The sequence below is a fragment of the Pleurodeles waltl genome, chromosome 5 (assembly GCF_031143425.1).
Source record: "Pleurodeles waltl isolate 20211129_DDA chromosome 5, aPleWal1.hap1.20221129, whole genome shotgun sequence".
NCBI lineage: Eukaryota > Metazoa > Chordata > Amphibia > Caudata > Salamandridae > Pleurodeles > Pleurodeles waltl.
Window position 1 is genome coordinate 1,845,862,074 of NC_090444.1, and position 288,358 is coordinate 1,846,150,431.

The 288,358-nt window shown below is 48.8% G+C and overlaps 1 protein-coding gene across 1 annotated transcript; it reads right to left on the reverse strand.

The window, feature by feature from the left end:
• Positions 1–60,306: 60,306 nt before the first annotated feature.
• Positions 60,307–184,737, reverse strand: KCNK5 (potassium two pore domain channel subfamily K member 5). The gene is made up of 5 exons (XM_069236330.1): positions 184,552–184,737; positions 80,343–80,454; positions 66,971–67,137; positions 66,049–66,217; positions 60,307–65,068 (listed from the first exon to the last, which is right to left on the reverse strand). The coding sequence occupies exons 1-5, from the start codon at positions 184,735–184,737 to the stop codon at positions 64,254–64,256; spliced, it is 1,449 nt and encodes a 482-aa protein (XP_069092431.1). The 3' UTR covers positions 60,307–64,253.
• Positions 184,738–288,358: the final 103,621 nt, after the last annotated feature.

Here is a 288,358-nt window from a genome sequence, read left to right on the forward strand (position 1 = left end):
CCACCCACCCTGAGGACAACATGTTAGAAAGGGAACTCAAAACATTGAGAGTGGAAGAGACTAGGCTGAAGCTTAAACAGCAACAGCTGGCTCTAGACAGGGAATCCCTAGACATGGAGAAGGAGAGACAGAGATTGGGGTTTGGACCCCATGGTGGCAGCAGCAGTATTCCTGATAGTAATCCTATTAGAGAGCATGATTCCAGGAATCTGCACAAGATAGTTCCCCCTTACAAGGAAGGGGATGACATCAACAAGTGGTTTGCTGCACTTGAGAGGGCCTGTAAGGTACAGGGGGTCCCTCAAAGGCAGTGGGCTGCTATATTGTGGCTATCTTTCAATGGAAAGGGTAGGGATAGGCTCCTTACTGTTAGAGAAAGTGATGCTAACAATTTTGCAGTTTTGAAGGATGCACTCTTGGATGGATTTGGCTTAACTACTGAACAATACAGGATTAAGTTCAGAGACACCAGAAAAGAGTCCTCACAAGACTGGATAGACTTTGTTGACTGTTCAGTGAAGGCCTTGGAGGGGTGGTTACATGGCAGTAAAGTTTCTGACTATGAAAGCCTGTATAATCTTATTCTGAGAGGGCATATTCTGAATAACTGTGTGTATGACTTGTTACACCAATATCTAGTGGACTCAGATCTGACCTCTCCCCAAGAATTGGGAAAGAAGGCAGACAAATGGGTCAGAACAAGAGTGAACAGAAAAGTCCATACAGGGGGTGACAAGGATGGCAAGAAGAAGGATGGTAAGTCTTCTGACAAGGGTGGGGACAAATCTAAAAATGAGTCTTCATCAGGAACACAAAAATCCTCTGGTGGGGGTGGTGGGTCCAAATCCTCTTCAAATCAAGTAAAAAAGCCTTGGTGTTATTTATGTAAAGTAAAAGGCCATTGGACAACTGATGCCAGTTGTCCAAAGAAAAACACCAAACCTCCCACTACCACAACCCCTATTGCAACCTCTAGTGCCCCTAGTAATAGCAGTGGTGGTGGGAGCAAACCTACTAATAGCCAATCCAAGGGAGCAGCTGGGCTCACTTTTGTTAATTTAGTTGGGGTTGGTCTTGTTAGGGAGACCACAGAGGCTGTGTTAGTCTCTGAAGGTGCCATTGATTTGGCCACCTTGGTTGCTTGTCCCCTTAATATGGATAAGTACAAGCAACTTCCCCTAATCAATGGTGTTGAGGTTCAGGCCTACAGGGACACAGGTGCCAGTGTTACCATGGTGATAGAGAAGCTGGTACACCCTGAACAACACCTACTTGGTCACCAGTACCAAGTGACAGACGCTCATAACAACACTCTTAGCCACCCCATGGCTGTTGTGAATCTCAACTGGGGGTGGGGGGTTACTGGTCCAAAGAAAGTTGTGGTTGCTTCAGATTTACCTGTAGACTGTCTACTAGGAAATTATTTAGAGACATCAGCTTGGGCAGAAGTGGAGTTGGAGGCTCATGCAGCAATGCTGGGCATTCCTGGGCATATTTTTGCTTTAACAAGGGCTCAGGCCAAAAAGCAAAAAGGACAGGGTGACTTGGATCCTGGAACAATGGATCAAGTGCTCCCTAAAGCTAGGGGTAGCAAGGGTAAATCCCTACCCACTATCCCTCCCTCTACAGATAATTCTCTTTCTGAGGAAGAAGAATTTCCTCCCTGTGCAGAACCTTCACCAGAGGAGCTGGCAGCAGCTGAGCTTTTGGGTGGAGGGGGGCCTGCCAGGGAAGAGCTGAGTGTGGCACAGCAATCCTGTCCCACATTAGAGGGTCTCAGACAGCAAGCTGTCAAGCAGCAAAATGGGGATGTCAGTGACTCACATAGAGTTTACTGGGAGGACAACCTCTTGTACACAGAGGCAAGGGACCCAAAACCTGGAGGAGCCAGGAGATTGGTCATTCCTCTGCAGTACAGAGAGTTCCTCCTAACTCTGGCACATGACATTCCTTTGGCTGGGCATTTGGGCCAGATCAAAACATGGGAAAGGCTTGTCCCCCTGTTTCACTGGCCTAGGATGTCAGAGGACACAAAAGATTTTTTTTGTAAGTCTTGCGTGACCTGCCAAGCCAGTGGCAAGACTGGTGGCACACCAAAGGCTCCCCTTATTCCACTACCTGTGGTTGGGGTCCCCTTTGAAAGGGTAGGGGTTGACATAGTTGGCCCCCTTGACCCTCCTACTGCTTCAGGCAATAGGTTTATCTTGGTGGTTGTGGACCATGCCACAAGATATCCTGAAGCAATTCCTCTAAGGACCACTACAGCACTTGCAGTGGCAAAAGCCCTCATGGGAATCTTTTCCAGGGTGGGTTTTCCAAAAGAGGTTGTATCAGACAGGGGTAGCAACTTTATGTCTGCATACTTGAAGGCTATGTGGAAGGAATGTGGTGTAACATACAAATTCACCACACCTTATCATCCATAGACTAATGGACTGGTAGAGAGGTTTAATAAACCTCTCAAAGGAATGATAATGGGACTCCCTGAAAAACTCAGGAGGAGATGGGATGTCCTGTTACCTTGCCTCGTTTTTGCTTACAGGGAGGTACCCCAGAAAGGAGTGGGCTTCAGCCCCTTTGAACTCCTATTTGGGCACCCTGTAAGAGGTCCACTAACACTTGTGAAGGAGGGTTGGGAACAACCTTTAAAAGCTCCCAAACAGGATATAGTGGACTATGTACTTGGCCTAAGATCCAGAATGGCGGAGTACATGAAAAAGGCCAGTAAAATCCTTCAGGCCAGCCAGGAGCTCCAGAAGCAATGGCATGACCAGAAGGCTGTTCTGATTCAGTACCAACCAGGACAGAAGGTGTGGATATTGGAGCCTGTGGCCCCAAGAGCACTCCAAGACAAATGGAGTGGACCCCATCTCATTGTTGAAAAGAAGGGAGAGGTCACCTACTTGGTTGACCTAGGCACTGCCAGGAGTCCCCTTAGGGTGATTCATGTCAACCGCCTAAAACCCTACTATGACAGGGCTGATCTCACCCTGCTCATGGCAACAGATGAGGGACAGGAAGAAGAGAGTGACCCTCTCCCTGATCTCCTCTCCTCCACAGAAGAGGATGCTCTAGTGGAAGGAGTAGTTTTGGCAGATTGTCTTACTGCAGAGCAGAAAGACAACTGCATAAATCTCCTAGGACAGTTTTCTGAATTCTTTTCAACTGTGCCAGGCACCACATCTTGGTGTGAACACACAATTGATACTGGAGACAGCATGCCTGTCAAAAGTAAAATCTATAGGCAGCCTGGCCATGTCAGAGACTGCATAAAGCAAGAAGGTCAGAAAAAGCTTGACTTAGGAGTGGTTGAACCTTCTGAAAGCCCATGGGCCTCTCCTGTGGTGCTTGTACCAAAGCCTCACTCAAAATATGGAAAAAGGGAGATGAGGTTTTGTGTAGATTACCGAGGTCTCAACCAGGTAACAAAAACAGATGCTCACCCTATACCCAGGGCAGATGAGCTCATAGATACACTGGCATCTGCCAAGTATCTAAGCACCTTTGATTTGACTGCAGGGTATTGGCAGATCAAATTGGCAGAGGATGCTAAAGCTAAAACTGCATTTTCAAGTATAGGAGGGCACTACCAATTTACAGTGATGCCCTTTGGGTTGAAAAATGCACCTGCCACTTTTCAGAGGTTGGTGAATACAGTCCTGAAAGGGTTGGAGTCTTTTAGTGCAGCATATCTAGACGATATAGCTGTCTTTAGCTCCACCGGGATGCTCACCTGGTCTACCTGTGGAAAGTTTTGGAGGCACTGCAAAAGGCAGGCCTCACTATCAAGGCTTCAAAGTGCCAGATAGGACAGGGAAATGTGGTTTATCTGGGACACCTGGTAGATGGAGAACAGATTGCACCACTTCAGGGGAAAATCCAGACAATCATGGATTGGGTTCCCCCTACAACTCAGACCCAGGTGAGAGCCTTCCTAGGCCTCACTGGGTATTACAGGAGATTCATTAAAAACTATGGCTCCATTGCAGCCCCACTTAATGATCCCACTAGCAAGAAGATGCCTAAAAAGGTATTGTGGACAGCTAGCTGTCAGACAGCTTTTGAGGAGCTCAAACAGGCCATGTGGGCTGCAGCCTGTCCTAAAAAGCCCATGTTACTCCAAGAAATTCATTGTTCAAACTGATGCATCTGAATTAGGGGTAGGGGCAGTCTTATCACAACTTAATTCTGAGGGCCAGGATCAACCAGTTGCTTTTATCAGCAGAAGGTTGACCCCTAGAGAAAAGCGTTGGTCTGCCATTGAGAGGGAGGCCTTTGCTGTAGTCTGGGCACTGAAGAAGTTGAGGCCATACGTGTTTGGCACTCACTTCATTGTTCAGACAGACCACAAACCTCTACTTTGGCTAAAACAAATGAAAGGTGAAAATCCTAAATTGTTGAGGTGGTCCATATCTCTACAGGGGATGGACTATACAGTGGAACATAGACCTAGGAGTACCCACTCCAATGCAGATGGACTCTCCAGATATTTCCACTTAGACAATGAAGACTCATCAGGTCATGGCTAGTCTTATTGTCCTTCATTTGGGGGGGGGGGGTGGTGTAGGAAAGTACCATCTTGCCTGGCATGTTACCCCCATATTTCACTGTATATATGTTGTTTTAGTCTATGTGTCACTGGGACCCTGCCAGGCAGGGCCCCAGTGCTCATAAGTACGTGCCCTGTATGTGTTCCCTGTGTGATTACTAACTGTCTCACTGAGGCTCTGCTAACCAGAACCTCAGTGGTTATGCTCTCTCTGCTTTCCAAATTGTCACTAACAGGCTAGTGACCAATTTCACCAATTCACATTGGCATACTGGAACACCCATATAATTCCCTAGTATATGGTACTGAGGTACCCAGGGTATTGGGGTTCCAGGAGATCCCTATGGGCTGCAGCATTTCTTTTGCCACCCATAGGGAGATCTGACAATTCTTACACAGGCCTGCCAGTGCAGCCTGAGTGAAATAACGTCCATGTTATTTCACAGCCATTTACCACTGCACTTAAGTAACTTATAAGTCACCTATATGTCTAACCTTCACCTGGTGAAGTTTGGGTGCAAAGTTACTTAGTGTGTGGGCACCCTGGCACTAGTCAAGGTGCCCCCACATCGTTCAGGGCAAAGTCCCCAGACTTTGTGAGTGCGGGGACACCATTACACGTGTGCACTATACATAGGTCACCACCTATGTATAGCGTCACAATGGTAACTCCGAACATGGCCATGTAACATGTCTAAGATCATGGAATTGTCACCCCAATGCCATTCTGGCATTGGGGAGACAATTCCATGATCCCCCGGGTCTCTAGCACAGAACCCGGGTACTGCCAAACTGCCTTTCCCGGGGTCTCCACTGCAGCTGCTGCCAACCCCTCAGACAGGTTTCTGCCCTCCTGGGGTCCAGGCAGCCCTGGCCCAGGAAGGCAGAACAAAGGATTTCCTCTGAGAGAGGGTGTAACACCCTCTCCCTTTGGAAATAGGTGTGATGGCTGGGGAGGAGTAGCCTCCCCCAGCCTCTGGAAATGCTTTGATGGGCACAGACTCTGCCCATCTCTGCTTAAGCCAGTCTTCACCGGTTTAGCGATCCTCCAGCCCTGTTCTGGCGCAAAACTGGACAAAGGGAAGGGGAGTGACCACTCCCCTGACCTGCACCTCCTAGGGGAGGTGCCCAGAGCTCCTCCAGTGTGCCCCAGACCTCTGCCATCTTGGAAACAGAGGTGTTGCTGCCACACTGGACTGCTCTGAGTGGCCAGTGCCAGCAGGTGACGTCAGAGACTCCTTCTGATAGGCTCTTACCTCTCTTAGTAGCCAATCCTCCTTCCTAGGTAGCCAAACCTCCTTTTCTGGCTATTTAGGGTCTCTGCTTTGGGGAATTCTTCAGATACCGAATGCAAGAGCTCACCAGAGTTCCTCTGCATCTCCCTCTTCACCTTCTGCCAAAAGATCGACCGCTGACTGCTCAGGACGCCTGCAAAACCGCAACAAAGTAGCCAGACGACTACTAGCAACCTTGTATCGCTTCATTCTGCCGGCTTTCTCGACTGTTTCCAGGTGGTGCATGCTCTGGGGGTAGCCTGCCTCCTTTCTGCACCAGGAGCTTTGAAGGAATCTCCCGTGGGTCGATGGAATCTTCCCCCTGCAACCGCAGGCAACAAAAGACTGCATCACCGGTCCTCTGGGTCCCCTCTCAGCACAACGAGCGTGGTCCCTGGAACTCAGCAACTCTGTCCAAGTCACTCCCACAGTCCAGTGACTCTTCAGTCCAAGTTTAGTGGAGGTAAGTCCTTGCCTCCCCACGCTAGACTGCATTGCTGGGCACTGCATGATTTGCAGCTGCTCCGGCTCCTGTGCACTCTTCCAGGATTTCCTTTGTGCACAGCCAAGCCTGGGTCCCTGACACTCTAACCTGCAGTGCACAACCTTCTGAGTTGTCCTCCGGCATCGTGGGACTCCATTTTGTGACTTCGCATGGACTCCAGTTCACTCTTCTTCCAAGTGCCTGTTCAGGTACTTCTGCAGGTGCTGCCTGTTTCTGTGGGGGCTCCCTGACTTGCTGGGTGCCCCCTCTGTCTCCTCATCCAAGTGGCGACATCCTGGTCCCTCCTGGGCCACAGCAGCATCCAAAAACCCTAACTGCGACCCTTGCAGCTAGCAAGGCTTGTTTGCGGTCTTTTTGCGTGGGAACACCTCTGCAAGCTTCTTCACGATGTGGGACATCCATCCTCCAAAGGGGAAGTTCCTAGTCCTCTTCGTTCTTGCAAAACACCAAGCTTCTTCCATCAGGTGGCAGCTTCCTTGCACCCTCAGCTGGCATTTTCTGGGCTCCTGCCCACTCTCGACACTGTCGCGACTCTTGGACTTGGTCTCCTTGTCTTACAGGTACTCAGGTCCGGAAATCCACTGTTGTTGCATTGCTGGTGTTGGTTTTCCTTGCAGAATCCCCCTATCGCGACTTATGTGCTCTCTGGGGGTTGCAAGTGCACTTTACACCTACCTTACAGGGTCTTGTGGTGGGCTATTTTTCTAACCCTCACTGTTTTCTTAGAGTCCCAGCGACCCTCTACAAGCTCACGTAGGTTTGGGATCCATTTGTGGTTCGCATTCCACTTTTGGAGTATATGGTTTGTGTTGCCCCTATACCTATGTGCTCCTATTGCAATCTACTGTAACTTTACATTGCTTGCATTACTTCCTTTTGCCATTACTTGCATAATTTTGGTTTGTGTACATATATCTTGTGTATACTTCTCATCCTCATACTGAGGGTACTCACTGAGATACTTTTGGCATATTGTCATAAAAATAAAGTACCTTTATTTTTAGTATATCTGTGTATTGTGTTTTCTTATGATATTGTGCATATGACACCAGTGGTATAGTAGGAGCTTTACCTGTCTCCTAGTTCAGCCTAAGCTGTTTTGCCATAGCTACCTTCTATCAGCCTAAGCTGCTAGAAACACCTCTTCTACACTAATAAGGGCTAACTGGACCTGGCACAAGGTGTAAGTACCTATGGTACCCACCACAAGCCAGGCCAGCCTCCTACAGACTAGAGCTGTGTTACATCGGTATGTTGACAATACAATCGACATTACTATTTTCCAGAGTTATTGCAAATACACATTTGTGAAAGCACAGACTGACTCCAGATTGTTTTGTGATTCAAGGGTGTTTATTTCAGGGCAAATTAGTGGAGGGGGTTGTAAAATGGACAGGGGTGATGGTGGAGGATTGTCCATGGCAGAATCCAGTCTATTTGTTTCACAGGTGCATTTTCCAAAGGGGAATAGGAAGTGGAGCTAGGGCAGTTGATGGATGGGCAGGGTGACGAAGTGGGACAGAAGGATGACATTCAGGAGGGTCTCCTTTCTTGGCGGGGCTCTTGGCATTGTTCTCTGTCTTTGTCCCGGATCTCAGGGACCGTTTGCGGTTCTCCATCTGCAGGGGGTGGGGTGTTGGCGTCGGCGTCGTGGTCCTGTGGCGGTGCCTCCTGTCCACTAGCGCCGGCGGAGGTGGTGGGCTGTTCATCATCCAGGCTAGTGCCAGAGGCCCCTTGTTGTGCCACAGTGTCCCTCCTGGTGTTCACAAGGTCATTCAGCACCCCTACAATGGTGACCAGGGTGGTGTTGATAGACTTGAGTTCCTCCCTGATCCCAAGATACTGTTCCTCCTGCAGCTGCTGGGTCTCCTGAAACTTGGCCAGTACCGTTGCCATCGTCTCCTGGGAATGATGGTACGCTCCCATGATGTTGGAGAGGGCCTCGTGGAGAGTGGGTTCCCTGTGCCTGTCCTCCCCCTGTCGCACAGCTGTCCTCCCAGTTCCCCTGTTTTCCTGTGCCTCTGTCCCCTGAACCGTGTGCCCAATTCCACTGCCCCCAGGTCCCTGATTTTCTTGGGGTGGTGGGTTTGCCTGGTTTCCCTGTAGTGGTGGACACACTGCTGCTTGACGTGTCCTGGGGACAGAGGGATGGGCCTGCTGGGTGGGTGCTGTGCTGGTGTTTCCTGAGGGGGGAGGCTCTGTAGTGGCATGTGCCAGTGTCAGGGGAACCGACTGTCCCGAGGTCCCAGATGGGCTGGACATCTTGATCCAGTTGGACAGAGCTGCTGTCATCACTGTGGACCTCTTCTGGGGTGGGAGTGGACATGTCTGGAACCTCCTGTCCGGTGACGTTGGGTAGGAGTCCTGCAGGGGTGTAAAGGCATGATTATTGCATCTGTGTGTGCCATCGTGTGCAATGGGTGGGTGACCCTGTACTCCAGTGCTTGCATTCTTGTCTAGGACCTTGTGTGATAATTGGTTTGGGGTCTGTGTGGGTATCTGTAGTGGACATGCTTTGGTGATGGGTGTCCATGCTTTGGTGTTGCATGCAGGGCTTGGTGTTGTGATGGGTAGGTTGTGATAGTGGGACATTTGTGAGGTGTTGGAGTGATGGGGGTGGGGGTGAGGGTGGGGTATGTGATAGCATGCAGGTAGGGTGGGGGATGTAATAGTTAAGATTTGGCTTACCAGAGTCCATTCCTCCTGTTACTCCTGCAAGGCCCTCAGGATGCAGTATAGCCAAGACGTTCTCTCCCATGTTGTTAGTTGTGGGGAAGGAGGTGGGGGTCCGCTGCCAGTCCTCTGTACTGCAATCTGGTGTCTTGAGACCATGGAACGCACCTTCCCCCGTAGGTCGTTCCACCTCTTCCTGATGTCATCAGGTGTTCTTGGATGCTGTCCCACTGCGTTTACTCTGTCTAAGATTCTGCGCCATAGCTCCATCTTCCTAGCTATGGAGGTGTGCTGCACCTGTGATCCGAATAGCTGTAGCTCTACCCAGACGATTTCCTCCACCATGACCCTGAGCTCCTCCTCAGAGAACCTGGGGTGTCTTTGAGGTCCCATGATGTGGTGTGGGTGATGTGTGAGGTGGTGTGTGTTGTGATGTGTGAGGGGATGTGTTTGTGTGTGTTGTCTGAGGTGCGTGGATGTTGTGTGAGTGATGATGTTGTGTGCCTGTGGATGCTAGTGTTGTTTCTGGTGGTGTCTCTCTCTGGGCTTCTTTCTCAATTTTGGTCATAAGGGTTTGTGGGTGATGTGGGTGTATGTTTTATATTGGATTGGGTGTGTGGGAGTGGTGTGTGTATGTGTATCAGGTGTGTGTATTTCGAATTGCCCAATGTGGTTGTGTTTTGTAAATGTGTGTGTATTTTGAGCGCGGCGGTGTGTACCGCCAATGGTTTACCGCAGTTGAAAGACCACTGCGTGGATTTGTGGGTCGTGATAGTGTGGGCGTATTCCTGTTGGTGTGACGGTGTCGGTTTTGTTATCGCCAGTTTATCACTGACCTTTGGTGCGGCGGACTTGTGTGGGTGTCTGGATTTTGGCAGAATCCAGGCTGTGGGTCGTAATAGCTGTAGCGGTATTCCGCCGCCACAGCGGTGTGTGGGCGGTCTTCTGCACGGCGGTAAGCGGGATTTACCGCCAATGTTGTAATGAGGGCCTAAGTGTTACTGCTAGACATAATTCTGTGCCATTTATAATGTGTTCATAATGCCATGCCAGTTTATCTCTGTGTGCTGTTCCTAATTTGCTGCAGTATTTTGATTTTCTCCCTAAGTGCATTTTGTTTAATGCAAGTCTGGATCATCTGCATGTGTATATGTTAAGAATCCTCAGTATGTTTGTGTAAGTGTGGCCATGCTGATTTTACTGTCTGAGAGTATGGCCAAATATGCCATGCTGAAATTGCTGCCTAAGTGGATTTGATGCATGTGTAAATTGTTAGAATGCACACTATTTGTCAGAATGCTTTGAGTTGCCAAGTCGAGTACCCTAGTGGTGCTTTGTAGGGTTATGTACCGTAATGTTGCATTGCAGGGTCGTGTACCCTAATGTTACATTGCAGGTCTGTGGTGTAACATAGTGTTGCAGGGTTGTCTGCCTTAGTGTTGCGTTGCAGGGTTGTGCACCCTAGTGTTGTGTTGCACGGTTGAGTACCCTAATGTTGCGCTACAGGGTGATGTACCCTAATGTTGCATTGCAGGGCAGGGTACTCTAGTGTTGCAGGGTTGTGTACCCTAGTGTTGCATTGGAAGGTTGTGTACCCTAGTGTTATCTTCCAGGGTTGAGTACCCAAGTGTGCGTTGCAAGGTTGTGTACCCTAATGCTTGGTTGCAGGGTTAAGTACCCAAATGTTGCATTGCAGGGCGGATTTGCATTGATGTGTGACGTTGCGTTAATGAGTAGATGCACCCCTTATTATAGTGTGTGTTCTCCCACCTCGCCACCAAGCTCTGGAACAACCTCCCTCCTTGCCTACGTACCACCCACGCCCTCCCTGACTTCAGGAAGAAGCTTAAGACCTGGCTCTTTGACCAGTAGCCACCAGTTTGCAGCAACCACTCACAGCACCTGGTTGCCCTCCGGGGTGATAAGCTGCGCTTTACAAATCCCATGATTGATTGCAGAAGGGGGTGAGTGTGTTGTTGCGTTGATGAGCATGTTGCACCTCCTTTTTATAGTGTATGCAGAACGGGATGAGTGTAATTGAAATGCATTATGTGATTATTACTGTATCTGATCTTTTAGGACTGTTTATCATTTATTTCCATCTGTAGTCCTTTTTATTTACTGATTTGTTCAGTTGGAGTTTGTACTACCATCTATTGGTCCTTATGTTAAAGGGCAATGTCATTGATATCATTTGTTTTCTCTTAGGAGAGATGTGTTGTGTCTTGGATTGTTGCTACGTATTCTCTCCTTGGTTACCAGTTCCCTGCTGCTCAGCCAGTGCGTGTGAGGTCACGGAACGTTGATGAGTGCCTGGTTGGTGTGAATGGTCAGTTGGTGAAAGTGGGCTGAGCAGCAAGGACGCTGCTCCTGGTGAGGTGTTCCCTGTTACATGTAAGTAAGCAGGATAAACCTACATCACCTAACCTACAAAGGATCCATCTTTAATTACAACACCTCCCTCTAGTGATGCTCATATAATTGTCCAGCAACAGCTGCACTGTCAAGCCAATCCATAAAAAGAGGAGCGAAGGAAGAAAGAGTAACTTAAATGAGCTAAAAGGAAAACTGAGCAAGATGCAGAAGAAAGGAAAGCAGGGGTGTTATTAAAGTGCCAGCTTGTAAGAAGAAGCTAGAAGATGCAAATGAGAATGAGAGAGGTAAGAGACGGGGAAACAGAATAAGAAGAGGTCAGAGGATGTAAGAGACAGAGGAAATGGAAGGAAAACTAAAGTGATGGGGGTCATTTATTGACACTATATGTAGTGGGACCAGCCCAAGTGTCCCTTGCAGTGATTCTATATAACATTGCTGGCTGCGTGTCCCTATCCCTTATCGGTCTGCATTGCCCAACCCAATTAGATCCGACTGTATGTCTGTTGGCTGCCACTGCCCTTGCACCGACCACACCTGTGACCTATCTAGAGGAAGCATTGACAGTCTTTTGGCTTTTTAATTCAGCAAACAGAACAATGTTGCTACGGGTGTAGGGGGCGGCATGCTGATCTGTAGCAGCATCCATGGGTCCTCCTGGGTCTAAACAGGCCCAGTGGTGGTCATTTGAGCCTAAGTTTCAACAAGCAGCTCATTTGGGTTCAAAAACTGATGCAGGATATTACCAATGACTGGGTCCAGTAGGGAATGGTGTGCCTGTCTTGCAGTATTATATGGTGTTAGAAATCCAGGTAATGTAAATTCCTTGCCGTGCAACTATTTGGGACACTTCCTACACTTCCCCGCGGGCTGTTATCTGTTATTTTATTTTCAGGCAACTGAAAACTTAAATTGAAATCCAACCTAAAAAACTATTTTATTGTTGACCTAAGTAAGTGAGCAAGCTTTCGGGCTCTGAGATCTGAACTGATGCCTGACAGAAGCTGATGGACAAATAGCTCCTGTGTTCCCTGGTAATTCCAGTGTTAGTCCAGTCTAGAAAGAAGACTGAATTAAACAAAATGGAAAACAAGACAGCACAACCATGTAAATTTGGGACTTTTTTCTGTTATTGTCCAAAAAGGTGAGCTGTAAATACCAGCTCTGTTGAGTGAGAGTCAGATGAAGTTGGAGATACATAGAGCTTCAAGGGAATCTCCAAGAGAACTTCATCACGAAATCCGTCCATGTACGTACAGAACATGTACATAATCACATCAGTACATGTACAGATTACATTACATTCAGGAAAATGCTTAATACAGTCCTATTCTAACTCTGTCTCTTTTGCTTGTTGCTTACAGTGCGCCAAGATAGCCCTCCTGGGGTGATTAATGTATGACATCAAATTAAATATAACATAACATCTGGTATCCCCAGTCATCCTCTAGTTTTGCAGGTTCCCAGAGAGCCAGGTATGGTGGTGCTTGACAGAAGACCTCTTAGGGCTTTCACTCCCATTCGAAGTATAAGGAAATGCTATTAAATGGTCAATCTACAGATGCCCAAGAAACAGATAATAAGACTATAGAAGGGGATAAGCTGAAAAATAAGATTATTCCAACATGTCTAAAGTTAATAGCTATAGTGGAATCAGAAAGGGAGGAGACCTCATGCTTCTAGACAGAGCTTCAGAAACCATCTCCTGTCAGTAGTCAGAGTGTAACCACCCAGCGGACCAGCCTGCATCAAAAAACTTATTGGTACTCACACCATAATAACTCTGCTCACAAAGAAACCGAAGCCATCTGTGACAAATAAATTAACACCAAGTTTAAATAGGGAGAATCAAAATGGAGAAGTCCTTACTACCATCTACCAATATGAACCTCCTTTCTCTTTTGCTAAGTGGGAAAGCATTATCCCAAATACTTTAAGGCTATGTGAGCCCACTTAAAATATACTATTGAAGTTCAAATTTATTTTCTGACTGTTTCCTTTTCTTAAGACTAGAAAAATAAATGCCAGGTCTGCCAACTTATACCATGCCAGCTGTGTGACACATGATATGGCACTCTTTATATGGTCACCAGGTGAAGTCTGGTGTGAGAATACTACTATTGCCCATTATGCTGGCTGGCATGTAGGGCAGTTTGCTGCTGTTTCTGTAACAAATCCTTTTTTGCGTTGGTCAAGGTTCTTAGCCTTGGGCCCATCCTGGTGGACCAGTGGATCACGCTTCGTCTGATCTCCATCCTTTGACTTTTCTGATATGGGTGACCCTGCCAGGAGACTAAGCTCCCGCCGGCATAGCTGGCCAGGTCACTGAGATACGCAAGCCGCTCAACCACTTCAAGGTGGCAATCCTCCAAGGGGATGTGAGAATAAGTTCAGCCATAAATCCCTACACAGAGGAGATTATGAGCTTGTGAGTGGAGGCTCTGTACATTCAAATCCATTGAAGACTTCGAAACTTCCCTAGGACACCACAGGTAGCTTAAAAAGTATTTTGTTTGTGTTTCTGAGCATGCCCTGTTGATTTGTGTCATGGAAGGGCATGTTGTGCACACTGGGACATTGTAGTTTCACTGGAAGCATGCTTTTGAGCGTGCAGACCAGAGTGACAACAAATGTAGCTCTGAGGGTACATGTGCTGCTTAACCCGGAAAAACGCGACAAAGGGATACAATAACAAGTGCTAACATGACGCCATGAGCTCCGTGAACAAGGAGCATTGCAGGCTTGTTTTAGCAGCATCACTGTCCCTTCCTTCATGAAACAGTACCTGATAGGTGGTTGCTCCACAGGGCATTAGGTTATTTTCAAACCCTCGGCACCCTGGAATATGCAATTAATAGACTCATACTTTGGAAATGCTCTTGCATGGATGGTGTCCAGACAACCCTGTCTCCATAATCAGAAATTCTAAGGGGATCTTATTTCCTGGTTGCACATTTGAATGGACAACAACTGGCTAAAGAACAAGAATGAAGACACTTTAACAGACACAGCTTTTGGTGTGGCACAGTTATAGGTCTTCTGTGCATCAAGTGTTTCGGGCGCACATATAATTTGCTGATGTTTAAAAGTACTGTGTGGGACATGCAAGTACTTGACTGATCAGTGCATTGCCCTTCAGAACGGTCTCCAAGGCCTATGCATTACTAGCTCATTTCTTTGGGATCTAGGCGACTGAGATGATCGGGGTCCAGAGAACCTTGCTTCGTGAGGTTCTGCCTGCCGAAGCAACTCTGCGACTTATCGAACTGGATAGGTCGGAGGTGTTGGTGGATCAAAGGACTCTCCAAGAAGCTAAGGAGAAAGTAGGCAAACAGGTGGAACGGCTCATCTGCTTCGACTACCGAAGTTACATGGCCAAGGCCTGCGCTAGTAGGGACAAAGCAGGTCGGCTCTAGGCCTGGTTGGCCAGTCCTACTAGTAGGGGCATCCCAACAGTGGGGATACGGACAGATTCAGGACACTCAGTGCACAGACAAGCCGACATTAATAGGGCATTCTACGACTATTATTCTATGCTATATAAAAACAAATCCCAAGTCACCCCTAGTGGTATCACAGCCTTTCTCCTATCACTCATGTTCCCTGCACGGACGCTGGTAGAAGCTGAGCATTTGGGGGTAATATTACTTTGCCTGAAGTAAGGGCAGCCATCAAGCATATGGCGCGAGGAAAAACCCCGGGAACTGATGGCTTCCCGACAGAGTTTTATGCCACCTATGTGGAGCAGCTGTCACCTATAGTGGTGGAGCTTTTCAACGAAGCTAAGTCACTGAAAGTCCTCTCGCCCACTACCAGGGAAGCTCTAATAGTACCACCACTAAAACCAGGGAAGCAGGCCCATGACATAAAGGCATGTCGCCCCCTGTCAATTCTGAATGTTGATTATACAATTCTAAGTAGAGGACTGGCCACGAGACTCCTTCAATATATGTCTAGACTGGTACCCAGAGACCAGTCGGGATTCATCCCAAACCGCAACACAGCGTTGAATATCTGTCGCCTGTTGCTACTCTTGGGAAAAGAAATCCCACTACGGCACCCCGTAAAGCGATTTTTTCAGTAGACATGGAACAAGCTTTAGACAGCCTCGCATGGAATTACCTAGCCGAGGTGATTGCGCATTTCCGCCTGGGGTCCAATTGCTCTATGCGCGCTCTGGAGCTCGAGTAAAAACTGGCAAACACATCTTGCAGAGCTATGACATAGTGAGGCACCCATCAGGGTTGCCCGCTCTCGCTGTTATTTGCTCTGGCAATGAAGCCCGTTGCACTGCGAGCCTGTCAAGGTCGTGATTATCAGGGCCCTCTGGTGATGACTGAATGTGAGTATATTGCTCATTATGCTGACGATCTGCTGCTGTTCCTTCGGGACATCCATGAGGATCTGCTAGGAGCTCAGAAGCTATTGGAAGAATATGGCAACCTGTCGGGCCTTAAGGTTAACTGTTTGAAATCCAGTTTGTTCCTGGTTTGCCAAGGTTCCCCTCCCCGTCCAATGATGGGCACCCTGCACTGGGAACCCAATCACATAAACATATCTGGGGAGGAGAATTTACCATGCTCTCTCTGATGTTTTGGAGGGCAATATCTACCGAGTGGTTAGTTCCCTGAAACAGAGCATAGACTTTTGCAGCCCTCTTCCTCCCCCCATCACTGATGGGGAGGGTCACACTGTTAAAAATGTTTGTGCTGCGCCGGCTTCTCTATTATTTCACGACTCTACCCACAAAAATCCCTCGAGCTTTCTTGGTGGAACTGGACTCGCTGTCCTTAACCTTTTTATGGGGATCGGGTCGCAGACTAGTAGCGCTTTTTACGTTGTAAACACCTACAGCATTTGGAGGCTTGGTAGCGCCGAACTTTCAGGCCTATTATATTGCTACTCAATTGCAATACTTTATGCAGTGAGTAAAAAGATGCCAATGTCCGGCCCATGACAGGCGGCTAGGTACACCAGATGACCCCCTGCTGCCCTGCCTCCTTTTGGACCTGAAATGCCTGTGTCAGTACGTAACAACAGAACACGAGGTAGTGGCATATTGCTGGAGAGGGTGTCAGCAAAAAACTAGGAACAAATGTCCATATTCCCCAGATCTCCCACTTGAATATTTAAGGATCCTTCTACAAGGAAATAACTGGCAGGGACTACATCAACTCAGCGAAGCAGGGACTAGCACAATAGAGGATCTATTTAAGGATGCACGTTGCTACCATACAATGAATTACAGGCAGAGTTTGATTTGCACCCCCACCACTTTCTTGCACATGGGGCCCAGATAGCAACAATAAGGCAACTCTTTGGGGGCGGGTTGGGTGGAACCACCCACTCACAATGGATGTACATGCATTGCAATGGCAGCTGGCACAGTTAAGGCAGTTACATGCTTATACCGTAGGATATGTATGGACTCCATCCAAACTCTTGCTACCACTTGCCAGAAATGGGAAACAGACATGGGCACTGAGAACGGATGGGACACGGTGCTAGACAGCGGAGCCAAAATATCATGAAAATGCGGATTCCAACGAATTAATTTCTACATTTTACACACAACCTATCTAACTCCAAACATATTAAATAGAATGTTCAATTTGGCAGAGATTAAGGCCCTCGTTATGAACGCCGGCGGTGGTGGTCATTACCGCCAACGACATGTCGGTCCAGATTGCCATATTCTGAACGTGGCTGAAACGCCACGGTGGAAACACTGCCACTGCCAGGCTCCCACCACCAGGCAGCCCGATGGTGGTGGTGTTTCAGAACCCTCCGGATAATGAGTCGCATTCCGCCAGCCTTTTCCTGGTGGTTTACACCGCCAGGGAATGGCTGGCGGAATGAGTGGCTCGGGGCCCCCGAAACTGCTCATGCACTTGGCATGGGCAGTGCAGGGGGCCCCCATGCACAGCCCCGTCGCGCATTTCACTGCCCGAATTACAGGCAGTAAAATGCGTGACGGGTGCTTCTGCACCCGCTGCACTGCCACATTGGCGCGGCTCCACTTGGAGCCGGCGTCAATGTTCAGGCCCTGTTTCTCGCTGGGCCGGCGGGCGGAAACACTGTTTCTGCCCTCCAGCCCAGCAGGAAGATCATTATGTGGCCGGCGGGGGATCTGTCGTGCTGGCAGTCATCTGTTGACCGTCAGCACAGATCTCGGCGGGGTAATATTGAGGGCCTAAATGTCCAAAATGTGATCTCATAGGGGCAGACTTCTTTCATATGCTCTGGGGTTGTCCACTGCTTACTCACTACTAGCAGGTGATAGTAGACACCCTCTCGGGCCTAGTTGAGAGAAATATTCCCAGAGATCCCTCTTATTGCCTATTAAGTGACTTTCCCCACACGCCGAGGACTAAAATAACAAGCAAGTTCATGGATCTGGGCTTTATCTTGGCTAAGCTGGGAGATCACCTGTAATTAGAAATTAGCTAGTGTAGGAAGTTGGCTCTGTATGTACTATTTCAAAGTAAGAAATAGCATGCACAGAGTCCAAGAGTTCCCTTTAGAGGTAAAATAGTGGCAAAAAAAGATAATTCTAATGCTCTATTTTGTGGTAGTGTGGTCGAGCAGTAGGCTTATCAGAGGGTAGTGTTAAGAATTTGTTGTACACACACAGGCAATAAATGAGGAACACAAACTCAAAGACAATTTCAGGCCAATAGGTTTTTATATAGAAAAATATTTTTCTTAGTTTATTTTAAGAACCACAGGTTCAAGATTTACAAACAATACGTTAAATGAAAGGGATTTCACTCAGGTATCTTAGGAACTTTGAATCATCACAATAGCATGTACAGTTTTGGCAAAAATGGCAATAAGATATTTTAAAAATGGACAGTGCAAAAATAAACAGTTCTGGGGGAGGTAAGTATTAGTTAGGTTCATAGGTAAGTAAAGCACTTACAGGGTTCAAAGTTGCGTCCAAGGTAACCCACCGTTGGGCAACTTAGGGCCGGTCAGGTGCAGAGGTCAAAGTGGTGCCCAAAACACATAGGCTTCAATGGAAATAGGGGTGCCCCAGTTCCAGTCTGCCTGCAGGTAAGTACTCACGACTTCAGAGGGCAGACTAGGGGGGTTTTGTAGGGCACCGGGGGGGACACAAGTAGGCACAGAAAGTACACCCTCAGCGGCACAGAGGCAGCCGGTTGCAGAATGCAAACAGGCGTCAGGTTTGCAATAGGTTTCAATGGGGAGACCCGGGGGTCTCTTCAGCGATGCAGGCAGGCAAAGGGGGGCTCCTCGGGGTAGCCACCACCTGCGCTAGGAAGAGGGCCGCCTGGGGGTCGCACCTGCACTGGAGTTCAGTTCCTTCAGGTCCTGGGGGCTGCGGGTGCAGTGTGTTTCCCAGGCGTCTGGTTCCTTGAAGCAGGCAGTCGCGGTCAGGGGGAGCCTCTGGATTCCCTCTGCAGGTGTCGCTGTGGGGGCTCAGCTCTGGCTACTCACGGGCTCGCAGTCGCCAGGGAGTCCTCCCTGTGGTGTTAGTTTTCCGCAGGTCGAGCCGGGGGCGTCGGGTGCAGAGTGGAAAGTCTCACACTTCCGGCGGGAAACGGGTGGTCTTTAAAAGTTGCTTCTTTGTTGCAAAGTTGCAGTTTTGTGGAACAGAGCCACTGTCCTCGGGAGCTTCTTGGTCCTTTTAGATGCAGGGTAGTCCTCTGAGGCTTCAGAGGTCGCTGGACCTTGGGGGACGCGTCACTGTTGCAGTTTTTCTTGAAGTGGGGAGACAGGCCAGTAGGGCTGGGGCCAAAGCAGTTGGTTTCTCCGTCTTCTCTGCAGGGCTTCAGGTCAGCAGTCCTTCTTCGTCTTCAGGTTGCAGGAATCTATCTTCCTCGGTTCTGGGAGCCCCTAAATACTCAATTTAGGGGTGTGTTTAGGTCTGGGAGGATAGTAGCCAATGGCTACTAGCCCTGAGGGTGGCTACACCCTCTTTGTGCCTCCTCCCTGTGGGAAGGGGGGCACATCCCTAATCCTATTGAGGGAATCCTCCATCTGCAAGATGGAGGATTTCTAAAAGTCAGAGTCACCTCAGCTCAGGACATCTTAGGTGCTGTCCTGACTGGGGAGTGACTCCTCCTTGTTTTTCTCATTATCACCTCCAGGCTTGCCACCAAAAGTGGGGGCAGTGGCCGGAGGGGCGGGCATCTCCACTAGCTGGGATGCCCTGTGGCGCTGTAACAAAGGGGGTGAGCCTTTGAGGCTCACCGCCAGGTGTTACAGTTCCTGCAGGGGGAGGTGTGGAGCACCTCCACCCAGTACAGGCTTTGTTCCTGGCCACAGAGTGACAAAGGCACTCTCCCCATGTGGACAGCAACATGTCTGGTGTGTGGCAGGCTGGCAAAACTAGTCAGCCCACACTGGAAGTCGGCTATGTTTTCAGGGGGCATCTCTAAGATGCCCTCTGGGTGTAGTATTACAATAAAGTGCACACTGGCATCAGTGTGCATTTATTGTGCTGAGAAGTTTGATACCAAACTTCCCAGTTTTCAGTGTAGCCATTATGGTGCTGTGGAGTTCGTGTTTGACAGACTCCCAGACCATATACTCTTATGGCTACCCTGCCCTTACAATGTCCAAGGTTTTGCTTAGACACTGTAGGGGCATAGTGCTCATGCACTTATGCCCTCACCTGTGGTATAGTGCACCCTGCCTTACGGCTGTAAGGCCTGCTAGAGGGGTGACTTACCTATGCCATAGGCAATGTGAGGTTGGCATGGCACTCTGAGGGGAGTGCCATATCGACTTAGTCATTTTCTCCCCACCAGCACACACAAGCTGGCAAGTAGTGTGCATGTGCTGAGTGAGGTGTCTCCAGAGTGGCATAAGACATGCTGCAGCCCTTAGAGACCTTCCCTGGCATCAGGGCCCTTGGTACCAGGGGTACCAGTTACAAGGGACTTACCCGGATGCCAGGGTGTGCCAATTGTGGAGACAAAGGTACAGTTTAGGGAAAGAACACTGGTGCTGGGGCCTGGTTAGCAGGCCTCAGCACAATTTCAAATCATAACTTGGCATCAGCAAAGGCAAAAGGTCAGGGGGTAACCATGCCAAGGAGGCATTTCCTTACAGCTAGGGGCCCTCAACTGACAATATGGCAGAGGGAACTTCTGAGTTGGGCGGATTAAGAGGGGGAAGCATTATTGCCTGAAGCTAACCGGAATGGTAACCCTTTGGATGGGGGACATGGTATGGACAGCGCTGGTGGAACAGCTTAAACAAGTAATCCCACCTTCTAAGAATTCCCCGGCTCAATCTACATGGAAGCAGTGAAGAGGTGAATTACAGTGGAGCTCTCGCGCCCTGGGACTCGTTTAATCTTAGACGGAATTGTTTATTAGCTCATTGCACGGGGGAAATTGAGATATGTTAACACACCACACTGCGTGCAGGTGCAGGGGCTTGGGTAGGGGTGGTTTGGGACTGTTGGGATTGCCACATGTGGCACATACTGTTGAGATTTGATACATCAAAATAGATATGTGATAGTTAGAAATTGTGAACACACATGGTTTCCCTATTGCTTTTTATAAAACAATAAAATGTATTTAAAAATAAAAAGAGTACCTTACAAATTATTTGGTGCTATATAAATATAGTCAATCAGTAGGTTCGGTCTTCACTTCTTTTTGAATGGATTGCATGTGCATCTGCACATTGTTTACAAAGTAACCCCCCTAGAGACCCTTTCCTTGAGGGCTGCATTGGTTTAAGTTTCTTGGACATCAAGGATACACACATTCCATCCTGCCAACTCTCAGATTGTGTATATTAATAATACAGGGAGGTAGGAACCAGACAAGCAGAGACCAAGGACCAGCGTACCTCAACCACTGACTGAACTTCCACCAACCCTCGAGACTCCTCCGCTTTGCCTCTTTCTCCCTCATCCAGAGCAACAATGGAGGTCGTTCCTTCTATTTCGCTGCAGAATCCTGGAATAGCCTCCCCATCCTCCTGAGGACATGTCCCTCTCTTCAGGAATTCAGAAGCAGAGTCAAGGCCTGGTTCTTCAACAGACCACCAAGCAGCCTGGACCCAGTGCCTGGATACCCTCTGGCTGATTAGTGTGCTATAAAAATCCGAATGATTGATTGAGACGATGCAGGCCACCTCAGGCTACCTTGCAGGAGGGCCCACTAAAGTTCTGCAACAACACTCGAAAAAGGAGAAGAGTTTTTATGCAGGAGAGGGGAGGAAGGAGACGAGGCATGGCAGGAGTAGTTCAAGCAGGACAGATTTCTTATTTAGGAAGGCTCAGGCAGCATTAATGGTTCTCGACATTGATAACACCGACTCAGCTCTGATCTATTAGGGAGCTGTGATGCACCTTGCTAAATTTAGGGAGTTGGCTCGTGAATAGTCACCCCCCTCTCACATATCTGTTGCTCGGGGTAAGGTTGAGATCTTTTAGTGGTTTATGTGGTAATGCTTTGGTTTGTTGCTGGGCTGCCCCAATCCTGCTGCCTGGATTATGCTGGTCAGGGAAAGTAGAAAGGGCAGAGCATGTGGGCTACAGTGTTTGCTATCTAACCCCAAGAGTGAGATCAGTGTGTGTTTGGGAAAGTCTACTCCAGAGCGATGCTTGGGGTGCAAGAAGGGTTGAAAGATCTGGTCTTCACTTATTACCCTGCCCTGCGGGAAGGAAGGGTGTGGTGAGTTCATGTGTAGCATCCATTGAATTGGTTGATTGCTTAATGGAAAGGTGCGGATGAGTTGCCACGGCATGGCCATCAGTGGGTGGACTCGGTGTAGTGCGCAAGCAGTGTTCCTTCTGAGATGTGGTTGCAAAATGTGCAATTAAGGCTTATAAGGGTGGGGTGGCGCCCAGATGCTAGCTGGTCTTAAAGGCCTCACCTGCTCCTGATTCCCACCTGCGGCCTTGGCCTAGGTGCGGTGTATGTGCTGATGCCGATGACTGCTTGGAGGTCCCTCCTCTGTGAGTCATGTCTGTAGGCAATGAGCTGAAGAAGGCTGTGCTGTGAGTCACAAGGTATGGGGTGTTAATCAGATAGATGAGTACAGGTGAGCAAGTGTGGTTAGTTCTGTTCAGACCCATCCCCGTCATCTGATGACAGAGGTCTTTGTGGAATTACAGTTTTATAAATATATTCAGATGGCCTAGGTGGCTCTATGCACATTTATCGAACTATAAAAGAAACTGAACAAGTCGCACACTTCAGAAAATGGCTAAACACCGTAAAAGACTGGAAAAAACAGAAAAAAACTGAAATGAAGCCAAACAAGGATAAAGTTCATCATCCTTGCCTTTGAATCCAAAAATGCAACATCTAAATGGCTTGAAAACTTCCCAAATTGTCACAAAAGCCAAATCCGTCGGCCTCTTGCTCAAGAAGAAATGGGACATAAAGCACACATCAAGGCTGTATAGCGGCCATCAGTGCAGTGTAGGACCATATCAAACAAACCACAGAAGCAATGCTCAGACTGCACCTAGAAGGACCTCACCTCCACAGATGCCTGATCATGAGGCTTTGATTAAAAAAGAAAAAAGCACTACTACACCCGAGTTTTTAGGAAATTGACCCGAGAATCCGTAACTCTCTGTCCCCTGAAACTCGCTGTCCCCTGAATTCAGACTAATCCCCTCAACTGCATCATTCAAAAAATGGGACAAAATGCTTCTGATGAATCTATTTCTGCCCTAGAACCACTTGCTGTTCTCTACCAATACCGAAAGGAGGCAATGTCTACTTCCATGGGTTTCACCCTCTCGCTTAGACCTTTTTCTTATCTCTGGGCCTTTACCTTGTGGTGGTCCCAGCCCCCACCTTGCAGCTGCTGCACTGTTTAATGTTTGTGGATTTGTTTGCTGTATAATCTACATGTTTTTTCTTACCTAAAATTGGTAAAGTGCTCTGATACCCTTCTAGGGTCATGTTCGCGCTATATAAAGCTTTATAAATAAATACACGCGACAACCACACAGGTAGTTACAACACAAGGAAAGCACTTCACAGGCTCCCTCCAGCAGCTAAACCAGCAAGGAAAACTGTCTGCACTGCCTCCAAGGCTGTGAACCCTGTCCCCCAGCCCCCACACCAAATAAACTAACCATATCTGGATCCCTGGGGAGTCTCAGATCCAAATTTAATGTGAAACACCAGGTGCCAAGAGCTAATTCCCTATAAATGCAGCCAGATATGTAACGCCCATCCTGCTCAAATCTAAGCAGCCAAATCCTGCCTCATCTCGCAACATAAGGTAAAATTAAACCTGCTCTCCAAGAACTTGGAAAAGTGAGTCACTTCCCTTCCCCGCCCTCCTTACTGGTACAGTATATCAGCCTGTGCTTCCTCCCAGCACCCCTTTCCTCTTATTCCACCCAGCACACAGGTGGGTGGATGCACCCACCTGTATTCTGCGCTCAGGCCATATTCCAGGGAGTGCATGTAATTTTGCTTTGCTCTTCCATTCTGCTCTAAGGCGCTCTGATATCCTGTACAATAAACTCCTACGGTATAAAAATTGGGATCATACAGTAAAACTGTATGCATTCACTCCACTTTGATAGTGGGTGGAAGACACCGGTAGGAGGAGGTGGTGGGGTCATTGTGCATTGCCATCATCCCTTTCAGGGGCCGTATCACATAAAGTGCTCTGGGGGCGCTAAGGGTGTTTGTGCCCGCTTAGCGCATCCCGGGGCACTTTTGTATTACAGAAGGGACCGCGGACGCTTGTGCAGCTCTTTCTGTAATACAGATGGCGCTGGAGCTATATGTGCGCCAGAGCTGTCACCAGAGAGTGCTCCCTTATTTGCATGAGGGCGTGGCACCATGCAAATGAGGGAATCTTTTTGCATCTGTGACCGCGTCACATTACTGACGTGGGCTCAGAGGCAAACATGCCTTTAGAAGGTGCACTGAAAGGGAGCCACAACAAGGTGGCGCACTTATAGCGCCTTCTAAAGGCAGCCCTCTATTGGGATGCAAGGGGGTCCGATGGACCCCTGCCCCCAGACATTCCCTTGCAGGCGGGTGCAGTCACTCACTGCACTCACCTGCAAGGGGATCTCCAATCCCTATTAAAAGTGCAGCAGGTTGTCACCTGCACGGAGAAACATGGGCCTGGAGACCCTACGGGTGATAAGCCGCGCTTTAGAAGTTACTGATTGGGTGATAAAGAAATTACTGATTGATGGAGCAGCTTCTGAACAGCTGCTTTGTATTTCTCTTGAATGTGCTGCCCGGGGGAGGGGGGAGTTGCGGTTGGGGGTGCAACGCATTCTGACTAACAAGACGCACTTTCACTGTTTGCACCTGCTTTGAAGGTGTGCGATGGCGCAAACATGGAAAGTGCACACTATAGGTAATATGGGCCTAGGAATGCTTTCCTCAGTCTCAAATGCTCCTAATTACCTTTCTCCAGGCTCCCGTGTTGACCAGGCGAAAGGTCTATTGTCACAGTAAAACCAGCTCTCTCCTCCCAGCCACACCCCAGCAGGCACCTGTGTCACAGATCACAAGGCCTCTATAGGCAATCAATGCAATTTCAGCCACTGATTGAGATAACGTATCAGCCACGCTGTTGTTCAGACAGATCAAATGTGAATAGTAAACAAGGGATAAAGTACACCTTACATTATAAAGATATTACAAGTGACTGAGGAGTTCCATAACCGTACAGAGAAACAAGGTTGAAGGCTGTGTTCCTTTATAAGGTTGTGGAAATCCGAGGTGACTTGCAATATCCTTATCATGTATGGCAGGGGATACTTTATCCAATATAATACATGGTCACACCATCATCTGTCCCACAAGCCATTAGCTCTTTCATCAATCAATCAATAATTTGTAAAGGTGGCTAAGCACCCACAGGGTCTCAAGGCGCTAAATGTAGGCGTGCTGCTCAGTCAAAGAGCATATAAAAGAGAGATCATGTTTACAAACATGAAGAATAAAAATAGAACCTGTGGTTCAAAATTAAACACATCAAAAACCTGTGATATTTGTTTAAAAAATCTACTAGAAACAGTTAAAAACTAGTCAGTAAAAAAAGAAAGCCGCAATAGCTCAGAATGTGTAGAAAGATTCTAACTTTTTATAAATATCTAGGGAATTCAAACAATAATCACGGTCGCTGTACTAGTAACAGTAAGCTAGAAAAATAGAGAAGAAGAAAGAAAAGAAACATTCTGTTGTCATTGCTTTAAACAGCTGCTCCGTGACCTGACTAGTGTTTCTGCTCGGCTTCTGGTAGCAGGCATTGCGACGTCAGAAACTGACTGATATACCTTATTACTTGATGTCTTTTCTTTATAATTGGTGACTGGGTGCATCACAAGTTGACGACTATTAAGAAAATAGAGACATGCCTTTATACAAGGATTGCAGAATCCCATGTACTATATTTCAATTCAAATAAATCAGTACCAGAACCAAGTGGCCCTTTCTCATCGCTACGGCCACGGTTATAACCACCTCCACCAAAATGTCAGTCGTTAGCCAGCTTCCTAGCCCATAACTGAACCCCAAAGCCATATCTTCTGTTGGGGAATTTATGCCTCTCTCTTCAACACCTACCTGCAAGCACCCCACCGGGCACGACAGCTCTGCATGCACATTTCATGTGTCTGAATTATTTTCTAGTTTTGAGTTGCATCTTTTTGTTTTCCACTTCAATCATCAGCTCTTTCAATTTGTCCAGTTTGCCAAATGACATCTAAAATCAATCTCATGGCTGGATCTTCAGCTTCATTGGTGCTCATGGCCATCAGAAAATGACTTTCATTTTCTCTAAACTTTCCAAGTCTCCTGCATGCACCCTTCGCTTGTGCCCTACTTACAAATAAGAATGCAGCACATGTTCAGACCCCAGTGTATCTTTTGCTGCTCATTCCAATGATGTGTTAACATCTCAGACACACATTGCACAACCCACTGGCACAGAATTGCACTTTCAAACAGTGGGCCTAGGAGGTAATAGTCTTCTGTGTCGTCTTCAGAAGAAACCAACAAAAACTCATCATCACAAAAGAACATTTCGGCTTTGGCACATTCCTCGACCATCACAAGTACCTTGTCCAAATGATATCGTGATTATTTAGGGGCATTCTGTTGGGATAGGGCAAGCAAGGAATTGAGTCTAACCTCAGCTTCTGTCTTCTTTGGTACAATTTCAAACAGTGAAATGATCAGATCTTGTACTAGTCCTTTCTAAAACTGGCCAGCCACCCTCCCGTTTTAACCCCCCTGCCCCGCTGCATCATTGCCATTCTTGTTTGTTCCTTCATGGATTTTTTCAATTTTCTGTACATCTCTTTGAAACAAGTTTCCTTATCTCTGCTTGTAACATCTGGACACTTCACAAGCAGAAGTGCTTTCACTAAGCATTGTGTCCAACTTGTGGACTGCAGTCAATTTCAAAATCGTCTAGGGCCAATAACAATTGTGGACAGACAGCAATACCTGTTTTGCTTTGTTCTTCCCCGCTATCTGGTAATTTTCATAACCTCTGGCAGATCAAAGCCCATCTACTGTCGGCCCAGGCAGGAAAGATCCATGGCTTGTTTTCAGGATATCAACCAATTTACATAAAACCTCTGATCCCCCTCTATCCCATCCTGCTCACCCACATCCTCCACGGTACAAACTTCTGGCATAGCTTCCATTGCAGATTATTGGCCTTTAAGGTCACTCCTAACTAGGGTGACCAGATGTCCCATATCTCCCAGGACAGTCCCGGCGTTTCTCCCAATTTTCAATATATGGCCCGGTTTTTGGGACAAAGCAAGTCATTCTGCAAAGCAGCAACGAAACTATGCAAACGCCTCTAAAGTGATTTTATTTATTATCTGTTTATTTCAGGCAGCACAGGAAACAGTGGGAAGACAGAGTGGATAGGAGAGGAGGGCGGGAGCACTCGTCCTGCCACAATGTTACATAACGTAGCCTTGGAGTCTGTGTGTGTGTGTGTGTATATATATGTATATATATATATATATATATATATATACACACATACATGCATACACACAGATTTACATAGCAATACAAAAACAGGGACAGGCCAGCCATAAGTAACACAAAAAACTTTTGTCCTACTATTGAGGCTGACCGATCCCGGTTTTCACTTCTCAAAAACTAGTCACCCTTCTCCTAACCCTCCTCTTTCCTGAACCCGCAGACCCAGCATCGGCTCACAGCATAAACGCAGAGAGCGAAGCCATCTCCCGTCTACTTTACTTCAACCCCCTGGCCCTCACTCTGTAGTCTAGTCTTTCTCCTCTACCACACTGCCTCACCCTTCCCTTGCCACTCTGTGCCTGGCAGAGCTGCTGCCCCATCACCTAAAACACAGACCAACCAACCCCAACCCAGAGCTTCATATGCTACCTAATATGGGTGAATCATTGCCTCAACTTCTTCAAACAAGAAAAGAGCTTCCCACCACCAACCGGTTTTCTCTTCAAACTTCCATCTCACTTTCCCCATTATCCTCTTTCTACCCCACCTCCTTTCCACTTCTTCCTCACACCTCAATTCTTTTCTTGCATAATCTCTCACTTGAGCTTTAAGGCTATTTCACTGAACAACAAAACACCGACAAGCTCATCTCCTACCCTTAAACATGGCTTGAAGACCACAACAGACCACTACTTCACCACTGGTAGGGATATCTAACCTACAAGAGGAATAAAACAAGATTGCCTGTCATGCCTTCATAAACCTATAATGAAAACTGTTGTCTGTACATAAGACCTGTTCACTTTTGTGTGTTTTTTTCAACCTGGGACACAGTGCACATCTGTTGATTTGCCTGCTTACTGCACCTTGTAGTTGACATTAGTAGAATTTCTATGCGGTGTACAAATTCTACAATACGTCTGTATTTACTATACTTTTATGGTTTAGTTAACAGACCCACAAGACTTGAGTGTATTACTGGTTTTACCACATTAATTGTATGCTTAGAATACATTTCTTTGCCTAGCTACGAAGTTCGGAGAAGTGAATTCCAGGTGAACCATTGTATTGAGTATTATCCTCCATTAGCACCCATGGGACGTGTTTTCTTAAGGCTTTGTACAACACTTCCCACCTGTAGATTGGTCCCTGAGCCTCCATATCTTCATGTGGGATCTACCCTTACCTTTGGCATCCAACTGCGCCTTAGGTCTGGGTGGTTTTATAGGGGCGCACTGTCACTAATGCTGGGGATCTCCCAAAGCTTAATTTGTAATAAAACATAAATAAGTTTAAAAAAAATATATACAAAAACAAAATAAAAGATAAGTGCCCCGGCCCTCGTCAGGATGCCGCCACAGCTTGCACCACCCTTTTCCATGGCCAGTGCTGCTAGTGAGAGTACCTGCACAACTACCCACCATCACACTGCTAGAAGTGTGACAATTCAGACTGTTCGAGGACCGCAAAGCCAAAAGAATGGCTTTTAGTGTATATTGAATTAATACACAGCTCGTTTTGATAATCTTTAAACTACACCAACAGCACCACCATGTGGCAGCTGTCATAAATGCTAGTGTTGACAATTAAGTGCCAGTGCCGAGCACCGGAAACCACCGGCTCAAAATAAGCACTAGGATCTCCAACAGACCCATGCCAGCATAGGATTTGATTATTCCCTAGCGCTGTCTGACTTTCCTTTGTTGCACATATAGGTTTGTATAACAACCATTATCATGATCACAATTTCCTGTCCATCTATGCGAGCATCTAATGCTTAAGCGTCCTGTCCCTCTCTCCTTCAAACACACCCATAGGTGCAGCTACGGAACATGCAAATAGAGTACACCTCTTGCACGATATTATACATGCCACGTACAGGTCATAAGCAGGGCCTCTGGAATTATGTGACAGAGGAGTGCCAAGTTATGCGGCAGGATTGAACAAATTATGCAGGAAGAAAACCCATATTATTCAGCATAATGTGGCACATTTTGTGATAGTATCACTTCATTATTTTGTCATTTTTACACCTGATGGTAATGTCTGGGAATAGAATTCACCTTATTATTAACAATTTAACACCCAAATACAATAATAAAGAACTTAAAGATGACCACTCAAACCTTACGAAAAGCATTCCAGTGAGCAGGAGCCCGAGTCACCAAATTATTTGTAACTTTTGATCCATTTGAGCTATAAACACGTTTTTTGGTTAAAATCTCAAGATTATGTACATGATGGATTATGCGGCAAATACATAATTATGCAAAAACCGCTGCAGCAATGCATTTTCCAGTGACCCTGGTCACATGTCAGATACTGCGCAATCCACATCACTTCCTCAGTGTGGGATACTACCCAGATGAAAATGTGGTTTTCGGCCTCATCAGGAGCATGAAATGAAAGACAAGAACTTCCATAAACAATCCATTTTCAGCCAATCTTTCAACCAAGAATTCCTAGGACTGTGAGGCTAAAACCCCAGTGCTGTGCTGTGTACATCTATTATCCTTTGGTTGTATTGTGCAATACCTTACAAGGAGCGGTGAAACAACCTTTCAGTGTTGTGTAAATGTTGGTCCACTGTGAGGTCAGATTAAATTACTCGCATTTATATTTCTTGTACGTAGAATTCCCTCATTCGGATACCCTTAAAAAAAAAAAAAAACTGTCCGGGCCCCCGACCTTTTGGAACATCAGTTGAAACCTTTAGCAGATTTTAATTTTGTTATGCTGCTTCTTGGTGCCCCTGCAATGTTTAAGCCCAGCTATTAACCTCTGGAGCCAGATGAGCCTCACAACAGGACTGACCAAACCAAGGCCAAGGCCAATTGTATGGTTGAAATCTATTTATATTTCAGGATATAACAAATACACCTACCTGCAGCCACAGGCCGATGGGATAGGCTAGCTTTGAAAACACTGGGTAGGGTGGAGGAGGGGGAGAGGTATGATGTTCAGGGGTGTTAGAAATGGGTTTTTAGTTGGCAGTCGGTTTGCACTCTGTCCAAGTAGGGACCCTCACTCTAGTCAGGATAAGAGAGATGCCCTCTCAGATAACCTCTGCTGACCAGCTTGGTAGCTTTGCACGAGCAGTCAGGCTTATCTCAGAAGCAAGGTGTAAAGCATTTGCACATAACACACAGTAACAGTGAAAACACTACAAAAGGACACCACACCAGTTTTAGAAAAATAGCCAATGTTTATCTGTGTAAAACAAGACCAAAACAATAAAAATCCAACATACAGTGTTAAATATATGAATTTTGAAAGATTTACTCAAAAATACAGTTCCTTGAAGTCAATAGTTTCACCTGGGGCTATCACTGCATCATGATCAACAAACCAACAGTTCAGGCAGGCTGAGGCGTCGCAGGCCAGCTATGGTGTTGGGGAGACCCACAAACAGTACCTTTGGAATTGCAGGGCTTCGTGATCCTCACGGTGAGCTCTGGAGAGTGGCGTTGGGGTGTCGGTTCTGGAGTCAGTGTGGGGGTTGTCGGGCCCTTGAAGTCACACGCGTTGCAGATCGAACTCTGGACTGATGAAGTCAGGAGTGCTAGCGTGGATGGCGTCGGGCTGTGGTGCGAAGCGGGACGATGCGACGTGCGGTGCCCTCAGGTCACGGTGCAGGCAGCAACTCGGTGACGGCATCCAGTGGCATCGGTGAGACCAGGGCTGCGGTGTGAAGCAGGGCGGTGCGACGTGTGGTGTCACCAGTTCAAGGTGCAGGCTGCGGCGGAGTCGTTGCTGAAACACTGTCATCGGTAGGCCCAAGCCAGCGTGTGGGACGGGACAGTGCTTTGTGACCCTCACGAGCTGTGTCCATGGGCCACAATGCAGGCAGGGATGCCTGGTGACGACACTGGAGTCGATGGTGCTGGTGAACTGGGGCAGCGGTGAGGGACAGGATGGTGCTACCTGTACCTCACAAGCAGTGTCCACGGACCATGGTACAGGCAGCGGCGCCGGTGTTAGCAGGAGCGGCGTTGTTGGGAATGCCCAGGCTGCAGTGTGAGCAGGCAATGCCGGAGTGCGGGGCCCACAGGTCGAGGTGCGAGCAGCAACTCTGTGAAGTCGTCCGATGACGGCGTTGGTGAGACCAGTGTCGCGGTGCAAAGCGGGGCAGTGCGGCTCAGTGCAACGTCAGCAGGTCACGGTGCAGGCCAGCGGTGTCGTTGATGGCATTGCAGTGGGTTTTCTCCTTAAACAGCACAAAACACACAGTTCCCAGTGCTGTAGGAAGAGGAAACTGAAGAATTTTATATCCTTGAGACTTCCAACAGGAGGCAAGCTCTACTCCAAGCCCTTGGAGAACTTTGTCAAGCTTGACACACAGCAAAGTTCACCCTTTGCACTCTCTTCAGGCAGAAGCAGCAACTGCAGGCCAGTCCAGCAAAGCAAAACAGCAAAGGGACAGTACTCCTCCTCCAGCTCTTTTCCTGGGCAGAGGTTTCTCTTGATTCCAGAAAGATTCTAAAAGTCTGGGGCCCACTACATATACCCCTTTCTGATTTGAAGTAGGCAAACTTCAAAGGGAAGTCTCTCTTGTTTGCAAGATGCTGCCTTGCCCAGGCCTAGGCCCCAGACACACTCCAGGGGGTTGGAGACTGCATTGTGTGAGGGCAGGCACAGTCCTTTAAGGTGTCAGTGGCCACCCCTCCTTCCACTCTAGCTCAGATAGCTTATCAGGATATGCAGGCTACACCCCAGCTCCCTTTGTGTCACTGTCTAGAGGAAAGGTGTAAACAGCCCACCTGTCAAATTGACCCAGATGGGGAATCCACAAACAGGTGGAGTCACAGAATGGTTTAAGCAAGAAAATGCCTACTTTCTAAAAGTGGCATTTTCAAACACACAATCGAAAAAACTGACTTCACTAAAAGGTGTATTTTTAAATTGTGAGTTCAGAGACCACAAACTCCATATTTCTATCTGCCCTCAAAGGAAATCTGCTCTTTAAAGTTATTTAAAGGCAGTCTTCATGTTAATCTATGAGGGAGATAGGCCTTCCAACAGTGAAAACCGAATTTGGCAGTATTTCACTGTTAGGATATGTAAGACACACCAATACATGTCACACCTTTTAAATACACTGCACCATGCCCACGGGGCTACCTAGGGCCTACCTTAGGGGTGCGAAAAGGGAAGCTTTGGGCCTGGCATGTGGGTACACTTGCCACGTAGAATAGGCAGTTTAAAACTGTGCTCACAGGCACTGCAGTGGCAGATCTGAGCCATGTTTTCAGGGCTACTAATGTGGGTGACACAACCAATGCTGCAGGCCCACTAGTAGTATTTGATTTACAGGCCCAGGGCACCTCTAGTGCACTGTATTAGGGACTTGCCAGTAAACCAAATATGCCAATTTGGATAAACCAATCAACAGTACAATTTCTATAGTGAACACTTGCACTTTAGCACTGAGTAGCAGTAGTAAAGTGCGCAGAGACAAACCAGAAAAAACAGACCTGAAAAAATAGGAGGAAGAAGGCAAAATTTTTGGGGATAACCCTGCAAAAAGTGCCATTTATAACAGGGGGGATAAGATGGGAAGAACAGGGAGTGTCCATATCCCTCCACCACAGGGCTTAGTAAAATAAATTGTGGTAGCCCTTAATGCTATGCGTACTCGGTTGTTTTGCTGGTTCCCATAGATTGATATCCACCAACCAATATCTAGAGGAAATGGAGTTTGTGCTGAGTCTCAGATTTCCTAGGTAAGTAGGGCAGGTAATTTCTTTAAATTCCTGCCACAGGAAAGCTATACACGGTCCCCACATCTTGTCAAACACATTGTTTTCCACTTCTGCTGTTATTCTCCATTCCGAAAGCGTGCCACAGAATTGTGAGGCCATCTACATGATCCAGAGTTTGGTCAGTGCCCCACTGAGCTGTGGTAACTTGCTTACAAGTGGTGAATGGGATCGCTTTACCTTTGCACGATCACAATAGGTATATTATTGCAAGAGAAGTAGCTCGGGAAGTGGGTGTATCTGTGTCAAAGATTTAGTTGGGCTTTTAACACTACGTCCAAATATCCTTAGGTTTGGGCCATAAGAGATGGGTCAATGTGTGCCAGTGCCTCAATGATTGTGTCAATAGCCCTTCATAGCAGAGGTCTTCCATTTTGCAATTCACGTTAGAGTATAGTACCAATAGTAGGTGATTTGCAGGACTGTTTCCTTACCTGATGCACTAAAGCCTGAGGTGCGGGTTCTACAGGTGTTTGATCTTCATCTGAGAAGTGCCTCCTCGTCTGTCTCCCAAATGCTTTGAGCTGGGGTTTTGGTGATTTGCGGATCTTGATTGAGGAACGTGTACAGTTCATATAGCATTTGTTTGTCTTACTTCTAGGAGACCAGTCATTTCTCAAAGGGGGTAAGAGGCCTTACTGGCTTGTGGTCTGATTGAAGCATGGGCTCTCTTCCAGGGGATCCTCATCAATAGTCAAACACTGCATATTCCCGCCCACGTGCGGGGACCCCAGAGCATATATAAACACACATGTATATGTATCAAATGTATATAAAAAATAATAATTCTAGTAGAGTATATTAGTACAAGTATATTATATATATATATGTGAAAACAATAATGCAGTTTATGTTGAAAAACAGGCTAAAAATGCTTTATTTTTGGTGTTTTTTTTTTTTTTTAATTAATTAAACTCTTCAATTATAGGTAAAAACCTTTCTGCAATGAAAGTAGAAAGTATAGAAGACTTAAACGCTGCACTAAAAAATAAAAACTACATTGAAAATAAAGGAGCATTATTAGCCAATAGGCTGCATGCAGGTTAACATAGCAGAACCAAAAAACTGGCACCGTGCCTTTAAGACCCTGAGCACCTCCAGTATCCCACCATGCCTCAGAGGTGAAAGTGAGGTGACAGTTGGTTCACAGTTAGGTCAGTTCTTATTTCCGGCTCCTTCTGTGAGGATCCTGGAGCAGTGAGCTCTCAATTTTGTGCCATAAAAATCTTTTCAAAACATTATTTCTCTGCTTTACTCGACGTTTTACCATACTACCTGAGTAAAGTAAACATTTTCTCTAAAACAAAAATCCCTTCATTTTTTGTGAAATGCCCTGCTTGCGGCAAAAAGAAGGACCAGTCAGATCCACACTCAGTGTGCATAGTGTGTTTGCCACAGAGTCACTGTCCTGAGACCTGCAAACACTGTAAAAATCTGTCTAAGAGAACCTTGAAAGACAGAGAAAGGATTCGTCTGCATGAGCTACATAAGAGAGAGATAACATCATCCTCCTCTCTTCAAAAGAAGATCTCCAAGGACTCTTCTGACAAGGGGCGAGCACGATCAACGTCGGCTGGTAGGAAAATTCCTGTTTGTTCGCCGTTGACGTCAACACTTCCGTTGTTACATCAACACTGTCAACCGACGTCGAGGAGTACTCCTCCGTCGACAACGATTCAGACGATGTCGAGGGACAACATGATGTTGAGAAAACAACTCCCTCATCAGGATAGATTGCCGTCGACGGCCACCCACCGATCGACGTCGAGTAAGCACAGGAGTGCTCATATGCTGTCAAAGGCAGTGCTGACGTTGAAACATCCAACGTCAAAGTCGACCTCCAGGGCAAAGTCGAGGTCTCCGCTGACACCAAAACGTCACTCAACGTCAAGGCACTCTCCACCGTTGGCCACTGCTCGATGTCAAGGCAGTGAATGTCTAGACATACCCCACCGTTGGGTCATCAGTCGCCGTCAAGGGTTCAACGATCTCCGTCGACATTACATCATCGTTCGACATCGAGACACTCCTCACCTGTGACGGCTGCATCACTAATGGCTTCTCAACGTCCCAGCACTCTTCAAAAGAAGGCAACAGGGCAAACTTCACCTGCTGAAACCACTTTACCTCCTCAGGAACTGGTGGTCGCTATACTAAGTAGATCATCTGTGGCATCCTCAAGGGCCTCATCTCAAGGACAGCTCTCTACCATAAATCTGTCTCCGAAATGGTTGGAAAGGCTTAATAAAACTCCGCCTCATCAGTCTCCAGACTTGCAATATTCCCGACTATATTCTCCCTCAGCTTCCTTTCCACTAACAAAAGCTCCAACAACTCCTGCCAAGCGGGCGACAATGCCATCCTCTGACCAGCCCAAGCCACAAAGACGGCGTAGTCCTTCACGGTCGCGCACAAGGAGTAGATCGCATTCCAGGCGAAGATCTAGATCCCAGGTCTCTAGGTCCCGTCACCAGCGACGCAGATCCCCTACTTGGTCCACGGCTTCTGACTCTTTGATCAGAGACTATTCACCTACTCTCACAAATACTCCTCCGGCAAGAGTTTCTCCAGTGGATGATATAACCACTTTCAATGAAGTGTTGGTTAGAGGAGCCCAGAAGCTCAATATAGACCTTACTAAACCAATATCATCATCATCATCATCTGTAATTTTTGAGGTGCTACACCATCGTACTTCTTCCAGGCAGCTACTGCCATTAGTCCCTGGTCTTCTACAGCCAGCCATGGCCACTTTTCTGACACTAGCAACCCTGCGTGCAGCTCTGGCGCGGATCCTGAAGAAATATAAGGCCCCAGACCAGGATCCTTTATTTCTCAGAGCGGATCCTCCACCGGACTCGGTCATTCTAGCTGCCGCCTTAAAGACTCATTTGGTGGCCTCCTCATCAACGGTCCCTCCAGATAAGGAGAGCAAACATCTGGATTCGTTGGGTAGGAAAATGTGTGGTACCTCAGCAGCTTTTATGAAGGTTTCTACTGCTTCTGCACTTTTAGGAAGATACGACTGTTCTTTGTGGGACTCTCTGAACAGGTTCGTAGACAAGTTGCCGAGGGAAGACAGACAGGATTTCCAAGAGATCCTTCAGGAAGGAGGTCTAGTAGCCAACCAAGTAATCAGTGCGGCTGCGGATGGCTCGGACTTAGCAGCTCATGGATACGCACATGGCGAATGTGCAAGGAGGTCATCTTGGCTAAGCCTCACACGTTTAAAACAGAAGGCTCAACATTGCATCCTCAACCTGCCATTCATGGGGAACTTTTTGTTTGGGACCCATGAGATGACCAAAATGAAGTTGGAGTTGGACACTCTGAAAGCCGTAGGGCTAGACAGGCGTAAGGAATACCGAAGAAGGTATAGGCCATATGATAGGCGTCCTTATCAGCAGAGGGTTCAAACCCCTCATTGGCAGCAAAGACAAGGACGACCGTTCTATCAGTCCCTCAAGACAACAAGAGAACGTGGTTCAAGTAGGCAAAATCAGTCTACGCCCAAGACATCGGACAATGAGGACTAGCTTCCCCTGATGCTGTTAACCACTCCAGTGGGGGGGAAGTACTGCGAATTACGTAGATGAGTGGCACGCCGTAACACACGACAAATGGGTGCTAAATATTGTCGAGAATGGATATTCTCTACGTTTCAAGTCTCCTCCTCCTCCGGTGCCACCAACAAAAACAAAGTGTCTCCACCAGTCTTTACTGCAAAAAGAGGTTATCACTCTGCTACAAAAACGAGCTATTGAAAAAGTTCCACCTTGGCAAGAGGAAAAGGAGTGAACTCTCGCTATTTCTTAGTGCTGAGACATCTGAACAAGTACATTCAAAATGAAAAGTTCAGAATGTTGGCCCTTCATCAGATTTTTCCTCAGCTTCATCAAGGGGAATGGGTGAGTTCCATAGATCTACAGGATGCATATTTCCACATCCCAGTTATAGTGAAACATCGCAAATTCCTTCACTTCGTAGTTGCATCCCAACATTACCAATTCAGAGTACTGCCCTTCGGGCTAAAATCAGCTCCTCGAACATCCTCCAAACGTGTAGCAACAATAGCAGCACACTTGAGAAAGAAGAATATCTTCATTTACCCATATCTCGACGATTGGTTACTAAAAGGAAGCACTGCAGAGCAGCGTTAAACCACCTCAAGATCGTTTTGGTCACCTTCAACACTAGGTCTGCAGGTCAACCTTCAAAAATCCATACTAACTCCAACACAGAGGCTCCATTACCTAGGGGCAACACTGGACACCAATCTAGAAAGAGTGTATCCTTCGGAGGAGAGACTATTATCAATAGCACAGAAGTGTCACACCATTCTTCACACTCTGAGACCTACAGTCAGGCAAATAGCGTCGCTACTGGGCTCCATGGCCTCCTGCATCTTCATTGTTCCGAATGCCAGATTACGCATGAGGCCTCTCCAGGAGAACCTGGAGGATCAGTGGAGTCAATTTACGGCCAGATGGAAAGACAGAATAATACACTCACCTGCGGCAAAAATCTCGCTAAAGTGGTGGACTCGCCGACAACATCTGTTAGTAGAGGTTCCTTTTCATCAGACCACTCCTGCCGAGACCCTTGTAACGGACGCATCACTACAGGGTTGGGGAGCTCACATGGGTCCTCTCCAAGCCCAAGACCTCTGGTCGAAAACGGAACAACAATACCACATCAATCTGCTGGAGCTGAGGGCAGTTCATTTGGCTCTCAAGTCATTTTACCCATCCATCAAGGGCAAATGCATTTTAGTCCAAACAGACAACATGACCACAATGTACTAATAAAACAGGCAAGGGGGAACCAGATCTTGCCTTATGTCTCAAGAATCACAAACCATCTGGCACTGGTTGCTAGCGAGGAGGCTGGCAATCACAGCAGTTCACCTGCTGGGAGAACAAAACACGAAAGCGGATTCCCTAAGCAGACATCTATCAGACTCGCACGACTGGGTACTTCACGACAATGTCGTAGCAGACATTTTCCGGCAATGGGGGCATCCTCAATTAGATCTGTTTGACGACAAAACCAACAAAAAATGCCCAGACTTCGGTTTACCGACCAGGAACGAAGGGGAATGCCCTGTTGATAGATTGGTCAGGGACATTTCTCTACGCTTTTCTACCCATTCCCCTAACTCCCACGGTGGTCAACAAACTTTACAGGTCCAGAACCAGGATGATACTAATAGCCCCGGAATGGCCTCGCCAATATTGGTACACAGATCTCCGCCGGTTGTCAGAACAACCTCACAAGAGGTTGCCGTGCAGACCGGATCTTCTCCACAGACTAGAAGGGAAAGTTCTATATCCCAATCTTCCCTCGCTGAGCTTAACATAGCTCCTTAATTCCAGCAGTACGGGCATCTAGGCCTCTCACAGGAATGCATGGATATTTTAAAGGAGTCCAAAAGACCCTCAACGTGATGCTCCTATGCTTTCAAATGGAAAAGATTCTACATATGGTGCAGACCGAGTGATTTCAATTCTATCCTGGCTCAAGAGGAGGTTATCCTGCCCTACCTCCTTCACCTTGTGAAGTCAGGACTGCAGTTTTCCTCCAATCAGGTACATTTGTCTGCCATTACGGCTTATCGTAAATCGCCCTCACAAAAGTCATTTTTTACTATGGCAGTGGTTAAGGATTTTTTAGAGGGTTTTAAAAAAGTTTTTCCACCAATTCGTACACCTTCACCTCCATGGGAATTGAATGTGGTCTTGTCTGGACTTCTGGTCGCTCCTTTTGAGCCCATTCACAAAGCTTCTTTGCAACACCTTACGTGGAAGACAGCTTTTCTTGTTGCCATTACTTCGGCTAGAAGGGTCAGCGAAATTCAGGCTCTCTGTTCAAAAGAACCCTATACAGTTTTTTACGATAACAGAGTAGTTCTACGGACCCACACAGGGTTTTTACCTAAGGTGGTTTCGGACTTCCATATTAATCAAACCATATTGCTTCCACCTCTCTTTCCCAAACCGGCTACTCCGGCAGAGAGAACATTGCACTCGCTGGACTTGAAGAGGGTGCTAAAATTTTGTCTTGATAAGACTAAGAGCATCAGACAATCTGATCGCTTTTTTGTAAACTACGGACATATGGGAACAGGCAGGGCAGCCTCAAAACAAACGATTTCTAGATGGATAGTTTCATGTATTGTGACTGCATACCAACTGGTTAACATACAATTGGCTGCCAAACCTAAAGCTCACTCTACAAGAGGCTAGACAGCGATGATAGCACTTCTTAGGAATGTACCCATCTCTGAAATTTGTAAGGCTGCAACATGGAGATCGGTGCATACCTTTACAAGACATTAATGTCTGGATTCAGATGCTAAAACAGACATGCAAGTGGGTCAGGCTTCATTAAGAAATTTATTTTCCTAAGACAAATAGACTGCTGGTGCTTCAGTCTCTCCGTCCGCAGGGGATGGGATGGGCTTGCTAGTCTATTCAGTGTTTATGACTATTGATGAGGATCCCATGGAAGAGAAGGATAACTTACTTACCTGTAAATCCTAGTTCTCTTCCAGGGGTATCCTCATCAAAGTCATAAACAACCCAATCCCCTCCCCAGAGGTGATTTTAGAAGTACAGCAGTACTCATTTGTCTAATCTATCTCTCCTTAGCACCATAAAAAAGATACTGACTTAACTGTGAACCAACTGCCACCTCATTTTCACCTCTGAGGCATGGTGGGATACTGGAGGTGCTCAGGGTCTTAAAGGCATGGTGGCAGTTTTTTGGTTCTGCTATGGTCACCTGCATGCAGCATATTGGCTAACAATGCTCCTTTATTTTCAATGTAGTTTTTATTTTTCAGTGCATTGTTTAAGTCTTCTATACGTTCTACTTTCATTGCAGAAAGGTTTTTACCTATAATTGAAGAGATTAAATTAAAAAAAAACCTTCACCAAAAATAAAGCATTTTTAGCCTGTTTTTCAACATAGACTGCATTAATGTTTACACATGTATATATTTGTACTAATATTCTCTACTAGAATTTTTTTGGATACATATACATGTGTGTTTATATATGCTCCGGGATCCCGGCATGTGGGTGGGAATATTCATTGTTTAAGACTTTGATGGACCATGGAAGAGAACTAGGATTTACAGGTAAGTAACTTATCCTTACCCAATGTCTAATCTGTATCTCCACCTCTCCGTCTCTGGGAGCCCATAGTGGAGCTGGATTTGCTCAAATGTCATCAGCCCATCACAATCATATAGGTCATGTATTCTCTTGCAGTTGGCTGCCTGCCAAGTTGAGTATTCATCACCTGTTGCTGCAGGTGTGAAGTCAGGTTTACCAATGATGGAGGTGAGTGCTGAGGGATAGGTGGACGGGCCTCTAGCAGTCAAGGCTCTGTCCCATGCTTCAACTGTGGCTCTGATTACTGGAGATGAGTACCAACCCCAGGGCCTTTAAGCAGAAGGGCCTGTACCACTCCAGTAGACACACCAATCGTGCTACTAGGGGCCTGATTTAGATTTTGGCAGATGGGTGACTGTTACAACGGTGACAGATATCCCATCCGCCGAAACCTAAATCCCATAGGGCATAAAGGGATTTAGATTTCAGAAGATGGGATATCCGTCACAGCTGTGATGGAGTAACCCATCCCCTGGAATATAAATCAGGCCCTAAGTAGTAATTATTAAGGTGGGGAATCCCTAGGCTCTCTCTGCCACTGACAGATGTGCCCTTTTCCTTGCCACGCCAGGCCTACTTCCTCCCACCATGAAAGTGTCAATTATTAGCTTTAGCCTGTATAAGCGCACAGGATTGGGTTCTAGGGGAAGTGTCTGCGTGATATAAACAATTTTGGGTTGAGGGTCATCTTAATTGCTGCAACTTTACCTGTCCAAAAACACAGTCTGATTGCCAGGAGTGTAGGTCCAAGCCAATTTTAAGGAGCCCCCTCATAAGAATATTTTACCTACCCCTAAATGTAACTAAATTATTTAGCAGTAACCCTGAAAATCAGACATGCATTCAGCACTCCTTGACTTATGTTGGACATCCCTGCCTTTAGATTTGTCAAGTGTGTGAATACATGCATAAGGCTTTTATTCTCTCCTTCACCTCATAGGGCAAAGGGTTGTAACTTCCTCACGCTTACCAAAGATGGACCCTCACCAGTCTCCCCCCCTCCCATAGTTCTTATTTACCACATCAGTCCAATAATTAAATGACTCACACTGCCTCTTTCAAGATCAGACATTGCCAGACATGGAAGTGCCCTCCAATGTCATTTGCTGTACTTTCTTTAACCTAGAGATGGTACAGACTCACGGCGGCGTCATTTATTGTGCATCCCTCTTCCGTGGCCAAGATGGTTGAATAACCACTCATTACATGGCAGTCTTCATCTTGAGAGTGTAAAATCACATTTCTATATCTCAGCTTTGAGCAGGTGAGGTAACAGCAGACAGTAATACTAACATAGTACTTCATTAGGATTGTCTCAAATAAGAACATGTTTATTCAATTTCGTTCCATAAACACAAACCTAGAATTTGGTGGCAGATATGGTATTCCAAACGTGTCCTGTGTGCCCTGCTTGAGCCTAGTGCACAGACCAAACCTTGTCATGGTGGGTGTCTTCCTTATGCATACGTGAAATCATACCTACTCCTATTGACGATGACGCATAATTCATTATAGGTGTATGTAAGACCATCAAATCCCCATCACCATCTGGCTTCCTCAACATTAGCCTGCAGAATACCACCTAGTCTTAGCTATTACTAGATTGCATTTAATATAAGAATTAAAACAATGTGGTACAGTTTATGACCAAGTATAAGTGACAATGATGCATGGGAATGTCTCTGGACAAGGAGCCTGGCCATTTTCAGGCACAATACACATTCCTGACTGAGGAAGTAAAGGTGGCAATGATGCCCAAAATAAACATTCAGGTAGCTATTGGAGGGGGGGGGGGGGGAGAGATCATGGACCATCCTGTGACCTCAGAACCCCAGGCTGACTCAGGTAAGACCCCATCAGGAAAGAGGCCAGCCCAGTAGTGTGGATGCCTTCAATAAGCTCAGAGAAAGGGCCGCAATTTGGTAGCTCCAGCGACATGTTCATCCTGAAGCTCACCCCCCAGTCACAATACAGATGATCTGATCGACTGATGATTCCAATCAGGAGCATGAGTGTTGCCCATTGTGGTACTACCTGTGTAGGAAAGTACCATCTTACCTGGCATGTTACCCCCATTTTTCACTGTATGTATGTTGTTTTAGCCCTTGTGTCACTGGGATCCTGCTAGCCAGGACCCCAGCGCTCATAGTATGTGCCCTGTATGTGTTCCCTGTGTGGTGCCTAACTGTATCACTGAGGCTCTGCTAACCAGAACCTCAGTGTTTATGCTCTCTCTGCTTTCTAAATTTGTCACTGCAGGCTAGTGACTAAATTTACCAATTCTCATTGGCACACTGGTACACCCATATAATTCCCTTGTATATGGTACTTGCGTACCCAGGGTATTGGGGTTTCAGGAGATCCCTATGGGCTGCAGCATTTCTTTTGCCACCCATAGGGAGCTCAGGCAATTCTTACACAGGGCTGCCATTGCAGCCTGAGTGAAATAACGTCCACATTATTTCACAGCCATTTTTCACTGCACATAAGTAACTTATAAGTCATTTATATGTCTAACCCTCACTTAGTGAAGGTTGGGTGCCAAGTTACTTAGTGTGTGGGCACCCTGGCACTAGCCAAGGTGCCCCCACATCGTTCAGGGCAAATTCCCAGGACTTTGAGTGCGGGGACACCATTACACGCGCGCACTATACATAGGTCACTACCTATGTATAGCGTCACAATGGTAACTTCGAACATGGCCATGTAACATGTCTAAGATCATGGAATTGTCACCCCAATACCATTCTGGTATTGGGAGGACAATTCCATGATCCTCCGGGTCTCTAGCACAGAACCCGGGTACTGCCAAACTGCCTTTCTGGGGTTTCCACTGCAGCTGCTGCCAACCCCTCAGACAGGATTCTGCCCTCCTGGGGTCTAGGCAGCCCAGGCCCAGGAAGGCAGAACAAAGGATTTCCTCTGAGAGAGGGTGTAACACCCTCTCCCTTTGGAAATAGGTGTGAAGGGCTGGGGAGGAGTAGCCTCCCCCACCCTCTGGAAATGCTTTGATTGGCACAGATGGTGCCCATCTCTGCATAAGCCAGTCTACACCGGTTCAGGGATCCCGCCAGCCCTGCTCTGGCGTGAAACTGGACAAAGGAAAGGGGAGTGACCACTCCCCTGACCAGTACCTCCCAGTGGACGTGCCCAGAGCTCCTCCAGTGTGTCCCAGACCTCTGCCATCTTGGATTCAGAGGTGTTGGGGGCACACTGGACTGCTCTGAGTGGCCAGTGCCAGCAGGTGACATCAGAGACCCCCTCTGATAGGCTCTTACCTTTTTTGGTAGCCAATCCTCCTTTCTTGGTAGCCAAACCTCCTTTTCTGGCTATTTAGGGTCTCTCCTCTGGGGTATTCTTCAGATAACGAATGCATGAGCTCATCAGAGTTCCTCTGCACTTCCCTCTCGACTTCTGCCAAGGATCGACCGCTGACTGCTCCAGGACCCCTGCAAAACCGCAACAAAGTAGCAAGACGACTGCCAGCAGCATTCTAGCGCCTAATCCTGCCGGCTTTCTCAACTGTTTCCTGGTGGTGCATGCTCTGGGGGTCACCTGCCTTCACCCTGCACTGGAAGCCAAGAAGAAATCTCCTGTGGGTCGATGGAATCTTCCCCCTACTAACGCAGGCACCAAAAGACTGCATCACCGGTCCTCTGGGTCCCCTCTCATCCTGACGAGCGTGGTCCCTGGAACACATGAACTCTATCCAAGTGATTCCCACAGTCCAGTGATCCTTCAGTCCAAGTTTGGTGGAAGTAAGTCCTTGCCTCCCCACGCTAGACTGCAAACCTGTGTACTGCGTGATTTGCAGCTGCTCCGGCTTCTGAGCACTCCTCCAAAGATTCCTTCCTGCACAGCCTAGCCTGGGTCCCCAGCACTCCATCCTGCAGTGCTCAACCCTCTGAGTTGGACTCCGACGTCGTGAGACCCTCCTTTGTGACTCTGAGCCAGCTCCGGTTCACAAATCTTTTAAGTGCCTGCTCCGGTACTGCTGCGGGTGCTGCCTGCTTCTGTGGGGGCTCTCTGAGTTGCTGAGCGCCCCCTCTGTCTCCTCCTCCAAGGGGCGACATCCTGGTCCTTCCTGGTCCCCAGCAGCACCCAAAAACCTCTACCGCAACCCTTGCAGCTTGCAAGGCTTGTTTGCATTATTTCTGCGTGGGAACACTTCTGCAACCTTCAACACGCCGTGGGACATCTTCATCCAAAGGAGAAGTTCCTAGCTCTCTTCGTTGTTGCAGAATCCGAAGCTCCTTCCATCCGGAGGCAGCTTCCTTGCACCTTCATCCGGGGTTTTCTGGGCTCCTGCCCCCGCTGGACACTATCGCGACTCTTGGACTTGGTCCCCTTGCCTTGCAGGTCCTCAGGTCCAGGAATCCGTCTTCAGTGCTTTGCTGGTGTTTGTGGTTCTTGCAGAATCCCCCTATCACGACTATTGTGTCCTTTTGGGGTAGTAGGTGTACTTTACTCCTACTTTTCAGAGTCTTGGGGTGGGGTATCTTGGACACCCTGACTGTTTTCTTACAGTCCCAGCAACCCTCTACAAGCTCCCATAGGTCTGGGGTCCAGTCGTGATTCGCATTCCACTTTTGGCGCATACGATTTGTGTTGCCCCTAGACCTATGTTCACCTATTGCATTCTATTGTAATTCTACACTGTTTGCATTACTTTTCTGACTCTTACTTACCTGTTTTGGGGTTGTGTACATATAACTTGAGTCTATTATTTACCTTCTTACTGAGGATACTCACTGAGATACTTGTGGCATATTGTCCTAAAAAGAAAGTACCTTTATTTTTAGTAACTCTGTGTATTGTGTTTTCTTAGGATATTGTGCTATATGATATAAGTGGTATAGTAGGAGCTTTGCATGTCTCCTAGTTCAGCCTAAGCTTTGCCATAGCTACCTTCTATCAGCCTAAGCTGCTAGAAACACCTCTATTCTACTAATAAGGGATAACTGGACCTGGCACAGGGTGTAAGTACCACAAGGTACCCACTATAAGCCAGGCCAGCCTCCTACACTACCCAACCAGGAGAAGCACAAGCCAGCTGAGCCAGAAGACCAGCCTAGTAATAATCCACCAGCTGACATGCTGGACCTGGAGAACATTATCATCCCTGCTTGTCAGAATGGACACAGGTGAAGAAAGTCATCCAGCATGTGGCACAGCAAATGAGAATGCCTCTGGACAAGGAGGTGCGTGGCCATTTTCAGGCACAATACGTGTCCCTGACCCTGGAAGGATAGGTGGCAATGATGTCCAAAAAAACTGTCAGGTAGGTATTGGGGGGGGAGGGAGATAGCATGGACCTTCCTGTGACCTCAGAACTCTAGGCTGACTCAGGTCACATCTCAACAGGAAAGAAGCCAGCCCAGTAGTGTGGATGCCTTCAATAGGCTCAGAATCCAACCAGGGGGATACCAAAACCCCGCAGGATAAATAACAGCCGCAAAGGGCCAAACTATGGTAGCTCCAGTGACATGTTCATCCTGAAGCTCGGTCCCCACTCACTCTCTGGAAACCCCCACAATACAGATGATCTGATGGACTCTGATGATCCCCAAGGGGATTCCAATCAGGAGCATGATGAGTGTTGGCCAAGGTGGCCACTACCAAACCACGAGAAGCACAAGCCAGAGGAGCCAAAAGACCAGCCTAGCAATAATCCAGCAGCTGACATGCTGGACCTGGAGGACATGATCATCCCTGCTTGTCAGAATGGGTACAGGTGGGGAAAGTCACCCAGTAAGTGGCGCAGCAAATAAGAATGCCTCTGGACAAGGAGGTGCGTGGTCATTTTCATGCACAATACCCGTGCTTGACCCTGAAAGGTGGCAATGATGCCCAAATAGACAGACACATAGCTATGTTTCTAGCAAAGTTTGTCAAGGACCAAAAAAAGAGCATTCACAAGTCCTGGCACTTAGTAGATGTCACAACACTGGAAGGTGGCCCAGTCGACCATTTCAGTGGTGAGTCACTGCTCAAAGAGGTCAGGAAGTTTGTCTTGACAGTTGCTTTGCTGGAGAATTAAAATGTTAGGCCCAAAGCTTCTTTGAGGGGCCAGACGAGGCATATGGTGCTTGAATGGTCACTTCCCAAACCAGTGCCTGCAAAGAGGACAGGGCCCAGAGGAGAACAGTGGTAAAAAACTGCCATGGCAAGCTTTCACCTCAGGAGGAGCAGGAGAACCCGCAAAATCAGGGGGGCTTTTATGAGGGGCCAGCAATTCTTCTGAAAGTCTATATCCCTGTAAGTCTTCTCCATTTCTCCCCACATAAGAGTGGTGTAGGAGGCTGGACTGGCTTGTAGTGAGTACCAAGGGGTACTTGCACCTTGCACCAGGCCCAGTTATCCCTTATTAGTGTATAGGGTGTCTAGCAGCTTAGGCTGATAGATAATGGTAGCTTAGCAGAGCAGCTTAGGCTGAACTAGGAGACGTGTGAAGCTACTACAGTACCACTTAGTGTCATATGCACAATATCATAAGAAAACACAATACACAGTTATACTAAAAATAAAGGTACTTTATTTTTATGACAATATGCCAAAGTATCTTAGAGTGTACCCTCGGTGAGAGGATAGGAAATATACACAAGATATATATACACAATAGCAAAAATATGCAGTATAGTCTTAGAAAACAGTGCAAACAATGTATAGTTACAATAGGATGCAATGGGGAAACATAGGGATAGGGGCAACACAAACCATATACTCCAGAAGTGGAATGCGAACCACGAATGGACCCCAAACCTATGTGACCTTGTAGAGGGTCGCTGGGACTATTAGAAAATAGTGAGAGTTAGCAAAATAACCCTCCCCAAGACCCTGAAAAGTGAGTGCAAAGTGCACCAAAGTTCCCCTAAGGACAAAATAGTCGTGTTAGAGGGAAAATGCAAGGAAAACACAAATCAGCAATGCAACAACGATGGATTCCTGACTGAGGGTACCTGTGGAACAAGGGGACCAAGTCCAAAAGTCACAAGCAGCTCGGAGATGGGCAGATGCCCAAGAAATGCCAGCGGTTGGTGCAAAGAAGCTCTTACTAGGCTGAAGAACTGTGAATACTGCAGGAACGACAAGGGCTAGAGACTTCCCCTTTGGAGGATGGATCCCCCACGCCTTGGAGAGTCGTGCAGAAGTGTTTTCCCGCCGGATGGACGCCAACAAGCCTTGCTACACGCAAATCGTGCGTTTGGCGTTTTTGGACGCTGCTGGGGCCCAGGAGGGACCAGGAGGTCGCAAATTGGACCTGCAGAGAGAGGGGACGTCGAGCAAGACAAAGAGCCCTCACTGAAGCAGGTAGCACCCGGAGAAGTGCCAGAAACAGGCACTACGAGGATGCGTGAAACGGTGCTCGCCGAAGTTGCACAAAGGAGTCCCACGTCGCCGGAGACCAACTTAGAAAGTCGTGCAATGCAGGTTAGAGTGCCGAGGACCCAGGCTTGGCTGTGCACGAAGGATTTCCGCCGGAAGTGCACAGGGGCCGGAGCAGCTTGCAAAGTCGCGGTTCCCAGCAATGCAGCCCAGCGAGGTGAGGCAAGGACTTACCTCCACCAAACTTGGGCTGAAGAGTCACTGGACTGTGGGGGTCACTTGGACGGTGTCGCTGGATTCGAGGGACCTCGCTCGTCGTGCTGAGAGGAGACCCAAGGGACCGGTAATGCAGCTTTTTGGTGCCTGCGGTTGCAGGGGGAAGATTCCGTCGACCCACGGGAGATTTCTTCGGAGCTTCTGGTGCAGAGAGGAGGCAGACTACCCCCACAGCATGCACAAGCAGGAAAACAGTCGAGAAGGCGGCAGGATCAGCGTTACAGAGTTGCAGTAGTCGTCTTTGCTACTATGTTGCAGGTTTGCAGGCTTCCAGCGCGGTCAGCGGTCGATTCCTTATCAGAAGGTGAAGAGGGAGATGCAGAGGAACTCGGCTGAGCTCATGCATTCGTTATCTAAAGTTTCCCCAGAGACAGAGACCCTAAATAGCCAGAAAAGAGGGTTTGGCTACCTAGGAGAGAGGAAAGGCTACTAACACCTGAAGGAGCCTATCAGCAGGAGTCTCTGACGTCACCTGGTGGCACTGGCCACTCAGAGCAGTCCAGTGTGCCAGCAGCACCTCTGTTTCCAAGATGGCAGAGGTCTGGAGCACACTGGAGGAGCTCTGGACACCTCCCAGGGGAGGTGCAGGTCAGGGGAGTGGTCACTCCCCTTTCCTTTGTCCAGTTTCGCGCCAGAGCAGGGGCTAAGGGGTCCCTGAACCGGTGTAGACTGGCTTATGCAGAATTGGGCACATCTGTGCCCAACAAAGCATTTCCAGAGGCTGGGGGAGGCTACTCCTCCCCTGCCTTCACACCATTTTCCAAAGAGAGAGGGTGTCACACCCTCTCTCAGAGGAAGTTCTTTGTTCTGCCATCCTGGGCCAGGCCTGGCTGGACCCCAGGAGGGCAGCTGCCTGTCTGAGGGGTTGGCAGCAGCAGCAGCTGCAGAGAAACCCCAGGAAGGGCAGTCTGGCAGTACCAGGGTCTGTGCTACAGACCACTGGGATCATGGAATTGTACCAACAATGCCAGGATGGCATAGAGGGGGCAATTCCATGATCATAGACATGTTACATGGCCATATTCGGAGTTACCATGGTGAAGCTACATATAGGTAGTGACCTATATGTAGTGCACGCGTGTAATGGTGTCCCCGCACTCACAAAGTTCAGTGAATTGGCTCTGAACAATGTGGGGGCACCTTGGCTAGTGCCAGGGTGCCCTCACACTAAGTAACTTTGCACCTAACCTTTACCAGGTAAAGGTTAGACATATAGGTGACTTATAAGTTACTTAAGTGCAGTGTAAAATGGCTGTGAAATAACGTGGACGTTATTTCACTCAGGCTGCAGTGGCAGGCCTGTGTAAGAATTGTCAGAGCTCCCTATGGGTGGCAAAAGAAATGCTGCAGCCCATAGGGATCTCCTGGAACCCCAATACCCTGGGTACCTCAGTACCATATACTAGGGAATTATAAGGGTGTTCCAGTAAGCCAATGTAAATTGGTAGAAATAGTCACTAGCCTGTCAGTGACAATTTAGAAAGCAATGAGAGAGCATAACCACTGAGGTTCTGATTAGCAGAGCCTCAGTGAGACAGTTAGTCACTACACAGGTAACACATTCAGGCACACTTATGAGCACTGGGGCCCTGGGTTACCAGGGTCCCAGTGACACATACAACTAAAACAACATATATACAGTGAAGAATGGGGGTAACATGCCAGGCAAGATGGTACTTTCCTACAAGTGGGAGCGATGTTGGCAGAGTGTGCCAACAGATGGTAAGTCCCGACTTCTGATGCCTGGGTCCTACAAATTATCAAATGCTTCCATGTAAACTTGAATGATTTGTCGAAACAAAGGTGACAACGAAGTCTGATGACCTTCTTTGGCCCCGTAGATGCACCTGGATTAGGAAGTAGCTGCTCTGGAGGAAAAAGGGTCCATAGCTTGCTGTGTTCCTCATCCGAGAGGCTTCAAAAGCAATCTTTTTCTCACTGAGAAAAAGGACAAGGGGCAAAGGCAGAGTTTGAACTGTAGGGTCTTCAACAAGTCACTGGTGTTCTGCAACTTCAAGATGGAGGGCATTAAACTGTTAAGGGACATTCACACCCAGGGAACTCTACGGTTTATGTGGACCTGAAGGACACCTACCATATTATACCTATTTTCCACCATGCAGCTGGTTTTTGGTGTTCATTGAGAGGATATAGGTTTACAAATTATGAACCCTTCCCTTTGGCCTTTAATTTATCCACTGGAGCTTCATGAAGGCGCTCAGGCAGGCTATAGATTTCATCCGAGATGGGAAGTAAGACTGACCATCTATTCTGATGATATACTCCTGATGGATCAGTGCCCGGACCCTCTCACAAGAAAACTACAGACAGCTAATTCGCTTCTGCAAGATGTGAGATTCATCATCAACAAGTCACCTCTGACACAGTTGGACCAGGACCTTCTTGATGTTCATAATAAAACACAGAATTGGCAATTGCTAGGGTTCTGAAGAAGACACGCATCAAGACAGGAAAGGAGATGCCGGGTATAGGGCAGGCAAGAAATCTATCCCACAGCACATTTGGTTGGTCGGTTATCACCTTACATTCAGACTAGATGCTACAGGGCCCAGCAGAGACCAAAGACTGCCCACCTCAAGAAAGGGCTAACTAACGTACATAGAACAGATTACCCTTTCTGACAGTACCATAGAGGAGATGCAATGATGTCTGGAATACATGGAGCTGTGGAATGGGAGAGTGTTTTTCACATCAACCCTGGACCTGTTGGTCATAGAATCAGGCGCCAGCAGATTGGACTGGGGAACCAAGCTTGGAGAGTTACCTACCAGAAGACAGTGGTCAGAAGACAAATTACAATTGCACATCAGTTTTCTGGAGCTACTGCAGGGCTCATTTGCCTTCAAATATTGGAGCAGAAAGGGTGAAATACTAAGTCCTGTTGAAGATGGATACATAACAGCATAAACCACCTGCGAGGGACCAGATTGAAGGCTGACAGAATTAGACAAGGGGTTTTGGCACTTCTATCTAGAAATCAAGTTGCAGAGGCAGTAAAATGCCTGCCCAGGAGGCAAAATAAAGTGGTGGACTGGCACTTAAAAAACCTGTATGACTCCAGCTTGTGGAAGCTGGACCCAAAACTCTTCAGGCTCTCATGTGGAGATGGGGCTGGTGTTCCATTAGCCTGTTTGTATCTTGGTTGGGCCACCGCCTTCGGAGATGTATCAGTTGGAGGCTGGACCTGTCCGTGACAGCAACAGATACATTGCTGCAAGACTAGGGTACAAAATGCAACAATCAAGCAAAGCGCAGCAAACCACCAGTGAGGGTCTCAAGGCGCTGAAAAAGCAAGGAGACGGCAGGAGCGTGAGCGATGCCGCAGCATGGGGAGAGCTGGGCCTGGGAACTGCTAAAGGAAGTAGCACTGTGGCCTCCATTAAGTAGGTTCTGGAAGGGGTGGTGGGGAAGGCTAGGTGGGAAATAACAGGCAGCATGAGGAGCAGCAAGGAAAAAACAAGGAGAAGGCTCAAAAAACGGGGGAAAAACAAGGAGAAAGTGAAAACGAGGGAAGAGCAAGGATAAAGCGCAAAAATAAATGAGGAAAAGGCAAGGATAACTGTGAAAACGAGAAACAAGCAAGGAAAAAGCTATGATAATGGGGGAAAAAGCAAGGAGAAGGCACACAAAAAAACAGGGGGAAAAGCAGGATGCACACAAAAAACAGGGGCAAAAACCAAGGAGAAAGCAGTGAAAATGAGGGAAAAGCAGTGAGAAGGCACACAAAAAACATGGGAAAAAGGAAACAGGAAACAGGAGAAGGAGCTATGCAGCAGCACAAGGAGAGCTGGGCCTGGGACCTTATATTTGCTATAACAAGGATGTCAGGAGTAAAAAAAAAAGAAAAACTGAATGTAGTTATCATAGCAATTTAGCGCTCAGTTATGGTATTCAGTTCTGATTAAACATTTGCAGGTTTGGCCAATGCATATTTCCCACTGCCAAATCTTCTAACAAGTCCAGTGGGAGGCCACCAATAATTTGTGGAGACCACTCTCCAGTTCATGGCTTAGAGGATTACAGGGAACCCTGGGTGATTCCACACCTTTTCTAGCCAGACTGGAAATGCCATCTCGAGGGCCTGGCTTACGGTACCAGGAAAATAAATAAAATCTGCGTGCATAAATGGACTGATTGGTGTATGGAATATAGTCTGGATCTGGTGGGTTTCAAGTTTGTACACATCTTTAATTTCTTATCCGATCTGGCCAAGAAGGGTCAGGCCTATGGGTCAGTTAACACCTTTTGTTTAGCAATTTTAGCCGGTCATGTGGCGATGGACAGGGTCCCAATGGGAAAGCACCCAATGGTATGTAGCCCAGGTATTCTAGACTTTGGGATCTTAACAGAGTTTTGAATCTACTACTTTCATTGCTGCAGAATGAATTTCTGCCCAGAAAGGAACTATCAGAGAAGTTGACAATGTTACAATGCTTTATGTCTTTTCGGAGAGGGTGCTGAACATCTGGTAGTATGTTCACAACAGATGGTGTGCCTTTTGAAATTACCCTGGTGTTGGTCTTTGATCATATGCTAATTTTTAATTCGGCTCTTAAGGGGCTCCCCAAAACTTTGTGTGGTTGGATGCATCAAAGTGTATTAGAGTATGTCAGAAGAGCTTTGTCCCCAAGGGGTCTAACCAGTGTTAATCTCTGTTAGGACGCAGTTTTCTGCAGTCTATTAACCTACCATAGTATGCTGTGTAAGGAGGGCGAGAAGGAATAGTTTCTTACCTTTAACTCCAGTTCTCTTGTAGGGGAATTTCCATTATAGTCATAAGCACTGAATGGTCCCACCCACGCGGGGGGACCCCGGATCACTTCTTCATAGTATATCTTGAGTGCAGATGTTCGCCTTTCTTCGGGAAGGCCTGCAGAGTCACTTAAGAGATAAAATTATTATGCATTGCATCCTATAGGAAACGGCAACAATGGCCCAATTCTTCAACTAGAATTTAAAAAGGGACTAGAAGAGAGAGAGAGAGAGAGAGAGAGAGAGAGAGAGAGAGAGAGAGAGAGAGAGAGAAAGAGAGAGTGTGTGTGCGTGTGTAGCATGTCTTTCACAAACCCTTTTTTGGTAAATCAGAGAGGTGAAGTAACCTAGGGCAGCGTAGCCCATTAGGCTGCCATTATTAGAGGTAAAATAGAGGCTGTGTCTTTAAAAGCCAGAGACCACCAGTATCCCATCATGCTGAGCAGGTGACAGTTGCTTCAGTTGTTTTTGAGGTGACATGCATGTGCAGACACATCAGTGTATTGATGACCTCTGTCCGATCCACCGTGGGAAAGGGAGGGTTGCTTATGACTATAATGGAAATTCCCCTACGAGAGAACTGAAGTGACAGGTAAGAAACTATTCCTTCTCTCATAGTGGATTTCCATTTATAGTCATAAGCACTGAACAGAATAGCAATCCAATATCTACTTAAGCCGGTGGAGAGGACAGAGAAGGTAATTTCAAGCAAACAGATTCCTAAGGGAGGCCTGTCCTGCTTGAGCGTCTGCTCTGGCTTCAGAATCCAGGCAGTAATGGTTGGTAAATGTATGGACAGATCTCCAAGTTGCTGCTTTTTAAATATCTGGGATAGGGAAATTCCTCAATAAAGCAGCTGAAGCCACTTTACCCATAGTGGAGTGTGCTTTAGGCTTAGCTGTAAGTGTCTTTTTCACTTTCTCATAGCACAACAGTATGCAGGAAACTGTCCATCTGGAGATGGACTGTTTAGTAGTGGCCAAGCCTGTACGGACCAGACCATTGTTAATAAACAGTTGGTGCTCGCGTCATTGGCATCATTCAGGAAGGTCTCGATCCAGACACATCATTGATACCTCCTGTACAAGTACTTGGAGATATTGACTGACTCTTCCACACTCCCCACTTCCACGTATTTCACCTAGGGATGCATTTCTACATTTCAAGAGGTTTTGGTCAGGGGTGCTAACAAACTAAACTTCTGATGTCCAATAAGACAACATTGGTCATCTTCAAAACCCTGAAACATAGGTCAGCCTCACGTCCTTTGCTGATCTAGTTGCAGGTCTCGTAGAACTTGCGATGGACCTCTTCTTAACCTCATCAAGCCATCTCCACCAAGGCTTCAGTAAAAGTACCGTACCCCAGAGCAGGATCCTCCCTTCTTCCGTACGGACCCAATGCCAGACTGTCATTGTAGTGGCTGCAAAGAAACAACGTGCCACTGCTCCCACTTCAGCAGTGCCATCGGACATAGAGAGTCGCAAACTGGACTCTGTGGGTCTGAAGGTCTACAGTACTGCAGCAACCACAATGAAGGTTGCAAGCGCCAATGCCCTATTAGGAAGATATGACAGAGCTCTGTGTAAATCACTGCAACAATTCGTAGAGCATCAACCTTGAAACAAGCAAGACAAACTGACAAACGGGTACACAGTCCCAACAATCCTACCAGTCCTGCAAGAAAAAGCAGGTTACAGGAAGATAAAGCCTGGAGCCTGCTCAGGGAGGCAAGTAACCAACAGGATTAAAACCCTGAATAATTTCTTCCCCCTCCTCGGTTACCGACTCTGGTAAGAGGAAGCATCCAACAAAAGACAGGGACAAATTCAGACCCATTCTCGACCTCAAAACGGCCAAGTGGATTTGGTGGGAAAAGTTCTGGATGCTGGCATTACACCAAATCTACCGTCAATTATATCAAGGGGATTGGCTCTGCTCCATCAACCTTCAAGGCGCATACTTTCAAATACCAGTAGCGAGAAAGCATTGAAAGTTCTTGTGGTTCGTAGTGGGGCATAACCGTTATCAGTACCAAGTGCTTCCATATGGCCTGAAGTCAGCACACAGGGTGTTCGCCAAATGCATGGCAGTAGTTGCTTCACAACTCCGAAGACAAAGTATTTGTCTACCCATATCTAGACGACTGACTGATCAAACCGTTCACATCTCAAGAGGCTCAGCTACACTACAATTGGACTTGCAATCTTCTACAACAGCTGGGCCTTCATGTAAACTATGCGAAGTTGACCTCTGTCCCAGTGCAACTATTACACTATCTGGGGGCCACCATCGTCACCCTCCAAGCAAACGTGTCCCTTTCAGAGGAGAGACACTTATCACTCCTTCGGCAAGCTCTCCTGAAAACCACTCATCTAACTGTGACAGCAGTATCCTCTATCCTCAGCTTGATGGCCTCCTGCATATATCTCACACCGAATGTCCGTCTCTACATGAGACCCCTACAGGAATGCCTCAAGGACCAGTGGGACCCACTGACAGGCAATTGGAATGACAGGATTCAGCTATCCCATCAAGTGAAGCTGTCCTTGAAATGGCTTTGCTCTCCAACCAATCTCGTGCTAGGTACACCATTCCATTAGGAGATTCCTCCTCAGACCATAGTCACAAATGCCTCTCCACTAGGATGGGGAGCCCACATGGACTGCCTCCAAATTCAGGTCAACTGGTCGCAGAGAGAATCAACATATCACAACAGTCTCCTACTGCTGCACGCAGTCCATCTGGCTCTGAAGGTGTTTCATCCATTGTTCAGCACCAACTTCCTGCTTGTTCAGACGGACATTACAACAACCATGTATTTCGAGGTCTGTGCCTCGATCACACGAAGCCCAGGCAATCTGGAAATGGCTCATAGCCAGGAATCTAATGATCACCACAATTCAACTTCCAGGTGTGCAAAATGCGCAGGCAAATTCACTCAGCAAGATTCCTGCAAGAAAACCACGAGTAGGTCTCGCATAATGATGTAGTTCACAACGTATTTCATCTGTGGAGCACACCTTTCATCGATCTGTTCACCACTGCCGAAAACAAAAAATGCCAAAGCTTTGCCTCGAGGTACTACCAACCAGGGACGCTGGGGAATGCCCTATGGATAGACTGGTCTGGCAAATTTCTTTACGCTTTTCCAATCGATTCTCCTGATCCCCGCAGTCCTCATCAAGCTGTCCCACTCGAGGCCCTAGATGATCTTAATAGCTCTGGAGTGGTCACGTCAATGGTGGCTCACAGACCTCCTTCACCGGTCCATCCTCCCAAATCTCAAACTGCCATGCAGGACAGACCTGCTCACAAAGTTCGGAGGCCATGTGGTACACCCCAAGCTCTCATCCTTGAATTTGTCTACATGGCTCCTGAGCTAATGCAGTACGGACACCTGAATCTGCTGCAGAACTGCATGGACATCCTCATGGAGGCTGAGCGCCCTTCCTCCCTTTCCGCATATGCCTTCAAGTGGAACATATTCTGCATTTGGTGTTCCTCCAAGAACATGGACCCAACTTCTTGCCAGGAAGATGTCATTCTGCCATACTTACTCCATCTGCCAAAATCTGGCTTACAATTCTCTTCTATAAAAGTTCACCTGGCAGCCCTTACTGCCTACAGAACGTACCCTTTACAAAACTCTTTTTTCAAGATCCCAGTCTTTGAGGATTTTTTGGAAGGTTTGAAAAGGGTTTTCCCCCCCCACCCCATTTGGCGCCTTCACCTCCCTGGGAGATTAACATTGTACTCTCTTGTTTTATGCAGGATCCCTTTGAGCCTATTCATAAAGCCTACCTCCAACACCTCTCTTGGAAGACAGCTTTCCTGATAGCAATAACATCAGCTTGCAGGGTTAGTGAGATCCAAGCGTTTTGTTCTCATGAACCTTACACAATCCATTCTAACAAAGTAGTTAAGAGAACTCACCCGAAATTACTCCCTAAGGTTATTTCGGACTTTCACATTAACCAGACCATATCTCTTTCAAAATCCCTCTACTCCAGCGGAAAGCTCTCTCCATTCCCTGGCTGTAAGGAGAATCCTGAAATTCTACTTAGAGAGCAAATGTGACACTGGTCGTAGTGGAGGAGGAGGAGTTCTGGGCCTTTGTGCTGCAGGTGATGGAGGCGGAGAAGGAGGTGGCTGATGAGAAGCTGGTGCGCCCTGTGACGGAGAGTAGGTACAGGAATAATCGGAGTATGCTGATGTGTAGATCAGTCTCCTTTTTGTGCGCGATGCCTGGAGGAGGCCCACACAGTTACAAACGTCGACCGCCCTCGCTCCCTCAACATCGATCTACTCTTCGACGGTGAACGACGTCAAAGTCAGAGTATGCCCCCACAGCCACCGACTGTGCCCCAATGTCGATCTTGATTGTGCACTCAATCGACTATGTGTCAACGTTGATATAGATTTTGATGGTGGGCTTCTCAACGTCAAACGACGTCTGTGGGATGACGGCGTTGTCATCAACAAGTACTTGCCTTGAGGCTGATCTGCGGTACTTCCTCAATGTTGACCCATGGGTAGACAGCGAACAGGTCGGCGCTGTACCTCTTCTTGACGATGTTCTCAATGTCAACTGAGACTGATGACGTTTTTCAGCCGTTTTCTGTCTGGAACCCCCTCTAGAAGCAGATGACGGAACCCTGGTAGAGGACGGACCCTCTCCTCGCCCTGAGGTCCCACGTGCAGATTGCATCTTCTGTTTTCGTCTCCCTCTGCACCCTGAAGGCGAATTGTCTCCCTGTTGCGAAGGGTGCATCTGGAGAAGTTCCTGCAAATATGGCAAGTATCAGGAAGATGAGTACCTGGAAGAATGAGAGTACATACTCTGTGAGGACCGTTCTTGGCCTTTTTTCTCCCACAGTCTGGGCACTTACCAAAAAGAGATGGCATTTTTGAAGTAAAAAAAAAAAAACACATTCCTGTCAGAAAATGACAGTAAAAGGCAGGGAGAGACCAAAGACATCAAGTAATCAGTTTGTCAGTAAAATTCGAGGATTCATTTTTTGGGGGGAAAAAAGATATTGGCCGAGTTCAATGCTCCAGAGTCCTGTCAGGAGGAGCCGGAAAAACAGAAGTGAAGCAACTTCCACCAGCTGTGCATGATGGGATACTGGAGTTCTCTGGGTTCTTAAAGACACATCCTCTATTTTAGCCATATACAGTAATGGCCGCTTATGATGCTTCTCTATCCTACACTCCATCTCTATCATAATAAAGGGTTTGTGAGGGAGATTTATTCGCTTTACAAATTAATTTCATATTATAATGTACTGGCCCTCTTTTGTCTTCGTGATGAAGACCTCGGCAAAGGTAGCCTCTGTACATAGGCTGCATGTCTCTTAAGTGTGTTTACAGCCCTTCCTGAAGAAAGGTGAAAATCTCCACTTAAGATACATTTTAAAGAAGTGGTACAGGGTCCCCACACGTCGGCAGGACTATTCAACGCTTATGACTACACATGGAAATCCTCTATGAGAGAGTATAAGATTGCACACATACATTTGCAGCATGTAGTATCTTTGGTAATACTGAATACAAAAGTGCAGACATTTATGTTATTTTCACTTTTTATTGCAAAATCTTAAAATAAATTACAATATCTTACAAAGAACCATCAAATATTTACATACAGTGTGATTCCAGTGGTACAAGAGGGCACGTGCACACATACCGTAGGAACTTTGCATCTTTCGGAGTGTCACCGTGGGGCCTTTTTTACTGCATGCACTACAGGCTCAGAGGTAATGGCAAGACATTTAAGGCATTACAAGTTTGAGTGCATCAAAATTAAGGTAGGACGACAGGTGAAGGCACATGTTGCAAGAGGAATGTAAACTTCGGTTGTGTGCTACTAAGAAAGCAATTAATTTTTAGACAGGTGTGCCTTGGAAAGGAGAGCTGACATAAGGTGCGAGTACACTCTGTTCACCTCACCTTTCCTTTCCGAAATATATACATCAGGTAGAGTCACAAAAAATGTTGACTTTCATGTGTTCATATACCAGGCACGCTCAGTGTAGAAACCGAGCGCTTTCGTACCAGCAAGATCTGTGTACACATTTCTTTTCCACACGCACACACACACACACACACACACACACACATACACACAGAGCTATTAGAGGGCAATTATTCCAACCCCTAGACCACCTCAGCCTGCCTTACCACGGGAAAACAAAATCTCACATGTACATTCCAAACCTGATAAGAGGGGCCGGGAGGAAGGGGTAAAAATAATCTGCCTTCAACCTGACATTTGGAAACAGACCAAACTAGTGAGACTCCAAAGTATGTTCCTCCCTCATTTCATAGAGAAGAGGCTTACCTAGATTAATATTTTCAACATGAAAAAAGCAAATGTGTCTCGTTTCGGCACGGCCGAAGGAGGAACAGGGCTTCTCTAGGGCATGAAAACTCCTGTACGGTCAAAACATGCCATGTGAACAGAAACAGAAAACTGGAATGGATAAGCCATCCATCAGTGGGCAAGATGTTTCTCATTCTCATCACAACTCCTACCCCTACTTTCCTTCTCCCTCCAACTAACTTGTTACCCAAGAACTTTGATACATAATCAAGGCATGAGCAAATCTACATACAGGATCGCCTAAATGGAAAATATATTTCAATCACTAACACTGAATCAGGTCAAACAATGACACTTAAGAGGATTGACCTTCATTGCCCTTGGCCCTACAATTTGTGGGTTGTAGGGAAGTGGCAAGCAAGGGTCAACGTAAGACTTGGCAATTCCACCCACACCCTAAAGGCACGAGGGCACTATGGGACTCAGAAGCAATAGTCGGTCAAATAGCAGCCTATTTCTCCGCATGTGGAGCTAAAACAGCATGGAGTGCTTCTTTCATGGAAGGCAAACTAAAGATTTTGTAAAAGTCAAGGCACAAATAGAAGAGTTTGTCTCCCTACAATTGTGTCACAAAGGACATTATCTTAATTCAAATAGTACTAAAAGATTTGCATGTATTTGTTTCTGCAAAGAATGTTTTCTCCTTTACCACAAGGACCCCTATATTTAACACAATATGCATTTGTTGGATCATACAATTCAGGGGTGCTCAGAGTACAAGCAAAAGTCGAGGCAATATAAGAATGAATGTAGTATGTTGTACAATGCTGGGGTGTAAAAAAAGTTCAGAGATTGCAGCAATACTTCTGAACGAGCAGCATCTAATGTCAGACACTCCTCAAAAAATCTTGTGGCAAAGGGGTTTCTGAAAAGCAGCCAAGAGCTTATGGTCCAGGGACTTCAATAGCTCCTGCACCTGGAGAAAGTAGCAGCTGGGTGCAGAAGAAAACGATTAACAGAGACCACCACAAAAAGAACCACATAGCGGTGTCCACTTGAAATCTAACATGCAGGAGTGTGACCAGGAGAGCCCACGACCTCCAGGTGGCCCCCATTCACCGAAGGCCTACGAATCAGTAAGATGCTGAACTCAGGGGCCCCTCATCACATTCTGCATGAAGCTCCTTCTCTGTGTGTTACACCTCTGCCACTATTGTGAGTAATACTGCAGCAGCACATAATCACATGAAAGTCCTTCTCTCTTACAAGAGAGAGGACAGCAGGTGAATCAGTCCTACTCTGATTGGCGGCATATTTGAAGCAAGCGTCAAATAGGGCAAAAACTAACAGAGATGGAAGCGCCAGGCAAACAAAAAAACCAACGGAATTGGAAGCGCCAGAGAGGGCAAACACCAGAAGAGATGGAAGGGCCAGGCAAGACAAAAAACAAAACAGAGATGCAAACTCTAGGTAGATAAAAAGCAGCAGCGGTGTAAGCGCCAGATATGAAAAAGATCAGAGATGGAAGTGCCAGGCAAGACAAAAACCAACAGAGATTGAATCACCAGGCAATACAAAAACAAGAGATGCAAGCACCAGGAAAGACAAAAACCAACAGAGATGGAAGCTCCATGTAGATAAAAAGCAGCAGAGATGCAAGCGCCAGACATGACAAAAATCAGAAATGGGTGTGCCAGGCAAGACAAAAATCAGCAGAGATGCAAGCACCAGGCAAGACAAAAACCAACAGAGATGCGAGCACCAGGCATGACAAAAACCAACAGAGATACAGGCGCCAGGCAAGACAAAAACCAACACAGATGCAGGCGCCAGGCAATACAAAAAACAAACAGAGATGCAAGCTCCGGGCAGACAAAAATCAGCAAAGATGCAAGCGCCAGATATGACAAAAATCAACAGAAATGGAAGTGCCAGACATGCCAAAAACCAACAGAGATACAAGCCGAAAGCAAAAAAACAACCAACCGAGATGCAAGCGCCAGACCTAAATTTCAATGCGGACAAACGACCCTCAAAGCCCCGGGGCCGAGCGAGATGCACATTTTCCAACCACTTCTTGTATGATCGGCTGAAAAATGACCTCTCTCCATGTCTTTTTTTAAAAAGTTGGAACAGCTGCCGGGAGAAACCCACATTCAAACACGACCAGGCGGCCAGAACATTCCATTTCTATGCGATAAGAGAAAGATTTATTATTGCATGAAGAAACCAGCTGCATCAGCTTACCACAGCTTGTTTTTACAAGTCAATCCTCTCCTAGAATCGAAACAGACCCGGCGGCATATTCTGCTCATCAGGTGCAAAATATTCAGAGCTTTTCTTTCATCATAGGCAGGGCTGCTCAGTAATCTTCCCCTGCCATTGCCTGAAACAGAGGCGACTAGACTTCCGGGATACGTGTTGCCTTCCCAGTATCAGCACATGTTCTGTGGCTTTTGTCAAACATCCGTAAACGTGTCTAATCCCAACTGAAATATCCATGAGCCACAATAATGCGAAACTTGGCTTAAAAAGAATTCCTCTACTGTATGCGCCCAGATGGCTGATGCATACAAATGCATAGGAACCTTAACTGATTCACAAGGGGAGGGACCTTAACTGATTCACGGTGGGGGGGGGGGCTTCACGGTGGGGGGGGGGGACCGCCCCCCATCCACGTTTCTTCTACTCTCCTACGCACTTATCCATCCAGCTTCCTTTCTGGAAAAACAGCCCCATGACCCAGTGCCCAAGGGTGCCATGTGAGACATGAATACGGCATACAGGCTCAGAAGGAGCCGACATTCTGGAGTGACTTCATTGAGAAACTGATTGCTAAACACTTTTCCTTGTGCATCTTAACCAAAAATCAGCTTCTATCCCTGGCCACCTGGCAAGCAGAACCAATTTTGCCTACACAAAAAGGATGGCCCTACTAATGTCCAGTGAGGCAGTCCAACAGGTGTGCATGCTCTTTCTTCCCAGAGGACCGCCACAGCTGGCCGGATCAGTTCTCCCTCTTGTACATACATTCGGATGCTCTCAGGTTGGTCCCAAGGGCTTCCTGACAGGATTGCAGTGCACAGGAACTCTTGTGACTGACCATTAGTGAGAACAATTCCAATAGGTTAACCTGCTAAATGAGTTCACGCGGCCAGCACCGCTACTCAAAGACCCCGACACAGAGAAGCAAGCCACAAGCAGCATTAAATATCTCAAACAACCACACTAACGAATGAGCAGGGACCCCATCTTCAGAGACAACATCAAGACACCTCAGGCAGAAAAAATTCAATGTTAAGAATTTGCAATGTGAATCGCTATACAAGATGTTCATTTACAAATGTGGAAAGAACAAAGCAGCAAAAGGCCCTAAAATAAAGGTAAAGTAAAAAAAAAAAACATTTAACAGCAACTTTAAAAGTGAGAGGACAACATATGGTCGTTAATGGTGGATAATGCATCCATGAATACCTTGTTGCTTCAAATAATTTATCACAGTGAATAGGTCGTTAGGACACAGGGATTGTTCCTGTTGGGTAAAGACCTCAGGGAGGCCCCTCTTACAAAGACAGCCTTTTATGAGGGGGGGGGGGGGCTAGTGAGGCAAGGATTCTCCCATCTGCACCTCCCACAACAAAGGGCCTGATTTAGAGTTTGGCAGACGTATTACTCTGTCACAAACATGACAGATATCTAATCCACTGTATTACGATTCCCGTGGGCTATAATGTGATCATGATATGGTGGACAGGATACCAGTTTGTGACGGAGTAACACCCCCTCCACTAAACTCTAAATAATGCCCAAAGTCTGGGATCCCGGTGAAGCCCCCTGCAGCTCCTGGATGAGAAGCAGGAAGGCGAGGATGGCAAAGGAGGAACTGTGGTGCCAGGGAAGGCCTGCCCATACTGTCGCACAAGCCCCCCCCTGCAAGAAGAGACCTGGGGAGCACAATGTGAGGCGGAGTAGCGAATGTTCATGTACTTCTGTGTAGGAAGCTGTCTGCCTTGGTGGCAACAGTGACAAAGCAATGCGTACAATGACTGCAGCGAGCTGCACAAAGCTAAGCCTGCCTGCAGCTCCAAACCAGAGGAACATTGTTGCTTTCATGACAGGTTTTAAAGTATTTCGATGGCATGTCCTGGGAAGCAATGCTCGGAGATTACACATCAGGTACTAACCTTCCTATTGTCAAAACGAGAGCCAAGAGTTTCAAAGTGTGCAAACATTCAAAGGAGTGAGGGAAGTCCTTACAAAAGTATTTATACATTAAAAAATAAAATACTAAACACTATGGCAACCTGCGCCCTATGATCAGAGGCATCTAAAAGATGCATTTGAGCTGGGATCCTGCGGGAGGGATAACAAATAAAAACTATAACCGTACGAACACCTAACAACTGCATTTTGATCCATACCATGCACAAAAGCCCCCTAAAAATGCCAGAGTTGTGGCATGTTCTGAATTATAAAAAAAGAATCACCCTCCTATTCAGTTCAGAAGACGTGTCAGTACCGGTCAAAGCAAAGTGTCCTTCGTCTGCGGTGGACAGGAGTTCACTGCATCGGAAAGTGCAGCAGTGGGTAGAGAAGTTCCACCAAGATGGACATCGCATTCCACAATAGAGAGCCCTGAAGAAGGTCTTGTCGAATGGGTAACCTCCACTCATTTATCAGCCACATGAGGTAGAGACAGTCTTCCTTGTCGTTTTCAAGTACAGCACTTCACTTCCCTCCAAGGTTTCTTTCAGCGTTCTTGCTCATGTGTTTTGATCGTGCTCGGCATCAACTACTGTCTCTGTAAAGGTTTGTTGCATAGCTGCACTAACCAGGTCTCCATGGACACTGGAAGAACAGTTACTGGGACATTAAGACCAATATGGGCAAGGTAAGGATTCTCAATAGCATTCATAGGAGATACAAACCAATCAATCTACTAAAAAAAAGTTCTTCAGCTCCAAATTCGCTTCCTTAAAATTGCACGTAGTTCCGATCCTGAATGAGTCGTCCTCCAAAGAGGGACTCAAACGACTTCAAGTTCCAGTGTAGGAGTGCTTGTCTTCCCAAATAACACATCACTTGTAGAACCGGTTCAATGTTATCAATTGGCTCAGTTTGAAGACCAAAGATTTCAAGCATAAGATTGCCCATGCTCTTACATTCTTAAAATAGACAAAAACTTAATTAAAAAAAAAAAAAACAGAAAAGAAAAATTCCTGGTCATGCCTGGCAGAACCATAGAACTGTCTTCTTTTTGGTCAGTAACTCATTTTATGGATTAAAATACTAGTCTTCAGAACCATGTCACGTGGTGACAGTTATGTTGTCAACTTTGTAATCGTTCGTAAGCTGCTCATAGGAGACTGAGGTTTCCTCGCTGCTCGACACAGAAGATTCGTCGGTGCAAGACTCTTTGTCTTCATTCTGAGGAGTCTCCACTTCTACTGCATTCTCCTCATTGGAGGACTTTGATTTGTCATCACCCAAAAGGTCATCCTCGCCCATCTCGTTCACAAAAGTTATATTGGCGTTCTCGAAGATCAATGGGCGGTTTTCCCTGGCATCCCACAATTCCCCTTCCTCTTCGCTGATTCTGTCCAACTGGTTCACGAACATGGTGGTATCCTTGTTACTGAGGGAGCGCACCCCATTACCTTTTCTGTCCCCATTGGAAAACACGGTCTCGTCAAAAGTGGTCCCATTGCTCTTCGAGTACTTCACTTGGAAGTCTGTGCGTTTCTTTTGAGAATTTGATCTGGGAGGGGTTTGTCCATTCGCGCTTTTACCCTCACCGGTGATTTGCTCACTATTGCCCTTGGCTGACTTTTTGCCGATCTGCTTCATGTGATCGTTGTAGGTTTCCTGCGACTTGGATAGAAAGCTGAAGATCTTGAGGTCCTTCGAGGTGGTCACAGGGAGAGGCTTTGCCTCCTTCGGGTCAGGGTCGTTTTCGAAGGACTCCTTCCGCCTCTTCCGCCGCTTCTTGATGGCTTTGTGGACTTCTACGAACATGCTGACCTTCCAGTTTATGAAGAGGGAGAGCCAGGCCAGGCCCATGTAGATCCACATCTCCACAAAGTATCTGTACAAGACACTATAGCGGATGCTGGTGTTCACACCTAAGGAGAGAACAGAAGACACCCTTAGCCAAAAAAAAACAGGTTTCAAGAAAACAATGTTGCTACTGAGAAGCTTTCATGCACAACCAGATTACTTCAGTATCGTTTACTCGAGCTGTCAAGTTTTCCAGGTAGCTGGTTAAGCCCATGTTTGTGCTTCACATCAGGAGCAATTATTCAGGTCAACAAAAGATCTTCGCCAAGAATGTAAGTGGTAAAGGGAGATGTCAAAGCATTGTACTCTTTAGTGTGGGCGGAACATGGATTCATGACATGTTAACGATCTACATGAGACTTAGATAGAGGCGTACAGGGTATTACTTGTTTTGTGGGGGGGGCTTGCCATAAGTCGCAAATAAGTTTTCATGAAATGTAATCACAAATGACGTACACATAGGTTGCAGAAACAGACCAATATTGTACATATACAAACATTTCTTCTCATTTATTTCAAAATGTGCTCTCAGTGGGGTAGTCTGGGCATGCTACAAACCTGAAAAATAAACTACTACTACGAGAGTAAGAAAACAAAATTACATCAATATTTAGGACTACTGCATACATACCGTGGGGCTTATGTAGAGGAATAAGAAGGTATATGACGCAGGCGTGAACAAAGCGCAGGCCACACATATGCAGGGATGGGCACTGATTGCAGAAAAGAAAATCGGGGAGCAGAACATCTGCCTCGAACAAATGAGGCGGGAGGATAGTCAGGTTGGAACCCCGGAATGGCAAACTCAGTCTTCCATCCTTGCGAGGTAGGCAAATGGAGTACCATTAAGTATTAGTACCACGGAGTAATAGCAACTTTCGGGACTTTCAGCAATTCTGAATAGCCCCAGTGCAGTATGAAGACCTATAGAACCCGATGTGTTATTTTAGAGGGCACCCCCTCCTGGGGGCAACAACGCGCAGTGGAGGGGGCCGGGGGCCCCAGCAACGACACACCAGAAACGTGACCCACGCCTTCAACTTACCAGCAACATAGTCCCCGAAGCCGATGGTGCTGATGGTGATGAAGGAGAAGTAGAAGCCTTCGATGTAGTCCCAGCCCTCGGTGGCCATGAAGACGAAGGGAGGGAGGACCAGGTGCACCATCACGCCCCAGACGATGAAGATGGCCGTGCAGATGAACTGGGCCTTCCTCTGCATCAGGAGAAGGAGACAGAAGGTCAGACTTTGGGGGTTTCCGCCTCCTGCATGATTACACAGCTCCCCGGCCCCCTCCTGGAATTCACAAGTAAAACACTGCCACGGACAACAATACTGAGAGAGATGGACAAGAGACCACAGGCTGCACGGCGTGGTCAGCAGTGGAAAACCACTGGAGGCTCAGCAGAGACGGGAGCCTCCCGGTCTAGACAGGAGGGGATCTGGGCCCGATGCTGGGGGGCATCCCCGTGAGGACAGCTGTGCCTTTGTGTCTGCGCCCCTCAAAGCTCACAAAGCGCTCCCTCTAGTTACTTGCTCCAGCTTTCAGACTCAGTAAGGCGCAGTTGAATATTTCCCCACAGGTGGCTGCAAAACAAAGTCACCTGCTGCCGGCCACGACTCGAGCCCGAGGCGTCTATGGACTCCGCCGCTGCCTTGTGAAAGCCACGGGCCTGGTGGGGGATTGGCAGCGATGAAATCCGGGCGGGTGAGCTAAAGCCACATCAGGTGCATGTCTGCCAGAATCATTACTTGGAAGCTATGTGTTTTTTAAAGGAACATAAAACTGAATTTAAAATGTCGAGGTGAAAAAAGGCCGAAGTAAACAAGTAGTAAAGAAGCCAAACCTACACTAGCCATTGACCTAACACCTGCTAATCTCACGATAACCCCAACAGCACACACTGCACCACACTAAAATATACTTCTTGAAACACCTGCAAGCTAGCAGGATGATGTAAAACTTACCAGACCTATGCCCCTCTTCCTCATAAACTGGCCTAGTCTTCTGGCCCGCCCCGCGAAGAACTTCCCGAGAGCACTAATCCAGGTGAGACAGAGCGGCACCCCGAAGAGACCGAAGAAGACACAGAAGAGGCGTCCGGCCGAGGTCTTGGGGGCAACATTGCCGTAGCCTGAAAATAAGAAGAAGATATTGATCAGAAAGCAGACAATGTTAACCATCACAACGACAGACCACACACTGAAGTAAGGGCCACTCCACCCATTGCCCTATTTTGTGGTGGGTGGGGCACTCCTGGTTTGTCTGCGTCCCTCGACTCTACAAGGAACGGATGGTCCACAAGCGCTTTGTGGGGGATGCCTAGCTTGGGAAGTCACCTTCTCTCACAGGTAACCAAAAGCAACCAACACCACTCCACCCACTGCTTAATCTTGTGGTGGGTGTGTCACCTTCCATTTGTCTGTCTCTTGACTCTCCGTGGAATGGCCTGGCTTGGGAAGCCACCCACTAATACAGGTAACCAAAAACAGCAGAGGTGGAGTGGTCTCTGTTGCATCTTCTGGTGGGAGGGTCACTCTTCATTTGTCCGAGTCTCTCCACTCTCCGTGGAATGTGATGGACCACCAGCACTGTGTGTGTGTGTGTGTGTTAGATGCCCGGCTTGGGAAGCCACTCTAACAAACGTAACCAAAACAACAAAGACCACTCCACCCACTGCTGTATCTTGTGGTGGGTGTGCCACTCTTATTTTAGCTGTGTCTATCGACTCTCCGTGGAATTTGATGGTCCACCAGCACTGTGTATGTGTCATGCCTGGCTTGGGAAGCCACTCTCTAACACAGGTAACCAAAAGCAACCAAGCTTACTCCACCTCTGCTGTATCATCTGGTGGGTGTGCCACTTTTCTTTTGTCTATCAACGTGAGTGTGAGTCAGAGATAGATAGATAGATAGATAGATAGATAGATAGATAGATAGATAGATAGATAGATAGATAGATAGTGGGTGGCTTCCCAAGCCAGGTCTAACACAGGTAACCAAAAGCAACAAAGACCACTCCACCCACTGCTGTATCTTGTGGTGGGTGTGCCACTCTTTTGTCTGTCTATCGACTCTCAGTGGAATGTGATGGTCTACAAGCACTTTGTGTGAGTAATGGCTGGCTCGGGAAGCCACACTATCACACAGGTAACTAAAAGCAAGACAGGACTTTGTAAGTCAGGATAAGTGTGACATAAAGGTTGAGCTGTGTTAGAGATTAATCTTTGACCACCCAGGTGATCTAGTTAGTAACCAGTTTACCGCTACGTCTCCACAACCTCCCCAGCAATACGTTATACTAACAGAAACCCTTCCTAGTGGCTGCGTAGGCTTTGTGTGGGGACACTTGGGAAACATGTTTGAAAGCTTTAGGGTTGCTAGAATGTGCAAAAAGCTCTGGGGAAGCCAAAGACGCATACTTGACGACACCCACATTTTTGTCGACTGGAACAGGGGAGTGGACCAATCAAAGGTCAAGTATTCTGGATCGGGAGCAGTGAAGTAGCCCACAGCAGTGCAACGCAAGCTTCCACACCATACCCAACTCTTGAGTTGTGCATTATTCATGGAAACATAAGAATTTGTAGGGCTTCTTGCAAAGATTTGCGTGTGCACTTTAATAGTGCATAAAAGAGGACTGTCCCTACGGTCACAGACTCCTAATCACAGGATCCATATTATGCCAGGCACACTCAGACTGTCAACACAGAACATAAACCTCAGGAGAACATATGGGGGAATGTCTAGTAGATTTTGCATTAATATTGCTGGGGGTCACTGAGAACTAACAAATAGTCAATGATTTCAGCAAAGCTTAGGCGGACATGCACGCCACTTAGATTTCCAACTTTGCTACCAAGCCTTTTAATCTTTGATTTGAGCTTGTTCTATATCCCGCCTCCTCGATGATCAGTCTTGTAAAATCGGATTTGTTGCATTGTCAGCATCTGCTACATTTCTATTAAGATGGGCTGCTTGTGAATAACTAGGGGGCGGACTGAAAATATCCCTCTCTCCTCCTCAAGTGTGGAATCAATTGATTGACTGCTACACCCTCAAACACAGCATCCGGAGGCTCAGTGACACTGCCATTTGTTATTAAAGATTTGTTCCAATCATACCACCGTTTTAGGTCTCGCTTACAAAACATCAGCTGTTGGCTCTCAAAACATCTATTGAGGATAATATTAAGAAGAACAGAGGGTTTTGTGCTTCTTGTCACTATTTGCTTGTTTCTTAATCAATGGCCTTCCTTCCTCTTCTTGCGTTTGTCTCTTCCCTGGAGCTCAGCTTCATTTCCATCCCTTGACGTGTATCCTTTCACTGCTCAGACTCTAGGAACTACTTTTAGCACCACACGGAGCGCAAGCGTTTTATTGCTACCCCCCCTTCCATCCAGGAACTCTCTGCTCTGCGTTGCTCTCCCATCCCCCAGCGTGTTTGCTTCCCCCCTAAGGATGCCCCGCCTCCTTTGCTTTCCCATCCCTCCATGTGTGCTGCTACTTGGCAGCGTTAACTAACTTTCCCATACCAATCTCCTTGCATACTTGACTTTCATTTTTTTCACATTTTAAGACAACCTGGCAGCTGCAATATATTGCTGGGTAAATCCTTTCCGAGAACGTGCATGAGCACATTTTATTTTTTTAATTTATTGCTCGGAGAGTGTATATTAAAGGAAAAAAAGACCACTGAGTCACGATGCGTCTGTGGTGATAGATGTGCACATATAACCATGCTGCTGGGGCCGCCGCAGAACAAGATCCATGCGAGTACGTGTGAGGATGCAAACAAATTTACAGCATACACCATGGTGCATGCTATAACATATCCTTCAACAGTATTGCCAAAGTGCAGTGTTAAAACCAATAAATCAGCAAAGGCGAAACCTATAGACTTTGCCACTGAGCGACTACGGTGCATTGTTGATATTTTTTAACAAAGGATAACTTATTTTATTTTGCTTGCTTTCTTAGATTATCTTTTACACAACTCCGGAATGTATTTGTATTTTGTCTCTCCTTTGCATTGAGCCAATAAATGTTTGTAAATGAGTCCCATGTGAGCAGGACTTTCCCCTGTTTAGTCCCGTTTGTCTGCATGCACAATTTACATATCTGGGTGTGGAAAGCGGGGCTGAAATTTAACAAGTTATTTACCTTTGGTAATGCTCTTTCTAGTGGCTATCTATTCTACTGCAGATTCCTAACCTTTGGAATATCCCTAGGTGCCAGCCTGGAAGATTTAAGCATAGCCCCTCGAGCCAGCAGGTGGTGCCGTGCAGCTCTGAGTAGGCAACCTTTGCCTTGGAAGTGACAGCTGGAGCCGCATATCAGCGCCACCCAAGAACGCTGCCGTCACTTTCTTTCTGGACACCGCATGCGCCCTTGGACGCAGATCGCAAAAAAAAAAAAAACAAGCATTTGCAATGCACTAGGGTCTCGCATTTGTCCGAGTTACAGCTATTACCAGTTGTAAACTCCCAACCAGATTTTTCTTGCCACGTTGAAATAAAAAAAACAGCGTGATCGCGCTGCTACCGTTCACTCGTAATGAAACCTATCGGCAAAAGTGCAATTATGTACGTAACCGGCAAAAGTGCAATTAACTGTGTAACCGGGTCGATGTCATGCAAAGCGCTCGACTTCTGCCAAGCGAGATCGTGCTGCGAAAATAGAGAAAAAGTAGTCCACAAACCTAATGGGAGACAGCGAGCCTCGCACGTTTTCGGTACTTGGTCGCTGCGCTCGAGGAAAAGGCATGACGCATGACGCATGACGTATGCGTGCCTTCCACTAATGAAAGCAAGCAGATTCTAACAGGCTATTAGCTTTGTCAATTCCTAACCAGACTTTTCTTGCCACATAAACTGAAAAGTAAAACAGATTCAGCTAAGCGAGCCAACAGCCTCCATAAGCACAAAGCAAACACACAAAAGGAAATGCAAGTTTCCTTGCAGTGAAACATATCGGCCGAAGTGCAATTATCTATGTAACCAGCAAAAGTGCAAATATACATGTAACAGGGTCGATGTGATGCAAAGCGCTCTACTACTGCCCACCATGAAGCCCAGAGACGACAGGTGATCAAGCACTATTCCCACATGAACACAGGGCAGGGGGAGAGATGTCCCCTGGACCAAACAGACAACCAGAGAAGGGAAGACGGGAATCCCCTGCAGAAGAAGAACCCCAGGAGGCCACAACTTTGTCAGACCGAACAAAAGAACACCAGCTCCGACGCCAACAGAAACACAGGGACCAGTGGTGGCTGCCACTGAAGAGGGGTATGGGGGTGGGGGAAGACAGGGAGCGAAGGGACAGAGGGGTGTGGGTCACAAAACAATAAATGAAAAAAAAAAAAAAAAAACACAACACACTTACCTTTGAGGAGAGACGCATTCGTCTCCCCTCCACCCTCTTCCTAGCGGCGCAGGCACCCAGGCGCTTTACAGTAAACTAGCAAACAGTATGTTACTTAAGTTTATATATATATATATATATATTTTAAAAAACAGTAACACTGTGGAAATAGCACTAGTAATGGGAATGCAGCGCCTCCAGATTCGATTGGGCCAGATATCATCGGGGACCTTGCTAAGACTAGATTCCTCTGCCCAAGGGTCACCAAGTTCCTGCCTTCATCAGCCGGTATGGCCTTCCTCCTCCAGTGGTTTCTACACAGGGCAGGTCAATACATTGACAGATGCACACAGCGCATGCCACGCATTGTTGTTTGAACGGCCTGGTCTAGCTCAGTAGCTCTGTTGTTAGAGGCCGGTCCATTAATGTAACAGGGATACGGGACGTGTTTTGTCACTTTAGTTACATTGTAATTAGTTTATGCTGGCTCCATTTGTCAAAAATAAAGAAATAAATAAGCTTACTTGGCTGAGCTTTGTGACAAGACCTTAGTTTGTATGACATCCCCAAACTAAGTCATTTCTCCTTTTGCAGGAACCCCAGAAGAGGTGATAGAGTAACATGAACAGAGTGCGTGCCTCAGGTTAACGTCAATATAATAATAGGGAGCGCTACGAGGCCTTACTATGGAGCTATGCAATTATCTGTAACAAAATGTAACTCGTACGCATTTCCGTGTGTGCTTTTACCGTACAAAGTTGTACGTTTCTCTTTCACTTGAACAATTAGCTTCAAATGTAAAAGTTTCTATCAAATGCTAGCAGGACTGTGGCAACAACTCACCTGCGGTCTTATCTTGTTCGTCTGCAGGGCGGAGACGACACACTGATGCTGGGGAGAAGGATGTAAGAAAATCGCCACCTCTAGGAAACACTTTTATAGCAACCACAAATAAAACGAGTTACAACTATTAGCAGTTGTAAACTCCCAACCGGACTTTTCTTGCCACATCGAATGGAAAAAAACAGCGCGATCGCGCTGCTACAGTTCACTTGTAACAAAACCTATCGGCCAAAGTGAAATTCTCTACCTAACTGGCAAAAGTGCAATTAACTATGTAACAGGGTCGATGTTATGCAGCGCGCTCGACTTCTGCCAAGCGAGATCGCGCTGCGAGCAAAAATAATAAGCATTTGCAATGCAACGGGTCTCGCGTTTGCTCATGTTAGAGCTGATAGCGTTGTAAACTCCTAACCCAACTTTTCACCTATTGGAAAAAGTGCATTTATGTACGTAACCCGAAAAAGTGCAAGTAATTGTGTAAAGCGCTCGACTTCTGCCAAGCGAGATCGCGCTAGTAAATTTGAGAAAAAGTAGTCCACGAGCCGGACAGAAAACAGCGAGCCTCGCATGTTTTCTGTACTTGGTCGCTGCGCTGGAGGAGGGCTAGCCACCGGAAAAGGCATGACGTATGCGTGCCTTCGACTAATGAAAGCAAGCAGACGTGGACAGGGCTACGAGCCCTTTTCTAATACCTAAAGCGTCTTGCTGCGATACGTATGCGACGCAGGCTCAACGCTAAAAAGTAGTCCACAAACCTGAAGGGAAACAGCGAGCCTTGCATGTTTTCAGTGCTTGGTCGCTGCGCTCGAGGAGGGCTAACCACCGGAAAAGGCATGACAAATGCGTGCCTTCCACTAATGAAAGCAAGCCAATTCTAATAGGCAAGCCCACGAACCAATGAAATAAACTGACGTGACGTGGACAGGGCTCTGAGCCCTTTTCTCATTCCTAAAGCGTCTCGCTAGCGATACGCATGCGCAAGCGCATGCGACCAGGCTCGACCCTAAAAATGACTTGTGCCAGTGTGCAGATCTTTAATTTGGAAACTGTTTAGGTGGTAAAGTGTCCATTGCATTGAACAGGGAGGCAGGATTGAAGCGAGGAATCTGTGGTTCGATAGAGCATCCACCAGAAAAATGTTACTGAAGGTAAGTAACTTGATCTTCTGATGCATACTTGTAACTGCAGATCGCTCACATTTAAAATCCTTAGGAATACATACCAAAGCAGTAGCTCTCCCAATGGTGGATCTGTGGAATGACTCATAACAAAAAGTCCTGCATGAATGAACAGTCAAAATTCCATTCCTGTCAGACATAGCTGTAAAGGCAATAGTGCTTCACGAACCTGTACACTGATGGTCATGTTGTCGCCTAACAAATATCCAGGACAGCTGTGCGAGCACAGTGATCGCAGCTTTGGCCATTGTGAAATGGCGAACGTGCAGGGCTATCCACCAGAACAAAGTGCTTTTCTGCAAGGCCTTGCATTTCTTTGCCCTGGAGAAACCCACAGAGAGCTTATAGTCTACCTGATGGTCTTTGCTACCATCAATGTTAAAGTAGATTGTTCATTTGGGTTCCAAGTGATTGAGTCTCTTCTCCCCTTTCGAGGGGTGAGCAAAGAACTTCAGAAGAGTAATGGACTGTCCAACGTGAGAAGGAGTCACAACTTTTAGTGGAAAGGCCACTTTAGACCTTAGAAACAATTTATCCAGAAATACGATGGTGTAGGGTGGCTGTAACAAGCTGATAAACCTTCTAGCTCATTTATATGAGGAACAGAGGTGATTCTGATAAGAAATTCTTCATGGTCAAGAGACAGAGGACAGCTGTGCAGTGGCTGCAAACCTGAACACATAAGGAAGAAAATGTGTTACTTACCTGTAACTGTGGTTCTCCAGTATTGGTGTCTTTCATAGATTCACATGCTTGAATCATCCCCATAGTCGAGGTGGGAGCCTCATGGTAATTTGAAGTACATATAGCAGTAAGTGTTACACACTAGGCCCTAATGGCCCAAATAGGCACCTTTATAGCCTATCCATGTTCTTTTATAAAAAAAGACCCAAACTTGAGCTACAGCCAATCAGGCATCAACACCCTCTAGAATACTCCCAACAGAGGCTCTCTCCCTCAGAGTTTATAGTACAAGTGTGGAGCAGAAAGTTCATCCATAAGGGGAGCCTCTGAGGGGAGGCGGGTGGTTTGCATGTGAATCTATGAAACATACCAATACTGGAGAACCACAGTTATAGGTAAGCAACTAATTTTCTTCTCCAGTATTGGATCTTTCATAGATTCACATGCTTGAATTAGAGTAGTGAGCAGTAATATTGGCTAACTAGGTACTAGCTGTATTCTCATAATAATAATAATAATAATAATAAGAGTAACTCTACTCCTAGTCATTATTCAATAGCAATATACCAATGTTCACAGGAAGATAACAATCAGGCACAATAACCATAACCATAAACATCACGATAAGTATCAAGCTAGCTACAATACTAATAACCACAATAACCATTAAAAGTAGCAAAGTTAACCTTGACCAGATTAAGGAAACGTAGTTCACATACCGTGTTTGTGGAGGTGGGATGACCGGAGAGGCTCACCTTAACAAAATAAATGCTTCAGCACTAATTGCCCCACTGCTGTGTCCATGTTATACATCTCTTCGAGACAGTAGTGTCCTGTGAAAGTATGTTGGCTGGACCACGTGGCTGCTCTACAAATATGCTGCAGGGGCACTCCCGCGAAGAGTGCTGCCGACATGGCTACCACCCTTGTAGAATGAGCTCTCACCTTGCTGTGGAGCGATTTACCAGTCTGAGTATGACCGAATTGGATCGCCAGGCCAATCCACCTGGCAATAGTCTGTTTGGATACTGGAAAGCCCTTCCTCGCATCTCCAAAGCCACAAATAAATGGTCTGATTTGCGTATGTTCCATGTTTTCTGAAGGTAAAACGTCAAACATCTCTCAATACCCAACGAATGCAACGCCTTTTCCGCTACCGTCTGCGGGTTAGGAAAAAAGGTTTTCAAGATGACCGGCTCATTCAAATGGAAACTTGAGGGCACTTTCAGAATATACTTGGGATTCATCCTAAGAATTACCCCAGTAGTGGTGAATTGAAGAAAAGGCTCTTTGGTGGCGAAGGCCTGTATGCCACTTACTCTCTTAGCCGAAGTAAGAGCCAGCAACAACGCAGTTCTCCATTAGATGAATTTCAGTTCTGACTTGTGGATCGGCTCAAAAGGGGGTTTCATGAGTTGCCCAAGACCACATTTAGAGACCATAACGGCAGAGGCTTTTGCACCGGTGGAAAGGTTTGAAACAGACCTCTAAGGAATTGCTTTACAATCCTGGTAGAATATAACGAGACAGTGTCTTTAGATCGGCGATACCTCGAAATTGCTGCCATGTGCACTCGGATAGAGGAATATGAGAGACCAGACTTTGCCAAGTGTAACAAATATGGCAGTACCTGTTCCAGAACAGAGTTGGCTTCCATCTGAGTAGCACATGTGGTTGTTCGGAGAACATGAGGAATTCCATGAACCACACCTGCCTGGGCCACCTGGGTGCTATTAATAGAAGGCGACAACCATCTGTTTTCATCTTGCTGATGACTCTCGGTATCAGTGGGATCGGAGGAAAGGCGTAGGCATATACTCCTGACCATGTCATCGAAAACGCATTCCCCCACGACCCTTTTTGGGGAAGCCAGCTTGCATAAGGGCATTTCTAGTTCTCGAATGTGGCAAACAGATCGAGATTTGGTCTGCCCCATAATCGGAAGAGTTGGTCGAGAACCTCCTGGTCTAGTTCCCACTCGTGGTACAGGATATTCGTCCTGCTCAGGAAGTCTGCTAGGATGTTGGTCTGTCCTAGCACGTGCTCCACCCTCAGAGAAATGTTGTTCGCTGTGGCCCATTTCCAGATGTTCTGAGCCTGTTGCGAGAGTTGTAGAGACCTTGTGCCACCCTGCTTGTTTAGATAAAACATGCTCGTAGTAATGTCCATCCTGATCAAAACATTTGAGTTTTGAAGCCTTGGTAATAAGGCTTTTAGAGCCAAATCTTTTGCTTGGAGCTCCAGCTAGTTTATGTGGAGTTGTTTGTCTTTTCGAGTCCAGGACACACTGATCTGTAGATCTTGAAGGTGGGCACCCCACCCTTCGAGGGAGGCATCCGTTGTCACTATGTAACAGGGCATCTGATGAAGAAACGTAAGACCGCTGGACAAGTTGGTCGGTGTTGCCCACCAAGACATGGCAGTCCGCATTGCCGACGTGATGAGAATTTTGTCCTCGAATGGGCCCTGCACCTGAAGCCGCTGAGCGTCCAACTGCTCCTGTATGGGTCGCATATGCAGGCTGCAATCTGGGATCAGCAGAATGCATGACCAGATCATTCCCAGTAATGACTTGCAGGTGCGAACTGAAACTCACTTTTTTGTCGAGAGCTTGCGGGCCAGGGTGTTCAGCTTCTGTTTTCTTTCCTGAGACGGGTACGCCTTGCTGCGGACAGTGTCCAGTACCGCTCCCAAGAAACCCAATTTCTGTGTGGGACGAACGCATGACTTTTGGTAGTTGATGATAAGTCTGAGATCTTTGAACAACTGGAGGCAGGTGGTTGTGTGGCGTACCACCTGAGCCCTTGAGGATGCTTTGATGAGCCAGTCGTCGAGATACGGAAACACCTGCATGCCCAACTGACGTAGGTGCACCGCCACTGGAGCCAGCATCTTCATAAAAATTCTGGGGGCTGATTTTAAACCGAAGGGAAGGACCCGAAACTGTAGATGCATACCAGCCACCTTGAACCTGAGGAATTTGCGATGGTTTAGGTGTATTGGGACATGAAAATACGCATCCTGGAGGTCATGTGATCTCCGGTATTTAAGAGGCGCAAGAAGTGAGAAGTGATGGGACCCCCAATTTTCGAGGCTCAGGTAGCATAGGAAGCTGGTATGGTCGGTTGGTCATTGTTTTATGCCGGTATCTCTTCCACAGGCAGTTGACCTTCCCTTTGCGGGGTGCCTATAAGCAGCGGTAGATGGCAGTCGATAATGCTGCTGTTGCGGTCTGTATTGTTGCTGGGGTCCTGCCGAAGAGGACTGGTACTGGGGTGTATACTGTTGGAATCCACCTCGAAAGGAGTAACTTCCTCTACCCCTCGCCCCACGAAAAGGCTGTGTCCTGTACTGTAACGTACCCAGGGATTTAGCTGTGTCCGTATCAGTCTTGATGGTCTGCAGCATGTCATCCACATGCTTTCCAAAGAGGCTTTCCTCATAAAAACGCCATGTCCAGACTTCTGCTCTGAACCTCCGGATGGAAGGAAGTAGACTTCAGCCATCCCTGTCTACGCAAGACCGCTGCTCCTGCGAGTTGTCAGAAACCGGTCAATGAAATGTCGATTGCGCAGTCAATTATCTCAGCCGCAATGCGCTCACCCTCCTGCAGCACCTTCCTTGCATCCAACTTGGCATCCTCAAGCAAGAGGTCTAAATAAGCAGACATGTCCGCGCACATCTGGCAATAATACCTTCCCAAAATGGGCAAGGAGTTAGCCGCCTTCACCGTGATCGCCGCCAGCGAGGAAAATCTCTTCCTAATATTGTCCAATCTTCTTCCTTCCCTGTCTGGGGGCGATGCAATCGGTGCCGAAGGGTTCTTAGAGCGACGTTGCGCCGCTTGAGATATTACCGACTCCGGTTTCGGTTGCGACACCAATCAGGCCGGGGTATTATCATGGGCTTTATATTTCTTTTCTAGCCTCGACATTTGGGAAGGCACTGTTGCCAGATTTTTCATTGCCTTCAACCCCTCCTGCCATAGGAAACCCACTATTGGGATAGGCCTTACAGCTCTCTTTGAAGGCTCTTTGAAGTCATATAAGAAACCATCTGTTTCCTGAGAGATAATGGGCCTGTCAAATCTCTTGGTCGCTCTCGCCATCAAATTATGAAAGCCCCCTATGTCTTCAGGGGGTGAATCAACCGGCCCTGCTGGTGGTGGTGACGATGTGGGAATAAGGTAGTCATCTCATTCACTAGGAGCTGTCTCCATTATCTCACCTTCTTCCCTCTCGTCATCTGAAGAGAGACAATCATCCTGTGGTTGGTAAACAATGGAACGCTTCTGTGTGGCGTTCCCGGGTGACTGGTCATAGGAGTTTGCAGAGGCGTCTGCTGGTTGTAAGGCCTGGATGGAGTTACAGGCGTCGGCGGTGGAAACCTTCGATAGTAATCCTTCAACATACCCAACACAACAAAAGCCTACCCTCACGGTCCTTGAGGGTTTTCTGACTGAAGGTGTGACAGATCTGCAGTCTCTCACCTTGAGATCTGGATGCAGGCAGTAGATGCATTTCTTGTGGGGATCATCAACATGCAGTCTCTTCTTCCCACAACTGCCACAATCTCTGAAAAGACCTTTCTTAATCTGTTGAGACACATTGTCCACTGAAAAGCTGGGTTATCTGAGAGAAAAAATCCTGTCAGAAAGTAAACTGAGCAGAGCTCAGGGAGACTCCCTTCACATGACGTGCGATAGAAAATCTGAGAAAGAGAGCCTCTGTTGGGAGTATTCTAGAGGGTGTTGACGCCTGATTGGCTGTGGCTCAAGTTGGGACTTTTTTAAATTTTTTTATAAAAAGAACATGGATAGGCAATAAAAGTGCCTATTTGGGCCATTAGGGCCTAGTGTGTAACACTTACTGCTATAAGTATTTGAAATTACTGTGAGGCTCCCACCTCGACGACGGGGATGATTCAAGCATGTGAATCTATGAAAGATCCAATACTGGAGAAGGCAGATTCTGCCCTCTTACTCAAAGACTTGGGCAGTGAAGACGACCTGTTGGTGGACCAGCCCCAAGAGCGGGCATGGGTCCATGTCCTGGACTTCGAGATACTTCCTGCAATGCTTGGTAAGGTAGAGCTTGGGTTCATGTTCTCAGATCAATTTTGTGTGCATCACAGGCCCGGCCTCAAACATCATAAAGACACTTTGTAGGGATTTGTTAAAAACATTGGTTTACGACAGTCCCTACAAGGCTTGAACCCTGCAGTTTTAGGAGGGGGCATGTTCTTTGCAAACTGTTAATCAGAATAGAAAAAGCTCAACAACTGAGGAGAAAAGTAGGCGCTAGCTCCGGAGCCATGTATGAAGGAGTGGAAAGAAAGGAAATTACTCCACATGCTTAGGTGGAACATACATGTAGCTCCAGTGGTCACTTCCAGGGCAGAGCAGAGTTGGCACAAAGATGCACAATACCACAGACTGGCACGCAGGGGATATGCTGAAAATATATCTTCCTGATTCAGTTTGCATACTTGGGATATTCTATACGGAGGGCCACTGGAATTATGCTATTGTGTAGATTATACGATTCTCGCATAACTAGCCACATAATTGGTCATCTGCTGCATATCTGCAGATTTTTTTTAAAATTGTTTCAAGCTCAAGCGGTTCAAAAGTTACTTAAATGCGATGACACATTGCTGCGAAGCTGGACTAGTTACATTTATGTTGCATACGGTTATGTTTAGATGTTACACTGGTATTAATGGGGAGAAATCAATGCCCACAGAGTGTAATGACGTAATACTATTACAAAATGTGTCGCGTTATGCCGCATAATTTGACTTTTCTTGCTGCATAATTTTGTCAAACCTTCCGCATAATTTGGGCCTTTACTGCCACATAATTCCAGTGGTCCTGTGTATAGGTGAGGACTCGGTGGGTAGGGGAGAGTACACATCAGAAAAAATATGACTGCCCAAGACAGACAACTTTCTAGAGCTGCAAGTCTGGTCACATCACCTTCGAACAAAACTTCCAGCAAACAAAAAACAAAACAAAAAAAAAAAAAAAAAAAAAATAGTGGTAGATCATTAGAAGCAACAAGCAGGTTTACCCTATTTTTGACCTTTTTTCAACTCTTTTTTTACGTTTATTTCAAGCAGAGAAACTCCACAGCTGTAACTTAGAGGCAAGTCAGAAAGTAACTCTAGGTGACAGAGCTTAGGCTGCAGGGAGGTGACGCCCCCACCTTAGCTGAGCGTGTCATGAAGTGCTGAGTACGCGCAATGCGTGAGTAAGGGCAGGGGACCCACCGATGGTTGTGATGACTGTCGCAGCGAAGATGACGGCGTTGGACCAGTCCCATATTGCGATGCTGTAGTTTCCGGAGAGCGACACCCCTTGACCTTGGGCAGCTGAAACAACCTGAGGGCGATAACAAGCAAAGAAAGGCGTCAGTTAATAAAAAGGGATGGGAGAAAAAAAAAACGTTACAACTCAACAACTTGCAACAGGCGTATCACTGCTGAAGCAGAAAACGGACTCCACCCAACAGTGGTGCGAGGTGACATTAATAGAAATAAAGCGCTACATAAATCCCAGCAGCGTAGCACATGACCAGTGGTTATTAGAACATCCTCATAGGTCGGCTCCCAGTCGCCGATCGCACGACCAGCTTTACCTGTATGTGTTAAGTGAACATTGGATAGTTCCCCAAGAAACACAGGAAGAGTGAAGCTAACGCGCGTGCATGAAGCGTTCATCCTTCCGACGTCGAACAAACGAGTACAGAATGAGTTGTTTGAAACCCGTGCTGCATGTTGGGTGCTTTAGGTCAGGTGTGGTACATGAAATAGCAGATTTTCAGGCTGGGCACCTGAATCTGTCCCCAAGGCCACCACGTGCCCTGGAAGGGAAGCTGCACAAAACTGCGGGCACTGCCCTGCCCGGGGCAGGTAGAGAGTCACGTGCCCCACACTCCCTCCCCATCTCTCCGTAGCCTCCCTTACCCAAGAGGAGCCGGCCTGGGCTCCCCTGGCCTCTCCTGAAATTCAGGGTGTGGCAGGCCCGCGAGGGCCTTGGCACAGGCTGCAGAAGGCGCAGTGAAGGGTGGCATGCCTGGTTCCTTTACTCAGGCCTGCTGCAGCTGGCAGGGTTCCCCGAGGCCTCCAGCGCCTCCACAGACAGGAGTGCTGGGTGGGCCCTGGCTCTCAGTGCTGGATGGGCCCTGGCAGTGGGTTTTAGATCGGCCTTTCTCTCACTGTTGGATGGGCATAGCTGTCAGTGTTGGATGGATCTTGTTCTCAGCATTGGATGGGCTTAGCTCTCACTGTTGGATGGGCCTAGCAGTGGGTTTTAGATCGGCCTTGCTTCCTTTGTTGGATGGGCCTAGCTCTCAGGGCTGGATGGGCATAGCAGTGGGCTTTAGATCGATCTAGCTTCAACTGTTGGATGGGACTCGCTCAGTGCTGGATGGGCCCTGGCTTTCAGTGTTTGAAGGCGTCCGGTCTCACTGTTGGATGGGCCTGGGTCTCAGTTTTAGATGAGCCTTGGTCTTGGTGTTGGATGGACCTAGCTCTCAGCGTTGGCTGGGCTTAGTCACTGGTGGATGGGGGAGTCTCGGTGTTGGAAGGGCCTGGGTCTCTGTGTTGGAAGGGCCTGGGTCTCGGTGTTGGATGGGCTTAGCTCTCGGCGTTGGATGGGCTTAGCTCTCGGCGTTGGATGGGCCTAGCAGTGGGTTTTAGATCCGTCTAGCTTCAGTTGTTGGAAAAGCAGAGCCATCGATGTAGGATGGGCTTAGCTCTCACTGTAGGATGAGCCTAGCAGTCTTTGTAGCTACTGAGGAGTAAACCCAGGCGGAAGGTGACACACTAGGATATGCAACATCCACCACTTAGAAGAAATGATTTCCAGTCAATATGGCCAGGTTCACCGGGTAGCAAGGCCCACACACAGGATCCAGACACTGGGCACACTCAGGTTTACAATCAACTTTCATTCCCAAGGACAAGATGGAGGGCAGAGTTTAATCTACAAAAGAGATCAAGCATTTTGCCATCCGAAGGGGCAGGTTGATGCTGAATAAACGGCACCTTAAGGTGCTTGAACTACCGATCTGCAGACCACATTGTCCGAGGTCCCCTCTGCGAATCGAGGTGGCAGGACAGAAGCCAAGGGCCCAGGCAACCTGCTTTCTAGTTGCCTCACCCACGGGGTCCTATTTACAAAACCCATCGGTGCCTCGAAGTTCAAACAACAAGGCCAAATGGCTACACTGAGGAGTGCACATTTACTTGCAAATTTATGAGCCCCTTGCGCTGCCAGAGCATCACTTTTGGTGACGCACCGGTGGTGCGTACTATAAAATCATATCCATGAGGCCACGCAGAGCCACTTTGCGTGGCTTTCAATCACCTCACAGGTATGGAGTAAGCCAAACAGCGCATGTCGATTCCTTGCCTTACTCTGCATCAGGGGCGTTCTAATGGGTTTTCCCACTCTACACCCCTGGAGTTTGATACTGCCCAGATTTACAAAACCATGTAGACCTGGGGATGCACCAAAACCTGACGCTTTCCGAGGAGAGGCGTAACGAGGAGAAATAACTTTATTTCTCCCTCTTTCCATGTGTGCTGCAAGGGTGCCTGTGTTGGCACTAGGCTGCAGAAACGGCGCCAGTGCAGAGGGAAAGGACAGGAATGCACGTACTGCATGCATACGGTGCATTCCTGCCCTCTCACTTAGGCGTAGAGCGGTGCATTAAGGCGACTTGCTGTGTTGCCTTACGCCAAATCCCCATGAGCGAGGGCCCTAATGTTCAAATTCATAGACTTCAGAACCGTTAGCTGCCAGGCTCAGCTGGGTCTGGTGGCCCCGTGGTCAGAGGTTCAAGTCCAAGCAGGACCAGTCAGGCTTTCACCCTCCAATGGGCGATAAAAGGCGTTAAGGACCAATAAAGATCCGCTATTCCATTCCAACATGGCCCTTTGGGTAGACACGCGCTTTACAAATACATCATCTACTGTTGGACTAGATAATGTGTGTGAAGATGAAATCCCTTTTAGTAAAATGCATTGGAAAAAATGGATGGAGTGGGTATTCTGAAGGATGTCTAGAAATTTTGGGAACAAACTCATGTGGGGGGTCATGCTCCTTGCCTTAGGACTTCTGCTTGATTAATGCATTTTTTTATTCCGCTCAAACGCCGGCTGGCATCCATTCGCCACAGGGCCCCCCTACATTTTAGTGGCACAAGCGCCTCTTTGTTTGATCCTACTCACCCTCTGGAGCTCAGAGGGGGGAGTGCACCTGCTCCTTTCACTTCCTGCTTCCCCCACCCCCTTCCAAGACTCATGTTCAATGTAACAGCTGCTCTGTCTGTGAGGGAGGGAGGTCAGGCCACGCCCCGCTGCTGTCTGTCCCCAGGGCCACGGCTCCCACGGGGACTGTGACAAGGGCTTGTCCAAGGAGGAAAGACTCTGGAGTAGGGAAGACAATTAACTGAGAGCTTTAGGTAAAGAATGAGCGCCTTCTACCATTTTTCTTAATTAATGCTCTCAGATAAAAACAGAAAAACCTCTGCTTTCCTGTCAGTATTTATATCTAAATATGGAAAAGAACGAAAAATAGGACTTCATTGGACAGTACTCACTACCATCAGCCATAGGTGGTTCGTCAGTAGCTGGGCAGATTGACAGATTAAAAAAAAGAAAAAAAGATTTGCAAATGAAGTTTAAATAACTAGCTGCACAGATGCTTGAGCTGTTCTATAATGTACACGTTTTCAGGTGATTGCATTGTACTGGCAATGCCTGGGAGTCGCTGGACATTCAAAGGGAAGTATATTTTATTGGTTAAAAAAATGTGCAGCTATGTCCAGTGCAGCTTCATGTTTACACGAAACACAAAATAAATTCAGATAAATAATATAATCAGCAAAAAATAAATATGAATAAATTCAGACAGGGATGTCAAAAACACCATAAAACCAGAAGCCCTAATTATAATAATGCAAGCCACTAAAGAGTTACCTTCATAACATGACAAGGAGGATTTTATTCGTAATATTACTTGTTCAGAGAATCACTCTTTTCGCAAATCACGTAAAGAGTTATGCTAATAGGTAACTACAGTGCCAGCACGTCATTTCTTGCAAAAACGCATTTTACCTACTTTTAGCATGTCACTTCCAATGTGCAGTAACATGAAAAAGATTTATGCTTTCAAATAATGAGCTCCAGCAATTTAAAATCAATAAAATAAAATGATAAACGCCGGTATTGATAGTTAATTTTTGGGGAAGAATATTTCCGAAGAAAGAGCTTTGAAACTAGTTATGCTTTCCAGGGTTTAAAGGGAAGATGCAGCTCTGCTCACACAGCTGGCTCTGGATGAAGACATCGCTGTCTCAAAAGTCTGCTGTAACTACTTACTGGAGCAGAGCAGAGTCCTGCTTACTTTAGGTTAAATTATGTGGAACAAGTGCGCTGCCACATTACACAAGCCAACCCTTCTCCATCTCAGTGCATCGGAGCATTGTTTCTATTGCATTACAAAGGCGAGACCTCTTGGCTTTGCCAATGCGTTTCTCAGTGCTACCACAGAGGTCCAGTGAAGTAAGTACACTGGCTCTTCTTGTTCTTTCCTTACAAGTTTATTTCCAGTTATAATGTACAGACAGAGATACATGTGCTCGCCATCCCCAAACCGGCACAACTCCAACCTTTCATATGAAAACATTCCAATCCCCAGTCACAGCCTGCCCCAACATTCCACTGCCCCTGATGTCATAGCATTCTTCTTTTACATACAAACCAATACATCACTACATCCAGTCGATCGTGATAGGACAACAATGTTCTCCATGTGCCGCTCTATCACATACCGGAGGTTGGGAATGTGCTCCGTACTGTAACAAGAGCCGAGTGCACGGAGTGATCGACACCTCGGATTCTGCAGATGCAAAGGGCCGTGTCCGCTGCCCGTGTTACCGGGGGCCATATGACGAGCCCCGGCACCCTGCGACCCTGTGCGGGGACCTTCGCGGCCTAGTCGGGGGTGCTGTCGAGGCTGACCTGATAACAGAGGCCAGGAACGCAAAGTCAGTCACAGTAAAGAAATGAAGAAAAACGAGGGAAGGAGAGAGAGGGCTGAAGGAAGAGTGAAAGTAAGGAGATCAAATAACGACGAACCCGTGACAAGAAGGAAGAGTCCGGTGGATGAGAGGCTGGATGAACGGGTGGAGGGGTGAACGGACGTCTAGATGGAAGACAGAGCCTGGATCTCTGGAGTGATGGAGGGAAGTAAATTAGAGAATAGATTAAAAGAATGGGCGGATGAATGCAAGTGGAGGGATGGATAGAAGACTGATGATGAAAGTGTGGCTGGAATGGTGACAGCACAGATGGGTGAAGCACGAGCAGATGGGCAGTTGGACACACGGATGCATGTGCGTCCTAAAGGATGGACAGACGGCTGGACCAGAGGCGGGAGGACAGGACCTCATCTAGAGGGGCCAGGGCACACTCCGGTCTCTCACCCAGTGGCGCTCGAGGTATTGACCACACTGTGTGGGGGAGGCATTTTTACACTTTGACTACTCTCTTGCATGGGGACGAGGCAGACCCAGGATACCCCAAAGCTGCAAGAGAAACCTGCGGCCCTCCTCACTTGTACTGGCCGATGGATCTTGTAAAGGTAGGCTGTCGTGTAGGGTCGGTAGACTGTCAGCGGGAATTTGTTATTCAAGAAAAAAAGGGTCTTCCTAACTTCACTGAGTTCATGCATTCTTTCTTCTCCCAGGAGTACTTCCGCACACAATGAGGCCCCCTTCTGTGCCACGCACTGCCACCACGATATGCTCTATTGCTACCAAAAATATTCTACTTTTTAGCCCTTGGTTTTTAAATTGATGAGAGCTTGGCAGCTTCCAACAATCAATTTTAGAAAAAACAATGACAAAGCAAACATTGACAAAGCCAAGAAGCCATCAGTCAAAGCCAGACCTATTGGCTTCACCAACAGTTGCTTTATTTGCTTTTATGTTTCATTTTCTTCCTCCCCTTTCACAGGGTTAAATCCCTAAACCACATTTTAAGTCTCGCCTACCAGACAGGGCAAGCGGTCTGGTTGTGGGAGACCTGTTGTAAACGTACACTTTGCTTACAGCTTGCCCTTTGCTTACCAATGGTTGGCTCTTCACTCGCTTGCTCTGTAGTCCATGACTTGCCTCCCTCCTCTTACGGCGCTTGTCCCTCCCCTAGAGCATAACCTCTTTATGACCTTTGTGATTGGCTACCTGATGTCCCTCCATTGCTCATATTTAGAGAACGTTTATTTCTTTTTCATCCAGCAGGCCATGAGGATGCATGTGTTTTCTATCTCTCTCCATCATGTGCTGGTCCCCCTCCTTCAAACGCATCTCCCTGTCTCCCCCAAAGCCATGTCGCTCCCTACTCATAGCCAGGTTACATGTAGAAGCACACCAACAGGAATATTTTTGCTAGGCTATGTCTGAACAGCAGCTTTGAAGTGTTATTTTTCTTTTATCTCTTGCATTCAAAATATTTCATGAAAGCAGAATGCTTTAGCACACAAAAGCGTACTTGTTGGTGGGAGATGGCCATCTGCTGCACTCACACAGCTGGCATCTGAGACACAGGGTGTTCTTAGTGTGACACTTGTCCTGCAAGGCCAGACATCTGCTCATTGGGCTACTAGGAGGCACCTTGTGGCTGAAAACAATGGAAAGTAAGTAAGACTTGGCAATTGTTTCCTTATACATTCCCGCACTTCCTTATTGTTTTTAAATGTTTTGTTAGTTCCACAGTGAAAAACATTTTAAAAATAAGCCATACCATTTATAAAGATTAAAACGCTGAATTCAGTGTATAGTTTTGTGACACCCTAAGCTATTTTAGCTTTGCCTCCAGAATTTTTAGATTTCCTCCCCTTTCTTTTTCCCAAAAACACGTAAACATTGGGAAAGCCAACATCAAATTATACATGAGACCTATTAGCTTTGCCAATGGTTGATTTGACTACTGTCTCCGTCTTTTTTGCCTCTTCCAGCCACCCATCTCCTTCAGTTTGCAATCATTTCTTCCCACTGCCCCCGTCCACTCCCCTTTTATTTGTCTTGTGGGAGTGGCGGGATCGGGATAGAGGGCAGATTTGCATGTGGCCAGTCGTTGTCCAGTTTTTTAGGTCTGGGTTTTTGAAATCCCACTTGCCTCAAATATCAGTGCAGTGAGATTTTGGTCTGCCTCATTCGGCCATTCATTATTTCAACCTGCCTCTTTCAGCCATTTTGAGGCTTTGTCCATCATGTCGCGCCTCAACCCAGGACCATTTCTCTTACCCAATAGTACTGGATGCTTAGGGGTACCTATCTGCATCCAAATATAGGCTTTCATTGAGCTGCAGGCACCACGGGCATCCCTGTTGACCCCTCAAAGTCCCTTGTGCCCGCACAACGTGCTGTGCCAACCCCCCACCCCCACAAGACATAACAAAACCTGATCCTCGAGGAGAAACTCCCATCCCTGCAACACGTCAGCACTCAAATATCATAATGGATCGTGCGCCTGGACAGAACTGTGAAGAGAACTTCAAAAGTATTCAAGTTCATTCATGTCTCACTGAACAGGCAAGAAGCACAATTCCTCTTCAAACGAAATCTAATATTACAATAGGGGGAACAATAAACAGTGCAATGCTGGCAGCCTGGGCTTCCCGCTGAACCGATACACAACTCGTTGGTTCGACCAGCCCAAGACCACCATCAACACATAAAATTCTGGTTAATGGCTGGAACCAGAGACCCAGGCCCTGGAGCCAGTTTTCCTCTAAGAAAATCTTTTTCTGTTCCAAAAATGTTATTAACTTTTAGGAAAAAAGAAAGCAACACAAATACAATAAATACAAATGTCAAGAGTCCCAGTGGAAACAGAATATACCCCATGCACTAAATAGAGTAGAAAATGTGCGAATGAATGACTTTATCCATGGGTGATGGTGAATGAAACGGGGCCCTTGGTCCAAGGGGTACCAGTGGAGGGCCCCCACTTGGCCTGTCTTGGCTCTCCTCCTCCAGCATCGTGGTCTTGGGCGGAATGGCACACATCTGCCAACAGGATGCTTGCTTTAACCAGTCTACACCTTGCAAGGCTTTAGGCCCCTTTCCCTGGATGCATGAATGGAGCGGAACTGCTGTCCCTACCTACCTCTGAGAGCATCGTAAGCAAGAAAAGCCATTCTTGTCCAATCCTGGCCAAACAGACCCAGGCTTGCAGGTTCTCCAAGAAGAGGTGACCCCTCTGTGGTACAGCGGCTGTGAATCTCAGGACACTGCCCCCATTCTTGAAGAATGCCCCTCTGGTGATGCTGCTCCCACAGACAGGCTGCCCTCCATTTCTAGGAAGGGTTGTTTCTTTTATGGGAGCACACAGTAACAAGCTACGGAAACCCCCTTGCAGGTAATCCGGCTCAGCACTTCATTATCTGCAGATAGCGGAGATCTCTCATAACTTTAATCTTTCCAGATACTGTTAGGACGCTCACAGCACACCTGTTCTGCACGTAGGCTAAACTGCCCTGAATTTCTAATCTCGCCTCTGATGCCAAGGCACCTATGGACCTACATACACCCGCCATTTTGCACAACGCACCACAAAACTACCTAACATGGATCCACACTCTACGAGGCCTCTCTCTATGATGGTAGCATATCGAATATGGACATTGTATTTTATTATATTGTTTTGATGTAGTGCACGAGGGCCGGATTGTATGTTGTAAGTGTATTTATATAGCCCTTACTACCGCTGACGAGGTGTCGAAGTGCTATTCGGCGTGTAGCACGCTACTCTGTAACCTAAGGAGGATTAGTTGTGTTCTTCTTGTGTCTTGTTGCTGCACCTATTGCAGGAATTTCAAGCTGCAAGTGAGAGTCAGGACACTAAAGCAGCATACGGATGGATAGAAAGTGACCAAGTGCCATTAGTCCCATGTAGGAAGAGCATACGGATGGATAGAAAGTGACCAAGTGCCATTAGTCCCATGTAGGAAGAGCATACGGATGGATAGAAAATGACCAAGTACCATTAGTCCCATGTAAGAAGAGCATACGAGTGGATAGAAAGTGATTGAGTGCCATTACGCCTATGTAGGAAGAGCATACGAGTGGATAGAAAGTGATTGAGTGCCATTACGCCTATGTAGGAAGAGCATACGAGTGGATAGAAAGTGATTGAGTGCCATTACGCCTATGTAGGAAGAGCATACGGACAGACAAAGTGTGAGAGTGCCATTAGTCCCATTTAGGAAGAGCATACAGATGGATAGAAAGTGATCGAGTGCCATTAGTCCCATTTAGGAGGAGCATACGGATGGATAGAAAGTGACCGAGTGCCATTAGTCCCATTTAGGAGGAGCATACGGATGGATAGAAAGTGACCCAGTACCATTAGTCTCATTTAGGAAGAGCATACGGATGGATAGAAAGTGACCCAGTACCATTAGTCCCATTTAGGAAGAGCATACGGATGGATAGAAAGTGACCAAGTGCCATTAGTCCCATTTAGGAAGAGCATACGGATGGATAGAAAGTGACCAAGTGCCATTAGTCCCATTTAGGAAGAGCATACGGATGGATAGAAAGTGATCGAGTACCGTTACGCCTATGTAGGAAGAGCATACGAGTGGATAGAAAGTGACGAGTGCCATTAGTCCCATGTAAGAAGAGCATACGGATGGATAGAAAGTGATCGAGTGCCATTAGTCCCATGTAAGAGCATACGGATGGATAGAAAGTGACCAAGTGCCATTAGTCCCATGTAGGAAGAGCATACGGATGGATAGAAAGTGACCAGTGCCATTAGTTCCATGTAGGAAGAGCATACGAGTGGATAGAAAGTGTGCGAGTGCCATTAGTCCCATGTAAGAAGAGCATACGGATGGATAGAAAGTAACCGAGTGCTATTCGGCCTATGTAGGAAGAGCATACAGATGGATAGAAAGTGACCCAGTACCATTAGTCCCATTTAGGAAGAGCATACGGATGGATAGAAAGTGACCCAGTACAATTAGTCCCATTTAGGAAGAGCATACGGATGGATAGAAAGTGACCAAGTGCCATTAGTCCCATGTAAGAAGAGCATACGAGTGGATAGAAAGTGTGCGAGTGCCATTAGTCCCATGTAAGAAGAGCATACGGATGGATAGAAAGTGATCGAATGCCATTAGTCCCATGTAAGAAGAGCATACGGATGGATAGAAAGTGACAGAGTGCCATTAGTCCCATGTAAGAAGAGCATACGGATGGATAGAAAGTGACCAAGTGCCATTAGTCCCATGTAGGAAGAGCATACGGATGGATAGAAAGTAACAGAGTGTTATTCGGCCTATGTAGGAAGAGCATACGGATGGATAGAAAGTGACCCAGTACCATTAGTCCCATTTAGGAAGAGCATACGGATGGATAGAAAGTGACAGAGTGCCATTAGTCCCATTTAAGAAGAGAATACGGATGGATAGAAAGTGACCAAGTGCCATTAGTCCCATTTAAGAAGAGAATACGGATGGATAGAAAGTGACCAAGTGCCATTAGTCCCATTTAGGAAGAGCATACGGATGGATAGAAAGTGACCGAGTGCCATTAGTCCCATTTAGGAGGAGCATACGAGTGTATAGAAAGTGTGCGAGTGCCATTAGTCCCATGTAAGAAGAGCATACGGGTGGATAGAAAGTGATCGAGTGCCGTTACGCCTATGTTGGCAAGAGCATAGGGGTGGATAATAAGTGACCGAGTGCCATTAGGCCTATGTAGGAAGAGCATAGGGATGGATAGAAAGTGATCGAGTGCCGTAACGCTTATGTAGGAAGAGCATACAGACGGACAGAAAGTGTGCGAGTGCCATTAGTCCCATTTAGGAAGAGCTTACGGGTGGATAGAAAGTGATCGAATCCCATTAGGCCTATGTAGGAAGAGCATACGAGTGGATAGAAAGTGATCGAGTGCCATTAGTCCCATTTAGGAAGAGCATATGGATGGATAGAAAAGTGACAGAGTGCAGTTACGCCTATGTAGGAAGAGCATACGGATGGATAGAAAGTGTCAGCGTGCCATTTGGCCTATGTAGGAAGTGTTTTTAGTGTCATGCACATATGGCAGCGTTCCCAAATCATCATGGCAGGTGCAGGAAGGTATGTGAAAAGAGGCAGTCTTGAACGGATGCACATCCCTGCAGTTTAAATCACAGTGGATACAGTCGCAGGAAGCACACAGAGGTGGAGGGTGTGATCCTTCGTCAGTGAAGAGAATTTTCACATGGGAAAAGGGCTTTGAAACCACACGTATGCATATTTGAATACATACAAACCACTGCAACACCACAATCATAACAAGCATTGCCAAGCCAAAATGTTTCAAACTTGGGACATACTGGGTTTGTCAATGCCCTTTGGTGATACTGTCCAGCATCAGAAAAACATTTGGCCAAGCTATTGGCAAAAAAGTGGCTGCCACTGGCGGCCAGGTCATTTAGTACATGTGCGCATGCATCAAACAAGCAAGCGTGTGTCTACGAAAGGATGTGGGTGCCGTTTTAGTTTGCTGATCCAAGATGGATTGATAAATTACAAAAATTAAATTGAAGTAGTGTAAAAGGGCTTTTTTTTTTTTTTTTTAAACAAAAGTGGAAATGTCAGCAGAAACTTACTGCTGCACCTTCCATAAAATATTTTTTTTTAAAGGACCAGCAGGAGTATAGGGGAAGGGGGGAGGGTTAGCAACAGGGAATGGGTTGGGAGTTGGAAGATACATGGACTCTCGTGGAATGCTTAACCAGGAGCCTGGAGTCCCTAGGGGGTGATTAGCTGTGCTTTATAAATCCTGATTGAGTAAAAGTGGCACTAGACATACAAACGCTAAGTTAGCAATACTATGAACAACATAGCGAGGAGAACCAAGAGCAGGACAGCTTGGCATGTGGCAAGCCAAGTCCACCTGCCTGGGAAGGTGGGAATGTTTCACTTCTAGCAAGCCACATAATCTCACCCAATCAGTGCCTGTGAAACAGCTTGGGAGTTCTTTCGGGATACCAGGAAACATGCATGCCTTTAAGCATAGCCAATAGGTTTTATATTTGGGACGCACTGGGTTTGCCAATGCATTTTGGGGACACTGTACAGCATCAGAGAAAAATATTTGGCCACACCATTGGCAAAAAAGAAGTGGCCGCTACTGGCGGTCGGGTCATTTCGTCCATGCGCACATGAGTCAAACAAGCAAGCGCATGTCTACGAACAGTGTTCACCAACTACTGCTATCAAAGGGAGCACAACTTCTTAAGGTCGACCCTGCAAGTGAATGTGCTAGTGCATGCGTCTCGCATGCGGGACACTGATGTGTACAGTAAAGGGCTTGGAGCCCGCCTGTCGCTAACCACTTGTTGGTTTGCATGGCACTCTTCATTACAGCCTTGTAATTCATTAAGGCACGCCTGGCATCATTACTGTTTCTCTGTGTAGAGCAGGGATCAAGCACTAATTAATTTCAACTTAAGTAGTGCCCGTCCACTGCTCCTAACGTGATTGAGGTATTATTTTGTGAATTTTAACTTCCAGTGCCCTGCAAACAGAAGGCCTTGTGACTGGCAAAAATGTGCCCAGCATGACAAACAAAATTGCAAAGTTTTATTTTTAAAGTTCACTTTCTTTTAGTTTCCACTCATGTTTTCTTATGTTTTTGCTCGTGGGTGCTGTTGTCTGAAGATGACAATTAACTTGTCCGAAAAATGCAGGACCCACTGCATTGCGAAATGCTTGTTTTCCTTTGGAGTAGCGCATGCATTATGAAGACTTATTTTTGTAGAGTGGCTTCACATTGTCCTATTACACCACAACCTTCCTCTTGACTGCACTCCGGTCAGCAGCACTGGATGTCATATCATGTTAGATTCCCTAGCTGGATGCAGGTTTTCTTTCAGTTAGCTACCTTTACTTTGGAAATCTGATCTGGAAATTGTGTACATTTAAATATTAGCAGGCAATACAGTTCCTCTGAGTACCATGCTACCCAAGATCCTATGCTGTGAGTTTTGGAAGAAAGAATATTTATTGCGCTTAAGAAGCAAAACTGGGCACCAACCACTCAAGTGGGGTTACAGATACATATTTATTATATGTTTAGGCGCTTTATTCCACACAGTGTAGTAGTATAAAACCCATATTTAAGAAGGAACTATAACATATGCAAAGTAATTGATCATCTCCTGGGAAATACAAGTTCCACCATCAAAATGACAGTCTCCAGATCACTCTCCAGAACTTTAAAATTGTCGAACCTCTAGGTTTATGCAGGAAGGTTATCTATACTACAAGGCAAAAAGGCAAATTATGCAGTACTTCCGCTGACAGTATTATTTTAGCCATTTGAGTAAGAAATAATATTTCTGTAAAGTATGCATATTATATGGCAACTACGGTAGGACCAAAATTATGTGGTAAACGCTACAGCCACAGAATAGCATAAGTCCACTGACATTTACCAATGTCTATTATTTATTACTAATTTAAACATAAAAGGTAAACCTTAAAAATCAAATTCAGTGTCAGCACCAGAGGCGAGAATTAGGCATTCTAACTTTATTCTCCAACCACAGCCAAAAAAAACTAACACAACATTTCCCAAATGGCTTTGGGAAAACAGTGGTGAAAAATTACCAATCACAGTCCAACAAACCCTAAACATCCCCATGTAAAGCACCCCCGCTGACTTCACTGCTCCAGCAGCAAATAAGTAATTCTTCTCCCTGCTTCAGTATTTGGCTGAGGTGGTTCTAGCGAGGCTTTTTATTATTCATGGATACAACATGCTTGCTGACTGATTCCACTTGGGCCTTTTCCTTGATAAATCAGTCTGGCGGGGTAGGGAAGCAGGAACATGGTATGGTGCATTCTGCCCACCGCTGGAGGAGGCCAGAGAGACCCTGAATGGTCTGTGCTCCTTCAGGCTCCTTGTCAGGAACTGCAGAGTTCCTTCTCCGTTGGCGGTCCCGCGGAGCCTGTCGGAACTAATTTTACTGACTGTACTGGACAGGAGTGATTGACCACGCCTGAAGCGTGTCTCCTGCTGGGCTAGTTTTCTGTTGCCAACCCACGGCTTTGTGTGGACACAGCACAATCTTTACCTTTTGATATCTAACAGGGTGAATGCTGTGTAAAAGTAGTGAACCCCCGTGAGAGCCAGTGATTGGGTGTTATAAGCCACTGTGTGGGGCTACTCATTTATACCTTTCTAACGTGGCTATCGCGGATCTTCTGGTCGGATAAAGAATCCCCTACACACGAGGGCAGTGTCAGCAACACATTCAACCTCAGATGAGTTCGGACTGGCATAGCACCATGCAGTGTGTGAGGCCAAGACTCCCTGGTAGAGGAGGGGAAAAAATACATCAAATGGATTGATAATTTTTCTAAGGTCTGGCTGCCTAAATACTGAAGGCCTTGACGGACCTTAGTGTGCATGGCAGAACAAGCTTTTGGAAATCACAGGCCCGTGACTAAAAACCTGGGCATGACAGAGGAGGGCACGGACTCTGGCGCTCTCAGATCGCTGGAGAGCGAATCAGTTTGGGCCCATGCCAACTGTGCCATCTCTACAGAGAGACACAGATCATTATTGATCAAAGCGTTCCCGAAATTGGGTGACCTAGACACTTCAGAAGTGGGACCAGTAAGACAGGGCTGCCTATTCGGGGAAAACACTCTCAAAGAGTTGTGAAAATATAGCTACACATTCGCATCCCTTGACAAAGTACAGGCCTCTATCAAGAAGATTTTTGGGCAAAAAAAATGTTTTCTTTTTTTTTCTTGAGGGGCCGGTAGAGGATGCTCTTCAATCTACTTTGCCAAGTCAGAGCCCTCAGAGAGGACACTAACTGAGAAGAAGCAAGAAGAGGCATCAGAATTTGTTTGGAGGTTTCCTCCCATCCAGAGGCTCTTTCTGAGGAGTCGACAACTTAGACAGTTGTTTTACAGACAAGTTTGATAGCTTCTTCCCATGTTCGAATGAGAGCCTGGGCTGGGTGTTGGGCTCGTTTGCACACCAATGGAGAGACAGGGTTCTGACCAGTGATGTTTGTTTACTTCTAACAATAAAAAGAGATTTCAGATAAAATTGTATAAATCACCGAAGCAGTGGCAGAGACAGAGGCTAGTCAACTTCTCAGAGCTCGACTGACAAAAGCTGTTGTCCTGACATAAAGCTCACACTTCAATGAGTGACTGGTGTTCCATCATTTTAAGATAGAAGTGATCTGTCTACTGAGAAATTATGCACTGGGGTATTGGATGGTTTATCTGGATCTTAAGGATGCATACTTAGCAGTTCTCCTCTTTCCCCCGCTACACAGATTTCCCCAGTTTTGCTGGAAAGCAAGAGTTTACTAATCATGGCTGCTACCATTTAGGCTTTCATTGGCACCCTGGTTGTAATGAAGGCTTTGCACTGGTGATGGAGTTTCTCCAGGCAAGAGGTCTCAGACTAATAGTTTACCTGGCCCACATACTGAATATGCACTGGTGCCAGAGGAGCATTTAGGATCATCTGAAGCCAGTGATCATTAAATGGAACGAGCTGATGTTTATCATCAACTGAGAAGTTGGAATGCAATCACAGTCAACATATTATCTTTCTGGGGTTCGCAATAGGTTTAGTTCATACGATGTTGAAATTACCCAACAAGGAAAGAACTAAAGTCAGCACTGTCGCAGACAAATAATTCTGCAAGACAGCTAGCCCGTGTGTGGGGTTCCTGACATTCTCTATTCAAGCCATCCTCCCTGGCCCGCTTCATTACAAGACTCTGCAAAGAGTGAAGGTGTCACATTTAAAGGAAGTGTCTCACATTTTCAGAGAAAGTGCTCCTGTTGGAAGGCAGCAAAGAGGAAATTTGTCGGTGGCTGAACCACATGGATAAATGGAATGACACAGCTATCTCTGGACGACACAGGACTTGGTATTCGAATGAAATGTCAGCAGACTTGGCTGGGGTTCCAGAAGCAGAGAGATGTCTACTGGAGGAACTTGGTCATAAGAAGAACTGACCATATGCATCAACTGTTAAGAACTACTTGCCAGATCCTTTGTCAGACACTGGACAAAAGAAAGAGATGCTGTAGTCTGCTGAATATGGATAAAGTCCTTGCAGTATGAAACAAATCAAATAAACTACGAGGAACAAGTTCAAAGCAGCTCATGGAAGTGTAAAAAGATTTCTTGCACCTCTGTCTAGAGAATCAAGTTGTTGTGAAGGTCATCAGAACGATTTTGTGGACTGGCAGTCCAGGCACTTTCAGGATGCCTGCATTTTGAAGCAATGGGCAGATATTTTCCATGCCCTGATTACATGTTAGGAAATCTTTACAGCATTCCCGTTTGCGTAATGTCTGGATCACCAACTTCCCAGATACTTCAGCTGGAGACCGGATCAGGAGCTGGTGGCCACTGAAGCATTCCTTCAGAATTGGAAGACTGAAAACTGTTATGCTTTGTGACATCTGTCATGACTGCAAGAGTAGCAGCTCAAGTGAGAAGACAGGAGGTGGACATGGCATTATTAACACAGATTCGGAGGTCGCCATTTTGGTTCTCAGTTCTACTGGAAATTTCTTGGAAGTTATTGCTCTATTTCCTACTCCTCAACCACATTTTTCTGGATCCACAAGGATTTTGCCACCACTTGGAAGAGGATGGGACACTCCAACCAATGGCTTGGAGGATTACTAGCATGCTTGCAATACCAGTCCTTTCCAGACATGCTGCAGAGTTCCTCAAACTAGCTTGGTCGGAAGGCACTTTCAAGTGGTACAAATCAGCTTGGCGTTGATGGAATGGTTGGTCTCTTGATCGGAATTTGGATGCTGTTGAGGCAGAACTTGTACATATCCTGAACTTCCTATCAGAAATAGTCAGGGAAGGCCAAACTTGCAGGCCAGCAAATACTTTCAGATCAGCAAGGGCACCTGTTCATAGATGGGACTGCAATAGGAGAGCATCCCCTTGTGGAAACTGAGGGGTGACACTTAAGGTTCTCCCAGAGCAGAGATAGTCCACTGTATGGGATGTGAAAAGGGCACTGAATGCGTTTCTTTCCCAGTAAAAAAAACAACAACAAAAAAAGTAATGAGGAAGGCATGGTCAGATAAACTGGCTACGCTCCCTGTGCCTGGTGTCTTGTAGACAAGCCTCTTATGTGAGGGTTCAAGACTTATCTGGAGGAAAAGTGTAGACCGCAGGGAGGGACGCTTGCAGTTTCTAGGCATACAAAACATAAAGCAAATAACTTCCCTGAGTCTACAGACTGTCCAAAATGATGTGTGGTACAACGCAATAAAGCTTATGAAGCCATGGTGAACGGAATTAGGCCTCCAGCTGATTGGTCTTCAGGCCACATTTTTACTTCAAACCGGTTGAGGATGTGGCCTTGTCGGTTGGGAGCAAGCTCTGAACTAGGATAATGCTTGCCTCCAATTAAGATAAACACTATTACATTTCTGGAGGCGAGGATTGTTCCACCAACCTGAAAGATAATTAAGAGACTGTATTGTTCAGCAATCCTACCAATACTGTTAAGAGTGAAGTAAATTGTAATGAAATTATTGTATTTTTCCTATTAAGATTAATTTAATTGACATACAACATATAACGTAACAGTGCTGATGATTGTTGTGCAAACAGATTTTATAAAAACTACTGAAGCAAGTTACTGTATATTGTATTGGACATAGAGGTGCTGGACAGAAGCAGGATTTCAAAAGAGCAAAGTATGAAGACAAAATGAGGTCGCACAAAGGGGGAGGGGGTGTCTATCTGGAGATGTCTAAGGTTAACAGGAGTGGGATTCGCGGTCTTTGACTGTTTTCCTGAAGGCTTTCGGGACACGTACTGTTATAGTTGTTTTGTCTTCTGGCTGCTTTTGAAAAATAAAGTTAAGTTAGATGCATAATTCACGCCTCCATGCCTTTAACAAAAATAAAACTTTCAATGCAGCAAGGAAATGTTACACTCTAATCACAGCTCACTGTAAGCTGCAATTTGAAGAAACCCGCTTTTTTTCCATGCAAAGCACTCAAAATATTATATTTTAAGAAATACAAATTAAAAAAAAGAGTCCTATATTGCCATCTTGGGCTTCTGGTGACATTTACAAACCTTCAGTCTAATAGCAGCAATACTGCACCCTATTACATGGTTACTTGTTCTATGCATGCATACACACAAAGACACACACATACACCAGGCACTTGTTTTGTGAATATGCGCTCCTCCGCCTGCACCAGTCACAAGCACCGAATCGACACAGCCATAAAAGAGAACTCAAGAACTTAACTAGAAGTACCCAGGAGGGCCTTTCTAATCCTTTTGCTCTCTATTAAAGAGGAACACATGGGATTAGATCATCACAGTGAAGTAACAGGAACCACAAACTTGGCGCACATTCGACACACTGATCGGTGGTCGCCAGCTGAAGTCAAGGGGCTAGCCAGAGGACTGGTAGACAGTATCTGGAAAGGTTGATGGTGCATGCACAGGAAGGCCAAAGACTACTCTTGACACCTTTGGACTTCGAAGCGATAGCAGGTGACATGGACAATTTACCAGTGGTCAATTTGTGGAAAATGGAGTGCCAGGGCCCTTCTCGGAAGGCCACTACAGCCTGAGGCACCCTCTGCCCCTGCCAGGGCTGCCAATGGCAGTACCAACACAACCACTAATCACCACACTCCTACAAGTGTGACAGTTCAGATTATTTCAGATCCCTAAAGCTATAATAATGGCGAGAGAGGCCGATCCTGATCATATTCAAAGCAAATTGACCTAATGAACACAGTTCTGCTCATCTCAAAATTAAATAGTCAGTGCCACCATGTGGTAGACTGTCACTAGAAACTGTGCTTACCGGAAACCACAGGCTCAAATTAAGCACTGCGTGTTAGTTAAACTGCAGTTAGACACATGGCAGCCTTTAAAAGCTGTGAAATGTGCATCTCTAGCTTTCTACAACTCCACTAAGTAGCCAACTTCAGGGTGGAATGGAAAAAGACCCACGGTCACATCTTGGTGCCAGGTAAACAAGAAGCCACAGGCAACTGGCAAAAAGCGCCAAGCATCTTAAAGGCAGGCCTTGAGAGGTTTAAACATCCCCTGGGTTAACAAGGGAGAAGATAAGGCCGACATGACTGGTGACCTTCTTAGCTATGATTGTACAGTATTATAATTGCATTTGGACAGGGCATCATACCCCTCATGAGGTACAGGTTGTTGTACGTAAACTGCACGGAACAAACAAATTGGAAATGAGGGGCACCATCTTCAAGCAGATAAATCCATTCACTAAATCGGCAAGCAGATGGTGGCAGCTTCATTTTAGTGCATCAGCCATCCTTTATTAAAATCTCCAAACTAAAAAAGAAATACATCTTACAAAGTATCAAGTCCCCCAAGCCCACCTATTGAAGGTGGTCTTCATCTGGGGAAGTGATCGGACTCGCAATGGAAGTCCTATATACTGAAGTCTCATTCAGAACCAAAGATGACAAGATCCCTAAGTCCTGCTAGAAACACAAGTGTACTTGCACTCAGCTGTGGACACCAAAAGATGAGCAATTTGATCTGTGGACATCAAAAGACTGCTACTTCCAAACATGGAAGTCAAACTCACTTCAAGCTGCTGGGAGGCAGAAGGCACATTAGGCATCCTTTGATCACCAATGACCGCAGAGTGTTAATCACAGGCCCTACTCTAGCCCTTGCTAGCACTTAAGAGGCTGAGGAGGGGCTAACAGCAAGTGGTAGGAATTGTAGACAGTAAACAGGATTTCACAGCCTTTTTCTACTGTCTCTTCCCGCTGCTGTCCGCATGAGCACTGAAGACCAGGGGTAGCAAAGGAGGTGCCAAGTGTACCAAAGGGCAACTGCAAGCGGGGTCCTCAACTGACATCCACGCTCCAGAAGGCAAGTAGAGTGTGGCGTGTGATATCCATGGCTGCAGACGCCTGTGCTGTCAACAGTAAGCGTGCGGGGGCCAAGAGCATGAAATACTGGCAGAGACCCAACGCATTCGTCAAAGGACCACAGGGAAGAGAAAGCATGGTTTGTTATTAGCAAAGCAGCACATAAGAAAACTCCTGGTAGATGATAAACCAATGCGGGCAGGAGGCTACAATTCAACGTTCAGGTTTGCCCCACTGCAACCGGGTCCACCAAGGTCGAACACCACAGCCTTGTGTATGCCAAAGAGCGGCAGTGCTCTGCTCCAGCAGGAAGGACACACAAGGGGCAGATATCATGGGGACCTCAAGTTCACAGCTCAAACTTGGCCCTACGTCTGTAGGCAGGACGTAGTCTCCCAGCCTGGGTCAAGCTGCACCTTTTATTGTGGGAAAAGGCCATATTGTGTGCGGTAGATTTAATTCTATAAGGGGATGGTTTGGGAGAAAAGACACAAATGATTGGCATGCTGCTCAGACAGTACCAGGGGTTAGGAGTAATACAAAAATCCCTCTCCTAAGTTGTATCTGTCAAGATACGTTTTCCACCAGATCAGACGTCTGCAAACACTATCCAGGACGAAATACAAGTTTTTAAGTAAAAAAAAAAAAAAAAAATATATATATATACAGCTGAAAAGCTTTTTACTCTTCCTCTTCCCCAATGTCTGCCCCCCTCTGTTTCCCTCACGGTACTGGGTGCTTCCGCTAGCGCTTTGACACCTCAGGGTATAGTGGGCTCTATAAGTCCCATAAGTAAGTAAAGTTATGTGTACTGGAAGTGTTAGAATACCCAGGATGATAAGTTTGGTCCCAAAGAGGCGTCTAGTAATGTACTAAAAGCACTAGAATGTCCATGTGGAAACGTAGAGTTTAATGGCATGTGTGCTAACGTGCGGAAACGGTTAAAATATCCAAGGTATATAGGGACGTGGACGGGTTCGAATATTCAGGATGAAATGCAGGGTGTAAATGCTTGTATTCTGGAGTACTGGAAGAGTTGGAAAAAGAAACACATCAGTTTGTGTCTGCAGGACAGCCTAGCAGGTGAGCAGGGTCAATGGACATGGACAGCAAGCATAGCGGATGTCCTCGCTTGGGTCAGCAGCTGCAAGCAGATTATGAAAAGATTTGGGATAAAACGTCTCTTGAAGAAAACGACTCTCGCTTTGCCAAAATAAACCTAATATTGAAAGTCTGTACACTGGAACTTTCTGGATCTAGCCAATAGGCCACCGGTTGAGACCAAGATACTCTATTTGGTTCACAAAGGGGATCCGCCTGGACTCTACCGCAATGTGCTTGCACCCCACATATCCTTTGCAACCAGTCACAGGGTAGGTATTATGAATAGGGCTCCCTGCTTTATGTTTTTACTGATTTTTTAACAGATAAATACAAACAAAAAAAACATTCTTTAAAGGTGGAAAAATACTGATAATTTGCCTTCTTTTGAGTGACACACCATGCTGAGATTAATGGCTTTCAGGCCAATAGATGTACACATTGGCAGCATGAGAAGTTACAAAGCTCAATGAGATTTGCTTAAATTACTGCATGTCTCAACATCTATATGTACTATTATACTATTTTTTTTTATGTGGGTTTTTTCCATTTTATTATTTTTGGCTGTGTAATGTTCTAAAACCTGGCAGGCACAAGGTATGCGTACACGTTCAGCCCTTACATAAATGCAAAAATATACAAGTTATCACCTTATCTGTTCACAAAATAAATATGGATAAATACCAACAAAATATGCAAAAAAATAAGTATGAATAAATACAGACAGAAATGTTAAAAAACATAAATAAACAAATACCATAAAATCAGAAGCCCTAATTATCAGCCATGGTGAGCTGCTGTTTAACACGAGGGGCTGGTCCAACTCTCTCACCAGAACAAGGATTGTGATCAGAGTTCTTCCACAGTGCATCCAAATCAGGACTAGTGGTAGCGGGTACCGAGTTATCCAGTGCTATAGTTCTCCCTCACTTGTGCTGCCACCTCAACATTATAAAATATAGGGTCAGACAGTGATATCCCCACCTGTGACTGAGGAACTGAGAAAATAGAAGGGAAGTTAAGAGGAATGATGTGTTTTGCGTATCCAATATTCTATGCTGTACAACATCAGCTAAGTAGCATCCCACTCTTCTCTGTCAATAATGAAATTAAGATCAGAAAAATGTCAAGACTTAGGGCCTGATTCAGATATTGGCAGATGGGTTACTCAGTCACAACGGTGACCGATATCCAGTCAGCCAAAATCTAAATCCCTTAGGAAATAATTGCATTTAGATTTCGGAGGTCAGGATATCAGTCACTGTTGTGAAGGAGTAATTCGTCCCCCAATATCTAAATCACACCCCTTAATTCTTAAAAGTGATAATGTATCTAGTTTACCAGTCTAGCACCTTGACATCCTATGTGGCAGCTGTTTGTGCTTTACAAATCAATTCATTAATTAATGCATTTTCTGAAAGCCTACATCTGAAGAATAGAACACCCACTCCTTTTCATTAAGGAATCTTAAAGTTAATCACCTTCCTAGTTGAATAGTAGCAGCTTAAAGTTTAAGGCAGCTCATCTTATTCAGCCAATATTTACTGTAGCTATCTCCCAAAGATTTTGACTGGGTACATTCACATCAAGAAAAACATATTTGTGGCTTTAGAAATTTGTAGAAATGACCATGTCTGCATGGGAATTCCAAATTATTATCCACTCCAGAATACCGTTCTCCCAGAATACTGTTGTCAAAATGTACGGGACCAAAATATACATGAGTGAGTAGAAGTTAGAACAGATTTACTTGACCTAGCTCCACATATAAAGCTTGACGATGTAGCTTCAATGTATGTAGAGATGGAGTTAAGAATAGGAAGCACCTTCACGAAATGTTGGTAGCACAGTGTCTGTAGTGGATATTATGACATAAAACCAAATCCTACCACTTCTATAGCAAGGATTGCTTAGATAATCTGGGTCCAAAATCATTATTGTGGCGTTAAAGACTTACTTAGAAAATGTTTCTTCTTTGTAATAGCAACATTTTTTTGTTTCACTTAACTATATTAAACACCGGAAATTTCACTAAGAAATATTTGAATGAGGTTGGTACCACATGTCCCAAAGTGATGTAATTTATCAAAAAGATGAGATAATCCTTCTCAAATCTGCTTACATTTTGTGACATTCAGCAACAAGCAGAACACCTGACCCTCTGGGATCATGCAGAAATAGCATTTAATCTGCCCCCTTTTCAACATCTACCAGGCTAAGCAAAATAAATGAACCTTCATTGAGTCTGACTTTTATCTGGTCCTTTAGTGGTTAGACTGAAGCAACCCAACTACTGATGGGAGTTTCGGACCCATCTTGTGAGTGTCACGAAATTAGTCAACTTGTAGAGTGCAACTTGTCACTCTTGAGGGTATCCAGGCGCTGGCAGGTTCATCAGAACATTGGATAGCTACAACAGGAGTAGAACGTGGGGATGGAATGGTCGGGCAAGGAGAATGTTGTGGGCCGCAGTTGCTGTGGGGCGGTCGCTGGAGGATGTCAAGTTGGAGTAGCTCCCTTAACGACGAACCTAGTTTTTATTAAATGGAGTTGGAAACAAGTTAGTCTTGGTGGCATGTTCTTTTCTCCACAGCAGGTCCGTCCAGGCTCTCCTTACAGTTCCTCAACTTCCTGCCCACTGCCACTCTCAGATCTATGCTGGACATTCCACAAAGCCACCAATGCTCAGTCACATCACATAAGCTTGGTGGTTCATGATGCACTATGACATAAACTGAAACCAACCTATACTGAATGTGACCCTGTCCACACACACTGAAACTCCATTAACAATCTGCCTAGCACATGCACCGTGAACACTTCTGAAAGGAGAGATTCTCACCCAACTTCCCTAGAAATGTTCATGACTCAGAATGACAATGGCCAGGCTGCTGCACTATTAGACTGGCAGAGTGGTCCACGCAGAGACCATCTTCCTGGACCTCTCCATGCCACTGAGCTAGCAGGTCTGCAAACCACATGCATGGAACAGAGAGGTGAGCAGAAGAGGCATTGTGTTGTGGTTTGCTCTTAGATTATCATTGACTTGGTGTTTAATCAGTGATGCTCCTGCACCATAGTAATTGGTGGAATGGGCAGCTGCTGGAAGACGAAGAAGTAAGAAGGTTGTGTCAGCTGTTGGTGGAATGAAAATCTTAAACCTTAACTGCTCAGTGCATTAACTGAACGCATTGGTTGGAAGGAATGCCCAACAGCATCTCGTCTGACCGCCTTGAAAAGGAGGTGGAGTATTGGGGTGGAATGGGGGAGGTGCTGGGTGTTCAAGGTAATGCTAGAGGTGAGGACTGCTAGGTTTTACAGGTAGCAGAACGAAACTCGACAGTCCGCTTATCTAATCGGTCAGTGACTACAAACTCATTCTGAAGTCGGGCTTGACCCACGTCTTGTTCTACTGCTCACCTAGTATTATTATATACATGAACCAACCCACACATATAAGGAACTTGGTGCTGGAGAGTTTATTGACTATGATTAACTGTATGACAGATCAGTGGGTTGATGAACTTGCCGCTAAGAAACGTGTGCAGCCTGCCGGCCACAGACTCTCAAGAGAGGTTGTCTCAGGTACATATAGTTTACAGGAGTGCGGCTGAGTTGGGTATTAATGACCCAACTTATCAGCTCTGAAACAGATGGAAAATTACAAAGACCACAAAAAAGGATACTGGTACTGGGTCACAAAGTCCGTCTGCCAGTGAACGCACTGCAAGACAGGGTGGAAATGGCTTAGCCAGCCACCCATGTTAGCAAATAGCATTCCCTAGACACGCAAAAGCAAGTAGGAGGGAGGGGCCGTCAAAGGCAGCACTTCCAAACCACTGAGCATTCCATTCCATCATATTGAGCCAGTCAGTGCCAGGCAGGGATTGGAAGAGAATATAGGCAGGGCCGGCCCTAATTCGAGATTGACAAAGACAGCGCCCGGGGTGGAAAGAAAATGTGATGCTTTTTGTGGGGATAGAGAGTGTGACAGCATGAGGTGTTTAAAGATGGGAGGATGGGAGGGTCCTAATAATTATGCTGAGGTACATTAAGGGCTGATTACAAAGTCTTTAACGGACCGACTGAGACCAAGTGGGATGGACGTGCCGCTGTTTGCAGAACATTATGTCAGGCGCTCCCTGCTATGCACCTCAGAATATTAGCGCCGCAGGCCTGGGCCAAGCTCGCCTATGCCCGAGGCTGGGCCTGAATAAAAGGAAGACATATACATGCAGGTTTGCACAAAATACTCGAAAAGTCATTGCTAACCTGTTTAACCCAGTTCTGGGGATAGTGTGTACTCTATGTCCAGAGAGTGAAGGACCCAGACACCTTTCACAGAGTCTCTATAAATAACTTTGTTCTAGATCTTCAAAACGGCTTCGATCGGTCAGAGCCACGGTCTTCAAGAACCTAAAAATACAAATAATTACTACACTTATTTCTCTCGCTTCACCTCCAACATAACCCTGAACTGCAGCATTATCACACCAAGCCATTTATCAGCACAAAAAATACGCTAATCCATATACGTATGTAGTACACAAGGCCAGCATCAGAAGTCCCGTTTTGAGCCAACAAATCTAAAACCAAGCTGCTAAAGTAGGGGACCAAAAGGGGTAACCACTACTCACGCACCTTTAGCCTGTACACTACCACAGCTCCGGGGTCAAAAGCAACAATCCATGTATTTATCAAGTTTGGCCAATAACTCCGCCTCATGTTCAAACTAGACAAAGAAAAAATGGGAAGAGATAAAGAAGTGTGACATCCAGGCAGAGATGTTATACAGTAGACCAGTCCTCAGAGAGGCGGCCTCCAGGTGTTTGTGGCTGACACATCCAGGTAGATGTCATACAGTAGACCAGTCTACCAGAGAGGCGGCCTCCAGGTGTTAGTGGTGGACACATGCATGCAGAGGTCGTACAGTAGACCGGTCCTCAGAGGGGCGGCTTCCAGGTGTTTGTGGTGGACACATCCAGGCAGATGTCATACAGTAGACCAGTCCTCAGAGAGGCGGCCTCCAGGTGTTAGTGGTGGACACATCCAGGCAGATGTCATACAGTAGACCAGTCTACCATAGAGGTGGCCTCCAGGTGTTTGTGGTGGACACATCCAGGTAGATGTCATACAGTAGACCGGTCTACCAGAGAGGCGGCCTCCAGGTGTTTGTGGTGGACACATCCAGGCAGATGTCATACAGTAGACCGGTCTACCAGAGAGGCGGCCTCCAGGTGTTAGTGGTGGACACATGCATGCAGAGGTCGTACAGTAGACCGGTCCTCAGAGGGGCGGCTTCCAGGTGTTTGTGGTGGACACATCCAGGCAAATGTCATACAGTAGACCAGTCCTCAGAGAGGCGGCCTCCAGGTGTTTGTGGTGGACACATCCAGGCAGATGTCATACAGTAGACCAGTCTACCATAGAGGTGGCCTCCAGGTGTTTGTGGTGGACACATCCAGGCAGATGTCATACAGTAGACCAGTCTACCAGAGAGGCTGCCTCCAGGTGTTTGTGGTGGACACATCCAGGTAGATGTCATACAGTAGACCGGTCTACCAGAGAGGCTGCCTCCAGGTGTTTGTGGTGGACACATCCAGGTAGATGTCATACAGTAGACCGGTCTACCAGAGAGGCGGCCTCCAGGTGTTAGTGGTGGACACATCCAGGTAGATGTCATACAGTAGACCGGTCTACCAGAGAGGCTGCCTCCAGGTGTTTGTGGTGGACACATCCAGGCAGATGTCATACAGTAGACCGGTCTACCAGAGAGGCGGCCTCCAGGTGTTAGTGGTGGACACATGCATGCAGAGGTCGTACAGTAGACCGGTCCTCAGAGAGGCGGCCTCCAGGTGTTAGTGGTGGACACATCCAGGTAGATGTCATACAGTAGACCAGTCTACCAGAGAGGCGGCTTCCAGGTGTTTGTGGTGGACACATCCAGGCAGATGTCATACAGTAGACCAGTCCTCAGAGAGGCGGCCTCCAGGTGTTTGTGGTGGACACATCCAGGCAGATGTCATACAGTAGACCAGTCCTCAGAGAGGCGGCCTCCAGGTGTTAGTGGTGGACACATCCAGGCAGATGTCATACAGTAGACCAGTCTACCATAGAGGTGGCCTCCAGGTGTTTGTGGTGGACACATCCAGGCAGATGTCATACAGTAGACCAGTCCTCAGAGAGGCGGCCTCCAGGTGTTAGTGGTGGACACATGCATGCAGATGTCATACAGTAGACCAGTCTACCAGAGAGGTGGCCTCCAGGTGTTTGTGGCGGACACATCCAGGCAGGGATGTCATACAGTAGACCGGTCTACCAGAGAGGCGGCCTCCAGGTGTTTGTGGCGGACACATCCAGGCAGGGATGTCATACAGTAGACCGGTCTACCAGAGAGGCGGCCTCCAGGTGTCTGTGGTGAACACATACAGGGAAAGATGTCATACAGCAGATCGGTCCTCAGAGAGGCGGCCTCCAGGTGTTTGTGGTGGACACATCCAGGCAGATGTCATACAGTAGACCAGTCTACCAGAGAGGTGGCCTCCAGGTGTTTGTGGCTGACACATCCAGGCAGGGATGTCATACAGTAGACCGGTCTACCAGAGAGGCGGCTTCCAGGTGTCTGTGGTGGACACATACAGGGAAAGATGTCATACAGTAGACTGATCCCGGCTTCCAGGTGTTTATGGTGGACACATCCAGACAAGGACGTCAAGTAGCAGAATACAGGAGACGTCGTACCTGGCCCTCCAGAGAGGTAGACAGACTGTGCTGCTCGTATATATATACACGAGCAGTGGGGGCACAGTAGGCAGGCCCTTGGGAGGCACATGAGAGGTGTTGGTGGCAGGCACATCCAGGAAGTGATGTCACGCAGTGAGCTGGCCCTCAAGAGAGAAACACTGGAAGTTAGTGGTAAAGACATTCAAGCAGGCAGGTCACGTAGTACAGTACAAGAGAGGTACAGTGAAGGCTGGTGGAAGAGACATCCAGGAAGCAATGTCACACAGTAGGCTGGCACTCAAGAGAGCCAGACTCGAAGCTGGTGGTAGAGACATCCAAGAAGCGAAGTCACGCAGTGGGATGGCCCTCCAGAAAGGTAAAGTGGGCGTGGTTGGTAGCAGACAGTCAGGCAGCGAGATCTGGACATCAAAAGAGGTAAACATGAGGTGTTGTAGGTAGACGTATCCACTCAGGGGATGTAATCTACTACACTGGCCTTTAAGAGGCAGTCCTGAGGTATCAGTAGTAAAGGCACCAGTGCAGTACTGTTCAGTGAGCCACAAAATCCTCTGTTCATAAGCACAACAGTGGTTGAAAGCAAAAACTAAGGTTTCCATCATGAATCGCACGTAAAAAACAAGTGTATTAAGCATGAAGTTAGTATTTGCAACTTACAATAAAAACGGCATATTTAGCTCTCAGGACTGCTCTAATTGGATGCCTCAAACCATCTAGGTTGGACTATGCAAATTCTACAGATAACGAACTAGCTGCAGCTCGAACTTGAAGGTGCCAACACACGCAAAGTACCGGGGCAAGACATTTTAATCTTAATAATTAAGAAACGGATATCCTCACCCCAAAGCCACACACACTGCAGTGGCTGCTGGATACAGTTCTCCAAGTGCACCAATTCACTGTGTACTCGGCATGAGGCACATATTGTGCACAAAGGAGTAACACTTCTCTGTAGGACACTTAGCATGCAGGGAGAGGGGCTGCTGCTCTGCAGGACACCCAAAGCCTGCACTCCGCAGGACACACAAAGCATGCACGTAGAGGGGCTGCTGCTCCGCAGGACACACAAAGCATGCACTCCGCAGGACACACAAAGCATGCACGTAGAGGGGCTGCTGCTCTGCAGGACACACAAAGCATGCACGTAGAGGGGCTGCTGCTCTGCAGGACACACAAAGCATGCAGGGAGAGGGGCTGCTGCTCTGCAGGACACACAAAGCATGCAGGGAGAGGGGCTGCTGCTCTGCAGGACACACAAAGCATGCAGGGAGAGGGGCTGCTGCTCCGCAGGACACACAAAGCATGCACGTAGAGGGGCTGCTGCTCCGCAGGACACACAAAGCATGCACTCCGCAGGACACACAAAGCATGCACGTAGAGGGGCTGCTGCTCTGCAGGACACACAAAGCATGCACGTAGAGGGGCTGCTGCTCTGCAGGACACACAAAGCATGCAGGGAGAGGGGCTGCTGCTCTGCAGGACACACAAAGCATGCAGGAAGAGGGGCTGCTGCTCTGCAGGACACACAAAGCATGCACGTAGAGGGGCTGCTGCTCCGCAGGACACACAAAGCATGCACGTAGAGGGGCTGCTGCTCTGCAGGACACACAAAGCATGCACGTAGAGGGGCTGCTGCTCTGCAGGACACACAAAGCATGCAGGGAGAGGGGCTGCTGCTCTGCAGGACACACAAAGCATGCACGTAGAGGGGCTGCTGCTCTGCAGGACACACAAAGCATGCAGGGAGAGGGGCTGCTGCTCTGCAGGACACACAAAGCATGCACGTAGAGGGGCTGCTGCTCCGCAGGACACACAAAGCATGCACGTAGAGGGGCTGCTGCTCTGCAGGACACACAAAGCATGCACTCCGCAGGACACACAAAGCATGCAGGGAGAGGGGCTGCTGCTCCGCAGGACACACAGACCATGCACGGAGAGGGGCCAAATTAAAGCTCAAAGAGCAGCCCGCGTTCTGCATGATTCAAATCATGCACAAAGAGGGGCCAGTGGTCTGCAGGAAACTCAAATCAGGAACAGAGGGGCCAGTTCCCCGGAAAGCACACGGGATGCACGGAGAAGACATTGCTCTAAAGAACATACAAGGCATGCACAGGGCGGGGCCAATGTTCTGCAGGACACACACAGGATGCGAGGTGAGGAGCCAATGCTTTGGGGGGCTAAAAAAGAATGCACAAAAATGGGCCAAATAATCTAGATGTCAGATAAAGCCTATGCAAAAACGGTCACTTGCACCTATAAAGCAAACCCTCCAGACATCTGCCCAAGAAGACATATCTGGTACCACACATCTGCTCACCATTGCAATGACATGCACTTAAGGCAGGGTCGTCCTATACCGAACGCATGTTAGAAACGTTTAGAAACTACTGAAACCTACAACCTCTGTCAGAATCACCTGCTCTTTTCCACCACTGCATACCTACCTTCTCAAAGGTGCGACTTCTGAGGCAGCCAATCGGATGCCAAAAGATTTATCAAAGAAGGGCGGGTCTCTTTGAAGCAACTCTTATCAATTCTGATATAGTTCTTGAAGTCTGTCCAAGTGTTTTAAGCAGCTGGAACAAAGGTGACCATTGTACTCTTTCTGTGTGTTCCTCTATGTGTCCATTGCTTGTTGTGTACAGACGAGGATGCCACCCCCCCCTGTTGTAGCTTAAATATCAGGTACAGACCGGACTCCTAGCACCAGACCTTCAAATGTGAAATGTCAAGATCAAGCCAGTTTAGCTACTGCTTTCAAATAACGTGTAACATCTAAGCCCAAACTGTTCTAGGACAAGTCAAGCGGTCACACTTTACACGGTCTGAGAAACAACAAAAGGGCAGTAACTCAGTCAACAAAACAAAGTATTCAACACTGTACAAAGTAGCATTCTAAATAGGTCTGAAGACACCCAATTTAGCAGCATTTAAATGGGTCTGAATACACCCAACGTGGCAGCATTCTAAATGGGTCTGAAGACACCCAATGCAGTAGTGTTCTAAAGGGTGCTGAAGACCCCATATGCAGGAGCATTCTAAAGAGGGGCAAAACCCCCAGTGCAGCAGCGTTCTAAAGTGGGCTGGAGACCCCCAACGCAGCAGGGTCCTAAAGGGGGCTGAAGACCCCCAATGCAGCAGGGTCCTAAAGGGGGCTGAAGACCCCCAATGCAGCAGGGTCCTAAAGGGGGCTGAAGACCCCAACGCAGCAGGGTCCTAAAGGGGGCTGAAGACCCCAACGCAGCAGGGTCCTAAAGGGGGCTGAAGACCCCCAATGCAGCAGGGTCCTAAAGGGGGCTGAAGACCCCAATGCAGCAGGGTCCTAAAGGGGGCTGAAGACCCCAATGCAGCAGGGTCCTAAAGGGGGCTGAAGACCGCCAATTCAGCATTGCTATGAAGGAGGTGGAAGACACCCAGCGTAGCAGCGTTCTAAATGAGGCTGCAGACACCCAGCGTAGCAGCGTTCTAAATGAGGCTGCAGACACCCAGCGTAGCAGCGTTCTAAATGAGGCTGACGATATCCAACACAGTAGCATTCTAAAGCACTGATGACCCCTAATGCAGTGGCATTCTAAAGAGGGGGGTGAAGACCCCCAATGCAGCAGCGTACTAAAGGGGGCTGGAGACCCCAAATGCAGCACTGTTCTGAAGAGGGCTAAAGACACCCAACTTAGCAGGGCTATAATGGGGGCTGAAGAAGCCCCCAACATAGCAGCATTCTAAATCGGGCTGAAGACCCCTAACGCAGCAGCGTTCTAAAGGGGGCTGAAGAACCCCACTGTAGCAGCGTTATAAAAGGTGGATGGAGATACCCAATAAACAGTGCTATAAACAAGGCTGAAGACACCCAATAAAGCAATCACCAGGTGAAGAAGGAAATATACAAACACTAACGGTAGGTTAATTGGTGGGTTCATATGTGCTGAATGCTAGAAGGGTAAAGTGGTACTGGCCTCACCCCCCATCCATGAACACTGGATCTAATGCTGTGGCTGATGACACCAAACGCAGAGTTAAGGTGGCAGGACACCTAATAAAAGAACGACCCCCTTGTAGAAGGAAGTGTAAAAACAGAATGGTGGGTTCATATGTGTCACTGCTGGGATGGTAAAAAATAACTGGCATCATCACGATTCATGGAGAATCACACCCTGGTATATCAAAGAAGCAGGGCTCACTCTTGCGCTGTGACTGTGTGGACGAGCAGGCCTCGCCACCACGCTGTGACTGGGTGGACGAGCAGGCCTCGCCACCACGCTGTGACTGGGTGGACGAGCAGGACTCGCCACCATGCTGTGACTGTGTGGACGAGCAGGACTCGCCACCATGCTGTGACAGTGTGGACGAGCAGGCCTCGCCACCACGCTGTGACTGGGTGGACGAGCAGGCCTCGCCACCAGGCTGCGACTGTGTGGACGAGCAGGACTCGCCACCATGCTGTGACAGTGTGGACGGGCAGGCCTCGCCACCACGCTGTGACTGGGTGGACGAGCAGGCCTCGCCACCATCTTCCATACTAGCGACCTACCCAAAGCTACCTTACTTAATGTCTGGACACTTGTTTCCCAGCCAATCTGTGTCAAGCAAGAATGGGTCTGGGGGGAACATGAGCAGGTGAGGCGAGTGATGTAAGTTCCTAACCAGGTCAGGCTGTGGAGGTGAGAAGGGAGGTTTAGCTCCTGGTGCACAGGTAACACGCTGTCTTATAAACCAATATATTGTGCTGCCAAGGTTTGAGAACATGGCATTCTGCACACCTGCTGTGACGTTCAGTACATGTAAAGCAGAGGTGCCCCAGGGATGTATACATTCTACGAATGCATTAGCTGCTCTATAGGTTTGTTTTCATAGTGGTTACGCTTTGTGCTCACGCTGGAGTGAGGGTGACAGCATACAGGAGAGATTCTCGGGCTTCGAAGTCACCCCTTCAGTAGCCTGGTCACGCACCCATCATTTTCTGAGCAAGGCAACCTTCACTGGAGCTTCCCTCAAGTGAACTAGAATCCGCAATCTCGACCTGTTGCTGGCCAGAAGCGCCACTGACCTTACAGTGAAGATGTTTTCCTCCCAGGATTATCCATTGACCTGATTTTGGTCAGGAGATCGCTCCCCCACGTCTGCAGCACCACTAAGCTGTCCCCTTGTCCTTGACCCCGCACACGCAGTGTGTTCGAGGCCCTCCACCACCCGCAGGCATCCGCCTGCGCCTCATCCCTGGTGTCTAGTGGGCTCTGGTAAGCATCACTAGACTTGTGCCTTTTTAACTTTGTGACTCGTTTTTTGTGCATTTGTGTCTTTTTTAACTCTGTGACTCGTTTTCTGCGCTCGTGTCATTTTTTTTTTTTACTTTGTGACTCGTTTTCTGCGGCTTGAATTACTGTGCCGTTCTTTGTTCAGTTTAATTCTGTGCCTTTTTGCCGCTTTTGCCCCTTGTGTGCTCCCCTTGCCGGCTCCCCCTGAGCCGCTGCCTCCCTGCGGCCCGCCCCCCTCGCGCCCCCATTCGCCGCTCCCTCCCGCCTCCCAGCTGCTCCTCCCTCCCCTCCTCCCTTCTTAATGGCGGGCGCGCCAGAGGCAAGCCCGTCTGTGCCCGTCCGCGCCTGGACTGCGCCCAGCACCACACCCCCTGGTCCGCGAGATCCCCGCACCTCCAGGTGCCTCTACATGGCCGACCAACTCAACGCCCTCAATCCCGGCCGCATCACAGCATGCTTCCAGGCCACACCAAGGAACACCCACGGACCCTTCTCATGCCACAGCTGCAGTTTCACCTGCGACAGAACAACGAAACCTACAAAGACCGGAACAAATCACCTGCACTGCATACTCCTCAACACCCGCAAGCACGCCATCGAGCTCTGGGACCTGCTCGACTCCATCGCTCCAGACGTAGCCTTCCTGACCGAGACCTGGTGGAACGACTCCTCAGCACCAGACATCGCAATAGCCATCCCGGACGGCTACAAGATCATCCGAAGGGACCGCACCAACGGAATCGGAGGAGGAATAGCGATTGCCCACAAATCCACCCTCAAGGTCTACACCCACACTGACGACACCCTCAAGACCGCCGAACACCTACACTTCCACATCCACACCGACCCCAACACCACTCTCAGAGGAACACTCATCTACAGAACTCCCGGACCACGAGCACCCTTCAGCGAATCCATCGCCGACCTGACCAACACCCACGCCCTCACCTCAACGGATTACATCCTCCTCCTACTTGCGTCCCTCTCTGCGCTTGATTTAACTCAACACGTAATAGGACCTACTCATACCAAAGGTCATACGCTGGACCTCCTATTCAGTAATCTCCCTGCTCTTACTACCCTGCCGTCCCTGCCTCTAACTTGGACAGATCATTGCCTTTTATCTTTCTCTTTCCCTTATAAGGTCACGCTAGATGTGCAGTCCACCTCCTTAACCTCTGGTCAAAATTGGATCTTAGGGAGTGGCGCGCTGCTCTCCAGACCTCCTTTGGGGTCAGCAGCCCCTCCACCTCTGCAGACTTATTTAATGAGTGGATTTCCTCCTCTTTGGACGGTATTCTGCCCATCAAATCAAGATCTAACAAGCCCTCCCATAAGGCTAAACCTTGGTTTTCTCCTCTTCTATTAGAATTAAGAAAAAAGTGCAAAAAGTTAGAAAGATCTTGGAGAAAGAATTACAGTCCCACCGATAGAGAAATATATAGGCTATCTATCAGACTCTACCACCAAAACATTAAAACCGCCCAGTCCTCTTACTACGGAACAAAAATAGAAAACTCCTCTTGCTCACAAAAGGACATTTTTCAGATTTTTAAAGAATTAAACATAACCCCTATGCCCACCCCTCCCACAGAGCCCTCCATTGAATACAGTAATCTCCTGGCATCCTACTTCAATGATAAAGTCATCAAGATATACTCTGGGTTCTCTTCTTCTCCTTCCCCAGAGACAATAGAGTATCAAACGATGGATCCCTCCCTCTCCGGAAGTATATTACCCACCTTTGCACCTCTCACGGATACTGTTACTACCAACCTTCTTCTTCAAATTAAATCAGGTTCCCCCCTAGACCCCGCCCCTCCTTCCATCCTCTCGCGGGTTTCAGATATCATTGTCCCTCCCCTTACAAAAATATTGAATCATTCCCTATCCTCAGGTTCTCTTCCTTCACTTTTTAAGCATGCCATCATTAAGCCTCTTTTAAAAAAGCCGAAATTGGACCCATCTCTGCTGGAGAATTATAGACCCATTGCTCTCCTTCCCATTTCAACAAAAATCCTGGAGAAACATGTTAACTACCAATTAACCAGCTACCTAGAAAGCCATGAACTTCTCCACCCCACTCAAATGGGCTTCAGAGCCCATCATAGCACGGAGTCAGCCCTCCTCACAGTGACGGAGTCAGCCCGGCAACTTTTGGACCAAGGGTCTCATGTATCCGTGATTCTACTTGATCTTAGCGCAGCTTTTGATACGGTGGATCACTACCTTCTCTGCTGTAGGCTCTCTGAATTAGGGATAGGAGGCTTAGCATTGTCCTGGCTGTCCGCTTTTGTCAAAGGTAGATCTTTTCAAGTTCTGGATCGAGCCTACTTTTCCGATATCTTTCCATTGACTTGTGGAGTTCCTCAGGGCTCCTCCCTGAGTCCAACTCTTTTAATGTTTATCCCTCCCCGCTGGCTAAAGTGATCGCTCCCTACAATCTATCTTTGGTCACCTATGCCGATGATACTCACTATCTAGTTCTGGGGACTCGTCTGCGGCCAACCTTTCGTGTTGTATGAAAGACATTGGAGGTTGGATGATCCAGTCTAAGCTTAAATTCAACGATGGAAAGTCATTAGTCATTGTACTAGGCAATGCCCCCCCCAGCCTCTCCCCTCTCACTGCACTCTGAGGCTTTCAACAATCTTCCTCCTCCCAAGGACCAGGTAAAAAGCTTTGGTTTTTGGCTGGATTCTCGCCTGACCATGGATTATCAAGCAAAAAGAGTCTCCTCTACATGCTTTGGCATTTTAAGATTCCTTAGGAAAATCTTTAATCTTCTTCCCCCTACGGCCAGAAGAATCCTCGTTCAAACTCTGATCCTTTCCCGTCTGGACTATGGGAACTCACTGTTTCTCAGCGCCGCGGCCTATGTCATAAAAAAGCTGCAGACAGTCCAGAATGCAGCTGCCAGGCTTCTTATCACTCTTCCCAGACATTTATCCGCTAAGCCTGCTCTTTCAACACTTCACTGGCTCCCCGTTAAGCAGCGTACCCATTTCAAAGCCCTAAGCACTGTTCACAGAGCCCTTCAAGATAAGGGCCCGATGTTCCTTAGAAAGCGGCTATATCTTTATGCCCCCTCTCGAAGTCTGAGGTCCTCTTCCTCCCGACATGTGACCATCTCGCGGTCCAAGAGAGCCTGGTGGGCCAATTCCTTTTCCACTAAGGCCGCTCGTCTCTGGAACGATCTTCCCTCTGAACTTCGTTATGAACCCTCAGAGCAGCTTTTTAGAAAAAAACTCAAGACCATTCTTTTCTGTAGGTAACTCTCTGAGTTCTCCTGTTGCCAGCACTGGTCATGTTAGGTTAGCGCTGGGATGCCTTAGGGTAACTACGCGCTTTATAAATCCTTAAAACTAAACTAAACTCCTCGGAGACCTAAATTTCCACCTGGAGAACAACGATGACACCAACTCCACTACTCTGATCGACAACCTCACAAACCACGGCCTCAGACAACTCGCAAACACACCAACCCACATCGCCGGCCACACGCTTGATCCCATCTTCTCCTCAAGCACCTACGTCACCTTCAACCACACCACTGTACTCCACTGGACCGACCACCACTGCATCCACTTCACCTACAAGAAACATACAGAGCACCATCGCACCCAACAACCACCCTGCCGATGCTGGAGCAAAGTTACGGAAGACCAGCTTACCAACACCCTCGCCCAGAACCCACCCTCCGACCCCACCGACCCAGACACCGCCGCCCACAACCTCACTCTGTGGATCAACGATTGCGCCAACATCCTCGCGCCACTCAAGAAACCCACCAACAACCAAGTCAGAAGAAAAGCCGCCTGGTTCACCGACGAGCTCCTAAACTCAAAGTGCGACTGTCGAAAACTAAAAAAGGAATGGCTCCTCAAACACACACCTGACAGCCTCACAGCCCACAAGGACGCAACTCGCGGACACCACCAACTCATCAGACAAGCCAAACCATCCCACTTCAAAGACCGCCTGGACAAGAACGCACATGACAGCAAAGAGCTCTTCAGCATCGTAAAAGAACTCTCCAACCCCAGCGCCAACGACATCCCTCCATCCCAAGAACTCTGCAACGCACTGTCCACCTTCTTCCACTCCCAAGATCACAGACATCCACGACAGCTTCAACGCCACTCCCACGCCAGCCCCCACCCCAGAAAGCTCTACCTGTGCAAACACCTGACCTCCTGGACCAACGTCACAGAGACACGCAAGATCATGAACTCCATCCACTCAGGATCTCCGTCAGACCCCTGCCCCCACCACGTATACAACAAGGACGACTCCACCATCGCCCCCCAACTATGAAAGGTCATCAACATCTCCTTCGAAACAGCGACTTTCCCGGAAAGTTGGAAGCACGCCGAAATCCGCGCCTTCCTCAAGAAGCCCAAAGCAGACCCCAACAACATCAAGAACTTCCGACCGATCTCCCTACTCCCCTTCCCAGCGAAGGTGATTGAAAAAAATAGTCAACACACAACTAACCAGCCACCTCGAAGACAACAACATCCTGGCTCCCTCCCAATCCGGCTTCAGACGAAACCACAGCACAGAGACCACCCTTCTCGCCGCCACAGACGACATTAGACGTCAAATGGACAACGGCAAAACATCAACCCTCATCCTCCTGAACCTATCTGCCGCCTTCGACACAGTCTGCCACCGCACCCTGAAAACCCACCTCCACGAAATCGGAATCAAAGGAAAAGCCCTTGACTGGATCATCTCATTCCTCTCCAGCAGAACCCAGAGACTCTGCCTCCCCCATTTCCGCTCCGAAGCCACCGACATTATCTGCGGCGTCCCGCAAGGATCATCCCTCAGCCCGACACTGTTCAACATCTACATGGCCCCCCTCGCACAAGTAGCCTAACAACACAACCTCAACATTCTCACCTACGCCGACACCCAGCTCATCCTCTCGCTCACCAAAGACCCGCGCACTGCCAAAACCAACCTCCACAAGGGAATGGAATCCATTGCCGAATGGATGAAAAGCAGCCGTCTGAAACTCAATTTGGACAAGACGGAGGTCCTCATCCTAGGACCCACCCTCTCTGCCTGGGACGACTCCTGGTGGCCTACCGCACTAGTAAGCCCACCGACACCAACCACGCACGCAACCTGGACTTCGTCCTCGACTCCTCCCTCACCATGTCTAAACAGGTCAACGCAGTCTCCTCTTCTTGCTACAACACACTCCGCATGCTCCGTAGGATCTTCAAGTGGATCCCAATAGAAACAAGAAGAACGGTGACGCAGGCCCTAGTCAGCAGCAGGCTAGACTACGGCAACGCACTCTACACAGGCATCCAAGCAAAAGACCTACTACGCCTCCAACGCATTCAAAACACCTCTGCCCGGCTGATCCTCGACGTACCCCGCCGCAGCCACATCTCCCACCACCTGAGAAACCTTCATTGGCTCCCCGTGGACAAGAGGATCTCTTTCAAGCTTCTCACCCACGCTCACAAAGCACTCCACGACACCAGACCAACCTACCTGAACAACAGACTCAGCTTCTACACCCCCACCCGCCAGCTCCGCAAACCTCGTCCTCGCCGTCGTCCCCCGCATCCAACGAAAAACCTCAGGCGGCAGATCCTTCTCATACCTCGCCGCCAAAACCTGGAACACGCTCCCTACCAACCTGCGACAGACCCAAGACCTACTCACCTTCAGAAGACTCCTCAAGACCTGGCTTTTCGATCAGTAATATCAGCTCACCCCCCCCCCCAGCGCCTCGAAACCCTCACGGGTACGTAGAGCGCTCTACAAATTCAATGATTGATTGATTGATCCAAGACAGGATTTTTAGGAGAGTCATGGTCAACAGACACCCCAAGGGCTCAGTCCTCGACTTTCCTTTACCAAGGCAAACTAATATGTGTTGAGTCCATCAAATGATACCCCGGATTATAAATAATGGCACACGAGCCAGCGCATTTCCTTAAAAGCTTCATCACATTTGCAAGGGGATTTCCCCATGAGAACCTGGAATTCTCAGGCACATGTGTATCTTCTATCGCACAAGCAACGGGACACAGAACCCAACAGGGAAGTGTAGAGCACCGATAAGTGGCTGAAATTTGGAGAAAGTGGTCCGGTAAGTAGGGGGTGGTTTCCAGGATGTCTCCCACAAAAGTAGCACAGTCTCCAGCAAGGCCCTACACCATTGAAAGCCAGAAGCATAGCACTGGAAGGGGGACTCCAGCATCTCCAGACAGGGTGATGGCTCAGGTCTATTCACAAAGTGTAAGAGGCTATGTTGTGAAGATGTGCACTGGCTACATGAACAACAAGGATCTGTAGACATAATGTACAGTAGTGTATAACAGGTGCAGAGATCACCACACGTATCAAATACAGACTGTGCGGTAGTAAGATATCCGAAGGTCATGGAGCCATGTTCTAATTTAAAGGTTAAAGCTCTTTGTACAAGTTGAGCAGTGTGAAACTGGAGCAGAGATTCCCCCTGCGGCTACTACAGACTGATGTAGTCGGATATCTGTTGGGTATGGAGTAATGTTCTAATCTGAAGGTTAAAGCTCTTTGTAGAGGCAGAGCAGTGTGTAACTGGAGCAAACAAACTCCTTGCAGCTACGACAGACTGGTGTATTTGGATATATGTAGGGTAAGTCGTCATGTTCTAATTTAACGTTTTTAAGGCTCGTTGTAGAGGTAGAGCAGTGTTTAACTGGAGCAGCACCTCCCGCCCCCCCGCATTTACTACAGACTTATCTAGTCTTGTTTGGAAGGACAAGGAGCCATGTTCTAATTTATAGGTAAAATCTCTTTCTACATTTAGAGCAGTGTGTAACTGGCGCAGGGATTCCCCCTTGTAGCTACAACAGATTGAAAGAGTGAGATATCCGTAAGGTGTGAAGCCATGTTGCAATTCCAAGGTTTTTAAGGCTCATTCTTCAGGTAAAGCAGTGCGTAACTGGAGCAGACACCCCTTGCTGCTACAACAAGTTGCTGTAGTCGCTATCAGTAGGGTGTGAAGCTATGCTCTAATTTAAAGGTGTTTAAAGCTTGTTGCACAGGTAGAGCAGTGTGTAACTGGAACCCAGTGTCCCCTTGTAGCTACTACAGGTTAATGTCATAGCATATCCGTAAGGTGTGAAGCCATGTTGTAATTTAAAGGTTTTTAAGGCTCATTCTTCAGGTAATGCAGTGTGTAACTGGAGCAGAGACCCCTTGCTGCTACAACAAGTTGCTGTAGTCGCTATCAGTAGGGTGTGAAGCCATGCTGTAATTTAAAGGTATTTAAAGCTTGTTGCACAGGTAGAGCAGCGAGTAACTGGAGCAGAAGTTCCCCTTTTAGCTACTACAGGTTGATTTAGTCGGATATCCGTAAGGTGTGAAGCCATGTTGCAATTCAAAGGTTTTTAAGGCTCATTCTTCAGGTAGAACAGTGAGTAACTGGAGCAGAGACACCCCTGCAGCTACAACAAACTGATGTAGTCAGATATGCAGTGGGCGTGGGGCCATGTTCTCATTTAAAGGTCAAAGCTGTTTGTACAGGTAGAGCAGTGTAACTGGAGCAGAGAATTGCCCTGCAGCTATTTCAGATTTATGTAGTTTGTTATCCTAGAACTTGAAGCCATGCACAATTTAAAGGTTGTTAGGCCTCGTTGTACAAGTAGAGTATTGTGTCAATAGAGCAGAGGCTCCCCTTGTACCTACTACAGGTTGATGTAGTCGGATGTCCGTAGGGTGTGAAGACATGTTCTAATTGAAATGTTTTTAAGGTACGTTATACAGGTAGGTCAGTGAGTAACTGGAGCAGCGACCCCCCCGCATTCACTGCAGACTTGTGTAGTCTATTATGAGAGGAGATGGAGCAGTGTCCAAATTGAAATGTTAAGGCTCACTGTACAGGCAGGGAGGCGAGTAACCGGATTCCCCCTCCTACAGGCTGTGCTACAGCCGGGTATCCGGCGGGTGCATTCCTCTTGTTTTCCAAGGCACTGTCCGCTATGGTTCAGGGCCCCTTTCCCTCCCAGGGTGGACGCATCGCTCCGGCTGTCAGCACTAGTAAGGAGTTGGTGCTCCCGGGAGAGCTCCGGGTGTCCGGGCCTGGCAGCTGGAAGGGGCCGGTGGGTCCAGCTGCGTGGACAGCCGTCAGCTCCTCGTGTGTACATTCCCAGGCCAGCAGCCGCCTGCCCCTTGGCGCGTGCCCAGGGCCCGGGGCCACGTCAGCACGCTGCCGGCCACTTCCGCCCCCGGACCACGTCACTGTGGGAAACCGGAAGTCAGAAGGAGGCAAGGCTGCCTGGCCCTTCACATGAGCCGTGGCGTCCGCAAGGGATCATTACAATAAATAAAGAATTGTTCGTGGAAAAAGCGATCCAGATGTGACATGCTTACTTGCGCTCTCGGTTCACCAGAGGCAAAGCTTCAACACCTAAGTGCAAACAAGCAAGAGCACCCCAGTGAACAACAAACATTGTTCCTCAGAAACACCCAGCCACCTTGAAGGAAGATTCACAGCACTGCCTTCATCTGCACTGCATCTAGTGCAGGGAGCAAGAGACGAGCAGGCACTGCAGGGTCACCCAGACTGTCATGCATTCGTCACCTGCACAGCCATGCCAAGTTTTCCAGGTTCATGCGTAATGTGCCACCTGGCTTCTAGTCTTGTTTATTCCTTTATAAAATGGGAATACAAGTCCCAGAATTCAAAGAAAAAAAACTGGCCTGGAGTAGCACATCACACACGGACCTGGGAAACTTGGCAGTTGTGCCTGCAGAAATGTGGTGCTTGGGTACACGGTGTAAGCCATGGCATTCTACCTGTGTAAGGATGCAGCCCTTACCAGACGGCCTTCTGCATCCATTGTGGTGCCATAAACCCTGCACCACGGTCACCTACTGGGTGCCCTACTAGGCAGGTCTACCCTCCGAGGAGCTTCTGCGTCTCAAGTTGTCCTTGGGGTAACCTTACCCTAGGGGCGGTTTCACACACCCTCCAGCACTCCTGCGAAGTCTGGATTTGCCCTACATCCCCAAGTGCCCCCACAGCAGCGGCTCAGCAAACACTGGCATAGGCCACCAGGACATGGGCTTCAGTACAAAAAAGTTGTCTTAATGCCATACTAGGCACCCCATTGTGCCCTGCTGGGCCGTTTAGGGGATCAGTACACCACTGTTGAGAGGACAGAGAGCCCCACTCTGTCGACTTTTGTCAAACCAGATTGAGATTACATATACGTACTCTGTTTGGGATTGGAATCAGTCCAAACCACTGATCATTCTCAAGAGACCACTGGCCACGCGTGGGCAACATCAACAGGAGTGGGACACACAATAATAAAGTCAGCAGAAGCGTAACGGTGACTAGAACCCGTGGCTCCAAAACCAGCACCGTAAGCGGACCACGTTCATGAGTTACGAAGAGTTTACAGAAGTAGGACAGGAAATGGTACTCCTAGAAAATATTTGTGAACTGCATCTGCATGTGTAGATTTGCTCATGCAAAAATCTGGTGAGCGTTTACAAGTTCACTTTCCCTCCTTACATTCCCCCCCCCCCCCCCAACCTTGGAAGAAATGTTACTTCTGCCCTTGTTAGGAATATATCTCCAAGCTTTCTCAGTATGGGAAAATATTACAGAAGAGCTGTGGGAAAACCCTAAAGCATACAAGTTACTAGGTTTGCACAACTTTGTAGTGTCTTCATCTGGTACATCACAAGCCTTACTACCGGGAGGACCTAATCTCCAGATAAAGCATGATGAACAGGAGATGCAGAGGGCCCAGCTAAGTTAATACCCCAGTAAAACACACCCTGTGAAAGTATGTGGACACTCTGCTAATGCAAACATACACAGTACGACTGCTGTTCAGCGAATGAGCTCAGTGCCATCGTAGCCATTAGGCTCACTTTCTATTGGTGCTAGCGCACAGTGCAGATTCACCCTCTGTACACAGCACCAAGGCAAGGTCTACCTTAGGTAGAAAGTGAGAAGAGCAAAAGCGGTGTTACCTGTTCTTGGATAAAAGTCCCAGGTGTGTGCAGTCTAGGTGGCTGCCCACTGACTACATCCCCTATTGCCCCAGGCGACTGCCCCTTCACCACAGGTGGCTGCCCCCCTCAGTTTATAGGCACCTGCCCCTGACTTGCCTGGCTATACTATATGGGGCTGCCTGCTAACCACAGGTGGATGCCCCTCCTCAGTCTATAGGCAGCTGTCTCCCCTCATCGGTCTATAGACAGCTGCCTCCACGTCATTCTACAGGTGGCTGCCCTCCTCCCCCTCAGTCTATAGGTAGCTGCCCCCCACACTATAGGTGGCTGCCCTCTGCCCCCAGTCTAGAGGTAGCTACTTTCCCCTCAGTCTATAGGTTACTGCCTGCTCAGTATAGCCGGCTACACCCTCACCACATGTGGCTACCTGCTCAGTATAGCTGGCTGCACCTCAGTTTATAGGTGGCTGCCTCCCACTCAGTCTATAGATGGCTGCCTGCGCAGTATATCCAACAAACACAAATGATGGGTGGAATGTACAACAAATCAAACATTCAGTCACAGATCTGGGTTTAATCCATCAATTATTTTGCTCATCACACCACCACCGTATGGACCCAGCCATATGCAGATCAGTCATGATTCAGTTCCCATGGTGTCCAGCACAAACGGCCAGGCCAGCTCCTCCCTGGACCGAAAACAAGCATCCTGGGATAAGTTTCAGGGCATCACCCTTCATCAGCCAGGCTAGCTTGAATCCAGTGGCATAGTGAGCACGGGACCCACGTCTGGGGATATCAAGTGCACCTAGGGCAACAAAAGCAAACAAACACAAATGATGGACTGAATGTGGAACCAATCAAACATTCACCCCCCAGTCACAGATATGGGTTTAATCCATCAATTCTTTTGCTCACCACGTCACCCCAGTTTGGACCCAGCTGTATGCAAAATCCATCTTGACCCTGTTTCCCATGGGAACAGTCCAGCCCGAACTTCCAGGCCAGGTCCTTCGTGGACTGGAAACAAACATCCTGGGACCAGTTTCATGGTATCACCCTTCATCAGCCAGGCTAGCTTGAATCCAGTGACATAGTGAGACTGGGACCCACGTCTATAGGGAGCTGCCCCCCAACTCAAGTCTATAGGCAGCTGTCCTCTGCCCCCAGTCTATAGGTAGCTACCTCACCCTCAGTCTATAGGCGGCTGCCTGTGCAGTATAGCCGGCTGCCCCCTCTCAGACTGTAGGCAGGTGCTCTCTCCCTCCCACCCCTCCCCACTCTACAGGCAGCTGCCCTCCCCCAGTCTATAGGTGCCTGTCTGCATAGTAGAGCTGGATGTTCCCCTCACCACAGGTGCCTGCCCACTCAGTATAGACAGCGGCCCACTCAGTATATAGCCGGCTGCCGCCTGTCAACAGGCAGCTGCCTTACGCCCCTTCCCCCGGTCCACAGGCAGCTACATTACGCTCTCCATCTATAAGCGGCTGCCCCCTCAGACTATAGGCATCCTCCGCTTCAGTCTATAGGCGGCTGCTATCCGCGCCCCCACCGTCTACAGGTGGCTGCTATGGGCGACCAACCCCTCCCCGACTATAGGTGGCTGCCTCCCTACCCAACCCCCTCAGTCTATGGGCGGCTGTCATTGTGAAGGCATGAGGTGAAGAAGCGGCTTTCTACAGCTCTAGACACAGTCATTCACCGTCACTAAGTGTAAAGTGATGAAACACCCTAGTCTGACCTGCAGCCTCCCGGTCTGAGTCACCTGCGCAGTGCAGGCCCTCGCGAACACAGCCTCCCCTGTGCTGTCTAGGAATGTACAGTCTGCTGAACAGGTTTCTCTCCTCCCGGGCGAGCCTGAGTCTGGGGCTCCCTCGGGGCAGGTACATTCCAAAGGTGATGCTTTCTTATTCCAGAGTGGCAGCTCCCTGGCCGTTGCCACAGAGGCCTGGCTCTGGGCGCCTCCTCAGCAGCACAGGTTCAGCAGTTATGTGCAGCAGGCGGCCACAGCAGCACCTGGAGGCAGGCGTCCGGTGCATACAGTAAGGGTCAGCAGAAGGTGTATATGTACTCAGGGTAGAGGATGAGCTCTTGTGAACTTACAATCGGAATGAAAAGTTGGAAACTGGAACAAGGCCTGGCACAACTCAACAGCAGCCAATCAGAGGCGACCTCGAGGCCCCATTCAGCGAATGACAGACAATTCAATTTGGGGGGGAAACAGGAGCTGGGATTCAGAGGTGTGCGTTAATGCCACACCCTGTACGTGTTCCAAATCTACAGGAGTATGTCTGTGGTGAGAACCAGTAATGCAAGAGAAATCAGTACACCAACACCATTTTAAGTGAGACTGCTCCATTTCTCAGGAACAGGGTGCGGAATTACCAAAGAGGTATTCCCAGCCCCGTTTTATTGACACTATATTTATTTTTACTGCAGTAGTAACAGATTGAAGTAAAAACAAGGCACCTCACCTGCTGCATTAAGGCAGTCTGTCTGTTCTGAACCTTTTCAAGATTCCACTATTAAACCCCTCTCACACAACCTGAATAGGGGTGGACATCACAGTATGGACAATTACTTCACATTTCACTAAGTGTTGCTGGACAGCAAAATATCACTTCCGCACTGCAGCCAAAAGGTCTTCAACTCCAGGTGACTTCGTGTCCAAACCTCGTGGCTTGGAATCATTTATTCTAGAGAATAAATAAATACATGGTGAAACAAATAACTGCTTTAACCTTACCCCTGGTAATTCTTGTAGATAGCATCCCTTTTCGTTATTGTGTTCACTGTGCCATTAGAGGCCAACTACATGCAGGTCAACCTTGACTCCAACCCTAAACGGGGGCTATCGAGGCTGCTGCACAACATTTGTCTGAGGCGGACAAGTGTCTGAAACTGCTTGCAGGCCAGGACTGCCACGAATACAGTCGCCTCTGCGTGTAACAGCACAACAAGCAAAATATGATCATGTGGAATGCCGCCAGGTTAATTACCAGTGCTTAATATTAACTCAGTGTCAGGCACTGAGCTCAGTATGCCACACAGACTCACTAGGAGATCTAAAAAGGTTGTAAGATACCTGGGGTACATAGGGCCTCCTGGTTCAGGTCCAACAGGCAGCCATCTTGGAGAGAGAAATGGTTGGAGTCTTTCGATTACGGAACTGAGGAGCTGGAACCTATCAAGGTTGCCTAGAGAAAACACTAGTGGTTCAAGCACTTCGATCCAGCGCTTCAAGGGCAACCCACAGCACTTGAAGACAAGACGGTGGTAAGAGTAAAATGCTGCAGTGAGTGACTTGCAGTGGGCCAGACTGATTTGCAGTTGCCTCCAGAGGCACACGGGCAAGTCCTTGGGGAAGGAGTGCCTCCAGCTTCTGGCCAAGTGGAGGCAGAAAACCGCACGCGTTAAAACGGCCACATTCATGGTTGTCGGATAAATGCAAAATGGCGGACCTTTTACTTAGATAATGCCTAAGCCATAGACAAATGTGTGCTCCATGCATTAAGTTTGGGTGACACTTTCTATTACCAGTGCCAGCGCCTCGAGACCCTCACGGGTGAAATGTCGCGCTTTATTAATCCTGGATTGAAAACACTGGACTACTGCGCCACTCCGCATGAACTCTGCACTCACAGGTACTGGAAAGAAGGTGCACGTTTGAGTGGGATTCCCCAAGAATCTGGACCTTTCATGACAGGCTCCTTGGAAAGGCTCACTCTAAACTTCAGAGGGCTCAAACCTTTGCAAAATGACGGCTCATTGGTCTAAAACTCTCCTACCACTTCCCTGAGGCAAGGGTTCTCTGCAGTGGTCTCTCCACCTGCGATCGAGAGGCCTTAAAAAAGCCATATGTCAGGCCATAAGTTCATGGACTTGTCTCACTAGCTCACTGAAGAGTGATGCCTGAAGCCACCTCCATGAACTGGCTGTCACTTCACAAGACTTAAGACTTGGTACAATGTTAGGAAGATAGAGATCACCCACGTCCATCAGATCTCACTATCATCGCCCCTCCATTCAGAATCCGACTCCAGAACTCAAACGTTTGGGAAAAAAAAGCTGTCCTGCTTGGTCTGCTGACCTTAAGATGAGTTTCTGATCTCATGCGTGTGCTGTACTGGACCATACTCCCACATCCCCTTCCCGACACTCTAATGCAACCCATACATGCAATGATCAATCATTCAAGGAGAGACAAAAGATTTTGTCTTTTGATTTTTAATATCCCCATGTCAAATCCAATGTGCACCCTTGAGAAATGGACATGAACTGGCCAGGAAATTCTTTGATGTTCTTCTGACAATACCTAGGTTAGAAGTCTAAAGACAGACCCCTGCAGCCCGTGTCATGTCTCTACAGGAAAGGAGGGCAGCTGCGTTTGGGCTCTGTCCAATTTACAGGAGAGGGAGGCGGGAAACAGAATAATAGCACAATAAGATATACTTTAGGAGAGCAGTCCTGGCCGCAACTACAAATGTAAACAATCTTGGGTCCCATGACTGGAGCCCTGAACATGAGCTCTACTGAAAACGCCAGCTGGGAAAGCACTTTCTCACGAAAGGGAAGGCTTTGTTGCACGAAGCACTGAGTTCTTTGCTCACTGCGCTCAGTGTACTTTTACTTGTGCAAATATCCCGTATGAGCATCCACATGTGGCTGCAGCTCGTGGAATGATTAATCTATTGCAGAAATCTTGCCTGTTAAGATCCTGGCTTGTCCACTCAGCCTTGCATCCTTTCAAGGATGCTCAACTGAGTGCAACGAAGCAGGGCAATAATTAGCATCTGTTGCCAGTGCCCAAGGAGACAAATCGTGGAGTGCGGTGCGTGTGTGCGAATTATAATTGTTATAAATATTTAAAAACTTGCTGCCTCTCCAGAGTGCTTGAAACGAGGTCACCACTCAGCGTGGCCTTCTCTGGAGATACCAAAGCTAGGCTGAATGGGCCAAAGAGCCATTTTAACTTCTCTGGTTTCCACTTCTTGCCTTTACCAGCCTAGGCGGATGTGGAGAAGTTAAACGTGGGACAAGGTGTCCACTAATCGTGGTCATTGGGAGTCGTGATGCCATTCCCGGCACCCATGGTATTTTGGTCTAGTGGAAGGCTTAGTGGACTGGGGCAGCTGGTTGTGGTGGCTGCATGCTGTCAGCTTTAGTAGTGGCAGGGTTAAAGAAGCAGGGCATCAGGACAGGCCAGCCTCACACTGGTCACTGTCACTACTGGAAGGCCTAATAGTGAGCTATGTTGTTGCGCTGGCCATCTTTACCAGTGGACATGCAGGCCGCAGAGGAATCGAAATTTCCAATGGGAGACCTAAGTGAGCAAGGCAGCTAGGCATGTGGGTTGTAGGGAGGCTACTGTGTCCATGAAGAGGCCTCATGAAAGAAGCTGCATGGGTTAAGATTAGCAAAGGAAGGCGAAATGGAGCAGGCAGCTGGGCACGCAGGCTGCACGGGGGTACTGTTACCAGAGGGAGTCCTAATGAAGCAGGCAGCTGGGCATGCAGGCTGCACAGGTGGATAGAGTTACCAGAGGAACTCCTAATGAAGCAGGCAGCTGGGCACGCAGGCTGCACAGGGGAGTACTGTTACCAGAGGAAGTCCTAATGAAGCAGGCAGCTGGGCACGCAGACTGCACAGGTCGGTACTGTTACCAGAGGAAGTCCTAATAGAGCAGGCAGCTGGGCACGCAGACTGCACAGGTGGGTACTGTTACCAGAGGAAGTCCTAATAGAGCAGGCAGCTGGGCACGCAGGCTGCACAGGGGGGTAGTGTTACCAGAGGAAGGCCCAATGAAGCAGGCAGCTGGGCATGCAGGCTGCACAGGGGGTACTGTTACCAGAGGAAGTCCTAATGGAGCAGGCAGCTGGGCATGCAGGCTGCACAAGGGGTACTGTTACCAGAGGAAGGTCTAATGAAGCAGGCAGCTGGGCACGCAGGCTGCACGGGGGTACTGTTACCAAAGGAAGGCGTAATGGAGCAGGCAGCTGGGCACGCAGGCTGCACAGGGGGAACTGTTACCAGAGGAAGGCCTAATGGAGCAGGCAGCTGGACATGCAGGCTGCACAGGGGGGTACTGTTACCAGAGGAAGGCCTAATGGAGCAGGCAGCTGGACATGCAGGCTGCACAGGGGGGTACTGTTACCAGAGGAAGTCCTAATGAAGCAGGCAGCTGGGCACGCAGGCTGCACAGGGGGGTACTGTTACCAGAGGAAGGTCTAATGAAGCAGGCAGCTGGGCACGCAGGCTGCACAGGGGGGTAGTGTTACCAGAGGAAGGCCTAATGAAGCAGGCAGCTGGGCATGCAGGCTGCACAGGGGGTACTGTTACCAGAGGAAGTCCTAATGGAGCAGGCAGCTGGGCATGCAGGCTGCACAAGGGGTACTGTTACCAGAGGAAGTCCTAATGGAGCAGGCAGCTGGGCATGCAGGCTGCACAGGGGGGTACTGTTACCAGAGGAAGTCCTAATGGAGCAGGCAGCTGGGCATGCAGGCTGCACAAGGGGTACTGTTACCAGAGGAAGTCCTAATGAAGCAGGCAGCTGGGCTTGCAGGCTGCACAGGGGGTACTGTTACCAGAGGAAGTCCTATTAGAGCAGGCAGCTGGGCACACAGGATACACAGGTGGGTAGTGTTACCAGAGGAAGGCCTAATGGAGCAGGCAGCTCGGCATGCAGGCTGCACGGGGGGGGAACTGTTACCAGAGGAAGGCCTAATGGAGCAGGCAGCTGGGCATGCAGGCTGCACGGGGGGAACTGTTACCAGAGGAAGTCCTAATGAAGCAGGCTGCGCAGGGGGGAACTGTTACCAGAGGAAGTCCTAATGAAGCAGGCTGCACAGGGGGGAACTGTTACCAGAGGAAGGCCTAATGAAGCAGGCAGCTGGGCACGCAGGCTGCACGGGGGGTACTGTTACCAGAGGAAGGCCTAGTAGGGCAAGCTGGCGGCACAGTGGCCAATATCACCATTGGAGACCTAAGTTGGAAGGGCAGTGGGCATGGTGGCAACACCACGGTGACCATTAACAGGGAAAGGCTGCACAGAGCGTGCCACTGGGCATGATAGCACAGCTGGGTGAAGTCAAACTCCTTTCGAGTCTGCACTTTGTCCCTCTTCGAGAAGACGGTGAGAGATAAAAACAACGAAGGAGAAGACCAGCCTGGGCAATTAGAGAAAGCACAAGGTACAATCCACACACCTCAAGGCAAACAGGGGAAAGTACTAGTCGCCCTGGCATAGACGCAGGAGGGGAGCAAGATATGAACAGGGTGGCAACATACCAGGCGCAGGGCATCGTTCACGAAGCAGTGATACCCCCTCCAATGCCACCTCCGAGAGATGTTATTCACATCCCAGAAAAGAGCGACTGATTTACCATTAAAGGCAAGGAACAAGTCCTTTATTCGCCCATGCCTGCTCTGAGAACTGGTAGTCACACTCATTTAAAAACAACTGTCCTACATCAACCCAGAGAAAGTGTACATTGTCTGAACTGCATACATTAACTACAATAAGCAAAGCACATACAGGCTAAACACTGGAGTTTGAGAAGTTTGATCCTCCAGTGAGAGGCATTGCCTAGCCTTGCCTTTGCACCCATCTGGTTGTATGATGGACCAAAGCATGCCATAACATGCATACTCCTTTACTACACGTCCATTACCACGCAACGCCATTACCACGCAACTCATTACCATGCATGGCTTTACAACGAAAAAGTATGTATGTAACAGGTAAGTGTTATGTGTGTGTGTGTGTATATATATATATATATTATTTTTTTTATTTTCCCCCTATATCAACCCCTGAACTCACCCACCCTAAAAGTACCCCTGCTGCCCAATACATGATTGATGAGTGGTGAAAGCAATGAGTTATGATGGATGCGTGGTAAAGGCATTGCGTGGTATTGACGGCGTTGTAAAGGATGTTTCCCACCCGGTCTGGGTCTATCATTAAGAGCATCTCCACAGGAGTACAGACACAGTATGAAGGCCCTTGCTTCTAGGAAGAGACCGAGATCCCTTCACCTCCTTCAATGGGCTTGAAGCTAAGCTACAGCTCATAGAGCAGAGTACACCGCGAAGGAGGCCAGTGGCACCTCGGAGCACTATAGAAAGGCCAATGGCACAAGCAAGTGACAAGGGGTTTGCACGTTCCCTCACAGCAGGGATTGTCTATCGCCACATTCAAGAAGAGATGCATTTGGTGTTAAAACCACAGTCAAGCCAGCGAAGAGGTCGGAGGTGGCGCCCCCTGCAGCTGCAACCAACTGAAGGATAACTGGATCACTTGGGTGCACCAATACTGCACCTATTCAGGCCGAAGAAAACCGGAATAGAACAATTTACGGTAAAGTTACAGGGAGAACACACCGAAAGAAACCAGCAGCGGGTGATCGTTCAATACTGTAGGTACGGGTCCTACCAGAGAGCGCGTCATGACCAGGACATCTAGGCACGTACCCGATCCAGAGGGCGCAATTAAATCAGCTTGGCTCAGCAGATTCCTACAAACTTGGCATTATGCACTCGATAGATCCAGGGCACCAGTCCCCTTTCTGACCCCGACGTAATGCACTACTTGTTAATAAGTTACTGTTCTCCCTTGGAGTCTGATAACAGGGGTGATTAGCGCTTTCTTCGGGAAGGATTACCTTCTGTTGGTTAAAGAGTAACCTTCAAGATGACACAAACAAGCACGGAGCGAACAATGGTGTAAGTGTGCTGGCATGCAGCCGGGTCTTCCTGGTTGTCCTTACACCAGAGGATGAGGAGGCTGCCACCACTATCAGTGTGAACCACGGGGAGTGATGGGAAACCACTGCAACGAATGGACAGGGCCTAGTCCTGTGGTCAGACGTTGATGCATCTGAAGGACCGTGGCCAAACTATGGTCACCAGCAACAGGTTTTGTCAAACGTTGGAGTTTTCTACATGGAAATGCACCACCTGATAAGGGGCTGGTACACGCATTTGACCCAAACCCATCGCTCACAGCGCTCTGGCTGCAAGGCCAAGAAGCGGTGTGCCTGGAAAGTTAGAGTAATGGCGCTGAAGCGATAAGAGAAGAGCCAAAATGCGTCAAGTCTCAAACTCACTCATCGTTGGCAGTTGCCTTAACATGGACACTTAGTGGCTGGGTCTCCAGGCAGGCCTACTACACGACACTGTGGTGCCCATGCTTGACTGAGTACAGAGGGGACTCGTGCCCTGAGACTAAAGCCTTTCAGTGGCAGAGGTCAACTCTGCCTATGAAGGCAGAAAAGCACTGGCATGAGCTTCTAAGCACTGTGACTGCTGAATGGAGCTAGCTGTGGGGTGCGAGCCCTTGTCAGCACACGCAGAGCTGCATCTGAAGGGTCACGTCTTCAGTGTCTGCTACATCAACACCTATGAAGACATGATAGCAACTGCAGGGTCTTGTGGTGTGGGCCCTGTGGAGAGTTCATGGTCTGGTACTGCTGAATGGAGCTAGCCGTGGGGTGCGAGCCAGTGACAGCACATGCAGAACTGCTTGTGAATGGTCTGGTCACCTCTGTCGGCTACATCAACACCTATGAATACATGATAGCAACTGCAGGGTCTTGTGGTGTGGGCCCTGTGGAGAGTTCATGGTCTGGTACTGCTGAATGGAGCTAGCCGTGGGGTGCGAGCCAGTGACAGCACATGCAGAACTGCTTGTGAATGGTCTGGTCACCTCTGTCGGCTACATCAACACCTATGAATACATGATAGCACCTGCATGGGCTTGTAGTGTGGGCCCTGTGGAGAGTTCATGGCCTGGGACTGCTGAACTGGAGCTAGCGGTTGGGTGCGAGCCCGTGACAGCACACGCAGTGCTGCATGTGAAGGGTCACGTCTTCAGTGTCTGCCATGTCCACAGAGCTGACCAAACTAGTGGACGGAAGACGATTCATTGTATAAAAGTGAAAGTAATGCAGACAACTACCTGACACACAAAAAGCTGCTCTTTAAAGTATGAAGTACAAGACCACAGTGTCCATGCTGGGGCCTGCACCTTCCCCAGGAAGCAAACAGCCAAGCTCATCAAGTTCAGCACATTCCTCCCTTTCCTTCGATGAGAAACTGAACTTTCTCTCAAATGTTCCTCTGCTCAGGTCCACGTTGCGCGTCCTCAGCCCGTCGCTGGGAATCGAGCCTGGAAGTTTCTGTGTACGTGGTGGAAAAATTAAAAAAACAGATAAATAAAATGTGGCCAGTCACTGGCTCCTCCCTGACAAAGATTTAATTCCCGGGAGGAGGGGATTTGAGGTGGAATGACTGCGTGTTTCCCTCGCTCCACGTTTCTTTTCACTGTGCACGCAAAGAAATGCCAGAAATAGTTCTTACAGAAATGCAAATGTCACCTAAATAAACAATACTGGGAATCCAGGAGAAACTAGAGACACCACGAGACAGTGGGGTTGCCAAACAGCTCCTACATTAGACAAAGGGCCTTGCGGGATGAGCATCTCTAGGGGGGCAGAGAACACGATACATGAAGGGGATGTCTAGGCAAGCTTCACAAAATATGGGGAGGGTAAGACATGGGATAGTGAGGCGGAGAGTAGAGTGGAGGGATAAGAGATCCAGATTTAAACACTACATTGGTCCAAAAATGCCTCTATACACCTTCAAGAGATCCTAGGCATCGCGTTTAAAGGGAAGGAAAGCAGACTTTTCAGAACCGTGTAATGATATAGCAAGGTTGTGTTTTGATAAGGTAAGATGAAAAGAAGTTATTAAAAGACATAGCACCTGCTTTAGATTTCGGCGGAAAGTTACTCCGTCACAACAGTGGCATATGTCCCATAGCAGAAATGTTAATCCGATAGGATATAATGGGATTTAGATTTCGGCGGACGGGATGTCTATCACTGTTGTGACGGGGTAACTTGTCCGCAAAAATCTAAATCAGGTCCGAAGTCCTTCCTTGAAAGTCCCAAACACGGAGGTGCCCATAACCACTGGTAAACACCTCAGTTCCTATCCCATACTGGCTGACGGTAATGCGGACCCTCAAGGTACACGTGTCCCTCCTCCTCTGCCTCACAAAAAGTGCACAGGGGTTGGCCCAAGCTTTGCAGAGAGCATGGGGAATGGATTGAAAAGTGCAAGGAAAATCCTGAGGATTACATGGGAGCTGCTGAGTGCATTCTAAGAGGCAGCTAACTACAATCTCTAGTAGGAGCATCTCTCATACTCCCTACCCCTTCAAACTGCTGGCTGCGGCATCCAGGTGCACGATGCAAGCACCTCTCAGCTAACACATGCACGGCACCAAAACACTTCCCACCACGCACTTTCCATCTGGTCTGGTGCCCGCAAAGAGGTATGAGGCACAACAAAAGCAAGTACATCTGACTCACCCTGCAGATAAAAGGTATGAATCCAGGTGGGAAGGGGTTCGTCCTTCATGCTTCTGAGATCAATAAAATGAGTACCACCGAGTTGGTTAATGGAAACCTACCATGGTTTCCTACCATGCTAATGAACAAGAAATATGTAACTCAAGTGCTGTATGGCAAGAGGTTGGTTCATAACTCAATGGTAATCCATCTGACATCTCCACTCCAGGCAGTCCTTTGTTAAATGAGCACACAAGTACCCCTACTGCCCCACAGGACTGTGGCTCCAACACGCTCCCGCTTTATCACCACAAGGGTTAGAGCCAAGCCTTGGTGTGCTTCCAATCCTGGCCTAATAGGTATGAAAAGATTGCCAATAACCACCCTGAAAGTCTGACCGCCCACTTTTAAGCCCAAGTATTCCAAAGTGTGGGGCCCTCGAAGAAGAGGGCGTTTCCACCTTCTTACTTCACACTCAGGTGGCCTTTAATCCAAGGCAGGTGGGATGAGCACAGGCAGCGCGCATAAGGCTTCAATGGTACATGTGCAGCCGAGGTTTCTTCAATAGACTGCTGGTCGCTGCAGGCCATGCGCGCTAGCGAGTTGCCAGTGGTTATCGTGGTAATGCAAAGTACAAACTGAGGCCTCACAGCTGTGAACAGGCAGTACAGAGCCCTCACTTACTCCTAAGTAGGACGCCTCCTTTTAGACCACAGTAGGTCAGTTTTACTTTTATAAGACAGCTGCTTATAGCAGTTGGTTAGGCGTTTAGATACCTATGGAGTTCCGGTTTAGAATTACATCCATGACACCAGGTGCTTTTATCTGCTCTGGTCCTGGGACCAAAGAAGGAATTTTCAGATTGGTTGCAACCTTCGATAAAGGCTGATCCTGGGAGTCTGAAACTCAGTGCCTTGAAGGTCATTGCCATGGTCATTTGTGGTTGTGGCAGGACTAACAAAGTAGCTGGGCAAACTCTGGCCTGAATCAATAGGGACCCTAGGTAGGAGCTTGTGCGTCCATGTTGGTTCCAACCTTTCCCTCAAGCCTGAGATCTGCATGGCTAACAGAGGGTGCCTTCTATTTGAGGTTGTTGAGGCTAGTAATACCTCGTTCTATGCTGATCTCAACTTGTCCCTCAAGCCTCAGATTGGCAGTGTTACCAAAGAGCACTTTATCCATCTGTGGGTCTTATGGATGATATTTCATTTCCTTTGCTGAATTGTAGGGATTAGGTTCATGGTGAGCTGGCAGTGTTCATTTTCGCATGAAGTTTGCAAGCAGGGTCTACCTTGGAATTCCCAAGTCTCCACTATTGTGCAGAATACGGTCACCCATAAAGGTGTCTCACTGTGATTGGCGGAAACAAATGATTTGGCGTGTGGCTACCATGCATTGGTTTAGCCTTAGTGAATATGTCAGAGCCCCCCTACAGCTGAGGCCTTCTGTGCTTTGACGAGGGATGAACAGGCCCCGACCATCGATTTTCTACACAAACTTGAAGCCCTACCACCCTGCCTGGATTCTGGTCAGATGCCCTTCATGTTGCAGCAAGGCTCTGCAAACACAGCCTAGGTGGACAAACGTTTCCTGTGCAAACATCCTCGCTTTGGAAGAAGTTGGCCATTATTTTCAACTTTTGAATGACTTCCCAGGTATATAATCAGCTGAACAAACATACTCTTTTGCTGTGTTCTACAGTTTTGGTAGTGGTTTTTATAGTGCCATGAGGCCACTGGTGGTTCTAGCAGCTAACTGGGCTCCGGTTGTCCTTGTACTATCTGACCTGTGTTTTGGAGCGCTGGACCCTGGAATTTCCTTCTGGTTGCTGAGGTTACAGTAGGACAGTAATTCGGCACCCATACACCATGAAGACTGCCAGCCAGCGAAAGGGCACTGCCCATGGCCACCTTCGACATTAGTAGGCCTCTGTAAATATCGAGGCAGAAGTGGTGGCATCGCCGCGGCCTGCAGAGATGCCCTTCTCCTGGTTGTGTCACCATACACAACACAAAGGAGTGATAAATGCAGGGCACCCCAGGCACGGACGGGCAGCGGTGCTGCCAAACCCTTCTCATCTAAAGTCATTGTTCTAAGTGGCACTGCTCCCCAATGTTTCACCAGCCCCGGGCCTCACAGTTAAAGCCAGGGCCCGGTGCTACAACTATAACCTAACGCGTATGGAACTTTGTAAACATGTAATATTCAGCTGTGTAACTTTAATCGCTGTAACTTTTTCAAACACGCAACCTATAATTAGTATGTATGTTGTAAATACGAAACTCTCACCACGAGTAACAGCAGCAGCCATACGTATTTACTCCTACTTCCCTCTCTTTCTTCATTAGTCATGTAACTTTCTTTGCTCTATTGTAAAAAGTGCTCCAACACCTCGGGGTAATGCGCTATCTGACACTTCATAAATAAACAAGTCCAGCTAACATGCGCTTATCCTGATAAAAGCGCCCAGCCTGAGATGCTCAGCAATGGAGGGACCACCCTGCAGGAGATACTCTCAGCAATGGGCCAGCCTCGCATACATCATGGCTGACGACGCCCACAAACAGCGCCTAGAATGTGCCAGATAATTTGCAGTGCGATTATGTGCAGTGCTGGGTGTGAATTTACAGGTGTCACACACGTTTACTCAATGGCCACCTTTTAACCGCCACAGGGCTGGCAGGGATCCGTCTCCAAGCCAAGTCAACTCAGTCGCATCCTCCTGCTTTCACACACTCTGACTTCTACGGAAGATCTACAAATGGATCCCAAAAGACATAACCGTAACCCATGCCCTGGTTACCAGCAGAATTGACTATGGCAATGCCCTCTCTACCAGCACCACCCAGAAGAACCTGAAGAAACTACAGCACATCCAAAACGCCTTCACCAGACTCATCCTGGACATTCCCAGAAAGGACATGCCCCAGAAAGGAAGGAGGCGTTGAGTGACCTACGCATATGAATACAGGGTATTATTCTGTAAGGTCACAACAGCCTCTGGATTCACTCAGACTTTGAGGCTGTTGCCAAGCTCAGCTTGCCTCCTCCTCAAAAGTGTGCCATGTGCGCAAGCTGAGGCAGTCTATAGTGCCAAGGATTTCCACGAGTTTTGTGGCTCTTGCAAAGCACCACAGGTCACAAGCATGCTTCAGTGGAGTGGCGTGAGCCCACACACTACACAAGAAACATTATGGGGAGGGGTTGAGATCCGTGGGGTGGTGTGAGCTCACACACTTCAGCAGAAACATTATACAGAGGGGCTGAGGTTTGTGGATTGGTGTGAGCTCACACACTACAGAAGACCCATGGAGAGGGGTTGAGATCTGTGGGGTGGTGTGAGGTCACACACTCCACAAGAGGCATTACAGAGAGGGGTTGAGATCTGTGGGTGGTGTGACCTCACACACTACACAATAAACATTATGGAGAGGGTTTGAGATCTGTGCGGTGGTGTGACCTCACACACTACACAAAAAATATTATAGAGAGGTGTTGAGATCTGTGGGGTGGTGTGACCTCACACTACACAAGAAACATTAGAGAGAGGGGTTGGGATCTGTGGGCAGTGTGAGCTCACACACTACACAAGAAACAGTGCGAGGAGGAGATCACTGAACTCTCCGACTAGACGCTGCGTGCGAGGAGCCTGAGGCGCGGGGAACCACCACGGTGGTGCCGGCGAGGGCCGCCTCACTTCCTGCCCGGGCCCCCCCACACTGCAGCTGCTGCCAGCAGACCTGTCACACCACAAGAGAGGGCCAGCCCGTCCCTCACGCTCTTCCCTTCTGACATCCGGGCGCCAGGCCTCTGAAACAGCTTCTGTCCATCACATGGACCCCGCCGCGCCAGTAACTATCCAATGCAGAGTGAACACCCCAGCGCTGGAAGGCAATTCTACCATCACAAGGGCAGCCTCTAGCCCACCGGGGGATGAGCAGTTTTATATAGCGCGACTTCGACCCGACGGTATTGGAGCGCTTTACATGAGCACCAATTACAAGCCTTCCACCTCAGTAATAACTCTTAGAGCACACACAATAACATGAGTGACTTCTAGGAGCTTGGGTAACAGAAGCCAGCCTTGGACTTAGAGGAGAACGTAAAATGTACATGTGAATGTACACGTAGAATTCCAAATGAATACATCTGCGCACTAAATATACATTTGTCTCGGATTAAAACATATCATTCTTTAACGTGGTTCTAATTAGCAGGGATATTTAGCCCATGAAGAAACATCTTTCCAAAAACGATTTTATGGGGGTGAGTGAAAGGACTCGGCTGGTGAGCTCGCGGCTCCGGTGCAAGGACTAGGTGCCCGGTGCTGGCTCGCGCGGAGTGATACAGTGCTCACAGTCATTCCAAGCGCTTCGGTTCACCGATCTATGAAATGCTCGAAGGACTCGCCGATGTTAGAACTGTATAAAAACTATGAGGGGAAGGGCACAAACACAGCTCACGGCCAGTGGGGTCCCGAACCTGCCACAGGCCCCACTGTCCTCTGGTTGGGTAGTAAAAGGCAGCCAATACCTGTGGTGCTGTGGATCCAATCCGCCCCCACCCTACACACCCCGGTGACACTGCACCTGCTGCACTTCTGGTTACTAGGCTCCTGCTAAAGGATAACCACTTGGAATTTTTAGACCACTGAGAGAAAGAGCGGCCCTCCCGACCTTTTCATGTGCCGGCCTAGTCAACAAGAGCACTGGGGTGCTGTTTACTCCACACAGCACTAAGAACAAAAAGATGTTAAACTAGCAAGCATTTATATGAAGGGTAATTCGAGTTTAAAAAAAAAAAAAACGAACTAGGGAGTCTTGCGCCACTTAACTTTAGAAACACCTTGGTTTTTTTTAAACACATCCCGCAGCAAAAGTGTAACAATAGGACAGTATCTTCAAAATTCAAAACGTGTATTTAATTAACGTGCAGGGATTTTTCACCTTACTACAATTTATTCTATCAATGTACTGAGAAGGGTTAGTTTAAAAGTGATAGTTTTCAAACAAGAATTTGGAAACGTGAATTCTTCCTTCTACACCAATAGTGAACTAAAGGGGCAAGCCAGTCAGTTGTGTGCACTCTTTGGGTGGTCTGGGTTCCCATTATACATGAACAATTTTACACTTTATCAAATACAGGAGGTGGAGCTTTTGTACAGCGCATATTCAGAAGTCATGTATTTTGAGGTCCTCCTATGTGATAATGAAGAAAAATGAGGGAAAGTGAAACAAAACAACTGCCTAGGATCACACAGTTTGGTAAGGTGGGGAAGCCGGGATTAATACCAGGTTTTCTGGTTTGACATTGTTCATTTCAGCCACTAGATGTATTAGCTTCGCTTCCCCTATACTCACCTTACCACCAATGACAACCCCCCACACCCCCGCCCCACACACACACAAACACACACACCCCCCCGCTGGTTCACGGGCGTATCACAAACCAAATGTTCTGGCCCCTGGAAAAATGTATGAGTAGCCATGTTGTAGTCTGTGAGATCGGCACCCCTGTCCCTGAACAAACTACTGAACACAGAATGTGTATGTCAAGCGAGTGTAACGCCTCCTGCGCCCTAAACTGGCGATCTGCGCCCCTTAACCCGCTCCCTTTAATGTAAAGCGCTGCGCGAGCGCCTCAAACTCACCCACTTTATCACACAAGGAGGCAGGCCTAGTGCTTGGGTAACAGCGGAAACTGGACTTGCCTTCGTGGTTTCCGGTGCAGTGCCAGAAACACGCCCTCCTGTGCCAGGCCTGGGTTATCTCATGCGCTGCAGATGGCACTGGCTGCCAGCCCAGCCACTGCCCACTGCAGTGCTGGAGGTGGCACAGACGGGAGGCCGTGCTACACCAATAAACTACAGCGAGAGGGTCACTGCAGAGCGCCCATAATCCCAGCTCTCACAGGGAGGTGTGCACCGAGTGTGCACAATGGTGCAGGCGTGCTGACGGGCTCTGTGCAAGCACTACAGGAGCCGGCTGGGGACGCGCGTCCAGTGCGTGCTGCGTCCACAAGTGCACGGGTCATCTTGTTAAGTGCGGTGACAACAAGTGCAAGGGGCCCCTGGTGAGGCTCTGTGTGAACATGTCACTGCCCGCCTAGTGTGGGCTGTGTCACAAGTGCACGAGTCTGTGCAAGGGGCCCCTGGTGATGCTCCTGTGAACATGTCACGCCCATCTAGTGTGGGCTGTGTCACAAGTGCACGAGTCTGTGCAAGGGGCCCCTGGTGATGCTCCTGTGAACATGTCACGCCCATCTAGTGTGGGCTGTGTCACAAGTGCACTAGCCCTCTGGTGAATGCTGTGTCCAGGTGTGCAAGGGCTCGCCTGGGGAGTCTCTCGTGAACATGTCACTGCCCGTCTAGTGTGGGCTGTGTCACAAGTGCACGAGTCCTCTGGTGAATGCTGTGTCCAGGTGTGCAGGGGACCGCCTGGTGAGGCTCTTCGTGAACGTGTCACAGCCCGTCTGGTGTGGTCTGTTGCACAAGCGCTCTGGGGAATGCTGTGTCCAGGTGTGCAAGGGACCACCCAGTGAGGCTTTGGTGAATGCTGTGTCCAGGTGTGCAGGGGACCGCCTGGTGAGGCTCTTCGTGAACGTGTCACAGCCCGTCTGGTGTGGTCTGTTGCACAAGCGCTCTGGGGAATGCTGTGTCCAGGTGTGCAAGGGACCACCCAGTGAGGCTTTGGTGAATGCTGTGTCCAGGTGTGCAGGGGACCGCCTGGTGAGGCTCTTCGTGAACGTGTCACAGCCCGTCTGGTGTAGTCTGTTGCACAAGCGCTCTGGGGAATGCTGTGTCCAGGTGTGCAAGGGACCACCCAGTGAGGCTTTGGTGAATGCTGTGTCCAGGTGTGCAAGGGACCGCCTGGTGAGGCTTTTCATGAACATGTCACTGCCCGTCTAGTGTGGATTGTGTCACAAGAGCACAATCCCTCTGGTGAATGCTGTGTTGAGGTGTGCAAGGGACCGCCTGGTGAGGCTCTTCGTGAACAAGTCACCATCAGTCTAGTGTGGGCTGCCGCACAAGCTCTCTGGTGAATTCTGTGTCCAGGTGTGCAAGGGGCCTCTGGTGAGGCTCTGTGTGAACATGTCACCGCCCGCCTAGTGTGGGCTGTGTCACAACAGCACGAGCCCTCTGGTGAATTCTGTGTCCAGGTGTGCAAGGGGCACCTGGTGATGCTCCTGTGAACATGTAACCGCCAATCTAGTGTGGACTGTCGCACAAACCCTCTGGTGAATGCGGTCTCCAGGTGTGTAGGTGGCCGCCTGGTGAGGCTCTTGTGAACATGTCACCGCCCGTCTAGTGTGGGCTGTTGCCACGAGCCCTCTGGTGAAGGCTGTGTCCAGGAGTGCAAGGGACCGCCTGGTGAGGCTTTGGTGAATGCTGTGTCCAGGTGTGCATGGGGCTGCCTGGTGAGGCGCTCGTGAACATGTCACGCCCATCTAGTGTGGGCTGTTTCACAAGTGCACAAGCCCTCTGGTGAATGCTGTGTCCAGGTGTGCAAGGGGCCACCTGGGGAGGCTCTCATGAACATGTCACCGCCTGTCTGGTGTGGGCTGTCGCACAAGCCATGTCCAGGAGTGCAAGGGATCGCTCAGTGAGGCTTTGGTGAATGCGATGTCCAGGTGTGCATGGGGCTGCCTGGTGAGGCTTTGGTAAATGCGGTGTCCAGGTGTGCAAAGGACCGCCTGGTGAGGCTCTTGTGAACATGTGTAGGAGGCTGGACTGGCTTGTAGTGAGTACCAAGGGGTACTTGCACCTTGCACCAGGCCCAGTTATCCCTTATTAGTGTATAGGGTGTCTAGCAGCTTAGGCTGATAGATAATGGTAGCTTAGCAGAGCAGCTTAGGCTGAACTAGGAGACGTGTGAAGCTACTACAGTACCACTTAGTGTCATATGCACAATATCATAAGAAAACACAATACACAGTTATACTAAAAATAAAGGTACTTTATTTTTATGACAATATGCCAAAGTATCTTAGAGTGTACCCTCAGTGAGAGGATAGGAAATATACACAAGATATATATACACAATAGCAAAAATATGCAGTATAGTCTTAGAAAACAGTGCAAACAATGTATAGTTACAATAGGATGCAATGGGGAAACATAGGGATAGGGGCAACACAAACAATATACTCCAAAAGTGGAATGCGAACCACGAATGGACCCCAAACCTATGTGACCTTGTAGAGGGTCGCTGGGACTATTAGAAAATAGTGAGAGTTAGAAAAATAACCCTCCCCAAGACCCTGAAAAGTGAGTGCAAAGTGCACTAAAGTTCCCCTAAGGACAAAGAAGTCGTGTTAGAGGAATAATGCAGGAAAGACACAAACCAGCAATGCAACAACTGTGGATTTCCAATCTAGGGTACCTGTGGAACAAGGGGACCAAGTCCAAAAGAAACAGGCACTACGAGGATGCGTGAAACGGTGCTCGCCGAAGTTGCACAAAGGAGTCCCACGTCGCCGGAGACCAACTTAGAAAGTCGTGCAATGCAGGTTAGAGTGCCGTGGACCCAGGCTTGGCTGTGCACGAAGGATTTCCGCCGGAAGTGCACAGGGGCCGGAGTAGCTGCAAAGTCGCGGTTCCCAGCAATGCAGCCCAGCGAGGTGAGGCAAGGACTTACCTCCACCAAACTTGGTCTGAAGAGTCACTGGACTGTGGGGGTCACTTGGACAGCGTCGCTGGATTCAAGGGACCTCGCTCGTCGTGCTGAGAGGAGACCCAAGGGACCGGTGATGCAGCTTTTTGGTGCCTGCGGTTGCAGGGGGAAGATTCCGTCGACCCACAGGAGATTTCTTCGGAGCTTCTGGTGCAGAGAGGAGGCAGGCTACCCCCACAGCATGCACAAGCAGGAAAACAGTCGAGAAGGCGGCAGGATCAGCGTTACAGAGTTGCAGTAGTCGTCTTTGCTACTATGTTGCAGGTTTGCAGGCTTCCAGCGCGGTCAGCAGTCGATTCCTTATCAGAAGGTGAAGAGAGAGATGCAGAGGAACTCGGCTGAGCTCATGCATTCGTTATCTAAAGTTTCCCCAGAGACAGAGACCCTAAATAGCCAGAAAAGAGGGTTTGGCTACCTAGGAGAGAGGATAGGCTCCTTCAGGTGTTAGTAGCCTATCAGCAGGAGTCTCTGACGTCACCTGGTGGCACTGGCCACTCAGAGCAGTCCAGTGTGCCAGCAGCACCTCTGTTTCCAAGATGGCAGAGGTCTGGAGCACACTGGAGGAGCTCTGGACACCTCCCAGGGGAGGTGCAGGTCAGGGGAGTGGTCACTCCCCTTTCCTTTGTCCAGTTTCGCGCCAGAGCAGGGGCTAAGGGGTCCCTGAACCGGTGTAGACTGGCTTATGCAGAATTGGGCACCTCTGTGCCCAACAAAGCATTTCCAGAGGCTGGGGGAGGCTACTCCTCCCCTGCCTTCACACCATTTTCCAAAGGGAGAGGGTGTCACACCCTCTCTCAGAGGAAGTTCTTTGTTCTGCCATCCTGGGCCAGGCTTGGCTGGACCCCAGGAGGGCAGATGCCTGTCTGAGGGGTTGGCAGCAGCAGCAGCTGCAGTGAAACCCCAGGAAGGGCAGTTTGGCAGTACCAGGGTCTGTGCTACAGACCACTGGGATCATGGGATTGTGCCAACTATGCCAGGATGGCATAGAGGGGGCAATTCCATGATCATAGACATGTTACATGGCCATATTCGGAGTTACCATTGTGAAGCTACATATAGGTAGTGACCTATATGTAGTGCACGCGTGTAATGGTGTCCCCGCACTCACAAAGTTCAGGGAATTGGCTCTGAACAATGTGGGGGCACCTTGGCTAGTGCCAGGGTGCCCTCACACTAAGTAACTTTGCACCTAACCTTTACCAGGTAAAGGTTAGACATATAGGTGACTTATAAGTTACTTAAGTGCAGTGTAAAATGGCTGTGAAATAACGTGGACGTTATTTCACTCAGGCTGCAGTGGCAGGCCTGTGTAAGAATTGTCAGAGCTCCCTATGGGTGGCAAAAGAAATGCTGCAGCCCATAGGGATCTCCTGGAACCCCAATACCCTGGGTACCTCAGTACCATATACTAGGGAATTATAAGGGTGTTCCAGTAAGCCAATGTAAATTGGTAAAAATGGTCACTAGCCTGTCAGTGACAATTTGGAAAGAAATGAGAGAGCATAACCACAGAGGTTCTGATTAGCAGAGCCTCAGTGAGACAGTTAGTCACTACACAGGTAACACATTCAGGCACACTTATGAGCACTGGGGCCCTGGGTTACCAGGGTCCCAGTGACACATACAACTAAAACAACATATATACAGTGAAAAATGGGGGTAACATGCCAGGCAAGATGGTACTTTCCTACAACATGTCACTGCCCATCTAGTTTGTGTTCTGCGTCCACAAGTGCAGGGGTCATCTTGTGAAGTGTTGTGTCAACAAGTGCAAGGGGCCGCCTGATGGGGATGACAGATTTCCAGACAATCAGGCTGACAAGTGATGTTAAAATACATTATACGACAAACGGGGCGCAGGGGATGGGCTTAAGAGGGAGGGAAAAGGAATGCGGATTGATAGGGGTACTGATTGAGAGAAACCATATTATTTTGTGACTTAACCAACATTTCTGAACATTTTTGAAGTCTTTCCAGAGAGAGGAAGAGAGTTTGTGTGTGTGTGCGCCTTTCTCTGTGTGTGTAAACATTCCTGATGAAATCAGATAGACACCTTACCATACCTGACTGAAAGCACCTGCACCCAACTGTTTATAACAAAATACATTTATTGGAGGGTGTAAAACCCACCACGCCCCCTTAAAGCTAAGCCCCTGGGCTCTGCGTGAACATGTGCACGGGCATGCTGGTGTGCACAGTGAGAGGGCAGTGCCCCAGGGTCCCCTGGTGTGCACAGTAAGAGGGCACAGACTCCCACAGCGAAAGGACAGAGCCGCAGGGTCCCCTTGAGTTTACAGTGAGAGGACAGAGCCTCAGAGTCCCCTGGTCCCGCACAGCCAGAGGACAGAGCCCCATTGTCTACACCACGAGAGGACAGAGCCCCAGACTCCACTGGTGAGCACAGCGAGAGGGGACAGACTCCCACAGTGAGAGGGTAGAGACCCTGACTCTCATGGTGCGCACAGGGAGACGGCAGAGCCCCAGACTACCCTGGTGCGCACAGCGAGAGGACAGAGCCACAGACTCCCCTGGTGCGCACAGCGAGAGGGTACAGACTCCCACAGTGAGGGGGCAGAGACCCAGGACTCCCCTGGTGCGCACAGCGAGAGGACAGAGCCACAGACTCCCCTGGTGCGCACAGCGAGAGGGTACAGACTCCCACAGCCAGAGGGCAGAGCCCCAGACTCCCCTGGAGCGCACACAGAGGGCAGAGACCCTGACTACCCTGGTGCGCACAGCGAGAGGGTACAGACTCCTACAGTGAGAGGGCAGAGACCCGGACTCTCCTGGTGCGTACAGCGAGAGGACAGAGCCCCAGACTCTCCTGGTGCGTACAGCGAGAGGGCAGAGACCCAGACTCCCCTGGTGCGCACAGCGAGAGGGCAGAGACCCTGACTCCCCTGGAGCGCACAGCGAGAGGGTACAGACTCCCACAGTGAGAGGGCAGAGTCTCCCACAGTGAGAGGGCAGAGACCCAGGACTCCCCTGGTGCGCACAGCGAGAGGACAGAGCCACAGACTCCCCTGGTCCGCACAGCGAGAGGGTACAGACTCCCACAGTGAGAGGGCAGAGGCCCAGGACTACCCTGGTGCGCACAGCGAGAGGGCAGAGCCCCAGACTCCCCTGGTGAGCGCAGCGAGAGGACCGAGCCACAGACTCTCCTGGTGCGCACAGCGAGAGGGTACAGACTCCCACAGTGAGAGGGCAGAGGCCCAGGACTACCCTGGTGCGCACAGCGAGAGGACAGAGCCACAGACTCCCATGGTGAGTAGAACGAGAGGGTACAGACTCCCACAGTGAGAGGGCAGAGACCCAGGACTACCCTGGTGCGCACAGCGAGAGGGCAGAGCCCCAGACTCTCCTGGTGCGCACAGCGAGAGGGTACAGACTCCCACAGTGAGAGGGCAGAGGCCCAGGACTACCCTGGTGCGCACAGCGAGAGGACAGAGCCACAGACTCCCCTGGTGAGCAGAACGAGAGGGTACAGACTCCCACAGTGAGAGGGCAGAGACCCAGGACTACCCTGGTGCGCACAGCGAGAGGGCAGAGCCCCAGACTCCCCTGGTGAGCACAACGAGAGGACAGAGCCCCAGACTCCCCTGGTGAGCACAACGAGAGGGTACAGACTCCTACAGTGAGAGGGCAGAGACCCTGACTCCCCTGGTGCGCACAGCGAGAGGACAGAGCCACAGACTCCCCTGGTGCGCACAGACTCCCACAGTGAGAGGGCAGAGGCCCAGGACTACCCTGGTGCGCACAGCGAGAGGGCAGAGCCCCAGACTCCCCTGGTGAGCACAGCAAGAGGACAGAGCCCCAGACTCCCCTGGTGAGCACAGCAAGAGGACAGAGCCCCAGACTCCCCTGGTGAGCACAGCAAGAGGACAGAGCCCCAGACTCCCCTGGTGAGCACAGCAAGAGGACAGAGCCCCAGACTCCCGTGGTGCGCACAACGAGAGGGTACAGACTCTTACAGTGAGAGGGCAGAGACCCTGACTCCCCTGGTGCGCACAGTGAGAGGGCAGAGCCCCAGACTCCGCTGGAGCGCACAGCGAGAGGGCAGAGCCCCAGACTCCGCTGGAGCGCACAGCGAGAGGGCAGAGCCCCAGACTCCGCTGGAGCGCACAGCGAGAGGGCAGAGCCCCAGACTCCGCTGGAGCGCACAGCGAGAGGGCAGAGCCCCAGACTCCGCTGGAGCGCACAGCGAGAGGGCAGAGCCCCAGACTCCCCTGGTGAGCACAGCAAGAGGACAGAGCCCCAGACTCCCGTGGTGGGCACAACGAGAGGGTACAGACTCCTACAGTGAGAGGGCAGAGACCCTGACTCCCCTGGTGCGCACAGCGAGAGGACAGAGCCACAGACTCCCCTGGTGCGCACAGACTCCCACAGTGAGAGGGCAGAGGCCCAGGACTACCCTGGTGCGCACAGCGAGAGGGCAGAGCCCCAGACTCCCCTGGTGAGCACAGCAAGAGGACAGAGCCCCAGACTCCCCTGGTGAGCACAGCAAGAGGACAGAGCCCCAGACTCCCCTGGTGAGCACAGCAAGAGGACAGAGCCCCAGACTCCCCTGGTGCGCACAACGAGAGGGTACAGACTCTTACAGTGAGAGGGCAGAGACCCTGACTCCCCTGGTGCGCACAGCGAGAGGACAGAGCCCCAGACTCCGCTGGAGCGCACAGCGAGAGGGCAGAGCCCCAGACTCCGCTGGAGCGCACAGCGAGAGGGCAGAGCCCCAGACTCCGCTGGAGCGCACAGCGAGAGGGCAGAGCCCCAGACTCCCCTGGTGCGTGCAGAGGTGCTGTGGGCGGATCAGCCGCCTCTTCTGGTGCGCACAGGGCCAAGCGCCGTGGTCCTGCCAGGTCATGTAACTGTTTGTGAGGATAGATGTGGCAGGGACGGGGGAAATACAGTAATGGGAACAGCTTCCACTCTGCCCGTATCAGCCACAACTTGTCAACAACTTGGGGCCCTTCCTGTTTAACACTAGGAAGTCATTCGCATTTCTTCAGGGAAACACATTCACAAAAGGTTTCGGAGTCACTCAGCCCTTCCCTTTTTCTCACCCTGCAGCCCGGAGCCGGGCTCGGTGCCACCTGGGCCCCGGCCCACCACCCCCTCCCCCACTCCTAAAACACATCACATGGAGGAGTTCGCAAACTCAGAGGAAAGAGTTCACAATATTTGTCAAAGCTCTCAAGGAAAACAGTAGCTGCCACCTCTTGGGACCCTTATTTCCACAGCCCCTCAAGCGCTGTTGGAGGTTACCTCGAAGTGCTTCCTTGAGGAGGAGCCCAAGGACAGGGGCCAAAATACACGCTGGGAGAAGTCACCACCGACCTGCACACTGCACAGAAGGAATGCTCCCTTTTCCACAGGTACAAGCGCAAACTTTGCTGTGACACCAGCCCTGTCCTTTTACAGAATCGAGCCCTTCCTAAGGGCCACTCTTAGGGTCAACGGCCTCTACCCCTTAATATAGCTAGCCCCGTGCCATCCACCCCAGCTCCAAGCGCACTCTGCAGCACTTCACCATCCCCTCTCCAGCCCCACAGCTCCTCCAAACGCCCTCACCCCTGGGCCCACAGTCCCGCGGCCACACAGACTCGGCGTTATCCCGCTGGCCCTGGACACAAGGCCGGCTTTTCACAGAAGGAATCCTTAACAAGGCACATACAAACTGCTCAGAGTAAGTGAGACCAAAATGACACCACTGAAAGCGCTTGATGGGTTCTATTCAGGGCCGCTGGAATTATGCGATTGTGCGGCAGCGGAGATTTTCGCTCAATTATGGATTTGCCATATAATCCCTCGTCTGCCTCATAATCTGCAGATTTTAACAAAGAAAAAAAAAAAAATTCTAGCTCAAACGGTTCAAAAGTTAGTAAAAAACGCAACGACACGTGTTGCAGCGCAGTGAAACGACCTCTGTAAAGATTGACTGGTCACCTTTCAGTATCTTATTGCTATATTTGGGTGTTAAACTGGTAAAATGAGGTGGAACTAATGCAGTGTTAACAAGTTAAAAAATGACTAAATAATGAAGTGATACCATCACAAAATGTGATGCAAAATTTGCCCTTTCTTGCTGCATAATTTGACCTTCTGCTGCCGCATAATTCCATTGGCCCTGGTTATATTCATTGCATTCTTGAAGATAGTGAGGCCTGTTCTCTGGTCCTCCTGGTCCGATCAGCTGCCTTCCACCTCAACTTTCTCTTAAAGCGCCTTGAACTAAGAATGGGCTCCAGAGAGTCTGCTAAGCAGCTTCAGGTCCTTACGGAAACTGCAATTAGTAAAACAGGAGAACTGCACGTGTGGAACAGAGTGATTACTTACCTTCGGCAACCAATCGTTTTGGTGCCACTACTGGTACATTCAGCACCTTTTGAATATCCCAGAAGCTAGACTGGATCAGGAAACTTGTTCACAGCTATTCCAAGCCGAAGTGGGCTCTGGCTACGGGAAACAAAGCCATCGTGGCCTCACTAGAGCAACAATGGTGCTTAAAGGAGCCGGAGCCGCAGGGGTACTGTATTAGGCACGAACGAACGAACGAGCGCGGCTGGTGGCGCAATCTGTGCACGCTCTCCCCCGCGCTGTCCCCCGCTGTCCACCAGACCCCCCTTAACCCTCCGGATTTCCCTCAGGATTCCCGGGCCTGCCTGGCTCCGAGGACCAGCATCGCCTGGTGACCCTGGGTGGTGACCCGATTTTGCTTGGGAAGTAAACTCGCTCCAAAAACCGCGCAGCAGCAAGGGCAGTGGACCGGGCCAGGTCTGAGGGTCCGAGGCCCTTTTGGAGGACTAGGAAGGAGGTGGGGGGGGGGGGGGGGGGGGCTGCCTGGGGAGCCCATTTATGCAACGGAGATCGGAGACCTGAGCTCGAGCTTTAGGCCACCTGAACCACCTGTAAACACTGGCTCCAAAATAGGCCCCATGGCCCAATAATTTGACTTAAGAAATATTAAAGGAGAGCCACGCGTGCTCGTGCCCCTCAAACTCGAGGTGTGGCGGCGTATCTATTTGGCCAGGAAAAAGAAAAGAAAAGCCTTCACGCTCCTGGGCCCCTCATTTGAAGACGCAGAGGCATCTTCCACTTTGTAAAAGCAAGGAGAAATAACAAAAAGAAAGACAAAAATCTACATAACGGGAGGATGAGGTCCGGGAAAGAAAGGGCTCTTCAGCCTCAACCTAAGAAAAACAAGAAATCAAATAAACTCTCCTCCTCACCTACAACTCCAAAAGGGGAAGGGAAGTCAAAGACAATATACCAATCTTTGAACTCCACCATAGCTCCTTTTTTTGTTAGGAAACAAAGATCAGAAAACGTTTTCAACAAAGCCGACTTCCTCAAAGACCCCTTGGATGTAATTTTCTCCCTACCTAATGGTGCTGTGACACTACCCCACCCAATTTCCCCCATAAAAAGCGAATGTAGACTGCTACATGAGCAGGATGACAAAAGCAGACTCAAGGAAAAAGAGGGGACGGAGAAGACTACCTCGGGAGAAAAAACGAACCAAATGGATGATAACATCAAAGAAAATGACTGGGGCTCTTTAAACGATCTGGAGTTATTGACCCTACGGTCATCCTCACCTTCCCCTGATACTTCCAATTTACCTCCACTGGTAAACCAAACCGATTTCCCCGACCTAGGTACCAATCCCCCGTTGGAGGTAAACGTTATTAAAAGAGCAGCTGATCTCTTTCAAAGTGAATCTTCCCCAGGGTTACAAGGCCATAGCAAAACAAATGCAATGAATATTCTCTCAGAATCTGAATATAACCTGGAGAAACACCAATGTCAAGATCGGGATCTGAGCTCTACCATGCTCAATTGTAATAAGTCTTTCAATTACAATATGGGGGCGTTCCCGCAATTACATACAATTGGAACCTCAGAAATTAAAACGAATAGTTCTCTTTCTAGAGCCAGATCCCCAAGTGCATCTCTCATACTAAAAAAGGATAATAAGGGAAGATGAGGAGGACGACAATGAAAATACCCCTCCACTACCAAACACCCAGGACCGACTGGATCAAAATGCGGTATGGGATATTTTCTTCAAAACCTCACAGCTAACGCTGGATGCTTTAGCTTACCAGTCTTCAAAAATGGATGTCCAGGTGGACATACTGAATTCTATGGCCAAATCCATAGCAGGCATTGATCAGAAACTGGCAAATTTAAATAATCTGATTAAGAGAGCTCAAAATTTTGCCAAAATGACAATACATGACTGCACCTGTGAGCCAATAATCAACAAGTTGGCTTCCCTTCCAGAAGCCCTAAACTTGTTGATTACGAACCTCAAAGACAATTTAAAACATGAGACCTGATGAACAAACCACAACCGAAGTGCCACCCCTGGATCAGAGTGAGATAAGGGATTCCAGAAACTTGGGAGACTGAGCATATGGGTGCCCGAGAAAACAAACTGACAAAGTGGCGCAAGCCCAGGAGGAACTTAAATGTGATCAGGTTGGAGACCATAAGGTAAATACAGGCCCCTCTACAGTATTCTCCCCGAATCAGTAGGGACTCGGTCTCAGCCAGTGAAGTCTCTTACAAAAAGACAAAAGAAACAACGAAGAAAAGCGAGAAACAAAAAATCAGTCATTCCACCGGGCCCAATGGTAAAAAATGTGCGTCCCACCCCAAGCCTGGACACAGAAGACGATATGTCCAGGTCAAATGACTCCTCGACAACCATAAAGGGAATATTAACAACAAATAAACCTTTTCCAATATTTAATACCAGAGGGTGCCAAAAAGGAAAAAAGGAAAATGCACAAGCTTCTACTGTGGGGGGATATAATAACTAACGACCAGCAAACTACACTAATATTATCTGAATTAGGCCAATCAGAAATGGCTTCTCAGGTTACAAACCTATACCAGCAGGAGAACAAAGACAAAACAAGCCTGACCCCTAAAATAAGCAGGAGGTCTTTTGAAGAAGAGGGCACAATAATCATGATCACCAACTCGAGACATGCTTATCCCCAAGGGGCTCAAATTGGAACCCAACCAGCCCAATATCGGGGAAAAAAAAGAGAAATGTCAAAACCACCTCGGGAGGATGATTACTCAAACAGATTAATAACAAAGCAAATGACCATAAAGTCAAAACGGCCTGACAGAGTAGTAGAAGATTTAAGTCTCGCCCAACTTGGTGAACAGGAGGACGAAATAGGCATCCCCTACCCCGGTATGCCAAATGACTGTTTACAACTAATACTGGAACCTCAATACCAGTCTAGGGGGAGATTTGACATTTTGAACAGGGGAAACATATTGAAGCTACTACAAGTTACTCCAACACTAAAAGATTTAAAATCCACTGATATCGTCTCTATAGAGTTCGTCTCCATGAAAAAGATAAATAAAGGAGCCCCTAACGAAGCAACTTTGGTAACCTGGAGGACACCATTTCTGGTATAAAGAGTGGCTGATGAAAAATGTGCCTTTCTAAAATGGGGAATTAAGCTCAGCACCCCCAAGCAAACTGGTTATCCCGATCCGTTAGAGGAACACAAAACCCCATCAAATCAACAAATATTAAAAGAGTCGGGTAAACCCTTTTCAGTTCTTAGGTCGGCAATTGGAAAAACCGAGGGTTACCCTCTAGGGGGCACTCCTTTTAATATGCATCCTTTAGTACACTCTGAACTAGGCCAGATATCAGATCTAACTTATTTAGAAAAACGTCACTGACTAGTAAGTAGCATGGCGCATAACATGCTAACAAACCGATATAATACCCCCTTTCAGGTGTGCTCATGGAATATAAACGGGGTCAGACCGAACACAAACCAAAAAGATCAACCCTACTGAAGAATTTCCATATCATCCTCCTTCAGGAGACTTGGGCTACAAACCCTTTTGAAATCGATGGATATATTGGGTTTTTTCCCCAGTAATAAAGGAGAAAAAGTACGGCCATTCAAAGGGGGGCCTTGCTACGTTCATTTCAGCAGGTCTAAAATTATTGTGTACTCGAATATATGTTGAAAACAAAGATTTCCTGGTAGTGAAGGTAAACGGGTGGCATAGGGATCATTCAAACCCCCTCCTTCTAATCAATGTTTACATCCACCCAGATGCCCAATCCAAAAAATACATGTCATCGAAATTGATAGATATAATCGTCACTGCCCATCAAGATCTAGGCCCCCTGGAGCTTCTGATAACTGTGGATTTCAATCCAAAATTATTAAATCCCTTTGAAAGGGATACACAAACCATTTTGCAAGATCACCTATGGGCTGTACCACAACAATCTTTGGGGGAAATCGAGAGAGGAAAAGCTGGTACGCCAGCACTCACTCTAGTAAAAGACTTTGAGGCTCTTGGACTTAGAATTCTAAATGGGAGATACCCTCAGGACACTCCGCCAGCACCTACCTGCTACGCTAACCAAACCCACACAATAATTGACTATACTGTGGTCTCACTATTTCTGCTTACATTAATTACAAAGTTTTTTATCATAAAATCAGATATGAGTGATCATGGCCAGCAATACCTGGAAATAGGATTTGATCCTCCTACTCATAACTCTGCACAAACCATGCCAGGAGACGTCACAACAATAAACTATAAAAACACTCTGATGGTCCGAAAAACTAAAGGAATCTATAGGGGTCCGATCAAGGGCAATTTTTGCACAATGTAACATGGACATAACCAGGGACCCAAAAGAAACTTGGTCGCTCTTCCTAAACAATTTTGTGGTTAGTCTTCTTGTAGATCAACCACAAAAGAGATATCGAAATAAGGCGTGGGGTGCAAATACAAACATAAATATAAATTATTCAGTGCATATTATTAAATTAAGGAAAGAAAGAAAGTATTAAAATTATACAATAAGGACCCGACAAATGGCTGTATTAAGGCTGACTTAAAAAATCTAAATAATGCATATCGGAAACAACTATGGGAACATAAACACCAGAAACATCAAGACCTCTGGGCAAAAGCCATATTTCTAAGTAAAAAAAAAATACTCAGGGTTTTTGGAAAATGGTCAATGATTTGAATAAGGCCCAGAGCACTTTGTTTAGTTCAAATATCCCGGAACCAGTCTGGGTTGACTATTTAAATCAACACTTTGATGAATCCAAGCTAGTTGATAAAATCTTAGAAGTGGCTGCAGAAAAATTAAGTCCAGGGAAAATGATATCAAAATCCCTTTTCGTCCAAAAGGAAAATAAAGAAATAACTTTCTCAGCAACAGAAGTTAGCAATTTAATTAAAAAAAAGTAGAAATGGGGGTGCTCCCGGCCCCAATGGGATCCCGAATTATCTGTTTAAACTAGATTTGACTTACTGGGGTGAAAATCTTGCCCCTACTTTCAATCATTGTATATTGTCAAGAAGTATTCCCAAATCCTGGAAAGGAGTGATAACAAAACAAAACCTGAGAACTACCGACTAATAACTCTAATAGATGTAGAAGCCAAATACTACGCAGGTCTCTTACTGGAACACCTCCGTAGCTTGGCAACGGAAAATAGTATTTTCCCTCCTAATCAGACAGGTTTTGTAAAGGGCCTAGGCACCGCTGCAAACATATTAACCTTATCAATGATTATTGACAAATGCAAACACAAAAAACAGCCCCTGTATCGGTGTTTTGTGGACTTTAAATCAGCTTTTGATCTGGTCCGGCGACCTCTCTTATGGGAGAAACTAGCTTCCTGGGGAATTCCAGAGACTTTATTAAAAGCCATACAGCAGCTACATACAGGCACATGGGTAAGAGTCAAGGTACGGGATGGCTCCTTCCTTTCAAGGAAAATTATGACAAAGCAGGGATTGAAACAGGGCTGTGTGCTGGCCCCATACCATTTCAATCTCTTCTTATCTGATTTATCTGTGGAATTAAAACAGGGTAAACGGACACTCTCCAAAGCTCGGCAATATGATTATTTCAAATCTGCTATACGCCGATGATGTAGTTCTCCTGAGCCAAACTAAAGTAGGACTACAGCGACTCATTGTTAAGATATTTGAATACGCAGAGCAGAGTGGAATGGAAGTTAACCAGGATAAAACTAAAGTAATGAGAATCAGTAAAAAATCTTTAAAAATCAAATGGAACTCACAAAGGGCCCCTTTGGAACAAGTAAATCAGTACAGATACCTTGGTGTACTTTTTGACGAACGTGGCTCCTTTTTTTCCCAGAAACAGGAGTAATATAGAAAAGGCCACGTGCTATTATTCACTTTCCAAACTTTAAAAAAAATCCTGACCGGCCCTAGCTATCGGCCCCTGCTTAAAGTCATCGCAACCAAACTAATTCCAACTCTAGGATATGGAAGCGAAGCTCTGTGTGGGCAAGATGCTACTATCCTAAATAAAATCATTGGAAAAGTCTTTAGGTCCCTATTTCAGCTACCGGGATACACCTCATTACCCCTGATTAGGCTGGAGTTTGGCTATGTAAACCAAAGCATAGTCAGAAAAGCCAGCTACATCAAAGCCTGGAAACGGTTACAGCTGGCAAAGGAAAATACGCTCTGTCGTGCCCTTTGGAAAGAGATCAGCTCAAACACCGCAGCCACTGGGCGCCGGTACTTAGACCAAGCACTAATCGACCTAGGGGCAGTGGAGTTACGGGACTCAAATATCTCTTACATTTCTTTAAAAAAAAAAAAAAATGTACATCGGATTGCAAAAAAAAAAAAAAAAAACACAAATCATGGACAAGGATTTACTAGATACTAGATCACACTCGTGGATGATCATTAATGATTACAAACTTTTAAAGCTTCAGCCGTACCGGGAGGCAGGGTGGACCAAGACAGATAAAGATCTTTTTATTATATATTGATTTGGGATCATTCCGGGCAATGCCCACCTAGTACCATGGGAACACTCTCTAAAAATCCCACAGTGTAGGCTATGTGGTAACGGACATGAAGATATAATTCATTTAGTTTGTATTTGTAACGTTTTAAGAACCGAACGCAAACTTCTATTGAAGTCATTATTTAATCAGAGGGGTATACGGTCTTGCCGGCAAGCAGTGATTGCCTGCCTCAAACCCCAGGACATTGTTTTAAATGCTACAATTTCGAAGTTTCTATGCTTGGTATCTCGAAAACTTCTAATGTTAGAGGACAATTAATATTTAAAAATCTTTGCACAGGAGTGTGGAAACCCTTTTTAGATAACAATAGGTTTTGGTATGCTTTTTATCATCTAGATTGTAGAATGTAAAACTGATATTTTGTATTGTATATTTATTATTTTTTATAGAATAATGTGATGTATCGATTTTTCTTAATTACTCATCAAGAATAAACTTGCAACTTGTAACTTGGTGCTTAAACAGCGGGTTCCGAAGTCGCTGCTGGAATTGTGGCAACTGGCACGGGTCGAAATTGAACCCGTGCCCAAAGAAAAGTTCCGAAATCTATAATCTTTTGGTAGAGGTTGAATTTCCTGTGCTGATCTTGAAAAGCTCCAGGGCAGAGCCAGCCTTCTCCACAAATAGTCTGTGTTAGCATTTCTAACAGTCTGGAACAGCTAAAGGGCAGGTCTCTCAAGGTGACTTGACAGCCAAGGACAAAAATCAGAAGTCCCAAGCCAGGCATGGTGACGAAGACCAAGCAACAAGCCCATAAGTCCTTGGCATTGAGACCATAGCCTTATATCAAACTTGGCCTTCAGAACGAATGCTGAATCTCTGCCCCTAGCAGGAAATTCCAGGCAGGCCCACGAAGCCCCGAAGATGGATCCTGAGTAGAATGAACAGGAAGGTTTATCGGGACTGAGCCGATAGTACTGGTATTTCTAACAACTCCAGTTTTCAAGACTACTGGCCATAAGTAAGTTTTGACTTCTCTCTTGAATGGCTTTGGGGTGCATCGCCTTGCATGAATGGCGACCTCGAGTGGTAATCAGACCCAAGGTACCAAAGGCAGATGTCATGTGGGTCTGCGACAGATACCAAGGTTTAAACCCCAAACTTTTAGGGAGACACATAATCGCAATGTGCCAGAAAAGATTGGAAAGAAAATTCCTGACAGGAATTCGATGAAGTGTGAGATCTGGATCGGTGCTAAAAGTGCGGAAAAATAGGAACCGGGCTTCAGGGTGCTAGGGAGGGCTTTATGGCTCCAGCGACATCAGGATGATGATGATAATGTTTCCGACGCAGATATGAAGGCATTGCCCGCTTCCGGCAAGGAAAAGCTATGGAAATGTTTCCAAATACAGTCCATTACCTAGGTTATGCAACACATGAGGAATCTGCAGATAGAAGTATCAGTAACAACTGGTACATTGCCATGTCCCACAGGATGCCACAATCTCCCAGTCTTATTTATAGAGCCACTGGGGCTGCTACAAGGCACCAGCATAAAATTTCACCACTACACCAAATACGCTGAATTGTACTTCAAACAGAGGACTTCAGCAAAATTCATGACACTATGAATAGTAGCTGCCTGAAACCGAACTCTGAAAATTGAATGTTTGCAAATATCCCACAAACCTAATAAAATTGATCCCTCCCTGTAGGAAAGTACCATCTTGCCTGGCATGTTACCCCCATATTTCACTGTATATATGTTGTTTTAGACTATGTGTCACTGGGACCCTGCCAGCCAGGGCCCCAGTGCTCATCAGTATGTGCCCTGTATGTGTTCCCTGTGTGATGCCTAACTGTCTCACTGAGGCTCTGCTAACCAGAACCTCAGTGTTTATGCTCTCTCTGCTTTCCAGATTTGTCACTGCAGGCTAATGACTAAATTTCCCAATTCTCATTGGCACACTGGTACACCCATATCATTCTCTTGTATATGGTACTTAGGTACCCAGGGTATTGCGTTTCCAGGAGATCCCTATGGGCTGCAGCATTTCTTTTGCCACCCATAGGGAGCTCAGACAATTCTTACACAGGCCTGCCACTGCAGCCTGAGTGAAATAACATCCACGTTATTTCACAGCCATTTACCACTGCACATAAGTAACTTATAAGTCACCTATATGTCTAACCTTCACCTGGTGAAGGTTGGGTGCCAAGTTACTTAGTGTGTGGGCACCCTGGCACTAGCCAAGGTGCCCCCACATCGTTCAGGGCAAATGCCCCAGACTTTGTGAGTGCAGGGACACCATTACACGCGTGCACTATACATAGGTCACTACCTATGTATAGCGCCACAATGGTAACTCCGAACATGGCCATGTAACATGTCTAAGATCATGGACAATTCCATGATCCCCCGGGTCTCTAGCACAGAACCCGGGTACTGCCAAACTGCCTTTCTGGGGTTTCCACTGCAGCTGCTGCCAACCCCTCAGGCAGGTTTCTGCCCTCATGGGGTCCAGGCAGCCCTGGCCCAGGAAGGCAGAACAAAGGACTTCCTCTGAGAGAGGGTGTTACACCCTCTCCCTTTGGAAATAGGTGTGAAGGGCTGGGGAGGAGTAGCCCCCCCCCAGCCTCTGGAAATGCTTTGTAGTCGCAGCTAGTGAGGCTCTCAAGATTCAGAGATGTGGTCAAATGGTGAGGTGTGGAGGGGAGGACAGCACTGAGGGAGTGAGGGCAGCAAGGAAGCTAGCTAAGATGGCAGTGCCAGAGTCATTTCTAGATATGATGAGAGCATGGGATGCAGACCTTGATTGGGTGATGGGAAGGAGGTGTTTATTTCCTTTTAGATGGTTCGGATGGAAGTTGGTGGAGGTAACATTCAATCGTGAATGCTGGGGACTGGACTGTTGTATTAGGTGCCAGCACACATCTGAACTCCGATAGTTTGGCAGTCAGGGAGTGTAGGAGGCTGGCCTGGCTTACAGTGGGTACTTGATGGTACTTACACCTTGTGCCAGGTCCAGTTATCCCTTATTAGTAGAATAGAGGTGTTTCTAGCAGCTTAGGATGATAGAAGGTAGCTATGGCAAAGCAGCTTAGGCTGAACTAGGAGACATGCAAAGCTCCTACTATACCACTGGTGTCATATGCACAACATCATAAGAAAACACATTACACAGATATACTAAAAATAAAGGTACTTTATTTTTATGACAATATGCCAAAAGTATCTCAGTGAGTACCCTCAGTAAGAAGGTAAGTAATATACACAAGTTATATGTACACAAACCACAAATAGGCAAGTAAGAGACAGAAAAGTAATGCAAACAGTGTAGAATTACAATAGGTTGCAATAGGCAAGCATAGGTCTAGGGGCAACACAAACCATATACTCCAAAGTAGAATGCGAATCACGAATGGACCCCAGACCTATGGGAGTTTGTAGAGGGTCGCTGGGACTGTAAGAAAACAGTCAGGGTGTTCAAGATACCCCACCCCAAGACCCTGAAAAGTAGGAGTAAAGTACACCTATTACCCCAAGAGAGCACAATAGTCGTGATAGGGGGAATTCTGCAAGAACAACAAACACCAGCAGTGCACTGACAACGGATTTCCGGACCTAAGGACCTGCAAGGCAAGGGGACCAAGTCCAATAGTCGCGACAGTGTCCAGGGGGGGCAGGAGCCCAGGAAACCCCGGATGAAGGTGCAAGGAAGCTGCCTCCGGATGGAAGAAGATTGGAATTCTGCAAGAACGAAGAGGACTAGGAACTTCACCTTAGGAAGACAGATGTCCCACATTGCGATGAAGGTTGCAGAAGTGTTCCCACGCAGAAATACCGCAAACAAACCTTGCTAGCTGCAAGGGTCGCAGTAGAGGTTTTCGGGTGCTGCTGAGGACCAGGAAGGACCAGGATATCGCCCCTTGGAGGAGACAGCAACTCAGAGAGCCCTCACAGAAGCAGGCAGCACCCGCAGAAGTACCCCAACAGGCACTTAGAAGATTAGTGAACCGGAGTCCACGCAAAGTTACAAAGGAGGGTCCCACGACGTCGGAGGCCAACTCAGAGGGTTGAGCACTGCAGGACGGAGATCCAGGCTAGGCTGTGCACGAAGGAAATCCTGGAAGAGTGCACAGAAGCCAGAGCAGCTGCAAATCATGCAGTACACAGGTTTGCAGTCTAGCATGGGGAGGCAAGGACTTACCTCCACCAAACTTGGACTGAAGAGTCACTGGACTGTGGGAGTCACTTGGACAGAATTGCTGTGTTCCAGGGACCATGCTCGTCATGCTGAGAGGAGACCCAGAGGACCAGTGATGCAGTCTTTTGGTGCCAGTGTTAGCAGGAGGAAGATTCAGTCGACCCACAGGAGAATCCTTCTGTGCTTCTGGTGCAGGGTGAAGGCAGGCGACCCCCAGAGCATGCACCACCAGGAAACAGTTTGAGAAAGCCGGCAGGATTAGGTGCTACAATGTTGCTGGTAGTAGTCTTGCTACTTTGTTGTGGTTTTGCAGGTGTCCTGGAGCAGTCAGCGGTCGATCCTTGGTAGAAGTCGAAGAGGGAGATGCAGAGCAGAATTCCCCAAAGCAGAGACCCTAAATAGCCAGAAAAGGAGGTTTGGCTACCAAGAAAGGTAAGAGCCTATCAGAGGGAGTCTCTGATGTCACCTGCTGGCACTGGCCACTCAGAGCAGTCCAGTGTGCCCCCAACACCTCTGTTTCCAAGATGGCAGAGGTCTGGGACACACTGGAGGAGCTCTGGGCCCCTCCCCTGGGTGGTACTGGTCAGGGGAGTGGTCACTCCACTTTCCTTTGTCCAGCTTCACTAGAGGCATAGTGAAGTTCAAAGCTTGCTGCCTGACTTACAAAGCTCCTGATTCTGGCAGACTCGGGTCCCTAGCAGACCTCCTGTCCATATCAGGAGGAGTGAGACAGTCGCGGAGTACGGCCTCTCACCCTGGGAACACTCTCAAGCCTTGAAATAATCCCTGCTATGCATTGCTTCAAAGTATTAGAATTCACAGCACTTGAGTAGCACTGAACATCTTGTTCCTCAGAAAAGCCTAAAGACCAAGGGCCAGATGTATGTATCTCTGCGTTTGCGATTACCTAACAGAACAAACTAAAGGGGTGTCTGTGATTGCCTTTTCAATAAAGCAGTTAAAAAAAAAATAAAAAAAAAATACAGCCTGTTTTCCTTAAAGAAAAATGGGATGCGTTTCAAAAATAAAAATGAGTAAGCAGTGGTCTGTGGGACTACTGCCTGCTCTTAAAAAACTGTTTTTACAAACATTCACAAAGAGGAAGGAGTGCTTTGGGGACCCTTGCCCATTTGTGAATGGGTTACCACCAACTTGGAGTTGGTGGTAAACTTTGAATGTTTTGTGACCCCATTTCGGTCGCAAAACATTCACATATACACTGGGAGTCGCTATTAGGAATGGACCACCTTGAGATGCACCTTCCTAATACCGAATCACAGATCCGATTTGCGGTTCAGTAATAGCTTACTGAATCGCAAATAGGGCTTTGTTCATGCCAGAGTGCTTTTTAGCGGTCGCTAACGGCCCGGTTTTTCGAACCGGACCGTTTGTGACCGTTCAAAAGTTTCATACATCTGGCCCCAACTTCTTCAGGGCTTGGCAGATCAGATCATTACAACTCCAACATGGATTTGGAATCTAGAATAGTCTAACAGTCATGAATGTCACAACAGGGACTAGATATTTGGACATGTATGTTTTTGTGCAGACTGTATTGTTTTAGGCCATCCCTTGCTCCCACTTTGTCTATTCCTGACCCTCTCCATCCCACTGCCTCCTGCACCCCCTTAAGCCTATCTCTGGTAACTCTTTACTCATGAGTTCCACTCATTCTTTTTTTTAAAGCGCTCTAATACTGCTTTGGTGACATAGCGCTATATAAATCCTTTTCAATAAAATCAAAACGCACATGGCCCCTCCACCGGGGAGATTTCCTATCCCTCCCCTGCTCTTCTCCAAGTCCAATAATGAGGAATTTCTTGCCCTTGCCAAAGACTCTCCACTGCCTGCGGTCAGACCCCTTTGTCAAGAGCACTGCACTCCTGGCATTGTGTTTTTTTCCTAGTACACTTAGTTTGTAAGAGTAAGGGCCATTTTATAACATTCTCCCCCTTGCACGGGGGCCTTGGTGGCAATACTACCATCAGTGGCATCAGATGCCCTTTGACCTCCCCAATGACATCACCACACTCGCCTTTGTCCTGGGGAAAATACAGAAGTGTAGAGAATAATTCTGCAAAGTATAAGAGTAATAAAGTTTTTAAAAGTAACAAAAAATAAATAAATAAATAAATAAATGGCAGACCAGGGGGACAGACGGGGCAGTTGCAACCACTGGTTCTTCTGGAGTGAGGTGGCACACTTCCTTCAAAGTCGGGTGGAGTGACCTTTCCTTAGCAGCAGACCACTCAGACTGGGTCCCTCTGATGCCCCTGGATCTGCCCGATGTCTCTAGGGCACAGATCCCATAGAGGTTTGCATCCACTAACCTTAAAATGTCCCCAGATGCACTGCCCTAGTACATGGTTTTGCCAAATAGTCCGGTCAAGGCTGCTCTATAGCACAGGCTGAGTATCCAGACGTGAGTGAAAACTCCATTTAGGTTCTGATACATACAAGACACCTATGACCACAGTGACAGCTGCTGCCAGGAAGGCTTGGTGGGGCAGCGCATGGAGTGGGGGAAAGGGGTGAATAAAACATTTTTAAAAAATAAATTTTAAAAAAATAATAATAAAAAAAAACACAAAAAAAAAACACAAAAAAAAAAAAAAGGACTTACCTGCCACTGCCAGCCCTCCGTGTTCCTATAGTCCCGCCGCCTCAGTGCTTCTTTGCTTGCTCCCGCCCACCCAATCGAGATGCTTTTCTAATGCGGTTACCCAGCATGAAAGAAGCACCGGGATTGACCTGAGCAGTCTGAAAGGCCACTGAGTGAAGGACTGGGAGACTGTACTGGTTCTCCACCCGGCTGTGCAGCACAGCCCGATGGAGATTTCTAAGTGCGCATGTCGGTTTGGCTGGCCTAAAACAGCCGGTGAAACTGACATGCGCGCTTAGAATGCACTGAATACTCCTCCTCCCCCTGATGCAGAGGATGGCCCACCCTAGACTCAGCGGACTGAAGTGGAAAATTTTTCAAATACTTTTATTATCGTTTTATTTTTCTGCCTTTCAGCAGTGGGGTGACGCTCCTACTCCATTACAGAGGGCTACCCTTGTGCGGCCAGCGCCCAGAAGCCGCCTTCTCCAGTCACACCTCAACTGCATCTCTGCCTTTGACCCTGCACAGCGCTCTACTGCCTTATGGCTGAGGTCACTCAATGTAGAATGGCACCAATGAATCCTTCTTAGAAGAGAAAGGAATACGAGTTGGCACGCAGACTTTAGAAGTAGCGTAAGAATTTGTAAAGTTCGTATTTCCAGGTTGTGCCTGAAAGGTTTTACTACATACACTGCATTTGTGTGTGCAAAGAACAAATGACAAAGCACACTTACCCCAAAACGCAACATTTAACGCAGACATCTCAATTATTTTATTCTTTTCGATTTTTAAGGCGCATAGCTACCCTTAAGGGCTAAACAGATCAGGTGTATAGGCTACATCAAGAAAGTTAGAACATAACAGATTAACACCACTCTGAATTTTGCTTCTGGCTCAGTTTTCCTTACCGACTCAGGGAGAGCGTTCCACAGCTTGGGGACCAGGAACGCAAAACTGAGTCTCGCACTCCTAGATTTCCTAATCCTGGGAACTTTGAACAATTTTTCGTTAGTGGAACGCAGCGATCTACTGAGGTCATAAGGGGTGAGACATTTTTTTAGATAATCTGGGACCTTACTGCTACATCAGTCGATGAGCCATACACAGTACCTTCAAATGTATTCTTTTAGTCACTAGTAACCACTGCAAGTTGCCTAGCGCTATAATTACAGATTGGCATTTAGGTACTTTCAGCAATAAATGAGCAGCAGCGTTTTGGTTAACTTGAGTCTTTTATGACCAACTTGGGGCTATCCAGGTACAGGCGGTTTCCATAGTCTAGTCGGGAAGTGTCTTCTCCCTGCACCACGAACCTCCGAGGATTTTGGTAGCCATTCCAGTGTCCTTCTCAAGGTCCTTAACATGTCAAAGCTGTTTTTTTAAATTTGATTTTCCATTGTCATCTTGATATCAAGCCATAGTCCCAGGCTTTTTTTTAACCTCTGATTTAAAGATAAGTTGATTGCCCAGAAAACCCGGGCAGTTCAGATCTAGCCACCTCCCTGGGTAGTTTTCCACCACCATCACCTCAGTTTCTCCCCATTCGGTCTCGGGCTGCTAGCTGCCATGCAATCGGACACTTCCTTTAGGCAGCTTCTGAGATGGCTGGAGGTCTTATCAGTTTGATTGGAGAAGGAGATGATCCGCGTGTCATCTGCATAGGATACTGACGAGAAACCATAAACTGGCATTTCAGTCAATGAGAGGACATACAGATTTAATATATAAATTAAAGAACACACGCCCAGGTTTGCGCCACAAGCTGCCACGTCTTGCAGTACGTCCCCCGTGCTTTGGAAAGCTCTGTCCTAAAGGCCTTCCGAGACCGCCCCGCCCGTTCTAGCAGTGCTCCGAGGCCTGCTGTCCAGCTGGTAGGCGCAGCTGTGACCCAAGGAGTCTGTGGCAATGCGTGATGGATAGCGGGGGCCACACAGCTTCCACCGTGGCCCCCTCTTGAAGGCTCGCATTCGACAATGACCTTTGTGCAGGCTTCAGACGCCGCCTTTCTTCTCGGGCTTGCAACAGCTGGTTGTAAGGAGCGCGGGTACACGCACTATAGGGCACATCTAGGTCACAAAGCATGGCTGTGCACACTGGGCCAGGGAAGTATCACATTTCATCGTGTTGCGGAACCCCTTGACTTAACTCGGCTAGGCAGGCCTGTCCTCTAGTCTTGGCAGACTCCCAGTAAGCAGGCAGCAACGAGCCGCGCAATCATCCAGGACTAGCGTGGCATGGAGACAGAGGGAGGCCTGGCCCCATCCCAGCCCAGGAAGGATTCATGCACACTGGCTCTCATATCCCAAAGGATGTAACCAGGGCTGCTCCACCAAGAGCGCTACCCGCCCAGGGAGTGGTGCGGACCCAGGGACAAAGTGCTACGTCCAGAGCACGTATTACCACTGTGGCTGTGGACGAACACCCTTTGTTACAAAAGTGGTGGGCTCCCTAGAGCACGAGGGGACGGTCCGAGCACTTCTGGCTACTGTGGCCGCTGACATACAGCCTTTGTTAGGAGGTGGTGGGCTCCCTAGAGCACGAGGGCACGGTCCGAGCACTTCTGGCTACTGTGGCCGCTGACATACAGCCTTTGTTAGGAGGTGGTGGGCTCCCTAGAGCACGAGGGCACGGTCCGAGCACTTCTGGCTACTGTGGCCGTAGACATGCAGCCTTTGTTAGAAATGGGGTCTTTGGTTGGCAGACAGGTTAGCCCTTGTCCAAGCATGGACCCTCACTCTACTCAGGGTAAAAGAGAATCACCCTCAGCGAACCCCTGCTTACCCCCTTTGTAGCTTGGCACGAGCAGTAGGCTTAACTTCAGAGTGCTAGGTGTAAAGTATTTGTACCAACAAACACAGTAACTTAATGAAAACACTACAAAATGACAACACAGGTTTAGAAAAATATAGAATATTTATCTAAACAAAACAAGACCAAAACGAAAAAAATCCACAATACATAAGTCAAGTTATCAATTAAAAAGCAAAGAGTCTTCATGTAGTTTTAAACACACACTAACACTGTTAGCGTGAAAATGTACCTTGGGTGTGTCAAAAATAATCCCGCAAGGGCGAGTGTGCGTCAAAAAGGGCATTGCGATGCATCGATTCCACTCACGAGCCGGACCTTGCGTCGTTTCTCCTTTCGTTGGGTCGGTGCGCGTCGTTTCTTCTCTCCGCAGGAGAGCGATGCGTCGATCCGGTCAGCACTCTCGGGTCCGGGCAGGCCCAGCGTTGGTTTTTTACACGCCCAGTGGTACTTGCGTCGGAAATCCAGCCGCACGATGATCTGAAAAACATGCAGCGTGGGATGCGATCTCACCAGCCTCCGTCAGCAATGCTGCACATCATTTCTCCAGCTCCCTGCGTCGATTCTTCGGTTTCGTTGCAGGCGCGCATCGATTTTTCAGCTGCATATTGGAGTTGCGTCGATCTTTTCCCTTCTGTGGGTGGATTTCTTCCTCTTAGGCTGCCAGCTTCTCCTTTCAGGATCCCAGGAACTGGATGGGCACCACAGGGCAGAGTCTCCAGAGACTCCAGGTGCTGGCAGAGAGAAGTCTTTGCTGTCCCTGAGACTTCAAACAACAGGAGGCAAGCTCTAAATCAAGCCCTTGGTGATTTTCAGAAGATAGAAGGCACACAAAGTCCAGTCTTTGCCCTCTTACTCTGGCAGAAGTAGCAACTGCAGGATAGCTCCGCAAAGCACAGCCACAGGCAGGGCAGCTCTTCTTCCTCAGCTCTTCTCCAGGCAGAGGTTCCTCTTGGTATCCAGAAGTGTTCTAAAGTCTGTGGTTTTGGGTGCCCTTCTTATACCCAATTTCTCCTTTGAAGTAGGCCTACTTCAAAGCAAAGTCTCTCTTGAATGTGAAATCCTGCCTTGCCCAGGCCAGGCCCCAGACACTCAGCAGGGGGTTGGAGACAGCATTGTGTGAGGGCAGGCACAGCCCTTTCAGGTGTGAGTGACCACACCTCCCCTCCCTCCTAGCACAGATGGCTCATCAGGAAATGCAGACTACACCCCAGCTCCCTTTGTGTCACTCTCTAGTGCGAGGTGCAACCAGCCCACCTGTCAAACTGATCCAGATAGGGAATCCACAAACAGGCAGAATCACAGAAATAGTATAAGCAAGAAAATGCTCACTTTCTAAAAGTGGCATTTTCAAACACACAATCTTAAAATCAACTTTACTGAAAGATGTATTTTTAAATGTTGAGCTCAGAGACCCCAAACTCCACATGTCCATCTGCTCCCAAAGAGCATCTACACTTTAATCAAATTTAAAAGGTAGCCCCCATGTTAACCTATGAGCAGGACAAGCCTTGCAACAGCGAAAAACGAATTTAGCAGTATTTCACTGTTAGGACATATAAAACACATTACTATATGTCCTACCTTAACCATACACTGCACCCTGCCCTTGGGCTACCTAGGGCCTACCTTAGACATGTGTTACATGTAAGAAAAGGTAAGGTTTAGGCCTGGCAAGTGGGTACACTTGCCAAGTCAAATTTACAGTTAAAACTGCACACACAGACACTGCATTGGCAGGTCCGAGACATAATTACAGAACTACTTATGTGGGTGGCACAACCAGTGCTGCAGGCCCACTAGTAGTATTTGATTTACAGGCCCTGTGCACCTCTAGTGCACTGTACTAGGGACTTAATAATAAATCAAATATGCCAATCATGGATAAGCCAATTACATACACATTTTGTAAAGGAGCACTTGCACTTTAGCACTGGTTAGCAGTGGCAAAGTGCCCAGAGTAACAAAAACAGCAAAATCAGAGTCCAGCACACATCAACAACCTGGGAAACAGAGGCAAAAAGTTAAGGGAGACCACGCTAAGGATAAAAAGTCTAACAGCCTTTGTTAGGAGGTGGTCCATGCTGGGCTCCCTAGAGCACAACGGCACGGTCCGAACACTTCTGGCTACTGTGGCCGTGGACATACAGCCTTTGTTAGGAGGTGGTCCGTGCTGGGCTCTATAGAGCACGAGGGCACGGTCTGAGCACATCTGGCTACTTTGGCCGTGGACATACAGCCTTTGTTAGGAGGTGGTCCATGCTGGGCTCTATAGAGCACGAGGGCACGGTCCGAGAACATCTGGCTACTTTGGCCGTGGACATTCAGACCCTTGCTAAGGGAGTGGTGCACTTAGAGCGTAGTGGGCTCCCTAGAGCACTTATGGCCACCGTGGCCGTGGATAAACAGCCTTTGTTAAGAGGTGGTGCGTGGTCGGCTCCCTAGAGCATGGTGACAGGGTCCAGAGCACTTCTGGCCACTGTGCCCTAGCGCCTTTGCTAAGCACGCCACCTACCTAAGCAGTGGTGCCCTTACAGCGTGGCGGACACCCAAGAGCAATGTGGCAAAGACCTGGGTCTGACGTGCAGAGACCAGCAGCACAGTCATCTCACAACTTCGAGGCAGAGGTATCATTGAGAGAGTCATGAACCAGTGAAAAACTGCCCCTGCTACTACCAGCACCCCGGAGAAGAGCTACGAGCGCAGCGACCACTATGCTTTACCAGACCCCAAAAGAAGACACGGTGCCAAGCCCAGCTCGCCAGCATCCTTCTCCCCCAGTGACATGGTGCCAAGCCCAGCTCGCCAGCATCCTTCTCCCGCCGCCCCAGTGACACGGTGTCAAGCCCAGCTCGCCAGCATCCTTCTCCCCCAGTGACACGGTGCCAAGCCCAGCTCGCCAGCATCCTTCTCCCCCAGTGACACGGTGCCAAGCCCAGCTCGCCAGCATCCTTCTCCCGCCGCCCCAGTGACACGGTGCCAAGCCCAGCTCGCCAGCTTACTTCTCCCGCCGCCCCAGTGACACGGTGTCAAGCCCAGCTCGCCAGCATCCTTCTCCCGCCGCCCCAGTGACACGATGCCAAGCCCAGCTCGCCAGCTTCCTTCTCCCGCAGCCCCAGTGACACGGTGCCAAGCCCAGCTCGCCAGCATCCTTCTCCCCCAGTGACACGGTGCCAAGCCCAGCTCGCCAGCATCCTTCTCCCCCAGTGACACGGTGCCAAGCCCAGCTCGCCAGCTTCCTTCTCCCGCCGCCCCAGTGAGAGGCCAATGTCCGAGTGTCTTGCTTAATTCAATGCAAGGTGCCAGCTCGCCTGTGGACCTTTGGGGGTATCCGTGCTTGTGAGTTGCATGGTTTTGCTCTGCACGGCTATGTAGACACTGAAGCTTTAAAGTAAGCATTATTTGCAGGTCTTGGTTTACAGGGAAGGAGGGTGCCACCGTTTCCCTGATGGTGGCCACTTAGACCTGCTGATCTTAACCTGTGCTCCTCAGAGCTGTAAGGGCCGAAGTCGTTCAGGAAATATAAATATACATATAGATCTTAAAATTGAAGACTTAAAAACGTCCATAAAAGTGTTGGAATTTGAACCTGGCGGCTAAAAATTAAGTTTAGATCCTGGCTTGATTTGTGGAAGGAGCGCAAAAACAGCACACAGAATTATAGCAGGTGTAATGGGCGCCTCAGTTGAAATGCCGACGAAAGAACATGCATTAGAAGCAAAAAGGAAAAAAGTGATTATGGCAGAGTGTAGCATATCGGCCGGCCTTTTAGATTTTTTTAAAAAAATTAGAAAGATACAATCTTCCCATGAAAAGTTTTCCATATTAGCTTGCGAATTAAATATTTCGTCATGTGTGTTTCATGTATACCTCCTTCTGTATCCTCATTTTGTTTTGAGGTTTAAATAATAGAAATCAGGTGTCTAACTTCTACTAACGGCTCAGCGGGGGTCCCCACATTTCAGTAATGATTCAGAAGGGGGTCTGCGGACACTAAAGCAGGGATACTAAAAGTAGGGCCCGGGGGCCACGTGCGGCCCTCCAGACCCTTACATGCGGCCCCTGAGCAGCAGCAGCGCTGGGCAGCTGTTCACTCAGCACTAACATTAAAGAAACGAATAAACAGGCACGCCTTCATTTAAAGGTTAATGGAGGTTAAAGAAAGTTAACTTTAGAAACACCTTCATTTTCAAAGCCATCCTGCAGCAAAAGTGTGAAAATATGACAAGGTCTCTTCACAATTCATAAAGTGTATTTCATTAACAAATGCAGAACCATTTCACCGTAGTACATCAGATTAGATCAGTTCATTGCAAAATATTTTTTAAAGTAACAGTTTTCAAATGAATTAAGAAACATTCATTCTTCCCCAGCCCTGACATTGCCAGTAGCGAACTAAGAGGCAAGTCAGTCGCGCGCACGCTTACGGTGACCTGGGCTCCTATTCTACATGAACGTTTATTAAGTCACACACAGTAAAGTGTGCATCCTGAAGTCATGTGTTTGAGGCCCTCTTATGTGATAATGAAGAAAAAGGAGGGCAAGTGAAATCAAACAACTGCCTAGGATCACACGGTTTGGTAAAGTGGTTAAACTGGGGTTAATCCCAGGTTTTTTGGTTTCGCGTTGTGCAGCTCAGCTACTAGATGTACATGCTCAGCTTACCGTTCCACCGCCTTCCCTAAGACTGCCACCCTCCTTGCAACAATGTGACCCTCAGTCACACCAGAGACCAAACTTGGTGGCGCCTGGGAAACGTTTGCAAGTCCCCATGGATGAAAGGGTATGGGGTGGGTCTGGGCCAGCAGGACACTGTGTCCCCAAAGCAGGAGCCTCGACCAGTACTGTGGGTTCTGAGAGGAACTTTTGGGGGAATTTCTCTTCACATTAGGTGCGTGTGCCCATTGTGGGGTATCCTAGTGTATCCTTGTGGGCATTCATGTCAAGTCTAACTCCGGATAACCTGCCACACCGTCTGTAAAATGTAATGGGTTGTGGAATAAACGGGACCCAAATGATTCCGCGTCTTTGGGCCTGGCACCTGTTTGTCACCATTGCACCCTGAACCCTCACCTACAAACGACAGGTTGCTCTGGACTCCTGCAGCCATTTTGTGGTGAACGTATCACGCGCTCCAGTGTAGGGTCACTACCTTGTTTGTTGTGTTGTGGGCTGAATTATGCAATTGTGCTGTGATTTTCACATAATTAAAGATTTACCACATTTGTCACATAATCCATCATCTGCCACATTATTTGCTGATTTTAACCCCCAAAAATGTTTTCCAGCTCAAACGGTTCAAAGGTTAATAAAACTGCAGTGGCGTGTTGTTGCGCAGTGAAAGGTCATTTATAAAGATAGACTTGTTTCCTTTCTATTGATTATTGCTACATTTGGGTGTTAAACTGGTACTAATGAGGTGCAAGCAATGCCCGTAAAGAGTTACCAAGTTTTAAAGTGACAAAACAATCAAGTTATACTATTACAAAATGTGTCACATTATGCTGCATAATTAGATTGTTCTTGCTGCATAGTTTACTGAACCCTGGCGCATAATTTGGCCCTCTCCTCCCGCATAATTCTAGCGGTCCCGACTACAACTGTCTCGGAGTTTGCACACGGCCACCGAGAGGTGCAGCGGGTGGCCAGCCTGCCAGTTTGGCTCAGCAGCTGCATAGTAGCAAGACAGGTGGAGACGGCCGCTTGGCTGGGCATTCAGTGAACACAGAAGTTACAGCGCCCTTGCGGTATAATTACAAGTAAATACAGAGTCAGCTGTGCTCCCACTCTGAGCTACAAAGAGGAAAAGGCAGGTTCAGGAGTTGTGTTTCACACGATACAATATTATAGTAATTACATTCAAGTGGGAGTAGGTGGGGCGGATAGGAAGTCAGCCCATCCAAGATTGCCATAGAGCAATAGTACTTTCATAGTATGAAAAAGGGAACGGACAGTCGTAGTTGAATTTACACCCCCAAGCTTAGAGCAGCATTTGCACCCATGCATTTAGTCAGTTTGGTATTTTAGGGTACGTCGCATTATCATTTTAGGTTCAAAGGTGAAGTGACCCCCTTCAAGGGAAGATGCTGGAGAGGGGATGCTGAGAATACAAGTGTGTCACGTGGTTTCTAAAGGGACTTCCTGGAGCCTGTGTGATGCTGCGGAAGGTCAGAGGTTCCGCCTGCCCCTGTGAGGGCTACCACAAGTGTGCATGTGCTTTAAGAGTAGCGCTTTGAAACTCAGCATTATCTCCTCCTCCATCTTCCCCAATCCAGTCCCTACTTGTGAGATCCCATATCCTTCTAGCAGATATTATTCCCTAGCCGAAAAGAAAAACTTCACCCAACATGGCTACCAACACCGAGGTGCCACTACAAAGGAGAAGTAGTCACACCAAACATCCTGTAGTACCAAGCAAAACCACATAAATAACAAAACATAAGCAACTCACAAGGGATGGGAGGGCGGGACTCTTAGGACTATATTGGGGAAGATTTGGACTCGGAGTAATGAAGATTACTGGTAAGTAACTAGAGCATTTCCTACTGGATCATGGTTGAGTGAACGAAGACTGCTGGGTGCCATAGGCAGACCCCAACTGAGGGACCTCGAATCAGCACAGCGTGAAATCCAAATAAGTTAGGGGGAGTGGAAAACGATATACATAACAAAGATCGGGATAGGACTGGGAAAAGAAAAAATAGGCACCGGCACCAAAATAAAAGCAGCTCCCATTAGTGAAGCAGATATCTAAACAAAAAGTCATAATATCAGTGACATCAACAGTAAAAACAGGCCCATCTGGTCTTAAACCCTGATCTGTCAGACCAGCCCATCAGACTCTGATTGCCCTATAGGCAGGGCCACTGGAATTATGCAATTGTGAGGCTGAGATGATTTTTGATTAATTATAGATTTGCCACACTATCTATCATCTGCTGTATAATCTACAGATTTTAAGAAAGAAAAAAATGTTTCTATCTCAAACGATTTGTAGGAAGCTGGCCTGGTGTGTGGTGGGTACCCAAGGTACTTACAACTCATACCAGGTCCAGGTATCCCCTATTAGTGAAGTGTAGGCAGTGTCTACAAGCCAAGCTCTCTAGAGGTAGCTGTGGATGAGCAGCCAAGGCTTAGGAGACATGCAAAACTCATGCAATACCACTGTTGTCACACAGCACTTAAACATGAAAGAAAACACTCAGTTGTACAAAAATAAAGGTACTTTAATTTTGGCACAAATCACCACCAAATATTAGACAGGTAACACACCCTTAGGTGGTAATACACTAAATATATACACTAGCAATCAGAAATAGGCATAGAAAAGGTTGGAAAACAGTGCAAATAGTAATAAGCAATAGTGACCCTAAGGGGAGCACAAACCATATACAAAAAAAATGGAATGCGAACAAGGTACCCCCACCTAGGTAAGTAATCTGTGTAGAGGGGAGCTGGGGGTATTAGGAAACCACAGAGGTAAGTAACACAGCACCCCCAGCAACCAGGAAAGCAGGTGTAAATCACTGGATTTAACCCAAACCACCCAAAAGGAGGAAAATAAGAAAAAGAAGACACCCAGAAGAAGCTGCAAGAAAACCAGTAGTGGATTCCAGAAGAAAGAAGACCTGTGGAGAGAGGGGACCACGTCCAGAAGACACAACAGAATCCAGTGGGAGCACGAGCCCCTACCCACCACACTGAAGATGCAGGAGTTGGTCGACGGTGATGAAGAACAAGTCAGCACTGCAGCCCAGAAGCCGGAGAGGAGATCCTGTTGGATGCAGCAGATGTCCCACGCTGCAATGAAGATTGCAGACGGGTGTTGGAGTAGGAGTTCCACCAACAAGCCTTGGCAAAGGCAAATTTGCAGTGGGAGAAAAAGAGGTGCTACTGGGGTCCAGCAAGACTCTAGCCAGGCGGGGGAGTCACAGGGGACCCTCCGCATCACAGAAGGCCCACAGGAGCAGAGGTAGCACTCACAAGTGTCCCACAGGACAGAGACACAGGAGCAGCTCATGCAGCACTACAGCCATGCAGAGGGCCAGGAGTTGCAGGAGGGAGTTCTTAGGACTGGAGCTACACGTCACCCGAAGTTCCCCGAGGAGGTGAAGCAAACAAGCCTTGGCAGCTGCAAAGGACACAGTGGTACTGTCTTGCGTCGAGTGGAAAGGACTTACCACCACCAAAGTGCGACATCTGGTAGAGAGGACAAGGGGAGACTCTCCAGACCACCACCCGTGATGCTAGACCTACGCCACTCAGGAGGAGGGAAGATCCAAGCAGCTGGTCATCGATGCAGCCAGGTACCTGTAGTTACAGGGGAGTGATGCCTTTACTCCGAAGGAAGATTCCTTCTTCTTGAGCAGGCTGAAGAGTTAGTCTTCTGAGGATGCATGGCGCGGGAACGGTTGCAAAGCTGGCAGAAGAGTCGTTCTCGTGGATCTACAGCTTGTAGGTTCCTGTGTAGTCCAGTCACAGTCCCGGGGGCCAGAAGTCGAAGCAGAGGTTGCAGAAGAGTCCTGCTGCAATCTTGTAAGCCAAATCCGAGGACCCACCCCAGAGGAAGCCCCTAAATAGACCTGAAAGGGGGACTGCTCACCTAACCAGGTAAGCACCTATCAGGGAAGGGCTCCGACGTCACCTGCTGCCACTGGCCACTCAGATGCTCCCAGAGTTCCCTGCTCATCTTAGAAACAAGATGTCAGAACCCAGAGACCCCTCTGGAGAATCTCCGAGCACCACCTCTGGGGTGGTGATGGACAGGGGAATGGTCACTCCCCTTTCCACTGTCCAGTTTCGTGTCAGAGCAGGGACTGGGGATCCCTGAACCAGTGTAGACTGGTTTATGCACAGAGGGCACCAAATGTGCCCTTCAAAGCAAAACCAGTGGCTTGGGAAGGCTACCTCTCCCAAGCCAGTCACTCCTATTTACAAAGGGAGAGGGTATAACACCCCTCCCCAAAGGAAATCCCTTGTTCTACCCTCCTAAGCTTGAGCAGATCTAGTAGCAGGAGGGCAGAAACCTGTCTGAGGGGTGGCAGCAGCTGGGGCTGCCTGGAAAACCCTGGAAGACTGGTAGTAGCAATGCTGGGAGTCCTCTAAGAAGCCCCCAGAGTGCATGGAATCATACAACCAATACCTGCAAAAGTATTGGGGTATGATTCTGAAATGTTTGATACCAAACATGCCTAGGATCGGAGTTACCATTATGTAGCTGGAAATAGGTAGAGACCTATGTCCAGTACACGTATCAAAAATGGCATCCCCACACACACAAAGTCCAGGAAAATAGAGCTGGAGTTCGTGGGGGCACCTCTGCTATTGCAGGGGTGCCCTCACGCAGGTACTTTCACCCTGCCCTCTGGGGTAGGAGGGTCGGCCATAGGGGTGACTTACAGTGACCCGGTAGTTAAAGGGTGCATGCACCCGTTCATGCAGGCTGCAATGGCAGGCCTGCAAACCACTTTGCATGGGCTCCCTATGGGTGGCATAATACGTGCTGCAGCCCATAGGGATCTCCTGGTACCTCAATGCCCTGGGTACCTAGTACCATATACTAGGGACTTACATGGGGGTACCAGTATGCCAACTGTGGGGTGAAAAAGGGTCTGGTAAACATGTTTCGAAGAGAGAGAGAGCATAGTCACTGAGGTCCTGGTTAGTAGGATCCCAGTGAATACAGTCATACACACAAACAGTCAGAAACTGGGGGTAACCATGCCAAGAAAGAGGGCACTTTCCTACATGATTCAAAAGTTACTAAAAATGCAGCAACACATGTTGCTACGACTGAAAGGCCCTTTGCATAGCTGGACTGGTCACCATACTGCTATATTTGGGTGTTAAAATTGTACTAAAGTGGTGCAACCATTGCCCATACAGTGTTACCAAGTTTAAAAATGATGAAATAATTAAGCAATACTGTTACAAAAGGCGCTGCTTTATGCTGCGTAATGTCCATTCCTTGCAGCTGATGGCTGTGACAACATTAGAGAATATAATTTTTTTTTCACCACAATGACCACTCCTACCTTTTCACCAAGTATAAAATGCACCTAACACAAACGATATCCTTGAATACAGAATGACCACCGCTACCCTTACAGAAAGTACACACACTACTGTACACAATGACCACTCCTGGCCTTATTAAATGGTAATTCCTACCTCTTACCCAGCATGTAGGGGCACTTAACGAGGAGGAGAAACTTCACCATGCAGAAAGACCGATGCTAGCATTACGTACAAAAGCACTACCCCTGCTCTTGGACCAAATGTGGAGATGTCCAACCATGTAGTGCACCACTACCATAGACAAGGGGAAACCCTAGCCTTGCACCAAGAGGAGTGGAGACAGCCAACCACATAGCGCACCACTACAATAGGAGAGGGGAAATCGTAGCCTTACACCAAGAGTGAGACAGCCACCCACATGCAACACCACTCCCGTAGGTGAGGGGAAACCCTAGCCTTACACCGAGAGTGGAGACAACCAGCCACGTAGAGCACCACTACCATAGGAGAGGGGAAATCGTAGCCTTACACCAAGAGTGGAGACAGCCACCCACATGCAACACCACTACCATAGGCAAGGGGAAACCCTAGCCTTACACCGAGAGTGGAGACAACCAGCCACGTAGAGCACCACTACCATAGGAGATGGGAAATCGTAGCCTTACACCAAGAGTGAGACAGCCAACCACATGCAACACCACTACCGTAGGTGAGGGGAAACCCTAGCCTTACACCAAGAGTGGAGACAGGAAACCATGTGCAGCACCACTACCATAGGGAAGGGAAAATTGTAGCCTTACTCGAAGAACGGAGACAGTTAACCGCATAAAAGCACCTCTACCATAGGTGAGGGGAAATCCTAGTCTGACAACAAGAGTGGATCCAGCCAACCATGTAGAGCACCTGTGCCATAGGCAAGGGCCAGTTATACACTACCACCCGGTATGGGAAAATTAAACCACACAAAACACCATTCCTATAGACAAGGGGCAAACAACAGGTCAGGAGGTATGGAGAAGCCCACTGTGCTACTCCTAAACTCCCAACCCGGCCTAATTCTCTGCTGGGAGTATCACATGAGAAAAATTAAAGATATCCTCCCACAATGCCCCCACACCCCGGGACATTTCAACTGTAAAACCCACAGTTGTCCCTCGATTTCTTCGTAATTCCTCATCCCAGCCTTACAGTATGATCAATTCTGGTACTGAATCAGCGCTGCTATTGCCCAAACCCTCTAATGAAGCCATATTTGTGTGAACCCCCACCTACCAGCTAGACGGAGCACCATTTACGAACAATCCTCGCTTTGCACAAGAACCAGAAAGTGTGATGCACAAACAAGACACCATCTACCATCATCACAGTGCAAAGGTGATTCTTGGCTGTGTGAGAGATTGAACTTCAGACCAAAAGAAACAGGCGATAAAAGAAATTAGATTTAGAACAAGCATTTGCAATGCAATGGGTCTTGTGTTAGCTTGAGTTAGAGCTATTAGCGTTGTAAATTCGTAACTGCACTTTTCTTGCCACATAAATTGAAAATGAAAAGTAAAACAGTTGAGGTAAACAAGCCAATTCAAAGCGCCACAGCCACCACGAGCGTGAGAGAGAGACACAAAAGGTAAAAGAAGTACGCTTGTATAACGTATCAGCAAACGTGCAATTATCTATGTAACGGGGTGGATGGCAAAGGTGGTAACAAAACTCCCCCAAGGAGGGACACACGTAAAGCATTTACCAATGATGATAAAGGATTTTTGAAAGGCAAGCCCACGAACGAGTGATAGTGATGGGTGTGGTTAAAAGCCCACCGATAGATTACAACACGTCAGAGCGCTTGCGTGCTCGACCTAAAAAGGCAGTCGAAGCTCCCTTTACCGGCGCATAAAAGGTTGTGTTTGCGTTTCACAACGAGCTATTGGGGTGTACTTCGTGCATACATGAGAATACACTCAATTCAGGCAGGAGACCCCAGTATTTTGAAGCCAAAATGGCTTTATTTGGGCTGTCTCCAGCCTAAAATTGCCTCCGCTTCAATTGAAGTAAATGGAAGAAATACATTCTCTTTACTTATATCACCCACCTTCCCCTTCTGAAATGCTGGCATGTATTTCGGGGGGGCGCGGAGTAAAACAAGTCTGAGGTGTGGATGGGGCATAGCTGTTCAGTGCTAGGCTATGCGGCTTAACTCTGAACCCTGAAGCCAGAACTGCATGTGTAGCCTTTAGTAATCGGTCTGCATTTAGTACACAGTGCTTGTAAGTCATTTCATATATTTGTATTGTATTATCTTTTATAGAGCGCAAACATGACCATCACTGTATCAGAGCGCTGTACAGCGAAAGAGCCGACAGTAAAACACCTGTCACTTAAGCTACACTGTACATAGAATTCGAAGAGCAAGGTAACACATAGTTTACAATATCAAATAGGGTGAGATGACAGTTTCAAAATCGTTCTCTTAAGACATGTTTTTTCTAGTAGCTTGGTTTTACATCCTCCTACACTGACTATGCACACCCATACAGCCGGCAGCAACAAGCGGGAATTACTATGCACAACCATACAGCCATTACTATGCACACCCTTACAACCGGCAGCAACAAGCGGGCATTACTATGCACACCCATACAGCCAGCAGCAACAAGCGGGCATTACTATGCACACCCTTACAGCCGGCAGCAACAAGCGGGCATTACTAGGCACACCCATACAGCCGGCAGCAACAAGCGGGCATTACTATGCACACCCATACAGCCGGCAGCAACAAGCGGGCATTACTATGCACACCCATACAGCCATTACTATGCACACCCTTACAACCGGCAGCAACAAGCGGGCATTACTATGCACACCCATACAGCCATTACTATGCACACCCTTACAACCGGCAGCAACAAGCGGGCATTACTATGCACACCCTTACAGCCGGCAGCACAAGTGGGCATTACTATGCACACCCTTACAGCAGGCAGCAACAAGCGGGCATTACTATGCACACCCATACAGCCGGCAGCAACAAGCGGGCATTACTATGCACACCCATACAGCCGGCAGCAACAAGCGGGCATTACTATGCACACCCATACAGCCATTACTATGCACACCCTTACAACCGGCAGCAACAAGCGGGCATTACTATGCACACCCATACAGCCAGCAGCAACAAGCGGGCATTACTATGCACACCCTTACAGCCGGCAGCAACAAGCGGGCATTACTATGCACACCCATACAGCCGGCAGCAACAAGCGGGCATTACTATGCACACCCATACAGCCAGCAACAAGCGGGCATTACTATGCACATCCTTACAGCCGGCAGCAACAAGCGGGCGTTACTATGCACATCCTTACAGCCGGCATTACTATGCACATCCTTACAGCCGGCAGCAACAAGCGGGCATTACTATGCACATCTTTACAGCCGGCAGCAACAAGCGGGCATTACGATGCACATCCATACAGCCAGCAGCAACAAGGGGGCATTACTATGCACATCCACAGCTCGGAGAAGAAACACGCAGCTGGCATCGGCACCTGGCATTAAACAACCCGGCTGCAGCAGAATCCAGGCGTGGGTGCAAGTTTGAGACGAGCAACAACTCTTGATATAGACAAAAACTGTGCTTGAGTGACGAGTGTAAAAACAGTGTCATCTTAAGGATTGGGGGGCCCTGGGCAAGACATACTTCAGGCACCCCTGTTTGAACCACCTTTGTATTTTACTATCCATTTTCTGCTAAATTAATATCGAACAACAAGATAAAGTGTGTGATTGAGAAACAGACAGAGGGGACATAAAAAGAAGGTTCACTTTCCAAAAGGCTCCATGGAAGGTGGGAGGCACAAGGCAATTGCCCATGCCTTACATTATTTGTTTACGAACTCTGGATGGTAGCTCGGGTGGGGCTAACAGGGGGCAGACTGGGCTCTCACAAAGTGGGCACAACGAGAGTTACCAGCGGGCACTTCATAATTTGACCTAGACAAAGGACCATACTAGCCAGCAATCACCAACTATCAGGCATTGGCATTGTCTGCTGCTCACTAGTCACCATCATCACCCCTGCCAGTCAATACAATACAACAGAATACAATACAATCGATTTCTAAAGCACACAGCTATCTCGACCACCATTGGCACAGTTTGCCGCTCATCAGCCACCAGTAATTAGGTCAACCAGCTGTCATCTGTACCATCTATCGTCCATCGGACTCCATCATCACTACTACTGATCAGTCACCAGCCACCATCATCTCCGCCAATCAAATACCATCCACACTGTCTGCAGCTCAACCATCATCATCATCACTGCTACCAATCAACCACCATTCACACCGTCTGCAGCTCAACCAACATTATCATCACTGGTGCCAACCATCTGCCATCAGCACCATCTATCACTGCTACTGATCATTCACCAATTGACACCATCATCACTGCTGCCAATCATCCACCATCGGCACAGTCTGCCGCTCATCAGCCATCATCAATTATGCCAACCAGCCACCATCTGCACCATCTATGGCTCAGCCACCAACATCACCACCACTACTACTACCAAACAACTACCATCAATCACTCATCAACCACCATCCACACTGTTTGCATATCAACCATCATCATCATCACTGGTGTCAACCAGCCGCCACTGGCACTATTTATCTCTCATCAGCCACCATCATTATCACCACTACCAATCAACTACCATCTGCACCATCAATCACTCATCAACCACATCATCACTGCTACCAATCAACCACCATCACTGGTGCCAAGCAGCCAACATCTGCAGCATCTTCACCCATCTGCCACCATCATCACTGCTACTGATCAGTTACTATCAGCCACTATCATTTCTGATGCCAATCAACCACTATCCACACCGTCTTCAGTTTATCAGCCATCATCACTGATGCCAACCAGCTGTCATTGGCACCGTCTATCGCTCATCAGCACCACTACCATCTGCACCATCACTCAGCCACAATCATCACTGCTACCAATAAACCACCATCCACACCAATCAACCACCATCATTACTGCTACTAATCAACCACCATCAGCATCATCTATTACGCATCAGCCACCATCATCACTGCTACTGATCAGTCACTAACAGCCACTATCATCACCACTTATCACCGCCTATCAGCCACCATCCACACCATCTGCAGCTCAACCATCGTCACTAGTGCCAACCAGCCGCTATCCACACCATCTATCACTCATCAGCCACCATCATCATCACCACTACCAATCAACTACCATCTGCACCATCAAACACTCATCAAGCACTAACAGCCACTATCATCACTGCTACCAATCACTTGCCATCATCTATTGTTCATCAGCAACCATCATCACTGCTGCTCTTCAGCCACCATCAGTATTGTAGCATGCTTGTAGGCCACAATCATCACTGCTGCCAATTGACCCCATTCACACGGTCTGCAGCTCAACCATCATCACTAGTGCCAACCAGCCACCATCAACTCTTGTTCACCTTCATTGCTGCCGCTAATCAGCCACCTACAATATTGTATCCCACTCGTCAAACACCAACTCCACTGCTGTCAATCAGTTTCAATTAACACAGCCTGTCAATTAAAGTCTGAACTGCATGCCAATCACCAAAATAGATACAACTGCCAATCAGCAATAATGGAGTCTGCAAGTAAATCAGTTACAACTGATACTACACACACACATCACCCACCGGGAGCCCTACCTGCTAATCCGCATCCATCGATAGAGCCCGATAATCTGGCGACAGACATGGCTTGCCAACCTGCATTAACAGATCCAGCCCCCCCTTTAAGGATGACCAACAGAACCTGACAGTCCTTCAAGCAATTAACATAAATACTGACTCCTCTGAGCTGCCAGTGACTGCTAGATTTTCTAAAGTCTTTCTCAATAATCTGAACCTTAAACTGTGGGGGAAGGGGTGGAATGCAAACAGCAGCTGCTGCTCCATTCCACCTCTAACCCCCCTAATCCTAGCTGTGGGAGGGAACCCCCTAGCACAATGCAGGGTCTGTCTAAGAGAACAGACCAGAAGTCATTCAAAGCAATGAAGCCCTCATGAGGCCCGCAGAACCGGGGAACCAGGCAGTGAATGGTCCCAGTGAAAACGTATCCACAGACAAAAAGTTTATAGTGGAAAAACGACATCCTCTGATATGCAGCCCCTCCACAAACACAGACACAGCCCATCATAGGGGGTTTGTCCATCCTCCATCTTACGCCGGCTTAGTAATGTAGGACACACATTTTGAGTAATGATTGCTTATACTTTCAGATACTAGTTGCTTAGCGCACCATTGTTTGGGCTGTCAGTAGTGCAAAGTTACCATCTGTGAGATTGTGACCAACCGTCTCATACCACTACCAATCAACTACCATAACTTCATATCAGAATTAAGCACTCCTCCGCTCGCAAAATTATCATGCCCAGGGGCATAGCTTGGTCAGTATGACTTGGGGGCGGGGGGAGGGGAATGTTAGGGGTATTAACAATGCAATAGTTTTTAAACTAATCAACATTTTGAAGGCCTTCAAAACAGAGTTCGCGTGTTTTTTGTCAGTGTCAGCATGTATAAAATCCCATGTGAAATCATACTGACACTTCACATTGCTGACTGAAAACACTTGAACCCAACTATTTACTGCATAATACATTTTTTAGGGGGTGTAACACCCCAAAAACCCAACCCCGCTACTGCGCCCTTGATCATGCCACTTGTGTAGGGAACTCAGGTCATGTACTAGACCATGGGTACTCACAAATATTTTCCCAGGGGCCGCACTGTTTGGTCTTTGATGTGACAGACGGCCGCATTGCTGCCAGCGTGGTGGTGGTTGGAGGGCTGGGGGTAGGGCGGGGAGGGGTAGTGGTAAAGTGTGTATAGAGGAAGTGAAGCATATACATCTAGGGTCTGAAATGCCCAATCTGAATCCAGAAACTTGGGTATAAATCCCAGCTTCTCTACTTAACCATATTGTGTGATCCTAGGCAAATGTTTAATTTCACTTTACCTCCTTTTTTCCTTTTTCTTCATCACACATATAAGAATCTTGAAATATGTCTTCAGGATGTATGCTGTAAAAAACCTTCTGTGTCTGATTTAATAAACTATAATGTTGTTCATGGTTTATAGAAACCCAGCACTCCCAAAGAGTTCTCATAACAACTGACTTGCCTTTTAGTTCACAGTTCACACTGTTGTCAGGGTGTGTAGGATGGAAGGGGATGAAAGTTTCTAAATTCATTTTTGAAAACTATCACTTTAAAAAAATACTTCTTACTTCACTGATATAATATGTACTAAGGTGAAATGGTTCTGCAGGTTATTTAAATGCACTGTTTGAATTTAACACAGATCATACTTTTGTATTTTTGCTGCAAGATGTCTTTAATAATTAAGGTATTTCTAAAGTTAAGAGTTTCAGAACACCCTAGTTACTCCTTTTCTTTAACTTCAATTCGACTCCAAATAAATACTTGCCCATTTATTTAACATTTTTTAGTGCCAGTGCTGAGTTGAATAAACAGCAGCCCAGTGCTGCTCTTGACCTGGGGGCCGCTCTTTGAGTATCACTGTACTAGACTGTGATGGATGGGAACCCACCACCCCCTAACAGCAGAAGGATATGAGAGAGAAAAGAAGAGAGATGGCCAAGTCGGACAAGCTCAGCCAGGTACTCACAAGCCCTCCTCTCCGCCATGCTACTCTCTGCAGCTGTAACCAAACTCCCTCACATGTCAACGTGGCTCGGTCATCCCCATCCATTCCTAGCTCGTGATTAGCAAATGACGTATTATAGTGCTTGCCACAGTAGAGTCTGCCCTCCACCCCCCCAAAATCAGTTAAGCCTCACCCCCAAGGGGGGCTGCCCCCTAGTTTGAATTGAAGACCCCTGCACTAAAGGTGCAGGTGCCTGGCTGTGGCTCAGAGCCGGCCCTCTACGAACCATCACCCCAAAACCAGCCGAGCTTTCTTGAGAGGTGACCTAGATGGGACAGCTGCCAACCATTTAACATAGGGAAGCAGCTTCAAATACTAGCCTCGCTCAGCACCCTGTGAACCCCAGCAAATATCCCTGTGCCGGAAAAAAAACAAAAGTGTTTGTTGTGATCTGCTCTTACACCCCAGTGCAAGGTCCCCACTAGGTAAATATGTGAAATTGGCAAAAATAAAATTTGGCTTCTGCCCGCACCAATCGCAACCTGCAAGAATTAAAGACAAAACACTAACCTTCGTCGTCATAAAGAGAAACCCATCTAAGTAGCGTTTACTGTACAGTTTGAAACTGGAAAATCCGGAACCAAACCCAACCTCCCTGCGGGCCGAGTTGTGTGATCCTATGCAAATATTTTATTTCATTATCGCATATGAAAGCACATTCAAATATGTATTGAGCTCTGAAGGTATGTTGTGCAAAAACCTCTCCTGTTTAATTTACTAGCAGACAATGTTGCTTAATATATAATAAAAATCTAGGTCACGTATATACATCACCTGATCTGTCTCTTAGTTCACTAAAAGCCTTGTCATCAGGGCGAGGACAGGAATGTAACACAGTTCAGGTTTAAAACCTCTCACTTTTAATACGCTTTTTTGCAGTTTTATAAAGCGTGAAGTTGACCCGAATGTATTGGCACCCTTTACAGGAGCATCAGTTACATTACACAAGGATACATTCGTTTTTTGTAGGCACATGGAGATTACGTGATTTCCCCAGAATCACAGGATGTTGATATGCCCAGAATCACAGGATGCTGAGCCAGCGCCGAGACTCGTCCCCGGTTGCCCAGCTCGAAAGTCGGCAGCTCTGGTCGCTGGGCCACATCCTCACAATAATCTGTATACCGAGAAGAAACCCTTTCCGAGTTAAAGACAAATACTATTTCTCCTGCCATGCCTCCTTACCTCCACGATCTCGTCTAGCGCCTCCTTGCTCAGGCACTTGTGCTTGCGCAGGATGTCCTCCTTGCTGAGGCGGTAGCTCTCGGTGGCCCTCTTCAGGTTGGGCTCCTCTAGCGCCTGGAAGATGGCGGCGCCGATGGACAGGTAGAAGATCACGGCGGAGGTCAGCACGGGGCCCCTGTCCACCATGCTGCTGCGGCTGGGTCGGAGTCAGGGCCGGTTCCGGGACACCCTCTGCCGGGGCAGCAGCCTGCAGCGCCCTCCCGCGGCTCCAGGTGGCAGCATGAGGCGGAGCGGCGGGGCGCTGTTTGGATAGCGCCTCGAGGCTGCTCTCTGGTGCCCAGGCCGTCTCGGAAGCAGCTGTACCTGGACTCTGATGCCGCGGTGACTCTAGCGCCCTCAGCTGTCTCTGGTGTGGTTTGTCTCTAGCGCCTAAACTGTTTCTGTGCAGGTGTACCTAAGTCCGCGCTGTGAATCATTCTCTGTGCAGCTGTACGTCTGCCTTAGGTCCCTGGGACGTCTCTGTCTCCTGTACCCTCTCGCCCGTAGGTCCCTGCCTGTCTCTGGTGCAGTACTGTCCTCAGGCTGTCTCAATACTTTCCACTGGCTGTCTGTAGTGCAGCTTGGGTACTTCCCTGCCCCAGGTCAGTCGCTGGGGCAGCTTGGTTACTGCCCTGGGTCGGTCTCTGGTGCAGCTTGGTTACTGCCCCGGGTCGGTCTCTGGTGCAGCTTGGTTACTGCCCCGGGTCGGTCTCTGGTGCAGCTTGGTTACTGCCCCGGGTCGGTCTCTGGTGCAGCTTGGTTACTGCCCCGGGTCGGTCTCTGGTGCAGTTCGGTTACTTCTGGTATAGTACTGGCACTCTGCTCTCGTGGCCCAGGCTGTGTCTGGTGCAGTTCTGTACTGAGACTCTGCTCTGGTGCCCCAGGCTGTCTCTGGTGCAGTACTGTGGCTCTGTTCTCGTGTCCCAGGCTGTCTCTCGTGCAGTACTGTGACTGTTCTCGTGTCCCAGGCTGTCTCTGGTGCAGTACTGTGGCTCTGCTCTCGTGTCCCAGGCTGTGTCTGGTGCAGTACTGTGTCTGGTGCAGTACTGTGGCTCTGCTCTCGTGTCCCAGGCTGTCTCTGGTGCAGTACTGTGGCTCTGCTCTCGTGTCCCAGGCTGTCTCTGGTGCAGTACTGTGGCTCTGCTCTCGTGTCCCAGGCTGTCTCTGGTGCAGTACTGTGCCTCTGCTCTCGTGTCCCAGGCTGTCTCTGGTGCAGTACTGTGCCTCTGCTCTCGTGTCCCAGGCTGTCTCTGGTGCAGTACTGTGCCTCTGCTCTCGTGTCCCAGGCTGTGTCTGGTGCAGTACTGTGGCTCTGCTCTCGTGTCCCAGGTTGTCTCTAGTGCAGTACTGTGGCTCTGTTCTCGTGTCCCAGGCTGTGTCTGGTGCAGTACTGTGGCTCTGCTCTCGTGTCCCAGGCTGTGTCTGGTGCAGTACTGTGGCTCTGCTCTCGTGTCCCAGGCTGTCTCTGGTGCAGTACTGTGGCTCTGCTCTCGTGTCCCAGGCTGTCTTTGGTGCAGTACTGTGGCTCTGCTCTCGTGTCCCAGGCTGTGTCTGGTGCAGTTCTGTATTAAGACTCTGCTCTCGTGTCCCAGGCTGTGTCTGGTGCAGTTCTGTATTAAGACTCTGCTCTCGTGTCCCAGGCTGTCTCTGGTGCAGTACTGTGGCTCTGCTCTCGTGTCTCAGGCTGTCTCTGGTGCAGTACTGTGGCTCTGCTCTCGTGTCCCAGGCTGTCTGGTGCAGTACTGTGGCTCTGCTCTCGTGTCCCAGGTTGTCTCTAGTGCAGTACTGTGGCTCTGTTCTCGTGTCCCAGGCTGTCTTTGGTGCAGTACTGTGGCTCTGCTCTCGTGTCCCAGGCTGTCTCTGGTGCAGTACTGTGGCTCTGCTCTCGTGTCCCAGGCTGTCTCTGGTGCAGTACTGTGGCTCTGCTCTCGTGTCCCAGGCTGTCTTTGGTGCAGTACTGTGGCTCTGCTCTCGTGTCCCAGGCTGTGTCTGGTGCAGTTCTGTATTAAGACTCTGCTCTCGTGTCCCAGGCTGTCTCTGGTGCAGTACTGTGGCTCTGCTCTCGTGTCCCAGGCTGTGTCCGGTGCAGTACTGTGGCTCTGCTCTCGTGTCCCAGGCTGTGTCCGGTGCAGTACTGTGGCTCTGCTCTCGGGCCCCAGGCTGTCTCTGGTGCAGTTCTGTACTGGGACTCAGCTCTAGTGCAGCTCGGTTAGGTTCGGTCTCCGGTGCAGTACTGTAACAGGGTCCTCCGGAGCAGGTGTCACTCCCCGGCACTGAGCTGCTCTCCGCTCCGTCCCTCCCGGCCTCTGGCACGGCTCTGCCAGCGCCTCGGCTGCGGTTTGAATTTGGAGCCCCCTTGGCGCAGGCGCGGTGCTCCGCTCGGGTGGGCGTGTGCCTGGGCGGGACACCCTGGACTCTCTCCAAGGAGGGCGGGACTCCCCAGGGCGCTCACACGGGGCAGTCGGAAGTTTGTGAGCAGCTGAGTCGTGGACGGGAACGTGTGTGTGCGTGGAGCCCCCCCACAGACGACAGCAAGGAGGTGTCAGCCCACCACCACCGGCAGGGACGTGTGTGCAGGGGGCTCCCCAGCAGACGGTGTCCCCACCATCGGGCAGGTGTGTCCACCACAGCAGCAGGTGTCATCACCAGCACCACCTAACAGATACATGTGTGTGCAGGGGGCTCCCGCACAGGTGTCACCACCACCGGCTGGGACGTGTGTGCAGGGGGCTCCCCAGCAGAGACAGCAGCAGGTGTCACCACCACCACCGGGGAGAGATGTGTGTGTGTGCAGGGGTGTCCCCCACAGACCACAGCAGGTGTCAGCACCACCATCGGGCAGGGACGTGTGTGCAGGGGTGTCCCCCACAGCAGCAGGTGTCATCCCCAGCACCACCTAACAGATACATGTGTGTGCAGGGGGCTCCCGCACAGGTGTCACAAACACCGGCAGGGGCGTGTGTGTGTGCAGGGGGCTCCCAGCAGTCACAGCAGCAGGTGTCACCACCACCACCGGGGAGGGACGTGTGTGTGCAGGGGTGTCCCCCACAGACACAGCAGCAGGTGTCACCCCCACCACCGGGGAGGGATGTGTGTGCAGGGGTGTCCCCCACAGACCCCAGCAGGAAGTGTCACCACCACCGGGGAGGGACGTGTGTGTGCAGGGGTGTCCCCGACAGACACAGCAGCAGGTGTCACCCCACCACCGGGGAGGGATGTGTGCAGGGGTGTCCCCCACAGACCCCAGCAGCAGGTGTCACCCCCACCACCGGGGAGGGACGTGTGTGTGCAGGGGTGTCCCCCACACACCCCAGCAGGAGGTGTCACCACCACCGGGGAGGGGCGTGTGTGTGCAGGGGTGTCCCCCACAGACACAGCAGCAGGTGTCACCCCACCACCGGGGAGGGATGTGTGCAGGGGTGTCCCCCACAGACCCCAGCAGGAGGTGTCACCACCACCGGGGAGGGATGTGTGTGCAGGGGTGTCCCCCACACACCCCAGCAGCAGGTGTCACCCCCACCACCGGGGAGGGACGTGTGTGTGCAGGGGTGTCCCCCACACACCCCAGCAGGAGGTGTCACCACCACCGGGGAGGGGCGTGTGTGTGCAGGGGTGTCCCCCACAGACACAGCAGCAGGTGTCACCCCACCACCGGGGAGGGATGTGTGCAGGGGTGTCCCCCACAGACCCCAGCAGGAGGTGTCACCACCACCGGGGAGGGACGTGTGTGTGTGTGCAGGGGTGTCCCCCACAGACACAGCAGCAGGTGTCACCCCACCACCGGGGAGGGATGTGTGCAGGGGTGTCCCCCACAGACCCCAGCAGGAGGTGTCACCACCACCGGGGAGGGATGTGTGTGCAGGGGTGTCCCCCACACACCCCAGCAGCAGGTGTCACCCCCACCACCGGGGAGGGACGTGTGTGTGCAGGGGTGTCCCCCACACACCCCAGCAGGAGGTGTCACCACCACCGGGGAGGGACGTGTGTGTGCAGGGGTGTCCCCCACAGACACAGCAGCACAGCAGCAGGTGTCACCCCACCACCGGGGAGGGATGTGTGCAGGGGTGTCCCCCACAGACCCCAGCAGGAGGTGTCACCACCACCGGGGAGGGACGTGTGTGTGCAGGGGTGTCCCCCACAGACACAGCAGCAGGTGTCACCCCACCACCGGGGAGGGATGTGTGCAGGGGTGTCCCCCACAGACCCCAGCAGGAGGTGTCACCACCACCGGGGAGGGATGTGTGTGCAGGGGTGTCCCCCACACACCCCAGCAGCAGGTGTCACCCCCACCACCGGGGAGGGACGTGTGTGTGCAGGGGTGTCCCCCACACACCCCAGCAGGAGGTGTCACCACCACCGGGGAGGGACGTGTGTGTGCAGGGGTGTCCCCCACAGACACAGCAGCAAGTGTCACCCCACCACCGGGGAGGGATGTGTGCAGGGGTGTCCCCCACAGACCCCAGCAGGAGGTGTCACCACCACCGGGGAGGGACGTGTGTGTGCAGGGGTGTCCCCCACAGACACAGCAGCAGGTGTCACCCCACCACCAGGGAGGGATGTGTGCAGGGGTGTCCCCCACAGACCCCAGCAGGAGGTGTCAGTCACTGGATGCGGTGCCAACCGAGAGTCAAGTAGCGCGGCACGGACCTTGTCGGGAGGGGAGAGCGCATCACGTGATTGAAAGCTCATTACTGAGCACATTCCGCGGCACCAGGATCTTTCTTTGTAGACGGCAGCGCCTCAGGAAACACTCACGCTTCTTGGGAAGCAAAACTCCACGCTCAGCGGAATGTTTTCAAAAAGGCGATTCGCCGAGTGTGATTGTTTTTGTCTTCTGTGGATGAAAAGTTACTCCATTTTATTAACACCAATCATGCTACCTGCCTACATCCGCAGTGTAATAGAGTCTCGCAGGCAACGCTGCGCTATGCAGGAAACAACCCTCTGGTTCGAACTTTAAAGGAACATGAGCCTCCTTTGCTGCTCGAAAGTATGTCGCCAAACACGTCTTTATTTCGTTGCACTTGGTGTTCACGCTAGGAGCCCCTCTTTACACAGCCCCGCAGAGCAGCACTAAACTTTAACTTTACACAATGTCATGTCCAAGGGAATAAGCGCCAGTGGTGAGTGTATTAAAGGTGCAGCAGATGCAGTGGCACCGGGGCCCAGGTTCCCGAGGACACACCGATTATTGCTGTATCTCGTCTCCCAGTCAGCGGTCCAGGGGGGACCCCTTCCTTGCACTTGGACCACGGCACCCTGGCCGCGCCGCTGGCCAGCAGGGGGAAGGTATGCGCAGGGCCGACTAAAGCAAACAACCAGAAACAGCCAATTAGGTGTCGTAACACAACACTCTCCGTGGCAACATTCCTTTAATATTTTGATATTTCAATACATTAATACCTCCTGCGCAAAGGTTTTACTTTCTGAGTGCCAGTTTAATATTGCATCTACAAGCGGCAGGTTGTCCTGCACATTACCTCCCGGGATATCTTCCTCGGCACCGCTGCCACACACAGACCCCTTAAATGTCCCGCCCGCGCTCCATCACACCCTCCAGCACGCAAGAGAACAGCTCGCGGAGCCCTCCCTTCCTTCTGTCTTTCCCCTCTGCAGAAAAATAGTTTCCCGGCTGTTGGAACAGTAAATTACATTTTTATCTAAGTATTTGTATGATGTTAACATCCAGGCTGCCCCAAAGAGGCCCCGGGGCAGGATTTCACATGCGAATAAAGCAGTGTCGGAGGGTCCCTGCAGGGCCGGCTTTAGGGGGGGCGATGGCACTGGGCGCCGGCCTGCAGGGGGAGCCCTGATCTCAGGGGCGGCGGAGGCTGCTGAGCAATAACTTTCCATTTTAAAGGACCTGCTGCAGAGATCCTTGTGTGTGAAGCTTTCAGGCAGAAATAAAAATGTCAAGATAACTCTTGTGATTAATGTCCCTGCTAGAGAGAGAGATGAAGTTTTGTCTAGTGGCAGTTTGGACTCACCACAAAGTAGCGCAGAGGGTTAATATGCCTGCTGCAAAGTACAGATCTGTATTTCATGTGGATAGCTGAGTGGATTAGTAATGCAAGCCTTTACCAGCACATTAAAACAAATGAAGTGTATCTGAGAGAGGGGTATGGAGAGATGAGGGGCACTTGGGTGGTAGTGAGGGAATCCGAGGAGGTTATTTGGGGGTGCTGAAAACATTTTTGCACAGGGCGCCACCAGCACCGAAGCCAGCCCTGGGATCCTGCTTCTGAAAAATGTTGGTTACAGGCTGCAGGACCATTGACTACAATTCCACAAGCCCTGCCCTCGCCCTGCCAAAACCATCCCTATTCTGGGGATCTTCAACATTTGCCACTAGGAGGAAGGCTGATGTAGCTCCAGGACCAGTGGAAAGCTTCAGTTTCAGACCAGTGAGTGCTGGACATTGTGCAACACGGGTATCAGACAACTGTTCAAAAACTACCCGGGAACATTTTCCACCCTACAGTTCTTTCCAGAGCAGGAGCCCAGAGTCTGCTTCTGAAGGAAGCAGTAATACAGGTACCGCCCTCACAAGAGAGAAACAGATTTTACTTGATCCTACAGATAATACTAAACTCAGGGCAAGACTCATCCTTGACCTCCCCAGACAGCCTCACTTCACCCAGCACCTCAAGAAGCTGCTCTGGCTCCTGATCCAGAAGAGGTGACAGCTCATGATGCTGACCCACACATACAAAGCCCTGCACAATGAAGGACCAGCATCAACAAACAAATGACCTTCCACCAACCAACCAGACACCTGAGATCCGCCTCCCTCTTCCTCGCAGACCCCCCGGATCTGACGATCCAACAGCAGAGGACACTCCTTCTTTCCCCTGCACCTCAGGAGCACCACATCGCTGCAGGAATTCAGAAAAGGACACAAGACATGGCTGTTCAAACAAACATAGCACCGCGAAGCAGCTAGCAACTTCAGTGCCTTGAGACCCTTACGGGTGATTTGCCACACTTTATAAATCCTGATTGATTGATTGATCCTGTTCCTAGTCATGAAGGCATCCAGGCACATCAGACCAGAAATAGATTTGTAAGGGCTGGGCAAGTTTATCACACATATCAAGATGAAAGTTATGTCCCTACAAACAGTCCTGCCTTATATAAAGACCGGGGACTTTCTAGAGTTGCATATGTTCCTTTGCTTTGCAGTGGGGAACAATCGTTACCAGTTCCAGATGCTACACTTTAAACTGACCTCCTCTCCAAGGGTCTTTCCTAGGTATTGGCTCCTTTAGTAGTATTGATTCATGCAAGAAATATTTCGGTTTTCCAGTATCTTAATGACTGGCTGATTTCCTCCTCTTATTTAATGATATGCTACGAGTGGAACAAGTTTGTGGAATATTGGAAGATCAAGCTTCATTTCCTAAACGGCAATACAAATCAATTAATACCGATTAGATCTACAGTACATAGGAGCACACTTAAAAACTGATCACGGGGAGCTGTTCATGCCCTCATCTCAGAAAAATAAAACTGGTTACTTTCATTATAGCCTTTCTGAACAGGCAGTCCCAACAGAGAAGGAGTGGTTGAGGGTTTAGGGTCTGATGGCACTTGATAGTGCTGCCTTGGGCCACGTTACACCTGCACCTGCTGGTCAGCCATTTGTTGAGTGTAGGAAGTTGGCTCTGTATGCACTATTTCAAAGTAAGGAATAGTATGCACAGAGTCCAAGGGTTCCCCTTAGAGGTAAGATAGTGGCAAAAAGAGATAATACTAATGCTCTATTTTGTGGTAGTGTGGTCGAGCAGTAGGCTTATCAAAGGAGTAGTGTTAAGCATTTGTTGTACATACACACAGGCAATAAATGAGGAACACACACTCAGAGACAATTCCAGGCCAATAGGTTTTTGTATAGAAAAATATATTTTCTTAGTTTATTTTAAGAACCACAGGTTCAAATTCGACATGTAATATCTCATTTGAAAGGTATTGCAGGTAAGTACTTTAGGAACTTTGAATAATCACAATAGCATATATACTTTTTACATAAAACACATATAGCTATTTTAAAAGTGGACACAGTGCAATTTTCACAGTTCCTGGGGGAGGTAAGTTAATGTTAGTTCTTGCAGCTAAGTAAACCACCTACGGGGTTCAAATTGGGGTCCAAGGTAGCCCACCGTTGGGGGTTCAGAGCAACCTCAAAGTTACCACACCAGCAGCTCAGGGCCGGTCAGGTGCAGAGTTCAAAGTGGTGCCCAAAACACATAGGCTTCAATGGAGAAGGGGGTGCCCCGGTTCCAGTCTGCCAGCAGGTAAGTACCCGCGTCTTCGGAGGGCAGACCAGGGGGGTTTTGTAGGGCACCGGGGGGGACACAAGCTCACACAAAAAGTACACCCTCAGCGGCACTGGGGCGGCCGGGTGCAGTGTGCAAACACGCATCGGGTTTCCAATGGGTTTCAATGAGAGACCAAGGGGTCTCTTCAGCGGTGCAGGCAGGCAAGGGGGGGGCTCCTCGGGGTAGCCACCACCTGGGTAAGGGAGAGGGCCTCCTGGGGGTCACTCCTGCACTGGAGTTCCGATCCTTCCGGTGCTGGGGGCTGCGGGTGCATGGTCTTTTCCAGCCGTCGGGATTTTAGAGTCAGGTAGTCGCGGTCAGGGGGAGCCTCGGGATTCCCTCTGCAGGCGTCGCTGTGGGGACTCAGGGGGGACAACTTTGGTTACTCACAGTCTTGGAGTCACCTGGGGGTCCTCCCTGTAGCGTTGTTTCTCCACCAGTCGAGTTGGGGTCGCCGGGTGCAGTGTTGCAAGTCTCACGCTTCTTGCGGGGATTGCAGGGCTCTTTAAATCCGCTCCTCTGGATACAAAGTTGCAGTCTTTGTTCAACAGAGCCGCTGTTCTCGGGAGTTTCTTGGTATCTTGGAAGCAGGGCAGTCCTCTGAGGATTCAGAGGTCGCTGGTCCCAGGGAAAGCGTCGCTGGAGCAGGTTTCTTCCGAAGGAGGGAGACAGGCCAGTAGGGCTGGGGCCAAAGCAGTTGGTGTCTTCTTCTTCTCTGCAGGGTTTTTCAGCTCAGCAGTCCTCTTCTTCTGTAAGTTGCAGGAATCTAAATTCTTAGGTTCAGGGGAGCCCTTAAATACTAAATTTAAGGGCGTGTTTAGGTCTGGGGGTTAGTAGCCAATGGCTACTAGCCCTGAGGGTGGGTACACCCTCTTTGTGCCTCCTCCCAAGGGGAGGGGGTCACATTCCTATCCCTATTGGGGGAATCCTCCTTCTACAAGATGGAGGATTTCTAAAAGTCAGAGTCACCTCAGCTCAGGACACCTTAGGGGCTGTCTTGACTGGCCAGTGACTCCTCCTTGTTTTTCTCATTATCTCTCCTGGACTTGCCGCCAAAAGTGGGGGCTGGGTCCAGGAGGCGGGCATCTCCACTAGCTGGAGTGCCCTGGGGCATTGTAACACAAAGCATGAGCCTTTGAAGCTCACTGCTAGGTGTTACAGTTCCTGCAGGGGGGAGGTGTGAAGCACCTCCACCCAGAGCAGGCTTTGTTTCTGTCCTCAGAGAGCACAAAGGCTCTCACCGCATGCGGTCAGAAACTCGTCTCTCAGCAGCAGGCTGGCACAGACCAGTCAGTCCTGCACTGAACAATTGGGTAAAATACAGGGGGCATCTCTAAGATGCCCTCTGTGTGCATTTTTTAATAAATCCAACACTGGCATCAGGGTGGGTTTATTATTCTGAGAAGTTTGATACCAAACTTCCCAGTATTCAGTGTAGCCATTATGGAGCTGTGGAGTTCGTTTTTGACAGACTCCCAGCCCATATACTCTTATGGCTACCCTGCACTTACAATGTCTAAGGTTTTGCTTAGACACTGTAGGGGCATAGTGCTCATGCACCTATGCCCTCACCTGTGGTATAGTGCACCCTGCCTTAGGGCTGTAAGGCCTGCTAGAGGGGTGACTTACCTATGCCACAGGCAGTGTGAGGTTGGCATGGCACCCTGAGGGGAGTGCCATGTCGACTTAGACATTTTTTCCCCACCAGCACACACAAGCTGGCAAGCAGTGTGTCTGTGCTGAGTGAGGGGTCCCTAGGGTGGCATAAGTCATGCTGCAGCCCTTAGAGACCTTCCCTGGCATCAGGGCCCTTGGTACCAGGGGTACCAGTTACAAGGGACTTACCTGGGTGCCAGGGTTGTGCCAATTGTGGAGACAATGGTACATTTTAGGTGAAAGAACACTGGTGCTGGGGCCTGGTTAGCAGGGTCCCAGCACACTTCTCAGTCAAGTCAGCATCAGTATCAGGCAAAAAGTGGGGGGTAACTGCAACAGGGAGCCATTTCTTTACATTGAGCCATTAGGAAAATCAGGAGAACTTACCCCAGTAGCTTTCCTTGGACACTCCTTCCCAAAGATCCTGACCCTGTGAGTGGGACAGGTTAAGGGCAATTCTGGACAGCGAGTCAGCACAGGAATTGCAGTCATCATCTTAGAGAATGTTCTCTTCCAACTGGGAAGAATTGAAGGCAGTCTATCTGGCGCTGTTACGTTTCTCTCAGACATTGGCTGGATACTATGTACAAATCAGTGTTAGTGGGGCATGGTAACCATCCAAGGGGCTCAAAAGTGAGGTAATTATTATTATCTATGGAGATGTGTTCATGGGCAGAGGCCAGTCTCCTTTCTCTCCATGCAGTTCAGAGTCCATGGAAGAAGAATGAGCCAATAGATCAACTGAGCAGGAATTTTCCATCCTCAGTGGAACTATCTTTGTCATAGGTAGGAGTGGGTGATATATTCCGCTCCTCCAGCGGAGTTGGCGGAATTTTGGCCACTCTGCATTACGCTTATAATGCAGAGTTCCGGGCAAATTCGGCCAACCACCACATGGTGGATTTTTTCTCACGCGCAGCTCGCCAATGGTTAAGTTGGCAAGCAAGAACTGGCGTCCCCTAGCTTAATTTTTGGGTGCTAGTAGGGCACCTGGTGAGATTTTTTCACCACGAATGGTTGCGGGCAGTTGCTACCATTCGAGGTGAGAAGCTGCTGCTTGAGTAGAAAATCTGCTAGAGCGGCAGCAAAATCAACTCAAGCAGCAGCACACCCTGGCATGCTGCGTGGTGCCATTCACGCTGCTTTGCAGTGCGGAACAGGCTCTTGGTGCTAAGCAAGACTTGCCGATTTCTGCTCGTTCTTGGAACTCTGCCATATATTATGGAGTTTTCATCCTGCTCCTCACGTTCTGCCCACCTCTAGTCATAAGCCACATTTCAACAGATAGTTCAGAGATTTGGATCTCCAAAGGTGGACTTCTTTCAGCTTAGGCGAATGTGCTTATACCACAATTGTACACAAGTGTTCTGTGTCAGGAAGCCTGGAAGGTGGATGCTCTGTCTTTTCCATTGCTGAAGACTGTGTTATATGCCTTTCCTCCCGTTCCCTTACTGTTGAGGGTTTTAAGAATGGTGCAGGGTATCAGGTGTGATTAATGCTTGTGGTGCCATGCTGGAAATGGAGGCCATTGATTCCTCTACTCCTTAAGTTAACAGTCCGAGGCCCTTGGATGATTCCACTGTTACACTATCCGCTTCTGGGTCCACTTCCTCCCCCATGCTTTGTTGGCTTGTCTTCAGTTGGGGATATGGCGCTTGAGAGGACAAACCTAGCAAGCCTGGGTTTTTCGTCTGAAGTGGCTAGCTTATTCAGCAGTCTAGGTATCCATCAATGATGAAGAATTATTCACGACACTGGTGACATTTCAGAAAGTGGTGTGTAAAGAAACAGGTAGATCCCATTTCTGGTGACCCAGGTCAGGTTCTAGACTTTATGAAGGATGGGTTCCTGCTTGGATAGCAGTGTACATTTTGAGAGCACAGTTAGGTGGCCATAACAAGTTTTGGGAACCCTTGGTTATAGGAATGAGCCCCTCTTTGCCCTAGACTATCGAAAAGTTTCACTTTGAAATGACCATCAATTTATTTTTCGATTTCCATGTGGGACTTTCCATTGGTATAGCAGGCACTTTATAAGGCTTCACTTGAGCCATTAGATTTAATAGACTTGAGTTGTATGACATAAAGTTTTGTTTCTGGTAGCAATCTCCCCAGGGAGGAAGTCAGGGGTGCTAGGAGCTCTCTTGAGATCAGAGCCATATTTGAAAATGTTTCCAAATAAGGTAGTTCATAGGCCTAGCCCTACTTCTGTCCCCATGATACCAACAATGTTTTATTGTTCAGCTGGCCTGGTTTGTCTGGTATTTGTAATTTATCCCTCTTCACCAGAGGAGGAATTGTTACTCACATTGGACAGAAGTAGAACACTTTTAATCAATTTACAGAGAACAAGTTCCTTTACAAAACATAGATTGTTTATTTGTTACTTTTGGTTGCACGGAATGGACTTGAAATCATCAGTGTTAACACTAGGAAGGTGGTTAAGGAAAGTCACTGTGGTGTCCAGTGAGAAACTCAGAAGGTCCTCGGATCCCCAAGTCCAAGGGATGTCAGTAAGAGGGCTGCCAGCTTTATGAGCAGCACTGAAAGTTGCTCCAATATTTGAACATTTGTAATGCATCCACATGGATCACTTCAAGTACTTTCATGAAGCACTATATGTAGGAAAGTACCATCTTGCCTGGCATGTTACCCACATTTTTCACTGTATATATGTTGTTTTAGTTGTATGTGTCACTGGGACCCTGCCAGCCAGGGCCCCAGTGCTCATAAGTGTGCCTGAATGTGTTACCTGTGTTATGACTAACTGTCTCACTGAGGCTCTGCTAATCAGAACCTCAGTGGTTATGCTCTCTCATTTCTTTCAAATTGTCACTAACAGGCTAGTGACCAATTTTACCAATTTATATTGGCTTACTGGAACACCCTTATAATTCCCTAGTATATGGTACTGAGGTACCCAGGGTATTGGGGTTCCAGGAGATCCCTATGGGCTGCAGCATTTCTTTTGCCACCCATAGGGAGCTCTGACAATTCTTACACAGGCCTGCCACTGCAGCCTGAGTGAAATAACGTCCACGTTATTTCACAGCCATTTTACACTGCACTTAAGTAACTTATAAGTCACCTATATGTCTAACCTTTACCTGGTAAAGGTTGGGTGCAAAGTTACTTAGTGTGTGGGCACCCTGGCACTAGCCAAGGTGCCCCCACATTGTTCAGGGCCGATTCCCCAGACTTTGTGAGTGCGGGGACACCATTACACGCGTGCACTACATATAGGTCACTACCTATATGTGGCTTCACAATGGTAACTCCGAATATGGCCATGTAATATGTCTATGATCATGGAATTGCCCCCTCTATGCCATCCTGGCATAGTTGGCACAATCCCATGATCCCAGTGGTCTGTAGCACAGACCCTGGTACTGCCAAACTGCCTTTCCCGGGGTTTCACTGCAGCTGCTGCCAACCCCTCAGACAGGCTTCTGCCCTCCTGGGGTCCAGCCAGGCCTGGCCCAGGATGGCAGAACAAAGGACTTCCTCCGAGAGAGGGTGTTACACCCTCTCCCTTTGGAAAATGGTGTGAAGGCAGGGGAGGAGTAGCCTCCCCAAGCCTCTGGAAATGTTTTCATGGGCACACATGGTGCCCATTTCTGCATAAGCCAGTCTACACCGGTTCAGGGACCCCTCAGCCCTGCTCTGGTGCAAAACTGGACAAAGGAAAGGGGAGTGACCACTCCCCTGACCTGCACCTCCCCTGAGAGGTGCCCAGAGCTCCTCCAGTGTGCTCCAGACCTCTGCCATCTTGGAAACAGAGGTGCTGCTGGCACACTGGACTGCTCTGAGTGGCCAGTGCCAGCAGGTGACGTCAGAGACTCCTTCTGATAGGCTCCTTCAGGTGTTGCTAGCCTATCCTCTCTCCTAGGTAGCCAAACCCTCTTTTCTGGCTATTTAGGGTCTCTGTCTCTGGGGATTCTTTAGATAACGAATGCAAGAGCTCATCCGAGTTCCTCTGCATCTCTCTCTTCACCTTCTGCCAAGGAATCGACTGCTGACCGCGCTGGAAGCCTGCAAAACTGCAACAAAGTAGCAAAGACGACTACTGCAACTCTGTAACGCTGATCCTGCCGCCTTCTCGACTGTTTTCCTGGTGGTGCATGCTGTGGGGGTAGTCTGCCTCCTCTCTGCACTAGAAACTCTGAAGAAATCTCCCGTGGGTCGACGGAATCGTCCCCCTGCAACCGTAGGCACCAAAGAACTGCATCACCGGTACCTTGGGTCTCCTCTCAGCACGACGAGCGAGGTCCCTTGAATCCAGCAACTCTGTCCAAGTGACTACCACAGTCCAGTGACTCTTCAGTCCAAGTTTGGTGGAGGTAAGTCCTTGCCTCCCCACGCCAGACTGCATTGCTGGGAACCGCGACTTTTGCAGCTACTCCGGCCTCCGTGCACTTCCGGCGGAAATCCTTTGTGCACAGTCCAGCATGGGTCCACGGCACTCTAACCTGCATTGCACGACCTCCTAAGTTGTTCTCCGGCGACGTGGGACTCCTTTGTGCGACTTCGGGTGAGCACCGTTTCATGCATCCTCGTAGTGCCTGTTTCTGGCACTTCTGCGGGTTCTGCCTGCTGCTGAGAGGGCTCCTTGTCTTGCTCGACGCCCCCTCTGTTCCCAAACGCAATTGGCGACATCCTGGTCCCTCCTGGGCCACAGCAGCATCCAAAAACACTAACCGCACGATTTGCAGCTAGCAAGGCTTGTTGGCGGTCTTTCGGCGGGAAAACACTTCTGCACGACTCTCCACGGCGTGAGGGATCCGTCCTCCAAAGGGGAAGTCTCTAGCCCTTGTCGTTCCTGCAGAAACCTAAGCTTCTACTGTCCAGTAGCAGCTTCTTTGCACCCACAGCTGGCATTTCCTGGGCATCTGCCCATCTCCGACTTGCTTGTGACTTTTGGACTTGGTCCCCTTGTTCCACAGGTACCCTCGACTGGAAATCCATTGTTGTTGCATTGCTGGTTTGTGTCTTTCCTGCAGAATTCCCCTATCACGACTTCTATGTCCTTTGGGGAACTTTAGTGCACTTTGCACTCACTTTTCAGGGTCTTGGGTGGGCTATTTTTCTAACCCTTACTATTTTCTAATAGTCCCAGCGACCCTCTACAAGGTCACATAGGTTTGGGGTCCATTCGTGGTTCGCATTCCACTTTTGGAGTATATGGTTTGTGTTGCCCCTATCCCTATGTGTCCCCATTGCATCCTATTGTAACTATACATTGTTTGCACTGTTTTCTAATACTATTACTGCATATTTTGGTATTGTGTACATATATCTTGTGTATATTTGCTATCCTCATACTGAGGGTACTCACTGAGATACTTTTGGCATATTGTCATAAAATAAATATTTTTAGTATATCTGTGTATTGTGTTTTGTTATGATATTGTGCATATGACACTAGTGGTACTGTGGGGGCTTCACTCGTCTCCTAGTTCAGCCTAAGCCGCTCTGCTAAGCTACCACTATCTATCAGCCTATGCTGCTAGACACCCTATACACTAATAAGGGATAACTGGGCCTGGTGCAAGGTGTAAGTACCCCTAGGTACTCACTACAAGCCAGTCCAGCCTCCTACACTATAGATTCTAGTTGGGAGGTAGTGTGTCATCCTCTTCTGCTGTTCTGAATGCAGTAACCCTCCCTTTTAAATATGAATAAGTCACCCCTATGCAGATCATGCAGTCCACAAGGCAAGGCACATGGTTTAAAGGAAGGGCATGTTGACATTTAGCACTAATGTCCTTGTTATGACTAGCACCCAGAAGCTATTTTACCTGTAGGAAGGCTGGCTGCTCCATACAGAAATACTGGGAAGCAATATTAAATATTAATTCTACTACCACCGGCCTGAGATCAGCTGGAAAAATGATTTAACAACAGTTTTTTATATTTAGTAAAAGCCAATCTTCACAATGAAGTTGGATGTATGTCAAGGAAAAGGGCATTTTAGTAAGTTACCTTTTCTCTGCCTGAAGCTCCTGGAGGCTAATTTGCATTAGTCCTCCACCCAGCCGATGAATATGCCTGATGAAGTGTAAAAACTTCTCCCAGAGCAGAGACAATGGCTGGGTTTGGGGAGGTGTTTTTGTTCCTCTGGCAGAAAGATCAATTGAGCTGTGCCCAGGAACCTAATTTGCTTTAAAGGGCCCTCCCTGTCACAAGTAGATGTCAGATGAAACCTGAACCGGCCCCTTCATTTGTTTTCCTAGTCAGACAGGCACCAAGCATAGTGGGGGAAAATGGACCCCAGAAGTGGTTTGGCATGATCACAGGGGAGGGGCTGCTCATTACACAGACCACACTTATGGGTGGGCACACAGACTCTGCACAAGGGAAGAAGTGTTTTCCAGCTTGCAGTATGGCACATAGGAATGGCTGCAAAAGTGGGTAGGGTTACCCTTGGGAACATTTACCCTGTTGCGTAGGGTGGAAAAGGAGTCACCGGCACCTACATTCTAGTGCTAGTGTAAATGAGGCACCTTCTTCTGAACACTCTGGACCTGTGGTAGAACAGAAGAAGGACTGCACCTATTGTTTGAGACCCGTGAGGAGACCTGAAAGGCTGAACCTGCTCCCTCCTGTACCTGTGCTTTGAAAGTTACTGTTTTGTGTTTCTTCACTGGAAACAGTGTTAGTGTTTTTGTCTTTTTAAGAGGAAGGACTTGATTGCTTAATGTCCCTTGTGTTTTATTTTTTAAAATGTCTTGTATCTCCTCCCCTTGCTCTCTGGGCTCCCCTGGTAGTTCCACTCGTTTCCCGCTCCAAGGGCTGTGGGGCCTTCTCCTCCTCCCCCCTGCTTCTCTGTCTCTTTCCTCCCCTGCAGAACGCATGGCACTGCGATCATTTTGAACACATGGCATTCGGGCTCGCACACCCAGCCCTAAACCCTCCCTCTCTCACCACCAGCGCTCAATCGGTAAAAATGGGCTCCCAACTGGCAACCAAAAACCTTGATATCAAAACCATTCATGGAAATGCGGAGGCCACGATTCCTTGGGCAAGTCCTCCAGCAGGTCTCCTTCCCCCTCCCAGCTCCCTCTACAAACATGAAACAAACAACAGAGGGGGGCGTTTCCAGGGCCAGCTCGCCTTCACTTTCTTTCTTTGTGAGCAAGCTTTTACATGCTGAGTTTGCACCTCCATTCTTACAGTCCAGAGAGCAAAACTCTTGGTGCAGAATTCAGTGCTTTAAAAAGTCACAACAGAGAAAGCGTCACTCGTGACATGGGCAGCCATGCTCTCAGCTTCAACTCGTGGCCCACTAACAGAATGTCTCCTTGTGTTACCCTCAAAGAATGCACATTTTCTCATGACTCTCCTTTAGGTAACCTCCTGCCCCAGCACTTCCCGAGCGTCGTTAAACCGAGGAGCCTGCTTGAGACGATCATGTGTCACACCTCTCCCGCTGTCCCACAATAGGACTTTAACTCTTGCTGCTGTTATCTGAGTAACCTGTAAAACTCAGTTCCAATCCAGCTACCACCATTTCAGATTTTTATGCTCCACGTCAATCGAGCGGGTATCATTAAAGTGGGCAACAGTTGCACAGCATGTGAAGTATTTATAGTAACATCAACCTCACCTTCAGTTAATTTAAATATATAGCCATCCCTTAGGAACTGAAAAGTCGTGCTGCATGAATTACCTTCTTTTTATTATCGTCATCAATTAAGACCAATAGACTCAGTACCACTGATTTGTGTTCTAATAGCCTCTTTTTAGAAATGCCAAAACACAGTTTATGGTGTTAGCAATATAAAGGGTTAACATCCAATATTCCCCCATTTATCCTCAGAAATGCGCAGACATCGACCAACCCTCCAATCTGCCACAAAGCATTTACAGTAAAGCCCTTCTGACATTGTGCACAAAAATCTGGAAACCGCCCTGTCATTTGGAGTTCTGACGCTGTTCCCACAAATAAATTAATCATTACAGTGCAAAGAGGGAAACTCTAGGTGTAGAATTCAATGCTTTAAAAAGTCACAACATGGAAAGCGCAGATAGAGGAAGAAGGTAAATTGAAGTGCTTTAGTTATTTGCAGGGCCACTGGAATTTTATGTCAGAAAGGATGGACAAGTTATGTGGTAAGAAAAGTCAAGTTTTGCATTTACAACACCAGTAGCTCTAACTCCAGCAAATGTGAGACCTATTACATTGGAAATGCCTGTTTACTGTTGCTGTGGATATGCATGACTGAGATAATGTATGGAAAGGACTGACCAGTTTTTCTAACTGCTTTTATGATTTTTATAATTATTGCCAGTATTGTAATCGTATCTAATTTGCTTCATAATAGAATAAGGCCCTCACTACAACCCTGGCGGTCAGTGATAAAGCGGCGATAACACCGCCAACAGGCCAGCGGTAAACAAAATGGAATCATGACCACGGCGGAAACCACTAACAGCCAGACGGAAGACAATGTACCACCCACAGCATTACAACACGCCTAGCCGCCAGCTTTTCCGGGGAGGGACCAATGCCATCAAAAGCACGGTGGAAACAGAACACTGAAAGGAAACGACTCACCTCTCGACACTCAAGGAAGAACCACAACGCCATGGAGCCCGAGCTGCACCTTTTCCCAATGCTGGTGTACCTTCTCATACACCAGGAAAACGAAGGCCAGCGAAGGCGACCACGGTGAGTTCTGCACCTAGCACACAAGGGAGGGGGGAGGAAAAAGAGAGTGACACACACACACACACACACACACAACAAGCAACACCCCCACCCCAACACCATACACACAAACAGATGAAACAACATTACATATACACCCAGTAAACCTCAGGAATAACGCAAGGACAAAAGGAATGGATTAAAATGAGTGTAATAGTACAATTTTAGATAAATACGTCTTTAAACAATAAACAGTATGTACAATATATACAATATATACAAAAGGAGGGACAATGCCCACTCCAAAATGTCCGCGGCCCACTGGGCCATAAAACATAGACCAAGGCCACACTTGACTCCTGCCTCAATACGGAGAGAACACTGCAGGGGGATCAGGTCAAAAACACACAGGCACCTCAGGGGGACAGGTAATAGGGGGGCACCACAGCCGGAAGATGGTACAATGCCACTGGCCTGGAGGGGGCTCCATGCCCACTGCTTGGTCCTGGGGAGTGCAAAGCCACAGTCTCTCAAGTGGGTGGTTTGCCCACTGCTTGGTCCTGGGGAGTGCAAAGCCACAGTCTCTCTAGTGGGTGGTTTGCCCACTGCTTGGTCCTGGGGAGTACAAAGCCACAGTGTCTCTAGTGGATGCCTTCTTCCACTCGTTCTGGAGGGGGCCTTTTGCCCAGTGTGCTTCATCCTGGCAAGGAAGGGCTGAGTGGATGGCTTCTTCCACTGGTTCTGGAGGGGGCCTTGTGCCCAGTGTGCTTCATCCTGGCAAGGAGGGGCTGAGTGGATGGCTTCTTCCACTGGTTCTGGAGGGGGCCTTGTGCCTAGTCAGCTTCATCCTGGATGGGGCAAGGCCACAGTCTCTCACCTGTGTGTCACACAGACAGGTGTTGCAGGGGCCAGGACGCACTGCAGCCCGTGTAGTCACCACTACACACTGCTCGTCGGCGGTGACAGCTGCTCAGTGGATGCCAGTTGCGCTGCAGGTGGCGGTGCTGCCAGTGGTGGTGGTAGCCTCCAGGCCTTCACCTGCAGCCTCGAACGGCTGCCCACTGGGGCTGCTGCTGCTGGCAGTGGTGCTTCTGGTGGCGGTGCATGTGGCGGTGCTGGCCGCGATGCAGGTGGCAGTGCTGGCCGCGGTGCATCTGGCGGTGCTGGCAGTGATGGTGGTAGCCTCCAGGCCTTCACCTGCAGCCTCGGACGGCTGAAGTGCCATGGCTGGTGTTGTGTGCACCTTCCTGGCCTTGGCAGATGGTAGTGCCTCCTTGCTTCTGCCAGCTGGTGTCTTTTTCTTGCCCTTGCTGGCTGGTGGTACCTCCTTCCCCTTGCTGGCTGGGAAAGGGCCTGAGGTGCCTGGGGCAAAGGAGATGCCCACTCTCCTGGGTGAGTGGGCACGGGAAACACGCTGAGGGGCTGCTGGGAGAGCGGTGCTGGTATGGGGGTGGCGGCTGTACCTGTAGTTGAGATGGCCACGGAGCTGCCATCAGAGGAGGTATCTGTGTCCTAACTGTCCCCTCCAGTCTCCTCCTGTGGTGCTCCTTTCGCCCTCCGTCCCACTGGTGCCCTCACCGTGGGTGGACTCTGCCTCCTGGGTCCTGTGGGATGCAGCGCTCTCCGTCGCCAGTGCCTCTGCTCCTCCGCCAGATGATGCTAATGCACATAAGGACAGGATGACAAAACAAAAAGGGGGGGAGAGACAGAGGATACACTTGGTCAATGCCAGCAACACCACTACCATTGGCGTACACAACTCACAGGGAACAGCCCTATGCACTAGTCCATGCACTAGGACGCCTGCAAAACCGCAACAAAGTAGTAAGACGACTACCAGCAACATTGTAGCGCATAATCCTGCCGGCTTTCTCGACTGTTTCCTGGTGGTGCATGCTCTGAGGGCTGTCTGCCTTCACCCTGCACTGGAAGCCAAGACGAAATCTCCTGTGGGTCGACGGAATCTTCCCCCTGCTAACGCAGGCACCAAACTTCTGCATCACCTGTCCTCTGGGTCCCCTCTCATCTTGACGAGCATGGTCCCTGGAACACAGGAGACGGATCCAAGTGACCCCGACTTTCCAGAGGTCCTTCTGTCCAAATTTGGTGGAGGTTAGTCCTTGCCTCCCCACGCCAGACAGTAATCCTGTGTTCTGCGTGAACTGCAGATGCTAGGGCTTCTCTGCATTTTTGCAAGAAAACCTTCATACACATTATAGCCCAGGTCCCCAGCATTCCGTCCTGCATTGCTCAACTCGCTGAGTTGACCACCGGTTTCATGGGACCCTCCTTTGTAGTGTTGAGACGAACGCCGTGCTCAGATTTCTTGAACCCCTGTTCAAGTGCTTCTGTGGGTGTTGCCTGCTTCTGCACGGGCTCTCTGTGTTGCTGAGAGCCCCCTCTGTCTCCTCCTCCAAGGGGCGACCTCCTGGTCCTTCCTGGGCCCAGGCAGCACCCATTTTATTTAACCGCAACCTTTGCAGCTAGCAAGGCTTGTTTGTGGTCTTTCTGCTTGGTAACAACTCTGCATCCTCCAGCACGCTGTGGGACATCTTCTGTGCAAAGGAGAAGTTCCTGGTGTCTTCCGTTGTTGCAGAATCTTCAGCTTCTTCCACCCAAAGGCAGCCATTTTGCACCTTCACCCGGGGTTTAGTGGGTTCCTGCTCCCCCTAGACACTTTCGTGACTCTTGGACTTGGTCCCCTTCCTTTACAGGTCCTCAGGTCCAGGAATCCGTCTTCAGTGCTTTGCAGTCAGCTGTTGTCCTTGCAGAATCTCCTATCACAACTTTAGTGTGTTTCTGAGGAAGTAGGGTAACTTTACTCCTACTTTTCAGGGTCTTGGGGTGGGGTATCTTGGACACCCTTAGTGTTTTCTTACACTCCCAGCGACCCTCTACACACTACACTGGGCCTGGGGTCCCTAAGTGGTTTGCATTCCACTTTCTTAGTATATGGTTTGTGTTGTCCCTAGGCCTATTGCATCCTATTGTATTCTACAGTGTTTGTACTACTTTTCTAACTGTTTACTTACCTGATTTTGGTTTGTGTGTATATTTTGTGTATTTTACTTACCTCCTAAGGGAGTATATCCTCTGAGATATTTTTGGCACATTGTCACTAAAATAAAGTACCTTTATTTTTAGTAACTCTGAGTATTGTGATTCTTATGATATAGTGCTATATGATATAAGTGGTATAGTAGGAGCTTTGCATGTCTCCTAGTTCAGCCTAAGCTGCTCTGCTATAGCTACCTCTATCAGCCTAAGTTGCTAGAACACTACTAATCTACTAATAAGGGATAACTGGACCTGGCACAAGGTGTAACTACCCTCAGGTACTCACTGTAAGCCAGGCCAGCCTCCTACACACATGCAGAAACAATAACACTGCATTTATAACCCCACAGGACCCCCACTTAACATCACCAGAGAGGAGGTGCCAGCCACATCCAGCCCCCCTCCACCCTCCCCAGAAGAGGCCCACAGCAGCTCTGCACGCATGGATCACGATGACCAACCTGGCCCATCAGGGACCTCTGGACAGTCGGTTACCCAGGCACAGACCCAACACACCGCAGAGCCTCCCTCCTCAGGAAACAGCACCACAGCACCCACCCAGCGGGTCCATCCTTCTGTTGCCAGGACACGTTAATCAGCAGTGTGTCCACCACTACAGGGACCCCAGGCAACTCCACAAACACAGGACGATCAGGGACCTGGAGTCAGTGGCAGTAGTGGTGATACGGTTCAGGGGACAGATGCACAGGACAACAGGGAAGCTGGGAGGACTGCTGTGCGACAGGGGGAGGACAGGCCAAGGGAACCGACTCTCCACGAGGCACTCACCAACATCCTGGGAGCATACCCCCAATCCCAGGAGACAATGGGCCAGATACTGGCCAAGTTGCAGGAGCCCCAGCGGCTGCAGGAGGGACAGTACCTGGGGATCAGGGAGGACCTGAGGGACATCCACACCACCCTGGTCACCATTGCAGGGGTGCTGGCAGACATGGCCAACACCATGAGGGTGGCAGTGGCACACCAACGGGCCCCTGACACTAGCCACACTGAAGAACAGCCCTCCACCTCCGCTGGCGCTAGTGGACAGGATGCCCCGCCACAGGAACAACAGGCCACCAGCACCCTACCCCCTGCAGAAGGAGAACCACCCTGCAAACGGTCCCTGCGATCCAGGCAGAAGCCAGAGAACATTGCCAAGACCCCTGCCAGGAAATAAGACTCTCCTGATTGTCACCCTTGTGTCCCACTCTGTTACCCTGTCCGACTTGAACTGCCATTGCTTCCCTTCCTATGCCCTCTTGGACAATGGACCTGTGATACAAATAGACTGGACTCTACCCAGGACTTTTCTCCATCAGCAACCCAGCCCATTCCAATACCCCCTCAACTTATTAGCAACTAAATTCAAATATGGAGTCTGTCAATTGTTTGACAGATGTATTAGTTTCACACACTGTAAACACTGCAATTCAAACGTACCGTAATATTTACATAGGTATGACCTGTAGTGGGCAGCAGTAAACACACCAGGAGGTAGAGTGGGGCACAGATATCTGTAAATAGAGATGTCAGGGGTAAGTAAGTGGCCATAGAAATAGGAAAATCAGGCTGCCATGTTGAACGTCCAACACAAAACTGCAATGGAAGGTGAAGTTACAGTGTCTTACCTGTGTGTCACTGGAAGTACTGTTAAATTAGTGTTGTTCTGTTGTCCACATCTTCTTCCTCTGCCTCCTCTTCGTCATTGTCCACAGGCTCCACCGCTGCCACACGACCATCCCCAGGCTCATCCTCCTGCAGAAAAGGCACCTGGTGTCTCAAGGCCAGGTTGTGCAACATGCAACGATGATCTGGTTTGGGTGAGTAATACAGGGATCCACCTGTCAGATGGAGGCACCAGAATCTGGCCTTCAGGAGGCCAAAGGTTTGCTCAATGATCCTCCTTGTTTGCCCATGTGCCTCATTGTAACGTTCCTCTGCCCTTGTCCTGGCATTCCTCACTGGGGTCAGTAGCCATGAGAGGTTGGGGTAACCAGAGTCACCTGCAAATATCGAGGGATACCTGTTAGCCACACACTCACCCTTAGAGTCAAACCCACACCCATATACCTACATCAACTGGGTGGGGACCATGAGCTCACCTATTAACCACACCCGGTTCCTCTGGAGTTGAGACATCACATATGGGATCCTGCTATTCCTCAAGATAAAGGCATCATGCACAGAGCCAGGATACTTGGCATTGACATGGGAGATGTACTGGTCCGCCAAACACACCATCTGCACATTCAGAGAGTGAAAGCTTTTTCTATTTCTAAAAACGTGTTTATTTCTCCCGCGGGGGGGGGGAACAAATGCAATATGTGTACCATCAATGGCACCAAGGATGTTGGGGATATGTCCCCGTGCATAGAAGTCAGCCTTCACTGTGGCCAAATCCTCCACCTGGGGGAATACGATGTAGCTGCGCATGTGTTTCAGCAGGGCAGACAACACTCTGGTCAGCACGTCTGAGAATATAGGCTGTGACATCCCTGATGCCATGGCCACTGTCGCTTGGAAGGAACCACTTGCCAGGAAATGGAGCACTGACAGGACCGGCACTACAGGGGCGATACCTGTGGGGTGGCGGATAGATGAGATCAGGTCTGGCTCCAATTGGGCACACAGTTCTTGGATTGTGGCCCTATCAAGTCTGTAGGTCAGGATAATGTGCCTGTCCTCCATTGTCGCCAGGTCCACCAGTGGTCTGTACACGGGGGATGTCTCCATCTCCTATTCATCCTCAGTGGTTGAACTCTAGGGTGAAAAACGGTGAGCAGAAGGTCATATTCACACATATTTCAACATTAATATGCAATTTTTGCTTTACAGAAACAGTATGTGAACTCGTAAGTCAGTTGATGTGCCAATGTCTGCTGTGACGCAGCTAGGTGCCATGGCCTGTGCCCCTCTAAAATGGCAGCTACCTGACCTGTGAGGAGGGACAAGTGGAAATGAGGTAATTCTGCTGGCGTTGTGCACCTTCGCGGTCGATGACCGCCGCGCAACACCGCATTGGTTATCATTGGGCCCTATGGATTCCAGGAGTCAATGGCGATGTACGCCGACGGTACGCACCACCGCAGACGAGACCGCTATTTTCTATCTGTGCACTCACTTGCTACCTGACCTTCAACAGGAGAGGTCCTACACTTCAAGTGCTGCTGTGAGCTGTCTGGAAGCGACAATGACTCGAGTGTCTGGGGAAAGGGCCCCTGCTTTCACTTCGGAGGAGTTGGAGAGACTGGTGGATGCGGTCCTACCCCAGTACCCTTTACTCTATGGTCCTCCAGACAAACAGGTGACTACACTGTGAGCATGATGCGTGGGCCATGAATGTGTGGATTGCTGTGTGTGTAAGCCTCGTGTAGGGGGGGGTCTGAGAGGTCCTGGGCAGAGTGCTGCATGTACGGTGGTCAATGTATGTGCGTAAGGGGATGGGGGGGGATATGTTGGACCATGAGTATAACAGTCCGGACGGTATGACTAATACCTTTTCAGCTGTTTTTTTTCTGCAGGTCAGCGCACATCAGAAAAAGGGTATTTGGCGTGCCATCGCCAAGGAGGTGCGGATCCTGGGGGTCTTTGACAGACGGAGCACCCACTGCTGCAAACGGTGGGAGGACCTGCGCCGCTGGGCAAAAAAGACGGCGGAGGCCCAGCTGGGGCTGACCTCCCAACAAAGAAGGGGTGCCCGTCATATCCTGACCCCCCTGATGTTCCGCATCCTGGCAGGGGCATATCCGGAGTTGGATGGGTGCTTGAAGGCATCACAGCAGCCACAAGGGGGTGAGTACAGATTCAGAATCATGACTTTGCGCGCGTTAAGGTATTATCTGGGTGGGGTATGTGGGTGCCCCTAGGACAGGGCAAACATGGCAGGGTATGTTCAATGATGCGCAAGCTCAGATGCACTCCAACCCCAATAAGGTCGATCCTTGGCAGAAGTCGAAGAGAGAGATGCAGAGGAACCCTGGTGAGCTCTTGCACTTGTTATCTGAAGAGAACCCCACAGGAGAGACCCTAAATAGCCCTCAGAGGAGGATTGGTCACCCAACCAGGTAAGCACCTATCAGGAGGGGTCTCTGACATCACCTGCTGGCACTGGCCACTCAGAGGTCTCCATTGTGCCCTCACACCTCTGCATTCAAGATGGCAGAGGTCTAGGACACACTGGAGGAGCTCTGGGCACCACCCCTGTGGTGGTGATAGACAGGGGAGTGGTCACTCCCCTTTCCTTTGTCCAGTTTCGCAGGGGCTGGGGGATCCCTGAACCACTGTAGACTGGTTTATGCAAGGAGGGCACCATCTGTGCCCTTCAAAGCATTCCCAGAGGCCAGGAGGGGATACTCCTCTCAGGCCCTTAACACCTATTTCCAAAGGGAGAGGTTGTAACACCCTCTCTCAGAGGAAATCCTTTGTTCTGCCTTCCGGGGACTGGGCTGCCCAGACCCCAGGAGGGCAGAAGCCTGTCTGTGGGTTGGCAGCAGCAGTAGCTGCAGTGAAAACCCCAGAGAGCTAGTTTGGCAGTACCCGGGGTCCATGCTGGAGCCCCGGGGATGCATGGGATTGGCACCCCAATACCAGATTTGGCATGGGGGGACAATTCCATGATCTTAGACATGTTACAGGGCCATATTCGGAGTTACCATTGTGAAGCTACATATAGGTATTGACCTATATGTAGTTCACGCGTGTAATGGTGTCCCCGCACTCACAAAGTCTGAGGAAATTGCCCTGAACAATGTGGAGGCACCTTCGCTAGTGCCAGGGTGCCCTCACACTTAGTAACTTTGCACCTAACCTTCACTAAGTGAGGGTTAGACATATAGGTGACTTATAAGTTACTTAAGTGCAGTGTAAAATGGCTGTGAAATAACGTGGACGTTATTTCACTCAGGCTGCAGTGGCAGTCCTGTGTAAGAAATGTCTGAGCTCCCTCTGGGTGGCAAAAGAAATGCTGCAGCCCACATGGATCTCCTGGAACCCCAATACCCTGGGTACCTAGGTACCATATGCTAGGGAATTATAAGGCTGTTGCAGTGTGCCAATCAGAATTGGTAAAAATGGTCACTAGCCTGCAGGGACAATTTTAAAGACAGAGAGAGCATAAGCACTGAGGTTATGGTTAGCAGAGCCTCAGTGACACAGTTAGGCACCACACAGGGAACACATTTAGGCCACAAACTATGAGCACTGGGGTCCTGGCTAGCAGGATCCCAGTGAGACAGGCAAAATCAAACTGACACACAAGTAAAAATGGGGGTAACATGCCAGGCAAGATGGAACTTTCCTACAGTGTGCCATCTTGTGCATGGGTATGTTTCCCTCTATGGTTACTAGCAAGGCAGCTTTGGCGTGTGAGAGTTGTGATTGGAATGGCTAAGTGATTGTCACTAGTGTGCATGCTGTGGTGATGGGTGTCCATGCAGGTCTGTGAGTGGTGTCCATGCATTGTTGTTGCATGCAGGGCTTGGTATTGGGATGGGTGGGTTGTGATGGTGGGGTATATGTGAGACGGTGGGGTGATGGGGGTGTGGGTAGGGGTTGTTTGTGATGTCATGCAGGTAGGGTGGGGGATAAAGTCGTAAGGAGTTGACTTACCAGAGTCCAGTCCTACTGCCAGGCCCTCAGGATGCATGATCGCCAAGACTTGCTCCTCCCATGTTGTTAGTTGTGGTGGGAGTAGGTGGGGGTCCACCGCCAGTCCTCTGTACAGCTATCTGGTGTCTTGCAACCACGGAAGTACCTTCCCCCGTCGGTCGTTCCACCTCTTCCTGATGTCATCCCTTGTTCTTGGGTGCTGTCCCATGGCGTTGACCCTGTCCACGACTCTCCGCCATAGCTCCATCTTCCTTGCAATAGATGTCTGCTGCACCTGTGATCCGAACAGCTGTGGCTCCACCCGGATGGTTTCCTCCACCATGACCCTTAGCTCCTCCTCTGAAAACCTGGGGTGTCTTTGTGGTGCCATGGGTGTAGTGCGAGTGGTATGTGTGAGGTTGTGTGGGGTGATGTGCTGGGGTGTGTGCTGTGAGGTGCATGGATGGTGTATGGGTGATGGTGTTTTGTGTCTCAGATTCAGTGAGTGCTCCTAGCTTGTGTCTCTCTCACTTGCCAAAATCTTTGGGTCGAAAAGGGTTGTGGGTAGTGTGTGTGTGTTTTATATTGGTGTGTGTGTGTGTGGGTGTGGTGTGTGTATGTGTGTCAGGTGTGTGTAGTTTGAATTATCCAATGTGGTGTTGTTTTGTTAGTGTGAGTGTATTTTGAGCGCAGCGGTGTATACGCCCAATGGTTTACTGCGGTTGAATGACCGACACAGTGATTTGTGGGCCATGATGCTGTGGGCGTATTTCTGTTGGCGTAACGGTGTGAGTTTTGGTACCACCAGTTTATCACTGACCTTTGGTCTGGCGGACTTGTGTGTGTGTCTGTATAGTGGCATATTTCTATGTGTGGGTCCTTATACGGGTAGCGGTATACCGCTGCGGGTGCGGTATGTTGGCGGCAGGGAGCATGGCGGTAACCGGCACTTACTGCCAATGTTGTAATGAGGGCCAAAGTTAGTTGCAATAAATATATTGTGTACTTTCATTGTGTCTTTTTTACTGTTGCTATGGTTATGTATGACTGAGATAATGTACGAAAAGGACTGACCTTTTTTCCACTGTTCCCCGAGAGGGTGACAGAGAGTTGTGCCCTTTGGTTAACAGTTACTTGTCACTCTGTAAGGTTAGGAGGGCAAGTAAGACTCTATGAGTTAGTCAGGTATTTTGATATGACAGTACTGATTTGGCAGAAGTGGCGCAGCCCCTGCATTCTGACGTTCTGTTGTTCCAAGATACAATTCCGCAAAAGCAGACCGAAACTGGACTCTACTTGTGGCCTCTGCTGGAGTGAGTCTTCACTGCAAGTGCTGCTCCTGAAGTCCTGGAACCCTTGGCTGTATCTAATTGGACTTCTCCTATCACCTATGTGTGGGAAACTGTCACCCTGTTGCATCCCTACCCCAACATACACATTTTGCCTGGTTTCTGGATGCAAATTAGACTGGAGTGCACTGGGATCCTGCTAACTAGGTCCCTAGTGCCAGTGTTCTTTCCCTAAAATTGCAAAGGTATTGATACAATTGGCAACACCTTTAGCTGCCACTATAAGTCCCTGGTAAATGGTACTTAGGTACCCAGAGCATGAGGGACTAAAGGTAGGCCCCTGAGGGCTGCAGCACAGATTGTGCCACTCTCTAGGGCCACATATCCCGATGCACCCAGCACTGCCATTGCAGGCTGAGTGTCCTGGTGCAATCCTAAAAGGCAAACTCGACATGGCAAACAGCCTGTGTACCCTGGGCACTATAATCTGCATGCAATTCAGGTAAGGCACTCCTCTGGCAGGCTTTCCAGCCCCAAGGCAGGATGCACTATACTGTATATGTGGGCATAAATGCATGAGCAAAATGCCCCTACTGTGTCCTTGCCAAACCTGGGACATAGTAAGTGAACAGGGCAGCCATTTCAAATGCATGTGCTGGACACTGGTAAGTACGAGGTGCACAGCTACATGATGGCCACACTGAACCCTGGGTTGTTTATGATCAAACAACTCAGAATGATAAATCCACACTCCTACCAGTATTGGATTTATTGCAAAAGGTACCCAGGGGCCACCTTAGAGGTGCCCCCTGCCAAAGCTAACTAACCCTGGGATGGTTGCTGGCCGTTCACAACCAGCCTGCAACTACCAGACATGATTCTGGAACCCTGGGGTGAGAGATCCTGCTCTCTGGGTCTGAGAACAAAGCCCTTCCTGGGTAGAAGTGCTATCACACTTCCCCCCAGGAATGTGAACTACCCTACTAGCGAGCTTCAAAGGGCTTACCACCCATGAAACTCGACTCCAAGCTTGCTGCTAGCAGCAGATGGCCGCTCCCATTGCAAACCCCCACTTTTAGCGGGAGCAACGGCGGGAAAACACAAAGGACAGGAGGAGTGGTCAGTCACAGCTTGCACCACCCCTAAGGTGTTGCATGTGAGGTGAGCCCTCCATTTCATTTTCCTCCATCTTGCATGGCAGGAAAATAGCCAATCAGGTGTAGGGAAGTGACCTCTGCCCCAGGAAGTGGTCATTTAGTGGGTGTAGCCACCTTAAGGTAGATGACCCATTAGTCACTATTAGGTACTCCACTAAACACCCACTAAATAGAGTATTTAGTGGGCACCCCTAGACCAGAGAATCATATTCCAAGGACAAAAGAAGACCAGCATCCAAGAAGATCCCAGGCTCGAGAACTGAAGTCCGGCTGCACCAAGAAAAAGGCGCCAAACCCTGCCTGTTGCACCCAGGACTCAACAATCGCCACTGAGGGGTTGCTTGGAGTTCGGACGGACTCTACAAACCCCCAGAGGACCTCCACACTTCTGAAAATCACCAAAGATCTCCCTCTAGAGTGAAGGCATCACTCTCCTGGAACAAAGACCAGAAGACCAGTGAAGTCCACTTCACTGACTGACCACTGACCAGGGAACTGGATGCCGCAGCCGGACCAAACTCTACCCAACGGACTGTGAGGACAAACCCTGCAAGTGCACCAAGTTTGGTGGCACTGCATCCTCCAGTGGCTAAACCATGCCATTGCCCCAGGTACTGGTCAACTAACTTCAGACACCCAGAAGGACAATCCACTCTGGACTGAAAAAGGACCAGTAGGAAGCCCCAGTCGAAGGACTTAAGAAAACACCAGGCCCTCCCACGAAGTGCACCTGCTGACCTGCAAGCGACCCTCAACCCGACCTATCCCCTGCTTCCTAGGGCACCTTTGCACACAGCTCCTGGCTCACGGATTTGCTCTGCACCCGGCCACCCTGTGCCCTGCATTGAAGATCCAGCTGTGCCCTAAGAGTCCCCCACCCCTTGTGACCTCGACACTCCATGGGGGCCCACCAGAATCACCTTAAAGTCCACCTGTCCAGCGCTTTTCAAAGTGGTCCCTAGCAATCGCCTTGCACCAGCTCCAACGACATTCTGCAGCTGCTCCCGCCGAAATCGGGAGCCGCCTGAACTTCTCCAGCTTGTCCACAGGGCCCACCAATGACTTCGCCACAGCTGGAAAAGGAGATCTTGGTAAATGCATTGTCTGATTTTATATGCATTTTTAAAGTATTTTTCCATTGGTCCCCAAGGTGCAAAATTACGCACAGAACTGACATTTTCTAAACTTAAGAAATTCACAACTTAAAAAGTACTTACTCGATTTTGATGGTCTTGGTCTTAAAAAGTTTACAAAAATCTGAAGATTTTTGTAAATTGGTCTTGAGTTATTCCTTTGAGTGTGTGTCTTAATTTATTGATACTGTGAGTACAGAAAAACACTTTGCACTTCTCCAACATTAGCCTAACTGCTCGACTAAGCTACCATAAAAATTAGAGCATTAGGTGGTCTAGTTTTTACCTCTCTAATCCAACGTGTGGTTGCCCGGACCTTCTGTGCAGTGTGCCTAGCTTTGCACACTAATTAGGGAGCTAGCCTCCTTCAAGACCACCGAAGAGCAGATAAACCTGCCAAGCTGATCCGCCAAGGTGCAACCTCAGTGGTTTCCCCTGCTCAGAGTTTCTCCACAGCAGGAAATCTGATTCAGTGAGACCTTGGCGAGAAGGTGTACAGCCTTGTGGAGTCCTCGTTGGACAGAGCCTACAGTCCTGCTCCATTGGAGGATTCTGAGCTCCCAAACAGCAGACTAAGTCCAAAGGGAAAAACCTTGACCAGTGGAAGGCGCCAAAGTATCCGGCTGGTGGGAGGACTTCCCTAGGCCCAAAATTCTAATTGTCCCACTTGGAGCTTTTCCTACCAAAAACAAAAGCTTCACCTCATCCAATGCCTAGCTGACTTCGTGAAGACTTCCTTGGATACTGCCTGCTTCCTTGACCTGCTGAGGGATTTTGACTTCCACTTTTGAGACTAAGGACCCAAATTATATTTTGACGGATGGGCTGTCCGTCCGCCGCACATAGGTTGAAATTAGTCCATCAACCTGGCAGAGTAACTCCCATCCGATTCATATGTCAAACAGAAAAAACGCTTGTCAGTCGTGGTGGAGGTTGACCCGTCATACTAGCAGTTCCACTATGAGGATGGTGATGAATCCTCAGTAGTCAGATAACAATTTGTCTGTTGGCATGGCGGGATTCCGCTCACCATATTTATAAATGTCCGCCATCGGTATGGGCTTGCAGCAGTGTCCTGTTGGAGTAATTAAGTCACCAACCCATTTTGGAGTGGTATACCCTTGCATCTTAAAGAGGGATGTGTAAATCAAGCACATGATAGTCATGTTTGTTCTGATTAATCACACTTGCAGAGCACACCAGAAAACACACTCCATGCCATACCATGATCCTTTGCTTTCCTAAGAAGCAAGCAGCAGCAGCTAGGTGGTTTTGTTTGGCACTCTCCCCAGCTTCCCTTTTATATTATTATTATTTTTTTTAATTTAGTCTACGGATAGTTTGTTTCGGTACTTTAATTATTTTTCACTGTTAAACCATGGCTAGTAGAAGAAACCCCAGATTCATTGACACTTAAGGGACATTCATGATGGATGATATAATTAGGGTAGAGCCACACTTGTTTGGAGCCCTTGTCCACAGTAAAACTATTACTCAGAAGAGGCGAATGTAGGATACAGTTGTCTCAAGTGTGAATGCTGCATCTAACAGCCGGCATTCACAGGAGGAAATAAGAATGCACTGGAATGAGCTGCTGGGGAGGGTAAGAGCCTTAGCGTCCAAAGCCCACATTGCGTCCTTGCAGACTGGTGGTGGGTCACCAAGGCCTAAGAACCTCTTCTATGGGTTCCTACACATTAAAGACTTTGTGGGAATCCCATGTGGAGTGGAGACAGTTAAGTACAAGCACAGTATATTACACAGCAACCTATGTATATTTCTTTATTAAAGCATAAGCTTTAATTTGGACAATAATGTACTACTAAACTTCAAATAATTGTTTTGGTAGTGGAGGTCAGATTACTTAAAAACCTAGGCCCGTATTTATACTCCGTTTGCGCCGAATTAGCGTCGTTTTTTTCGACGCAAATTCGGCGCAAAACGAACGCCATATTTATACTTTGGCGTTAGACGCGTCTAGCGCCAAAGTATGGGCAAATAGCGTCATTTTTTTGCGTGAACGCCTTCCTTGCGTTAATGAGATGCAAGGAAGGTGTTCCCGTCTAAAAAAATGACGGCGATGCAAATGCGTCGTATTTATACTCCCGGGCAAAAATCACGCCCGGGAGGTGGCGGGTCAAAAAACCCTGCATTTGCGCCACTATTTAACGCCTGGGTCAGGGTAGGCGTTAAGGGGCCTGTGGGCTCAAAATGAGCCCACAGGTGCCCTCCCCTGCCCCCAGGGACCCCCCCTGCCACCCCTGCCCACCCCAGGAGGACACCCAAGGATGGAGGGACCCACCCCAGGGACATTCAGGTAAGTTCAGGTAAGTATAATTTTTTATTTAAAAAAAAAAAAATTGGGTGGCATAGGGGGGCCTTATTTGTGCCCCCCTACATGCCACTATGCCCAATGACTATGCCCAGGGAACAGAAGTCCCCTGGGCATGGCCATTGGGCAAGGGGGCATGACTCCTGTCTTAGAGTCATTTAAATGGCGTCTGGGCGTCGAAAATAATGGCGCAAATCGGGTTGAGGCGATTTTTTTGCCTCAACCTGACTTGCCCCATTTTAAGACGCCCTAACGCCATTTTCCCCCTACGCCGGCGCTGCCTGGTCTACGTGGTTTTTTTCCACGCACACCAGGCAGCGCCGGTCTGCTAGCGCCGGCTAACGCCATTCCATAAATACGGCGCCCGCATGGCGCTTCAGAATGGCGTTAGACGGCGCTAAATGTTTTGACGCTAAACTGCGTTAGCGCAGTTTAGCGTCAAAAAGTATAAATATGGGCCCTAATGTATCAACATCTTTTAACCTATAATTGTTTCAGACTGTTACCCTAACAACCATATATATATCTACTTCAGGCATATAGTTTGTCATACTGAGGTAAGCGCTGTGTGTTTTTTTGTTCGCTATGCACATACATATAAAATAAGAGTATGTATTTGATTTTAATTGTATCGGTCTTGTACACAACATTAATGGTCAAACTAGTTATAATTAATAATAATGTGTTTGGAAATTGCAGGGTCATTCTCAAACTGATCACCTCACCTTTATGTGATCACAAACTGTTTTTTTTTACCCTTAATACTCCACACTTTACTACTGCTAATCATCATGCAAGTGCTTATTCTCTCTCCTTTAAACATGGTGACATTGTATTAGATATAATTGCCACATTTCATGTACTTGTAAGTCCCGAGTAAAATAGTTCTACATGTACCAATGCTACTAGTTGCCTTGCACCACTTATTGTGCCATACACTGAAGTAGCCCTTGAAACATGCTCTAGGCTTGCCATTGCAACCTGTAGGTGTCGTTTATAAATTCAATTGCAATCCCACAATAAGCAACATGGAGTCATTACTCATAATGTTTTCTAATATATAATATAGATTGAAGTGATGTGTCACTCTCATCATACCATATGCTGGACTCATAAGTGTCACATTCTTAAACCTATCTATGTTCACACTTTACAAACATACATAGTTTAAGGAGGGTTAGTTGTGCCTCTGTTTTCAGACTTATATTGCGTAACCTATGAATCAATATGTGGTCCATGGGGGCTTCTGTGTATTAAACATTCTGAATAGTTACATGTGATTGTTTCCCTTGACAAGCTATGGTTCCTATATAAATGTGAAATTAACATGATGTACTGATCAAATATAAAATGGCAATGGCAAGATCTGGATGAGTAAGGAAGTGAATGTAGGTAGATGAATTACAAGTGTGATATGACAGAAGTACTCACCATATTGCTTGATTAAAGTAATGTAAAGTTTGTGTTTTTAAGTCTGACTGAAGAAGTTTATATTTCTGGTATATTAAAAAGTTGCTTATTCAGGATGAAAGATAAATAATTTCAGGATTTGTAAAGTGCTGCAAATCATCTACGAGAACCTCAAGGCGGTGAATTGTAGCACAGGGAGATTAAGTGATTTGCCCAGAATCACAGGATGCTGAGCCAACGCCCAGACTCAAGCCTGATCCCCGCAGCTCCAAAGTCAGCAGCTCAGGCTGTTGTGCCATATCCATGTGTTAAACTTTCATAACATTTTATTGTGCATTATGATCGCAAAAAGGCAGGCAATTACAGTTACCATTACACCGTTAAACACAGATGTCCTACCAATCATCACGTTTTTTCAAACAGAAGGACCAGCTCACAGTGCAGATGTTCCTTAAACAGCTCGTGCAACTCCTTCCACCGTTCCAACTCCTGCAGAAGCCTTCACTGAAGACACAACTCCTGCTGATCCTGATCTGGATGAAGAGCAGCCTGGTCCTGGGCAAGCTGTTAGGGTGAGCCTCACTCTGACTATCAGAAGTGATAACAACCATATCGGGTCTGGTGGCTTAGTGGACTAATGCGTCCACTATAGGGGCCTGTGTTTAACCTCATGGTCACAGGTTCAAATCCCGGCAGGTTCACTCAGCCTTTCATCCAAAATTCTGAGGTTGATAAAATGAGTACCATTGAGTTGGGTAACAATAAAACATCTGTTATTCAGCGCCAAGATGCCTGCGGGTGAATGTGCGCTTTACAAATACACATGTTATGTTATATTGTGTTCCCCCTCCATAACCGGCATTAGTTCACTGTTCCCTGTGGTTCAACATCCCAAAGCACCTCTGCAGCCCAGTCCAGGCTCCGATATGGGCAACCACAACATCTGTAGTTGTACCAGGACCCGCTGTGATTGTGCCAACTGTGCAAACGTACCAGGGTTTGGTGGATAGGGGTAGGCCATTTTTTGAACATCGGAGTGAGGCCACTGGTGCCCATAGTTGCTGGGAAATTGTGGATCAGAACATAACTGGAGGAGCCTCCTGGCATGAAGAACAGATGGTCCAGGTATAAAGCTCCTCAGTGACAACAACAAGCTCATGGGTGACAACAATTAGTTGTAGACGGAGCAAAGGACCTAATTGAGAGGCAGATATCTGTTTTCTGCTCCCTTGTCTGGGGAGGTGCAGGATGGTTTAGAGGCATTTTCAGAGCTATTAGTCATTCCTCTACGCCCTTCTGTGCCCCTTCAACATCTGTGTACCATCCAGCAAGCTCATCCACAAAAAGGGGAGTCCTAGCACCCCCAGGAGCCACCTGCCATCACCTCTAACCTTGCAACTGTGGAGCCCACAGTCACCCTGAGGAGTGGTCGTTTATCAAGGACAGAGAGAGAGGATCCCACAGAAACCATCACCAAGAGGCAAAAGTAATGTGCTCCTGTGAAACAGTAACATTAACTCTTGGGACAATTCTTCCAACACATTTGCCTTTTGAGGAAAATATAGATTTTGGACATGTACTCCAAATAATGAATCCTTATAATTCCAGCCATCATCATGGGAATTTCAGTCTCTGTGATATCAATAACAATTTTTTTTGTGGATATTCTATCATATCTTATTTAAGCTTATCCCACCTTACTCAATACATGTGTTAATCTGAAAACAACGTTTTAAAAAAATTATTTAAACTCTGCTGGCTAGTACAAATGTTGTGGTAGGAAATCTTCATACTGCGTCAAATGTTAACAGAAACTCTACAAACAGTTTTGTTCAATAATCATGGTTAAATAGTCATATGTACTCAAATATTTATAGCTTATCTCGCAAAATGATACAAACACTGATGTTCTTGAGCTGGAAATTCAATTTATTACATAAAAGGTAATCATCCAGTTATGTTCTTCGTGTATTAGAATATAGTCAGTTTTTCAACGTTGTGCATGTACTATTACCATCACATTAAAGATGTACATACTCACACAGGAGTATTATCCATTCCTATAAACACACACTGCAGTTATGCCAGTAATGACAACATATTTTCATAGAACAATACAAAGTACCACAACAAGAAAAATATTCAGGAGATTTTGTATCTGTACAACACATGTAAGGAAACATGCCCATTCAGGGAGTTACCAATGAGTCGCTATTGCTACTGAAGATGAAAGTTGTGATGACCTATGGAGAAATAAGCATGCTTACAATAACTAACTGATGTGAAAACAATAGTTAGGTACACTCAATAGGACAGAACCACAATGTTGAAATTCAAAAAGGCAGCCTTCCAAAGCTGCAATTAACAAAACCACTATAATGTACGAGTATTTTCACTTCACCAGGTAGTGTAGACAGTAGAACACATCACCATTTGCAACCACCTTAATCAAGCAAAGGCTGCAGGAGACTTCTACGTGTAGAGCAAGTTTTTTACAATAACAATCCTGTCCATTAACTGATATTTACCCTCAGGGGAAGCTGCTGTAAATCATTTCCTTCTTCCTCACCGCTGTCATCTTCAATTTGCAATTCTTCAACACCACCCTGGACCTTCTCATTGTAGTCATCATCCGGAATGAAAGGAAGGTTCCGCCCCAGGGCAATGTATTGCAGCATACAACAGAGCACAGTCATTTTGCACACCCTATCAGGTGAGTAGAGGAGGGCTCCACCAGAGTTATCATGACAACAGAAACGTGTTTTCAGGAGCCAAAAAATCTGCTCCACAGGTCTCCAAGTTCTACCATGTACCTCACTGAAGCAGACTTCCCTGTCCTTGTTGGATTTCTTTAAGGTGGTAGCAACCATAGTCTATTAGGATAAGCTCATTCTTCCACAAAATATCAAATATGAACATAAAATAATATATATAATTTGTATATTACAGTATTGCCATAATATTAGGCCATTGTCACATATATTCACACAGAGCACTTACCAACATGCCAGGCTCTTACATTTCCAATTTTTGCCATTTGCTTTTTTATGCTGCTATTGTATAGCACAAAATAATCATGGGTGGGTCCAGGGAAGCGTGCACAGAGGCTTTAGATCAGATTCACACCCACACCCACAGCCACCCACCCACAACCACCACATCCTCAACCACCACCACCCCTCTTCCACCACATCGTTAACCACCACCACACCCTCTACCACCATTACAACCTCATCCAAACACATATCACATAAACAAACCACACCACAGAAACACACACCCTCATCCCACAGCATCACCCACACGTTCCACTCCACAGAAACACACACCCTCAGAGAAACACTCACCATCAGCCAAACAGACCACACCACAGAAACCCACACCATCAGAAACTCACCATCAGCCAAACAAACCACACCACAGAAATACCCCTCCGAAACCAGTACATGCGCAAAAACATCACATTTATCCAAATCTAAAACTTCACCCACTCCATCCACCTTTCCTCCTCACTCCAAAATGAACTCTACTCCTCCCAAATTCCTCCAGAAATGATCCACCACTCCTCCCGAATGGTGAATTGAGGTGCTTGGATTCCATTTTTCATGGACTGACATTTGCCCCTTTACAAGGAGGTCATATTAGATACCATTAACTTTAGAGGCAATACGACAATATGTCATATTGAGCAGCACAGCTGTGCCCCTTGTTATTGATTTATTAATTATTAATGTTCGATTATTGTTATGATTTCAGTTTTTAAATATGAAAGGATTATCTCAAAATATAATTTGTTTTTTTGATTACAAACATTTAATTTTCTGGTGTACACAGATACATTGTTAACATCGCCCAATCCCACAACCTCAACATCATCTCATACGCCGACGACACCCAGCTGATTCTCTCCCTCACCAAGTACTCCACCAAGACCAACCTCCACAATGGAATGAAGGCTATCGCCGAATGGATGAAGAGCAGCTGCCTAAAACGCAATTCCAACAAGACGGAAGTCCTCATCTTCGGCTCCACCTCTTGGAGCCGCTCAGACTCCCACCAACCACGCACACAAACTAGGATTCATCTTGGACTCCTCATTATCCATGTCCCAGCAACTCAACGCCATCTCCTCCTCCTGCTTTACACCCTCCGCATGCTCAGAAAGATCTACAAATGGATACCCAAAGAAATCCAAGCCCTCGTAAGCAGCAAACTGGACTACGGCAATGCCCTCTACGCAGGAACCACGGCCAAACTCCAGAAGAGGCTGCAATGCATCCAGAACGCCTTTGCACGCCTCATCCTGGACATCCCCCGCCACTGCCACATCACAGACCAGTTGAGAAACCTGCACTGACTACCAGTCAACAAGAGAATCACATTCAAACTCCTCACCCAGGCTCACAAAGCACTGCACAACACCGGACCAGAATACCTCAACAGACAGCTCTCCTTCTATACCCCGACCCGACATCTCTGCTCTGCCAACCTCGCCTTCACCCTTACAACCGTCCCTCGCGTCTGCAGAACTACAACTGGCAGTAGATCATTCTCGCACCTCACCGCCAAAAGGTGGAACACTCTTCCCACCCACTTGTGCCAGACCAAAGACCTCCTAACCTTCAGGAAACTTCTCAAGACCTGGCTGTTCGAGGAGTAGCAGCGCATCCCCCCCTCCCCCCCCTCCTCAGCGTCTTGAGACCCTCACGGGTGGGTAGTGCACTTTACAAATTCCTCATTGATTGTTTGATTGTTGAGAATGTATTTCTTTTCAAAGATTGAATGTTTTATTACACTCTTCATCTATTTTGAAGTATAAGTACTCTTTTGGTCATCTGCTCTGATTACTAGAGTCCTATGTGGTTGAAACTGCATTATTTTATGGTACATCTAATCTTCCTTCCCTTTGGGCCCATACCTGTTTATATAGAAATTGTTTGGTAGTTGAGGACATTGTTAACCTACACTAATAACAAGCAATATCCTTGCCAAGCTAAAACATATTTGTATATAACTGTTTTATTGTAAATATAATAATTAATATGTACATTACATTTTATATACTTGACTGCACATAGCCTGTAATGGCATGCCACAGACCTTTTATTTACCAATACTTCAGTAGTCTCCACAACAAATGCTGGAAGGACACAAGTAACCTCAGATGCATGAGCCCTGCCTACAATATTTCACAGTTTCCTGGACATTTAGGTGTCAATGTGATATAGCAAATAGGTGTAAGGCAAATAAGTTTAGAACGTGTTAATAAGTGGATTGCATAGGTAAATGAGCCATATCAATTAAATCTGACAGGCATGTTGATATGAGAGGAGAAGTGAGGGTTACATTTTTATGTGCTGACCCTTCAGAGGGCAACATTAATAGTAAAATGACCCTTAACATATGTCTGTACATTTAAAAAAAAAGATTTCAGGTAGATGGTGGATTTTCAAAATTAAAAAATAGGTCTATATAACAAACACTTTCAGATGTTTGAGCTTCTATCCTTTCAGTGATTTACTTACTAGTAATTTAAAGCTGTCATCTACAGTACTTGCAATATTTTGTACGCACGTCTGCCATAATGACGTTCAACGACCCCACGTACGTAATGGGGATGAACCTGTACATGTACAAAATGTGTATTGTCACCTTAAGGTTCAACAGAACACTTTTACTAGTTTGGAAGGCATGGCAACGAAAGAGTATTTTTGAGGCATCAAACTTTAAATTCGTCATACATTCAACGGAGTATGTTACATATGAAGAAGGCCACGATAAATGTTATTTTAAAATGATAACATACATTTAAGTGCACATATTTCCTACCGCGGCAATGTGATGGGTTGTCATGTAACCCGAACAGCAGGTAAGCCGCATGGTGCAACATCAGGTTCATTGTGAGAAGTCCAGTAGAACAGGTTGTTAAAGTTAGCTTCTCCCTATTTTTTTACAGCTTTAAGCCACAAGCTCAGCTGTGGAGATTTAGCCCCCATGGAAATTATGATGGAAACCAACATTACAAGTAGGAGGACGGAGTTGTGGCTGTAATACCTCCGCCAGCCACTTTTCCACTTTAAATCCGTTGATGGAGGAGTCTGCGTGCAACTTAATGGCGACGGTCTACATGGACTTTCATCCGTCAAACTGCTGCCAACATATCAATCAGGTGGAAGGACAGTTCCGATGATGGATGGACAGGCTGTCGATTTTCAATGGTCTAGATGCATCCACCAAGATATATAGCGGGCCTAATTCTCTGTAGAAGCGTAGAAATTAGAGAAATGTTGGAAATACACTCTCAACAGTAGCCCACCATTCCCGGAATTCTTTCTTTGTCATGGGAGAATTCACCTGCCGAATTGTGGAGATACATTCTTTCAACATTCTCTCAACTCCTTTATCAGTTTGGTGTCCCAAATAGCAAACCTTCCTCTGGCAGTACATATATCCCTTCTCTGCAAGGTGATTCAGCAAAGTAATTGTATCTTGCTTGCAGGCCTCTCGAGTTATTAGGAGGCACCATTGGGTCATTTATATACCACACTAGAACCAAGCTGCAAAGCAGCTGTAGGGTCTCCAGATTATTCTTAAGTGCTTGAATAAAACTGAGGAAGTAAATTAGTTACTTACCTGTAACTGCAGTTATCCAGTATTGGTACCTTTCATAGATTCACATGCTTGAATCATTCCCTGTCGTCAAAGTGGAAGTCCCATGTTATCATAGTAAAGCAGTATGTAAAATTTGTAATAGGCTATAATGTCAGTAGACCATGGCCTTCATTATGACATTGGCGGTAAGTCCTGCTTACCGCCATGCTGATTGCCACCAACATACGCGACCGCAGTGGTATACCGCTAAGCGTATTATGACCCACACATAGAAATCCGCCACTATACAGACACACACACAAGTCCGCCACACCAACCAAAGGTCAGTGATAAACTGGTGGTACCAAAACACTCACCGTTACGCCATCAGAACTACACCCACAGCATTATGGCCCACGAATCACAGCAGCGGTAATTCAACTGCGGTAAACCATTGGTGTTACATACCGCAGCGCTCAAAATACACACACACTAACACAATAACACCACATTGGTCAATTTGAATAACACACACCTGGCACACATAAACACACCACACCACACACCCCAAACCACTATAAAACACACACCCACATTACCCACAACCTTTTACCACAACAAACAATTTACAACAGAGAGAGACACACACCAGGAGCACCCACAGAACCAGAGCCACAGAACACCATCACCCACACACCATCCACACACCTCAGAGCACACATCCCAACACATCACCCCACACACACTCACACACACCACACCTATGGCACCACAAAGACAACCCAGATTCTCTGAGGTGGAGCGAAGGGTCATGGTGGAGGAAATCATCCGGGTAGAGCCACAGCTATTTGGATCACAGGTGCATCAGACCTCCATCGCAAGGAAGATGGAGCTATGGCGGAGAGCCGTGGACAGGGTCAACGCCGTGGGACAGCACCCAAGAACCAGGGATGACATCAGGAAGAGGTGGAACGACCTACGGGGGAAGGTACATTCCGTGGTTGCAAGATACCAGATAGCAGTGCAGAGGACTGGCAGTGGACCTCCACCTCCTTTCCCACAACTAACAACATGGGAGGAGCAAGTCTTGGCAATCATGCATCCTGAGAGCCTGGCAGGAGTAGCAGGAGGACTGGACTCTGGTAAGTCAAATCTTTACTACTTTCGCCCCCCTACCTGCATGCCATCACATAGCCCCACCCTCACCCCCATCAATCCACCACCTCCCACACACCCCACCATCACAACCCACCACTCCCACAATCAAGTCCTGCATGCAACACTAATGCATGGACACCCATCACAGACCTGCATGGACGCCCATCACCACAGCATGCACAGTAGTGACAATCACTTAGCCAACCAAATTACAACTCACACAAGCCAAAGCTGCCTTAGTAATAACAACCATAGAGGAAACACACCCATGCACCATATGTCACACGCAGAAACAATAACACTGCATTTACATACCCACAGACCCCCACACAACATCACCGGAGAGGAGATGCCAGCAACATTCAGTCCACCCCCAGAAGAGGCCCACAGTGATGACAGCAGCTCTGCACACCTTGATATGGATGACCAACCAGGCCCATCAGGGATCTCTGGACAGTCGGTTACCCAGCCACAGTCCCATACCACCACAGAGCCTCCCCCCCTCAGGAAACACCAGCACAGCACCTACCCAGCGGGCCCATCCCACTGTCCCCAGGAAACGTCTATCAGCAGTATGTCCACCACTAGAGGGACCCCAGGCAATCCCACAAACGCAGCATGATCAGGGACCTGTGGTCAGTGGCAGTGGGCACACGGTTCAGGGGACAGAGGCACAGGACAACAGGGAAGCTGGGAGGACTGCTGTGCGACGGGGGAGGACAGGCCGAGAGAACCAACCCTCCACGAGGCACTTGCAGGGATCCTGGGAGCATACCACCATTCCCAGGAGACCATGGGTAGATAATGGCCAAGTTGCAGGAGACCCAGCGGCTGCAGGAGGGGCAGTACCTGGGGATCAGGGAGGACCTGAAGGACATCCACACCACCCTGGTCACCATTGCAGGGATGCTGGCAGACATGGCCAACACCATGAGGGTGGCAGTGGCACACCAACTGGCCCCTGACACTAGCCACACCCCTCCACCTCCGCCAATGCTAGTGAACGGGAGGCCCCGCCACAGGAACAATAAGCCACCAGCACCCCACCCCTACAGAAGGAGAACCACCCCGCAAATGGCCCCTGAGATCCAGGCAGAAGCCAGAGAACATTGCCAAGACCCCCGCCAGGAAATAAGACTCTCCTGATTGTCACCCTTCTGTCCCACCCTGTCCACCTTGAACTGCCATTGCTCCACTTCCTATGCCCCCTTGGACAATGCACCTGTGATACCAATAGACTGTACCCTATCCTGGACTCTCCTCCACCAGCACCCAAGCCCATTGCACATCCCCATTTACTTCTCAGCACTGAAATAAACACCCTTGGAAAAAACACATATGGAGTATGTCAAATGATTTAAGGATGTAGTTGTCTAACAATCTGTAGAGATTGCAAATAGACAGTACGGTGATGTAAACATAGTTATGACCTGTAATGTGCTGCAGTCAATACACCAGGAGCCACTGGAGGGCACAAATATCTGCAAATAGACATGTTAAAGGGTACAATAAGTGGGCTGTGTAGTGGGAACAGCAGCCAGCCAGAAACAAATTCACTTCACAAAACAGCAATGGAAGGTGAAGTTACAGTGTCTTACCTGTGTGTCACTGGAAGTACTGTTGTATTATAGTTGTTCTGTTGTCCACATCCTCTTCCTCTGCCTCCTCTTCGTCACTGTCCACAGACTCCACCACTGCCACATGACCATCTCCAGCCTCATCCTCCTGCAGAAAAGGCACCTGGCGTCTCAAGGCCAGGTTGTGCAACATGGCAGACCTTCTTGGGTGAGTAGCACAGTGATCCACCTGTCAGATGGAGGCACCTGAACCTGGCCTTCAGGATGCCAAAGGAGCACTCAATGATCCTCCTTGTTCGCCCATGTGCCTCATTGTAACGTTCCTCTGCCCTTGTCCTGGCATTCTTCACTGGGGTCAGTAGCCATGAGAAATTGGGATAACCAGAGTCACCTGCAAATACCGAGGGATACTAGTTAGCCAGACACTCACACTTAGGGCCAACCCCACACCCATATACCAACATCCACTGGGTGGGGACCATGGGCTCACCTATTAGCCACACCCGGTGCCTCTGGAGTTGAGCCATCACATATGGGATGCTGCTATTCCTCAGGATCTACGCAAAAAGAACAGTTGATGGACGGAATGTAGACCAAATCAAACATTCACCCCTAGTCACAGATCTGTGTTTAATCCATCATTTTTTTTGCTCACCATGCCATTCTAGTTTGGACCCAGCCAAATGCAAATCAGACTTGACCTTGTTCCCCATGGGAACAGTCCAGCCCGAACTGCCAGGCCGGGTCCTCCCTGGACCAGAAACAAGCATCCTGGGACCAGTTTTGGGGTATCACCCCTCTTCAGCCAGGCTAGCTTGAATCTGGTGGCATAGTGAGCACGGGACCCACGTCTGGGCATACCCTTCCCACTTGGGGCGACAAATGCAAAAAGAACAGTTGATGGACGGAATGTAGACCAAATCAAACATTCACCCCCAGTCACAGATCTGGGTTTAATCCATCAGTTTTTTTGCTCACCATGCCATTCCAGTTTGGACCCAGCCATATGCAAATCAGTCTTGACCCTGTTCCCCATGGGAACAGTCCAGCCCGAACTGCCAGGCCAGGTCCTCCCTGGACCAGAAACAAGCATCCTGGGACCGGTTTTGGGGTATCACCCCTCTTCAGCCAGGCTAGCTGGAATCTGGTGGCATAGTGAGCATGGGACCAACGTCTGGGCATACCCTTCCCACTTGGGGCGACAAATGCAAAAAGAACAGTTGATGGAAGGAATGTAGACCAAATCCAACATTCACCCCCAGTCACAGATCTGGGTTTAATCCATAATTTTTTTTGCTCACCACGCCATTCCAGTTTGGACCCAACCAGATGGAAATCAGCCTTGACCCTGTTTTGCATTCCTCAGGATATAGGCATCTTGCACAGACCCAGGATACTTTGCATTCACATGGGAGATGTACTGGTCCGCCAGACACACTATCTGCACGTTCATAGAGTGAAAGCTCTTTCGATTTCTGAACACCTCTTCATTTCTCCAGGTTGGGGGGGGCGGGGGGGGTGGCAAATGCAATATGTGTACCATAAATAGCACCAATGATGTTGGGGATATGTCCCAGTGCATAGAAGTCAGCCTTCACTGTAGCCAAATCCTCCACCTGTTGAAATAAGATGTGGCTGCGAATGTGTTTCATCACGGCAGACAACACTCTGATCAGCATGTCTGAGAACATAGGGGGTGACATCCCTGCTGCCATGGCCACTGTCGCTTGGAAGGAGCCACTTGCCAAGAAATGGAGCACTGATAGGACTTGCACAAGAGGGGGGATCCCAGTGTGGTGACGGATAGCTGAGATCAGGTCTGGCTCCAATTGGGCACACAGCTCTTGGATTGTGGCCCTATCAAGTCTGTAGATGAGGATAATGGGGGTCATTCTGACCTCGGCGGTAAAATGCGCTTACCGCCGGTCAGAAGACCGCCATAACACCGCCGCGGGCGCGGGAAACCGCCACGGTCATTCTGACCCGCAACAGGCAAACCGCCAAAAACCAGACATCCACAAAAGTCCGCCACACCAATGGCCAGCGAAAAACTGGCGATGACCAAACCTCCACCGTCACGCCAACAGAAATACACCCATTCCATTCCGACCCACGAATCCACGCGGCGGTCTTTCAACCGCGGTATTCCATTGGCGGGACACACCGCTGCGGTCAAAATACACACACAGCTCCAAAACACTGCCACATTGGACATTTTGAAATACACACACCTGATACACATACAAACACCACTCCCACACACCCAACACAATATAAAACACACACCCACATCACCCACAAACCCCTACGACCACCATTTATTGACTAAGGCCAGAGAGAGACACCACCAGCTGGTACAGAGCATTCACAGGCACATAACACCATCACTCACACAACCTCCACGCACAAAACACCACACACCACCACACTCACCACACTCATCACCACAAACGCCACCCCACACCTCATCCACACTACCCCATGGCACCCCAAAGACACCCCAGGTTTTCAGACGATGAACTCAGGGTCATGGTGGAGGAAATAGTTCGGGTAGAGCCCCAGCTCTTCGGGGCACAGGTGCAGCACACCACCATTGCCAGGAAGATGGAGCTATGGCAAAGAATAGTGGACAGGGTCAACGCTGTGGGTCAGCATCCACGAAATCGGGACGACATCAGGAAGCGGTGGAACGACCTACGACATCAGGAAGGTGCGTTCCATGGTATCCAGACACAACATCGCGGTGCAGAAGACTGGCGGTGGACCCCCACCTCAACCCCCAGAATTTACAACATGGGAGGAACAGGTCTTGGCGATCCTGCATCCTGAGGGCCTCGCAGGAGTAGGCGGAGGAATGGACTCTGGTAAGTCGAATCTCAACTACTTCATCCCCCCCCCACCCACCGGCATGCCAAATCATACCCCCGCCCTCCTCCCCTACCCCCATCACACATCCTCCTTGCTAATGTCTCACCATCACAACCCACCCATCCCAACACCAAGCCCTGCATGCGACCACAAACCATGGACACCCATCACCTAAGCATGCCCACTGCACATACCCATCCCCCCCCCAAACCACCGTCACAACAGCCCCCACAAGGGAATGCCAGCACTGGGTTACACGGGCACCCACCCATTGCACGCTATGGCACACACAGAAGCAATAACCATACTCTTATACCCCTGCAGGACCCGAACGCCACGACACCGCCCAGGAGGGTCCAGAAATGTCCATTCCACCCCCAGAAGAGGCCCACAGTGATGACAGCAGCTCTGTCTCCCTGGACCCAGATAACCAGCCCGGCCCATCGGGGACCTTGGGACAGTCGGTTCCCCTCAGACAGCCACAGGCCACAGCAGACCTACCCCCCTCTGGGAACACCAGCACAGCACCCACCCAGCGGGCCCATGCCTCTGTCTCCAGGACACGTCAGTCAGCGGTGTGTCCACCACTACAGGGCACCCAGGTTAACCCACCACCCCAACAACAACAGGGACCTGGGGGCAGTGGTAGTGGGCACACGGTCCAGGGGACAGAGGCCCAGGGAAACAGGGGAACTGGGAGGGTTGCTGTGCGACAGGGGGGGACAGGCCCAGGGAACCCACTCTCCACGAGGCCCTCTCCTCCATCATGGGAGCATACCACCGCTCCCAGGAGACCATGGCGACGGTCCTGGCCAGGTTCCAGGAGATCCAGGTACTGCAGGAGGAACAGTTTATGGGGTTCAGGGAAGAACTCAAAATCATCAGTTCCGCAATGGGCACCATCGTTGTGGCTCTCAATCAGATTGTCAGCACATTGCGGGACCATGTGGCACCACAAAGGGCCCCTGTCACTAGCATGGACCAAGAACAGGCTACCACCTCCGCCGGCGCTAGTGGATAGGAGGCCCCGACACAAGAACAACAGGCCACCAGAACCCCACCCCCTGCAGAAGGAGAACCACCCTGCAAGCGGTGCCTGAGATCTAGGAAGAAGACAGAGTAGGATGCCAAGACCCCCGCCAGGAAAGGATACCCCCTGATTGTCATCCCACTGTCCCACATTGTCACCCTGTCCAACCTTAAACTGCCCCTGCTCCACCTTCCACAGGCACCTGTGAGACTGAAAATCTGGACTATGCCATGGACATTCCTCCACCATCACCCATCACCGAATTGCAACCATTTCCACTTTAATAAACACACTTATTGCACAAAAATAATCTGGAGTCTGCCTGTATTTTTGAACAAATGTATTACACAGCACTGTGCCAAAATGTCCAGTTACATTGTGATGACAACATACCACTGTCACACAGCTGTAGTCCATGGGGAAACAAAGCAGAGGTCACGGAGTGGGGCCCACATCTCTGAAATTGGAAGGGAAAGTCACAACTCAGTCAACATACACTGGGGGGAAACTCAGACAGTAGAGAGGCAGGAGACTTTAATTAAATGTAAAATGCCGGTGTTGATTCTTACCTGTATGTCCTTGAAAATACTGCAGTATTACTGTGTCCCTGTTGTCTGTGTCGTCCTCTTCGTCTTCCTCTTCTTCACTCTCCGTAGGCTCCACAGCTGCCACAACACCACCATCTGGACCATCCTCCTGCAGGAAAGGCACCTGGCGTCGCAAAGCCAGGTTGTGAAGCATACAGCAGGCCACGATGATATGGCACACCTTCTTTGGTGAGTACATTAGGGATCCACCTGTCATATGGAGGCACCTAAACCTGGCCTTCAGGAGGCCGAACGTCCGCTCGATCACCCTCCTAGTCCACCCATGGGCCTCATTGTACCGTTCCTCTGCCCTTGTCCTGGGATTCCTCACTGGGGTCAGTAGCCAGGACAGGATGGGGTAACCAGAGTCACCAATTAGCCACACACGGTGTCTCTGAAGTAGTTCCATCACGTAAGGGATGCTGATATTTCGCATTTTGTACGCGTCATGCACTGACCCAGGGAACTTGGCATTACATGGGAGATGTACTGGTCAGCCAAACAGACCACCTGGACATTCATGGAATGATAACTTTTTCTGTTCCTGTACACCTGTTCACTCGTGCTGGGGGGGACCAAAGCAACATGTGTCCCATCAATTGCACCAATGATGTTGGGAATATGTCCAAGCGCATAGAAATCACCCTTCATTGTAGCCAAATCGCCCACCTCAGGGAAAACAATGTAGCTCCGCATGTATTTCAGCAGGGCAGACAACACTCTGGACAACACCTTGGAAAACATGGGCTGAGACATCCCTGATGAAATGGCCACTGTTGTTTGAAATGACCCACTTGCCAAAAAATGGAGTACTGACAGCACCTGCACTAGAGGGGGGATCCCTGTGGGTTGGCGGATGGGTGACATCAGGTCTGGCTCCAGCTGGGCACACAGTTCCTGTATAGTGGCTCTGTCAAGCCTGTATGTCAGTATGACATGTCTTTCTTCCATGTCGACAGGTCCCCCAGCGGTCTGTACACGGGAAAATTCCTCCATCTCCTCGCAAGTCCCAGCGGACGGTGCCTAGGAAGGACAACATGGAGCACAGAGTCAATCAACCCACAGGTACGTTCCCACAGCTTGCACAGTACACGATTCTCAATGCATTGAATGGCTTGTATGAGTGTTGATGCAAGGCCTAGGTATGTGTGACGCAGTAGATATTAAGATATGGGGGCCCTTGAAATGACGACTGCCTGACCTGTGAAGTGCGACAGTGGAATGTGAGGTCAATGTGCTGGCGTGGCACACCGTGGCGGTAGGCGGTCGAAGACCGCGGCGCAAAGCCGCATTGGTTAACATTGAACCCTATGGGTTTCAGGAGCCAATGAGGATGTGCGCCGGCGGTCGCGGTACGCACCGCCGCGGTACGCACCGCGGCGGGCGTGACCGCCATTTTCTATCTGCTTAATCACTCGATACCTGATCATCCACAGGAGAGGACCTATACTGCAAGTGCTACTGTGACCTCGGTCTGGAAGAGACAATGGCTGCTGCGACTGGGGAAAGGGCCCCTGCCTTCACTTCTGAAGAATTGGAGAAACTCGTGGATGGGGTCCTCCCCCAGTATGCGCTACTCTACGGTCCTCCAGACCAACAGGTTAGTACACTGGGACCATGCTTTGTGGCCAATGCCTGGGTTGAGTGGGGTGAATGAAAGATGGTGGGGAGGGGAGCGAATGAGGCATGCATCAAACGAAAGATGAGAGCATGTGCCACATGGCAAGGGTGGGGATGGGGGGCCACTCACATCGAGCATGCAGAAGGTGATGTTTGTTTTTCTTTCTCCCCCTGCACATGTCACATAGGTCAGCACCCATCAGAAAATCGACATTTGGCGTGCCATCGCCAAGGACGTCCGGACCCTGGGGGTCCACAACAGACGGGGCACCCACTGCCGGAAGAGGTGGGAGGACATCCGCCGCGGGAGCAGGAAGACCGCGGAGGCTCTGCTGGGGATGGCCTCCCAACGTAGGAGGGGTGCCAGTCGTACTTTGACCCCCCTGATGTCCCGGATCCTGGCAGTGGCCTACCCCGATTTGGATGGGTGCGTGAGGACATCACAGCAGACACAAGGGGGTGAGTACTAGCACATTCTGCTGATTTTGCGCACATTGGAGGTGTCTGGGTGGGGGAGGAGGGCTGTGGGTATCCCTAGGCCAGGGCGTTTTCTGTAGGCTAGGCCCCTCCGTTAGGCATGGCCCTGTACCCCCGCCCCCCACCTCTGTAGGTTGCCTAGTACAGCTAATCATGGCCCTGTGTCACCTATGTGTGGAGTTGTCGTCCATAGGCTTGTAGGCCATGTCCCACGGATTGAGTGGTGTACCCCAAGTGCGCGCCGTGGTGCAGGGGGCTTCTGTGTCTGTCCTCTCCGCCAACGGTGTCGCCAATGCATGCACTCAACATGTCTTTGTTTCTCCACCCCCCCCCTTTTTTTGTGGTCTTCCTGTTCATGTGTGCATTAGCATCATCAGGCGGAGGAGAAGTGGCATCGGAGCACGAGGGAGCTGCATCTCACATGGCCATGGAGGGCCATGCAACTGACTCTGATTTCACCAGTGAGACGGAGGGCGAGGGGAGCTCCACAGCGGGGACACGTGGTGACACCAGCGACAGACACGTCCTCGGAAGGGAGCTCCGACCTCCCAGCAGCCCCTCAGCCTTCGCCCCGTGCCCGCTCACCCAGGAAGGTGGGCATCTCCTTCGCCCCAGGCACCTCAGGCCCTGCCCCAGTTACCCCTGCTGCCCTCAGTGAGGAGGTCATTGACCTCCTGAGGACGCTCATTGTTGGGCAGTCTACCCTTTTGAATGCCATCCAGGGTGTAGAAAGGGAGGTGCACCGGAGTAATGCACACCTGGAGGGCATTCATTCGGGTCAGGCTGCCCATCAGCGATCGTTCAACGCTCTGGCCTCAGCACTGACGGCAGCCATTGTCCCTGTCTCCTGCCTCCCTCCTCCAACTTCCTCAACCCAGTCCCACTCCCCTGTACCTCTGCCTATCCCAGACACACCATCAGACCAGCCTGCACACACCTCAATACCCAAGAGAAGCTCATCCAGACATAAGCACCACACATCACACAAGCATTCACACAAGCAACATCCACATGCAGACATGCCAACAGCCACTGCCTCCTCTGTGTCCCCCTCCTCCTCGTCTCCCTCCTCCCTCCCTGTGACGTCTCCACTCACACTTGCATGCACAACATCTTCAGCCACTACGTCCACCACCAGCACACCCACCAGAACACTCTGCACACGTGCAGTCACCACCCCCACTACCATTTACACGTCCCCTGTGTCCTCTCCCAGTGTGTCTGTCACCCCCTCTTCCAAACCACACAAACGCAGGCAGCCCACCATCCAACAGCCATCCACCTCACGACAGCCTCCATCACAAGCACCTGCACCCAAAGACACCAGACTTCACTCTCCTACAACCACATCCTCTTCCTCCACTCCCATACCCACTACAACTACCCGTCCCTGTCTTACTAAATTGATTTTCCTTTCCAACCTTGACCTCTTTCCATCAACTGACCCCCCCCCCCCTCCATCTCATAAGGCTCCAATCAGCACCTCAGCCACCACAAAACCTGGACCTACTAAGAAAATAGTCCAAGGATTTTGGAGTCCCCCACCTTCAAGCCCAGCTACTTCGGCTGGGAGTAAAGAGACGGCCAGCCCACCCCCTGCAAAAAAAGCAAAGAAAGCCAGTGCCCGGCGCGAGAGGCCAAAGACAGCAGGCTCCACAAGCACTACCCTGGCACCGTCAGGGAGTGGGGTGCCACCTGGCACACCGGCAAAGGGAGGAAAGGGCCACAGACGAGCAGGGAAGGGTGGCAAGGGCAGCACGCCCGACAAGTCCGGCAGCAGGCGAGCTGCCCAGGAGGGCCCCGCCAGCCCCAGCCAAGCTGCCCAGGAGGGCCCCGCCAGCCCCAGCCAAGCTGCCCAGGAGGGCCCCGCCAGCCCTAGCCAAGCTGCCCAGGAGGGCCCCGCCAGCCCCAGCCAAGCTGCCCAGGAAGGCCCCGCCAGCCCCAGCCAAGCTGCCCAGGAGGGCCCCGCCAGCCCCAGCCCAGCTGCCCAGGAGGGCCCTGCCAGCCACAGCCCAGCTGGGCAATGAAGGAGCGCCAGCCACAGCCCAGCTGGGCAATGAAGGAGCGCCAACTCAAGCAACGCTGAACATGGCAAGGACTGCCAAGGCAAGCACCGCTGAACAGGGCATGGCCATCTCAAGCACCGCTGAACAGGGCACCGCCATCTCAAGAACCGCTGAACAGGGCCCTTCAAGTCAAGAACCGCTGAACAGGGCCCTTCAAGTCAAGAACCGCTGAACAGGGCCCTTCAAGTCAAGAACCGCTGAACAGGGCCCCTCATCTCAAGCACCGCTCCGCTGGGCCCTTCAACTCAAGCACCGCTCCGCTGGGCCCTTCAACTCAAGCACCGCTCCGCTGGGCACCGCCGTCTCAAGCACCGCCCCGCTGGGCACCGCCGTCTCAAGCACCGCTCCGCTGGGCCCTTCAACTCAAGCACCGCTCCGCTGGGCACCGCCGTCTCAAGCACCGCCCCGCTGGGCACCGCCGTCTCAAGCACCGCTTCGCTGGGCCCTTCAACTCAAGCACCGCTCCGCTGAGCACCGCCGTCTCAAGCACCACCCCGCTGGGCCCTTCAACTCAAGCACCGCTCCGCTGGGCACCGCCGTCTCAAGCACCGCTGGCCCATTGCCAGAAGGGGCAGGCCCGCAACTGTGTCGGGCAGGGCTGCACGAAGCACTCTGGGCACCATGCCTCCTCCAGAACCAGTGGAGTCTGTAATCCACTTGTGAGACTGTGGCTTTGCACTCCCCAGGATGGCACAGTGGGCAATCCACCCACTGTAGAGACTTGTGAGACTGTGGCTTTGCACTCCCCAGGATGGCACAGTGGGCAATCCACCCACTGTAGAGACTTGTGAGACTGTGGCTTTGCACTCCCCAGGATTGAACAGTGGCCAGGGAGGCCCCTCGTGGATCTGGCGTTGTGGACTCATCTGGCTGAGGTGCCCCCCCTTCCCTTCCCCCTGAGGTGCCTGTAGTTTTGCTATCTGATGCCCCTGCAGTGTTCTCTCCATTGGAGCCGGGTATCGTGTGTGGGCTTTGCCCATGTGTTTAGGCCCATTGGCCCACGAACAATGGCTGATACCCAATTTGGACTGGACAATTTACATATGTATATATAGTTTGAGATGTTTGATATATTTTTTTACTTAGCCGTACAATATACTTCAAATTTCAGGATCATTTATTTTTGTCTTTGCATTCTTCCGGGGGGTTTGGGGGTGTCACTCTGAGTTGTTGCTCTGCATTGATGTGTATGTAGTTGAGGGTGAGGGTGGGTGTGTCGCGTATGTGTGTCCCCGTAATTTTTTGCCTCCCCCCTCCCCTGTGTCGTAGGTGCAGTACTCACCGTTGTCTTCTGCGGCGGCGTTCGTGCTCCTGGTAGAGGAGCAGGAAGACAATAGCTGGTAGGATGTGTAGTTCGGGTTCCATGCTGTCCAGATTCCTCGTGGAGTGTGTAGAGGTGAGCGTTTTCCGTTCGTAATGTCTGTTTCCGCCGTGTTTTTATCGGCGGGGCTACCGCCCCGGAAAAGGTGGCGGATTGGTGGGTTGTGATAGGGTGGGCGGTACATTGTCTCCCGCCTGTCTGTTGGCGGTCACAGCCGCGCTGTTTGTTTGTCCCGCCGTGGCGGTCGGAGTGTTAAAGTGGCGGTCTCTGTTGGCGGTTCCCGCCAGGGTCAGAATTCCATTTTTTTTACTGCCTGCCTGTTGGCGGGTTGGCCGCCGCTTTAACACCGACCGCCAGGGTTGGAATGACCCCCAATGTGTCTGTCCTCCATTGTTGCCAGGTCCACCAGGGGTCTGTCCACGGGGGTATGTCTCCATCTCCTATTCGTCTGCAGCGATTGAACTCTAGGGTGAAAAAAGGTGAGCAGATGGTCATATTCAAACATATCCTCAGAGTAAAATGCCTCATGCCTTGCATGTTGTGACAGAAACAGTATGTGAACGTGTAGTTCCGTATATGTGCCTATGTGTGCTGTGATGCAGTTGAGTGCCATGGCCTGTTCCCCCCTGAAATGGCGGCCGTCTGACCTGTGTGGAGGGACAAGTGGAAATTAGGTAATTCCCCTGACGATGTGCGCCGTTGCGGGAGGCGGTCGATGACCGCCGTTCAACACCTCATTGGTTATCATTGGGCCCTGTGGGTTCCAGTAGCCAATGGTGATGTACGCCAGCTATGACGGTACGCACCGCTGCGTACGTGACCGCCATTTTCTATCTGTTCACTCACTTGCTACCTGACCTTCAACAGAAGAGGACCTACACTGCAAGTGCTGCTGTGACCTGTGTCTGGAAGCGACCATGGCTCGAGTATCTGGGGAAAGGGCCCCTGCCTTCACTTCAGAGGACTTGGAGAGACTGGTGGATGGGGTCCTACCCCAGTACCATTTACTTTATGGTCCTCCAGACCAACAGGTGAGTACACTGGGAGCACGATGCATGGGGCATGAATGCATGGAGTGCTGTCTTTGTAAGCCTCGTGTAAGGGGGGTGGCTGAGGGGTCCTGGGCAGAGTGCTGCATGTATGGTGGTCAATGTCTGTGCGTAAGGGGATGGGAAGGATATGGTGGGCCATGAGTGTAACAGGCTGGACGATATGACTAATACCTTTTTCTATGTATCTTTTTATGTAGGTCAGCACCTATCAGAAAAAGGATATTTTGCGTGCCATCGCCAAGAACGTGTGGACCCTGGGGGTCTTTGACAGGCGGAGCACCCACTGTCGCAAACGGTGGGAGGACCTGTGCTGCTGGGCAAGGAAGACGGCGGAGGCCCAGCTGGGGACGGCCTCCCAACGAGGAAGGGGTGCCCGTCATACCCTGACCCCCTTGATGTTCCGCATCCTAGTGGTGGATGGGCGCTTGAAGGCATCACAGCACCCACAAGGGGGTGAGTAGAGTTTCAGATTCAGAAAAATGCACGTGTTGAGGTGTTAGCTGGGTGGGGGATGTGGGTCTGTGGGTGCTCCTAGGCCAGGACGAACATGGCAGGGTAGGTTCCATGAAGGGCAGGGTCTGATGCACTCCAACCCCAAATATGCCAGTGGGCATCTCCTACTGGGCAGGGTCCTGTGGGTTTCAGCTGTGCTGCTATTGGCGTTAGGCATTGTACTCCATGGCCTGGGGACTAGCATTGTAACTAGTAGTGCATGGCCTACTGCATAGGGCTGTTCCCTGTGTGTTGTGTACGCCAACTGTGGTGTTGTTGCTGGCATTGACCAAGTGTATCCCCTGTCTCTCCCCCCACCCTTTTTGTTTTGTCACCCTGTCCTTGTGTGCATTAGCATCATTTGGCAGAGGAGAAGAGGCACAGGCGACGGAGGGAGCTGCATCCCGCATGGCCCATGAGGCCGAATCCACCAACTGTGAGGGCACCAGTGGGACGGAGGGCGAGGGGAGCGCCACGGCGGAGACTGGAGGGGACAGCTCTGACAGCGACACCTCCTCCGATGGAAGCTCCCTGGCGGCGGTGGACACCTGTGTGGCCACCACAACTACAGGTACAGCCACCACCACCCGTACCAGCACCACCCTCCCAGCAGCCCCTCAGCGTGTTTCCTGTGCCCGTTCACCCAAGAGGGTGGGCATCTCCTTCACCCCAGGTACCTCAGGCCCTGCCCCAGTCAGCCCTGCTGCCCTCAGTGAGGAGTCTATTGACTTCCTGTGATCCATCTCTGTTGGGCAGTCAACCATAGTGAATGCCATCCAGGGTCTGGCAGGGCATTTGCAACAAACAAATGCATTCCAGGAGGGCATTCACTGTGGCATGGCGGCCCAACAGAGAGCATTGCAGGCTCTGGCCAACTCCCTGATGGCATCCATTGTCCCTGTCTCTAGCCTCCCCCCTCCAACTTCCTCTACCCAGTCCTATTCCCCTCAAGCCCAGCCTATCCCAAGCACACCTTCAGACCAGCATGCACCCAAATCAACACACAGAAGTGGCTCAGGGAAACACAAGCACCACACTTCATCCCACAGGCACTCACACAAGCACCATCCAGATGCAGACACACAAACATCCACTGCCTCCACTGTGTCCCCCTCCTCCTCCTCGTCCACCTCCCTCACAGTAGTGTCTCCACTCATACCTGCATGCACTACATCCTCTTTCACAGCCCCCATCACCATCATGCCTATCACTACACCCCCTCACTGGCAGTCACCACCCCCACATCCATGCACATGTCCCCTGTGTCCTCTCCCACTGTCTCTGTGCCCCCTCCTCCAAAGGTACACAAACGCAAGCACTCAGACACCCAACAGCCATCCACCTCACGACAGCATCCAGCCCATGCACCTGCACCCAAACAAAGCAGACAGACACCTCCTACCACCACTCCCTCTTCCTCCACTCCCAAACCTTCACCCTCTTCCAGCCCCAGTGTCCCTAAAAAGCTTTTCCTCTCCACCCTTAACCTATTCCCAGCCCCTCCCCCCCGTCCTTCACTTCGGGCCAGGGTGGTCAGGACCCAGGCTAGCACCTCAGCTACCCAGTCCACGGCCTCTGTCGTTTCTGCAGTCACTGCAGTTGTGAGAAGCACTGTGAAGACACCCATCCACACAGCCAGTGTGCCTGCACCAGCTGCCAAGGGCAAAAAGGGTGCACCAGCTGGCAAACGCAAGGAGGTACCACCAGCTGGCAGAAGCAAGGAGGCACCACCAGCTGGCAAACGTAAGGAGGCACCACCAGCTGGCAGAAGCAAGGAGGCACCACCAGCTGGCAAACGCAAGGAGGCACCGCCAGCTGGCAGCAGCAAGGAGGCATCACTAGCTGGCAAGGGCAGGAAGGGAACACCAGCTGGCAAGGACAGGAAGGGAAAACCAGCTGCCAAGGACAATGAGAAAGGCACAGACGTGGCAGGCAGGATGGATATGGAGCCTGGTGCTGGAGCAGCATCTGGGCACACAACACCTGCCATGGCACGTCAGCTGTCCGAGGCTGCGGGGGAAGGGCTGGAGCCTCCCCGCACCGCCACCAGCCCAGTCGCCAGCACCGCCACCAGCACCACTGCCACTGCCAGCAGCAGCAGCCCCAGTGGGCAGCCGTCCGAGGCTGCGGGGGAAGGGCTGGAGCCTCCCCCCACCACAGGCAGCACCGCCACCAGCACCACTGCCACCCCCACTGCCAGCAGGAGCAGTCCCAGTGAGCAGCTGTCCGAGGCTGCGGGGTAAGGGCTGGAGCCTCCCCCCACCACAGGCAGCACTGCTTCCAGTCCCGCCACTGCCACAACTGAGCAGCCGTGACCGCCGGCGGGCAGTGTGTAGTCGTGCCTTCATGGGCTGTAGTGCGTCCTGGCCCCTGCAACAACTGTAGGTGTGACACACAGGATAGAGACTGTGACCCTGCGGCCTCCAAGATCTGCATCAGAGGGCACAAAGCCTCCTCCAGAACCAGTGGAAGAAGGCATCCACTCACCCCTTCCTTGCCAGGATGAAGCACACTGGGCACAAAGCCATCTCCAGAACCAGTGGAGGATGGCATCCACTCACCCCCTCTTTGCCAGGATGAAGCACACTGGGCACAAAGCCCCCTCCAGAACCAGTGGAAGAAGGCATCCACTCACCCCCTCCTTGCCAGGATGAAGCACACTGGGCACAAAGCTCCCTCCAGAACCAGTGGAAGACGGCATCCACTCACCCCCTCCTTGCCAGTATGAAGCACACTGGGCACAAAGCCCCCTCCAGAATCATTGGAAGAAGGCATCCACTTGAGAGACCGTGCCTTTGCACTCCCCAGGACCAAGCAGTGGGCAAACCACCCACTTGAGAGACTGTGGCTTTGCACTCCCCATGACCAAGCAGTGGGCAAACCACCCACTTGAGAGACTGTGGCTTTGCACTCCCCAGGACCAAGCAGTGGACAAACCACCCACTTGTGAGACTATGGCTTTGCACTCCCCAGGACCAAGCAGTGGGCAAACCACCCACTTGAGAGACTGTGGCTTTGCACTCCCCAGGAACAAGCAGTGGGCATGTAGCCCCCTCCAGGAGCAGTGGCGTTATACCATCTTCCGGCTGAGGTTCCCCCCCTGCTCCTTTCCCTTGAGGTGCCTGTGTGTTTTCGACCTGATGCCCCAGCAGTGTTCTCTCCGTATTGAGGCAGGAGTCAAGTAGGGCCTTGGCCATTTTTTGTTTTCCGCCAGCCTGTTGGCGGTATTACCGCCACTTTATCACCCACCTCCAGGGTTGTAATGAGGGCCCATAGGTTTAATAGCCTATCTATCTATGTCCTTTTTGAAAAAGGACCAAATTTGAACTATGACTGATCAGATACTAGCACCCTCTAGAACACTCCCAAGAGAGGCTGATTCCCTCAGATTTTTTAGCACAAGTGATAATATCTTTAATAATAAGGGGAGCCTCTCGGGAGAGGAGGGTGGGTCACATGTGAATCTATGAAAGATACCAATACTGCATAACTGTGGTTACAGGTAAGTAACTAATTTTCTTATCCAGGATTGGATCTTTCATAGATTCACATGCTTGAATCAGAATAGCAAGCAGTTTTGTAAGCAACTTAAGTACTCTTAGAGGATGGTGGGTAAAAGTAATACACTTTCATAGTAATCTATAGAAAATACATATCTATCTGTATCTAGATATATATTTGAAATCGTAAGCATTCATAGCAGAACCGTTAGATAAATAAACGTTACTAGAACAAGGAAGCAATAATATACAGCTGACTGAAAAGCATTTGAATTTAATATGAATAAATATTTCTCTTTAAAGGGGCTCACCTTACTGGAATAAATGCTGTAATATAGTATGTCCCCAGCTGAGTCACTGCATTGTGTGGATTCTAGGCAGTAGTGCTGCATGAACAAGTGGGGACTCCTCCATGTGGCAGCTCGGCATATTTTCAACAGTGGGATGCATGCAAACAGCGCAGCTGAAGTGTACACTGTTCTTGTGGAATGTGCTTTAGCTTTTCTTGTCAGGTGTTTGCCTACCTTAGAATGGCAACACTGAATTTTTGCTGAGATCCACCATGCTATTGTTGCTTTTGCCACTGCAGTTCCTTAACGTCCTTGACTATAAGAGACTAGCCATCTGTTTTGCGACTGTGTTTAGTACAGTGGAGGTAGAGCTTGAGACACTGTTTGATGTCTAAAGTAAGGAGAGCCCTCTCAGTCGGTGTGATAGGATTGGGAAAAATGTCCAAAGTACAATAGATTCACTGAAGTGAAATTGGGAAGGAACTTTTGGAATGAACCTTGGATTTGTTCTAAGTAGTACAAATTTGTCTGTGAAGTGTAGGAAAGGCTCCATGGTCGTGAAGGCCTGTATCTCACTGACCCTACTGGTGGATGTGAGAGCGAGTAGTATAGCAATCTACCACATGAAGAACTTCAGGTCAGTCTTCTGAATTGGATTGAAAGGTGATTTCATCAATTGCGCGAGGACCACGTTGAGATGCCATTCCGAGGAAGGAGCTCGCAACGGTGGAAAAGCTCTGAACAGCCCTTTCATGAATTGTTTCATGAGTCTTGTGGAGCAGAGAGATGTAGTCTGTGTAGAACGCCTGTATCTTGAAATTGTGGCAAGGTGAAACTTAATTGATGTATGAACAAGGTCCGACACAGCTAGTGAAAGGAGATAAGTTATAATCTGTTTGGGAGAGGCTTCAAACTGGTGCAAGTTACTCTGTTGGCACCAGGAACAGAATCTTTTCCACTTTAGTCTGTAAGTTTTGTTTGTACTCTCCATCCTTGCTTTGGATAATATATCTCTGCATTCTTGAGTGATGTTTACGTTTCTAAAATCACAGAACTCAGGAGCTATGCATGGAAATGGAGAGAGGCTGGCTCCAGGTGTAAGACTTGGCCCTAGTTCATGGTCAGAAGCGTCCACTTCTTCGGAAGGCGTATGGGATCAGCCATGAGTTCCGTAAACCAGTGTTGTCTGGGCCACTTGGGGGCGATCAGGATGAGTCACCAGTGTTCCATTGTCATGTTGCTGAGAATCTTGGGAAGTAAAGGGAAGGGGGGGAAGCGTATGTATAAATTCTGGACCACTGCATCAAAAGGACATTACCTCAAGACCCTGGGAGTGGGTATCGACTGGCGTTGAACTGCAATTTGGTGTTCTTGTCTGTGGCGAAGAGATCCAACGTTGGCATAAACTGCATGAGAAACTTTTGACGAATTCTGTTTGATCCAGTTCCCACTTGTGGCAACTGTCCTGGGACTTGCTGAGAATGTCCACTAAGGTATTGTTGACCCTGATACGTGTTCGGCTCGTAGAGATATATTCTGAATTGTGAGCCAATTCCAAAGAGTCTGGGCTTCTTGAGAAAGAGATAGAGACCGGGTTCCTTCCTGCTTGTTGATGTAATACATGCTGGTCATGTTGTCTGTACGGACCAGCATGGAGGAGTCAGCTTTTTGCAGCAGAAAAGGTTGTAGCGTGAGAAATGTCACTTTCAGCTCAGGGCAACTGATGTGCATTAGTTTCTGATGTTTGGATAATGTCCCTTCGATCTGCAGATCCTGTAAATGACCACCCCAGCATCGGTCGTGATGACGAAATCTGGCACTAGAGTCAGGAAGGTAAGGCCTTGAGAGAGACGATCTATGTGAGACCACCATACTAGTGTCTCCACCAACCTTGGGGTAATGCTGAAAGTCTTCAAAAGAGCGTTGAGACTGGATCCACTGCATATGTAGCTCCTCTTGTAACAGTCTCATCTTCAGTCATGCAAATGGAACAAGGTTTATTGCAGAGGATATCATCCCCAGAAGCGACTTGAAGTCTTACAGAAATTTACTTTTTTCTGGAGATTTGTAGAGCCACGTTGGCCAGACTTCGTTTGTCTTGTGATCAGTAAGATTTGCTCTTGATTGTATGGAGGTTGGCAACCAGCAACATTATGCTTTGAGTTGGAATGGTGGAGGATTTTTGATAGTTTACAGTGAGGCCTGGTCTGCGAAACAGTGAGAGGCAGGCTCTGGTAGCCACAGATGCTTCTTGCGGTGATGAGGCTTTCAGCAGCCAATAGTCTATGTAGGGAAATACCTGATTACCTTGTTTGTGGAGTGTAGCTGCCATTTCATAAAAAATTTGAGGGGCTGACTTTAGCCTGAAAGGAAGGACTCTGAATTGATAAAGGGTACCAGCTATGGTGAAACACAGATATTTGCGATGCTTGGGATGAATGGGAATGTGGAAGTAAGCATCTTGCAAATCACCTCTGCTGTTTAAAAGGTGAAGGATGTTAATCATACGGAAAGATTGCTTGCACAGGACCTGGCCCTTTTCGCAGGGTCATCCCTGTGTGGAGGGCTTGTGAAGGAGCCAGGGTCCGGGGATGAGACCAGTGAGGGGGCCACGGTCTCCACAGACAGAAACTAAATTCGACATGCCTGCTCAGAGTGGCTCAGGGTGCAAGAAGAGTAACCGCCAGCCCCAAAACACAGCAAGTAAAGTGGACATTATGCACAGCTGAGAAAGGGATGAGGTATGACTAACGCGTTGGTTCATCTTATTGGACTAGTCGGTCTTTATGCCCCAAAGGAGCATACACCTAAATCTTAGGTGCCTATATGGAATATTCTGCATGACCACTTCCACTCTAGACGCAACAGGCGGCGCTGCTGACGCTGGACGCTAAAATGGCAATCAATAGTATAGGATGGCCCTACATTTATGCTGTGCTCAGTACGCTTGGCTGTGGGCCTAAGCTCTGTCAGTGGATCAGACTCTTATACCACAAGCTCCTGCCACGGGTTGGAGTCAATGGGTCGACATCTCAGGCCTTTCCTCTCCACAAGGGGACTAGACGGGGATGCCCCCTCTCTCCAATGATCTTCGCTCTGGCGCTTGAGCCGTTAGCAGCATGGATTTGTCAAGACCCATTTGTATGGGACTTAAGATCAGAGGGTGATTGGGAAGAGTGTATCTCTCTATATGCCGACCACATATTACTATACGTAACTCAGCCCCCGCTCGTGACCCAGCTGATGCAGATCTTCCATTCTTTGGTAGCCACTCAGACTATAGTATTAACTGGACATACTGCCGCGGTGGCGAATATCTGTTCGCCATATTATGACACACACACACCAATCTGACAGAATACAGCCACATACACAAATCCGCCAGACCAAAGGTCGGTGCAAAAGTGACGGTTCGAACACCCATACCGTTACGCCAACAAAATAACGCTCATCACATTATGAACCACGAATCACCACGGCAGACATTCAACAGCGGTAAACCATTGGCAGTACACACCGCCGAGCTCAGAATGGACACCCACATACAAAACAACACTACATTGGCCAATATGAAAAATACACACCTGACACTCACACACACCACATCCACACCAATATAAAAGACACACCCACATTACTCACAACCCTTTACGAATGCAAATCATTGCCACCAGACTGACACCAAGACCACTGCAACAACTACACACCCACCACTTACACATACATCCCTCATGCACCCCACATCACACACCCCAACACATTACTCATACACTCTCACCAACATACACCACACCCCACAAAGGCACCCCTGTTTCACTGATGAGGAGTTAAGGGTCATGGTGGAGGAAATTGTCAGGGTAGAGCCACAGCTGTTTGGAGCACAGGTACAGCAGATATCCATTGCAAGGAAGATGGAGCTATGGCACAGAATGGTGGACAGTGTGAACGCCATGGGACAGCATCCATGAACAAGGGACGACATCAGGAAGAGGTGGAACGACCTACGGGGGAAGGTACGTTCCATAGCAACAAGACACCAGCTCGCCATACAGAGGACTGGCGATGGACCCCCACCTCCTCCTCCACAGCTCACACTATGGGAGGAGCAAGTCTTGGCAATACTGAATCCTGAGGGACTCACAGGGGTAGCCAGAGGACTGGATACTGGTAAGTCAACAATTACCACTTATCAACCCCAATCCAGCATGCCATCTCACACCCTCACCCTCAAATCCATCACTCCACCCCATCCCACATACTGCACCTACACATTTGACTAACCCCAATGCCAAGCCCTGCATGCTATACCAATGCATGGACAGCCCTCCCAGCCCTGCATGGACACCCATCACAAAAGCATGCACAGCATAGGGAAACTAACAATCCCACAATACATCACCATACACAAGCGTAAGGTGGCAGGGCAACACCAATGATAGAGGTGAAGCCAGGGATGTACAATATGTCACACACATGAAGCATAATACATCACTTACATCCCCACAGGTACTCCAGCCAATGTCAGCGGAGAGGAGGTGCCACAACTATCCAGTCCCCCAACAGAAGATGCCCCCAGTGATGACAGTAACTCTGGACTTCAGGATCTGGGTGACCTCATCAGGGACCACTGGACAGCCGGTCACCCAAACCCACTCACAGACCACCACAGAGCCTCCCCCTTCAGTATCCAACACCACAGCACCCACCCAGCGTACCCACACCTCTGTCCCCAGGACACGTCAATCATCAGTGTGCCCACCTGTACAGGGACCCCAGTCCACACCTCGCCCCCAAAGCAATCAGGGACCTAGGGTCAGTGGCAGTGGGCACACTGTTCAGGGGACAGAGGCACAGGCCAACAGGGACACTGGGAGGGTTGCTGTGCGCCAGGGGAAGGACAGGACCAGGGAACAGACTCTCCAGGAGGCACTCTCCGAGATCCTGGTAGCATACCAACATTCTCAGGATACGATGGGCCAGATCCTTGGCAACGAGCAGGAGAACAGGAGGCTGCAGGAGGGACAGTATCAGGGGAACAGGGAGGACTTGCAGGCCATTAACACCACCCTGATCTCCATAATATGGGTGCTGGTAGACATGGCCAACATCATGAGGGAGGCATCAGCACACCAGCGGGCCCCTACCACTAGCCAGTCCATTGACCAGCCCTCCACCTCCACTGCAGCCAGTGGGCAGGAGGCCTCACCACGGGACCCACAGGCCAACAGCATCCCTCCCCATGCAGAAGGTGAACCACCCCGTAAACGTTCCCTGCGACCCAGACAGAAGCCAGAGACACTTGCCAAGCCCCCGCCAGGAAATGAGACTCTCCTGATTGTCCCCCTTGTATCTCACTCAGTCACCTTGTCCACTTTGAACTGCCATTGCTCCCCTTCCAATGGCCCCTTGGACACTGCACCTGTGCTATAAACAGACTGGAACAATACCCTGGACTTTCCTCCACCATCACTCCATTCCATTCCACTTTCCCCTCAATTTCTTAGCACTACAATAAACACCCCTGAACACAACCTGACTACTAGTATTTTATGTTTTCAAAATGTGTATTTATGTAAACAGTCACATCCATTGCAAATGAACTGTACTGAGAGAATAGAAATAATGACCTGTAGCTGGCTGTAGTCAGCACATCAGTACACAGTTGTTATATATCCAACATCTGTAAAATGACAAACCATAGGTGACAATAAGTTGAGATAAACAGGAAGTCAATGCCATCATGCTGCAGCCACACAGAATACACCAATTGTCATAGAAATGTGCAGTTGCACTTTCTCACCTGTGTGTCATTGGAAATACTAACAGATAACAGTGGTTCTGTTGTCCTCATCCTCAGCCTCTTCATCCTCACTGTCCTCAGGGTCTGCTGCTGCCACAGGGGCATCTTCAGTCTCCTCCTTCTGCAGAAAAGGTACATGGCGTCTGAGGGCCAGGTTGTGCAACATGCAGCATGCCAAGACTATTTGGCAGACCTTCTCGGGTGAGTAGCACAGGGATCCACCTGTCAGATGGAGGTACCTGAACCTGGCCTTCAGGAGGCCGAAGGTCCTTTCGATGATCTGTCTGGTTCGCCCATGTGCCTCAGTATAACATTCCTTAGCCTCTGTCCTGGCATTCCTCGCAGGGGTTAGCAGCCACGATAGGTTTGGGTAACCAGAGTCACCTGCAAGTATTGAGGGAGCACATTTAGCCACACACAATCCTATGGGGTTAACACCAGAAGGCATACACTAACATACAGTGGGTGGGGACCAAGGCTCACCTATTAGCCACACCCAGTGCCTTTGTAGTTGGGCAATCACATTTGGGATGCTGCTATTCCTCAGAAGAAAGGCATCATGCACCGACCCAGGATACTTAGCATTGATGTGGAAGATGTATTGGTCTGCCAGGCACACCATCTGCACATTCAATGAGTGGAAACTCTTACGATTCCATAACCACCTGTTCATTCTGGTGGGGGGATGAGGGGGAACAAACGCAATATGTGTACCGTCAATCCCCCAATAATATTGGGGATATGTCCCATTGCATAGAATCCGGCCTTCACAGTGGCCAATTCTTCCACCTGGGGGAAAGAAATGTAGCTGTACATGTGTTTTACCAGGGCAGACAAGACTCTTGCCAGCACAATTGAGAACAATGGCTGTGACATTCCTGCTGCCAAGCCCACTGTCACTTGGGAGGAACCAGTTGCCCAGAAATGGAGCACTGATAGCACTTGCACAAGAGGGGGGAGCCCAGTTGGATAAAGGATAGATGAGATCAGGTCTTGCTCCAAGTGGGCACACAGCTCTGTGATTGTGGCCCTGTCCAGTCTATAGGTGAGGATAATGTGCCTGTCCTCCAGTGTAGCTATGTCCACCAGGGGTCTGTACACGGGGTATATCTCCACCTCTTATTCATCCGCAGCGGTAGGTATCTAAGGGGGACAAGATTGAGTAGGCTGTCACAATTGGAACAATGGAACCACAACTGCAGTCTACATGGTGAATTTATGTAATCTGGCAGTGTAAATGGCAAGGTACGTGCCAATCTAATCAGTGATGCAGTTATTGTCGATATTACTGTATCCCCACCCCCGAAATGGCAACCGCCTGTCCTGTATGTAGGGACAGGTGGAAGTGAGGTAATTCCACCGACGTTGGGTGTCATGGCGGAAGGCAGTTTTGCACCGCTGTGCAACTCCTCATCGGATAATAGGGGACCCTATGGAGTACAGTGGCCAATGGGGATCTACGCCGGCGGTGACGGTGTACACCGCCACGGACATGATCGCCATTTTCTATCTGATTTCTCACTTGTTTCTGTCCTTCAACAGGAGAACACCTACATGGGGTGTGCTGCTGTGACTTGTATCTGGAACCTACCATGGCCCGTGTGACTGGGGAAAGGGCCCCTGCATTCACTTCGGAGGAGTTGGAGCGACTGGTGTATGGGGTCCTACCCCAGTACGGACTGCTGTATGAGACTCCAGATCAATAGGTGTGTACACTTTGGGCACTATGCATGTGGGAAGGATTCATGGGGATGTGTGTGCAAGCATAGTGTAAGGGTGGGTAGGGGGAATGTCTTGTGGCGGTGTACAGGGTGTGTGCTGGGCAATATCTGTCCTCCATTGGTGATGGAAACGGGTATGGTGGGCCATTTGTGTGACAGGCTGGACTGTCTGTTTAATGTCAGCGCTCATCAAAAGAAGGGAATATCCTGTGCCATCGCCAAGGATGTGCTGACCCTGGTGGTCTATGGAAGACGGAGCACCCACTGTCGTAAATGGTGGGAGGACCTGAGATGCTGGGCACAGAAGACCGCAGAGGCCAAGCTGGGGATGGCCTCCCAACAAAGAAGGGGTGCCTGTCGGACCCTGACCCCCCTGATGGCCCACATACTGGTAGTGGCCTACCCAGAGCTGGATGGGCGCTTGCGGGAATCACAGCAGCCACAAGGGGGTGAGTACAGTGGGTATCATTACATATTTTGACAGGTGGGGTGGTATCCGGGTAGTGGATGTGTGTTAGTGGGTGCCCATAAGGCCAGGCCAGACATTGCAGTGTGGGTCATCTCAAGGGTAATGGGTGTATGGCAAATACAGGTAACCTAGCTTGTTAGCAGTCCATTTCAGGCAGGGCATCGTGGGACCCAGGAGTGCTACTGTTGGCAGTGTGTGGCCCTCATCTTGCCCTAGTAACTACCATATTACAGGTAGTGTAATGCATAGTGATAAAGCATGTTCCCTGTGTGTGACGGTAATGTGTATGCCAACTGTGGTGTTGGCGCAGTCATTGACCTAGTGTATCCTTTGTCTCTCTCCCCCCCTTCCTTGTTTTGTCATCCTGTCCATGTGTGCATTAGCATCATCTGGTGGAGAAGCAGGGGCACCGGCGACAGAGGGAGCTGCATCCCACAGGACCCAGGAGGCAGTGTCCACTGACGCCGAGGGAACCAGTGGGACAGAGGACGAGGGGAGCACCACAGCGGGGAACACAGACTCAGATACCTCCTCCGATGGAAGCTCCCTGCTGGTGGCGGACACCTCTGTGACCACCCCAGCTGCAGGTACAGCCGCCACCCCTTTACCAGCACTGCCCTCCCAGTAGCCCCACAGCGAGATGCCCGTGCCCGCTCACCCAGGATGGTGGTCATCTCCTGCTGCCCTGAGTGAGGAGGCTATTGACCTCCTGAGATCCATTTCTGTAGGGAAATCAACCATTATGAATGCCATCCAGGGGCTGGCATTCCAGATGCAGCAATGCAATGCATTCCTGGAGGGCATTCACAGCGGATTGGCAGCCCAACACAGATCGATTCAGGCTCTGGCCTCCTCTCTGATGGCAGCCATTGTCCCTGTTTCTACCGTCCCCCCTCTAACTACCGCTTCCCAGTACCATTCTCCTCAACCCCAACCCATCCCAGGCACACATACAGACGAGCATGCACACAAGACAACACACAGAGTGGCACAGGCAAACACAAGCTCCACACTTTATCACACAAGCACTCACGCAAATACCATACAGTTGCAGGCACGACAAAATCCACTGCCTCCACTGTCTCCCCCCTCCTCCCAGTCATGTCCACACTCACACCTGCTTGCACTACATCAACATCCACCACCAGCATCAACACACCATGCACACACACCTAACTAGCAGAAACCTCCACAACAGCCATGCACGCGTCCCTTCTGTCCTCTCCCACCCTGTCTGTCCCCCTCCAAAGGACAAAAACACAAGCACTCACATACCCAACAGCCATCCACCTCACATCAGCATACAGCCCATGCACCTGCACCCAAATCCAGCAGACATACACCTCCTACAACCACTCCCTCTACCTCCACTCCCATCACTCCTCCCTCCTCCCGCCCCACCTTCCCTAAAAAACCTTTCCTTGACCAACTTGACCTCTTCCCTCCCTCACCCCCCCTGTCCTGCCCGTATCAGCAGGGTACCCAAGACCTAGCCCAGCACCTCAGCCAAACAGTCCACGGGGACAGTGGTGGCACCACCTACTCGTGGTGGTAAGGATACCACACCTCCAGGCAAGAAGGGGAAGGAGCCTGCACCTTCAGGCAAGAAGGGGAAGGAGCCTGCACCTCCATCCAGGAAGGGGAAGGAGCCTGCACCTCCAGACAAGAAGGGGAAGGAGCCTGCACCTCCAGGCAAGAAGGGGAAGGAGCCTGCACCTCCATCCAAGAAGGTGCAGGAGCCTGCACCTCCATCCAAGAAGGGGAAGAAGCCATCCACCCCTGCCAGGAAGGGTAAGGAATCCACGCCCCATGTAATGGAGGAGACAAAGCCCTCTACTCCAGCTGAGGCTGTCAGGGTGGCATCTCCACCACCACCGGCGGTCACAGGCCCCACCGCCAGCTGAGAAAGTGCAGCCATCACCACCTGCAGAGGCTGCCCAGGAGGCACCTCCATCCACTACAACACTGCAGCCACCACCACCTGCAGAGGCTGCACAGGAGGCACCTCCATCCACCACCACCCTGCAGACATTACTACCAGCGGACGACATGTAGGCCACCCTCCAGGGGCTGATGCACGAGGGGCCCCCTCCAGAACCAGTGGGCAAGTCACCCACCTGAGAGACTGTGGCCTTGCACTCCCCAGGACAGAGCAATGGGCATGTTGCCCCATCCATAATTTGGCAGTAGTTACCACCAGCCTGTTGGTGGTATTACCGCCACTTTATAACTCACCGCCAGGGTCGTAATGAGGGCCTAAGTCTGCAGTTTTAACCTTTGCGGGTGGGGTGTTGCGACTCCCCTAAGATTGCACGGCACTGATAGAGGCAGGGGGATTCACAGCTGCCACAGCTGGATCGCCTGTGACGTGATGTGGAGCACTGGTGGACCCTCCCCCTCTCCTTAATGGGCAGAGCAGCATTATACAAGATGATGGCCCTCCCGCACTCCCTATATGCACAGCTCCTGGTGATAACTGAGTGGGCATTCTCAGAACAACAAGAGCCAGCATATCGTGCAGGCAGAGACCATTGGACACAGAGGGCACAAGTCAATCTTATACTGTCGAAAAGGAGAATAAGACCTCCTGCATCACACGCCAGCAGTAGTACGGGCATGGGGAGAGGCCACAGCCTACCTGCGTGGAAGGGTAAACTTACCAGCATGACACCGTTGTGGGGTTGCGACCTGCTCCAAGAGGTGGGAAGCCTGACGGGATTCTCAAGGTGGGAACTCACAGGCATTGAGCACTTGGGTGACGTGTGGCGGGGCCAGGAGCTAGTTCAATTTGAGACCCTTCAACAGGAATATGACCTAGCAATCACTGAACACTACAGATACCTCCAACTTCAACACGCCCTCCGTAGACACATCCCAAGAGGGACACAACTACTAGAGTCAACACCAAGATCGATTGTTAACAGAACCCATTACGGGGAAAGACATCTCTATAATATACCGAAAGTTAGTCATCAATTCCCCTGATCCATTGGAGATGCTGAGAGCCTCCTTGTCATTTGACCTGGGATATACAGAGGATGATGACTGGACTAAAGTGATACAAAGCCCCTGAAAGATAGTGTAGGAAAATGCCTCTATTGGCATGGGTACCCCCTAACTTTTTGCCTTTTGTTGATGCTAGTTATGATTGAAAGTGTGCTGGGACCCTGCTAACCAGGCCCCAGCACCAGTGTTCTTTCCCTAAATTGTACCTTTGTCTCTACAATTGGCACAGCCCTGGCACACAGATTAGTCCCATGTACATTGTACCCCTGGTACTAAGGGCCTTGTGGCCAGGGAAGGTCTCCAAGGGCTGCAGCATATATTATGGCACCCTGGGGACCCCTCACTCAGCACATGCACACAGCCTCACAGCTTGTGTGTGCTGGTGGGGAGAAAAAGACTAAGTCGACAAGGCACTCCCCTCAGAGTGCCATGCCCACAACCCACTGCCTGTGGCATAGGTAAGTCACCCCTCTAGCAGGCCTTACAGCCCTAAGGCAGGGTGCACTATACCACAGGTAAGGGCAAAGCTGCATGACCACTGTGCCCTACAGTGCCTAAGCAAATTCTTAGACATTGCAAGTGCAGGGTAGCCATAAAGAGTATATGGTCTGGGAGTTTGTGAAATACGAACTCCACAGTTCCATAATGGCTAAACTGAATACTGGGAAGTTTGGTATCAAACTTCTCAGCACAATAAATCCACACTAATGCCAGTGTGGGATTTATTGAGGAATGCACACAGAGGGCATCTTAGAGATGCTCGCTGTATACCAGTCCGACTCCTAGTGCTAGGCTGACCAGTTTCTGCCAGCCTGCCACAACCAGACGGGTTTCTGGCCACATGGGGTGAGTGTCTTTGTGCACTCTGTGGCCAGGAACAAAGCCTGCACTGGGTGGAGGTGCTTCACACCTCCCCCTGCAGGAACTTTAACACCTGGCGGTGAGCCTCAAAGGCTGAAGCCTGGTGTTACAGCGCCCCAGGGCACTTCAGCTAGTGGAGATGCCAACCCCCTGGACACAGCCCCCACTTTTGGCGGCAAGTCGGAAGGAGATAATGAGAAAAACAAGGAGGAGTCACCCTCCAGCCAGGACAGCCCCTGAGGTGTCCTGAGCTGAGGTGACCCCTGCCTTAGGAAATCCTCCATCTTGCTTTGGAGGATTCCCCCCAATGGGAATAGGGACGTGTCCCCCTCCCCAGAGGTAGGAGGCACAAAGAGGGTGCAGCCACCCTCAAAGACAGTAGACATTGGCTACTGCTCCCCCAGACTTAAACACACCCCTAAATTGAGTATTTAGGGACGACCTTGAACCCAGGAAACCAGATTCCTGAGGCCTACAACAACAAGAAGGACTGCTGACCTGATAGCCCCGCAGAGACGACGGAGACGACAACTGACTTGGCCCCAGCCCTACCCGCCTGTCTCCAGACTCAAAGAACCTGCACAGCAACGCATCCAGCGCGACCAGTGACCCCTGAGGACGGCCCTGCAACCAAAGGACCAAGAAACTCCTGTGGACAGCGTCTCTGTCCAAAACAGCACCAAAGAAACCATCTTTGAAGGGACTCCAGCCTCACTCCGGAAGCGTGAGTCCCCAACACTCTGCACCAGACGCCCCCGGCTCGTGTCCAGAAGGACCAACACTGCAGAGAGGACCCCCAGGTGACTCCAACGACGTGGATACCCTGAGATGGCCTCCCTGCACCCCCACAGCAACGCCTGCAGAGAGAATCCAGAGGCTGCCCCTGACCACGACTGCCCAGTAACAAAGAACCCGACGCCTCAAAGAAGCACTGCACCCACAGCCCCCAAGCTCGAGAAAAACCAACTATCAGTGCAGGAGTGACCAGCAGGCGGCCCTCATCCTTGCCCAGTCGGTGGCTGGTCCGAGAAGTCCCCCTGTGCCTGCATCGCCAGAGTGACCCCGGGATCCCTCCATTGCTTTCAACCCAGAACCTGACACCTATTTTGCACACTGCACCCGGCCGCCCCTGTGCCGCTGAGGGTGTATTTTGTGTGCCTGTTTGTGACCCCCCAGTGCTCTACAAACCCCCCCTGGTCTGCTCCCTGAGGACGCAGGTACTTACCTGCTAGCAGACTGGAACCGGAGCACCCCTGGTCGCCATAGGTGCGTATGCTATTTGGGCCCTACTTTGACCTCTGCACCTGACCGGCCCTGTATTGCTGGTGCTGGGTGTTTGGTGTTGATTTGAACCCACAGCGGTGGGCTGCCTATGCCCCAGAGACTGAACTTTTAAGTGCTTTACTCACCTGAAAAGCTAACTATTACTTACCTCCAACAGGAACTGTTGATTTTTGCACTGTGTCCACTTTTAAAACAGCTTATTGCCATTTTTGCCAAAACTGTGCACATTACTGTTTTAATTCAAAGTTCCATATTTACCTATGCCAAGTACCTTACAATTTATGTATTTACTTGAATTCTGAATCTTGTGGTTCTAAAATAAATTAAGAAAATAACATTTTTCTATATAAAAACCTATTGGTCTGGAGTTAAGTCTTTGAGTGTGTGTTCTCATTTATTGCCTGTGTGTGTACAACAAATGCTTAAAACTACCCTCTGATAAGCCTACTGCTCAATCACACTACCACAAAATACAGCATTAGTATTATCTAATTTTGCCACTATCAGCCTCTAAGGGGAACTCTTGGATTCTGTGCACACTATCTCTCACTTTGAGATAGTTGATACAAAGCCAACTTCCTACAGATAGGAATTAGGCTTCGGTTCAGGCTGGTGCAGCTTAAAATCCTACACAAATCCTACCACTCTGGGAACAAAGGTGGGCCCACTTGTATGGCTTCCCCTCCCACTAACAGTAGTGCTCCCATCAGGGCTGGGGGGTTTTCTAAAGTGCTATCAGATCCTATATGTGACCCTCCTCAGTGTCTAATATCTGGTAGAGACATATTCTAGTTGCAGATTCCTTACCTTAGACGCAGTTAGGTGCCATGCCCTGTGCCCCCCTGAAATGGTGGTTGCCTGACCTGTGAGGAGGGACAAGTGGAAATGAGGTCATTGCGCTGGCGTTTTTGTGCCGTCACGGCAGGCAGTCGAAGACCGCTACGCAACTTTGCATTGTTTATCATTGGGCCCTATGGTTTCCAGGAGCCAATGGTGATGTACACAAGCGGTGACAGTACGCACCGCCGTGGATGTCACCTCCATTTTCTATCTGTTCACTCACTTGCTACCTGACCTTCAATAGGAGAGGACCTACACTGTAAGTGCTGCTGTGACCTGTGTCTGGAAGCGACAATGGCTCATGTGTCTGGGGAAAGGGCCCCTGCCTTCACTGCGGAGGAGTTGAAGAAACTGGTGGATGGGGTCCTACCCCAGTACACGTTACTCTACGGTCTTTCAGACAAACAGGTGAGTACACTGTGAGCATGATGCGTGGGCCATGAATGTATGGAGTGCTGTGTATGTAAGCCACATGTAGGGGAGGGTGGGGCAGAGGCGTCCTGGCCAGAGTGCTGCATGTAAGGTGGTCAATGTACGTGCGTCAGGGGATGGGAGGGATATGGTGGGCCATTGCTATGATGGTCCGGACGGTTGACTAATTCCCTTTTCTGCTGTCTTTTCCATGCAGGTCAGCGCCCACCAGAAAAAGGGTATTTGGCATGCCATCGCCAAGGAGGTGTGGACTCTGGGGGTCTTTGACAGGCAGAGCACCCACTGCCGCAAAAGGTGGGAGGACCTGCACTGCTGGGCAAATAAGACGCCAGAGGCCCAGCTGGGGCTGGACTCCCAACGAGGAAGGGGTGCCCGTTGCACCATGACCCCCCTGATGTTCCACATCCTGGTGGTGGCCTATCCGGAGTTGGATGGGCGTTTGAAGGCATTACAGCAGCCACAAGTGGGTGAGTACAGATTCTGAATCCTGACTTTACGCGCGTTAAGAGGTACCTGGGTGGGGGATGTGGGCTATGGGTGCCCCTAGGCCAGGGCGAAGATGGCAGGGTAGGTCCCTTGTTGGGCAGGCTCTGACACACTCCTACCCCAATAGTGTAGTGGGCATCAACTACTGGACAGGGTCCTGTGGATTTCAGGTGTGCATTTAATGGCGTTAGGCATTGTACCCCATGGGCTGGTGACTATCTTAGTAACTGGTAGTGCATGGCCCAGTGCATAGGGCTGCTCCCTGTGTGTTGTGTACGCCAACGGTAGTGGTGTTGCTGGCATTGACCAAGTGTATCTTCTGTCTCTCCCCCCCTTTTTGTTTGGTCACCCTGTCCTTGTGTGCATTAGCATCATCTGGTGGAGGAGCAGAGGCACCGGCAACGGAGGGAGTTGCATACCACCTGGGCCTGGAGGCCGAATCCACCAAGGGTGAGGGCACCAGTGGGACGGAGGGCGAGGGGAGCAACACGACAGGGACAGGAGGGTAGACCACAAACAGCGACTCCTCCTCCGATGGAAGCTCACTGGCGGTGGCGGACACCTCTGTGCCCACCCCAACAACAGGTACAGCAGCCACCCCTCCTACCAGCACCGCCCTCCAAGCAGCCACTCAGCGTGTTTCCCATACCCGCTCACCCAGGAGGGTGGGCATCTCCTTCGCCCCAGGCACCTCAGGCCCTGCCCCAGTCAGCCCTGCTGCCCTCAGTGAGGCTATTGACCTCCTGAGATCCCTCACTGTTGGGCAGTCAACCATTCTGAATGCCATCCAGGGTGTCGAGAGGCATTTGCAACAAACAAATGCATACCTGGAGGGCATTCATTCTGGCATGGCGGCCCAACAGAGAGCATTTCAGGCTCTGGCCTTAACACTGATGGCAGCCCTTGTACCTGTCTCTAGCCTCCCCCCTCCAACTTCCTCTACCCAGTCCCAATCCCCTCAACCCCAGCCTATCCCAAGCACACCTTCAGACCAGCATTCATCCAAATCAACACACAGAAGTGGCTCAGGCAAACACAAGCACCGCACATCATCCCACAGGCACTCACACAAGCACCATCCCCATGCAGACACACCAACATCCACTGCCTCCACTGTGTCCCCCCTCCTCCTCTTGGTCCACCTCCCTCCCAGTATCGTCTCCACTCACACCTGCATGCACTACATCCTCATCCACTACCTCCATCACCAGCACGCCCATCACTACTCACCCCCACATCCATGCACATGTCCTGTGTCCTCTCCCAGTGTGTCTGTGACCCCTCCTCCCAAAGTGCACAAACGCAAGCACCCACCCACCCAACAGCCATCCACCTCACAACAGCATCCTGCCCATGCACCTTCACCCAAACTCAGCAGACAGGCACATCTTATAACCACTCCCAAACCCTCTCCCTCTTCCTGCCGCAGTGTGTCTAAAAAGCTTTTCCTGGCAAACATTGACCTCTTCCCTACCCCTACCCCCATCCTTCCCCTTGGGCCAGGGTGTCCAGAACCCAGGCCAGCACCTCAGCCACCAAGTCGGCATCCGCTGTGGTACCTGCAACTCACAGAGGCTCAAAGGGGGCAACCGTCAACCCAGCCAGTGTGCCACCAACCCCTGCAAAGGACAAAACCATTCCGCCACCTGCCAAGGTGAAGAAGGGGACAGCATGCAGCTAGGGCAAGGAGCACGAACCACCCAGCAAGGCCTCCTCCAAAACTCCAGCTGCCAGAACCAAGGTCACAACAGCATCTGCCAAGGTGAGGAAGGGGCAGAAAACCCAAGGCAAGGCACTTCAGCCGTCAGATGCTGCAGGTGAAGGCCTGGTGGCCACCAGCCAACCGCCAGCCCCGCCATCTGCACCGCGGGCAGCACCACCAGCAGCCCCGCCGCAAGCACTGCCACCTGCACCACAACCTGCACCACCGCTCGCACCACTACTGTCAGCAGCAGCATCCCCAGTGGGCAGCCGTCCGAGGCTGCAGGAGAAGGGCTGGAGCCTCCCTCCACCACTAGCAGCACCGGCACCTGCACCACGGCCAGCACCACAAGCACTGCCACAAGCACCGCCACCTGCACTGCTGACAGTAGGACCACTACCAGCAGCAGCAGCCCCAGTGGGCAGCCGTCTAAGGCTGCAGGAAACGGGCTGGAGCCACCCACCACCACTGGCAGCACCCCCACCAGCACCGGCACTACCACCAGTTTGCAGCCTTAGCCGCCGCAGGATGGGGTCTAGCCCTGCCTCCATGGACTATCATGCAACCTGGTCCCTGCAAATCTCGTGCCTCAGACACCCAGGTGAGGGAATGTGAACGGCCACACCCCAAGTGCTGCATCACTGGGCACAAGGCCCCCTCCAGAACCAGTGGAGATATGCATCCACTCACCCCCTCCTTGGCAGGATGAAGCACACTGAGCACAAGGCCCCCTCCAGAACCAGTGGAGATATGCATCCACTCACCCCCTCCTTGCCAGGATGAAGCACACTGGGCACAAAGCCCCCTACAGAACCAGTGGAGAAGCCATCCACTAGAGAGACTGTGGCTTTGCACTCCCCAGGACCAAGCAGTGGGCAAACCACCCACTTGAGAGACTGACTTTGCACTCCCCAGGACCAAGCAGTGGGCAAACCACCCACTTGAGAGACTGTGGCTTTGCACTCCCCAGGGCATTACCGAGGTTACCGCCACAGTGTTTGTTGCTACCGCCGTGGCGGTCGGAGTATTAAAGTGGCTGTCTGTGTTGGCGGTTTCCGCCGTGGCCGTAATCCAATTTTTTTTATCGCCAGCATGTTGGCAGTATTACCGCTGCTTTAACACCGACTGCCAGGGTTGTAATGAGGGCCTAAGATTGGTGCGCCAGAGCTAAGGACCTGAAAGGGGAATCCCTGTCCCTAGAAATCAGTTTGCAAGCGGGGAGGATGGGTGGGTGGTAAGGAATCTGCAACTAGAATATATCTCTACCAGATATTTTGTTACCGAAGGTAAGTAACTTGTACTTCTGATAGAGACTTCTATTTGCAGATTCTTTACTTTAGAATAGCTACCCAAGCAATGCCATCCTCGGTGGTGGGCTGCGAACCAAGATCATACTAGGAAGTCCTGCAGGACCGAACGACCAAAGTAGCCGTCCCAACGGACCTGACTGTCCAGGCAGTAATGTTTAGCAAACGTGTGCAGGAATGACCACGTAGCTGCCTGGCAGATATCCAGGACAGGAACTCCGTGTGCTAATGCAGTGGAAGCAGCAGTTGCTTGGGTGGAATGAGCACGCAAGCCCTCAGGGGGTTGCTTCTTAGCCAACGGGTAGCACATTGTGATGCAAAGACGCACCTATAGAGAGATGGTACACTTTTGCACCACCTTCCCTTTTTTTGCACCCACATACACAACAAGGAGTTGATTGTCCACCCGGAAATCTTTAGTACGATTAAGTTAGAACGCCAATGCTCTTTTTGGGTCCAGACGGTGGAGTCTCTCCTCCTCATGGGAAGGATGTGGGGGTGCGTATAAAGTAGGCAGGGTGATGGACTGGCCTACATGAAAAGGCATAACCTTGGGAAAGAAGCCTTAGTGCGCAACACCACCTTGTCAGGGTGCACAGACAAGTATGGAGGTTTAGATGAAAGGGCTTGAAGCTCACTCACCCTGCAAGCAGAGGTGATAGCAACAAGAAAGACAGTTTTGAAGGTGAGGCGCAGCAATGGACAATTATGCGTCGGCTCAAACGGAGTACACGTCAAATAAGTAAGGACAAGATTGAGGTCCCACTGAGGCATGATAAATGGAGTAAGAGGAAATAAATGGGTGAGGCCTTTTAGGAATCTACTCACAATAGGAGATTTAAAAAGTGAGGGCTGATCAGGCAACCTAAGGCTAAAATGGCAGAAAAATACCCTTTAACGGTGCCCAAAGCAGAGCCCTGCTGGGCTAAAGAAAGAACGAACAGAAGAACCTCGGATAGAGGGGCAGAGAGGGGATCCACAGATTTGTTGGTACACCATGCCACAAATTTATTCCAACGACAGGCGTATACAGTTTTGGTTGGGGGAAGCCTGGCTGCCAAGATGACATCACATACTTCGGGTGGAAGATCAAAAGTCATCAACTGTCGCCGCTCAATCTCCACGCATGAAGGTGGAGGTTAGACAGGTTCGGGTGAAGAACCGTCCCCTGCTGCTGCGACAGAAGATCCGACCGAAGAGGCAGTCTGAATGGGGGATCGATGGACATGGTCAATAGTTCTGGATACCAGAATCTCTGTTCCTAGTCTGGGGCAACCAAGATGACTTGGGCCTGGTCATTCCTGATCTTCTTGAGAACTCTGGGCAGAAGTGGTATAGGCGGAAAGGCGGCCGGAGTTCCACTCAAGATGAAAAGCGTCTCTGAGCGAGTGCCACCTTGGAAACTCCAACGCACAAAACAGCTGACATTGGGCGTTCTCTGCGGAGGCGAACAGATCTAACCAAGGCTCTCCCCACTGCTGAAAGATGCATTGCACCACCTCCGAATGGAGACGCCATTCGTGATCGGCTGTGCATCGACGGCTGAGTTTGTCCGCTCTGGCGTAGAGGGAACCTGCCAGATGTTGAACCTTCAGGGTAATGTCCTGATGTTCCAGCCATGTCCAGAGGCGTAGAGCCTCCTGACAGAGAGTCCAGGACCCTACTCCACCCTGTTTGTTGCAGTACCACATGGCGGTAGTATTGTCCGTAAACACCTGCGGTATTTTCCCGTTGAGAGAGGGAAGAAATGCTTTAAACGAATGCCTGATCGCCTGGAGCTCCAGAAGATTGATATGGAGCCCAGACTCCGTCGGAGACCAGAGGCCTCTGATCTGATCCATGTGGCCCCCCGAACCCAGAAGTGGCGCATCTGTCACTGTAGAGAGATCTGGCTGGGGAAGGGAGAGGGATCTGCCGTGAACCCAATGCGGATTCAAAAGCCCCCACTGCAGGTCTTTTGCAGTCACCTCCGAGATCTGGATCTTGTCAGAGAGATTCCCCTGATGCTGCGGCCACTGGAACTTCAGGTCCCGCTGCAGAGCCCGCATATGCCATCTGGCATGTGTTACTAGCAGGATGCAGGAGGCCATGAGGCCCAGCAGCCTCAGAGTCAGTCTCACCGAAACCCAAGACCGAGGCTGAAAGATCAGAATCATAGCCTAAATGTCTTGGCTCGCTTTTTGGGAGGATAAGCCCAAAACTGCACTGTGTCCAGAACAGCTCAGATGAAAGGGAGCGTCTGAGAAGGAGTTACGTGTGACTTTGGCAATTTTATAGTGAACCTCAGTGTGTGCAGGAGGTTCACCGTAGTCTGAAGGTGGGAGATGACTTTCTGGGGTGAGTTCGCTTTCAACAGCCAATAGTCAAGGTAGGGGAAGACTGGAACCCCTAACCTGCGCAGATGAGCTGTCACCACTACCATCACTTTTGCAAATACCTGAGGGGCACTGGTAAGGCCAAAAGGAAGCACAGTATACTGAAAGTGCTCGTGACCTACCTCGAATCGTAGGTATTGTCTGTGGGCTGGCAAGACGGGAATGTGGAAGTATGCGTCCTGCAAGTCCAATGCTACCATCTAGTCTCTGGGATCCAGGGCAGATAGGACCTGAGCCAATGTCAACATTCTGAACTTATCCTTCTTGAGGAAGAGGTTGAGGGACCGAAGATCTAATATAGGGCGAAGACCTTTGTCCTTTTTCACACCAGAAAGTAGCGGAAATAGCAACCACGACTTACTTCTGGCAACGGAACCCTCTCTATAGCTCCTTTGGCCAAAAGGGCTTGGACGTCCTTGTGGAGAAGCGCCATATGATCCTCTGATATCTGATTGTATGAAGGTGGCATGGCTGGAGAAGGTGTCTCGAAGGGGAGGGAGTAGCCCCTTCGGACAATCTGGAGAACCCACCTTTCGGAGGTAATGGATTGCCATTAGGGGCAGCTGATGGCGAATCCTGCTGCCAACTGGTTCCTGGTGTACCTGTGGACTAGGAAGGCTTGGAGGCTGAAGCAGGGGCTGGGGTGGACTGGGCGACCCGCTGGCTTCCTGATCCCCGGGGGCTTGGGATCCCACGTCCAGAGCCGCGCAGGGGCAGTACGGCATGCGCGGGTCGATGGCCAGGGGGGAAAGGACGCGGCTGGGTGCTCCTTCCGTAGCCACGAAAGGGGTGAAAGGTGGACTGCTGGGGTCTAGGCGCAAGGCCAAGGGACCTGGCCGTAGCTTGGGAATCCTTGAAGCACTCGAGCGACGAGTCTGCCTTGTCTCCAAAGAGACGTGTGCCATCAAGGAGCATGTCCATCAAGGATTGCTGGACATCCCCTGAGAAGTCAGATGTTCTCAGCTGGGCGTGGCTTCTCAATGCCACCGTTGATGCAACTGACCTGCCCAGAGAGTCGGTCGTACCCAGTCCACAATGAATCATGAACTTCGCTGCGTCCCTCCCATCTGTTACAGCTTAGGAAAGGATAGTCAGGGCCTCCTCCAGAACTCTAGGCAGCTCTTGCGTGACCGTATCCCAGAGAGTATGGGAATAGTAGCCCAAAAGGCATGCGGTGTTCACGGAATGCAGCTAGACTGTTGGAAGAAAACAACTTTTTCCCCAAGTTGTCCAGGCTTTTGGATTACCTAACCGGGGGTGCGGCAGGGAAATCGCCAAATGAAGAGGAAGCCTGGATGACAAGGCTCTCAGGCGTGGGGTGTTGGGTGAGGAATTTTGGGTCTGTTGGCGCAGGCCGATGGCGGCGGGCAAGAGTCCTATTCACAGGCGCCCCTGTGCTGGGTCTGGACCAAGTACCATAAAAGGCGTCCGTCAGTGCCTCATTAAAGGGAAGAAGGGGGACTGATGTGGAACACCCCGGCTGAAGCACGTCTGTTAGTATATTAGGCCTAACCTCCACAGAAGGTAGCTCAAGAACCTAGACCTCAGCCACCCTCTTCACCACCATGGAGTATGAGGCATCCTCCTCCATAGCCACATTAGGAGGAAAGAGCATACCAGTGTCAGGGGAGGTATCTAGACCACAGGCATCACCCAAATCCTGCACCCAGTACATTTGGGGGTGAAGCTGGTATTCTAAAGGGTCCAGCGTCCCCTCCAAACTCTCCCAGTATCCATATCTATAAGCATAAGTATCTGGATCAACCCTGGGCCCAGGAGAGCCCATAGAGAACGGAATCGGCATTGAACGATGTCATCCCAGCTCCGTGTAGTCAGGTATGAGAATGGGATCGACGTCAATTGTGGGCCCAACCGACGTCAGAAGCGCTGATGTCTGACCTGACGCCGGAGAAGGTCGCTGTGGCACGACCGGCGCCAGGACGGATCCGCGATTCGATCCAGAGGAGCCCTCTGGCGCCACTGCCGAAGCCGATGACTTCGAACCCGAGGGGGCCCCCAGCAACTCACCTGTGCCCGAGGGTGCAAAGGTCGATTGGTCTGCCCAAAAATGAGGCACATTCCCTCATAAAACTCTTTGAGCTGGGCAGGGGTGGCTACGGCTCCTCGGAAGTCGGGGAAGAGCGGGGCCGACCCAGATGAAGGCTCCGAAGATGGAGGCCTAGAGCGTTGACGCTCTTCCCACGCCGCATCATCCGGGCGACAGGGTGAAGTCGAAGAACGCTTGTCCTTCTTTGACTTCTTTTTCTTATGACCCAAATGTCCTGATGACTTCGAGGACGAAGAGTGGTGGTGACTCCACGCCAGTCTCGAGACCTTCCTCTCGAACGAGACTGTGAGCGCCGCGGAGTAGAGTGTCGGCCCGCCATGAGCTTTAGGGACCGCTACCTCAAAGCTTTCGGGTTCACGGTCCGACACTTGGAGCACGACTTCGGGTCATGATCGTGCTCCAGGCACCAACATCATTCGGTGATAGGAGTCGCAGGGCTTAACACTGGTCTTGCAGGACATACCTCCACGCATCCATGGCCTTGTCAAAAAAGAATTAGACTGAAGTGTTGTCATAATCAGTCAGACAGAATAAATAACTTTATTCGGTCTCACTTGAAACCATAAAAGTACACAGAATATCATTTTGAACATTAATTATTATATATATAACAAATAATCTTAAAACAGTTAAAAAGTTAAAAAGAGACTATAAAAGGTGTACAAAAAACAGGAAGAAATAAGTTACTTACCTGTAACTGTAGTTCTCCAGTATTGGAAGCTTTTATAGATTCACATGCTTGAATACTTCCCCGTTGTCGAGATGGAAGTCCCCGGTTGAATATAAAAACTAGGCCTGAAGATGTATGTACACAATACATGGACTAGGCTTCAATAGAATAACCTATCGTAGTAGTTTTCTAAAATCGACCCAAACTCAAACTTGAACCAATCAGATTGCCTCACCCCCTTAGAACCTCCTGTGAGGAGCTGCCTTCCCTCAGATTTTCAGAGCATAACTGCTGTAATAATGAAGAACACTGATCAAAGAGAGAAGGTGGGCTCCCCCGGGAAGGCAGGTGGGCCGCATGTGAATCTATGAAAGCTTCCAATACTGGAGAACTACAATTACAGGTAAGTAACTTATTTCTTACTCCAGTATTGAAACTTACATAGATTCACATGCTTGAATAAGAGTAGGAAGCAGTAACTAATACATTTTCTCTAGTAACAAATACTGTCCATCTCATCATCAGGGAACGTTAGCATTAGACAGTTAAATGCAAAGCAATAAAAGTAAACCTTTTTAAACATACATGAATATGCATGAGAGGTACGTTAATACTGAACAGAAAATGTGATATTATATCAGAAGCAGATGGTGGGAAACAAACAGCTCACCTTATCGGAACAAATGTATAAGAACTGCTTGACCCACCGCTGCATCACGGAGCGTCTCAGCATCCAGGCAGTAATGCTTCGTGAAGGAGTGTGTTGTTCTCCACATCGCTGCTCGACAGATGTCTGGCAGTGATACCCTAGAGAAGAGTGCACAGGAAGTAGACACTGCCCTGGTAGAATGTGCACGAACCTTAGCGTCCAGGGGTTGACCAGCCTTCTGATGGAAAAAGGCTATGGCGCTTGAGATCCATCTAGAAATGGTCTGTTTGGTAACAGGATGCCCTCTTCTGGGCGCACTAAATGCCACAAATAGTTGATTTGACTTTCGGATCGAAGATGTTCGCTGCAAATAAAATTTAAGGCATTGTTTGACGTCAAAAGAATGCAGCGATATTTCTGCCCCAGTCTGAAGTCGTGGAAAGATAGTCTTTAGCACTACTGGCTCATTAATGTGGAAGTCAGATGGTACTTTGGGGATAAATTTAGGGTTTGTCCATAGGATGACTTAATCGTCTGCAAACTTCATGAAGGGTTCCTGGATGGTAAATGCTTGAATCTCGCTTACTCTAGGAACAGATGTTAACGCTAAGGGGAGCGCTACCTTCCAGGTTAATGTCTGACTTATGAATAGGTTCGAATGGTTCCTTCATCAGCTGACCCAGGACTATTTTCAGTTGCCAAGCTGGAGGAGGTAGTTTTACTGGAGGAAAGGATGGGAACAACCCTTTCATGAACTGCTTGATAAGCCGATGCGATCAGAGGGATGGTCCTTTGGATAGTCGTCTATATCTGGAGATGGCAGCTAGGTGAACTTTAATGGATGCACGCGCGAGACCAGATTGCGTCACATGGAGACGATACGGTAAGACCTGCTCTGGAGCAGATGTAAGCAGATGAATGCCATTTGCAGCACACCATAAACAAAACTGTTTCCATTTCAATGTGTATGTCTTACTAGTGCTATCAGCACGTGCTTTGGCTAAAATGGTATGACAGTCAACAGGAATATTCAGATGTCCGAACTCATTGAACTCAGGAGCCATGAACATAATCCGAGAGGCTTGTGATCCGGATGTCTCACTTGGCCCTGGCTGATGGTGAGCAGCTCTGGTATAGGTGCTAACCTGATGGGAGGACACGACGACAGCGACAGAAGTTCTGCGTACCATGGTTGACGTGGCCAGGCTGGAGCAATTTGAATTATCTGACAGAGCTCAGATTTGATCTTGCTGATTACCCGTGGAAGAAGAGGTATCGGAGAAAAGGTGTAAGCATAAATCCCTGACCATGCAATCGAAAGGGCATTTCCCCACGACCCTAGTTGGTGATGCCAGCTTGCATAAAACCGGCATTTCGTGTTCTGTGACGTCGTAAAGAGGTCCAGGTTTGGTTTTCCCCACAGAAATATTGTGTCCAGCGTTGTCTGGTTTAGTTCCCACTCGTGGGAAGATGTGCTGAGCCTGCTTAGTGAGTCTGCTGTGGTGTTGTTCACTCCCGGAAGATGTTCTGCTTGTATGTGCACTGAATGCTGAATGCACCAGGTCCAGATGACTTGAGCTTCTGTGGACAGCAAATGAAACAGAGTTCCTCCTTGTTTGTTTATGTAGTGCATGGTGGTTGTATTGTCCATCCGGACAAGCACAGATGAACCTCGGATTCTCAGCAGAAAAGCCTGCAGTGCCAGGTACACAGCTCTGAGCTCGAGGAGGCTGATGTTCAGAGTAGCATGAAAGTGGGGCCACCTGCTGCTGACTTGAAAATCCTGCAGACAAGCACCCCATCCCTCCATCGAAGCATCCGTTGCTATCGTACACGGAGGGACCTGAGCTAAGAATTCTAGACCCTTGGAGAGGTTTGCCGGTGTTGACCACCAATGGAGGGAGTCGACCATCCTTGCTGTTATCTGTACGATGTCCCAAAAGGAACCTTGCGTCTGCTTCCACTGTTTGTCGAGTTCTTCCTGAAGAGGGCACATCGACAGTGATGAACTGGATTGATACAGGAGGACATCATCCCCAGTAATGATTTGAACTTTCGAACTGAAAGAAACTTTTTTCTTCGAACTGTATCCGCTAGGGTCAGAAGCTTGAGTTGACATTCATCCGCTGGGAATGCCTTCACTTGAGTCGTGTCCAATATAGCATCCAGAGAGACTATTCTTCTGGTAGGCTGAAGCTGGGACTTGTCTCTGTTGAGAATGAGGCCTAGTTGCTGTAAGAGGCGTAACTTGGTCTTGAGAGAGTGGCGTAGAGTGCAGATGTCTGGAGCCTTCAGCAACCAGTCATCCAGATATGGGACTATCTGGTGTTTGAAACGTCTCAGATAGGCTGCAACAGGAGCTAAGCATTTTGTGAAAATCCGGGGAGCGGATTTGAGTCAGAAGGGTAGCACTTTGAATTGAAAGTGCCGGCCGGCTACCATGAATCTTAGAAATTTTCTGTGTTTGGGGTGAATGGGTATGTGGAAGTAGGCATTCTGCAGATCTAGGGAAGACATGAAATCGCCTCTGTTGAGAAGCTGCAAGACATCCTTCAATGTCACCATATGGAAGGATTGCCTCTTCAGATATTTGTTGAGCTGCCTCAGATCCAGGATGGGTCTCCACAAACGAGACTTCTTTCTGATGAGGAAGAAGTGAGCATAGAAACCGCTTCCTTTTTGCAAAGAAGGGACTACCTCTATCGCCCCTTTGGATAACATGACATCTATTTCCAGAAGGAGAAGATGTAGATGTTGTTGACGTTCCCGGGAAGGTGGAGTCTCGGAAGCATGCAAGTAAACTCTAGCAGATGACTATAAGTTATTATGTCCAGAACCCACTTGTCGTTTGTGATCTGCCGCCAACGTTGCAGGTGACGAGTCAAAGAAGGAGAGGTATCTGGCCCCTGGAGGTTGTCATTGTCTACGTGAGGCATCCTTGGACTGTCTCCCAGACTTTCCTCTAGGAGGAGGTCTGTTGATTGCCGCCGTCGGAGGTTGCCTCTGGTGGTACTGGGGTCTGGAAGATTGGTACTGGGAAGAATAGGTTGGTTATCTGAAAGATTGGTAGCCACCTCGAAAGGAAGAGTGTCCTCTACCCCTGGCTCCTCGAAAGGGTGCGCGCTTATACCGCAGTGACCCTAAAGACCTGGCAGTATCCGTATCCGCTTTAATCGCTTGAAGAGCATCGTCTACATGCTTACCAAACAGGTCTTGCCCCTCATAAGGGAAGTCCAGGATCTTGGTTTGGACATCCGGCCTAAAATTTGTGGCCTTAAGCCATCCTAGACACCTTAAGACGGCTGAACCAGCCAGTAGCCGAAACCCCATAGTTGCAATGTCCAGAGCGCAGTCAATCACCTCTGCAGATGTCCGCTGACCTTCCATGACGATCTTTCTTGCTTCCGACTTCCCGGAATCCGGAAGATCATCAACAGAGTGCGAGATGTCCGACCACAGCTGCCTGTCGTACCTGCCCAGGAGCGCCAGGGAATTTGCGGCACGGACCACAATGGCAGATATAGAAGAAAACCTCTTACCAATGTTGTCAAGGTGCATTCCGTCTTTCTCCGGAGGTGCCAATAGAGGTGCTGAAGGGTTTATGTAGCGTCTCTGGGCAGCTTGAGAAACCACTGAGTCAGGTTTTGGATGACCCACTAGGCAAGCAGGAGCGTTCTCTGTCGCTTCATATTTTTTGTCCAGCTTTGGTAATATCGCTGGCACTGTCACTGGATTCTTCATAATTTTAAGTCTCTGATTCCAGACATGGTCAATAATAGGGATTGCCCTGACCGATTTCCTATGCAGCTCTTTAAAGTCATATAAAAAGCAGTCCAGCTGCGTAGATGGCATTTGCAGCTCAAACCTCGCAGCCGCGTTTTCCAAGAGGTTATGAAAAGAGCCAATATCCTCAGGAGGAGACTCAATTGCCATTGGCTTCGGTGAAGGTGGTGCTGGAAGCATGTAATCATCCCATTCACCCTGCTCTGAAAGAACTTCTCCTTTCTCAGCCGCTTTATCGGAAGAGGCCTGGACTTTGAGACTCTGTGGAGCCTGAGGAGGTATTTGCGGCGCCGCAGGAAAAACTGGCAGAGGTGCTGGAGTAGCTGGAGCAGTCACTGTTGGCGTGGGATCCTTCACCAGCTGAGGAAGGAAGTGCTCTCTATAATCTGCCACCTGTAGATCGGAAACAAGACCAGAAGGCAAGCATACCATTCCCTGTTGTTGCTGTGGGACTGGGTCATAATACTGTTGACCATAATAGGAGTCCTCATCTGAGTACTCCTGACATTTAACGTTCAACTGGGAAGGGCTCCTAGTCACCCCAAACAATGCGTCCTGATCTGAGTCTTCGTCATCGTCACCATCTAAAAACCTAGATGGTAAGAGCCTTGACACCTCTCTTGGTGATGTGACAGACGGTGTCAAATTACTCTTTGAGAGCCTCTTGAGAGGAGTATGCTATGCAGATTGATACAAAGGCAATGAAGATGGTCTTTGCTGCTTTGTTGGAAACATTTTCATAGATGAAGATAGGAAACCAGTTGTCGACGGGGGCGTCGACGATATCGTCGCCACTACAAACATCGTTGATGGTGTAGCTGACGACTGTAGTACCGCCGACTGAAGTGTTTTCGGAATCGTCGTCGACGAGGGCATCGCCGACGGGAGCGTCGTCGTAAGAACAACCGTCGACGAGAGTGTCGTCGGCAATAAAAACATTGACGAGATGGGGCGCCCCGTCGACGAGGATGATAACGTCGTCGACGAAGATCCTGCAGCTGCTGCCGTCGACATTGAAATAGTGACTATAGCCGGCGTCACAGATGAAACAGTCGTCAACGAGAGTACCATCGACGGTGCTGAACTGGGCTACTTAAAATTGTGGAGAATCTTAGGAGGTAGAGTAGCCGGTTCAGAAGCAGTCTTTTTAGCTGATTTGTTTAGGGTTTCTGTGCCTGCTTTATTTTTCTGTGGGGAGCTATGACTCTTAGTAGATGCACCTGCTGGTTTTTGTGCCATTTTCTTAGGTGGCTCCTAAATCTCTGAGCTTTCCTCTTTTCTATTCACAGGTGTTTTAGGGGCAGAAATAGAAGAGGAGGCACTGTCCTCATCAGAGGCAGAGTGTCCAGTCTTACCTCTCTGAAGCCACAATAGCAGGCGACCCTCTCTGTCCTTCAAGGTCTTTGTAGAGAATTTTCTACATATTTTGCAGTCCTTTGACTTGTGGCTGGGATATAGGCAATACATGCATTCCTCATGTGGATCCTCCAAATATAATCTTTTCTTCAAACAAGAGGTACAGGATCTAATAAGGCCTTTCATTGGTGTCTCTGACATGGCAGGCAGTTTGAAGCACCAGAGAAGAAAATAAATGTTCAAAAACTGAAGTAGTGAATCTTCTGAGAGAAAATATTGAGCAGAGCTCAAAGGAGACTCCTCAGCACAACGTGCGGTGGAAAATTTGAGGGAAAGCAGCTCCTCACAGGAGGTTCTAAGGGGGTGAGGCAATCTGATTGGTTCAAGTTTGAGTTTGGGTCTATTTTACAAAACGACTATGAGAAGTTATTCTATTGAGGTCTAGTCCATGTATTGTGTACATACATCTTCAGACCTAGCTTTTATATTCCACTGGGGACTTCCATCTCGACGATGGGGAAGTATTCAAGCATGAGAATCTATGAAAGTTCCAATACTGGAGTAAATATATTTGTTTATATTACTTCTAGATCCAATATTTACAATAAAAAAATCCTTAAGAAAAAGTTGACGCATCAAAAAATATGTTTCAGCTCTATTCATTTAGAGCACATTTTACGTCTAATTGAATAGCAGATGTGCAAAATAACAAAACACTTGAGTCACTTCCAGCGATACCTTTAGTCTAATCATACTAAATGTAAAACTAACATCCCTAAAACCGTTAATTTTACAGAATCAATACACTATAAGACATATCTCAATTTAATTCTCTTGAAGTGCATTTTGCGTGAAGTTGAATAATAACACAAATATAAACATCAGTCTGCCTTAAGAATTCACAGGCCCGTACCGTAGACTTTCCATTGGTTTTTGGACGCAATAATAAAACTCACAACAGCATAACATATTATTTTCAGGCGAGGCAACAGATTGTAAGTTTCTCAAAACATTTTTATATGATGGGGTTTGCAAATATTTAAGAACAGGGCAGAGGAAGCGAGCCTGATAAACAAAGTATAATTTACAAAAAAGCATGAAGTGCAATGTAGATTGAATAGAGGTGTTATCACATGGACAACAAGAATGTATGGATATTCTAGTCCCTGCTACTGGAAAAGCTACCAGGTAGTGAATCAAATTTAGCCTCAGCCTTGTTATATAATACCTATGCTGGGGATTAGGTAGCCATAACAAGTATGTATTCACCCCTGAAATATTTTCAAGCTGCATGAAATTCGTCACTGACACCATGTTAAGAGCTCTCACAATACGCCCTTCTTCCCTGTACGCCAGGTACTGTTTTTTAACCCTGTCTTTCGTTTGCACACAAATATCCTCAGGATAATCAAAAAGGGCCTGTAAGCTAAGATCATAAAACATCTTTTGACATATACCAGCCAAGGTATTGCTTGCCATTTAGCCAATTTTAAACAATCTGCTAACACTAACCGAGAAAATGCTGCATTCGGTGTAGCCCAAATTTATCTCCATAGTAACAGGGGAGCTAAGCCTATAAGGTCCTCAATATAATCTACCCCTAATTCGAGATGAAGGATCAGACTCACTGTACTTTGAGGTAGTGCCAATAGGCGAGTTAAAAATGTATTCTCTGTGACTTGTAGTTGCCCCGGTGGGGAGCTACCCCATACCCCCAGCACCATAAACCCCAATTGAAATACATTTGCTTCTGTATAGTTGTATCAATTCCTTAATGGGTTTACCACCAAGCTGCTTTGCAAATCTATATTATGCGTCCAATGCTGCTCCTAGTATGAGTGCTCTTTGTGCAATCAATCTCTCCCAAGACCCACGTGTATCGAACAAAATGCCCAAGTAGCTAAAAAAAGGCACTTTTGTCAACTGGGTCCCCCCCCCCATATAGAAATTCTTTGTTTTGGTAGTTTTGGGGCCAGAGGTCATTACAAATGATTTTTGAACATTTACCTTAGGCTTACATATGGACATAAAGTCATAGAATCCATCCAGCAATTGTTGAAGGCCATTTGCCGTTAGTGCCAGTAGGACTGCATCATCTGCATAGAGTAGGACCGGAACAGCTCGAGAGCATAGGCGTGGGATATCCAAAGTATGGGATTCTAAAAAAGTACCTAGTGAATTAATATACAATAGGAATAAAAAAGGCACAAGGATACACCCTTGTCTCATACCTCTGGTCACCCTCACCAGACTTGTACAATCCCCTAACAATGTGTAACGCACCTTTGTGGTTGTATCTGTGTGTGTAATCTTTGCACCAAGTCTACCAGAGCATAATCAATGCCAGCTTGATCCATTAGATCCCAGAGAATTGACCAATCCACTAGGTCAAAAGCACAATAGATGTCCATAAAAGCCATGTGACGTACGCCTCTCTTGGCTTTGACATACGTACCCCATATTAGGGTTAAATTTAGAGCCTGCTCAACTGTCCCTACACTGGGTTTAAAGCCATATTGCATAGGTGAAAAAAGGCTGAGTCCTCTGCCCAAGTTTCCAATTTATCTAGAATTACTGGACCAAGAATCTTTACTTTGGAATCTAGCAAGGAGATCGGACGACAGCATGTGGGGAGACTTTGTCTAGTTTTTTAAGAATCGGAACAATAATTGCCTCTTTCCATGAGTCTCTAAGATTGCCTTTAACAGTGGCTCTGAGGACATTAGTCAATAGGGGAGGGCATAAATGAATATTGTGTTTATACAGGTCGATTGGAATCCCATCTGGGCCTGGAGCCTTGTTATTTGCTGCACTTTGAATTACATTAATTACAGAAGGTAAATTAATAAGACCAGCTAGCCATTCTTCCCCTGCTAAATTGCATGGCAAGGGTAAGGCTTCCCGCTGAATTAAAGAAGCCTCCTCAGATTTAAAAAAAATTGGAAAAATGATCACTCCAATCCTGACTGCTGATATGACACTCGATTCCTTGGGTCAGATCATTATTAAAAAATGGTGGATTAACAATCTCCCCAAAAAGTTTGCCATCTTTTAATTTGGCTGCTTTATCCAGATCTTCCCATGCTTTGGTCCTCAGCTTCTGCTTCCTTTTTAGTAGTGCCTGCTTATAAGCTCTTCTGGAACTGGTTTTAATCTCATAATTGCATGGTATATTGGCAGTCGCCTTTTTAAGTGCTTTGAGTGCATTAGTGCACTCATGATTGAACCAAATTTTCAATGGACGCTCATTTAGCTTTTTTTTTTTTTTAAGTCAATTGACTAGCTACCATGCCACTGATATTAAAACTCATGAAGATATCTTCCGGGGGCCTTTCAGGGGCCAAACAACAATAAAAATCAGTCTCCAAATTAATAATTGAATTAGTAAGGAAATTGTCTGGACTAACATTATTCCATTTTAAACGGACCCCGTTGTTTTTTGTATAGCTGATGGGGGGACAGGTAGGTTTTGTTTGTACTGTACAACTACATACTTTCAAATCAATATGAATTGGATTGTGATCAATACACTTTAAAATACCTCAAATTATACACCCAGTCAATAGATAGCAACACAAAATCAATTGTACTACCTCTACCATGCCCTGTAAATGTGGGAGGCCTATCATCATTTGTGTTCACCACATCTGAAGTGTCAATCAAGCTATAAGACAAAATCGGTTTGTTTATTGCTTCGCCATATGCGGTATGTAAAAATATGGCCACTAAAATTCTCCTGTAGGTTAGAAAACCCACAGATGCGCTCCCCACTAAAATGGCATTTCACAATGTTAAAATCACCTGGCCAAATTATTGAGCTATTCCCACACTTTTGGCCACCAAAAAAGCCCGCAAGCTTCCTCTCTATGTCCTCTATGACATCTGCAGTTTGAGAAGAAAATTCATTATAATAAAAATTCATTAAAATTAGGTTTAATACTGCGTTTTTTTGTAAATACAAAATTTGAAAATTAGGAGTGGACGCCATCTCAGTAATAGTCAAATTGTCTAAGGCACAGGATAAAAAGGTAGCTACACCCCCCTTTTCTTCTTCCAGCTGCCAAAGCAGTAGCAGGTGAGCAGTAGGGCCTGTACCCATTTAGTGATACAGAATTAAGAGCCCATGTTTCCTGAGAGCATTTGATGTCATAGTTGGCGATATAATCCAGCCAATCTCCATTAAGGAGTTTGTCTCTTATCCCTGCTACATTCCAAGACAAAAACTGCAGGCCATTTGAGGGTCTTAGGCTTTTTTAACCATCAACTATTACTAAAGGGGACCTAAAAGAAACAGGACTCACATCAGATATATTGGCAGCCCTCTCTGGTGACTTAGTTTCAGCCCTAGACTCTCTGGATGTTTTTAAAGAGTGGCGTCAATCAATATCTGTGAGTTCTGATAGGACCTCGTATCGATTGGGATGAGTCCACTGATTTACAGAGTTAGTCCGATCAAGTGCCCCATTACCCTTATGTAATCCATTTGGGAGAACACCCCTAAGTGCAATCAATCCAGGAGGGTAAAAAAAAAACAATGGTCTTGCCACTATCCTACTTTGTGGTCTATCTGCATAACGTAACTTAGATAGCAAAAGGTGCACCCATTTAGTATTATTTAGACTAAGTACAATACAATCCCCTTCAATGGTCTTATGTTTAGGTCCCACCCAACTTATTTTCCAGGCCATAATAATATTGTCAATTATTGAATGGTGAAATTTAGCATTTCTTTACACCAATCTGCTGCTTTGTTTATCAGACTTCAAGTATCCTCTAATGATTCGACAGACAGAGGTCGAACCCCAGCTAACACTACTGTATATGGAGTACACTTGGGGGACAGAATCAAACGATCAAGACTCTCCTTAGCCTGGGGGACTACCTGTCGCATGGGGTTTATCTCAGACAATCTGGTCGATATTTTGCACTGTGAGGTACGGCAATGGCCAATATCTTCATTATGCCTATCAATGGGGACCATATTGCTACAAGGGGCAGCTTTAAAGATAGGCACATGGGGCGGCAATAAACAAGCATCCACCTGGGCCTCCTGGTTCATATCATTAACACCCGTGCTAGCTCGGCCTGTTGACATAATATTGTCAGTCAGCAGATGTTCTTTTGGATCTGTCAGTGATCGTTCCAGTTGGTTCAGTTGTTTCTCCATCTGCTCTAAGTGCTCCAATATCGGTTGTAAAGATTTAATAAACAACTTCTTTATACTCAAGAAAAACTCCTCCTGTGAAAACAACAAACTTTCAATGGGCTTATTAGTCAGCTGGCCAGACCCTGCGTTCTTCCCCCCACTCTGAATAAGTATGGTCTTCTGGATAGCAGTTTTCTGCTTTTTTGATCTTGACATGCCCGCCGCTCTTTTCCTTTTAGCGCTAACGAGTTTTTGATTCACTTGGGGTATTGGTTCTCCCACTAAAATGTGAAGATCAGTATCCTTCAGAAAAGTTTCAGGATTTACATTTGTGACAGGTGAAACAAGGGGAGGAACAACAGATTGTTGAAATTCTCCCTCCTGATTATAGGTCTGGGCTGAAGTTGAGTTATTTAATCTATCTGAAGGTAGTCTTCACTCTGTCATTTCCAACTCCTTACTAAGAGCACCCACTGCTCTTTGCAGAAACCCATCTAATGTACAGTTTGCTGTGGCAGGAGCCAAAGGTGTCTTACGTCTGCCCATATTGCCTAAAATCACATACGGGAGAAATAACCCGCACACAAATTGTTCCCAGACAGCGTCAAATAAGAGATTCACATAAAACAAGGTTGGAATCTATAACTTATACCTTAGTCCTTACTAGAGCGTAAGAGCAATGAGCCGGGATATGGATCAAAGGGGGTGGCCCAGCCCAGCCTCGACCGGCCACGGATGGGTGCAGACGGGCCTGGTCTTGGCCCGGGGAAGCGCCCGGGCGCGTCCTGCGCTGTGGTGTCCGATGGCGCTTAGAAGCACAAGTCACATGGGGCAGGGCAAGCAGCAAGGCAGTCTGGGGGATGAAGTCCCACCCCAGTATAAACGTGGCTCCCAAGGAAAGTTCTACAGCAGCGCGCCCTGTGTTGCGGTGTCCGATGGCGCTTAAGTGCGAGAGTCACATAGGGCAGGGCCGGCAACAAAGCAGTCTGGGGGATGAAGTCCCACCCCAGTCTAAACGTGGCCTCCAGGAAGAGTTCTACAGCAGTGCATCCCCTGTGTTGTCAAAGTCAAAAAGTAGCTGAGGTAGCTCTCTCCGGATCTGTGTGTAGGCTGGGGCGGAAAGAAAGGAACTGAAGTCAGCATGCCGGGGTGGTGCCTATATATGACCGCGATGTCATCACGGCAAACACAACTCCAACGACGCCTGCAGAGTCGACCGATGCCACCTGACAGCGCACAGAGGTACTGCTTGAAGAAAAATTTCTGGAACCAGACTGACGCCTGGGGAAATTAAGAGGTAAGGAATCTGCAACTAGAAGTCTCTACCAGGTATTTGCCACCACAACTCCTACTCTTGAAAGCTCATCTCCTCAATATCTAGTAACACCACACCAGAGTATTTTGATATTTCATAATTTAACATAGCTTTATTGTGACTTCATATTTCTTTCTAGAAAATCCTAAGTAATGGACAGTCCTAACAAATATGTGTTATCAACACCACATGTTGGCTATATCTCTAGCATTTGTGTGATACTCTAAGGAAGATCTGCTTTAATTTTTCTGGAATTCTTTGGATACCTTTGTGGATCCCTGGGATATCTTTCCAGGTATCTTTCCACTCTTTATATGGTATGTGTCTATTAAGCATGTTTGCCCAAGCCTTTTGGTAGCCTTTCTTGGTGCCCGAGTGTTGTCTGCTAAAAATTTATAAAAATCAAGAGTCTGCTACTTAAATGGGTTCTAGTGAATTTATTCATGAGAGGTAATTCCCTTATTGCTCCTGTCTTAATTTGTGGATGCAGCACCCAGTTTCTCCATTGCTAATATTGAACCCAGTCTGCCTCAGTGATACCAAATTCCTCCTCACATATTTCAAGGATTTTATTTCGCCCCTTTCCCCAAGACATCTGAAATCACCTGGCATTTCCCCCACCTTCTATTGTCTATAAGCATTTGTCATGTTTGCCAGTGTAAATGATGGATTTTCACGTATTGGTGTACTGAGAGATGGGGATGTTTTCAGTCCAGCCCCTCTTGTGACCCTCTCCCATACCTCGAAGACAGTTTTTTATTAGTAGCACTAATGATATATGTAAGGAAATGCCTCCTTGGCATGGTTACCCCCTGACCTTTTGCCTTTGCTGATGCTAAGTTATGACTTGAAAGTGTGCTGGGACCCTACTAACCAGGCCCCAGCACCAGTGTTCTTTCCCTAAACTGTACCTTTGTCTCCACAATTGGCACAACCCTGGCACTCAGGTAAGTCCCTTGTAACTCGTACCCCTGGTACCAAGGGCCCTGATGCCAGGGAAGGTCTCTAAGGGCTGCAGCATGTCTTATGCCACCCTGAGGACCCCTCACTCAGCACATAGACACTGCCTCTCAGCTTGTGTGTGCTGGTGGAGAGAAAATGACTAAGTCGACATGGCACTTCCCTCAGAGTGCTATGCCAACCCCACACTGCCTATGGCATAGGTAAGTCACCCCTCTAGCAGGCCTTACAGCCCTAAGGCAGGGTGCACTATACCACAGGTGAGGGCATATGTGCATGTACACTATGCTCCTACAGTATCTAAGCAAAACCTTAGACATTGTAAGTGCAGGGTAGCCATAAGAGTTTATGGTCTGGGAGTTTGTCACACACGAACTCCACAGTTCCATAATGGCTACACTGAAAACTGGGAAGTTTGGTATCAAACTTCTCAGCACAATAAATGCACACTGATGCCAGTGTGCAATTTATTGTAAAATACACCCAGAGGGCATCTTAGAGATGCCCCTGAAAACATACCCGACTTACAGTGTAGGCTGACTAGTTTCTGCCAGCCTGCCACACACCAGACATGTTGCTGGACACATGGGGAGAGTGCCTTTGTCACTCTGTGGACAGGAACAAAGCCTGTACTGGGTGGAGGTGCTTCTCACCTCCCCCTGCAGGAACTGTAACACCTGGCGGTGAGCTTCAAAGGCTCACCCCTTTTGTTACAGCGCCACAGGGCATCCCAGCTAGTGGAGATGCCCGCCCCTCTGGCCACTGCCCCCACTTTTGGCGGCAAGGCTGGAAGAGATAATTAGAAAAATAAGGAGGAGTCACCCACCAGTAAGGACAGCCCCTAAGGTGTCCTGAGCTGAGGTGACCCTTACTTTTAGAAATCCTCCATCTTGTGGATGGAGGATTCCCCCAATAGGATTAGGGATGTGCCCCCCTCCCCACAGGGAGGAGGCACAAAGAGGGTGTAGCCACCCTCAAGGACAGTAGCCAATGGCTACTGCCCTCCCAGACCTAAACACACCCCTAAATTCAGTATTTAGGGGCTCCCCAGAACATAGGAAACTAGATTCCTGCAACCTTAACAAGAAGAAGGATGGCTGACCTGAAGCCCTGCAGTGAAGACGGAGATGACAAATGCTTTGGCCCCAGCCCTACAGGCCTGTCTCCCAACTTCGAAGAAAACTGCAACAGCGACGCATCCAACAGGGACCAGCAACCTCTGAAGCCTCAGAGGACTGCCCTGCAACCAAGGACCAAGAAACTCCCGTGAACATCGGCCCTGTTCAACAATCTGCAACTTTCTTGCAACAAAGAAACAACTTTAAGGACTTCACGTTTCCCGCCGGAAGCGTGAGACTTTCCACTCTGCACCCGACGCCCCCAGCTCAACCTGCGGAAAACCAACACTACAGGGAGGACTCCCCGGTGACCGCGAGCCCGTGAGTAGCTAGAGCCGACCCACCTGATCCCCCACAGTGACGCCTGCAGAGGAAATCCAGAGGCTCCCCCTGACTGCGACTGCCTGTAACAAGGGACCCGACACCTGGAACCAACACTGCACCCGCAGCCCCCAAGACCTGAAGGAACCGAACTCCAGTGCAGGGGCGACCCCCAGGCAACCCTCTGCCTAGCCCAGGTGGTGGCTACCCCGAGGAGCCCCCCCTGTGCCTGCCTGCATCGTTGAAGTGACCCCCGGGTCCCTCCATTTCTTCCTATCTAAAACCCGACGCCTGTTTGCACTCTGCACCCGGCCGCCCCTGTGCCGCTGAGGGTGTACTTTCTGTGCTTGCTTGTGTCCCCCCCAGTGCTCTACAAAATCCCCCTGGTCTGCCCCCCGAGGACGCAGGTACTTACCTGCTGGCAGACTGGAACTAGAGCACCCCTGTTCTTCATAGGCGCCTACGTGTTTTGGACACCTCTTTGACCTCTGCACCTGACCGGCCCTGAGCTGCTGGTGTGGTAACTTTGGTGTTGCCTTGAACCCCCAACGGTGGACTGCCTATGCCCCAGGACTGAGACTTGTAAGTGTTTTACTTACCTTCTAATCTAACCTTTACTTACCTCCCCCAGGAACTGTTGATTTTTGCACTGTGTCCACTTTGAAAATAGCTTATTGCCATTTTTACAAAGACTGTACGTGATATTGTGATTATTCAAAGTTCCTATAGTACCTGAGTGACATACCTTTCATTTGAAGTATTACTTGTAAATCTTGAACCTGTGGTTCTTAATATAAACTAAGAAAATATATGTTTCTATATAAAAACCTATTGGCCTGGAGTAAGTCTTTGAGTGTGTGTTCCTCATTTATTGCCTGTGTGTGTACAACAAATGCTTAACACTACCCTCTGTTAAGCCTACTGCTCGACCACACTAACACAAAATAGAGCATTAGAATTATCTCTTCTTGCCACTATTTTACCTCTAAGGGGAACCCTTGGACTCTGTGCACACTATTTCTTACTTTGAAATAGTATATACAGAGCCAACTTCCTACAATATATTTTAGGGCCTCTGAGATGTGTGTAAGTATGACAGATCCTCACTGATCTCCCAGCTAATGCCTTTTCCATGGGAAGCAACTTTTTTTCAGTTTCGTGTGCAGTCGACTCTACCACGATTATGACCTGAGCAGCACTATAATAAGGAAGCGTTTCTGGGCACACTAATCCTCTTTGTCCATGATTTTTGTATTGCCCACTCATACGAAGGACAACAGATCTCTTTCTAGTGATTTAATTTCTTCTTCTTTGGGAAGGCTAATGCCAGGGCGTAGGAAAGTGCATCTTTTTGACAAGGTTACCCCTACTTTTTGCCTGGGACATGCTGTAATTTCAAGTGAAAGTGCACTGGGTTCCTGCTAACTAACTCCCCAGTACCAGATCTTTCCCAAAACTGCACAGTTGTTTACCCAATTGGTAAACCTTTTAGCACCCTCTGTAAGTCCCTAGTAAATGGTACCCCTGGTACCTAGGTCCTGAGGTACTAAAGAAGGGTCCCCATGGGCTGCAGCACGAATTGTGCCACCCTAGGGGATGCCTCACCAAGCTAATGACAGGCTTCCTCTGCAGGGTGCATTATACTACATGTGAGGTCATTTCTGCAGCAGCAGATATGCCCCTACTATATCTTTGACGATTTGTAGACATAGGGGGTCATTATGAACAAGGCGGGAATCCCAGCCGTGTTCATGCTGGCGGTCTTATCACAGACCGCCAGCCCCCTTGAGACCCCGTCAGCCGAATAATAAACATTCTGCTGGGTTGGGACATTGTCACATGGAGCCGTCGTCAATGCCAATGTGCGGCGGGTGCAGCAGCACCCATCGCACAGATCACTGCCCGTAAATCGGGTTAATTTAAAATGTACAGAGTTTTGTTCATTAAATTTGAATCTAGATAACTTTTTTAATTCTATCAGTTGCTCCACACATACATTGGTCAACGTCAATACAATGTCACTTGTAAAGAGGCAATCTTTTTATTTTTCCCCTCTAAAAAAAAACCTTTGATCGCCTAATATTTTCCTATTTGTATTGCTAGAGGTTCTATCGTGAGGTTGAAAGGAGCAGTGACAGGGCACCTCTGTCTTGTTCCTCTTTGCAATGCAAGTGGTTTTGATATTAGACAATTTACTCTGGTTCTTCATAATGATCTAGTATCTGCCCCTTCATCTTGAGACATATGTCAATTTTGTTTAGTACTTATTCCTGATATGCCCACCCTATGTGGTAGTACCTTGCCTTTGCTGCTTAAAGGCTTCATAAAATAGCTTGGACTCATCGATCTGTCACTTTTTTCTACTAAATGTGCCACCCACCTCACATTAACTCCTCCTTGTCTACCGTTAATGAATCCCATGAAACAGGTGTGACATTTTCTCACGTAGCCTGTTAGCTTATATCCTGATGTACATTTTAATACCTACATTTAGTAGGACTAGTGGTCAGTATGCTAATCATGCTTCCACATTCTTCTCAGGTGTGGGGATCAGGGATTATCAGTGCCTCTAATCGAGGGAGTAAACCCTGATTCTTGCTCGAAGGAATTGAGGAGTTTCAAGATATGGTCTGCTGCTTGTGGCAAGAACATTTTGTAGAATAATAATGTGGACCCATCTGGTCCTGGGACCTTACCCCCATAAATCCCTCATTTCTTTTCTTCTCTACTTGCCCAATGTGAGAAAGTAGCCTCTTTCTAGCCTTGTTACCCCCACTTTTGGCCTGTTTGTGAGTGTATGTCAGGGTGTTTTCACTGTCTCACTGGGATCCTGCTAGCCAGGGCCCAGTGCTCATAGTGAAAACCCTATGTTTTCAGTATGTTTGTTATGTGTCACTGGGACCCTGCTAGTCAGGACCCCAGTGCTCATAAGTTTGTGACCTATAGGTATGTGTTCCCTGTGTGATGCCTAACTGTCTCACTGAGGCTCTGCTAACCAGAACCTCAGTGGTTATGCTCTCTCTTTACAAATTGTCACTGACAGGCTAGTGACCAATTTTACCAATTTACATTGGCATACTGGAACACCCTTATAATTCCCTAGTATATGGTACTAAGGTACCCAGGGTATTGGGGTTCCAGGAGATCCCTATGGGCTGCAGCATTTCTTTTGCCACCCATAGGGAGCTCTGACAATTCTTACACAGGCCTGCCACTGCAGCCTGAGTGAAATAACATCCACGTTATTTCACAGCCATTTTACACTGCACTTAAGTAACTTATAAGTCACCTATATGTCTAACCTTTACCTGGTAAAGGTTGGGTGCTAAGTTACTTAGTGTGTGGGCACCCTGGCACTAGCCAAGGTGCCTCCACATTGTTCAGGGCCAATTCCCCGGATTTTGTGAGTGCGGGGACACCATTACACACGTGCACTACATATAGGTCACTACCTATATGTAGCTTCACAATGGTAACTCCGAATATGGCCATGTAACATGTCTATGATCATGGAATTGCCCCCTCTATGCCATCCTGGCATAGTTGGCACAATCCCATGATCCCACGGGTCTCTAGCACAGACCCTGGTACTGCCAAACTGCCTTTCCCGGGGTTTCACTGCAGCTGCTGCTGCTGCCAACCCCTCAGACAGGTTTCTGCCCTCCTGGGGTCCAGCCAGGCCTGGCCCAGGAAGGCAGAACAAAGGACTTCCTCAGAGAGAGGGTGTTACACCCTCTCCCTTTGGAAAATGGTGTTAGGGCTGGGGAGGAGTAGCCTCCCCCAGCCTCTGGAAATGCTTTCATGGGCACAGATGGTGCCCATTTCTGCATAAGCCAGTCTACACCGGTTCAGGGACCCCTCAGCCCTGCTCTGGCGCGAAACTGGACAAAGGAAAGGGGAGTGACCACTCCCCTGACCTGCACCTCCCGTGGGAGGTGCCCAGAGCTCCTCCAGTGTGCTCCAGACCTCTGCCATCTTGGAAACAGAGGTGCTGCTAGCACACTGGACTGCTCTGAGTGGCCAGTGCCAGCAGGTGACGTCAGAGACTCCTTCTGATAGGCTCCTTCAGGTGTTGCTAGCCTATCCTCTCTCCTAAGTAGCCAAACCCTCTTTTCTGGCTATTTAGGGTCTCTGTCTTTGGGGATTCTTTAGATAACGAATGCAAGAGCTCATCCGAGTTCCTCTGCATCTCTCTCTTCACCTTCTGCCAAGGAATCGACTGCTGACCGCGCTGGAAGCCTGCAAAACTGCAACAAAGTAGCAAAGACGACTACTGCAACTCTGTAACGCTGATCCTGCCGCCTTCTCGACTGTTTTCCTGGTGGTGCATGCTGTGGGGGTAGTCTGCCTCCTCTCTGCACTAGAAGCTCCGAAGAAATCTCCCGTGGGTCGACGGAATCGTCCCCCTGCAACCACAGGCACCAAAGAACTGCATCACCGGTACCCTGGGTCTCCTCTCAGCACAACGAGCGAGGTCCCTTGAATCCAGCAACTCTGTCCAAGTGACTCCCACAGTCCAGTGACTCTTCAGTCCAAGTTTGGTGGAGGTAAGTCCTTGCCTCCCCACGCCAGACTGCATTGCTGGGAACCGCAACTTTTGCAGCTACTCCGGCCTCCGTGCACTTCTGGCGGAAATCCTTTGTGCACAGTCCAGCCTGGGTCCACGGCACTCTAACCTGCATTGCACGACCTCCTAAGTTGTCCTCCGGCGGCGTGGGACTCCTTTGTGCAACTTCGGGTGAGCACCGTTTCACTCCACTTCGTAGTGCCTGTTCCGGCACTTCTGCGGGTGCTGCCTGCTTCTGAGAGGGCTCCTTGTCTTGCTCGACGCCCCCTCTGTCCCCAGATGCAATTGGCGACATCCTGGTCCCTCCTGGGCCACAGCAGCATCCAAAAACCCTAACCACACGGTTTGCAGCTAGCAAGGCTTGTTGGCGGTCTTTCTTCAGGAAAACACTTCTGCACAACTCTCCACGGCGTGAGGGATCCGTCCTCCAAAGGGGAAGTTCCTAGCCCTTGTCATTCCTGCAGAATCTTCAGCTTCTACTGTCCAGTAGCAGCTTCTTTGCACCCACAGCTGGCATTTCCTGGGCATCTGCCCATCTCCGACTTGCTTGTGACTTTTGGACTTGGTCCCCTTGTTCCACAGGTACCCTCGTTTGGAAATCCATCGTTGTTGCATTGCTGATTTGTGTCTTTCCTGCAGAATTCCCCTATCACGACTTCTAAGTCCTTTGGGGAACTTTAGTGCACTTTGCACTCACTTTTCAGGGTCTTGGGGTGGGCTATCTTTCTAACCCTAACTGTTTTCTTACAGTCCCAGCGACCGTCTACGAGGTCACATAGGTTTGGGGTCCATTTGTGGTTCGCATTCCACTTTTGGAGTATATGGTTTGTGTTGCCCCTATCCCTATGTGTCCCCATTGCATCCTATTGTAACTATACATTGTTTGCACTGTTTTCTAACACTATTACTGCATATTTTGGTATTGTGTACATATATCTTGTGTATATTTGCTATCCTCATACTGAGGGTACTCACTGAGATACTTTTGGCATATTGTCATAAAAATAAAGTACCTTTATTTTTAGTATATCTGTGTATTGTGTTTTCTTATGATATTGTGCATATGACACTAGTGGTACTGTAGGAGCTTCACTCGTCTCCTAGTTCAGCCTAAGCTGCTCTGCTAAGCTACCATTATCTATCAGCCTAAGCTGCTAGACACCCTATACACTAATAAGGGATAACTGGGCCTGGTGCAAGGTGTAAGTACCCCTTGGTACTCACTACAAGCCAGTCCAGCCTCCTACACCCAAATACCCTGAGCCACATTAATGTTCCACTTATGCCTGATATGTCTTTGTATCTTCAGCTGTCAGGCAAATAGAGTTCCTACCTATTGCATGCCATTCTCTTCTTTATTTATCCTAGCAGCATTTATTTGTCCCCTCAGTGTTGCTAATAATGCCGGTCAGTGAATGTTGGCTTTTGGTGGTCTACTCTAGTTCTTTCAATTCTTGTTTCAGTTTATTTTCCATTTGTTGTACCCTTCTTCTGTCTACCATCTGTGCGCTCACTTCCCCTCGCAAGGCTCTCTAAAACGCGTCCCATCTAGCGGCTAATTATGAACCTTCCTCCTGGTTACTTAAAAGGAAGTTTTCAATGACCCAGTTCTGTCCTTGACACTGGGTCTCTAATCCATTCATTAGTAAATGACCATTGCTGAGTTGATTTATTTGTAAAGTCTGCCACCCAAATGATTTCTAGGTTTATATGGCCTGATATTGAAATATCACCCATCTTAGTTACTGATAATGCCAATGCCAATGTTATATTTTGTAACATGACGATATAAACAATAGAAGTGCAAGTTCTATGCAAGTTCCATGCAACTGTGAGTAAAATCAATAGATCAATAGGATGCATAGTTTGCCAGGCATTCTCCAACGTAACAGTCTGCGGAGTCCCTTTGATGGCATACCTGAACACACACCTCATGCAGGTCTGTGGGAACCATATTAAATTAAAGTCTCCACCCTAAGATCACCAGATCATCAGTATCGTCCATTTGCTTGCATAAGGTAGTTTCATGAATTTATCTTGCATTTTATTGGGTACGGCGACCTGAATTCCCACATAGAGGACCACACTGACCCAAACATCACCACTCTACTTGACAACCTCGCCACCCTCAGCCTCAGACAGCTGGTATCCACACCCACATACATCGCCGAACACACACTGGACCCCATCTTCACCTCAAGGAACCGGATCACCATTGAGACCATCTCCACCCCAGACTGGACCGACCACCGCTGCATACACTTCACAATCACCGCACCTAGCAGCCGCACCCACACCTCCAGGCCCCTCCAC

What these genes read in the sequence shown, in the direction of transcription:
- KCNK5 (XM_069236330.1), bottom strand. Translation starts at nt 184,737, where the DNA reads ATGGTGGACAGGGGCCCCGTGCTGACCTCCGCCGTGATCTTCTACCTG. An exon ending in GACAGTCATCACAACCATCG is followed by an intron (nt 67,138 to 80,342) that starts GTGGGTCCCCTG and finishes TCTTATTTTCAG; the next exon opens with GCTACGGCAATGTTGCCCCC. An exon ending in CTTCGGGGACTATGTTGCTG is followed by an intron (nt 65,069 to 66,048) that starts GTAAGTTGAAGG and finishes TTCTCTCCTTAG; the next exon opens with GTGTGAACACCAGCATCCGC.